The 218,752-nt window shown below is 44.6% G+C and overlaps 25 protein-coding genes, 8 long non-coding RNA genes and 1 other non-coding gene across 68 annotated transcripts, besides 3 other annotated features; 19 read left to right on the plus strand and 15 right to left on the minus strand.

The window, feature by feature from the left end:
* Nucleotides 1–1,092: 1,092 nt before the first annotated feature.
* lncRNA:CR44755 (long non-coding RNA:CR44755) lies at nucleotides 1,093–1,593 on the minus strand. Its single transcript, NR_124689.1, has one exon. It is a non-coding gene; the product is annotated as a long non-coding RNA:CR44755 (long non-coding RNA).
* A 7,167-nt stretch (nucleotides 1,594–8,760) lies between these two features.
* Nucleotides 8,761–51,267, plus strand: dve (defective proventriculus). 2 transcript variants are annotated; one of them, NM_057894.4, is made up of 6 exons: nucleotides 8,761–9,545; nucleotides 27,563–28,241; nucleotides 45,465–45,674; nucleotides 45,788–46,017; nucleotides 48,146–49,875; nucleotides 49,999–51,267. In NM_057894.4, the coding sequence occupies exons 1-6, from the start codon at nucleotides 9,480–9,482 to the stop codon at nucleotides 50,156–50,158; spliced, it is 3,075 nt and encodes a 1,024-aa protein (NP_477242.1). In that variant the 5' UTR covers nucleotides 8,761–9,479; the 3' UTR covers nucleotides 50,159–51,267. The 2 variants fall into 2 exon arrangements, with proteins under 2 accessions (NP_477242.1, NP_477241.2); NM_057893.5 differs by lacking the exons at nucleotides 8,761–9,545; nucleotides 27,563–28,241 and adding an exon at nucleotides 35,716–35,745.
* Nucleotides 51,268–56,514: 5,247 nt separating this feature from the next.
* lncRNA:CR43422 (long non-coding RNA:CR43422) lies at nucleotides 56,515–57,193 on the plus strand. Its single transcript, NR_048188.1, has one exon. It is a non-coding gene; the product is annotated as a long non-coding RNA:CR43422 (long non-coding RNA).
* A 1,004-nt stretch (nucleotides 57,194–58,197) lies between these two features.
* On the plus strand, nucleotides 58,198–61,753 carry CG5819 (uncharacterized protein). 3 transcript variants are annotated; one of them, NM_001259529.2, is made up of 5 exons: nucleotides 58,198–58,234; nucleotides 58,723–59,992; nucleotides 60,055–60,271; nucleotides 60,331–60,593; nucleotides 60,651–61,753. In NM_001259529.2, exons 2-5 carry the CDS (start codon nucleotides 58,725–58,727, stop codon nucleotides 61,648–61,650), a joined length of 2,748 nt encoding a protein of 915 aa, NP_001246458.1. In that variant the 5' UTR covers nucleotides 58,198–58,234; nucleotides 58,723–58,724; the 3' UTR covers nucleotides 61,651–61,753. The 3 variants fall into 3 exon arrangements, with proteins under 3 accessions (NP_001246458.1, NP_611660.1, NP_726186.1); NM_137816.2 differs by having other exon boundaries at nucleotides 58,232–58,549; NM_166523.3 differs by having other exon boundaries at nucleotides 58,232–59,992.
* Nucleotides 61,754–63,011: 1,258 nt separating this feature from the next.
* wdp (windpipe) lies at nucleotides 63,012–76,735 on the minus strand. Of its 5 annotated transcripts, none has more exons than NM_137817.3 (3): nucleotides 76,494–76,735; nucleotides 73,006–73,054; nucleotides 63,012–65,807 (listed from the first exon to the last, which is right to left on the minus strand). In NM_137817.3, exon 3 carries the CDS (start codon nucleotides 65,735–65,737, stop codon nucleotides 63,704–63,706), a length of 2,034 nt encoding a protein of 677 aa, NP_611661.1. In that variant the 5' UTR covers nucleotides 65,738–65,807; nucleotides 73,006–73,054; nucleotides 76,494–76,735; the 3' UTR covers nucleotides 63,012–63,703. The 5 variants fall into 5 exon arrangements, with proteins under 5 accessions (NP_611661.1, NP_726188.1, NP_726187.1 ...); NM_166525.2 differs by lacking the exon at nucleotides 76,494–76,735 and adding an exon at nucleotides 75,882–76,104; NM_166524.2 differs by lacking the exon at nucleotides 76,494–76,735 and adding an exon at nucleotides 74,728–74,748.
* A 938-nt stretch (nucleotides 76,736–77,673) lies between these two features.
* On the plus strand, nucleotides 77,674–81,402 carry lncRNA:CR44758 (long non-coding RNA:CR44758). Its single transcript, NR_124690.1, has 2 exons — nucleotides 77,674–77,771; nucleotides 80,967–81,402. It is a non-coding gene; the product is annotated as a long non-coding RNA:CR44758 (long non-coding RNA).
* Nucleotides 81,403–82,459: 1,057 nt separating this feature from the next.
* On the plus strand, nucleotides 82,460–94,214 carry Gp150. Of its 6 annotated transcripts, none has more exons than NM_166528.2 (6): nucleotides 82,460–82,574; nucleotides 82,680–82,752; nucleotides 89,973–90,525; nucleotides 90,581–91,135; nucleotides 91,194–92,928; nucleotides 92,991–94,214. In NM_166528.2, exons 3-6 carry the CDS (start codon nucleotides 89,992–89,994, stop codon nucleotides 93,320–93,322), a joined length of 3,156 nt encoding a protein of 1,051 aa, NP_726191.1. In that variant the 5' UTR covers nucleotides 82,460–82,574; nucleotides 82,680–82,752; nucleotides 89,973–89,991; the 3' UTR covers nucleotides 93,323–94,214. The 6 variants fall into 6 exon arrangements, with proteins under 6 accessions (NP_726191.1, NP_726190.1, NP_726192.1 ...); NM_166527.2 differs by having other exon boundaries at nucleotides 82,460–82,535; NM_166529.2 differs by having other exon boundaries at nucleotides 82,460–82,752.
* Nucleotides 83,793–85,693, minus strand: lncRNA:CR44756 (long non-coding RNA:CR44756). Its single transcript, NR_124691.1, has 2 exons — nucleotides 85,580–85,693; nucleotides 83,793–85,420 (listed from the first exon to the last, which is right to left on the minus strand). It is a non-coding gene; the product is annotated as a long non-coding RNA:CR44756 (long non-coding RNA).
* On the minus strand, nucleotides 93,993–94,518 carry CG34207 (uncharacterized protein; the record flags this gene model as incomplete). The annotated part of the gene is made up of 1 exon (NM_001103940.2): nucleotides 93,993–94,518. The coding sequence occupies one exon, from the start codon at nucleotides 94,516–94,518 to the stop codon at nucleotides 94,213–94,215; it is 306 nt and encodes a 101-aa protein (NP_001097410.1). The 3' UTR covers nucleotides 93,993–94,212.
* Nucleotides 94,519–94,523: 5 nt separating this feature from the next.
* Nucleotides 94,524–96,870, minus strand: T3dh (Type III alcohol dehydrogenase). Its single transcript, NM_057861.3, has 5 exons — nucleotides 96,793–96,870; nucleotides 96,646–96,730; nucleotides 96,056–96,430; nucleotides 95,860–96,001; nucleotides 94,524–95,802 (listed from the first exon to the last, which is right to left on the minus strand). The coding sequence occupies exons 1-5, from the start codon at nucleotides 96,840–96,842 to the stop codon at nucleotides 95,060–95,062; spliced, it is 1,395 nt and encodes a 464-aa protein (NP_477209.2). The 5' UTR covers nucleotides 96,843–96,870; the 3' UTR covers nucleotides 94,524–95,059.
* pgc (polar granule component) lies at nucleotides 94,998–97,611 on the plus strand. 3 transcript variants are annotated; one of them, NM_001103942.2, is made up of 2 exons: nucleotides 94,998–95,566; nucleotides 96,970–97,611. In NM_001103942.2, the coding sequence occupies exon 2, from the start codon at nucleotides 96,995–96,997 to the stop codon at nucleotides 97,208–97,210; it is 216 nt and encodes a 71-aa protein (NP_001097412.1). In that variant the 5' UTR covers nucleotides 94,998–95,566; nucleotides 96,970–96,994; the 3' UTR covers nucleotides 97,211–97,611. The 3 variants fall into 3 exon arrangements, with proteins under 3 accessions (NP_001097412.1, NP_001097411.1, NP_001286715.1); NM_001103941.2 differs by having other exon boundaries at nucleotides 94,998–95,041; NM_001299786.1 differs by lacking the exon at nucleotides 94,998–95,566 and having other exon boundaries at nucleotides 96,969–97,611.
* A 312-nt stretch (nucleotides 97,612–97,923) lies between these two features.
* Nucleotides 97,924–98,303, plus strand: CG34208 (uncharacterized protein). The gene has a single exon (NM_001103943.1). The coding sequence runs from the start codon at nucleotides 97,950–97,952 to the stop codon at nucleotides 98,100–98,102; it is 153 nt and encodes a 50-aa protein (NP_001097413.1). The 5' UTR covers nucleotides 97,924–97,949; the 3' UTR covers nucleotides 98,103–98,303.
* On the minus strand, nucleotides 98,298–137,907 carry Liprin-gamma. Of its 5 annotated transcripts, none has more exons than NM_137819.4 (14): nucleotides 137,575–137,907; nucleotides 125,052–125,086; nucleotides 111,446–111,507; nucleotides 109,512–110,091; nucleotides 107,319–107,528; nucleotides 105,491–106,393; nucleotides 105,375–105,435; nucleotides 104,726–104,925; nucleotides 104,101–104,595; nucleotides 103,844–104,005; nucleotides 103,599–103,743; nucleotides 100,479–100,590; nucleotides 99,739–99,762; nucleotides 98,298–99,678 (listed from the first exon to the last, which is right to left on the minus strand). In NM_137819.4, the coding sequence occupies exons 4-14, from the start codon at nucleotides 109,816–109,818 to the stop codon at nucleotides 99,226–99,228; spliced, it is 3,072 nt and encodes a 1,023-aa protein (NP_611663.2). In that variant the 5' UTR covers nucleotides 109,819–110,091; nucleotides 111,446–111,507; nucleotides 125,052–125,086; nucleotides 137,575–137,907; the 3' UTR covers nucleotides 98,298–99,225. The 5 variants fall into 5 exon arrangements, with proteins under 5 accessions (NP_611663.2, NP_001286716.1, NP_001097414.1 ...); NM_001299787.1 differs by lacking the exon at nucleotides 107,319–107,528 and adding an exon at nucleotides 110,842–111,157; NM_001103944.2 differs by lacking the exons at nucleotides 125,052–125,086; nucleotides 137,575–137,907 and adding exons at nucleotides 110,842–111,157; nucleotides 119,186–119,506.
* Nucleotides 113,105–113,673, plus strand: CG11298 (uncharacterized protein). The gene has a single exon (NM_137820.2). The coding sequence runs from the start codon at nucleotides 113,169–113,171 to the stop codon at nucleotides 113,625–113,627; it is 459 nt and encodes a 152-aa protein (NP_611664.1). The 5' UTR covers nucleotides 113,105–113,168; the 3' UTR covers nucleotides 113,628–113,673.
* Nucleotides 114,553–116,267: a mobile genetic element.
* Nucleotides 122,688–122,738: a mobile genetic element.
* Nucleotides 125,239–125,599: a mobile genetic element.
* A 585-nt stretch (nucleotides 137,908–138,492) lies between the features above and the next one.
* On the minus strand, nucleotides 138,493–139,764 carry lncRNA:CR44759 (long non-coding RNA:CR44759). 2 transcript variants are annotated; one of them, NR_124692.1, is made up of 2 exons: nucleotides 139,202–139,764; nucleotides 138,493–138,860 (listed from the first exon to the last, which is right to left on the minus strand). It is a non-coding gene; the product is annotated as a long non-coding RNA:CR44759 (long non-coding RNA). The 2 variants fall into 2 exon arrangements; NR_124693.1 differs by having other exon boundaries at nucleotides 138,493–138,871.
* Nucleotides 139,765–139,887: 123 nt separating this feature from the next.
* Rtf1 lies at nucleotides 139,888–143,282 on the plus strand. 2 transcript variants are annotated; one of them, NM_001299788.1, is made up of 4 exons: nucleotides 139,888–140,070; nucleotides 140,182–141,139; nucleotides 141,206–142,390; nucleotides 142,448–143,282. In NM_001299788.1, the coding sequence occupies exons 1-4, from the start codon at nucleotides 139,990–139,992 to the stop codon at nucleotides 142,549–142,551; spliced, it is 2,328 nt and encodes a 775-aa protein (NP_001286717.1). In that variant the 5' UTR covers nucleotides 139,888–139,989; the 3' UTR covers nucleotides 142,552–143,282. The 2 variants fall into 2 exon arrangements, with proteins under 2 accessions (NP_001286717.1, NP_611665.1); NM_137821.3 differs by having other exon boundaries at nucleotides 142,448–142,654.
* lncRNA:CR45327 (long non-coding RNA:CR45327) lies at nucleotides 143,061–143,805 on the minus strand. Its single transcript, NR_124694.1, has one exon. It is a non-coding gene; the product is annotated as a long non-coding RNA:CR45327 (long non-coding RNA).
* A 629-nt stretch (nucleotides 143,806–144,434) lies between these two features.
* Nucleotides 144,435–147,473, plus strand: wrapper. Its single transcript, NM_058056.4, has 5 exons — nucleotides 144,435–144,777; nucleotides 145,650–146,129; nucleotides 146,198–146,707; nucleotides 146,772–146,906; nucleotides 146,965–147,473. The coding sequence occupies exons 1-5, from the start codon at nucleotides 144,600–144,602 to the stop codon at nucleotides 147,162–147,164; spliced, it is 1,503 nt and encodes a 500-aa protein (NP_477404.1). The 5' UTR covers nucleotides 144,435–144,599; the 3' UTR covers nucleotides 147,165–147,473.
* Nucleotides 147,474–147,931: 458 nt separating this feature from the next.
* CG13506 (uncharacterized protein) lies at nucleotides 147,932–158,813 on the plus strand. Of its 2 annotated transcripts, none has more exons than NM_001299789.1 (7): nucleotides 147,932–147,992; nucleotides 151,172–151,326; nucleotides 155,779–156,006; nucleotides 156,068–156,390; nucleotides 156,482–157,039; nucleotides 157,105–157,309; nucleotides 157,367–158,813. In NM_001299789.1, exons 2-7 carry the CDS (start codon nucleotides 151,263–151,265, stop codon nucleotides 157,498–157,500), a joined length of 1,512 nt encoding a protein of 503 aa, NP_001286718.1. In that variant the 5' UTR covers nucleotides 147,932–147,992; nucleotides 151,172–151,262; the 3' UTR covers nucleotides 157,501–158,813. The 2 variants fall into 2 exon arrangements, with proteins under 2 accessions (NP_001286718.1, NP_611666.2); NM_137822.3 differs by having other exon boundaries at nucleotides 151,193–151,326.
* Nucleotides 152,193–152,693, plus strand: lncRNA:CR44757 (long non-coding RNA:CR44757). The gene is made up of 2 exons (NR_124695.1): nucleotides 152,193–152,326; nucleotides 152,381–152,693. It is a non-coding gene; the product is annotated as a long non-coding RNA:CR44757 (long non-coding RNA).
* Nucleotides 158,674–166,857, minus strand: babos. 2 transcript variants are annotated; one of them, NM_001299790.1, is made up of 3 exons: nucleotides 166,437–166,857; nucleotides 159,410–159,613; nucleotides 158,674–159,351 (listed from the first exon to the last, which is right to left on the minus strand). In NM_001299790.1, exons 1-3 carry the CDS (start codon nucleotides 166,495–166,497, stop codon nucleotides 159,026–159,028), a joined length of 591 nt encoding a protein of 196 aa, NP_001286719.1. In that variant the 5' UTR covers nucleotides 166,498–166,857; the 3' UTR covers nucleotides 158,674–159,025. The 2 variants fall into 2 exon arrangements, with proteins under 2 accessions (NP_001286719.1, NP_611667.1); NM_137823.3 differs by having other exon boundaries at nucleotides 158,861–159,351.
* Nucleotides 166,858–167,692: 835 nt separating this feature from the next.
* On the minus strand, nucleotides 167,693–167,993 carry lncRNA:CR44760 (long non-coding RNA:CR44760). The gene has a single exon (NR_124696.1). It is a non-coding gene; the product is annotated as a long non-coding RNA:CR44760 (long non-coding RNA).
* A 981-nt stretch (nucleotides 167,994–168,974) lies between these two features.
* On the plus strand, nucleotides 168,975–173,338 carry CG6044 (uncharacterized protein). Of its 2 annotated transcripts, none has more exons than NM_001169781.2 (3): nucleotides 168,975–169,258; nucleotides 171,842–172,123; nucleotides 172,253–173,338. In NM_001169781.2, exons 1-3 carry the CDS (start codon nucleotides 169,204–169,206, stop codon nucleotides 172,603–172,605), a joined length of 690 nt encoding a protein of 229 aa, NP_001163252.2. In that variant the 5' UTR covers nucleotides 168,975–169,203; the 3' UTR covers nucleotides 172,606–173,338. The 2 variants fall into 2 exon arrangements, with proteins under 2 accessions (NP_001163252.2, NP_611668.1); NM_137824.2 differs by having other exon boundaries at nucleotides 172,253–173,170.
* VepD (Ventrally-expressed protein D) lies at nucleotides 173,323–174,140 on the plus strand. 3 transcript variants are annotated; one of them, NM_001299791.1, is made up of 2 exons: nucleotides 173,323–173,521; nucleotides 173,581–173,996. In NM_001299791.1, exon 2 carries the CDS (start codon nucleotides 173,581–173,583, stop codon nucleotides 173,824–173,826), a length of 246 nt encoding a protein of 81 aa, NP_001286720.1. In that variant the 5' UTR covers nucleotides 173,323–173,521; the 3' UTR covers nucleotides 173,827–173,996. The 3 variants fall into 3 exon arrangements, with proteins under 3 accessions (NP_001286720.1, NP_001246459.1, NP_788425.1); NM_001259530.2 differs by having other exon boundaries at nucleotides 173,447–173,521; nucleotides 173,581–174,140; NM_176245.4 differs by having other exon boundaries at nucleotides 173,447–173,521.
* On the minus strand, nucleotides 174,006–176,343 carry qkr58E-3 (quaking related 58E-3). 3 transcript variants are annotated; one of them, NM_001299792.1, is made up of 6 exons: nucleotides 176,091–176,343; nucleotides 175,910–176,031; nucleotides 175,485–175,849; nucleotides 175,337–175,426; nucleotides 175,109–175,194; nucleotides 174,006–174,818 (listed from the first exon to the last, which is right to left on the minus strand). In NM_001299792.1, the coding sequence occupies exons 1-6, from the start codon at nucleotides 176,245–176,247 to the stop codon at nucleotides 174,685–174,687; spliced, it is 954 nt and encodes a 317-aa protein (NP_001286721.1). In that variant the 5' UTR covers nucleotides 176,248–176,343; the 3' UTR covers nucleotides 174,006–174,684. The 3 variants fall into 3 exon arrangements, with proteins under 3 accessions (NP_001286721.1, NP_001246460.1, NP_477306.3); NM_001259531.2 differs by having other exon boundaries at nucleotides 174,151–174,818; NM_057958.5 differs by having other exon boundaries at nucleotides 174,302–174,818.
* A 243-nt stretch (nucleotides 176,344–176,586) lies between these two features.
* PolE4 (DNA polymerase epsilon subunit 4) lies at nucleotides 176,587–177,380 on the plus strand. Of its 2 annotated transcripts, none has more exons than NM_001169782.2 (2): nucleotides 176,587–176,832; nucleotides 176,887–177,380. In NM_001169782.2, the coding sequence occupies exons 1-2, from the start codon at nucleotides 176,652–176,654 to the stop codon at nucleotides 177,171–177,173; spliced, it is 468 nt and encodes a 155-aa protein (NP_001163253.1). In that variant the 5' UTR covers nucleotides 176,587–176,651; the 3' UTR covers nucleotides 177,174–177,380. The 2 variants fall into 2 exon arrangements, with proteins under 2 accessions (NP_001163253.1, NP_611669.1); NM_137825.4 differs by having other exon boundaries at nucleotides 176,887–177,323.
* qkr58E-1 (quaking related 58E-1) lies at nucleotides 177,354–180,316 on the minus strand. 3 transcript variants are annotated; one of them, NM_001299793.1, is made up of 5 exons: nucleotides 179,938–180,316; nucleotides 179,368–179,872; nucleotides 179,206–179,307; nucleotides 178,950–179,080; nucleotides 177,354–178,138 (listed from the first exon to the last, which is right to left on the minus strand). In NM_001299793.1, exons 1-5 carry the CDS (start codon nucleotides 180,191–180,193, stop codon nucleotides 177,993–177,995), a joined length of 1,140 nt encoding a protein of 379 aa, NP_001286722.1. In that variant the 5' UTR covers nucleotides 180,194–180,316; the 3' UTR covers nucleotides 177,354–177,992. The 3 variants fall into 3 exon arrangements, with proteins under 3 accessions (NP_001286722.1, NP_523809.2, NP_001286723.1); NM_079085.5 differs by having other exon boundaries at nucleotides 177,715–178,138; nucleotides 178,899–179,080; NM_001299794.1 differs by having other exon boundaries at nucleotides 177,945–179,080.
* A 41-nt stretch (nucleotides 180,317–180,357) lies between these two features.
* Nucleotides 180,358–183,799, plus strand: qkr58E-2 (quaking related 58E-2). Of its 3 annotated transcripts, none has more exons than NM_001299795.1 (5): nucleotides 180,358–181,164; nucleotides 181,226–181,829; nucleotides 181,894–181,994; nucleotides 182,050–182,434; nucleotides 182,491–183,500. In NM_001299795.1, exons 1-4 carry the CDS (start codon nucleotides 180,864–180,866, stop codon nucleotides 182,292–182,294), a joined length of 1,251 nt encoding a protein of 416 aa, NP_001286724.1. In that variant the 5' UTR covers nucleotides 180,358–180,863; the 3' UTR covers nucleotides 182,295–182,434; nucleotides 182,491–183,500. The 3 variants fall into 3 exon arrangements, with proteins under 3 accessions (NP_001286724.1, NP_001286725.1, NP_523810.2); NM_001299796.1 differs by having other exon boundaries at nucleotides 180,607–181,164; nucleotides 182,501–183,799; NM_079086.3 differs by having other exon boundaries at nucleotides 180,607–181,164.
* Nucleotides 180,593–181,260, minus strand: asRNA:CR45152 (antisense RNA:CR45152). Its single transcript, NR_124697.1, has 2 exons — nucleotides 180,757–181,260; nucleotides 180,593–180,690 (listed from the first exon to the last, which is right to left on the minus strand).
* mRpS29 (mitochondrial ribosomal protein S29) lies at nucleotides 183,735–185,174 on the minus strand. Its single transcript, NM_079087.4, has one exon. It carries the CDS (start codon nucleotides 185,095–185,097, stop codon nucleotides 183,919–183,921), a length of 1,179 nt encoding a protein of 392 aa, NP_523811.1. The 5' UTR covers nucleotides 185,098–185,174; the 3' UTR covers nucleotides 183,735–183,918.
* Nucleotides 185,175–185,810: 636 nt separating this feature from the next.
* On the plus strand, nucleotides 185,811–190,280 carry rad50. Of its 2 annotated transcripts, none has more exons than NM_001259532.2 (8): nucleotides 185,811–186,536; nucleotides 186,592–186,805; nucleotides 186,862–188,040; nucleotides 188,097–188,520; nucleotides 188,583–188,752; nucleotides 188,809–189,069; nucleotides 189,130–189,236; nucleotides 189,294–190,280. In NM_001259532.2, exons 1-8 carry the CDS (start codon nucleotides 185,897–185,899, stop codon nucleotides 190,253–190,255), a joined length of 3,957 nt encoding a protein of 1,318 aa, NP_001246461.1. In that variant the 5' UTR covers nucleotides 185,811–185,896; the 3' UTR covers nucleotides 190,256–190,280. The 2 variants fall into 2 exon arrangements, with proteins under 2 accessions (NP_001246461.1, NP_726199.3); NM_166533.4 differs by having other exon boundaries at nucleotides 189,130–189,232; nucleotides 189,290–190,280.
* A 93-nt stretch (nucleotides 190,281–190,373) lies between these two features.
* Nucleotides 190,374–190,779, plus strand: CG46442 (uncharacterized protein; the record flags this gene model as incomplete). Its single annotated transcript, NM_001382159.1, has 2 exons — nucleotides 190,374–190,541; nucleotides 190,600–190,779. 2 exons carry the CDS (start codon nucleotides 190,374–190,376, stop codon nucleotides 190,777–190,779), a joined length of 348 nt encoding a protein of 115 aa, NP_001369110.1.
* On the minus strand, nucleotides 190,531–191,775 carry CG10344 (uncharacterized protein). Of its 2 annotated transcripts, NM_166534.3 has the most exons (3): nucleotides 191,480–191,775; nucleotides 191,111–191,424; nucleotides 190,531–191,052 (listed from the first exon to the last, which is right to left on the minus strand). In NM_166534.3, exons 1-3 carry the CDS (start codon nucleotides 191,709–191,711, stop codon nucleotides 191,002–191,004), a joined length of 597 nt encoding a protein of 198 aa, NP_726201.1. In that variant the 5' UTR covers nucleotides 191,712–191,775; the 3' UTR covers nucleotides 190,531–191,001. The 2 variants fall into 2 exon arrangements, with proteins under 2 accessions (NP_726201.1, NP_611671.1); NM_137827.3 differs by having other exon boundaries at nucleotides 190,531–191,424.
* Nucleotides 191,776–192,276: 501 nt separating this feature from the next.
* Nucleotides 192,277–194,382, plus strand: ppk12 (pickpocket 12; the record flags this gene model as incomplete). The annotated part of the gene is made up of 7 exons (NM_137828.1): nucleotides 192,277–192,428; nucleotides 192,488–192,688; nucleotides 192,753–193,034; nucleotides 193,086–193,201; nucleotides 193,255–193,343; nucleotides 193,396–193,981; nucleotides 194,099–194,382. The coding sequence occupies 7 exons, from the start codon at nucleotides 192,277–192,279 to the stop codon at nucleotides 194,380–194,382; spliced, it is 1,710 nt and encodes a 569-aa protein (NP_611672.1).
* Nucleotides 194,383–218,752: the final 24,370 nt, after the last annotated feature.

The raw sequence follows: 218,752 nt of genomic DNA on the forward strand, positions 1-218,752 counted from the left end.
AGTGCATAGGAAACGAAGGGCCGGGTTTTAGGGGAGACCACAAAATAAATCTTTGGGTAATACCCCCATGTATGCTCGTAGTTTTGTGTCTTTCATTGAGTATTTGCATTTAAAATTTTAAGACGTCTGAAAGCTTCTTTACCGTGGAACGCCGACTGAATTGTCAAAGTTGTGGGCAAACTTTTAGATATTTACATTTTGCAGCCCACTGTGAGCATTCGGTTTCGAATATAAAATGTAAAACTAAATTTGCACGTTGCTCGCAGCAGCAGAAGAACATGGGTTTTACCGGGAGCGGAAGCAGTTTCCTTTACCTTACCCAAACTGCTTAAGAATACTCGAAGGATGCGTTGCCAGGACACCTTCGCCCAGCTCCAGCTATTAGCTCTCGGCAGACTCTGAAAGAAATAAGGACTTAGCAATCTTGACAACTACTTTCCGGTTGACATGCAATTTCCACCGTAGATAAATTGAAGCAAGCCTCAACTCGGAAAACTGAAAACTGCTGAAAAAAAAGGGAGCCACTGAAATGGGTTGGCAGCGCAAATTATTTCAGCTACTGTTTCTGCTTTTGATTCTGATTCTGATTCTGCCTCATCACATTTCATTGAGTTTATAATGCCATTGGAAGGGGCCCAGCAAAGCCAAACACAATTGCCATCAACGCGCTAGACACGAAACGGAAGCCCAATGGAAGCCGGCACGAAAATGCATTTTCCACCCAGACCACCCATCACCACTTACCCATAAAAAGCCATCCCAGAGATAGTTGTCTCGATATCGGAGCAGTAGAGTAGATGCGGCAGCAGTTTCCGTCCGAAAGCAGGAATTTACTTGACATTTTCATTAGTGCGACACTGCCACAAAACACTTTGCCAGTCTGCCAGTCTGCCAGTCGGCAAAGGAGCAGGAATGGGAAAGGAATTGGGAGCTAAAAACTGGGATTGGAAAGCTGCAGAAACACCACTCTGATAGAGGGCTCACCCGTGGCTGCGTTTTGCCTGCGGTTTCGGCCAGGAATAAAAATAGTAAGGATTGCTTTTGAAACAGCTCACACAAGCACAGAGGCTGAGCACTCAACTCATACATCATATATAATAAAATATTTAGATATTGATCCTTGAGCTTCAGTGGTATTGAGAAAATCTCTGTTATCTTCAACTGCCAAAGATCGTTAATTGCTACATCCAGTACAGTACAGTGGACACATGCATGATGGCAAAGCAATTGGCAGTATCCTTCCACCAATTCAAGTCCCCATCCTGTTGGTGAGCCCACAGATCACGCACATAAACCCCATTTGGAACGGCTTAGTTCCCGGGGGTTCGCAGTGCCAAGAATACACGGCCGGTCCAAGTCGACAGTTGTCACTGAATCGAGTGGTGGGGCGATGGAGTGGGTTCTGGCGGGGATGGGGTGGGTTCCGAGGACGGGATGGATGGCGAGTCCGATAGAGAGCTTCTCATCTTGATTTCGCTGTGTGCTGCTGTGCTCCTTGGATCCTTCGGCCGTTTTGCTCCGTCTGCGACTGAGTCCGTGTGTCTGTGCTCGTGCCTAATGTTGTGGGAAATTGCATTAATTATTCTATTAGCAGCGTAATTCGTTCTTAATTGCATGATAAACTTTATTGCCTTTTAGGAGGATTGTGAGCATAAGTACGAGTATAAGTATATATTGCATGGCGTGTCACCCTTCTCCATGGAAGGATTCTCATTCGATGAAATGTTGCGCATAAGTAGAAATTTATTTCACCTAAGTGGGCATCTTAGTTAGAGTGTTAGACTTAAGGTTGCGGTAGCGGAAAGGAGCTCGTCCCCTGTTTGTCGGAGATAGCAACGAATTGCGTAAAATGCACGGCTTTCCAATGGCTAACCGAACTGCTTAGCAACTTCAACCTTTTTCCCTTCAAGAAGACTGTTTATTTGCGGCGACACTGATTAGCCGCGATTTTGAACAGCACTCGAGGCGATCTATCTGTCTATCGGTTGAGTTATCTAAGCGAAATCCAATTAAGCTTTATCGCCTCAAATTAATCAACGGGTAACAGTTGAACACAATAGCTAAGCAAACAGAATTGTTCTTAAGTCAATATTAATCAAATCGCAAAACCAAATGAACTTATCGATCTCAACTGGGTATAAAACAGGCGTACGTATATGGTGTACTAGGTGTTTAGAAGCATACAGCCCACTCGATCGACCTTACCCGCTTTAAAAGATTTCCCATTCGAGATAAGCCCCGTGAAAAGTGGAGTACTCCAACTGAATTCGAATTTCGAGCGATCAAAGCGAGTGATTTGTTTTGTTTGATTTTCGATTTTCTACCTCGATTCGATTCAATTCGATTCAGCAGAGTCCGCTGTTTGTTTAGGCCACGAACACGAGCCGGCTCTCAGTTTTTAACCAATATTTACCGCCCCCAGCCGCCGCCCACACAAAATGTTGCGCCCGGCCTTCAGCGCCCCACCCACAAATGATTTGGCTCTTTAGGTTTTCCAGCCCCCAGTTGCCTGCTGTGCAATTAATTTAATTATGTGGTCACATCAAACTATCCTTTGGTCAGCCGGCTCCGTTGGCCCCCGCACCCGAAATGAGCTGCTTTTAGCGGAAAATGTTTGAAATGTTCTGAAATTGAGTTCAGTCCGCTCTAGAGTTTAACCACATTTCCTGCTAGACCATTGATGAAATTTATGAAACTAGAAAATTGCGGTAAACTCTCCATGAAAGCCTCAAATGGGATGCAGATGCAGTTTTTGGAACAACTTAAAATGTGTTTAGAGTGTTTCTAATTTTTAATATGGTTAAATAATGTTACCTCTTCGTGAGCTGATAATTAACTCAGTTCTTACATTTAGAGCAAATTTTTCATGGTTTTAATATATATGCAATATAAAGGCTCCATATGTAGCTGAATGTTGAATATGACTTTCCAAATTATATTGCAAGAAGCGTATGAGCATGTGATTTGGATCCATATAGCCATATAATATTTATTGTAAAATTCGTTCAAGCCTCCCCTTTAAAAGTTCCATAGATCAGAGTATATTCGCCGGCACTCCACATGTTTACTTGCGTTAATTTTGTAGACCATTTAAAAATAAACCATTACTGAAATGAGCAAATCGCGCAAGGTCCCCGGGTAGAAAAGTGGCTGGAGGTGGAGGTGTGGCAGGTTGCCCTTTTTTGCGGACTAGCAGTCGAGACCGAGACCTCGATGGCAGGGCAAACAAAGTCAAGTGTTGCCCGTAGAGACGGGCACGTGGAAAGCGGATAGAGGAACCCAATTGACTGGCTGCTAGGAAGTCAGGTAGTCTGGCATATGCGGATGCAGATGCGATTGTTTGGCCAACAGGCCAAACTTGACTTTTGGCTAAGGCGAGAGGTCAATATTTGCAAGGGCGATAAGCGGCCTATCGAGTATCTAAGTATCTTTTTAATTAGGGATTTGAGCGGGCGAGCCGGGCCACAATGTCAAGCATCAAAGACAACAGGCAAACAAGGCCGATATCAATTGCCTATCGATCTATCGATCGATAAGCAAACACACACTCGTCAAACATTGTTAGGCGGCATCCACAAAGCGGGGAAAACAATCTGCTTGCTTGTGGACACTGTGGCGACTCCATTTTGGTCTCCGATCTGCCGGTTTCATTGTCAAGCCACCAAAGTCGAGCTCCTTATCGCCGGGCGAAATTTACAAATCGATATCTTGTTCGGTGGGAGCTTTTGATGATGCCGGCCAAACGGTAACCGCAATCACTGCCACATCCGATTCCCCAGATACAGATACAAACACTGATATAGATACAAAGTCATAGAATTCATCTATTGACTTGAGACTTTTTTCTCCGGTATCTCGGTATCAGTTAAATCAATTAAGGCTTTCAAGTGGAAGTTTTGCCGATCGCAACACGCTTACCAGTGTCACTGGGGTCTGGGTGTGTGCAACACCACCCATAACTACCACCCATCACCCATAAGCACCAAGCACCCAGCACCCACCACCCCCTCCGCTTTCAATTACCTCAAGTGGTAAATGTGGTTATTCCATTTAATCATAAGGTGCGACTGGTCCAACAAAGCTCGTACATTGTTTGGCTAATGTCTATGTCTCATACCTTTCAACTTCTTCAACTAATTGACGTGCCTTCTCCGAGCAAGGTTAGCCCTTTGAAAATGTCGGTCAGAGTCGGGATGATAAAGAAACTGATTCAAAAATGATTACATCTTAATCGAACAGTTGGTATGTTCTATTTGGTAAATTCGGGGAATCGCTGTGTACTTCTCAAGAAAACCAAGCAGAGAAATATTATCTCAAAAATGTCCTCTTTCTTACTACCGAAAGAAACTTGTAACTTGGATACAAAACTTATCGGAATAAGTCTAGAACTATTATTGAGATAACTAAATATGAATATACGTATGGCTGCTATTTGCACTTTTAAAGAAAAGTTGAGTTTTAAGGATTTTAACTATTTTTAGCAATCTATTTCAAGCACTCTCCAAGTTCAACGTTGTATCGCGTAATCCTGTTCCTCGATTTTTCGCAGCGCTATTTCCGCTCGAGATCCCATTTTGCGGTTGAGGCAAGTAAATAGCGCGTCGAGTACATTATCGCCTATGTAAGGAGCTCATATATGTATATACGTATCCGCCTTGGTATATAAATTGGGGGAAAAAATAAAGGAAAACCCTAAACTGGCGCAGGCGCACTTCCGCAGAATGCTGCTGAGCTCCAATGGCACCGCCAGCAGTGGATATTCCTGCTCCACCCCACTCCCACCTCCCGGGACGTCGATACTTGAGCCAGGCGAATGGCAGCACTGCACTGGCACACACATCCTGGCGGCAGGATAATACCGAAGCTTCCCTAATCGGGCATTCGAGTTGGTTGGCCAGCAGTCGGCAGGCAGAACGCCTGCTTCTGTAAATACTTCTGTATATAAGTTCTGCAAGGGGCCGATGTCCTGGCCGTCGAGTGTATCCTTGAGTGCTCGAGTGGGTTGATAAGCCAGGCTGCTGCCAGGACCACCCAAAAAATCAGGACGGGCAAGCAGAGCGGAAATGTCAAGTTGACGCTCTCGCCGGAAGTGCTCAGTGCTCAGAGCCGAGGGCTGGGGGATAGAAAACAGGACAATGACAACGATACCAGCGCTCTGTATCCTTCTTGGCATTACCCAGTCTCCGGGCGCTGAAAAAAAGGGGCTGTGATGCGTTTAATCAACAATAAAATCAGAAATCAAAAACTTAATGAATGTCCTTTTGTCGTTACGCCGACAATGACACCGAAGGAGGTTTTGTTCGATGCTGGGGATGGGGCTGTTCCCTGCCGGCCGTTGATGATTATGGCGATGATGATGATGACGGGTAGCTGCCCCACTCCGCCGTAGACCGTTACGGCATCCGTGTCCGTGCCGCAGTGTCCGCCGTGTCCGGGATGATGAGTGCGATGATGTTGATGGGGCAATGACGGCAAAGAGGGCTCTTAGCGCGGCTGATGGCTGCCACATTCCGTAATAGCGGTAACAGGGCATGGCCGGAGCTAAATGGCCCACTGACCGCCCACCGTCGCGTCCACCGACCAGTTCCATCCGCCCACTCCCCAGTCGTTATAGCGTCACGGTGTCTGCCCTGCACAGCTCGCACCCGACGTCGAAATTAATGTATTTGCTTTGGGAATAATTTATCATTGGCATAATTGGGAAATTAATATGTATACTATATTTCTAACAATAATACTACCTTCTAAACGAACCACAACTAAACCTAAGTTCCTTTTTTAATTCGTACTAATAACATTGAGTAAAAATGTATTATGCACATGGAACTAGTACTTCCAAGTATGAGTAAGCTGTATGGAGAAAACGTTGCATGATTTTCAGTAGTCCTTTTCTCAGTGCTCCGGCACAGTGCTCCGGCAAGAACCAAAAAATGAAAAGTTCAAGCGCGGAAACTGTAGCTTTAATAGAAATATTGATTTTCGCGTTCCGCGAGCAGACCTCCTCCTGGTCCTTCCCCACCTCAAAAACTCTCTCTCAGCATGTGTTGGTCTTATTTAAATATTTTTCAGCACCACATATAGACGAACCGGAAGTTGGGGCTCGGTGAATGGGAGTCAATGATGAGTTGGCTAAAAGTAAATATAATTTACGTTCGAAGTATGGGCGGCCAGCCAGACACATGAATTTATTTTTGGCAGGCGGACAATTTCGCAACGCGTTCGGTTGCCAAAAAGATGTCGACGAACCGGAAATTCAAAGTGTGTGCTTCAGCGGAGCAAAAGTCCTTAGAAATGTGTTGGAAAACACACTAGTTTTTGTTAAAGTTACAAATAGCTTATATTCGAAACCATTGCCAATTGCAAATATAGGTTTTATTTATTTCTATGAATTTCAGAGACCAATATTGCTTATCATTTTGCCTTTTCAAGTTAATACTCCCATAAAAACGTTGAAATCCCTTTAACGGAACCCTGGTTCAATTTCTACTTTGTAGTTGGGTTATTAACTTGACTTGTGCTGGGGAATTAATTAAGTTCTTCTATTTGAAAGCTGAAATTACAAGCCAAATAGACGTGTATCTGTGTGGCACATAAAAGGACGTGAGAGTGTGTGTGCTGGTGGGGAGTGGGGTTCGTCTAAAATGCTAAGAGCAGCAAAAGATTTTGAGCCCCGAAATTTGGTAAAGCTCCGCAAATAACGTCGACGCCAAAAAAAGGAAGTTGGTTTGGAGGGGGGTGATAAAACCGCAGTCGGAGCCTCTGGGAAAAATAATATAGGAAGGCGAAAAAGAACAAGATGAAGTCTCCGGGCAAAGCGGCTGCTTAGCCAATCAGCGTGCGGCGGGGGCGGAGTCTAACCCGAACTGGTTTGCCGGCGCTTTTTATGTTGATTTCGTGTTTTTCCTCTTTTTTCGTATCTCGTTTCTTTGGCGTTTTTCGCCTTGCTCATCTCTCTTTGCTCTAATTTTTTCGATGGGTTATCTCGCTCTGGCACGAGTCCATTGGAGTGACAGAGAGGGAGAGAGAGAGCGCTTGTGTGTGTTTGTGTGAGAGAGCTGCCGAGCAAGAGAGCGAGCGAGAGAGCAAGCGCCAAGAGGGAGAAAGGGAGAGCTTGCGCATTCAGGAACTGGATGAAAACTGAGGATATCGTGGGATAAACATATCCAGATCAAGGATTTTTATGTATTTTTATGTTTTGGTATATAGCAGTTATTTAATTTGTATAAATAATTATAGTTGTTTTTTAGAAACTATAAGAGAAAAAGAGGCAGTCTTTTTTCGGTTGAGTTTTCTGAAAACGGATATGAAATCCTGTACTAATTACCAAGCCCACTGTAACTCCACCCTATTTCCATCTTTTTCTCGGCGCAGTGTTTCTCCTACTAGTGCTGCTACATAGAAATCCTATTTACCATATACTTGGACGCGGTTGGCTAAATCCTGCAGCCCGGACACCTAATCACATGTAATGCGCGCGCATTATCTGCGCTCTTATCTCTTATTTTCCGGGGGCACCACCCATCCCGCCCCTCGGCGAAATCCACTTCGTGCCGTGAACTCACGAATCCTCAACGAAGGCCGTCGCCATTCACGGAGGTGCTAAATGCCGAGTGGGTGTAGCCCCCCGACCACCCACCGCCCATCGAGAGGAATAAGCAATGCCGATTTACTCTTTCATCCCGAATGCCCGAACCTATTGCCGCACTGCTCGCACCCGCACCGTCGTAGTTCACGCCCACGCCCACTCTACACGGTGTAGGGATATGTGGCTGTGTGTGTGCGGCATAATTCCACCCGAATTTGCAGCAAATCCATTCAGTTTCGCCACAGCGCACAAAAAATAAAAGAAAACGCGCAGCCGAATGAGCAAGTGTTTGTCGGGGGAGGGGGTTTTAGGCGGGTTGGGCGAAGGCTGCGGCGACGACAAGTGCAATTGTGCGCCGGAACAGGTTTACCCACTGTTCCTGTGTGTGTGTGAGAGAAAGTCGCTCTCTGCATAGCTACTCTCTTTTCTCTCTCTGTCCCTGTGCGTGTGCTTTGTTTTGGTCACTCACTGACGCACACACGCAGAGCTGTTTGTTTGCCTCGCTAACCAGAACGAAATTTCGCAGTATTTCTACTACGCTTTGGCATCATTTCAATATTTTAACAAGATGATACTGTGGGAAAGTGTTGGTAAGCAAAAATTCTTATCAGTTCTAAAGAAATTTACATTTTGAAGAAAATAACGTGACATATAAAGTAAATTTAGCTTTCTAAAATTTGGTGGTCTTTTTAACATTTTTTATTTTTAATTTACTAAGAAAAGCGCCACTTGTTCTTATTCTAAGCAAAGTGGGTTACTCTTATAACAAATATAAAATTTACAGCATTTATATTTTTCCTTTCGTTATATTTAATATAATAAATATATTGATTTTAATCTAATCCTTTTAATTAGAGCCCCATTCATAAGAGCTCAGCTAACTCATAGTTTTACTACCTTTTCAGAGCCTACTACTTTTTGTTACGTTCTCTCTCCCCACTCACACAAATACAAATACAAGTGGGAGAGCGCGGTCGTTGTCTCTTTGACTCACACACCAGTACACATGGACTGGCGGCAAATGGAGCCGCGTGAGAGGACCACGGTTGAAAGGGGGGTGGGTGCTGGCTGGGGGAGGGCGAGAACGAGACCGAAGACCGTCGGCCGAAAGAGACCGAATGCCAAACACCGAGCACCGGCACACCGGCGAATGTGCGAAGGCGAAGGAATGCCGTCAGTTGTGCGACAACTTTGGCCAAGAGAGGATGTCTTGACGCGCGTCCGCTTACTAACACCCTGCGATACCCTGCGAAGAGAGTCCAGAGAGCCAGATCAGTCAGTCAGGAGCAGGAGCCCAAGGATTCGGCACGCCATCTGCCGGAGAAACCAGACAGGCGGACAGCCAGACAGCCTGAACGCCTCAACCTCAACGGTTGGCTGGATTTGCGATTGTCGCATTCGCCAAATTCGATACGCTGCCAATCCTGGTGACGCAGTGACGCGATCAGCTCCCGATTTCATGGCACTAATGATGTCGCGTCGCCCCCAACAGCAACAACAACAGCAAGAAGAGCCCCTGGAGCAATTGGAAGTGCAGCATCTGGAACTAGAGTCATCGAATCCGTTCCACGAAGGAAACGCGCGTTTCACCTGAGCGTGTGTGCGGTTGCGCGCGTGTGTGTGCCTGTGTCTAATTTGCGTATCCGCGCTACTCAAATAAGAAATAAATAGAAAAATCACATCAAATTAAATCAAATCAAATCGAATCAAGAAATACACCTTCCCCCGATCGAATTCGAAATCGAGCTCCCCTTATCGCGGTGACAAATTGCAATCAAACAAAAATCACAGCGAACCATCCAAATTGCAATTAATGCCAAAGCGCCTGCATCTGGCCATAAATAAAATACGTGAACTGCAGACTCAGTGATTAGAACTTTGAATCGCCAGCGAGATGGACTTCCAGAGCGCCATGGAAACCTTTGCCGAAGCCTGGGTGGCAGCCAATGCCGGTCAGCAGGTGAGTTGAGCCTTCAAATTTGCAGAGATATCATCCGCATCACGAAGATTTCGTCATACGGAGAAATTTCATCATCGCACGGCGAGATCGCTTTGCCGGCGGCACTTCACACAGCCATTAGTCAGATACCCTGGCTATCCCCCACTTTTACAGCCCTCCCATTGCCAAATGAATCAGTTGAGTGCAAACAAAATCGGCCAAACGACATATGGCCAAGCTGTAGTGATAAGGGCCGTGTAGATATGCGCTCGTTTCGCTATTTATGCAGATTAAGATAATCCTTATCGGCTGAGATTTTCGAGATCGGTGCTGCGATAAGTCCGCCAGCACCCCGCACCCAACTGTTTACCTTTCCCCGTTCGGTGTGCCCACTAATTGCATTGTAAAGCCGATCCCCAAAGGGGAAAACTGGGAACTGGGGCTAAGTTCCGAGTTCTGGGTTCTCCGCCAGAGCTTTTGCCAGCCAGATAAGATAATCCCGACGGTAATTTTGTCAAACGCTGGTAAATTCGGCATAAGGCGATGACGAACTTAGATATCGAATGTGGCTAACGGGGTGGGGATACTGGCGGTGGGGAGCGTTAGCGCCCCCAGCTCATAGAGTGCATGTCGCGTCATCTCTGTGCGCGCCGCTCTTATTTTTATCAGAATCGAACGCCCCTGTCACTGATATCGCAATTAATCCAAATAAGTGCGATAAAATTGATTATGAACATGCTGGCGTGATTAGTCCAGCCCAACTCCCTCTCTGGAAAAAGTGGGGGATCACTCATACACATGTCCAGATATCTGGGTGTGTGCCTGCATGTGTGTGTGTGGTTTATTAGCAGACATAATTGATTATGTTGTGTGAGTGTAATTATTATTTATCTGGCTCTGCGGTATGACTTCTGCCTTTGGCGCTCAACCCATTGGAATCGGTTACCCAAACGCCGAAAACGGGGGGTGACTAATCCAAGAATTTATGAATTTTATTTCCAATCGGTTTCGAAAACATCTCTATGTTGTATATTTAAAAAATCCCAATCTCGCGAGGGACCCACCGTCATTGTCTTTAAGCCGAAATCATGCCACAAGAGTTATTGTACTGGCCAAATCTGTGATGGCTTCGAAAACAAACAGCTTAGAGTTATTTCGTATACCCTAGCCATTGGGAATACTTACATTTTTTTAAGAGATCGATTGAGATTACCATATTTGTAGAACCTAGCAGTGCTTCCAGCAATTTAAATAGGTCCACAGGGATTGTTTTTTGTTCTATGTACGTCCACGTGGCAATGGTAATTGCAAAATCTTTGCATGTTTCCGATAAATGTAACTTCCTCTAAGTTTGCTACGACGAATGTGATGATGCAATAGTTTTGAAAAATTTTATATCGATTAGATCAGAATCGATCTAGGCTAGAGCATTCGAAACTTCGGCTTTAGAACCATTCGTTTTCTTTTTTATTTTTTGACAGTTTTATGTGTCGACGCATATGCTTAGTGAATGGGATTAAGATAAGACGGCGTAAGTTGCTCGAGAGTCAGATAATAAACCAGAATGGTCAGAAGGGGCATAAATAAATGTGAATTCTTTCAAAACTATGGCAAATCATATTGTGCGAGTGTGAGTCGAATTTTTTGTTGGCCCGGCCAAACTAATTATAAAGCATTTAGCTTTATTGTTGTGATAATTTCATTTCGGGGTTTTTCTAAGGGCGTAATATCGAAATCGAACGCGGCCAACAGATAATGCCGTCTCTTCACACCCGGTTAGATCACCTGGCCGCCTTTTGAGCAGCCAGATAGGCCGTCTTATAAATTATAAATGGTTCGATTTTGTCTAATCTGAAAGTGTTAGTCGTTTGTGAATGGGGGATGGGCGGGGACAGCCTTAGGAGTCAGATAATGGAATATTTATTAATTGAAATCTTCTTCGCCGCTGCTTCCTGCTCACCGTGCTCGTGATCATCGAATAGTCGTTTCATTACCTCTGCCTCGTTTTCCCCAGCGATCTCTCGCACCAAGACTAATGGTAATCGGGGTTAATCCGGCCGCGCATCGAATCGCAGCTCCAATCAAATGCATTCTTCGCCCTTTCTTCTGGCCCTGCCCGTCTGCCCCTCTGTCGGCTTCCCCGTCTGCCTTCCCACGTTTTCGGTTTCGTTAAATTCCGGTAGTCAAATGTCCATTAAATGCCGCTCATAAATGTCCAAACTGTTTGTCATCTTTGTGGCCCTGTTGTTGTTGTTGTGGCCGCCGCCTCCTGACTTCTGGCTTTCTTTTCTTCCTTGGACTTGGGTCCACCACCACTACTACTACACCCTAGCACATCGTTCAATTCTTCTGGCGGCTTAGGCGTGCTCCTCTCCCCCCGCAGTTTCTCCTGATCTCTTTAGCCGCTTGGCTGCTAGTGCTACCTGATTGTAACACATTTTTAGCATTCATTCGACAGCGGGCTCTCACTCCGCTTTTGCGATCTGCTGTCAGTTGAGCGGCTTTGAGGCTTTTTACGGCCCGATTATGCGCCTTCGCTGAGTTCGCATATAGGCGATATAAACGTATTTATTAATTATTCAAAGCCGATTGGATTATAATAATTTATAATGATTATTATCATAAGTCGGCGGACTTGGCCTCAGATTCAGATACAGCTTCAAATACAGAATCAGATACATATTCAGATCGTGTCTCGATTTCGATTGTTGTCCGCACTGCCAGAGTTTCGCTCCAATCAGACTGAAAGCTGTGACAAGTACCCATGTACTTGTGGAACAGCGGAAAACGCTTTAAGTTAATTACACGATGTCATAGCATTTCTATTTCTTCATTTTCGTTATTATTTTGGCACTTGCGGAGCGGTCTTAAATCAATTCCTCACTATTTCCTGATCGCTTTTTTTTTTTTGGGGTGCTCATGTTCATGGCATTTCGATTCCCCACTCGGAATCGCTTTCAAAGGCGCCGCTCGGGCAGCTCTCTCCTCCTCCACAGCTCCTCAGATAATCAACAAAACGTGTTCGACTTGTCGAGGTTTTCCTTTCTGCACTTATCATAGAACGAACACCTTTCGGTTTTTGTTATTGTTGTTGTTCTTTCATAGCTAATGACACCTTGATAAAACGATTTGTAAGACATTGCGATAAAAGCGGTTCAGGCTTTGTAGCTTAAGGCGAACCGAAAGCTGATAAAAATACAAGCCGAACAACAGAATGGGAAAAAACGGAAAAGTTCGAATGATAATGACAACTTTGGGTAATTAATTTGTAGGGCGGCAGGGAGGAGGAGTGCGTCTTTCAGTATTTGCTTGGGCATTTGTCATTCAGCTTAATCGGAATGCACAGGCTGTGACAAAACACGGCAAAAGAATCGAATTTTATACAATTTACGCATTTCGAAAGTCATCATCTCTGCCGAATGCTGCCTTCCCCATTGTCACCTTTTTCATTCTTAATTAGTGGATTTAGCTTGTTCAGCGTAGATATACGAGATCGACTTCTGAATTCAGAACTCAGAATTCTGAATTTTCAGCCCCTCTGCAACTATTTTTATATGGGCCGCCCAAATCCGTTTTCCCCCGCTCGGGTGGACATAAATTTCCGAATGTTTTGAGAATTATGACAAGTGGGTTGGAGACAAGTGGAAATGAAATGAATATGTGGATGGCATGTACATAAGTATATATAGGGTTGTGTATATATAGGCTGGCAATTCAGTGATTATAAACTTTGGTTCTGATCACGATGACGATGATGTGGGACTTACATGAAGGTATTTTCGGTGCTGAAGATTTATTAGTTATCACTAATACGCCCCGTTGAAAATCATAAGCCGCCACAGCAGCCGGTGATTTCTACAAGTCACAGCGACAATCGGCTTCCGAGCATATTTTTCTTGAAGCCCGGTGTCAAAGAGTCGGTAACCTCGTCTTATTTAAAGTATTAACTGCTAACTAATGTGCGACACATTATAAAGAGCGATCCGCGACGAGACGCAACCAATACCAATACCAAAACCCAAACCGAAACCGAAACCGAAACCAAAAAAACAGGTGATCGCCGGCACAGTGAGTAAAATAAGCGGCGATCATGCCTGGCATCGACAAAAGGGATTATATTTCCTAAGCGGTCCCAACAAAATGTGACCAAAGCTGGAGCGACTGGGCATGGGTATGCCGTCTGGAATCGCATTCAGTGCCCGATCGCTGAGCTGCTTAACTAAATCCGGCTTAAGATCCAACACACAAAATTAATGTCGTTGAAAAACACAGCAAAAGTCACACATTAACAGCGACGACGATCGCGCCCAGCTTGGTGTCCCAGGAAGTGGGGATCTGCCTCTGCCCCTGTCCCAGCCCCTGTCCATCCATCGGCTCCTTCTGCTAATGGGTAATGGGCAGCTCCATGATGGGCAATGGGCGATGGCTAATGGCGAGAGGAAATGCCCGGTGTGTGGACATCTTACAGGGGATTAGTTCGAGTTTGCCGGCCAAAACGCGGAATGCGATTGCGAGTGCGGGAAAATAAGCCAGTTGCACTTGCTCCCCGTCCGTCGATCGATTCAAATTACCAGCGATTTATTGGCGATCGCCAGCCTAGCTACCGTGATCAACTAATCCACTTATCAGTCTGCATCTGGACAGCCCCTCCGTTTCCCGCAAGACTTCCTTCCTTTCGCTCTCAGAAATTATACCATATGCCCACTTTTAATCGGCGTCATAAAGTCGATCATTAACCAGTTTAATCTATACAATGGGTCACCAGCCGCCTTTTATCCAAATCTAATCTATTCCAGCAATACCACTCCCCCCTTTCAAACGTACTTGTGGCCAATGGCTAATATCTAAATCTGTAAATTGGTGTGTTTGCCTTTTATCGGAGGCCTTTCAACTGGCCAAGGGTCCCTGGGACCCGAAAGCCAGAGCCTGACCAGCGTTATGCGAACACATGTATCGAATGTCGCCGAGTTAATCTAATCTGGGGAATTATGCGACCGTTTCGGGAAGATAACCGCCGCAAGTCCGAGAACCAAATTCGATAAATACCCAGTGCTATCATATAATGAAGCGCCCCCAAAATTTCCAGTCGGAGCTAAGTAAACAGAAATTGATTGATTAGACACACAATTAAGGCAATCACATTTGATTTTGAAACACAAATGGGGGCAGGGTGGCTGATTCACAACCATTTCACTCCTGCAGCTGCATCTTTTGGGGGTCAAAGACGAGTGTCGACTGGCGATGACCCATGCCAAATCCCATTGCTTGCGTGCTCGACACCCACCAACCAACCCCCCATGCAAACCCCTCCAAAAAAGGTGGAAGAAATACAAATCAATTCCTGTGCAAATTGAAAGCGGTTGCAGGTGGAAAATCACCTGGAAAGTGGGTGGCTCGCATGTCAGACGGCGGTAGCCGCTTATCGGTGTCATCGTATTTTGTTCCCCACACGCCGGATGCAATGCATCTAAACCTGGCTAAACTTTGCGTGTTAGCCAAACCTAATCCAGGCTAAACGAGGGACTGGGGCTTTTTGGGCCACTACCATGTGATATTCTGTGAATGTCAGCTAATCTGCAGGGCAAAACGAGGCAGCAATTGCACAAAACACTAATCAGAGAGAGTGGGGCTTGCAGCGATTCCCCATCACTTTTCTTCACCCATCCAGCAGGAAGTTGTCACCAGTTACTCAATCACTCATTCAGTCAGTTGTACATTCATTCGCTCATTCATTCATTCGTTCGTTCGGTCGCAGTAAACCCGAGGGTCTCGTGAAGATCATGGAAATACGCTTATGTCGGATTATCCCATAATTTATGTGAGCTGTGCCCTGGCCAGACAATGGATTTGCCTTTCCAGCGCACAAGAACTCACACCGGAGCTCACCTAATTGCCACGATCATCAGAGGTAGCTATGGCCATACGATATAGTATAGTAAACAATATAGAAAGGAGGCTAATGACAATGGCCAGAGGAAGCGTTCTCGGGCAGATGACAAAACAGAAATTGTGTCACTCGATTGCAGGATCGGGAGGCCTTTAAAAAACGGAGGAGAACAGAGCAAAAGTAGGGAACCGGAAGCGTAATCGAGCTAAACGAACGCCGTCGGGGAAGTGATCAGATGTGCGTGTGTGTGTGTGTGTGGGTCAGCCCATTGTGCCAAGGAAGGAAAAAGATGAGCGGGAAGCGCTAAGGAAAAACGCGATGAGGAAAGTCAGAAAAGTATATATATATATATATATATATATATTTCTAAAGAGAAAAAACGAAAACAGCACTACCGGTCAAAAGGGAAGGAACTGGAAGGGAGAATAGGAACAACTGGGAAAAAACTAGAAGACAACCACCAAAGGTCCCCCCACGTGCAATTAATAAATGTAAAAAAAAAAGTGAGGGAAACGACAAACTGGCCATAGGAAAAATGAGGTACTGAGGCACCTCGCTACCAGATCCCCGTAGCTATGGCAATGCAAACAGGTGAGGGTGAATTACTTGTCCTAGACAACTTTGCAGTCAGCTGGGAACAGCTGAAACGACGCCCAGGCGATGCGAGAGATACGTATCTGCTGGATGCAAACTGTATCTACTGCAGCTAATTAACGAAAAAGTTTCGGAGTGATCGCTGGTAAACGGGAGTGCCAAGATTGCAATCTAAATAGCTGAAAACGTTCGTATCGTCAGTTCGAAATCAGTCCATACTGTTTTGTAACTTGAATTTAGCAATTGGGTATATTTTTATAGTTAAGGTACTTTTCTCGTCATAAAGATGAGACTATTTTAAAAGATATAGCTTGCAAAAATTCAAGTAATGGTCGAGCTAAAGCGGAAGTGCGAAAGCATTTCATAGTTTTTTCTTAGATACACCTTTCAGAATTTCCGTTGAAAATTCTGTGAAATACTTACATTTCCTGTTTGCCGATTTTCGGGCATGGAAAACGTTTTCCGCTTAAAAATAAAGACATATTCCAGCGTTTAGAGCAGAACTGTCGCCAAAAACTGTTTGGCGAGCGGTAAATATATTCGGAAAACACATTACCCAGCGAACGGAATCGTAAAGTCGGAGCGTTAGGGCCTCGAAAAGGGGGCGGATCCTGGCGATGAGGAGGACCCATAAACTTACATAGTTGGGCCTGTTTAAAATGCGCTTAATAGTTTCAACATGTGGCGTGGAGAGACAATTAGGCAATAAAATTAATTCACACCAAGAAAAGCATTAAAAGCGACGCCAGACGGAGCAAGGTGCCGCATTTTCCATTCGCCATCCTCTGCTTTCCCGCTTGCCATTTCCCACTTGCCACTTGCCACTCGGAGTTTCCACTTGGCCATGCCACATTTTCGCACGCATAACTCGGAAATTGCAACTCCATGGTGGCGCGTGTCCGCCGACAGTTGGCCATATCCTCCGCCACCCTCCCGCGGCATTAGCCAACTCTTTAATTGACTTTTTTACGTTTGCCTCTCTGAATGGCAACAGCCATTTGTCTACGAATAATTAAGCCGATCAGGCCAAACAAAAGTTTGCGCCTGGCGGAGAACTGTCATCGGATGCGTAAAATCATTATTCGCAATTGCCGGGGAACTAAAAAAAAATATATGAGCCCTTGGACTGCGTTTATGGGATCAGGATGTTTGACTTATTTTATCGCCACAGAACTTTATATATATGGTGATTTCTTTAGTTTAATTAATGGTAATGTGCTAGTGCTAGTATAGCTATAGCTGGTTTTTTGGAGCTATTGGAGCTATTTCCTTATTTCCTCGAACCTCATAGATAACTGTATAATATTGTATCTTTTGGCGAGTGCTGCTTACTCATTTTTTTTTTTTGAAACAGCACGTGCTGCTTGTGAAAACCAGAATGCAGTCGGCACACGCTCATCTGGCGGCTTCCTGTCAGACCTCAGGTTTCACTTTCTGGATCTGGATCTGAAGCAGGAGCAGCAGCAGCAGCAGGAGCAGTGACAGCGGCAGGACTTGGAGAAGTAGGACACTGCTGTTTCCTATACAAATGAGGGTGCTGCAGCCAGGGCTCTCCACATCCGATGTGTGCCCTGATATGATAATCTCGCCATCGAGAGCTCGCACCTCATTTGTGAAACAGCAATTGTCTAGAGGTCTTCCCCCAATGCATTGTGTGCCGATGCCGAGTGCTTCCTGTCTCGATGTGGCAATAAAAACGGGAATACTTCCACTCGAGTCCAAGGTGAACCTTGTGTGTGCAAGTTTGTGTGTATTTCTGAATGCCTAATCGTTTTCCCCCCTGGAAAAGAGCGAAAAAGAGGGGCTGTACGTCATTTGGTCTCTTATCATTAACGACTTTTGTTCTTTTTATTCCCCAAACCATATATCGCGCTCTGGAGATCTGAAGTCTGGGGTTCTTTATCCGCATCCCTGGGTATCGCTGAAAAGTGAAAGCGGGGGAGGTAAAAAGTGACCTAACGCAATTGGAGCAAACATTTTAATTGACCCCGATGGGGAGAAGTCTGAGCCGCATATCCTTTGGTCCTTTGGCCAGTGTGCTTTGTCCTGACTGATCTAATCAGGCTTCGTTACCGCTAACGGTAAAAGCTCACCTGCATTTTTACCACTCCATTGCATTGCTGGTCCGTTTGAAGCTCACATGTCCTGCTCACATCCTGTTTAGAAACGGTTTTGTTTTCTTTCGACTGTCTGCTCTGAGTGCGGCCACATTTATTCTCGTTTTTTTTTTTTCGGTGGCTGCCCAGTCTGTTTAGGCCAAAAGCCACACAAATTAAGTTAACTTCCTGTCTGTCTATGGCTAATAGCAAATTAATAAGAGCTTCCGGTCAATTTGGCTTGCGGTTTTCTTTCGCATTTCCCTTTCGTTGGCCGCCGTTCGTTCTGTTTTATTGCTGATTGTCCTGTGGCGGTGGGTGTGACCCCGACTCGAAACTTCGCGACAGCTGTGGAGGGAAGGTCTCCTCGGCTCTGGCTTTCTCCCCTCAAGTTTTGGTGCTTCTTGAACGCTTCCTTGGCGCCTGCCCTTGACACACATAACCAGGGGCATCCTTTTCCACTCGAGTACGCCTCAGCTGCAATTACATTGCGAATGCACTTTCTGCAATTGTTATCTAAGTAGGGCTCTCGGCTATCTGCCGTAGCCTGTCGCAGTTTCAGGCCGCTTCCTGTTCTTCCCTCGCTTACAGGATCCCTCAAGCTGCCACTTGCACTGGGCCAAATGTCAAAGCAAACGCCGACGCAACTGCAGTTACAGGAAGGAGGATCCTTCTTCTCGGGGAGAATGTCCTGCTCGGCTGCCTCTGCGCACAGCTGTCCAAATTGGGCAATTGAAATGTGTACCTAGGGTTCTGTTGTTCATCATTCTTCTTTTATTTACCTCGGGATTAGAGAATCCGGGAATCATCGCATGAAGTCAAGTCCCTTGGAGAAGGGAGTTTAGGGATTAGAAACTGGTTTGATCTGCGATCTGCAGCTTGTTAGTAAAATCAATTACCTATCTTCAATTAATCCACTCCATACATCCCATCGACTGAGGCCAATTAAAACTCTATATTGTGTACGACCTCCCCCATTTCGGATGCAACTCCGCCCCAGATGCGCCAGTTTTATCAATTTAAAGCAGAGCAGACATAATTTACATTTTTATTTATCGAGGGTCTAGCATTTCGAGGCGCAGACATGGCTGCCGTATCTCCCAGACTGTGGATGTGTCTATCCGTCCACATTTGCTGCCGTAACGCTGGGGGATATTTTTCACATTTTTAGCTTAATTGCATTTGGCTGGCCGCACGTTCCGGCCGCAGTAGTTGTTTATCTTCGCCTCGTCTCACGTGCAACGTGCAACCTGCAGCACAGCTACTGGCAACTGCCAACATCAGCAAGTGGCTACTTGCCACGACAACTGGTATTTTCCTAGCTGTCTTTGCTAATAGACACACGTACAAACATACATACACACATACACACGCATGATACAAGTGCAGTTTGCAGCTTGCAACATTGCTGCAAAGTCAAACAATTGTCGATGGGGCACGATGAGTGGAGCGGGTAAAAGTGGCTGGGCGGTGGGCTGGCCACAAATAGGGGGAGTGTTTTGTGTTCTGTGGCTTGTTAAGTTTAAGATTGTTTGATATAGGCACAGAGGTCTGGGTCCCCATCCCCATCTAAGCCTCCCCCCTCGGCTGCTCCCTCAATCGTGGTGCCCGCAGCAACGTGCAACGTGTTGCTGTTACGAGGCTTTCGGCGCTAAGAGACATGTTTTCAATTATGATTGCTGGCGTGTCTTATTAATTACAACCATCAAGCGATAGACAGCATTTAGTCCAGCGTTTAGTGAGGGAGCGGTTAGGGGTGTTCCTAATGTTAAATTGACTGGCAAAATCTGAAATAGCAAAGCAGTTAGCTGATCAAAATGGATTAGGTTCTCAATAAGTACCAATTAACTGGCAGGAGCAGCACAAAAAAGAAGAAATATTCCTCTAACTTAAGATTACATACCTTGAAAGTATCTCTATCTGAATCGATGAAATCTCATCATCAGATACATTCGTGCGCGATTGTCTTCTGCGCAGAATCTGTAAGCTGGCAGAGCTGAACTGAACAATCTAACTGATTGCTTACAAATGAATCTCAATTAAAATTAATTCAAAACATGAACCGAGTATTATTTACCCATTTGACACTCACTAGAAGTGGACGCGTATGTGAGCCGCACTCACTCAGATTGACACACATCTCTCGATCGGTAGCTTCCATCACCCTTCTACTACAGAAGATGGATGGAATGGGACGGATCATCAGGCAGAGAGTTCTTCTTGGAGCTGGGATCTTTGAAGGCATTCGAAGACTGGGAGAAGCGCATATCAACGGCATCAATTAATTTGGTATTCGTGATTGTACTTAACATCGATTGACCCCGACAGATTAGTGAGCGAGGCGAACGAAATGTTGAACTTTGCTTTCGAGCATTCCTTGGCTCGAGCTCCATGGATCCATCCAGTGGCTCCCAAACCCCAGACGCGTCGCATTGTGACGCAAATTGTCAAGCCGCAGTGCGATTATTTACATCTACAGATAGTTCGGTTAATTGAGCATGTGGCATACATAGAGCAGCATCGGTGGCTATACGTTTTGGGGGCGCCTCTGGCCTAATTGGTGCGATTGAATTAAAATCGTTTGCTGCCACTTGAAGCATGCTGTGTGCATCGGTTTCTTTCGGTGTCGATTAGGCTCACAGATCACTTGATTGCTTTGCTCTTGGTCGCTTAAATGATTGATCAATGGGCCAATTGTCCGCGAGAATCAGTTTAGAATTTGCATGAATCTCGGCATTGGAGCACGGCGTTGTTCATTGATTGATAAATAAAACATATTTGCCCAGCATCAGGCGGCGATTGCATAAGTTGGGGAGGGAGTGAAACCCAGATACCAGGATCCTCTTCCTTCTGGAAATTCGGAACTGCTTGCCCATAAATTGCTTCCTGCTCATTTGGCCGTGACAAAATTGTGTCCCCTAACTCCGTTTCCTCTGCCTTTTTTTTACTTCTAACTTTTAACCTATTTAATTGACTTATAATTGGAGTGACCCACACAAGCAAATAATACCCCGGCCAGACATATGTGTAGGTAATAATTTGTTGAGCAAGGAATTTCTCAAGCGCAACACGGACTCGACTCAAAGGGGCGAAAACAAAGGATCATGAGAAACAGTTAGCATCGGGAGATAGATGGACAGTGAGAGAGAGAGAGGGAGAGGAGAGCCAGGTCACACATGAACGAGTTTTCCAGCCGCAGGGAAAAGGAAAAGGGGCTGGCATCGAGGAAATTATGCCGCCCCGGCATGTTGAACTTGAAATTGTAATTTGGCATTCGGAACCCGGCATTTGGCATTGGCAAGGGCACCTACATAGGCCAGGATGTTGTCCCAAGAAACGAGGAAAAAACGAGGCATTAAACGCGGGGTTGTCACTGCAGTTTACTCTTCCGTTAACTGTTTCTGGTCCTCCAGGAACTTTGTCAGCTGTTACTTGATCGATGGTAAATGACACATTGAAATTATCCACCACCTTGGGCTATTGGAAATGCCAACTTTGTGAACAGGCAGGTAGTTAAGGTGCTCCCACTGCAATTAAAGGATTAACGAGAACTGCTGGCTAAATGCACATTCCAAGTTGATGTATTTATGGACATTGCCTCTGCTTAAGATGCCTATCGAAATTTTCAAAGTTTAATTCGATTAGGAAAGCATTTTTTTGCTTGAATGGTTTTTGAAAATATTTAAAAACCCATAACATTGATACTTTTTCTAAACTAAAAGCCGATAAATACTGCTGCTTTTTATTCCCCTGCCATTCAATTTAAGTGGGCATCAAGTGTTAAGTTAATAATTTGCCCAGCTCACTCGGGGGGAAATACTCAGGGCAGGTAATTGAAAGAATGGAAAATGCCAACACACATTGTAAGCACGAGAGAGCTTTATTAATTTTTGTATTTAAAACATTTCAAGCACTCGACACCTTCTCTCCCCAGTAGCAGTTGCACTACCAGTTTACTCGCGGTCCTCACTGGGTTCTCCAGTAGCCGTGCCACCAGTAGCACCAGTAGCAATGATCTCAAATTGATGTTGGCCGAGTAGAAATAATGAGGACCTTGCGGGGAGGACGAGCAGCGAACGGAGGATGGAGGATCTGCGAGAAACGCGCGCATAATCAAGGCATGGAGACATGGACATGGACATGGACGATATGGACATGGACCTGCTCCGCAATGGCTCGGACATGCCATTGCCATTGCCAATTGGCGATTTGCCTTTGCGTTTGCCTGTGCTGCATCAGCTTCTGCCCTTTATGATTATTGTTATTATTGAGTGTAGGCCTCTGCAATTCAGGGCAAAGTCATCATTAATGCGTCGAGTGCAGCGAGCATTACCGAAAAAGCCCTCCGCGAGGCACTAAAATAAAATGAAATGAAATATAATTAAATGTCCGCGTAGCTGGGTAGCTGTTGCCCGTCTCGTAATTTGGCCAGAAATTCTTCCGCGATCTCGGCTCGGCTGAAGTTGAGTTTCAGTCTGGATCTGGCTATCGCTCAAACTGATCGCATACCAAGTCCGGCGTATTTTGTCAACCGGTTTTGGCCATCCATCTGACCAGCCATCGAGCCAGCCGTCCCTTTCCCACTCTGTCTTTGCTTATCTGCGGCTTTGTGGCATCTTTAAATGGCGTTTTTTCGCACTCGCCAACTCGATGCGGGCGTCGATCTTGCCGTTGGCCAAAGGGGCGTCCAAAGGGGGGACAAAAAGGGGGCCTCCTTGGCAAAACGTTCGCTGATTTTTAATTATTTTGCACGTCGCAACGATGTTCGCCATCGTTGAGAATTTAGCTGGCCATGTCTGCCTCTCTGCTGCCTTTCGTCACTTCGATATTGAAACACTTAATCACAATTTCGTTAAGGACACAAGGCATGCGGGCAGACAGCAGGGACACACATAAATGGCAAAAGTCAGCGAAAATTTCAAAAATCTCATACAAATTACGAAGAGCAAAAGGCGTGGAGTCAAAAACAAAAACGAAATCGAAATCGAAAACCCAAAAACCAAAACCAAAACCAGAGAAATCACAAAGCGCAGAGACACGAAAATGATATTTCTACGCGCCGAATTCCGAATGATCGCATTCAGTTCCCTCGCTAGGGAATTTGGCGAACACGAAACGCGAAATGCGAATCTCTGGCCGGCCGCTGATCGCCTCCCGCTGACGATGATAATTAATAACAGTGGCCCGGCCCCAGAAAAGAGCATAAAAACGCTGACAAACACCCAATCGTACGGCCAGAAAAAAACCCAGAGTCTCGGCCAATGGAAATGGTAATGTCGCGGATCGGAGCGAGGCTCCTCCCGATAAGCAAAAAAGAAGACAGACCAGTCGCACATAATCTCAGACGGTGGGGAATGTCAATCTGGGGATGCACTTGAAGTAAAACCTATACACCTAGTCATCAGGTTTGGGAAATTGCCATAATAAGCTAAATGTATAAAACCATTTACTTGAAACAGGAATGTGTTTATGAACAGTTCATTATCATCAAGGAATAGAATAACTTGTGATCATAAATATTTAAATTTTGTTATACACCTTCCTTCTGAGTGTATAAGCTCATGGTCCTCAGTTTTAGTTCTCCAACGATTAAGATCACAGCAACGAGATCCTCAATCAGTGTTCGCTGCTCAAGTGATCAACACTTACAGAATGCGTGTGTTGGCTAAGCAAACTGACAGAGAACATGACAAGAACAAGGGGTTTGACAAGAGCCTGGCGATAGAGGAGCTTATCCACAGCTGCTCCAAAAATTCCCATCGATTACGGCACAATCATTTTCATCTCATTCTCACCAGCAATCAGTCGATCAGCCCGATCCCGATCCCGATTCCGATCCCTATGCCAAGCCCTATCCATCCTCCAGTTGATCAGTCATTCCCATCACGCAGCACTCGGGCAAAAACAATTAATGCCTGGCTGAGGAATCAAATGATATTTGGCCAAGGACAAGACAGCGCCATGGTGCCAGGCGCAACCACGATTTATAGCCCAAGTGGAATGTGCCATACATCAGTAGCAGGATCAGAGGAGCAAAAACAATTTAGCCAGCAAGGAGTATCTGCTGTCGATGATTAAAACACATTAAAAATCCAGTAGCCAGTAGCCAGTAGCCAGGTACTGGTATGGAATGGGGTTTTTCGGTTTTTGGTCGCCTTCTCGGGACTGGAGCCCAAACTAATTTCATATTTTTCATGCAATTGATGAAATTCCATCAAGCCCCCGAAAAGCGAAACTCCTTTCTCGGCCAGCAGATTCATCTTCTCCAGCTCCAGCTCCAGCTCCAGCTCCAGCTACATCAGCCCCATCTGTATCTGTATCGCAATCAGAATCCCTGACTGTCCGTACATCTGTCCGTATGTCCGCATGTCCGTCTGACTGTCCGTACGATCGCTTGATGTTCGGGGACTACCTGTTGCGACGTGTTATTAGGCGACGTATTGACGACAAGCAAACGTCAACCCGAAACGTCAGCTCATCATATCATCGATTGATGCGCATTGCCTCCTCTCGCATCTCGAACCTCTCCAGATCCTCCCTTTTTTGGGGGCACCGTGCATATTTTCGGGATCCGAAACAGTAGTCCTCTGCTTGTTCTGGAATTTCGAGAGGGTAGAAAAAGAAAGGAATGGAAAAAAACACGTCCAATGTTGGGCCTCTAATTTTGTGCAGATCCGAGTTTGCAGAGTTCTTGTGGCCCCCGTTCGTCAAGGTGGTGATATTTGTTAGTGTAAACTGTCCATCAGCCCAGTCGATTGGACGCTCCTCTTGTTCTTCCCCAGCGTACAGACGTGATTTTGCGCTTTAATGAGGATTATTAAATGCGAGATTATTATGTGCTGCAATTACTTTCCGCTGCCACTGTGCTTGGGGTTTCTTCTTTGCTGCGGCTGCCTCATCATATTCGGGTTTTTTTTCCCCCTCTTTGATTTATTTTATTGAACCATAAAAATGTAAATTTTCGCGAGACAAAAGACAAAGTTAATCGTTGTCAATTATGGCCTTTGACAGGTTAATATTAAAATGTTCAGCCCGATGGTTGGGCGAAGGAAAGGGGCCTCTTGATTGGTAGCATTCAGCGAGGATGATCGGTTGGAAGATCAGGAGCGAAGCGGGATGATTAATGACTTGGATAGCTATTAATAAGCGGATGGAAGACATTGTGGTGCGATCAAAAGGGATTACTTGGGGCTACTTTCTGGTTTGAAATATAGCATAGAACCTTGTAACGCTTATAGATTTTGCCTTCAACTCGATGCCACCCGATGATGACTCATTCAGGGGGCTGATCCGTAACTTCTGGCATTCTTCGATCGGTCTTAATGCCATGCATTTGGTGGCAGCCCTCGAAATGTTTGATTATTTCGCAATTTGTGCCCGCTGGCACTGCAGTTTCCGGCTGAGGTGAGCGCCGTCCTCCCCCTCGGGCGGGATGCGGAAACAGGCATCCAGGGGGTGGGGAGGAGGGAGGCGGCTCAAAGCAGCGCAGAGCAGAACAGGAATCCGGGGGGCAGCACCTCTATTAACATAATCACAACACGAGTCGGTCGTCCGTCGATCTCAACCGAAAATTACGGCAAGTGCAAGCGCGAAGAATATACATATTGTATATATGTATGTATTCGTGGATGTGCGGCATGGGTAGATCAATTTTTCGGGAACCCAAATCACTGCAGGGCGATCAATTAAAATTTTGATCGAATTTTCGTCAATTTCTTGACATGTGGCCAGGAACAGAAGCCAAGTAGCCACTCGGCAGAAGGGTAGCAAGAGGACGGGCAGTGGAATCGGGACAAGACGAGATCAATGTAAGCTGAAATTGTCGGCTGGAAGCCTTAGGCGAAAATTGCTCTGTCTGCGGGTTCCTTTCCATACTCAATGACACTGAAAGAAACTTTGTTAACCAAAAGGAATAAAAAGCAAGCAAGCCTACCCACAGCTGTAGTATAATGAGCTTAAGGATCTTGTGAAGCTGAGCTGTAGTATAATCCTTACACTTTTAACGATTGAGAAAATTGTAGTATTGAAATAACTTATTTCTTTCTCTGCACTTCCCACTTCCTCTGCTTCATCGGCTGCCTCTGCATAGTGAATGAAATTGATTAAAGCGTAAATGAATTTTTGCGGGCCTAAATCGCCGCTGATGGCCAAGAGGAATAGGTGGGGAGCTGGCGATGATTATAACACAAGATCGATTGCTGCTTGTCGCTGATCGCTAACTCGATGCGGCTACTGTGGAAAGCAGAGACGCCGCATCAGCTCCAGCTCCTGCTCCATCTTCGCAATGGAGCCCAATCCAAAGGCAAGCCCCTCTGCCCTCATTAAGTTTCCGAACATGTTTTCGAAAAGGATCTCCTTGGGCAGCGGCTGCCGCTGTTTTTATGCCCTCATTTGACAAACTAGCCAGGGGCGAAGATCGACCTGGCCGGGATCAGAGTCCCGATGCCTCGGCTTCGATTTAAGTTTATCCGCACGATCAGCGCCAAAAAGCCAAAAAGCCGAAAAGCCAAAAAGCCAGCGCGAATGCCAATGCCATAATTTTTTGCCAATCCGCACGCACGGAACGGGACTAAAAAACCGGCGGGCTGGAATCCCTGGGACTTAGAAGCTGCTGGAATTCCGTGCGTGCCCAGCCGGCATAAACGGTAAAAACGGTAGCCACAGCGAGACGCTATAATTATTGGTTTCATATCGGGATGGCTAGTGGGAAAATAAGCAGACGGAAGAGTTTATATCACTCATGAGCTAGTTCTGGAGAACTTAAATGCTTAGATTGAAGCTGTTTATGGCTATCTATGTATCTATACCAGATGTGTTTCATTTTGGATTAGTCCATCAGTTTGTATCTAGCGCTTGCAATCAATGCGAAGCGAATTAAAGATCTCTAACTGACCAATTTGAAATTCGGTCACCATTCAGCAAGGGCAGAGTGCCATCATTGATTTCACTGAGTTTGGGATCGAGTCTCTGGGTCCGATTCCATCATCAATTGCCGCTTTGTGGGGGCTCGGACTTGGGCCTTGGGTTCGAAGTGGACCTGGGCCCCGTCTTCTTTCAGTATGTGAAAGAGCTTTCTGCTCTTTAATGGACTGGAGACGAGAGCCACATTAATTTAGTTACGCTTCGACAACGATCTCGAGTCGGAGATCTGCGCGTCATTAAAGACAATTTCGTGATTCGCCACGATTTGTGCAGCAAATTACTTGCTAAATTATAGAAAGCAAACACTGGCTGTTGCTCACAAATCAATAGAAATCAACGCCTGTCAGGGCTGAGACGCCGATTCTCAGGGCCATTGTTGACTTAATCAATAAAGCGAATTTGGGTTGTTTTCTATTTCGGAGTGGCAGTGGAAATTTCACCGGATCATTTAGCCGAGCAAACAAGCGACAAATGAAAAATCTCTGACTCCAAGTAACTCATTGTGTTTTCTCCCCTTTTTTTCTCCATTCTCTTTTCAGAGTCAGGCCTTGGCCTTAACCAGAGCTGTCAACGCGGCCGCCGTTGTGGCCTCGGCCAATGCCAAATCCCCCAATGCCTCCTCCTCCGCCTCGGCCAGCCTGGCGGATCTGGCCGTCAAGAAGGAGCACTCCATCTCGCCGCCCCACAGTGTGGTGAGCGTGGGTGTGGGCGTGGCTGGCGAGGATCAGCATCGCAGATCCTCGTTGCAGGGTGTGCAGGAGAAGCTCACCCAGCTGCAGATGCAGCAGCAGCATCACCAGCAGCAGCAGCAACAGCAGCAGCAGCAACAGCAACAGCACCAGCAGCAGCAGCAACATCATCATCATCAGCAGCAAGCACAGCAGGCAGGCGCTGGAGTGGGTAGTGGCGAGCTGGCTGGACGCAGATCCTCCGAGGGCACACCACCCACCGCCCATCCCCCAACGAACTCCGAGGGACAGGCGCTCTCCTCCTCCACAGCCTCATCTAGTCAGAATGCCACCCCCAAGAGCGATCGGGAAAGGGAGCGTGAGCGGGAGAGGGATCGGGAGGAGCGCGTGGAGCGGGGCAGCATATCCTGCCTCCCACCAGCCGCCCTTGGAATGGCCGTGGGCGTCCAGCAGGCCCAGCATCAGGAGAAGCTGCTCAGCCATCCGGCCTTGGATTCGCGACGGGAGTTCGACGTCAGCAAAGTGAATCGTGAGTAAAGGCAGCTTTATATATCAATTCATTCACATAGTTTTAAAGTGAAGGCTGGCTAAAGTGGGATATTAAATATATTCTAAATATATATATATTCTTATTCTTATTTTATTGATACGGGATACTACAGCTTAATAACAGTAGTTTACTAATTAATAGTTCACTATTATGGTAAGGAAGCGAGATTATTAGATAGTTAAAGCTTGTTCCAGATTGACGATATGTTTTTAAAATTTTAAATTCGTAGTCAACGAGTTGCGGTGAATAAATAATGGAATTTATTATTATTCATAATCCAGTTCGTGATTATGTGCGTAATTAAAGGGTCTGTGTGTTTATGTATGTGAAAGGTTGAATATAGGTGCGGGGAGAAATCACCGTCCCCTTTAAAGATACAACTTTAATCAGGCCAGCTGCTGCTGGCTGATGGCAAATGGAAATGGCCAGGGATTTGCTCTGCCCCAACGCAGCCGGCCTAATCCATGAAAAGTTCATTTGATTTGCTCACAAGGCATTAAGCACGTATCCCACAGAAACTCTGTGGAAGCACACGCACACATATGTGCGTCGCTTTCCTTGAGCAATGGCCATGGTAATCTTGTTTGGTTCATCAATAGTTTAGCCCTGGCCAGAAGTGAACCTGTGCCACCTCGTTGCGGATGCATATATCGAGTATCTGTCGGATATAAATGGAAACTGTGAAGCCTTTTGCATACCAACGATATCATTTCCTTCGCTCCATTCAGCCACGCACACGGACACATTTACAGATAGAGAAACAGAAACAGACATAGACACAGAGACGCAGAGACATAAGCACAACACTCGTATATGGATCGAAATCCCCTGGATTAAGCATATGAAGCATTCATAACGTTTATTTTGTGTACGGATGTGTATCTGTGTGTCTACGGAATGTCTGTGTGTGCGAGCAAACATTCGCTTCTGGTTTAGGAAGTGGGTGGTTTCAGTGGGTGGGTGGTTGGCTGGGTGGCTGTTTGGCTGGGTGGCTCGGTGGGTGCTAAGAGAGCACCCACTTGTGGAGTGAATGAATCGCCGAGGAGACTGCAGGAGGCCAGGAAGCGTGCCTTGCTTTTGTTTGTTATGGCTTCAGTCGCTCGTCTCTCGGGCACTCGCTGCGTATACGCAATCTGGCAGAAAGTGGGAGCACGTGTGCGATGGATCAACAGGTGGCAGGTGGCTATGTGAGGACCAAATTGTGGCTTCGTCCTTGCAAATAGTTGGGCAAACAATTGACTTTAGCGATAAATATGACTGTTAATATTTTAGGATACCGGATACTTTAAGCCTTCGGGAAGAAACGATGTTCGCAAAAACTTAAACCAACTGCCAACTGCAACAGGAAGAGGATTTGATTTGAATTTTGTTGCTGTGAATTTGTGAATCCTGCTGTTGTGTAAGTCTGTGTGTGCCTGTGTGTGGATGCGTATCTGTGTAATGTGCTTTGTAGCATATTTTGAGGATTTGCACAACAAAACGAGGTGAAGATGGGGACGGGATCCCATGGATGCCGAATCCTACGACCATCCTACTCTTTTTGTTTGCTTATTGTTGCCGTCATTTGGCATTGCCATTGCCGTTTTTGTTATTATTGTCATTTAACATTGCCATTTCCAACATTTCGAACAGCTGCAGTGTGGGTTCATATGTAAATCTGTTTTGTTTCGATGCGTTTTGTTGTGCACATTTTCGAATGCGAGTGTGTGTGTGTGTGTGTGCGTGTTTATTGCGCCTAAGCTGCTCAGCGACGCAACACGATATTTATCCTGCCGCACCTCCCACCGCCCACACGGCAGCTGGGCTTTTCCATTTCGGGGCTATTTTTATGCTCCTGTTTTCGGGATTCTCGGCTGTCTCTGCTGCGTTTCGATTTATGCAGAGTTTAGTATGCAACATTTTCATACGTTAGCCTTAATAAATCCCCACCCGGCTGCACTTGTCAATATGCACGACGTGCCACCATCCACCGCCCACCGCCCACCAGTTCCCCAACCCCCTTGGTCCTGCAGTTGCCACACTGTTGGCACCTATAAGCCTATGCAAACACATACACCCATGCAGGCGGCGCGTTCTGCAATTGAAAATCACTGCGCCTTAGTTAACGACACGTTTGTGGATCAACGCATTCGGGAAAACGAACCCCACCCACTTGACCCTGCTATTGAATCATTGTTGCATTTGGCCACCAAAAGTGGAGCACCAGCGGCAGCAGGAGCTGCATCCCGCATCCGCATATGCATGTGTCATAAGCCAGGCGGCACCATGCATACAGGACTATGAGCGTCCTGTGGACATAAGCACGCGCTCAAGGATTCAAAAAATGGGCACCCATTCGATCGGCTATTATGCAGATGTCATGAGGCGGGATTGTATAATGAGATGGTGGACTCTAGCCTGTGGGCTGGACGGAAGAGCACCCGATAAGCCCTGATGGACACACAAGTGTCGGCAAAGCCGGTCAGTAACTTTGCAGAGCATATTGCTCGAGCTTCGGCTTCAGTTCCAGCTCCATTTCCATCTCCAGCTCCACTTACTTGGTTTCCGAGTGCTACTGGTAATCAGGCGACACAAAAGCATTGCATAGCTCCTGCTGCAGGATAAGAGATACTGTACTCAACTCAAAGCGGTAGTAGGAGCAGCCGGTTTCGCAATCACACGCAAAACTAGCTACGACTCCTCATTCACCCGAATCGTCTGACTCTCACCTGTGAGAGGAGTGGCTAAGCCCTGGGCCGATGGATCCGCTGGGGCGACTGGGGGCGGTGGGCGGTGGTTGAGCGGTAGGAGCTTAAGTGTTAAGCGTTATGCACAGTGGCCAGTGCGAAGCTGAATGATACCACTCACCTAAGCCGGTTCCCGAAAACCCACTGCCCACTCTCACTACCAATCTCAAATCCCCCAATCACCTATCTAAAGCCCAAGCCCCATTCGAGCATATGTGCTAGCGCATAGAGCATAGATGCAGATGCGGATACAGATACAGCCTTAGATTGAGATACAAATTCGAATAAATGCCAAACGCAACAGGAGGCAACGTTTCCAAATTATAAGCAAAAAGGGATTGGCCCGTGCGGCAGCAGCAGCAACAACAACAACAACAACTACTGCAGAATAAAAGCCGGTTGTTGCCAACCAGCCACACATAAACACACACATACACTCACACACATTGGAATACATTTAGCCAGGACATCGCCAGGAGCTAAAGGCAGGTGCTGCAGGTGATGCTGATTGAGTTAAGCCACCATCATCGAGTGCACTGCAAAATGCAGAGAGTTTATCTAAGAGATACATTTAACATGGAGATAGATACACCAAAACGAAATGGAATCGATTACAGTTCTAGAAGACAATAATTAAGCAACAATAAATTTTAATAAAATAATAATAAATTAAATTCTAAGGCACAGAGAGATATTTTTTTTTTCGTATAATGCGCTCGAAGATTTTCTGCTGCTCCAGCTTCAGTTAGTCCCTTTATCCCTCACACAAAGAGAACTACAAATTTTAAGGATTTAAATGTTGGTAGAGGTGAACGAATCGAGCTCTCGAAGCTGCCACCACAACGGGCCCGGATGAGCCCGAGCGCCCACCATCCACTTCCCACCGGCAACGTGCAACTTGCAACTTGCAACCGGCAACGTGCAACGTCAGTGGAGCAGCTTGAAGCTCGATTCGAGCCGCTTAAGGCTCCCTGTGTGTTTTCGGTTTATAATCGAATATATACTCCCTGTGTGCCGTGTGATTATCAAAACAGAAGTACGTATTATACAGCAGCCACAGCAGCAGTGGCAGTGGCAGCAGGAACTGCAAGTATAAATCACCAGCATTAACTTTGAGCGCTTTTGTGCGAGTAAATATATGTGGTAGTGCGTGTATCTATTAATACACAAGTGGGATTATGCTGGGAGCGCATTTGTAATTAGTCAAGGACCAGGTCTGGCCAAGGGGTTCGATTATGAATATTATAAGATTCGGTAATTTTCCATTTTGGCAAGAACAGCTGCAATCGGGATTTGCCATAAGCCCTTCGCTCGAAGGACATACACTTTCTTGAGTTTCTGTTGCCGTGCAGGCATCCCATTAGACTCCAAACAAATGCCGGAGTGCCAATTAATGCCGCTGCTAAACCGTTTATTTCCTGTCACTTCATATTGAATTTCACCCATTCTGTGGCACACATTCAATATTCCACTTTAACTCTATTTTCACATACACACACACACAAATGGTATTAGGGGAATTAGGAAAATCAGCAGGCGAGCGAGAGCAACTAATGCGAATGCAACTGGGCGTCTCATAATCCAAAAGCGAAAACAAAATCATCATCATCATGGTGAAAAGGAGCGGGAGCACGGGAGCAGGAACAGGAGCAAAAGCAAGAGCCACCACCCAAGGACATTAGGCGAAAGCATCAAGTTTGCGACTTATCCTGCGACCTAAGCCTCCTGAACCCGGTGAACGAACATCCAGCCGAAAAAGGGGTAGAGAACGTACAGCCATCCCTCTCTCTCTATCCGCATCTTGCCGTCTCTTTCGGCTGCCTGCTTTGCATGCGAACTTGGCGCCAAAAACTTTCGAGTTTCAGCCCGAGTTGCTTGAGCCGAGGGCACGACATTATTTGGGAATCCCTTATCCCTTTATCTGGCTTTAGCCCTAATCCCATCAGACACAAATGAAGAGAAGTTTCACGTTTCGAGTTTCCAGCTCCTTAAGCTTTTGTTTTTGTTCCTGTTTCTGTTCTCAGCTCCCAGTTCCCTGTCCTTGGCATTGCCTTTGCTTTTGCTTTTGAAGTGCTTTGGCAATGGCAACGACGTCGGGATTAGGCCGCCAGCTAATGCGTCCTTGTGCCCGTGTCTGTGTCTGTGTCTGTGTGCGTGTCCTTTCGTCTGCAACGGTATGCGTGAGGCACTCAGTGAGTGTGTATGTTTATGAGCCAGGTGGGTTAGACGGCGGCCCAGACAGTTGCCAGTTTTGGGAGCGAGTCGAGGTCGAGCCTTTGGGGATGCTAATCCCAATACGACTGGCAATCCTGCCAAACTGCCGGCAGACAACTCACAACCTCGCTTGCCGCACTTTCCAACTCCAGGCGATGTACTGCGAGAAACGGCAATGCGCGGATTTGCATTAGATGTGAGTAATCCAGAGTCACTGAAACTAAAGTTGCATCTAAATGCAAGAAGAGTGAATAGTTAGAGAAATACTTTTAATAATCAATATAGAAATGCTGAGATAATTCAGATGTCAAATAATACTCTTTCCTCTATGTGATCAGTTTTGAACAGTTTATTGAACCCCTATTGGGTTGACAATTTCTCTCGGTGTGCTGGCTGGCAGGGCTTATTGATCGCGCAGAGGATTATCCAGGGCGCTGGCATATTGGCAGCCTGGCAGTCGGGCAGGCGATTGTCCATTTTCAATTTGTGCTCCACCAGCGATTCGGAATGGGGTATGGGCCACGTCGAAATGGAAGGGCCTTGGGTTTGGGCATGGATGCCGGTGTGGGTGTGGGGGTCGGGATGGGCCTGTAATCCGTTCGAATGCCCGACCAGTGCTGCCTACAAGTTTGGATACATCTATATTCATGCATATACATATGTATATGCACTGAACACATTGTTGTTGTTGCTGTTGTTTAAAGCCAGTGGCTGTCTGGTGCTTTGTTGTTTTTTGTCATACGCAACGTAATCCCAATTCGTTTAAGTCACTGACAATCCATGGATGCCCAGGCGATGCCGCAACGCATCCACACGGATAGCAGCGCACATTCACACAAACACACACACTCTCTCGCACTGTCCAATGCCAAATCGTATCCACTCCTCCCCCCACCCCCTGGCGACCATTCAACCGCCCGTTTTCGTTGGGTCGAGCATATTTTCGCAATAAAGTAGATCCCGCATTAATCCCAACGATTTTGTGCTCTGGGCATTGCGTGTGCTTTATTTGTCCGTGTATTGGTGCCAGCAACGTCCCAGTGTAAGTGTATCTGTGTGTGCGCCTGTTTATATCTGCATCTGTGTGTGTGCGTGAGTGTGTCTGTGTTAATCCTTAAACCGGCAGAGCTAAAGCTGCCCGCGTTGACGTCGCTGCCAACTGCAACCGAAAAAGGCCCAAAAGCATGCCATGAGTTGGAGTTTTCGAAGGGCGTGCGGTGGTTTTTTGGGGCGGGGGGGTGGCAGTGGAGCGGGCGCCGGAGGTCGGGGGCCCCACGCAGTGACAGCCCACCCCCTTTCGTCGCCCGCCCTCCGAGACTCGGTTTGCGGATGAGTCGATGGCGACGGCTGCTGCTGCTGTTGGGAGATTAAGTTTTTTCCATGCAAACAGTGACGGTGTGGCGGGGGTTTAGGGGGGATCGAAGCGGCCAGGGCGTCCGGGGGGAGGAGGGTATCGGCTGTGGGGGCTGGGATTTTGCGTTTGCGTTTGCTTTTGGTGGCCGTGTGGGCGAGGGATTTAATTTCGTGCGGGATTATTATTTCGGATTTAACTCTTCGTTTTATGGATCGCTTGGCATTATAATGAACAGCGGCGTCGCCGGCTGGCCATGGGCGCATAATGGGGATCGGATCAGCTGAGATATTTACACATTCGAAAAAATATCAATAATTTATTCGACTATTTTCTAGAAACATTAAAAAAGTTAAAAAATGTAATCCCATATATGTTTGTCGTTGTATCAGATAATTTAATTTCATTGATATATTCGCTAGGAGTAGTATACCAAATAGTGATCTCATCTAAATACATTTTGGATACATTGTAGCTCTAGGTTTTTGTAATGCGGTTCATGTTCTCCACTATTATAATCCACCCCCCATCCACCATGCACCGTACTTATCCCAAATGCTGAGCACCTTTATTCGAGGTTAGCACGCCACTGCTCTATAACCCGCTTTGGCATTATAAACTCCGGTGTATTTTTATAACCAAACCTTAGCATCGCCTGCGACAGCTTCAGCTAGAGCGTTCGGCGACGGGAAACTGTGAACCCGAATCCATTATAGCTTAAGCTGCTGCCAACACCAACACCCAGATACAGACGCATACACACGTACAACTGGGGCATTATCCCAAAACGAAATGACATCCCTTGGAAATTAATCCTTAATTCCATTCATTTCGTATAATCCCAGAGATATACTTTGATAAGCGTAATGCGGGGCCAGGGCTTAACGGTAGAGCAAGCGAGATGGGGCGAGGCAGAGAGAGCGAGAGGCAGCAGGAATGAGAGAGGGGCTGGGGGTGTGCGTCTGTGTTTGTGAGTGGCGATAGTGAGAGCAGCAGAGAGAGAGAGAGCCAAGAGCCACATGTTGCTATCCATTTGTGTGCGTTTGCATCTGTATCAGTGTCTTTGCCACCGTATCTGCGGCTATGTGTGTTTGCCTGTTTGTGTGTGTGTGTGTGTGGGCCAGAACTCTCGACTCTCGCAGCTGAGTTTTCGGTTTCCGCTTCAGTATCGTGCCAAACATGCTGGAAGAAGGTTGGTGTAACTGCTTTTCGCTGTGCCCAGTGTTTTCTGTGTGTTTTCGTTCCGTTCGCGCCGGTTATTGCTGTTTGCAGTTTGTTGTTTATGTTTAATGGCTTGGCCAGCAATTGGATTATGTTTGAGACTGTGGATTATGAACCTGACTCTCTCTGTGTGTGTGTATGTGTTTGTCTCAGCCTAAAATAAATCTAGATCTGTGAATTGTGTCCTGCGACCTGTGAGTGAGTGACCTGTGGTGGGAAGTGGGAGCTCAGGAACTGAGGAACTTACACCGGGGACAAGGACACTTGCAAACACAATAGATCCCGCCATTGAGTTGAGTTCCTCTTTTAACACCCTGACAGCTGGGTGCTCGTGTGTTTTGAGTCTGCAGACCAGATTTGCCACACCACTGTCAAGTCGCATTTGTCAACAAAGGCTACAGCCGCACACACACACCAGTACACAAGTACACCAGTACACCAGTACACCAGCGCACTGGCAAACAACACACAGCAAACAAACACACAAAGCGCTCAAATGAACTTAAAAAGCAGAGCGAAAGCTTTTAAATCTGTTGCTTTCGTGCAGGCTAATCCCTATGAAGTTCACTAGATTTTGCTTTGTTGCTGTTGTTGTTCCAGTTCAACAGTGGCAGACACCAGCTCACCAATACACATAAGCACTCCCACACAGATACACACTCACACACAAACACAAATGCGAAGTAAAGCTGGCAAGGGAGAGCTGCCAACAAGAGCAACAACAATGCACGGCGCGCTTTGGCACTTAAACCGAACTGAGCCGTCGGGCAGAGCTCATCCTCATCCCTACCTACCCACCGTCATCCTTCCAGTGCCCATGGGAGCAAGTTGGAGCTGGGCAAGCCCCCACATCCCATCCGCCCACTGACCTAAGCCACGCTCACCCGAAACCACCCACAGCCAACCGCCCACTGCCCAACACCCGCAAAAATAAAAGCCAGAGCAAAAACAAACAACCAGCGAGGCTGTGAAAATAAAATAAAGCCCTAGAGAAGGATAACTACGAAGGGGACTTGAGCTAGGGTCCTAGACGGGATCATCCATGTATGTCGGTAGTGCTAGTCTTCAGAAGGCAGTGTTCCCTGAGAACCAATCAAAGTTCTACTCTTATTATTACATTATTGCGATTGATCCCAACGACTTGAGAGTTCTTATTGGCAACCACATAATATCAAACCCTTTTTCTAAGCATATGATGTATGTAGAAGATTTAGAATACCTATAGATGTATAGTAAAATGTTAGATCATTGTAAACCAAAGATTAATCGTTTTTCCATATTAATCGACGTTGCTAAGCAAAATCGGCTTAGAATCACTATGGCGCTCCACGCTTTTCAAAGTGCGTATTAAAGTATAGTTCCGCTTTGATTTCGATCTGCAAGTCCTTTCCGCTTTGATTCTGGTCTTAGAAATATCCGAGCATATGACGAAGGCAAGTTCAACCCCAGCCAAAGCTTTTACATTGCAAATCTGAGATTAGGCACTCGGGATCTACTCATTACAATAGTACTCGGGAGGCATTTAATTACCCAGCCCCTGGCTGGACTACTCCGTCATATCAGATTATATAACCAGGAGTGACTGTTCGTGCGTGCTCGCTGGTGATTTGGTAGCGTGGTTTCGCTCATTATGCCCAAAAAAGCGAATTCCGCCTCGGATTAAAAACACACTCACCGACTTCATCCCTGTATTCCCGCACAACACCCTGGGTAGTTCTACCCAAACCGCTTAGAGATTATAGCGAACTTTTGACTAATTTGATTATCTGATTTGGTATTCATAGTCATAGGACCCCTAACCCTTTAAATTGGCTAACTGCTGCAATTTTTTTTTGCTGCCGTCACTGGCTCCACAGGCGGTTGGGTGTCATGTGAGTGTGTGTGTGTGTCTGGAATCCCCAAAGATTTAGCTGTAAAAGCCCCACGGCATTGCTCCCACATTCGAGTGCTCATGCATATGGTATATGCAGTGTATGGAGTGTACGGAGTGTACGGAGTGTATGGTGTGGAGCTGGAAAAAAATCAACTCGAATGCCGCTGGCATTGGGTGAAATCGCAAAAAATTAGCAGTTAATCCCCTTAAATTGAATTCCGCAGATGGTGTTGCCATTGTCGTTGTGCTTCTGTTGCTGTTTGGTTAGTTCACATGGCTGATAAAGGCCAAAAGGAACAGGAACAGAAATAGCAACTGAAACTGAATCACAAAAGTTAACTGGGCATTTGGACATCGCAGAGATTGTTAGGCGAAAAGCCAACATCACAAACAAGCGGCAAACAAACAAGTGTGTGTTTCGTGGCTCGTGTTTGCGGCAATTAGCCGGAGTTGGCACATAATACGAGCGGCTAAATGTTTAAGATTTTAAGTTGCAAGAGGCCGGGGCAGAGAGCTGCAGCTCTTCGGTCCGTTCTCGGACCTAAGCCGTCAGTATGTGTTACTATGTTTGCGGTTTGGCTTTTGTGGCCGAGGCTTAGGGAATCTGCCCTGCCCCTCCACCTAATCCGCAACTAGTGAAGAAATCTGTTGAGAAATTTAACCTAATCCCGGCCAGAGTTCAGGGATCCCTGCCGCGGATCCGACAAAAGGCTGGAAAATAATAAGGGGACGCGAAGGAGCTGCGACTTATAATGGCACTGCGTAAATCCCCTTCAAATTAAGCTCCTTGCCAGCCTCGCGTATCGACGTCTCGCACCCTTCATCCCAACTCCCAATGCCCTCCCATCGCAATCCCACACCCATTCCATTCCATCCCATTCCGATTCCGATTCCGAGGCGAGGTTACGCTTAATGCAAATACAATGCTACGCGCTCACCGCAGCCGGATCAAATTTCATCCTCCTCTGAGGGCGACCCCTCAGCTGCTTCCCTCGAATCCCCGCGTCCCTTGGCCAGACAAAGCCCAAATGCCAAAATACCAATGCGATATGGCGACATCGTCGACATCCTTTCTGCTTCCTCTTGGAGTAGGACATCGTCGACGTCTGTGGGCCACTAATAAACCCGAGCCGTTGCTGCCCCCCATCCGCCGCCTCTGTAAAGCCGCTCATCTGGCGGCTCCTTCGGGCCGCCCCCTCCGCCACCAGTTTGCAGTTCATTGGCAGCGGATTAAGCCGGCGCGCATTCGCAGAGGCAGCAAATACAAAAGACGCTTTTGCCATTGGATCGATTTAAAATACTTCAGCGGCAAGGAAAATAAGCGGGACAGAGAAGAAAAATCAGTTGTGGGTATTAATAAGCGCTGAACGGGACGAGACGGTGGCAGGGGCGGAGGCGGAGGCGGAAGGGTAATATGCATAAGCACCATTAACTTGTACTTAAAACTGTGGCAGGTGGTTGAGCCGGGGAGCGGACCATGCGAAACAAGGGGGTCGGTATCGCCGCCATGCCCCCGCTGAATGTAACTTAATTCGCCGTGTGGCTGCCAGCGTCTTCAAGCGGATTATATTAATCAATACAGTGATATATATGGCCTTTGTTCAGCCTTGCTCCTTACGGCTCCTGACTTCCTCCTCCGCCGTCTCCTCCTCATTTGCCTGATTCGCCTGCGAGAAGGTTTAAATCAGACCGACAGTCACTAGGCGTATACTTATTTTACTCCGCCTTAAGAGCTACTTTCTCCGGAAAGTGGAGGTCTTACTGAATTCATTTAAATTAATGTTGAAGCTGTGCAATCTTTTAACAGGTGTATGAATTTGGTAAATAAAATGGGAAGGAATTAACTTTTTAAGTTTTTAGTCCAATATCATAAAAATGAGCTCCATATCATATATTTAATTTTAGTATCAATTAAAATACCCAGCAAAAAAATACAATGAGTATCTGATAGTCGACATAGAGGGATTGGGCCTTGGTTTCTCGGCTCGGAGACGCTTCGAGTTCTTTTGCCCGCTTTAATTGAATCAATGGCACAGATCGCATGTTGTGCTCCTTTGCCTCCGCCGACCAGAGACTTTGTTTGGCTTTAAGCAGGAAGATTTAAACGTAATGCTAGCCGATTCCCTTAGCATATTTATGCATTTATGTGTGTACGTATATATATATAGCATATACATATATGAGCATGCCTATAATTCAGTCACACAGTCAAAGCGTCTTAAGCGCTAAGTAGAAGCAACGTAAATAAGTAATATTGATAACTAAAGTGATTAAGGTTGCCTTTGGGTCTGCTGCAGTTGCACTGCCCCTCAGCCTGCCCCTGTGTGTTTGGCTGTATGGCTTTGTCTTTGGAACTGTCTGCTGGAACTCACGTATGGATCCCACAGCCGAGTGGGTGGCCCGCTTGGTCAATTCGGAATGGTTAAAACAAACACAGTCTGAGCAGGTTTATGGGGAAGCATGAGCGATTTCTTGGTTGCCATTTTGGCTTGGCCCTTTTTTTTCCCCAGCTGCGCCAGTGATTATGTATGGTTCAACTGGTTTCTGGTTGATTTTTGGACATGCAACCCCGAGAAGGAAACGAAAACCCCTTCTGAGTTCTATCTCGGCTGCGCTTGTTTGCAGACATTATCGACATTTAAATCCCTTATTTGTGGCTGCTGCCTGGGCGTCCTTTTCTCGGGCACTTGATAGAATTTGACAAATTGAAAATCCTTTTGTGGCGAGCGGTTGTCCTTGTGTGCACGCATGGCCTTATCCTGCACTTCATAATTTTAATCCGGTTCCACAAAAATGTCTGCTTATTTGCATCGCCAAGCTGCCGAGATGCTGAGATCCTGGCGAGTCCTTCAGCACTAGGCATTCTTTGCGCTTTAATTATTCACTTCTTGGACTTGTTTTAATCCCACTGCCATCAATTTGGCATTGCTCTCTTCGATTGCATAACTTCGCATTGGTTTGCCCGAGAGTCGAGAGTCATTTGGCCGAAAAATACACATTATAATCCTTTTGTAAGGATTTGTCCCTGGCACATGGCTTCGCCAACTCAACCCAAACCCAAAGCAGCCCAACCCCCTGTGCATTCAATTATCGTTTGGCCTCGCAGTTGGCCATTGTCTCAGGGTCCCTGTCCGCAAATTCGCAAAACTAATGAAGTGCTGCAGCTCCTTGAGCAGGCTGCTAATGCCACTAGAGTCCTTTTTCCTTACTCCCCTCCAGAGCTCCTGGTCGCCTGGACTCTTGAACTCTTCAGCCACTTGGCCGCATGTATAAGCATGTTTTCTGGTTTGCTTCACAGACAAAGCTTAGAACCACTTAAGAAAATCCATTCACAACCTGAAACTAACTAGAGTCCTGGCCATCCTGCCGTCGGGGGTATGTTTGTGAGTGTCCTGCAAAGATTTTCGAACGCTACGTCTGAGGTTTGGCCCCTGTCGTTTTTGTCGGCAAAAGAAAGCTCACCTGATGATGGTCCCAAATCAACATATGAAGCAAACAACAAAAAGGATTAAGTCCAAGACACACACAAACACACATGCTCCTTTTGCATAGTTTTACATGTCTAAGGACAAAAAATGAATTTATTGCGCAACAAAAACACAACTTGAGACAATTCCAAAGCCTAACCCGAGAGGCCGAGGCCAATTTAGCAGCTGAGATGGGCCAAAAAAGTGGGGGTTTGGGTAAAGGATTCAAATAAATTACCGCTACAGGCCATACTTATTTCATTAGGATTATTTTTGACTAACATTTACGGCCCTCCCACCGGCAGGGTCCTTTGCAAAATACTTGGAGGAGTGCGCTGGGTGGCAGGAGAGTCCTGGAGTCAAAGGATTCCTGATTTCCGGTTGTATCCGACTGGGCGGATTTCGATTGGTTCGCCGATGAGGGCGCTAAACGCGAACAGTCAGCGATAAAAAGAAAGAAAATGCCTCACGGCATTAATTATAATCCGCTTAAAAGTTTCAACATGTTTTCCCAGCCCCCCAAAAGCCCTATTCAAAAAAAAGAAAAAAAAAAAAAAGAACACGAATACAAATACGGTGGCAAAAAAAAGAGGCGTACAAATCTCAAAATACGCCTCTGACTCAGAGCAAAAGGCCAAGAAGCAGCGGAAGAGGGCCAACTCAAATGTAAAGTGCAGATTTTTCGCATATGCACAAGTGGAACTCGAAGTGCTAAAGAGCATTGACTCTGATTCGAAAAATTAGTATTCTCGGGGGTGAAAGATCAGTTCAAGCGACGGCTCGAAACTCCTCGACTCACACAAGGATTCGTAATCCTTGCGAGGGACCCAACGGCTATGGGAGTTCAAGGATATCATGGGTTGAGATTGTTCCTTGCAACTGTATCTTTATCCCTCTTTACTTCATCCATATATATCGTTACAAATAAATATGTTTTCACTTCATACATTAACAGGTCGTAAAAACGTTTTTTTATTATGTTCAATTCTTTGTTAGTTCAGTATACAACACAACCTAAACAATCTAAAATACTAAATGATCTAAACTAATTGGCAATCCTACTTCGATACCCCGGGAATCTGGCAACTTACCACCGCTACCCCGCGTCGCTCTTCAATAGCTAATCTTTCATTTCCTAGGTATTCATTATTCCACAAGGCAAAGGCAGTTGTTAGGCAGCTTACTTCGCTTGTGTCCTGCGGCAAGGACCAAAAAACACCCGGGGCAAGACGCAAACCGATTTTCATTTTATTGTCCTGCTTAATATGTTTGTTTTTCTTTTGCGAGTGCAGCAGGCCAGCAAGAGCGGGGAAGGACAGGGAAATCAGGAAAAGCGCAGGGACTAAAGCAAGGATATGTGCAGGAAGCCAGAGGTGTGAGATGCCAGCCAAGTGAAAGGCTTTCCTTTGTGCTAGTTTGTGTGTGGGTGTGTGCTGGGGAAAGTTCTTAAGTCGCTCCGAATGCTGCTGAAGCTGTCGGAGGCATTATAAATTAAAATGCACGCATTAAAAATTCTACTAAAAAACAGTTTGCAATTAAGTAGGACTTAAGTTGAAGTGTAAATAAAAATGCACACACACATATATATGTATGTACAGGATCCCTTGGGATGTTGAAAATTTGTTTTCTGGCGTGAAGTGAAGGAAAAACTTGTGGCAATTTCCTTAAGACTATTGCTTAATTTCCGGTCACTCTTCCTTGCACATATCGGCCCACGCACACCCACAAAAACGACCATGTACACACGCACACATACACACAAACACACACTATTGCCTTGGGAAGCCTACTTAAGTCCCTTGAAATCCTTGAGATTTTTTGCACTGGTCAAGCAATGATAAGCAAATTTCCCCACAGTTCACTTGGCTTAAGACGAACCCTTTCCCTCCATCCAGCTTTCCATCCATTCACGTGTCCGTTCTGGTTATTAAAACTTTTGGTCTGTTGAAATTTTAATTTTCCTAAATACCCAAATCACTCAAAATCATTTTAATAAGTAAATTATGAGCAGTCGGCCTATAAATAAACAAACACACAATTTATTCCATCGAAAAAGTCGAGAAAAGACTACAAATATTTGCCGGCCCAAGGATACTTGAGTAATCCTTTGCAGTCACCTAAATAGCTCTGCCCGCCTATAAAGTTTCTGCCTGTGCGTGTGTGCGTGTGTGTGTGCATGTAAGGATTAAATCGTTTTGATGTCCTTGCCAGGGCAATTTATAATTATTTGTTTGCGTCGGCCTGTGGTCAGCCAATTGGTCAATTTCTTAGAAGAAAGTCGAGTGGATAAAACTTTTCCTCCTCCATTTCCCCTCAGCGTGGTAATTTGGATACTTTATGCACATGAGATGTTTCTGGAAACTTTTCAAAAGATTATAAGTCCTTATTGGGGGGTCACAGAGTTCCAGAGGGGAAAACTGCTCCTGGCGGTTACCTGCCATCCTTCGTGAGCTGGGAATTTTCCAATTTCGGTTGATTGCGATGACTGAACTTGATTATTTCTGCTGCCATCGATGCAGGTTAATAAATCTTAAGCCGCGTGGCGGTTCGCGGGTATTCGATGCCAACGAGGGGATGGATACCGTCTTAGCCCCTGGAAAAGTAGAGTTCATTTACAAATCGTTTGTCGGCTTACTTACGGGGGAGCCAAGTAGTAGATGTTGCCGGAGTCGTCTGCCTGCCGCGCCAAGATTTAATGCCCTCAAACAGTTTTCCCTGCGCGCTTAATTCAATTTGTTTTGGCCCGCTTCGACTGTCTCGATTACTTACCATTTTTTCAGATTTTCTCCTTTTCGTTATTTGCCTCCTGCCAGTGGCACTGATAATGCTAATAAGGATAAGCTCTGTCTGCCATCGTTGGCCCGGGTGACTTAAAGCTGATGATTCCGACCCGGCCAGTGGTTGTTGAAATGCCAGTTCAGATGCAACAATTAGTGGGTGCTCGGTGGTTTGGGCATCTACCCGCTAAGACCACCACACACTAAACGCAACTGCCACCCACTGAGCGCCACACAAGCACACACACACACACACACATATGCAGGTGGACGAAATCCGCTTTTGTTTTAGCCCCATCAAATCATGGCTCCATGGATAATGGATATATTGAGTTTATAATTCGGCTGCACAGGCCGCACAACGAGTTTTCATCCATGGAACCAGACCACCACACTAATGACCAGTTTTGGGCCATCATGACCATCATGGCCATCATGGGGCGAGAACATAGTGTTCTAGGGCCCAAAACAATGCGTTTAGAGCAGCTGGCTAATTTAATGCTGGCCAAATTTTTTCATTACGCGCATATATTTCGGGTGAACATTTCGAATTTATTGAATTTAATGGGATTATTATTACACCTTTCCCATCACTTAAAGTTCTAGGTGACAAACAATGCATTATAGTTGAATTCTTTATTCCTTTTCAACTCGGCACAGCCGACGCAGCGGCTGATGTATTTATTTTTAATGCCGATGGCCCCCAATGAGGTTTTCATGGCAATTAAAAGATTTGCGTGGCACACACACACAAACACGCGCCGCCCACAGAAATATGGCATGGAAATCGCACGTAATTGGGCTGAACTTTCGGTTGGTCCGATTTTATGCGATTTTCCTCGATTTTCCGCACCCTCCAACCCCTCAACCACTCAACCCATCAACCTGCCATCCAAACCGATGTTCTTTAAAACGCTTCCAGCTGCCCGGACCCGGCAAATGCCAATCGTTCGCCAATCTCTGGCTGCTTACAATTTTTATAATTGGAATAATTAATAATACCATTATGCCGGCCGGACCTGGGGCGTTAAGCCTATTTGCAGTGTGCCCATCAGCCCTTCAACTGCTCCTGGCCACGCCCACTTGCAGTGGCAGGGAATAATGTCTATAACTTCTATGCCCTGAATTTTGCCATTTTATTTTTAAGCCTTCAATAATTGGTCGGGAGGTGCGGCGAGTTAGTTTTGGGCGAGCGATATCGAAAGAAAGAGCATAATTCATAATTTCAAAAATGTTTTTTTTTTCCAAATTTCAAGTTTATTCCGCCAGTTTAGGCCGCCAGCCCCTCCACGTAATGGGCGGCAATTTAATCGGCTAAAACCATTTGCGGCTAACCGCAACATGCAATAATTTATTTTAATACCATTGTGCGTGCGGAGGTGTGGAGCCAATCTGCATAAAATGCCCCATTTCGAATATGTTTTAATTGCTTATTTTAATTTGTCGATGATTTGCACTTGGAACTAGACTGAACTAAACCGATTATTAAACACCACTCGAGTGTGGCAGTCAGCTATTATTAATAATATTATTAGTATATTTCTAACCGCTCCCCCCTTGATTCTCCTTTCAGCCAAATCACTTCCACTTCACTGTGTGGTGGAGTCGGTGCACTCACTGCACGCCTCCCTGACCATCGACACTCGCCAGCCCTGGAAGAGGCGGCCCAATATCGAGACCGACAGCTACGTGATCATCGCCGCGGCCACGCCCTGGAGCGAGATTGTTCAGACGGCGCTCCAGAGGCTCGGCTACTCCCAGGAGGTGGCCAACACAGCCAGAGGTGAGTGCTTCATCCTAGCTTAGATTGTGCCATCAAGTGCAATTTGGCCAGATATTCAGTGTTAGCAACACATTATTTCATATTTTCATTCATCTTTACCCTATTTTCTGCAGGCTCATTAATAATCAAACATTGGAAACCCATACCCCTGGAGCAGATATCGGACAATCCAGCGGTGCCCGTCAGCGATATTGTGGGTGAATTGACTTCCGTGATCACGCTGAGGATCGTGATTCTGCGCCCCAAGACTTCGCCGTTCGGGGAGATCAAGGACAAGCTGCTCAAGCTGCTGGTGCTTCAGTCGCATGCGGTGCTCCGTTCCACAGGATGTCCGCTGGATGAGGTGAGTTTCCCCGAGCCCCGAGCCGCCTGCTGCCAATTAGACATTCACTTTGAACTTTCACTTAAAATTCTGCACTAAGACGACGAAATTCTATAATGATTCATAAGCGGTTTACGCCGAACTCCCCCAAGCGCTCTTATCCGTCTTGGAGTTGCTAAAACTTGCCGAAAAATGTCTCCGGATGAGAAGTGGCGACGCTAATTTGCGTGATGTGAGGCATGAACACACACACACACACTCAAGTACACACAACTCACACAGAAAGAGATACTTATAACTTTTGCATGTCCTGTCTGCTTGCGGAATATTTAACTCATTGAAAATGTTTTGATAGCTACTACAAAGAAATTTTGTTAAGCCGAGTTCATTTATTTGGTTCACTTAACTAATCCTTTTTTGCAATAGTTTTCATTTTAATCAGCTTTACGCTGCCTGCTCTCCTGTCTCCAGGACGTCGATGTATGCGTTCGAGTGTGTGTTCGGCTTTTGTTTTCCTTATTGAAATCGGTTTAGGAGGCTTAGTTGGGAATCCTGCAGCGGGCGGGGCACCCAGTGCATGGCTCACATGACCCAATTCTGTGGGCGGGGGGCGATATCGGTGCATTAAGGCCATAAATCATTGGGCCGTACACTATCGCCGGCGATGAACAGCACGAAATCACGGCCAGAAATACCCTTCAATTGATATTGCGACTTTATTGGCCTGGCCACCCTCCAGTGCTGCTCCATTCCCTCCCCCCCTCGATTAATATTAGCAAAGCAAAGCAAAGCAAAGCAAAGCAAGGCAAGGCACCTAATCACATGATAAGCATTTACCATAATTTCCACATTCGCTGTCTGACACCTCCAGCCCATCGCGGTGGCTCTCCAGTGTCCGCCGAGGAGCTTTGCTTTGGGGTGCGGCGATAGGAAAATCAATTTAATAATACCCCGGCCACGTAAGAAGCGTCAACCCATTTTATTTACAATAAGGTGTCTACCCCGCCAGCCCGCCCACCTATCTACCCACCTGGCTGCCTAACCCACCTAAACCACCCACCCTCCAGTTCGCTTGTGTTCTGAGCAGCTTAAGTGATTTGGGGCGCCTCCTTAGCTGATAGCACCACCACGACGCTAGAAAAACCACTGACAGTACCACAGACCGAACTAGAATCAAAATCAGAAGCAGAACCAGAACCAGAACCATAGCCAAACCAAACCACCGAAAGAGCCAGACATTATCTTTGCCAGCAGTTGGGAGACAAAGCAGTATCTTTGAGCATTTAATACGCCATAGCAATCTACCCTTTGGCCAACTCATCGCATTTCGATTCTATTTCTGTTGGGTAAATTCAATTTTAATCGCCATAAGCTGATGTGTCGCTGCCTATCAGGAATCAGGGACTATCTATTTATCGCCTTCGATTCGATTCGAGCGGGCGGGCCACTGCGGCTCTGTTGTCAGTTAATATCAGCCCGGCGATACCACCATCGCTCAGGTATCAGTCGCCGCCGTTCTCTGCGTATATCGTAATAGGCAATTTTCGACTGCCACTCGCACTCGCACATTTATTTTATGGCTAAGTAAATCCCGCCACTTGAGTACGCCGGACAACAAATACATCACCAGCTACAGGCTACAACTGCAAGTGAAACCCCGGCGACTGTGATTTTTATGACAGCCGCTTAGTGACCGGCGGACTTTGGGGTCTTAGTGCAGCTACTGTTGACAGTCGCTCAGGGCGAACGCAAACCCCTGTCCAAGGTTGTCCCCACCCCCACTAATCCCATGCAGTTCCCCCTGATTTCCACGCGGAACACACCACTTTTGAAGTGATGATCAAATCGCTGATTTTTCACATCATATGACTGCAGAGCGTGGCAGCACTTAAAATAGGTGTTCTTAATTAAACAATCAGCGAATTGGGGTACCCGAAATGTTTCCATTAATTAATTTCGTGCCTGTGAATCACGCTCTTGCCAAATAGAATCTATGATTATGCAGCAATTCGCACTCAATAGCGTAATCTTTCTACAAAGTTATTTACTTTTGATAGAATAATGTTAATGAGCCTATAAATTTGTAGCTGATAAGAATATCCCTTGCGTATGGGTTTCTAAATGTAAAATTTCTATTCTTCCTTTCCAGGTGACGCTATCCCAGATCTGCCGGAGTTCCCACCAGAACACCTACGCCCTGCCAGGAGGAGAGATCTCCGACGAACTGCGCCGCAAGTTCGACCAGTGGTGGTCCAATCAGCTCTCTCCCCAAGCGACCGCCATGACGCCCAAGATGCTGCCGTTCATGACGGGTCCTTCAGCGGTTCCGGTTCCAGTGGCAGTGCCCGGCGAGATGGACTTTCCGGTAGGCACGGCCATGGCGGCGGCGGCCGCTGCGGCGGCTCATGCTGCCGCTGCCGGTGGAGCAGCGGGCGGCAATCCCCTGGGATCGATGGGTAGTCGCGAGAGTCTGTTGCTGGCTAACGAGGCTGCTCACCATGCGGGCGCTGGACAGGCTCCGGGACCAGGACATCACGGCAGCATGCTGGTGCATCCGATGCACGCGTCCATGCACCACCATCACCATCATGGCGGCGGCGGTGGACACGGTCCTCCGTATCCCAATCAGAAGACTCGCATGCGCACCAGCTTCGATCCGGAGATGGAGCTGCCCAAGCTGCAGAAGTGGTTCGCCGACAATCCGCATCCTTCGCGACAGCAGATCCAGACGTATGTGGTGCAGCTGAATGCCCTGGAGTCTCGCCGGGGAAGGAAGCCCCTGGATGTGAACAACGTGGTCTACTGGTTCAAGAACGCTCGGGCGGCTCAAAAACGGGCAGAGATGCGGGGTGGTAGTCTGGGCAGTGCGATCAGTGCCCTGGGTCACGCCGCCATGAACGGCTATCTGAGTCAGCACGCCCCTTTGGGCCAGAATTCCAGCAGCAGTGCTGGTAGCCAGCCCATGAGCATGGGCAACCTGTCCATGTCGCACGACTACCTAAAGAGTCCGCTCAGCCTGAAGTCGGAGGACATTGACACCATGTCGCAGCACTCGGACGACATGGACGAGGAGCAGAGCAGACCGAACACGCCACAACTGCCCCTTTCGCTGACCACCCACGAGCGGCATCGCAGCTCACCGCTGATGGACGAGGACGAGGATGAGGCGGGAGAGCAGCAGCAGCCACAGGAGGCCAAAAGCGATGGAATGAACGGTAGTGTGAAGGATGAGGAGCGGCAGGAGAAGTCGCGCGATGAACTGCAGGACAACGAAAAGGAGAACTCCAACGGGGAAGACCGTCATCTGGATGCAGACGCCCAGATGGAGGCCAGTTCCAACCTCAACAATAACCACAACAACAGCAGCTTGCACATTGAGCAGGAGGTGGGCTCCACACCCAAGCGCTCCACGCCCAAGGAGGAGGACGACGACTTGGATATGGACGAGGATGAGGAGGACAACGAAAACGATGCCAGCCATTTGGACGAGTTTCGCTCGCCCTCGCCGGATCTAGCAGGTGGAGTTGTGCCCCACAAGGACCAGCTGCCCTTTCCTATGGTTCCCAACTCCATGTTCTCGCAGTCCTTCATGTACATGAGCCACTACATCCCGGCATTCGGTCAAGCGGCCGCCGGACATCCGCATCACCATGCTGCCGCTGCAGCGGCAGCTGCCGGAATCCAACCCAACGCCCTCATGGGCGGCGGCGGCCTCAACCTGTCGAGCATATCGAACGAGGAGCGCCGGAAGCGAAACCGCACCTTCATCGACCCGGTGACCGAGGTGCCCAAGCTGGAGCAGTGGTTCGCCATGAACACACATCCCTCGCACAACCTCATCCTCAAGTACACCGAGGACTTGAACACCATGCCATATAGGTAAGCATATAATCCTTTTTTTTAAACCCTATATAAAAAAACCTTTGTACCATCTGATTGCCTATTTTTCGACTGTATAAATACTTTAGACTAACTTTTTCCTATTTCTATGTAATTTTTCAGGCAAAAGTTCCCGCGCTTGGAGAGCAAAAACGTGCAGTTCTGGTTCAAGAATCGACGGGCCAAGTGCAAGCGCCTCAAGATGTCGCTGTACGACAGCAATCAGTGCGCCCAGCTGGGAGGACTCGGCTCTTTTGTGCCCAAGTACGAGGAGCGGGACTAGGCCGGCGGAGAAGGAGCAGGAGGAAATCCCGCCCGGAGTTTGAAATCAAAATTAGCAGCATTTCTTCTTGTAAATAGTTAAGCGAGAGACACACACACACACACACAGAAACCCATTTAGGCGGCTTCAAAATGCCGCTGCAGCTATGACAAATACTATACCATATACGATAGCTCATAATATGTAATCCCCTAGATTAGTGAACTCTAAGTATTATAGAACGAGAACTAACCCAGTTAAGCGTTACCCAGGATTTGCCCAGGAGCATCTAGCGAAATTAGAGCAAATAGATAAAGCCACTTTATGAGTAATACGATCTTGCATGAACCAGTATGACTAATTTGTAGGTGTGGGGAGAGCCCCAGCGATTCTACCCTAACCAGTATACAACTCTCTATTTCTACTTCTACCTAGTTCTTAGCCATTGATATAGAAAGAGGGCGACAGCTCGTTAAGCATAAGCAAACCAAAGAAAGCCAAGTTTCGAGAATCGTAGACGTAGAAGCGATCTGCGATCTGTATATAATGTATGTTATCCTAGGTACGCATTCTTTGAGCATTGTGAATTTGTTTCGGCCTTAGTTGCATTTGTATCTGCAGATTAAGTTACCCTTAAGTTTGAGTTGTACCAGTACCAGTATGTTTAGTTGCCCTGCCTTATTTGAGAGCCCCTCCCTCGCCTAGCACATATCCCTTTCGATCCAAGCACACGGATACCGCATATAGAATGTATAACATACCATTCGTTGCTTTCGAAGTCTTGGTATTTAATACCAACCCCCGAAATCTAGCCACCAATCAGCTTCGATGCGATTGGAACCTTTCGTTGCTAACTCCACTTTTAGCGTTTCGATACAAACACGTAACTAAATCTACACACGGAAATAAAACGTTTTACAAATTGTTCCATTAGTTTCGTAAGCCTTCGCATAGATAATAAACTTAATTCAAATAATATTGTAATTTATTGCAAAACACTCACACACAGACACACAAGTAACACAGACAGACACACAGTGAAAACATCCACACATCTTTATATATAATATAAATAGAAATATATTCCCCAGCAATTATTAAATAATTAAATAAATACAATTTTAAATGTCAAATTCAAGCTAAGAGTTTTTAATGTCAAATGGAAGGGGTTGCGAGCTTTGGATCTTTGGTAAGTTCGTGTTTCATTAAATGTTTGCATAGAAATGGCTTGGGTTTTGTTGACTTTATAATTTGTAGACTTTTGTCTATAAACCAGACGAAGTATAATTAAAATTTTGCTAATATTATTAGCAGTATAAATTGAAAGGCTGTTCTGGATTAGGGGTTGGGGAAAACTTAAGTTTACTGCCGTGGTCAAAAGTTGTCATTCTCAAATTTGTCGTAAGGATACCCTTTTTGAGGGGCATTCCCAAATTTCTGGCCACATCATTAAGGAGTTCATAAATTCTCAGGGAGTGCATTGTTGGCCGAAAGGATGGGAACTGTGAGATATTCCTACTCCTCATTTTCCTTCAAAACGCCGTGGGCTAATGTGCTGCTGCAGTCGTAATGTGTTTGGCAATTTCTCATATGTGCCAGATCTTTGCTTTATTTCTTTGGGTTCTTTTCACTTTTTTTTTTCTCTTTTTGGTAAGCACTGATAAGCAGCGCGGGAAATAAATATGCATATGTACGGGAAACGAAGAAAAAATGGCAATATGAGCAGCACATTTAGCTTCGTTTCGAGCATGAGTTGTGGCACGGGGCGTATGAGTTATCTGCCGCCCACCCACATCGCGGCCGCAGATATGAAACAATTTATTAGCGCCAAAGTTTACTTATTTTCATTTCTTTATTTCGCTCGCCTTTGTTACATCCCGCAGTCATTCCTAGATACGATGAGTATGGCTTGCTCGTTTCTTTTGGCTTGGGGGTTGGGTTCGTTGCGGTTACTACATCAGCACAACATTATTTCACATTTAAAATACACACGTGTGTGGGTGTGTAGAGGGGATGTGCATCATTTGTTATCGCAAACTTTTAAATTAAAATTGTGGGAAGGAGTGAAGCGGTTCGAATTTATGGCATATCTCTGGGCGGCAGCATATTAAACTAGCCGCTTATTTATGGATATCGTAATAGAGTGCAAAACTGTTGCATACTTCTGGGCTAAATGGAAGTAACGAGATCTCCCGTGCATTTGAGGATATAGTAAGCTCTGGAGCGATGTAAATCATTCCGGGTATTTCAAACTTCAGAATTTCCCTTTACGCAAACATAAATATTTACCCGAAATATTTAATTCTCAGCCAAGGAGATCCTGGCAACTGGGAAGTCCTCTCAAACAGTGGGATGTACCATACAAAACTCCGCATAACTTTATCCATTAATTAAAATTCCCAGTACTTTTGCACCGCTCTGTGTGGTTGGCGAATGAAATTACAGCCACGCCCACTCACTCTATAGCTCCAACTGCAGGTCAAATGAGGGGGTCGGGGGGTGGCTCGGTTTTGCGAGGGGCATTTAATGTAAATATATACATAAACAGGAGGCGAAAACAGGAGCGAAAAAGAAAACATTTACATAGTTAACTACGCCGCACTTGCGGCTGTTGGCCAACTTTCGAGGTGGCTCAAAGGTGGTCCTCCGTGGAGTGCCAATGGCAGCATAAATCTTGCTTTTCCAAACTTTTTCATATGCCCTTAATGACGCCAAATGGCGAATAAATCTGAATAATGCAATCATAATTAAGTGCTGCTCAGCCCACTGAGAAGATTTTGAAATATCTATTGGAATTCAGACGGAGATCAGACTGGCCGCCAAAGGGAAGCATTCGCCTTCAAAGGACAGATTTCTTGGCGGCAATTAGAGCGCACTGAACAAAAAGGACTCTCGCACTGCCAAAAAGGACAACGGACAACGGAAGGGGGAAGGGAGTACTCGGCAGAGGGGTGGGACATAAATAGTTTTGTGGCTTTGACTGATACGCGGGGCAATAAAACTAATGAGCGTGCGAGCCAAAATAGTTGACAGTGGTTTGGTTTCGGTGGTTGGTTCGCCGGTGGTTTGCCCTTGCCAACCACCCACCACCCACTCGGCTGGTGGTGGCGATTCATTTGGCAAATTGAGTGCGCAAACAAACCGTAACGAAAGTCAAATGAATATAACGCAAGTCCAATTAAATGGTCATAAGTAATAATAATTCCGCTTTGATTTGTGACATTCTCTTTACACGGAAGTCGAGGGGAGAATAGCCGGGAAAAATAGGGAAAGGAATGGTCCTGCTTTCAGCTAGACATCTTCATCTTGGCCAAATTAGTTAATGAGGACCTTTGGAAAAGGAAAAAACAAAGGAGAGCTATCGAGATGAGTAATAAATTGCCCTGACCGATTAGAAAGCTTATAGAGGCATTTTGATTTGAGCAGACTAATAAATTAAGTAAACTATTTTGCCTCAAATATATTTGGTAATAAATTAATGTTACTAGGTATGCAATTAAGAAAATACAAGCCCTATTAGTTTAAAAACTAAATATCTTCTTTAAAGCGGACTTTTAATTAAGCCTGGGCTAAGCATCATCAAATAAGAATTATTTTCCAAGGGCCAGAAGTGGGCCATTTGGTTTTCCGGGGGGCTATTTAAGAACCCACTTTGGTTCGGGTCAGCGGCACTATACTTCTGGCATATCTTGATTTTGCGTAAGAATATGACAGGGGGGCTTAGGCGGACACGTACGATGGGGTAATTTGGGAACGGAACGGCAGGACATGGCTCAGGAAACCCTCGCACTCCACCCATCCTAAGACAGCCTGCATTGGGCGATTATTATTTATTATCTTAATTACGTCTTAAAATCCCCTGTGAAGCGGGACAAGCACCTGCCTAGGAGAAGCGGAGGGCAGACAGCCCCTGCCATGGGAAATCCCGTGTCCTGGCTCATGTGCTATTTCGCAGGACCTGCGAAGAAAGTATTTGCGCGGAAAATTGTGCCCCTTTTGTGTACGTGTGTGTGTGCTTGGCGCACATGCTACCACTCTAAGCCTTCCCTTGTCTTGTCTTGTCTCTTTGGCACCTTATCCTTTTGGCTGCATCCTGCTTCTGCTCCTGCTCCTGGCCCTCCTCCTGCCCCGCTGTCAACTGTCGTTTGTCTTGGGCGCGTAATAAAAAGACTTAACAACGCGAGTTGTTTAATTATTATTTATGACACTCTCGGCTTTGGCTCGCCAGATTATTGCCCCAAAAAATTGTTGCTCTAGGAGCAAGTGGGCATGTGGATGGGTGGTGGTGGTTGTAAGATGCACAAGTTAGATTGCCGACTGGCTGATTTACCGTCTCGGCAGTTGGGACTATTTAAATCAATTGGCTTTGCCAGTTCATACTTTACACAGACAGACCAAGCTCGAGCTCCAGCTCAATCTCAATTCATTTTCATAAAATCCAAAACTTTTACTCGCCCATAATTTACGATGATAATTATGGCAACTGTGAATTACCCCCCAGGGAGGCTAAGCCAAGGCCGACTGCTGGATGGCCCACATCCCACAGTCCACCTCCCACGCCCACTGGGTAGGCACAAAAATGTAAAAATGATAATCCCATTGTCAGGCGATAATTCAAAGGCGGCCATTCATTTGGGCCGCTGGGCAACGTCCAACGATCAACGACCAAAAGGTGAAAAATATTTCAATAAATATTCACAGAGTTTTCCCTAAATCTTCTTGAAGAGGGCTTTGAATATATCTGACAGTTTTTATGACTTCCCAAGGTTTTTGCAATTTTTAAGTAAAAAAGAAAAATACTTTATGAGTGTCAATAAATTTTGAGTAAAAATTAACGGAGATTACCAATGTGATACTAAATACGAGTTTGCTTAGATATATATAATATATGATATGGTAAGTATATATATGCTATTGATATATTTATTGTTTAAAAGTTTAACATACTCGGAATTTTCCTTAGGGCATACGCAGCGTCACTTCTTCTCTGAACCTAAGCCCAGTGAATGAATTATGTTTTTAATTGGAAACGCTTGGCGCCAAACGCTTTCTGCTGATGCCGAGATGGCGTTGCCAAAAAAGATTTGCTCATTAAACCGCCGAAGGACTTTCTGGCTTTCTACCCCCACCACCGCCCCTCTGGTTTTTCTCCATGGCTGTCGGCTGGCTGGTGGTGCGCCGCAGGTATAAATTTCATAAAACTAATACGAATTGATTTATGGCATTCTTTGCCGGCCTGGCGAAAGGCTTGGGCTCTTCTTGGTCCTGGTTTTTTCTGCCCCCGCCCACAGGAAGATGGCATTCCGGCTTTTTAAATCTCAGCCCAACCCCCCAGGAGTTGCTATCAGTAGCTGGCATTTGCTCTGGAGTTGGTCTTTGTCTAAATCTTTGCCTGCTGTCACAGGAAGAAAGTTTTCGGCTGAAGGTGTACTCCTGCTTCTGCTCCTGTTCCTGCCCCTTCCCTTCATCTTGTACCCCTTTCGAGGAGACCAGGGTGTGAGTGGGTGGTTTCGGTTGGCGCGTCTTAAGCTTATAATTCATAAAGCATTTAAGTGGACGAAAATCGAAATTTATTGCTATTCAAGATATTTGCCCGGCAACGTTCCCTTTGACTCCGGTTGAAATCTAGAATGGCAAGCATTAAGTGGGAATGTCTTTGGTTCGACTTATGTACACCCCTCCCACCCAGCTCGTTTGCGGCATAACTGAATAATAAATATAATTGTCTATAAGGCATTCCATGGCTAAGAATATGCAAATTGCGGGGCATACTCCCTTGCTTTATCGCACCCCTCCCCCATTTATGTAATGTTTGTGTATCAAAAATGCTGCTCCTTGTGACGTATCGTCCTGCAGATAGAAGCAAATTGTTTCTCTCCAACCCCGTGACAATAAAAAAAGAGGAATCTTAAGCATAAAAATATAATCAAAGGCCGGAATGCTAGAGTGTGTGGCCCACATTTCGCTGATGACTCCGATTAGAAGAGTCGTAATGGCAGGGATATCTTTATGACATCTGCGGAAATGCTAAGCTAGCAAGCTAGCAGGATGTCTATGTCCATTTCCCATTCGCCAGGACTTCCGGCCATCCTGGCTCCACCTGAATTCGCATTTCACTTTATCAGCTCCTCACTTCTTGGTGCCTCCGGCAGATGGACAGTTGGGCGTTCGAGTGGGTGGTGTGCTTATCTCACGACACCGCAGCTGTCATTCAACTTAACTTTTGCTTTGACTGCACTGCGGGTGGCAGACGCCGGCATACCGATGCCAACTTCCCTGCGCCTCGACTTAACGCTCCGAAAATAAATAAAAAGCACTTCATTTCTTATTAAAAAATCGCTGGAAACTGCCCAATAAAATGTAGCGAAGGCGGCGAGCGCTCTAAGTCAGCCCAGATTAGACGGGAGAAATTCAAAATCAAAATCAATCCATTAACAAAAGCACACAAAGGACCAAGTCCTTGGACCGTGCGGCATTAACTTGTGATTTCAACTGCGCGAGTTCCCAACGCCGGCGATGACTTTGCATCGCAGCGTCCGCTAATTATCCCATGGCAAGTGGGCCGGCAGGACGGGGGAGGGCGAGGGGGAAGGCGGTCCAGGACAAAAGGCGTCTCGGCAACAAAGCCGTTGCGCTTCATTAAAACGGCAAGGACACGCGAAAAGTGAGTGCCTGAGCGGCGCTGCGCATCCCTGCTCATTATCCCATGCACTTATCCGTGGCAACCGAATTTAAATATCTGGCCCACAATCGTTTCCAATCGAGAGCAGTTTGAGAAACCCCATGAGGGAGGGGAGGGGTTCGGGGTCGTATCCTGACGAGCTTATCAGTCGCGGCATTACGCTGACTTCTGCATTCTCCTTGGATGTCTTTGTTGGCCGCTGCTCCTGAACTACACCCAACCCCCGGAGCGGGGCATCAACTTATAGCTATTTGTATCGTCGCTAACCATTTAAAATCGTTTGCGTTTAATACCCTCAGATTCTTTGGATGCTTGTATTCAATTGGAATATCAAATCTTCAAAATAAAAAGGTTTTTGTCCAAGACACAAGTTTATATAAATGGTATTAATAGAGTTTTGATTACTAACTTACCAGGTTTTTCGAAGCAAAATTACTGTTCCATACTTTTTGATACGTTTGAGGATCTCTTAATGTTGTTCTAAATTTGGAAATTAAATTTTCCATCAAAGAGTACATTAAATTCGTGTTTTGCTCTTAGCTATTTCTGAGATTCGAATGTTTCCTGTTGCCTTAGCGCTTTTCACCGTAATCAAGCCACAAATATGTTGCTGTCAACACGTCAGTGGTGGAAGTCCTGCTTTTTTATTTGCTCCCTGGGAATGAAAGTGGCAATGGGAATGGGAATGGGAACGGGAACGGGAATGGGTTCGTCTTACTTTTCATTTCGCACTGCATCTTTATCGCGCTGTCGTCTGAGGCGTCGTTTCTGTTTTGCTCACGCTTCATTACAATAAATCCGGTTACGGGTGTCTGCAGGACCCAACTGCACAGAATCCTCCGAAGGGAATGGGTAATTTTAATGCCCTATCAGCGGCTGCCGGAGACGAAAAAGGAGTCGTCTGGCTGTTGTCCCGGATTCTCCATCTGAACGGTTGCACTTCGCCGGGTGACAAGTTTATTCAGTCTTAAACGACTCCATTTGTTGCCATCTCATAAGACTCACGGTTGATTTGTTGACATATGCTGGAAAAGTACTTAGCAAATTTTAAAAATCAATTTAAAGTAAAAGCAAGTAAAAGGATACAAACACGCTATTCAATAGTTTAGCTCAAAGTTAATAAAATCGTTAGTAAGTAACCATTTCGATGGCAACACTAGACCAGAACATGATTTGCTACCAGAATACTCGCGAATTCCGTTAAAATCGGTAAAAATTCAGGTGACACTTACGGTTTGAATACCCGCTAAAGAGTTCTTGCATTTTCCGACAACCGTAACCCAGACAATCGATCCGGGAATGCTCACTATTCGCACACGTTGCCACACTGTTGAATTGCTCCAAGCAAACGGCTTTCTTATCAGCGGCTTATCTTATCAGTCGGAAACCCGTTGAACGATGCCAGCGACCAGCAGGTGAGTAATTTTCCTCGGCCTGGCAGTATTAGACCTGCAGTTGCGCGGAAAACTTCTTGAAAACGCCAAAAAAAATTGCACTGGAATTCCGAAAATATTTAACCACAAAGTGAAAAATGCTGAGGGCGTGGCTGCATCGGAGTGGCAGTTAAATTCTAAAATCGGATATTAAAGTTCTCCGTCAGTTTCGTGTGTTTTTTTTTGGCTTTTTATCCCGGTTTTCTGGCTTTTCTGTTTGGGTGCTCTAGTTTTGTGGTAGATAAGATAAGCGAAGTGCAGCGCGCAGGGGAAATACGAGCCATAATAAATCAACAGGTGAATAAGAACGGCCTAGTTGTGACGTCACTAACGCCTTGAAATCGTCGCAATTTTAAATTGCGTTTAAGCAAAAGCAAAAAGCAAGTGAAAAAACGTTGATAAGGGTCTAATGAAAATGCATGCGCAATAAAACGGAAGCACACCACCAGTAACAACCATCTATATTGCAGAGATGAGGATCGTTTTGGAGCTTGCACTTCTGGTCTTGGGGGTCATCTCCTCATGCCGGGCAGTCAACTGTCCTTGGCCCTGTCGTTGCACGTGGGTGGTGGACAGCTTGTACGCAGATTGTTCCAGGAGGAGTCTGCAGACATATCCGAACTTCGACGGCATTCCCGTGGAGCATTTGGATCTGTCGGGAAATAAGTTCTTGGAGTTTCCAACCCTATATGCGGACATAGACTCCTTGATATACTTGGATTTGTCCAGCAATTATATCTCAAGCATTGGTGCAAAGACTCTGATTGGATTCACATCTCTGAGGACTCTGCTGCTGGCCAACAACTCCATAGATTCCTGGGAGTCACTCAGTCCCAATGAGGCATTCAAATATGCTCCAAGCCTGAAGCGTTTGGGTCTCGATGGCAATCGATTGGGCAGTTTTGGCAACGGAGAGAGCTTCGAACTGCTGACCAGTTCATCCCTGACCGATTTGGGGCTTTCTTCCTGCGGAATTTCCAGCATCGGTGGAGATCAGATGGTTAATCAGCTGCCAAATCTGGAACGTCTTAATCTGGCCAACAATCAATTGGCTCAAATAGCGGCATTACCTTCGCGAACCCTGAGGGTTCTCGATCTGAGTAACTGCAGCATTAAGAATTTGTCCGGATTCTTTTTGGACGCCATGCAAAATCTGGAGGCCCTAAACTTGTCCCGGAATACGGAACTCCAGTTTGACAGCCTGTCAGAAGATCCCATTCTGACCTATATGCTGCGAAAGTTGGATGTTTCCTATTGCAACTTGGATTCTATAGAACTGAGTGGATTGCCACAACTCACTGAGGTGCGATTGCAGGGAAATCTTCTGAGAGTAGTGGATGTCAATACATTTGCCAACAACTCCATGCTGGAGGTGGTTGATCTTTCACAGAATGTGTTGCGACACATTGGCCAAGATGCCTTTGCCAAGTTGAAGCGCCTAAAGGAGCTGAACTTGGCTTTCAATGAAATAGCCAGACTGGACAGAAATTTCATACGCAACAATGACGTGCTGGTTGAGCTCAATCTCAGTAGAAATGTGCTGCAGAAGTTGACGAAAATCGTGTCCAATTCGGTGCGCACCATAAACATGAGTTGGTGTGAAATCACCTCTATTGAAAGCACTGCACTCTCGAGTCTTTCGGTCATTCAAAAGTTGGACTTATCCAACAATCTTATCACTGATATGCCCACCTTTATGAGATCGGAAACCCTACAGCAACTAAACCTAGCCAACTGCAGGTGAGCATTAAGCAAATAACAGTCGACTAGTATAATAGTGGGTAATGATATTATTTCTTCAGGCTGACTACTGTAAGGAACAACACCTTCAGAGAGTTCCCCGAACTGGCGGATCTACATCTGAATGGCAACCGTTTAACGAGTCCCATTCCGCCCAATTATTTCGACGGCAATAAGTTCTTGGATCAGCTGTGGTTGGGCGATAATCCCTGGATTTGTGACTGCCACAGTCCGCTCTTCGTTGATTTCTACGACTATCTAACAGCAAAGCCAGCTAAGGTTCGCATCTTTCCTAAGCGAATGGATTACAAATAATGACTTTCATTTCACTTCTATAGATAAAAGATAGAAATCACTTGCGTTGCGCTGCGCCAGCCGTTTTCTATGGAAAGCTTTGGGAGTTTGCCTGTGCGGATGTGTGGATTTTGAATGCCAGGACGAGCAGTACTGGCGAGAAGGCTTGGTCCATCATAATGCTGACTCTCCTCGGATTGGGTGCTCTGGTTTTGGGCTATGCCTGTCTGCAAAAGTATCTGAGAAAGCGAAAAGTCCGGCAGAGCGACAGGGAGTACGAGGAGAATGATGATGAGCTACGACGCATGTGAGTAGTATATCTTATTCCATAAAATAGAATTCTAATCAGCATTTTGATACATAGACGAGATCTCAACGAACGTATTTTGAGGGAGGAGGCTACGCCGAGCCTGCAACATACCCAGGAGATCAGCCTGCTGCCCTCCTACGAAGATGCCCTGCGCATGCCGAAACTAGTCAGGCCAGTGAAGTCAATGATGGATCTCTCGGGACCAGAAAGAGCCCGCAACTCACGGAAGCTCAGACGATCGCAGACCCATGCCGATGGTGATGGATCCCAGTCGGAGGCGGAGGACGGACTGCAACTGGACTCTCGCCAGCGATTCCGCAGCGTGGAGATGCTCTCGAACCGGGACAAGGAAAGAACCGCCCAATACGGACCGTACAGACGCACTGGTTACATGGAGTACAATCAGTCGGGCAGTCGACGCTTTAGCATCGAGGACTCCCGATTCCCCGCCGCCCACTTGAAGACCCAAAATCTTCAGAGTGCTGAACAGATCGGAAACTTCCAGAGTTATGAGAACAGTCCCTACACAAAGCGCAAGCCAAAGATCGCCGAGATTCCGCCCTTCAAGAGGGTGAATATGATGGCCGACAGCGTGGAGTTCCTCACTGATCCAGAGTATGACGAAGTGGGCAGCAAACACGGAAGCCCGTTTGCGAAAAGGAAGCCAAAGCCACCAGTTCTTCCACCTCCCACTATGAAAGTGAGTGCCCAGGTCTACACACTGCAGCAGAGTCCGGTTTTGGAACTGGATCCCGCCATCGAGGACTACTTCAGTGCGGCCAGGAAGCAGCCCTCTTCGTCCACCATTGCCAGCGACTTCCAGGAGCTGGATGAGCCCGAACTGAAGTCCTTGCCGGACGATAATCGATCAAGTACGATCTCCCGATCGGACGTGGAGCAGGATTTGGAGCGGGGAAAGCGCAAGAAGCGCAAGAATTCGACTAGTCGTCGGGTGAGCGGTAGCTTCACGGCAGCAAATGCCGCCGAAAGTTCCTCCAGCGACTCCGAGCTCAATGCCCTGGTTCACAAGCCCATGAGGGAGACATTGTTTTAGGCCACATAGCACATACCATATTGTTATACATTCCCAACATGTTAGACTTCGCATAATATTATTTAAAAGCACCTTGAAATACACAATAACATTTTCTTCAAAGTAAGTACTTACCAACAAAAAAAATTCATTTTTAGCCGTTTTGTGGGAAAGGTATTTTTTGCATACTCGAATTGGCACTGAAGGTCCTTCCTGACCAAGTTTTTCCCCAAAAAAAGGCGAAAATATCGATATTTTTTATCAAAATCCCAAATGTAGCGTCTCATTAAACTTACAATCACATTTATAATCAATTAGAATCCACCACTGACAATTTAATTTTTGTTTCGATTTTTGCCAAATTTTAATGAGTAACCCCTTATAAAAAATGTGAAAATTGGTAAAAAAACTGATGTTGGCAGATCGGGCCCAGAGTGATGGGGATCGTTAGGTAGGATCATTAGTTGCATAAAACTGTTATTTCTATGGGTGTGTGACACTTTTTGACCACGTTATGATAAATAACCTGATTTTCCACTCAAAAAAAAACATTATTTTAGCCAAAAATATAATTTTTTTGTCGAAAAAATTTCAATTTTTTTCGATTTTTGCCAAATTTTAATGATGTAACCCCTTATAAAAAAGGCGAAAATTGGTAAAAAACTGATGTTGGCAGATCGGGCCCAGAGTGATGGGGATCGTTAGGTATGATCATTAGTTGCATAAAACTGTAATTTCTATGGGTGTGTGACACTTTTTGACCAAGTTATGATTATAAACATTTTTGATAAAATCGATTTTTTGGCCTATTTTGTTATCATAATGATTTCATAACCATTTGTTAAACTAAAACCATTACTAATACAAACTAATGCTAATCGATTAGCATTCACGACGTAAAACTTAAATATTTATAAATTTAAAGCATAATGATGCATAATTTTGTATAACTGAAAATCTTGTAAAACAAGATTTAATGGCGAATTCCGGCCCGAAAATTTGAGTTTGAAAATATTTTGCACATTGAGTAAGAAATATTGACCTGAGTGAAAGCTCGATCACCCATAAATAAGCAACATAAACTTTTAAGCTCCAAAATGGTTCGAAACATGGATAGACTGGCATACCTATGTGGCGCCATCTACACTTCAAGAATATGTTCGGTCGAAAGCTCTGCCAATATTGAAAAAATACGACTGAAAACAAGCATTCGTCAATTTTCGGAGAAACAAAATACTCAGGTATTATTCGAAAACAATAACAGATAACAATGTTTTTTTCTACCTTTTCTTCTGGTTTTACAATTATCACTTCTCGATCGAAGATGTTGGTTTTTACCATTTTGCCACCATTTCTGACCAATTAAAGACACGCTGTAATGTATTTTTAAAGTTCGCTTGCATTTAACGAACTCACATATTTTAATTTCACAAGAGAACGCAGCTTAAGTAGTTTACAGCATATAGGTAGGTTATAAAAGTACATATACAGTAAGTATGGTGTGAACATCACATGCAGATGCAGATTGATAGCATTTATCATGCAAAAGAGTTAACTCCTTTCCGCTTTCCCCGGCTCATTGATATTTTGCACTCGACGACTGAATTCATTGTTTAAACGCATATATTTTTTTAACTTTGGTATTAAACTAGATTTACGCTTAGGAGTAATTAATTTACTTATGGCTAAAACACTACTTGTCGGTCACACTTAAGAGGGGAGTTGGGTGCTTAACTCGAATAGTTTACTGTTTTCGTCGCCTTGGCTTCTGCTTTATTCTAGATGCTGCTGCAGCAGATGTTGCATGTGTTGCACGTGTTGCTGCTGCACATGTTGCTGCCCTATTTTGCTGGTGATGAAGCTGAGGAGGGAATACACCCCGGTTCCCAGTTGCACAATCAGATTGCATTTGGCTAAATTGATAAATTGATAAAATCTCTCATCTACAGAATGAATCTCATGTTTGCGTATAAAACACAGTTCTTCTGTCAAATGCGATCGGATTGCAATGGGTAACTAAGTGGGGGCGAGTCGGAAAGGTCGGGCTGTGTCGAGAGTGGATGGCTAGCTCAAATCAGTGGCCATTGATCACCTGGTGGGTGGGTTCGATGGGTCTGACGGGCGTAGTGATGATGTCCCCGGCATTGGACTTGCTGCGCGTCACCAGCATGGGGGTCTTGGGCTTCGGGGTCTCCGTCAGCTTGATCTTGACGCGACCCGTCTCCGGGGAATAGACGGGTGAGTATCTTCCGGACTTGGGCGACGAGGGCAGGTAGGCGCCATCTGGTTCGTTGTTGTTCTGCTCGGCGAGCTGCTGTTGCTGTGCGTACTTGGATGCCCTGGGGGATTGCGGTGTGGGGTAGCGAGGGGTGATGGGGTAGTATTCATGGGCGGCAGGCTCTCCGGTTTCGGGTGCCTCTTTGGTACCTCCATTGGCCGAACCGTTGCCATTTAGCAGGGGCTGCTGACCAGCCCCGTCCTTGGCCTCTCCGTTCTCGTAGGGCTTCTTGACAATCTGTGCCTCGTCCAATTTGGTCTTCTCTCCGATCAGTGGAGAGTGCTCCTGGCCGTTGCCATGGCCATTCTTGTGCAGCGGCTTGCCCAGCTGCTTCTTGTCCATGTCCAGGAGCTCCGTCTGCCGCTGGGCCTCTGCATCTCGGGCGGCCGCATTGCTGTCGTACTTGCAACGCTTGATGGCCACAAAGAGGACCAGGCCCACTACAATTAGTCCAATCACGGCCAGCAGATAGTAGATGGCGCTGCTGTCGTCCTTTGGCTTGCCTATCTTGGCGGTCAGGATGTCCTCGGACTCCTTGCTGCTGTCCAGTGGCCCATCAGTAACCACATCGGACTCCAGACCAGTATCCAAATTGGTCATCACCACCGGCACGATATTATCTTCTTCCACGGGCTTCTTTTCCTCCTGGTCGCCTTCGTAGATACCAATTTTATTGGAGAAAACAGTGTCTGGATTCTCCGAATTCTCTGGATTCTCAAGAGGTCTAACATCGCTCTCCTCTGGCTTACCATCGCTATCTATGTCGTCCTCGGAAGTTATCTTAACTTTAGAGGGATCGGGAATGATGAGCAGACCACCGCCGCTGCCAGAACCCTCGTCATCTTCGTCCTCGTCCTTTACGATGTGCTCCTCGAGGACACTGGGGGAGGCCGCAGCATCCACCAACTGAGATTCCGCAGCTTCAGGCTCTGCAACGGTCTCTTCGGGCAATTTAAGCTCCATATTGGTTTCGCTGAGATCTCCGGATCCCTCCACCTGGTCAGAAGGCAGCGGGATCTGAGGCGAGCGAACCTTCTTAGCAGTGGCTGCAGGATTTCCAACAATGGGCAAAAAGTCTTTTCCTAGTTCCTCCTCATCCTCGCGTTCTGCAGAAACTGCAGCCGGCTGGTCGCCCATCATCAGCTCGTTCTCCTCGGTATCGAACCATTGGTACTTCTCCTTCTTGCAGATCTCATCCTGCTTCAATTGCAGCCAAGAGCGACCCCTGAACTCCAGGGGATAGGAGCAGACAACGGGGTGTTCCATGTAGACGATTCGTTCCACCAACCAGTTGCGCACCTCCAGAGTCTGGCAGGAGCAGTTGATGGCGTTGTGGCTCAGCTCCAACTGGTGCAACTGGTGCATGTGGGTCAGCTCCAGCGGCAGGTGGGTGATGTTGTTGTGCTGCAGGTTCAGCACCTGCAGATGCTGCGGCAGTTTCCTCAGCTTGTCCGAGGTGAGCTGATTATGCTTGAGGTTCAGTCGCTTGAGGCCCTTGCCCAGGTGACCCAGATCCTTCAGCTGGTTATGCGACAAATCAGCGGAGGTGAGCTCCGGCAGCTTGTCTAGCAAATGGCTCAAGCGGGTGAGGTTCAGGTGGGACAGATCGATGGAGTGCACCGGCACCGTTGACTGGAAGGTCTTCTCGGTCAGCCTCAGACCACGGGTGCTGTTGCATTTGAGGTGGTACAGTGGCTTGTGCGTGTGCTGGGACAAGCTGCAGGTGCAGTCCGCCGGGCAGCCGGTGGGCGTGCGAGCGGGAGTGGGCGTGGCGTTGGCAACCACAATGAGGAACAGGGCCAACCAGGCGGTCAGGTGGACGCGTTCCATGGCTGTGTGGATGATTTGTGTTTGGTACGCTGGCAGTGGATCCTTCTAGCTTCCTCTCTTGGCGTCTTATCTGAAAAGGAATGGAAATGCGATTAGAATCTTGCTTGTTTATTAGATACCACAATCCAGAGCACACCCATCTAAATGCTCATAAAATAAAACAGATAATCAAAAGAGCAAAATTGGGCTAAATACATTGTCTGCTAATACTTCTTGAAACACGAAACATCAATATGTTTATTTATAAATTATTACTTTTTCATTTTTCTTGGAATGCGAATTAAAAAACAGTATGAATCACATCTTCTGAAAAAATCATGCACTTTGCTCTCCACCTATAAAACAAAAATGTATTAAATCTACTCACAAGCTGAATAAGTATTCTTTAAAGTAAAAGAAAATAAAAAAATTCATTGAAATTTACTTATTAGGAGTCGGTTTCGCTGAAGTTCGATCCTTCTAGCACTACCATTGAACGGAAACTAACAGAGCTTTGGAGCTAACTTTGCTTGGCAACCTGTCTTCGTCACTGGTTGCGTCATTCCCGATTCTACCAACTTCCACGATCTTCCTTTTCTACAGCTTTTCCTTCTCGCGAACCAACCAAACCCTATCGACAGACGTTATCGGTGTTAGATTCGCTTATCGCCGCTGTTCAAGCCCCAGTATTTGACGCTATCTTCGCGAAGGGTAATTAATATTTCACTCGTTCGCTTTCCGCCAAACGCTCCGTGACATCAGCAAGAAGCACCTGACCCACCAGCTTGCCCTAAATGCCTAAAAATAAAAAAAAATAACCACTTAAGAGTGACTCAAAGCGATTGTGATATGTACTAATCATCGGAGGATCTGAGGAGGTGTGGGCCTTGGGCTGTTGCACTCGCTTAATCAGAGCAGATTGTCAGCGGCCCGCTTTTAATCCGCATCTTCTGTTTATTGCTCGCTTTCCACGAGCCACGCAAACTGATTGACGGCTGTCTCGTGGATGCAATTTAAGTGCAACTGGCGCTCGTTTGGATCGACCTCCCACCGAAGCCCCCTCCGCATTGATAAGCCCTGAGCCTCTGACCGCAAAAGCTAAAACGCTCGCACACTGAAGAAAATTCTATGGGTTCTATTTATAAAATTAAGCTTATTTTATAGAAAATTCTCTTGTAATAAAAATTCACTTTTTTCATAATAGACAACTTTAAATACTTTCATTATATCCCTATTCGTATTTTCTGTCATTTATTTCGTTGTTACTATGAAGTTATTCACAACGAAAGATATTTCAAGTAAAAGATACACCAAGTATCTTTAACCCAGATTTATATATAATATATTAGATATTAAACCAATATGCAAAGTATCTTTGAGCTAGATTTTTATATAATATGAATACATGATATGCTAAGCTTATATGCAAAGTATGCAAAGTAAACTGCCATACAAAGTATCTTAAAGATTTATTTATATCTGGTGTAAAGGGCAAGATTTCGATCACTTGCAGTTCTCGCACTTGCAATCGGGTTTTTCCGCAGTGTGTCACAGTGGCGATGGCCAATCCTAATCAACAGATAGACGAGATCTAGAAAAGATGCCGGGTTGTCTGAGTGACTGAGTGGTCTGAGTTGCACTCGCAGAGCCAGCTCAATTTGCAATTTGTGGCGCGGACCTGAATTATTCAGCAGTTGGACGACTGTATTTACATGCGAGTAGCAAGCTGAAATGAGCTGCCGTAAGGGTTGCCCCACCCCCTGCACGTGTCTCCCGGCGGGGGATTCCCTTTTCCCACCCCTTGCCAGCGGGCTGCCCTCACTGAACGCTGGAAATTGGAAATGGTCACATACATGCAGCTGCCGCTGGGCAAATGATTGAGGGATCCCCGCCCCGCGGACCAGAAAATACCAACTGGAAATGAGGCGTCACACAAGCATGCAAAAATAAATCTGCACGGAATCTGGCCGATCTGCGATCTGCGATCCGCCATCCGCCATCCGCCATCCGCGATTCCGAAGGGGGAATCCAAGGTCAGTGTCATTATGCGGGCATTCGTCCGAAAAGAGAGGAGACACATGAAAAGTGGTTTCCCAGCAATTGTGTCACTTCTTTTGGCTAAACGTGTGTCTCCGATTGCCTTTGGTGTTGACAAATTGCCCAGAGTTGGATGCATAAACGGAACTTTCTCCTGGTTGCTGCCTGCTAACGCAAGGTGGGCAGACATTTATCAAAATCTGTCAATTGCTGAATTCGTAATTTGCAGCTGCCACCTGTTCGCGCCAAATGCAATCAATGCGGTTAATTGCATTTCGCTAACATCTTCTGCACCATCAGCTATCTGAGATCTGCGCAGCTCTGATATCATAATTCGATCACGAGGCTTAGTTAATTATTCCGGACGACTATCGTACCCCTTGCACTTTGATGTTGGCGACGACAGGAAACCGAAATTAGAGCAGCCCTCTCTACAGGCTGTGTAGTCTGGTGATGAATATAAAGGCTTTAACACATCCACCAAATGCCACTTAATGGCGAAAACGAGACCAACTTAGAATAAACCGTTTGCAAATTGAGAGAAATCAGCGTCTGACAACGGCGAAAAATCTTAAACGATGACAAATGTTCAACCTTGACAGAGAAAAAAAAAGTCCAACAGAGAACAATCTCAAGTTTCTGTCTTCGAGTTCAACTGGAAAGAAATGCTGTTCTCCACAACTCGTTCTTTCACACTCGAACAAAAACGTATGTGGAAGACCACAAAAAATTAAATCACTTCATGCTGCGATCGCTGGCAAAATAAATTGTTATATATGTGTATTTTTAGATTTGTGCAAATCTTTTTTATACATTTCAATTAGCGCAGCTCGGCAGCCACAATGCTAAAATGAAAAGTGTTTAGTTGGGCTTTTGTTTGGCCATATAAATAAATATATACGGGTTTATGCAAATAGACTTAGATCTTCTGGGCCACTCGTTTAAAATTCAATTCTTTTCATTTCATTTCATTTCTTTTCTTTTCCGCTGGCACTGACATATACTTTTCTATCGAATTCGCAATATTTTCTCTTTCGCTGGCGGGAAAAAAGAGCAACAAACTGATGACGCCAGGCAATTAAAACATCAGGTGATTCGGGTATTTTACCTGGCGCAGAAAAAGCCAAGCTGAAGCTGCCGCAAACGCTAATGTGTTGACCGCATTAAGACGGCAAAACGCCGAGCAAAAAGAGGCAAAAAGAGGCAAAAAGTACCGCCAAAGTCATAAGAGATGACGTCTAACTATGGGCTGTGAGTCAATATGCTGGATTTGAATTTGGCCAAGCCAGCACAGCACAGACACTCACACTCATTGATTCATTCAGTCATTCACAGTATTCATTCAAAACTAGCAGCGAGCGGCGGCAATGGATAGACAAATTAGCATATTCTAATTTTCAACTGAATCCGATGGTTGACAGATCGGCTGGTAATATGTGGTATATGTGTTCAGTGCCATATACATATAATGACCCACATTGGCGGCGGAGTACGCCGTCAACATTATCAATAAAATGCCATTTAAGCATTTTGCAATTCAACTGTTCAATCAAGTGCAAATGAGCCTAAACTCAGGCGTAACCTGAAAAACTCTTACCCATATTAAGGCGCGTTCCCGTTTTCTTTGGAATCTACAATACTTTTAGCTTGGGTTCACTTCGCTTTTGCTTTTGCCGAGCAGTGTTTAATTGATTTCCACGAATCGGGAGAAAACCAATCACCGGGCCATGCATAACCGAAATATGAATATGTGAGTGGCCAAAATACCACATAAAAGCCAAAGAGACGGGCAAAAAGTGCAGGGCGTAAGCTGAAATTATGTGAATTATGCAAAACGTGTTGGCCAAAAGCAGAAAGGCAAAGTCAATGTACCACATAATGGTCATTAAAATGGGCAGAGCAATATTGCGTATACGACAAGTGGCCAGATTCTGTACCCGCGGAGATAATCTCGAAATACAACGCACAATTTGAACTTGACCTACGAAATCAGCGGCTATCAACAAATGGGCTGATTTTCGCTTTTCGGGCAGGCGGCCAGAAAATGTTTGCTGCCGAAAATCTTGACATTCAACTAATGCTCGACTCTCCCTCTCGATTGAATTCAAAACTAAGTTGGGCAGGAAACACTCAAAATAAACAAAAACCACAAAAAATCACCGGCAAAAGAGAAAGGCAGGCAGGCGGAAAGCAGCCTTAAAAACACACCTCTCTTGTTTTTCTTTCTATTTTCGGGCTGCCTCATGCAATCTATGCAAACATTTCACACCCACACACGGCCCAAAGAACCTAAATCTTTGCCATTGCGAGTGTAGGAATAAGAAGGCACCCAGATACAATTGATGATGGACTCGGATGTCAACGGGTGTTGATTCTGATTAGTGCCAAACGCCATTTCAAATGAGTGTTTCTGTCAGAGCTGTGAGGCTGGGAAAGCTATGAGATCGGTATTTGAATGGTAAAACCCCAGCAAACTCAGTATTTCTTTGAAAAGTTTTCTTATTCAGACCAGAATATTTCTGGTCATTAAAAATGTTGCCTTGCCAAGTGATGCTAATAAAATGATGTACATATTTATTCAAAATATTAAATATATTTTGATTCAATATATTATATTACCTACAAATTTCATTTGTCTAGGTAAAAACATATTTAAGGCACAAATATATATTATTAGTCTAGGCTACAGTATATATTTTGAGTAAAGAAAAGCCTGGCGATAAAGTCGTTTTGCTGCGGCTTTTCTTGCCACATGAATCCATTAAAAAACCAATTAACTACCGTTCAAAAGTTTAGTGATTAATCCGTAATTGCTATGTCGAGTTATATGGGTGGAAAGTTCTCCGCTCATCGAAAAGGAAACGCTCTGACGGCTGGGGTTGACTTTTCATTGAACTTTTCTGGCATTCAATTAGAAACACGTTAATGTAGACTGATCAATGCCTCGTAATTGTCTGAAGTTTATCAATAACAAGTTCTATACGGCTTATATCCCAGAGATCAAATCGGCTCAGCTGGAAGTCGCGCCACGTAGCCATAATTAGCCAACTCGAGCTACAATGTTACTTGTAGTAGATACAGATACGAATACATCTATCCTGCTGTTTGTGCATACTAATAGTCGAGTTAAATAAATATCCACACTCTCGTTAATTGGAAAAAAACGAACGAAAAAAGGCATGCAGATCGTTCTGCCGCAGAACTTGGATAGTCATGAGTTTCGGTTTCGCTTTTCGTTTTCGGCATCGGATGATGCAATTGGCAAAATTTCGTACTTGGCTAGTTATTTGACCAAATTAACGCAGCTGTGTGGGCTGCGCTTTTCGGAATCGGAATTGGAATTGGAATTGGAATAGGAATCGGAATCGGTGTAGCTTTTGAAATAGATTCGTGCGTCGACCTTCCCCCAAGTGAATTGCATCGCATTAACACATCGACGACTGCTTCCGATTAAACTGAAAACGAAACTAAGGCGTACTTTGAGGTAAAAATTACTTACACACTGCTCGAGGTGAGTTTTAAATGTATTCGCCGTTAAACATTGACAATAAATCTCCAGATTGCGCCATAAAATATCAATTAAATCATCCTAACTATTCGCTGTGGCCCGAATCGGTCTTTAGCCCAAGCATTTTGTGGCTAGCCGAAAGGCATTTGTACACAGCATGCTATAGATGCCAAGACGACGCCTGACTCTTGCGAGAAATTATTTGCCAATCTGCACCTGCGAAATTCATGCCTCCGACTGCCATATCCCCCCCTTATTATCCGCCGATCGCTCAGCCGCTGGTTTATTTACACTGCTCATCGCGAGTTCAAGTTCAGGCACAGCCAGCAAATTCAATTATGCTGTTTGCCTAGCGACAGTGGTGCTTACTGATGATCACTTTCAAAGGAATCCGAAGCGGCAAATACTTCAGTCTAGTAATAAACTACATTTAATTGCTATATGTCATTATTTGTCAATCTGTGCGAATGGAATTCCAGGAAAACTAAACGCCATTTCACTGAAAGGTGTTCGACAGGGGAACTGACTCAGCTGGCTGGCTGATGTCATAACAATGATTATAAAATTTGCGAAATTATTAACGCCAAATGACGTCAGTAGAGTCAATCGAATTTTGGGCAAAAACAAAAATCCAAAAATGGAAAGGCCAATTGAGAGACTCCGTCATCGATTGCAAAATGCGATCTGGAAATTGGCTTTAACTTGGATTTCGCCAGCTTCGTTTTGTTAGCTTCCTTTAAACCAGATATCAAAGCAGTATCGAGTTTGGCCCGGGGGATAGTTTCAAGAGCAAGTGCTGACCTTCCCGCAAGTTAGCCGTGTAGTGCAGTGTAATTATAGCCACTAACCCATTCACATTCCCGCTGGCTGCTGTTGTTGCACAGAAGGCGAGCGTCTGGATAAAAGAGCCCATCAGTTCATACCATCTGATTATGCACTTCAAGAAATAAATAAGTACATAAGTTTTGCAGATAATAATATTGGCACAAACACGGTGAGTGTAAACACATTTCTTCAGCCTTGAACGTTTCGTTAAAACAATATTTTGGTCTGAAGAATCTTAATTCTGTGCGAAAAAAGTACTACATTGTACACTGGTCGAAAGGCATTCATAAAATATATTTTATAGTACACAATATATTGTTTATTTGCACTTGAGCTAGAACTATGAACTAGATTTATGATAAGTTGATTGTGTTTTTTCCAGTGCACAATATGGACACTCCTCCAGACAAATTAGCCTGCGGTTAGCTGTGGATGCATTCGAAGATCGCATGATCGTACAGCCGTTTTTCATGGCTTCGTTTGGCAGTTGACACGTTAAGAGCACGCACGTTTGCCGGCCATTTAAGTGGCCCCAGCATCGCATCTTGGCCATTGCCACTGGCCAGAAGATGGAGGAGCCGATAAAGCGGAGAGCGGCATTTGACAGTTATGACCACTTGCTTTATTTTTAGAGCCAAAAACGGCTAGGCCAGTTGGCAGCGATTCGCAACAGCAGCACAAAGCAAAAGCACAGTAAAAGCAAAAGCAAAGCGAAGCGAAGCCGGCCGGCACCCACGGACTGGCTAAAAACAACAAACGCGGCCAAAAGCAACTGAACTGGTTTCGGTTTTCGATGATGACTCGCAAGCCCAGTTAAGAGCTCCCAAATAAATATCCCCTTTCCGCGCCATGATCTTGACTTTGTTTTTGTTTCTGCTTGGGGAATGCCAATTTGATGTTTGCACAACTCAATTCGTACCTTCTATAAGACATGCATACGTCGATATCCACGGATCCTCTGGCCAGATCTGTAAAAATGAAATATAAAAGCGGTTAAGATGACAGTTTTATATCAAACGTTCGAGAGTGCACATTGGAGTGAGTTGCATTGGGGAGTTTTCTATTTCTATTTATCTGCGCAATTATTTCTTGGCTTTGATTTTAATTGGGCGCAATTAAAGTCTTAATTGCCGGCCCGTCTAAATTAATTTTTAACGAACTTTGCTTCGCCAATAGACTGTCATTCAGCTGCAGCTGCCTTTGGGGTTATTAAGCTAATCCTTCGCGCCGTTGAATAGTGAATAGTGAATAGTGAATAGTGAAAGCACTGCCCAACAATAAAGACTATCCTTTGAAATAGAAATGCAACTAAAACTGTCGAAAGGTCAATGGAGTTCAGGCTTCAAGGCTAGAAAACATATAGTTTCTGTTATTTAAGAGCAGCATAACTTTGACAATTAAGGCCTGAATCACCATAACCCGCTGATTCTCAGGGCGTTGCTCATCCATTGTTAGATTCGAAGAGCCAACAACCTGTTGCCTGATTGTTATGCGACGGACGTGACCGAAAATACTGTCACGTAATCCGCAAACTCCCACAGAAATGTTGGTGCCACTTGGCTTGTGAATGGAATGGACTGGAAATGTTCGGACTAATCGAAGAGGTCTGAACTCATCACAACATGCAAATTAACAGCCATTGATGAACTGGTCAGCTCGCGATCTTTGGAATCTTGCGCAGGTGGCCAACGGTCCAGAGATCAGAACAGAGCAGAACAGATGTCGAGATCTTGGCAAACTCTTGTCTGTTGAACTTGAATTGTTCGCAGAAGCGAACTATTTCCCTGAGATGTTTACTTTTCGAAAATTTCCAGCAGATAAACAATCTGTTGGCCCATTCTGCGTCACAAATCCCATTCCGTTGAGGAACCCTCCATATGCCCTAGCCGGAATTCCTTTCATTTCAGCGAGTTTTTCACACTATCTACTCTCTGCGGCGGCTTTTTATCTTATCTTCCTACATTTGCTAATTATAGATAGGGTCCAACCCAAAAAAAAAAAACACGAAACACAGTCATGTGCACTTGAGCCCCGGGATTTGTGCCTCTCATTTGCGTTTGACAAAATTGCGGAACACTTCTCTTTCCATTTTCTAGAATGCACTCCAAGTTTCAATCTATGCGAGGGGTTTCCCAATGATATTGTTTTGATTGCGCCCCGATAACAGCTTGTTTCGCCTTATCGAAACACATTTGTTGCTCATCCCCCTTGGAATACAACTCTAGCTGTGTATCTAATGGGGACAAGGTTGACACATCCACCGAAAATGGGACCATGAAGTGCACTCCGTGAATTGTTTCCATGGCTTTGGTGGGTTTAAGTGCTATTCCTATAATGCATTCGATCTCGTATTGCCTTGGATCGAGACGAAATATAACACCTCGAAAATCGAGAGCCCAGACGCAAGGCGCCAATTCGCCAGCAAGTTGAGTCAAAATGACTTGAACTTGAAATACAAGTCGAAATACCATTGGTAGAACTTGATGTTTCCGTTCTAGATATGTTTATTGGGGAGATATGTGTACATTACAGGAAACGATGTATGTAAATATTTCCGATAAATTGCCGAACTTCAGGGTATAGATAAGTAAGTGTGTCTGCGCCACTCACAGATACTATATACACACGGGCGGGCACCCACCAACTTGGACTTTTTGCCTGGCTGGCTGACTGGCTGGGCAGCGAACTGTTGGCCATAAAGCCGATTTCTGGAAATTGCCTGGAAACAGTTTCGAGTTCGCAGTCGCACACCTCTGTGAATTATGCGCTGGAAATTAGCACCTTGGCTTGGAGGTGGTGGAGCAAAAGTCGGAGGAGTATTGCGCAAGAGCTGGAGTTTACAGCTCCACGCGGAGCTGGACGATCCACCTTCGCAGTTTTCGCAACTCGGGATCACATCTCTATCTCCAAGTTGATTGATAATCTCATTACGCGATGATGTTGCATGACTCTACGCTTTTAGACCTGACAAACAGCGCCATGTATTATTAAGATTTCTTTTTATACCCCATTTCGTGTGCAAGTGATTCACCCTGCGTTGAAGTGGGTGGCAGTCCATGGGCAACCACAAACACGGGGGAAAACATAACAAAATGGGAAAGAATATAGCCCCGATCGCTAACCTATCCGTATCTGAATGAATCAACTGCCTGCCGAGTGCGGTTTCCAATGGCTTTACGTAAACGATTCCGAATTGCAGGGCGCTAAAAGCTCACATCTAGAGGTGCTTGGGTGGGTTTACGTTTTAACTCTCATGTGTATATGTACATCACATATACATCACGTATGGCCAGACGGATCGGATCGGATCGGATCGGACCAGCTGTGGGCTTGGGGTGGCTGGAAGCCAAGTCGCGTAGGTAGCGGAGTGTCTGGCGGAGATTTCACATGAATGCGTGCTGCTTCTGTCTCTCGTAATAAGTTTGCAATCGGTTTAAGTGCCCATGCCCGAGGGTTAAGAGAGTAACCATTTTATTATAGTTTACTCATCCCTCTTTCATACTTGCTTTTTGGCAATTATATAACTCGGATGGATTGGGAAATAGGGTCAAGTTTGCCACTGAAACCCAACCGCAAATGCATATGTGAGTAATAAATGTCGAAGCGGTTCGGCCAGTCACTTGCTTCAGTTTCAAAAACCCTGAACCCTGGCCTTTTACATTCGCATCGAGATTAATCCAATCCCTTGCGAATCGAGATAACACACACACACAGTAGCGCTATATTTTTGGCTAGTTCTTATCACAATCCGCAGACAGCGAGGCTTTTACTACAGGTTATCAAAGCCCAACTCACAGTACACTAGATTTTTTCGCTTTTCACTTTTATTTTTCGAGGTCTTTATATTTCCATACAGAAGATCACTTTTGTTCAATCAGATATGTGTTTTTTATGCGTGAGTACGTATTATTCGCTGCTAGCACTGTATTTGTCTTTTGTCTTTTGTCTTTCTGGGTAGAGTCCTTCAGCACTCGATGCGATCGCAGTGTCTTTCGGTTTGAACTGGCGGCCAGAGACTGGCGAAGATCGCATCCGCCGAGATTTCTCAGACTGCCTGCTATCACAGAATGTGTCGCAGCCGCCAAAAAAAAAGCATAAGATGAGGAAAATAAAACAAGAAAAGATACAAAAATTCGAATCTCAGAAGGGGAGAGCGCCCAAAAACGCCGAGAGGGATGACAATGAAGGCAAAAACAACAGAGCAGCAGCACGTCACACAAGCAATTTAGACTCGTAAATCGCCCAATGCAAGTATCTTGATATCTGTCAGATATCTGGCGGTTTGGTTTCGATTTGCGCCCTGTATCCGAAAGATTTTTATGCATCTTTTTATGTACCACTATTTAGCTTGGCACTAGCTAGTTGGCGAGCGTGTGTGGCAACGGAAACTATATAATTTTTAATTACCTAGACGGTTGGAGAGTTGGAACTCGTAACGCTGCCTTTTCGGATCGGCACTTTTTTTTCGCTTTTTGTTCAGATTCGCGCACACGCACCCGACGACACGTCTCGACTTTGGAGTTGCCCCAACTGAACAAAGCTCGATACCTGCGAGAATCGAGTACCGTATAGAACGTGAACCGAAAATCGGGGATCGGAGATCGGAGATCACACACGACCGTTCGCGGGGAGAGCTTAGCAACGAATGAACCGCTATTGGAACCCCCGATTGCGAGAAGCTACAAAACTTCAACGGAGCGAGAGATACAGATACGCGCTCGGAAAGAGCAAAGCACATGACGAAAGCTACTGGTTATGGGTATTCATTCGAAGGCAAATAGAGAGAAGGAGAGTGCCAAGCCCGTGGATACACTGTAAATGTATCTGTATCTGTATCTGTACCTATATAGAGCTGGAGAACACGTGGATAATCGGCGGCACACGCGCTATAGAATATATATATATATATATATAGCACAGCATTTTGTTTGGGTTATGAAATCCATCGAAAAAGCTTCTCGATTTGCAAAAATTATAGTGCGAGAGAGCGCAAAAGCTTATCACCAAGCCCAGGCCTTATCAATTGATAATACTCGGCGTTTTAGTCTAAAAATATAGCCCCCACTTATTTTGCTTGCTTTACACGGTTTGCATATTTCACTTCCTGCTGTAAATGTACGCAAAATGCACAGGTCTCGAAATGACATTCTGCTGTTTTTTTTTTTTATCAAAAGCTCTGGCTTATCTTATCGCTTGCCATATTCTTTCCGCCATTCGATAAATACACACTCTCTTCTTGGGCAACAGCTAATGATTGTGACTTCAGGTTAACTCAACTCCCAATAAAACCTGAGCTACTTCAACTCCAGGTTAATGCGTGGGTGGGTTTGTTTACGTTTTATTGGGTTTGTGGGTCAAAGTTAATGTTCATTCGTGAATGAATCGAGTGAACTTCAGGCAGCCCACTATCGCAATTACGAGTTTCTATGAGTACTCATGTGTGCGCCATGTATGCGGCAGCTGAGTGGCAAAACTTGTGTTAATACCAATGTTAAATATTTGGACTTGATTTTATCTTATCGCTTTTTGGGCTCTCGCACTCGCCTTGTTTGTTCTCGATGGGGTTTCGGGTGATATCACCCCTTTCAGTTCTCAAGAACCACTTGTGCCCGAAGCCCTTAGCTTCCTTTGCGGAAGATTTGCGCGTAGGACACTAACTTAAAGGATTTCCATTTTTGTAGGTAGGTGAGTTGAGCACAACAACATCATTATCTCACCATCCAAATATTCGCACTCGCACCCCAAAACTTTTCTTTAATCGTTCAAAATTGAACGCCAACAAGCGAAATGGCTGCTTGTTTGCTCACCTCTTAATTGATAGACACAGTGATAGACTGGTGTATACCCTACAAATATTCTATGCTTATCTTTCATATAGTTCTTATGTTTTTATTAATATTTATGACAATTGGCCAGCTATGGGTTTCATAGAAATTACAAGGTACACAATATGTTACGACTAACTTTGAATTGCTCTTGGCAAATATCTAAGTAATAGATGTTTATAAATTTAATACAATTGTAAAAACTCTGTGCTTGATTTTCGTATTAAAAATTATTAATTTTTCCCGATCAAAATGGATCTTTCATTGAAAAAAACGTTTACTCGTGAACGTATGTATACTTGGAGTATAATGTATCAAAGTAATAATCCAATTTTCTTTTCATATACAACATTTGTTTACTAGGTACCCGGGTGATCGAAAAAATATCCGCCTGTTTATAGAGAACGAATAAAAAGGCGGCTGGATTTCACGGGTGTCGGTCTATTGTTTATCTCACCCGACGACCCACCGAACGAAACGAAACGACGCCGCCGATCCTCTCCAGCTCTTGCGTACGTCAATCGATCGGAAGTGTCCAACGCCCCAACTGGCGAACTGATAAAATGTGTGAGAAGTTTGAATGAATTTGGCTTTTGGCTATGGCCAAAATCTTAATTGCAAATGGGGCCAGCCTTGGCGATTTTCGGAGAGGGACACGCCTAAGGTTGACGTCAGACTGGGACATATCTGTTGTAGCCCAGGGGATCGTGGGCGATATTCGAATATGGAGCGGCTATTGAGTTGCATATAATATTTACAGTCTGTGGATCGATCAGAACCGAAAGCTGAGCTAATAGAGGGGTTTTAGTTTCGCGGCGCCTTGTTCTATCGCATTGTGTGTCTCAAATTGTTGTTTGGCCAGCAGTCTATTTACCAACTAATTATATTACATATTCAGGCGCTTCCAGTGAAACCTTTTACTTCAAATAGGGTCCCATGCGTCATGCATTTCATTGATTTGGCTGCCGTATGCCCGATGGAAAAACTTGACGAAAATTGGCTCTGTTCTCGATTAGATAGTCGTGATATTTATTAATAACATTAGCCCTCTCGACTGACAAATATATCACTTCTCACCTACGACAATCGAGCAATCAGCTGGCAACTGGCGTGGAGTTATGCAATTTCCAGAATCGAAAAGATTGTTTGTTTGTACAGTAGGGTGAAACTTCGTGCCTCAAGGTTAAGGCGTTGGCCTTTCCGTAAAAATACCCCTGCAGCTGAACTGAATTCCTGGATCTCGGGTTTATGCCACATGGGGAAGACTGTTACTGTTTTTCCTTCCCCGGCAGCACTGGTTGACTTAATTGATTAGAGCACCTGACTAATTTTGCTTCTGCTGGCTTTGCGTAACGACAGCTTTGACAATGCGATTAAAGTTAATTTTTGGGTAAATATTGATACGATATCTTCGTGGTAGCTGGCCTGTGTGCAGTAACAATTAATTAGACTTCAAATGCAGAGGTTATACAACTCGAGAAATGGAAAAGTTTGCGGGCAAAATAGCAAATTAGATGGGAAATCTCATCAAATGCAAAGTAATGCCAGCCATTTGCGGGCCTGACCCATATTAATGAGATACGGACTCCGTGGGTTTCGCTTTCATTGACTCACTGACTGATTGACTGAGTGACTTACTGTGCGAGTGTCCCACAGTGGATCGTCGATCGAGCGACTCCAGCTATGTTTTCCGTGGACTGAGAAGGGGCTAGCAGGCAGGCAAATGAGCTGCAATGAACCGGAAATTCACAATTAACCGTCAATCCCCTCACTCGGCCGTGTTTCATAACCAACTGCATCTGCATTTGGAGCCGACTCCATTCACAGGGGTGCAGTACTCGGATTCGGAATCCAAATCAAAATCGTATATGGAAATCGCACGTTCCGGCTCATTGGGCGCTGGACATTTATTTTCAGCATAGGTGTAATTTTCAGATGCCTTCTTTGGCCCTCGGGTATTTGGATAAACAACATTTACACCAGCGAACTGAGGCGGCTGGGTATTTTAATTGTTTCTACGTGTTGTTCTACAAAGGCTTGTTCGGCTGTTGGCCAAAATTATTACTATATTATAATCTGGCGGCAACGTGATCACCCTTTCGGCTCGGGTTGGATCAAACTGGGCGCCTTTATTTGGGGTCGCGACGATTACAGTTACGCTGACTGGGAGAGTTCATTGGAGTCGGGACATGTGTAGCCCAGCCCCCCCATACCCCTTTACCAATATCTTTATGATATCATGTAAATGCGGTTGGGCTTAAATATATAGATAACTGTAGTTTCACTTTTTCGGCTCGACCCATTCCTAGAATGGAATGGGAACGGGATTGGATGAGTAAAGCTGGCACTTGTACGTGACTGACGTTTTGGCCATTCGAGAGCTTTTCGATTGGAGCGATTGTAGAGGTAGTGAAACTATGAATTAAAAATGGGAGAAACATTAATTAACAATTAAGATAACTAAAATGAAATGTTCAAAGGAACATACATTTAATCTCGATGTGGGTAATCTTCGAAAGCCAGAATCCCCAATGTAAGCCTCCGGGATATTTTGACAAATGCGCATAACCCTGATTCATTACGCAAAGACTCTCTCCCAAGTTAATCATGCTGTTGCCTCGATAAACGATAAAGATTTTTCAGACTAAGCCCGCCGTTGCAAGTGCAATGGAAAATGGCATTCGCAGGTGGTCGCTAATCAACGTAATCAACTTGCAACAAGCTCGTTAGGCTACGCAGATGCAGCTTCAGCCTCAGCTTCATGGTAATCAGGCCACCAAGTTCTGGCCAACTTTTCAGCGGGAATCGGAAATGGGAATGCTCAACGAGGTGGGATTCAGCAAAGGCCGCTCCAACCAAAGTGCTCCCTCTCGATTTTACAGAGAAAACATTACCCGACTAGAATGATATCTCTAGGTTTTAAGAATAATTTAAATTTGTTATCCCACAACTCTAAGAATCTATAAACCTAAATCCAATGATTGCAGTGGTTCTAATGAGTCGTTAAAATCATAAGCCTCACACTTATATTTATATTTTTCTCTGTGCAAAACAGGTTTGTCGGAACTTCAGCTCATTGTCTAGGCAACTAGCCAGACTTTACCGTTGCAGCGTTTAGCTGGGTCAAGGTCACCCTCGACGATTGGAGTTCCTGGCCTACACCAGTTGGCAGAATCCACCTAAGGGAACTCTTCCAATGGGGGTCTCCATCACGGCGTCAATCTTCTTGCGATGCCAGGCACGCACAAATCAAATGGACGCCATTCATTGCCATCATCATCGACTGGTCTTTGCATCCATCCATGCCGATCCTCTAGAGCTCCAATGCTGTGCAGATCGGTCAGCGCCCAAGTGGCGGCGGATTGCTGCATTTGGTGCTGGCATCGCAAACTGCGTTCCTCATTGAATTTCGTTTTCGATTTGCTGCGATATTATGCATGCCCAATCCAGTGGCGGAATCCAATGGGGTTACGTACCAAAGAGGAGTTTCATAAGCTTTTATAAGATCATATAATTTATATAATTATATATAGATCACATAATACAAAAACATAATTTATTAAATTTGTACTATATTTATAACCATTTTAATATAAAGCTCACCGGGGTATCCTTTTCGCTACGCTCCTGGGAAAACAAAAACAGCGAGCCCACTGAACACAAAGCTGAGATTTTTCACAAGAAAATATTCAATGTGAAGGCGAAAACTGCGCAGGCGCATGTTTTGTCAACTGGCAAAAAGATACAAAAGACAGTCAGACATTCGGAGGCCGAGGCTGAAAACTCTGACGTTTTCGTGACAGCGGCAACAGCAACAACTACAAATGCCACAACTGCTACAATAACTGCATCCAGACGCCGTGTTGACCAGTTACCAATTTTGGCAGCGGACTTTCATTTATTCGCGATTCGATTTTGGCAGTTTGGGATCGCTCGTTCAAAAGGGAACATCACACATCTGCTTAGCTCTCTAGAGAAAATGTTAACTCATATAACGACTCTCGTTTTGTTATGATAATTTTAATCATACGCACAAATACTATCAATATATTCAAGTACCTACACTAGGAAATGGTGATGAAATAACACAACTAACACAACTGTGAACAAACAAGCAATTCAAAAATTTTTAATTTTTGCCTAATGCATACATTACAGACGCCTTTTAGATAGGCAAAAAAAAGTTGTTAACTTTTATTTTACATTACATTCTGTCTACACCAATTTACTCAATTAGGCATTCGTAGCGACATCTACCGCTTATTTACAGTACCACTTACAGGGTATGGTGTATAATTCGGGATGGCAACTGTAAGATACGGGATTTTGTCCTCAAAGTACGTTATTTTATATTATGATTGGTATTTTTAGTGTACTTTTTGAACATGATATTTTAACAGAATTAATTGTTTTATAATTAATTGAAGTCTCCGCACTCTGAAAACTCTCTTACACATCGATATAACAACAACTTCGATGATCGTTGAAAATATCGATGCTTCGTCTATCGATACTGACGAACATCACTATCTTCAACAAGTGTGAACTCTCAGTTGAGTTTTGAACTTCAACAGGTGTTGAATACGCGCTAGACTAGAAAGCGATCCCACGATCAACCGACTCGGTAAAGCAAAACAAGCCATCGAAATCAACAGGCGAGCACGTGATTAGCGTCCCAAGCCATAAAGCATAGAAAAGTGCCGAATTGAACCACTTTCAGCAATCGTAGTGTCGGCCAAATCCAATAAAGTTTGTGTGTTTCTTTCAGCGATCAAAAACCAATATTTGGATTACCCTGCTTCACTTTGAGAAAAGTTGTCTGCAAGCAGACCGCTCATAAGGTGAGTTTCCACTCGTGCCGATCTGGATTTCGGATCGTATCTTTAGTCCGAGAGTCGGAGTTATGGAGTATCTGCGGGGGAGGGGGTTTCACTGGAAAAAAAAGTGCAGTGCAAGCGAGGGTTAATATTTCGTCACTCAGTGAGTGAGTGGGATAACGCTATGGACACCCATGCAGTCCAGCAGTTGTCTCGTTCTCTGAGCGTATCTTTACGTCGCTGCAAGTGTGTGTGTGTGAGCGTATCTGCTACCTGAGAATGTTTTACCTGGCGTATCTGTATCTCAGAAAACATACCGAAACTCTCACACACAGATACGCCAACTGCAGCTGCTCGTGTATGTGTGTGTGTGTGTGCGAGTGTATGGGTGCTGTGCCGTGGTGACATATAAATTGAAAACCCGAGTCGCAATTATCTCGATAAATTCGGCAAGCAAAGCGATCATATTTTCGGCTCACCTACCACTGGCTTATCAGTCGAGCCAAATTAATTTCCCTGCCCCAAATACTCCGAACAACCGAAAGCGTTTAAGCCAAGTTAAGGCAAATGCACTGGGAAAGCCAAACAGTCGGGGAAAAAACAGTTAACGCGTTTGCTTTTCACAACAACAGCAACAACAAGAGTCACCAGATAGATAAGATTACACCTGTGTATGTATTCGTGCGCATTAGTATATGTAAGTATAAGTGATCAGGGGAAAAACGAGAGGGAAAGGTGCTGAAAAACCGGTAATGCATTTGCTCACAAAAGAAGTCACCTTCATAACAAACTCAACGCTCTGCTGCAAAAACACAACACGCTCAACTGTCACAGTCGGAGAGATAAATCTATATAGTTTAGGTTCGACCATGATCATAGTTTGCATATACCACACACTTTACGGCGGGCGATGAGCAAACAGAGTATTGGTTTAGGCCATAAACCCAGTTGGTACCGATCTGCCCGTCTAAAGGGCATAACAACTCGTTTTTAATCGGCTTTGAGAGCTTCCTGTAGCATCGCCCAATTAATCAAAGACGAAAACTACGAAATATTCTCAAAATATAAATTATTTATTTCTATGCATAATTCAGAACCAGTTCCAAACGATTTTCAATTTTAATGCTCGCCGCTTTTATAACCATCTCCGTTGGCTGGGCCGAGCACGAAGCTGGAATTTAAATGAAATGTACATCGCACACAAATAATTTACCAAGATCTGGGCAATAAACACACGAGTTCATTTGATTTTGAGGTGCGACTCGGTTTTCCAGACGTAATCAACCAGTTCGGAGGAGTGCACTGTGAATTCCTGGAAAACGATTTCGAATGCTAATTTTCACCCTAGCTCGACTTGACTGCGACTTGGTTCTTGGGCAGGGCTTTCGATCTGTGGCAGGATCGGCAGTAGTGTCTTGTGTGTCAAGCTGTCGCCAGTTGGCTGCTAGCTGATGGCTGATGAATTCAGTGAGGCATTATCTAATCGCTACATAAGCCGGCCGCACATAGGAACCACCATGGCTCCATAGCTCCATAGCTCCATAGCTCCGTACATCCGTATTGTACAGATAAAGAGCCCAAAGCAAACACGGGCCAGTTGAGAGTTAATGAGGTCACAGCACTCTCTGCTTTAGGTGTTTCTGGTTTCATGGCTGGTAATTGGTCGGAGTACGAGTTTTGGACGTATGGCTCTATGGCTCTACGTCTACGGCGTGGAGGGCGAATTATGAATACTTAAGCACATCTTTTATGGATAGCCGTAGTTCGAGTTGGAGCTGGGCTTAAGTGGCCAGCCAAACATTTGCGATCAACTGGGTGTGTGGGTAAACTTGGTTTAGAGCCGTGTCTTACACAGAACTTAAGTGTCGGCACATGTGGCGTATGCGCAATGTCTCCGCTTTGCTCTGGCTCACTTAGAAGTTTTTATTTGGCACATGATTGCCATACGAAAACAGCGCTGGGTAAACTATTTCGAGAGTGATTTAACGATCCAGGATGTTGTATTTTAACAGCTTTGGCTAACAATGATGTCATATGAATGGGATTTGGATGCCTATGCCGCCGAGTGAAAGCCAAATGCAATTCTCTATCGCCGCTTGTTCACTGATCAATTGAGCGTGACGCTCGGCTCGCATATTTCGCACCCACATTGCGTTGACTTTTTACCTTAACCCTGAATCTAATCGATCAAGCCTGACAGTCAGACAAAGTGGCATTAGCATTAATCAATTCCTGCCATAAAACATTAGTCACCGATGGTCCCAAGCCAAACGAAACCAGCTGACAACTGAGTAAATGTTTTGGCCCTATTCTGCGCGACTGCAACTTTCTCCTCTTCTGCAATTGTACATTGGAACCCAGCATTTGGGGCGTTGGACGCTGAATCTCTTTGCGGGATTGCCTTGATCTGCTTTGGTCTGACCATAACTCAAGATCTCCAGATCTTAAGCCGATTTCACAGCCTCAAAGTTTGGGTTCAGGGTCTTGCATTGGACTTGGCTACACATATGCCCATGTGCCCGGGCTAATGAAATGCAGAGAGACTTGGCTAAAAGTGACTCAGAGGAGTGTGCTTACGTGCTGTGCAAGCCGTTTTGAGGCTCGGAATGCGGCCTGCCACATGGAACGTGGCCAACTACGTTGGTGGAGGCCAAAATGCAGCCATTCCAGCCCTTAATTTAAGCGATAAATGCTGCAAAAAAACCAAAACCAAACGTAAATATTATGTAGAACCATAAACTGTCTAATTAGGAAGATACGCTATTGATCAAATTGCTTAAGAGGTAACAGAAGTGGACACTTTTGAGCTTTCCTTTGTCCCACCTAGACTGTATTTTCATGGTAGTCTTACCAATGGCAAGCAAAACTGTTCTTTGTTAATTCCATTAACTTGATGAGTGTAAACGCTGATTGCAGGCCTTTTGACAGTCCGCGATCAGTGCCTTTCAACGCTCAGTGATGAGTTCTAGCCTCTTAACACTCGACACTTAATAAATATATATTGTAGATGGCTCAACGGGTTGACAATTCCAGGCATTTGTCTCTGGAAACGCTCGTTCGACCGATAACCAATACGTGATGGCGGAACGCTTTTGTTATTGAAAACAAAGCCTCGTTCGAGTGCAAAGTTTAGTGCAAAAAGGTCGGATTTATTTTTTTAAATCACACTCGGCTGGGTAAACAAATCAGGTTTCCGACGACTAAGCACAATGAAAAGCGCTTTCCAGCTTTTCAGCTGGGGGCAGAAAGTCGTGCCACAAGCCAGACTGCTAGAATCGACTTATCCGGCACTCTAAAAGTCGGAAGCTGGGATCGAAATACGATACAGATATCGCTAATGAACCGCCCCCGCCAGGTGAAAGCCGGTTTCTCATTTGCACCACCTCCTTAAGTTCTTAATTTATGTTACGCTTCCTGCTTCAGATTCAGGGCTATATATACGGTGCACCGATCGATCCAAACAAAGGGCAATTGCTGGCAAGGCGAGGAAGCAGGCATAAAACTCGGATTCGAATGGCTGAAATCAATTTATGGAGTTTTAATCACTGAATTCCCATGCAGGGAATTCCCTCAGATAACAGCAAATGCACTTTATCGACTAAAATGCAGCACACAAGGTGCAATTTTATTTCCGATCGATCAGAAGGCATTACTTCGCGATAAATTTTGAAAAGGTCTTAACTGAGAAATGTCGTTTCGCTCACACGAACTTGCAGCTGCTGCAAAATTTTACCCTGAAGTGTAATTAGTTTGCCGACTTGGCAAGTACGCGTCTCTTTTAAGCTCCAGTGACCTTCTTAGATAAGCTAATCGATTTCCTATAATCGAATAGCAATTTTAATTGATTATGACACTTCTCACTATATACTACATATAGTATTACAGACAATATGTACACACTAGACACTACAAAGTGTCATTGCGATTAAACTATTTACGTAAACATTAACGACTTTATTTTGATTGTAATAGAGCACATTCGGTGCGAAGAGTTCAAGCAACTCGAACGTGACACCATCGGTTATTATTTAGAAATTCCCTTTCGAAATGTTTGAGTTTGAGCGAATTGAAATGGCTTTTAGCAAGAATTTTTCGTAACTGGTAAAGTCATCTGCCTGACTTTTGGCTGCCACCGGGCTAACTTGGCTCACACATCTGCTCCGAGTTCGAGTGGCAGTTTCCAGCCAAAAACCAGTCTGGCCATCTTTGTGAGCCAACAGTTTCCCCCTTTTTGTACCAACCTTTTGTGCCAACTGCGTGTTAGTCTGTGTGGTCAAATGTCGGCATTTTTTATACTTTTGTGTTTATTTTTTATGTGCACGCCTTGGGCAATTTTGTCCATTGTACTGCCTGTCTGCCTGGCTGCAAAAAATTAACGTTGCAGAAATTATATTCCAGAATGGCTTCAACCGAGTGGGATACACTATGATATATAGATGGAAATGTTATATCTGAGCAGTTGGCCAGTGGTGTATTTTCTAGCAGAAATAACAATCGTAAATCGTCAAAATCCGCAGCAACTCGTGATGCTAATGAATCGGTCAACAAATTTGACGATGTCGTGATCCGCAGATTTAAAGCCGGATGAAATTGGCTTGAGCCACCCTAATGAAGGCATCAGCTGAGGCATTTCCGTTTCGCCTGTCCCTCCACTCTTTCCATGAATCGATATCCTTTAAAGGGGACACATAAGTTCCCGAAAAAATGCAATATTCTACCTACACGTCCGTTTCTCTCGTTTCACTTCCTGTTAACGCCAGCTATTTTTACCCAGACATCTCAATCACTATCTGCCCACGCACACAGACTCATGATCGCATTATTTTGGGTATTTCTTGGTATTTGCCAGAGACACATTTGTGTTGATCGTAAGACGGAATCAAGGCGAAACTACCTGAGTTCGAGGTTCATTAGCCAACCTTGCTAATCAACGGGATCTCTCTACCCAGAGGAATGCAGATATTTTTCGGGCATATACTTGGTATATTGACTGCCCAAGGGTCGCACCCAGTTTCCAATTTCCGATCGACGACGCACCCATGCACAATTTGATAACCGGGCCCCATCTGCTCTCCAATCCACATGACATTTCTGGGTAACTTGATACTTAAATGTGGGTTGGCGGGTCTCATGGGAAGCGTTTATAATTCTAATCTGTTGACAAAACCGACCACATGCCAACCGTCTGTGAACCAGTTGATAAAAACCGAAAGACAACCAATGGAGCCAAATCAAAATATACTAATAAATTGAATAGAGGTTTACGTTTAAACAAATCGTGTCTTGTATCAAGACTCGAAATCATTTTGTTAGGCGATACTCTGATACTCTGTGGAAGTGTGCCTTTAAACGAAGCGATCCAAAGTGTTTCCGTATCGGGTTACGTTAAGTACGGGGCCATTATGTATGACAGGGCCAGATCAGGGTTTATCTCGATCGAATGTCAAAGTGTTCTAGAAACAGTTTCAGGAAAGCATTTCCCCATTAGCTGGACGTTAATTAGATGCACGACACTACAAAGCACTCAGTTATAGATTTTTATTTACTGGCGGGGGAGACAGATCAATGGAGGGATGGGGCTTACCGATTGGATATATCCCGACTAGTCTAATCTTTACAGCTGTAGATAGCCGCAGCAATATGATGAATTGGCTGACTCACGAATTTCCGAGTGGAAAACGTATTTGCATACATGTACAAGTATGGCCAGTGCCAGTGCCAGTTACCGGTTTCTCTCTAAACTTGAACAGAGTCTACCCTCGTATAGCCCAGTTCAAGCGGACATCTGTGTATACAGACATATATACATACATATATCGCTGCAATGACAGAAATGGAATTAATTATGGTCGGAGTGTCGGCGGCGCCTTGGCCAAAGCTAAAGCCAAAGCCAATTTCAAGCGAGCCAAAAACCGCTGTCTTTCTTGACTCGATGAAATGTGTTAGCCGAGAGACCTAAACACGTTTAATGCGATCTCGAGACTGCAGTTTTCCCTTCGCGCTTGTGTCAGGCTCCCAGTCAACCTGACACCCACTCGCAACGCGGAGCTGGCTGCTAAGCGGTTTGCTGTGGGGTCTAATGAAATGCTCTAACATACGATATGTGCGCACATATGTTCCCATAGCCGCCATACTGTGTATTGGCTGGATAAATGCGATCTATTCTGGCCGCCTTAACTGCGCATTTTGCATTTTACACTTTGCTGGCGGAGTCGGATCTCTCGCGATCCCGGGTCGTTTGCCTGGTTACGAAAAGCAATAATACCCAAAGCTCTTTGTTTACCACTCGGCGAGCCACGGTCTCGAATTATGTGTTTGCTTTGCCATGAAAACGAAGGCAAACACAGGCGGTCTTTCAATAGGGCCATCCGCCATGGAATCCGCATCGAATGGGTGGAAAATGCATTCCAAAACTACGTAAATTGCATAAGAGACCTGGAGAGCGTCGAGTTTTCAGTCTGGTTTTGAGAATTTCTTAGAATCAGCGAGCTGGCAAACGAGTTCATAATCGGCGTCAAGAAACGCTCAGTGGGGATTCCCTCATATCGAATCGATTCCAAAAAGCACAATGTGATTACCCAATCGTTTAGTTAGGGTAACCAAACCAGTCGCGTGCAATCAAAGGGCAAGCAAACTGAAACTCAAATAAACAAGCTCCAGTTGATGACAGACCAACTCGAATCGCGAGATTGAGAGTCAGCAATTCTCCAGAAACTATTTTCGGCATATGCATTACTGTTAGATGATGTATACAGTACTAATCAATAAGGGAAGTACTTTGCGGATACGGTAGTGCGAATTGTGCTTTCACTGGATTCTGAGTAACGTGTTGAAAATACGCAGCGAATCATATGGGGTGCAAAACAATTGCCATTAAACGATAAGCAAACATTTGGAAATTCGTCGATTCGAATGTAGTGTACCTACTAAATTAGCATGCGAAATGATGTCAACTCTCCGGGTGCCAATGTGCTAATTGGGGCAGTCAACTTGGCTCACCATTTCGTCATGCAGATCGGTGATTTTTAAGGAAATAGGTGGACAATGTGCGCATTCTGAGACCAGCCATGAGCTCGGCCACCTCTCCAGAATGTGGTTGATTCAATAAACGCATATCTACTTATCTGGCTCCAGCAATTAGCGATAAGATAGGGCCCGTTGGGTGTGAGTCGTCTGTTTTTGTCATTTTCTCAGAAGCGGCCATTACTGTACTGTATAACGTTGAATTTCCTGGTCCATTTCAGTTTGCCCATCTACAGGAAAATGAGTCGCCAGTCGACTTGCAGGCTAGTCCTGCTGCTGGCCTTTACCCTGGCCCTAATCCACGCCAGCCACTCAAATACCGTGGGCCCCAAGATCCACTTCATTCATGACGATCTGACGGAAAACGAGCTGAACTCTGGAGAGGAGGTGAGCCCGACCGAGAGTCTGCCCAAAATCTCCACCCCCAAGGTAAAGGATTTACCCGTGGAGACGACCACCAGGAGCCCCACAAAAAAAACCACGTCCTCCGGCACCGAGAAGTCCCTTAGCGAGGAGGCTTGGAATGATCTGATGGAGGCGGCCAAGCACAGCCAAGCTTTGGCTGATGATCCACACTTCAACAAGATGCTCAATACTACCGTCGCCGCCGGGGAGAAGAACTCCACCGATACCGACGATAGCGAATACTATGACTACGATGATGATTACAACTATTTCGATGAGGAGACGGTGACGATTTCCCCCAGTCCCAAGAAGGCCAAGAGCAACCCCAAGCTGCAGCCCATTGTGGATGCCACCATCACGAAGTCCAAGGTATACTTCCCCCATCATCCTTAAATTCAAATAAATATGTTTTCGTACTTTACAGAGCAAATCCAACGACCAAAAGACCAAAGAGAGTGCTAACGATATCGACAGCGACTCTCAATATGACTACGACGAGGGTCTGGATGATGATGATGACGAGGACGATGCCGCTGACGACCTTTTGACCGATGATGAGCAAGTTGTCTTCAGCGAGGACGTTCCGTGTCCAAGATTCTGCCAGTGTGCCCGGAATGTCAACAGCTATCTGGTGGCCACCTGCAGCAGACTTGACATGGGCATCCAGAAGTTTGGCTCTGACATTACGGATTTGGTTGTGACCAATGTGGGTCCTAAGTACCCCATCCTGATGGGACCCAACTTCTTCCAGAATCTGGGTCTTAAGAACGTGGCTTCCATCAAGATCGCCAACTGCACCTTGGAGTACCTGCACGCCGAGGCCTTCCACGGACTGAACGAGCTGTACGCTGTTAACTTGACGGATGTTGGTTTGGCTATCATTAATCCCGATACCTTTGTTGGAAACAAGAAACTGCGCATGCTGACCATTTCGGGTAACGACTTGAGTGTGATGTCCAGCATTCACTATTTGCTGAAGGTGAGTGATTTCAAAAACCTTTACCTTGAAATCCAGCTAATAAATTATAATTTTGCAGTCTTCCAGCATTGAGGAGCTGGACTTCTCGCGCAACAACCTTATGGAGTTGAATCCCAAGGCCTTCTCCCATCTATCCAATGTCGTCTACATTAACTTGAGCCAGAACAGTCTCAAGAAACTGCCCGAGAAGGCTTTCGAGAAGGTTACTCTTCTGGAAGAATTGGATCTGTCTTACAACTCGCTGACTGAATTGCCCCGCGATATCTTCAATGGCACCACCCTGTCCATACTGCACCTGAAGTACAATACCTTCAATGGCGATCTGCACTTTGGCACCAAGGATCTGCAGCAGCTGGACTTGAGCTTTAACTCGATTGTCCAAGTGCACCACAGCATGTTCGACAAGATGCCCGGTCTGACCAACCTGAACCTCAAGGGCAATGGCATTAAGAAGATCCAACCGGACTCGTTCCTTACTTTGAAGAACCTGCGCCACATCGATTTGTCCATCAACGATCTGGACCAGATCTCGGGAATGCTGTTCTTTAAGAACTCTGAGCTGGATGTGATCCGTTTGAACGACAATCCTCGTCTGAGCCAGTTGCCCACCGATGGCTTCTTGAGCTACAGTGGGGAGTTCACCGTCTACTACCTGGATATTTCCAATTGCGCCATCGGTCCATTGGGTCACAAGGCCTTCTCCACTATGCCGCATTTGACCACCTTGAAGTTGGCCTGGAACAACATTAATCATCTGCCGCGCGAGATTTTCACTGGACTGCACAAGCTGATTGACTTGGATCTGAGCAACAACCTGATCACCCGCATGGACGATCTGATCTTCATGGACAACGGAGAGCTGACTAAGCTCAGTCTGGCTGGAAATCCCATTAGCCGCTTGTCCGTCCGCCTCTTCCTGCCGCTGCACCAACTGCGATGCCTGGACGTCAATGACTGCGAGCTTACCACCTTGCTCTCCGATCGCGACTTGGGTGCGGGTTACAAGATCTTTGACAGCCTGCGCTCCTTTAACGCCTCTGGTAATTTGATCAAGAAGATCTCTTCGGAGGATGTGAAGAGCTTCAAGAACCTGCGTTCTCTGGATATCACCAACAATCCGCTGAAGTGCACTCCCGACTTCCAGGAGTTCATCAGCTACGTCACTCTTCAGATGCAGATGACTCCCAAGCGTCTGCCCGTGCTGGCCAATCTGGAGGACGATGCTACTATTGTGCAGCTGGAGACTCTGGCTCAGGCTGGTTGGTCGTCTTTGGCCCACGAGGTGTGCAAGCATGCCGAAGGATCAGATCTCTTGGACGAAAAGAAGGCCGACAGTGCCGAAGCCAAACTGGAGAAGCGTCTGAAGGAAAGCGTGAAGAAGCTTAACGAGGATGAGGCTAAGTTGCTGAGTGTCCTGGACAAGAGTGTGCTAGACAAGAGCAGGCTGAGCAGCATGCAGAAGATCATGAAGGGATCGGTGAACACTGAAACCGCGAAGCCTGAGGAAGATGCTGACGAGGAGAATCTGAACAATGGCGGCGAGGATAAGGAGGATGACAGCAGTGACTATGACAGTGAGGAGGATGATGATGACGATGATGAGGACGATGATGATGACAACAACGATGATGATCGCTTCGAGGAGGCCAAGAAGAATGCCAAGGCTAAGGCCGATGCTAACAAGGCCTTCGACACGTTCGTGAACAAGGAACTGAAGCCAGTCCTGAAGACCGATGGTATCCAGGCGGAGGAAGTGGACATGTCTCAGGAGACCCGTGATAAATTCCTTCTGGGTAAGTTTTAGCCAATCATTCGTTGATGGAATGTATTCCAATCGTATGTTTTACCTTCTCAGAGAAACTGGGCTTCGACAGCGAAAGCGAGGAGTCAGATGAGTACACCGAGAAGATGATCTTCCACGGCGAACTATCCTACGACCTGGTGGTCCCACTGATCGTCGTGTCCTTCTGCCTCCTGATGATCGTGCTGTCCATCGCCCGAGTGATCTACGTGGTGCTGCGCAAGCGCGGCGAGCGCTATCGCATGGCGCTGCTGGCCTCAAAGAACTCGTTCGTATACCAGAAGTTGAGCGAGGACATCGTGAAGCCGACCAGCAAGGAGCAGAAGGAGCCCAAGCATCTGAAGCAGCCAAAGGTGCACCGATACGCGCCCATCAATCAGGTCTAAGTCCACCTAGAATCAGCAGTTCCGGGCCGGTGGCCGCGGAAATCGAACGAGTTGCGCTGTTTTTCTAATTTATAAGTATATTGATAGTTGAAAAAGTGGAAAATCACATCAGACAATTGACTAAACACAAGCACAAGAATGTAAGAAACAGGAGGAGGAGCAGTAGGTGGCAGTTAAAAGTATTAGCGAAAGTGCGAGGAAACAAAGCAACAACTAAAAAATACTTGAATCCAAATAAGAGATTGAAAGAGAGAGAATAAATCTTTGACAAAATCCTTTATCCTTGAAATATCCTGTACCATCAAATACTGTTAAGACCAGTCAAAGGTCCTTGGCAACAGCAGAGGTGGGCTTTCAGAGAACGCGTTTGATGAGCAACCGTTTCGAAAGCAACGGATTTGCAATTTATCAAACCTCTGCCCACAATCCGTATCCAATTAGTCCATATCCGGGAACAACTTGAAGATTTAGTGCCATTTTGCCAAAATTCAAACCGAGCGAAAATTACTTAAACACATTAAGGTTTCTAAACTGAGTGTCAAGTCAGGAACAAGAAACGAGGAGCGAGGAACAGAAAGTAGTAAGAGTTTTAGATGCGGGTCTGTGTAGCAAACGGTTAGGAGACTCCCTAGAATGACGTCTGATTTTTAATATGATCAAGAGATGAGAGAAATAATTAATGCATAAACTATGTTAAGACTTTTTTATTATCTTTTTTCCAATCGAAGGCAAGTAACAGCTTGACCTATTCGACATTGAAACCGATTCCGAAAACAATAAATTATTTTAACCAAACCGATCGTAATCTTTACAATGCATACTTAATAGACATACACACTTGCATACGTACTTTAAACAATAACATGCCTTTCAATAAAATTGAATATATTTTATCTGCGTTCAATAAAAGACTCAAGTTGACCGACATCCCCTTCCTCCTTTACGTAGGTGCTCAAATTCCGCTGGAAACAGAGTGCCAATTCGTTATCTTCCCGATCCCGTTTCAGTTCCTCTCTGACCTGCCGCCACATCCGTTCAAATCCACTATCGAACGGCATTCCCAGGAAGCGATTATGTCTGGAACGGAGTTCATTGCCGATCTGCTGCCACATTGCCTCGAATTCCCCGTCGTAGGGCATCCCTAGAAATTTACCCTCACATCCGGAGGATTCGAACATGAAGGAGTACTCAAACATGTTTCAGTCTAAAATATATTATAATTACAAAAATTACAAGCTTTTTTTGGAGCAACTAATTTGTAGGATTTAATCCTTTTTTTTTTGTTTTAATGATATGATATCATGTATGATTTGTATGATATTATATTAATATTAATATCTTATATCATAGTATTTTTGGTCCCAGCGTCGGTCTTCTTCCTGCAGCTTAGGAAAGCAAACTGAGTAGAGGATTCTCAAACGAAGTGCAGACCAAAAAAGAGGCCACAAAATAATGCTGAATGTACATAAGATCCATTGCGACAAAGAACATAAAGTAAACAAAAATCAAGCAGGGCATCAAATTTCCTGTGATTCTGTATAGGGTTTTTAATGGTATTTTTCGTATATACACAAGTCCAACCAAAATTAAATGGTTCACTCTAAGCTTTTTATACGCTTAAAAAAAATAGAATTTTGAAAGCTCAAGTATGGTCAGATCTTAAACGAAGATCCGTTAGTTTAACATTTTTTTTTCTTCAAGAGAACAAGTTGAGCGTGGGTAAGTTTTGGCTCCAAATTAATAGACCTCCATGGACTTCTCAAAGAGTTGCGACAGGTTTTCCTGCGTCTGCGCCCTGGGTGCTAGCTTAGTGATCCTTTCCTGGGGCAGGGTTCCCTCCACCAAGGCGGGTATATCGCTGCTGGAGAATCCCAGCTCTCGGAGGCCATTTTCTATGCCCGCGCGTTGCATAAAACCGCGTACAGTGTCCGCCAAAAGACGACCGGCGTCTGCTTTTTCGACACCTCGCACTTCTGCGCCCAGCAACTGGGCAGCCTCCAAATGCCGATCCGGACAAGCTGGAGCAGTGAACTCAAAGACCGCCGGAGCACTGATCACCACGGATAGGCCGTGTGGAATAAGAGCGTGATCCGCGGAGTAGCCCTTTGGCTTGTAATCCCTCACATTTCCAGAAATAGGATAGGAAAGGCCATGACACAGGTGCACTCCGGCATTACCAAATCCCACGCCAGCCATTGTGGAAGCCAGGTGCATCTGGGATCGGGCTTCTAGGTTATCGGGCTGGTAAATGGCGTTCACAAAGTTTTTCCTTATCGTCTCCAATGCGAATCGTGCCCACACATCCGACACTGGGTTCCTGCCCTGGTAGGTGGGTCTCAAGCTGGGATCACTGGGCGCCAAACCGCGTTCCCTGTAATCCACCGCCGTGAAACTCTCCAGGGCATGGCAGAACACATCAAAGCCAGCGAAAGCCATCACGCGTTGCGGCTGGGATAGGGTGTGCAGAGGATCAATCACAGCTAGAGTTAGATAGAACGATATTAGAATAAATTATTTAAAGAAGTTCAGTTTTTTACCCAAAGTAGGTTTGAGGAACTTGCTGGAAATCCCAGTTTTGGCATGCAACTTCTTGTAATCAAATATAGCTACTCCAGTGGTTTCGGAACCTGTTCCCGAAGTGGTGGGCATCGCAATCAGGGGCTTCAGTTTTACGGATATCTAAATGGAATTCAAGTGGTATTAAAGGTACTAAGTCTAAAAAGGAGACCTCACCTCCTTGCCTCTGCCAATTGGGCAGTTTACATAATCCAAAAACTCTGCATTTGCATCACTGCTAAAAAGATTAGCTGCCTTGGCTGTATCCATGGCAGATCCTCCTCCGATGGCCAGAAATGCATCGAACTCCTTGCCGCGCGCAAACTCCACGGCATGCCACATGCTCCCATCCGTGGGCTCCACCCGGGTTTCATCATAGACTTCGTAGTTGATGCCATTACGAGCCAGTGAATCCAAGGCCACTTTCACGGAGGGCAATTGCACGACATTTTTATCCGTGACCAAACAAACCTTCCGAGCTCCCAAGTTGCGAAGATCGGCTCCCACTTCGGCACTTACTCCCGGTCCAAATCGAACAGTCGAGGCTGACATCTGTTTATCAATACATTTGACCAAATTTGAATTAGAATTTGTTATATACCGAACAAAATTTAAGTTAAAAGTATTCACAAGATCTAAAATATAAATTCTATTGGGATGCTTAAGAATATAGAGATAGTATTATCTGGTCCAGGGTATGACCACCTGTCTAAAGATGAGAATCTACTATCTGGAGGTGCTCCAAAGTCCAAGGTTTTGCCACTTACCTCGAAGGCGTATTCCATGCGACCCGTTTGGGAGGCGGTTGGAGCTGCTGAGCCATAGTTATGCGAATGGGCGGGGCACTTGCAGCTATAAGACCATACTTTATTTAAATCACTTGAAATCAGTTATAAAACGCAATTTTTACTTACGAGTTGGCCACGATCGTGTTGATCAAACCTAAGACATTCTTCCGCGACATTCTGTATATAAATGAAATCAGCTGGACTGGTCTTTCGTTTGATAAGAACCCGCCGAATCGATAGCTGGCGCCAAAAGACAGCACTTCATAATCGATAGCTAACAATTTGAAATTCTCTGTCTTGCAGCTTTGAACTACAAGAAGACCCGAAAATGTGCGACTACCAGATGGAGTACTCCTTTATTTTTGAAGACAGCTCCTGCGAGGGCGATGCCTCGATGGCATCCTACGACAATGGATTCGAGTCCATGTGGCATCAAGTGCGCGAGGAGTTGCAAAGGGAGCGGGAGATGAATGAGCTCTGCCAGGTTTTCCAGCAAAACTTGAGCCTGAGTCCGCCGGTCATCGCGGATAGATGGAGATTCTGACTGGACCTCCCAAAAGCCAACTTATTGTGATATTTGTAAATTATAGTTTTAGCAGTTCGTTTGCCACATGAGTGGAACATCGTGAATGCACTTTTGATAAGTGCTCGGTTATTTTATATTGTAACTACCAGCCTTCAGAGGCGATCGTATGCATAGTTTCTTGAAGTCAATTTGTCCGTGTATTCAAATGTTTGCTTTCGTGAAAACTCGCATTGTTTTGTCACTCTACCAAGTAATCAATTTGTACCAATCAATCGCATATGGTTGTCCTAGATCTAAAAATGGCAATAATTTGCCTTCGGTATTGCACCTAATGTATTCAAGAACAAGTAGGGAAGCTCGAAATTTCTCAAATACTTACCCAAAAAATAGATAGAAATATATTTTCGATTCGCAATCGTTCAAAAACCCATTCGTTTTTAATTACGGGTCCCACAGTAAGATGTGACTGCGATTCAATTGTAATGGGAACAATTGTTCCCATTACAATGGAGCTAATTACCTAAATGTATGTCCGCCCATTTTTCGCGCTGGATTTACAACTCAATTTGCCGCGCTATCTGGCCGATCTGCGAACATAAACTACTGGCAATGGTAAACGATGTTGACGGCAGTTTCCCTCATTAGCATGCAGATCGTCGCCGATCTTCTGGGCGCCAGGCCATAAAACGTTTGATTCCAGGCGTATCGTTCAGCAGTTTGTGTTGAACTGGTAATAACTCGACATCGCGATCGCGAGATGAAGTGGCTTAGTTTGTTCCTGGTATTCGGCATCCTCGGACTCATCGGCAGTCTGGGCACTTTAGCCCTAGCGGAACCCAATCCGGAGCCCAAGGGTCGTCCGCACACAACGCGACGTCCTCGAAACGATAACGACAACGATCGACGCTAGCAATCCGAGCGGCTGGAGGAGATGGAAAAACCCACGAAATCTCCCCGAAGATGCACCGAACCACAAAGGACACAGGAGGCACAGCGACTCACGGTGAAGGTGAAATGTTTTGGAGTCGAGAAAATGCAATATGTTGAGGTGCTGCTCATCTAGCGAGTGGCATCTTCCCGTGCACAATAAAGACTCATTCGTTTACAACAGAGTTTTGATCATGGGTTTATTCGATAGTTTTCTTCGACATAGGTCTACAGTTAAATTGGTCAGCTTAATGATACCCTGACGCTCTCGGGGATTCTTCGATACTGATTGATTGGCGGATAAAGCAGGCTGACTGACTTTCTTTGGTTGTGCGAGGGTTTTTTTTGGGGAGTGCGTTTGTATTTACCATATATTTGATTCTGTTTCGGATTTTACCATTACCATGCGATATTGAACGTTGCTTAGGGCTTATCATAATTTACAAAGTGCCGCATCTTGCGGCTTATCAAATTTAATTCAATAGTTTCCGTTTCCATTTGCTTAGCTACGATAGTTTCGGTTACAAAATAATTTCAATTTATCTAAATTGCAATCGCATCTCCAGTGCCCAAATCGGCTTGTAATTCAGTGAGTATATTACCGTCACGCAATCTGCCTCTCACTTTTAAATCGGTTTAGAGCTATCTTTACAGTTACAATTACAATTAGAATTACATATATGTGATTGATTAGACTAATGCAGTTTGTTGGAGTTGGGGTGGAGTTTTTGATTCGATTTGAATTGATTCGAGTTGATTCGATCCTTACTTCTCTTGCCTGCGATTGGGGCTTAGTCTACACAATATAATTATGTCGTTATTTATGTTTAGCATATAGTTCGAATTTCTATCTGATTTGATCAAATGATTACTCGCTTATCTTGTATTACTTGACGCATATGTATCTGTAGCTGCTGAATGCTTGTATCTTGTAGGTGGGTCTGACACTGACTTGAATATAATTGAGTTTGCTTGTAGATTCTAAGCTCAAATGCAGCTGAAAGGGTAAATGGGTTATGGGGGGGTGAAAGGGATTTTCATGCGGGAGTACAGCTGAGTATCTTTGGTAGTGGTAGTTGTAATCCTATCTAGCTAGCTTTTCACTCTTATTCAGGGGACTCCGATGAGGCCGATATGCCGCCCAGACTGCAGGCCCCCACGCTGCCCGCACTCGTCGAAGCCCCAATATCGCTGATGCTCTTCACGCGCCGTCGACTCTGCTCGTAGAGCATTTGTGGGTCGGTGGACACCGCATCCAGTGCCCCACCAACTGGCGGAGCGCTCACACGATGACCAGGCGGCGGACCATGACTATAGATGCCCCCAGCCGAGGGAATCGGCGGTGGGGCCGTCGTAGGCGGCGGCAGGAAGTGATGGTAGTGCTGCTGCTGGAGATTGGTGTGCGGATTCGGATACTGGTGCCCTATGGTTGCGTATATTCCTCCGCCACCCTCGCTGCTGCTGTACGAAGGCGTTGGGGAGGTGGAGTTCCCAAAGGAGCTGCGGTCCCCGGTGCGATGTGGTTTGCTGTTAAACCGAAAGGCTTTAGACAGGGAGCTCTGCAAACGGAAATACAAATATTGAAATGTGCTCCTTGAGTGAATGAAATGCCAACTCACCTGAGATCCTTTCCATGCCGAAATCTGTTTAGTAAAATAAATGAAAAGAAATAAATGTTAATAGTTTTAATTTGCACAAGAACACTTGTTTCAAATCCTAAACTTTTGCCGACAACGGGAACACTTCGGAACTGTCATGAAACTTTTCCTGTTCTTAGGTGCCTTAGGAACTATAAATATTTTCCAAATCAGTAATTATATCCATGCTAAGGTTATCTAATACATGTCATATTTGCTATGTTAAAGGCATATTCATTATTTAATTGTGATGAGTAGATATTTGAGTTTCAATATTTAACATATCCTTACGAACTTATTCGTTTTAAGCTGACCAAAAGCTAACAACGATGTATTTTGGATAGCCAATGAATTTTCGCTTAAATATTGTAACATCCTTGAATGTCCTTTATCTCAACTCAGAATTTATCACATACTTGTTGGCACCTTGGAGTGTAAATTATAGTCAATACAGCCTGCAAAGGCAACCTATCATAAATTGAATTTTCAATTTGGATGAAAGCCTGTGAAAACATGCTCCCAGTGATATGAGAACACTTGCTGAAGCCACCTCTCAGGGATTTAAATAATTTATGACACAAACACCGAGCGACAACAAAAGCTTCACGTCAATTCAGGCTAGGGATATACAGCAATAGTTGTTTGTCGACTGGCACAGACGATTATTGTATTCAAGACATAATTGGCTATAACTAGCTATGTTATTAGTATTAAGTACTTACCCTGAGGTTGCCGCTCGAGCGGCGATCTGTTGTGGCATAGTGCTGCAGTCCGCCGGGTCCCGTTAGAGGCACTACGCCGCAACCGGAACGGATGCCCTGACCCAGAGTCGCTCTACACAACAAACATGGCAATTTCGATTTGCGAATTTTTGCATAGGTCATATGCGTGTGTGTGTGTGTGGGTGGGTGGTGAGTGGGTGTTGTGGGTTCACGGGGGCATATATCATGTTGTGAATGGGTTTGGATGTGCATGTATTTTTGATTTTCATGGGCAGGCAGGCAGGCAGCACATTGAAGACAGGACACAGACGGCAGATAACGGGAGTGTGGAGTTTTCGAGATTTCAAATTCGAATACATGGAGTGCGGGTGGTCAGGCAGAGCGGCAGAGATAGCAATACAGAGCCAGAGAGAGAGAGAGAAAGCAGGCAAGGCAGGCACACATACACACACAGAAAGTGGTTTCATTGGCATGTTGTTGAGTTGTTGTTGATTGTGTTGTTGAGTTGTTGTCGGTATGGTTGTTGTTGTGTTGGTAATCGTGTTAGACAATCAAGCAGAGTTAGCAACAACAACAAGCCGTCAATTCGATTACCAAATTACAAAATTGAAGGGAAACATACGGAGGTGAAAGCAAAAGAGAGTGGATCGAGTATAGGAAATATGAAAAAAGAAACGGGACAAAGACGAAAGAATTTGATTAATCAATGTTAGAGAGATACTTTTATTTTGATTTGTATTCGCCATGGCACAATTAACTACACGTAGCGTAAAACAACAATGAAATCAAAGATCTATAGTGAGTTAAAAACCCCCGAAAGAATAGAAACTAGAAAGTAAAGGTAACTTGAAAAAAGAATAGCATTGCTAACAGTCACGAAACCAGCAGCCATAAAAATTGTCGTTTTTGTTTAAGCCTTACAATTCCAATCACACATATGTAGTATCGTTAAGGTATTTGAATGCAGTGGTACTTATTAAGTTGACAACGATTAGACTAGTTCAAGCTACTTAAAAACATTGATAACACATACATAGAACTGGTTTTCGGTTGTCTGCGTATGTTTTCGAGTATGTGTGTGTGTGTTTGAGAAATAGAGAGAGATAGGCTACTTAGTAAGCAAGTTTTACTTACAATTGACACTGTAGTTGCAAAATTGCAAAACCAAACAAACGACTTCTTAAAGAAATTAACTTAGAGGAGCTATAGCCCTGCGGTCAAATCTTCAGCTCCAGAATTCATTACTTCGCATTTTTGTTGCCCAGAAATATGCAAGCAAATATTTGATACAGCCATATGCAATAAGCAAGCCATGTCAACAAAATTACATTTTTAGGAGCTTACTCTTTGGAACCTTGGCCATGGCAGACTCGATACCGCAGGGCGAAACTCAATCAAAACGCTTCACAGTATGCAACACCAAACATGAACTATATCATCTAACCACGGAAATGTAGATGTGTATGTGTTCATGGACCTGTGTGCGAGTGTGTGGTTATGTAATTGGTCTTTAGGGTTCCATTGTGCGTTCAGTGGCTGTCTAACTGAGCTCAGAAAACAGCTTCAGTATCACAGGGAACTTGTGTGTTTCGGCCTAGTGACGAAAGACGCTCATGTGGAAGGGTGTGTGTTTGGGGCATTTGCAATGCTCTATCTTAGGCGTAACAATTGATTATATCTGAAATACATACATATTTCAATTCCCTCCCCGATTACATTGCCGTAAAGCCTTAACCCTAGATTTCTACTACATTAAATGCTCGCGATTCGACTTGTAAATCAACCTAAGTAAATGCAACGTTAAGCGCTCCTCGCGGAGAGTATCGTTATAATTTCGATATCGGATATGCAAAGCTTGGACACTGGTTTTGTTTTTGACGTGTGCGTTCCTAGTTCGATGCCTAAAGCACTTTATAATATTGTGGTATGATTACATGTACGGCTACTACTCGGATGTGTGACTATCCTTGGGTGGATCTATCAACTATTCGTAATGACGAAATGACTAGCGCTGTGCTCCAGTTATTGTTCTCTCCCTATAGTTATTATCGTATCATCTTTATCAGCTTGGCTAAACAACAAATCAGTATGAATCCCGTTTGACTTTTGATTATTATTCATTTTCATTATCGAGTTCTTTGGTTCGTGCGGATTGTTTAGTGGCCCTGCAATTTGGCCAATTGTCTGGAGGCTTCCATTTGAAATTCTTCCATTTGACAGTAAATAAGGTATCTGCATTTCGAATATAGAAGATACAAATAAACATGGTTCGAGATATTTTGTGGGAAAGAAAAGAGAGAGAAACATGGCCACGAGGGCCGCCATTAGTGCGATTCGCTTTTGGGCGGTTTTATTTTGCTTAACAGATCGTCTAAGACACGTTCACATGATCAACAACGAAACAAAGTACAGAATTACTATCTAAATATACAGGCTCGAGGACCTTTACATACTTATGCACGAGTAGACAGAGTTAGATACAGATATGACATCGCATGATATGACATCTAATGAGTCGAGAAGTTGGCATTTCTGCAGTCATTATTTCATTGGTGATGTGGAAGAAGATAGATGGATGGTATGCACATAAGAAGCAGCTTATAAACGAATGATCAAAGCACTAAATATATTAAATAGCCAGAGATGATGTGAATATGACTGAATAATGTTTCGGGTGTATGTTTCGGGTGTCGATGATGATGCAGATGATGAAATGAGATCTGAAGAGCTCCCATTTGCGAAATACGAAATACTTCCTGCTAGCAAACTTGAACCAAAAACAAAACTCTTGTAAACGATATGGTCTTAACGAAGGTGCAGAAATGAACACAAACTCAAACTCAAACGCACAACGAAGACCGTTAACAGAATGTTATATAATCTCGGGGTGGTAATGGTAATACAAAACGGCAATAACTCAATCAAAACAAAGACAACTCTAATCAAAACGCTGTGTTACGCTACATATTTACGTTTCCACAATTCACATGTCAAACCCGAGGGGCTACACAAAGGACACTCACACACAGGGCGCACACAAACACACACGCACACACACACACACACACACTGAGATTCTAGATGGGCTCCGTGGGGCTGGTAAACCCTCAAAAAACTTACCGTGCGGGCAAAATGAGGGCATCGAATTCCGTGTTGAGATGTCGCCGTATTATGTTCTTCGAGGGGGGAATGCCCAAGGCGGTGGCCATGGTGTCACCAGAGAAGGATGGTTCCAGCACCACAAGGCCGCCATGAACGCCGCTATCTGCAGGTGGGTGGAAACGGGATTAGAGTGGGTCAGGGGAGCCCTTCTAATTGCTGCGCTGAATGGCATAATCAAAGGGCAATCGATATGCCATACGCACCCTTCAGATTGTCCGCGTATTCGCCCAGGTCGATGGATCGCACCCAGCGAATGAAGCGCTGGTTCGTCCACACAATGGGGTCCGTGTCCACCGTCTCGGATTGCACCCGCCGCATGGCCAGAGTTTGTCGGTCGTACTTGACGATGCGCAACACGTGAATGCCTGCGAAAAGGAGCCAAAGGGATTGGCATTTAATATGGCTTGGCGAAAAGGATACCCGATTATTAAAAAAAAAAGCCTCAGTTCAGTCATCTTACCGTGAACAATGCTGGCCTGGTGGAACTTCCGCGTAACGCCCAGGAACTTCTCGAGCTCCTTCTTGGAGAGCGTGTCCAGCATGCGAGCATCGACCAGGGACTGCACAAAGGGTTCCGCGTACTGGGGCAATCCGATGTCCGGAAGCCACTCGGTGGCCACCCAGGTGTGACCCAGCTGCGTGATAAGCGGATAGCGCACCATCTCCGGACGGCGCTGCTCCTCGATGGCCAGCCGCAGTTTCTTGCGGTGCATCGGATGGGCCAGGCCCAGACCCGCCTCCAGCTCCACGTCGTTCAGCTCCAGCAGCACTTTGCCGCTCTTCACGTTCTCGGCGCACCTGGCGCTGTACTGGGGCATACCCAGGGCCACCTCCAGCCAGGCGAGCACCTGGGTGGCGCGCCAACGGTCGATGGGCAGCTGGGATGCCTCCCGCAGCAGACGCAGCTTCTCGGCGTAGCCCTCCTCCGTCAACGGATTCCACGAGTAGTCGGCATCTGGATGGAATATATTAAACATATATTGTAAATCAGTCGAATGCTTTCTAACAATAATATCCACTTTTGTAACTAATATTTGATCTAAAACGCCTGATTATTGTAATGCATTTAAAACATGTGCACTCACATTCAGTCACTCCATCAGCGGAAAGAGCCTTGTTTTTATTCCTGGAGCGGGCAAACACTCGTGATATACTTCCCCAGGTTCCGCCGCGTCCATTTCGAGCACCGAGCGGACCACTTTTGCTGGCGTTGGCGAACTTCCGGCTGATGGCTCCATTACCTGGTCCCTCAGGGTCCACCGGGGAGCCCAACTGTTCCACGGATCTATTTGGATAGTGGAAAATTATGTAATGTAATATACAATGCAAATGAATCCCATCATTTTTTCTATGTTTTTAGCTAGCAAATATGCTAAATAGAAATTTATCAATGTTGAAATTTAGAATTTAGAAATCCCTAAATGCAAATGAGTGCTTGAGCAAAAATTATAATAGGCGTGTAATGTAATTTTAGTGACCATTTATCAATTTGTTTAGTTTTTGCATTTGCTGCGGACATGTAATTAATTAAAGCTGAGAACGCGGAGATTAAAGTTAACACATCATGTTAAATATTTGTAAACAAGTTGATGGCAATGCAAATAACATATTTCATTAAAGCATGCATTCAATGACAATATTTCCGTATGAATAAATTCATAATTTATTATATTTATTGGGCTTTAAAAGTTCTTTAACTTAAAGTTGCCGCACAATATGTGAACCATAATATACCTTGAGTAGGCAGCCGAATTGAGGGGAGACAATGTGGGGCTTCGTTCCTTGGGTGTGCCAACTGAAAGAAAAACATGGCTAGAGAAGATTTCGAAGGGCAACATTTGTATCCTTACATTGGTACATGTTCTGGCTGGATACGAGGGAGATGCTGTCCGGATCGACTGTGATGCAGGGTCCATTGTCGCAGGTTCCGTCGCTGAAGTTCAGTTCTCCGCCGGTGCTCTCCCGATCGCTGCTGTTCCTTAGCCCCGAGTCGTTGGAGCAGGAATTGCGATCGCCCGCCGTAGCGCCGGATCCTCCGCTCAAACTGCCGCTGAAGGCAGACAACGAGTTACCACGCCCACTGTCCTCAGTGGTGCCGCGCATGCCAGCCAAGCCACCGCCCATTCCCGATGCGGCGGCCATCTGACTGAGCATTCCCGAGGCAGCCGACGGAGGAGTTAGTGGGGCAAAGGAGTGCAGACTCTCCTGATCCGACAGACAACCGGTCAACTGACGGCGTGCCTCCTGCAGTTGCTCCTGAAGCCTCTGGAGCTGCAGATCCCTGGCCGACAGCTGTTGGGCCAAGGCCAGCGAACGCTCCGCTTCATCGCGTGCCTGCTTGAGCAACTGGAAGCGCTCTCGATCCCGATCCCCGGAGATCTTGGCGTTCGTTGTCTCCGTTTCCCGCACCCGCTCCTGATAGTTGCGTATGAAGTCGCGCAGTTCTTGCTCCTTCTCCTGCAGCGAGGCACACAGTTGCTTCACCTGGCCCAGCAGATCGGACTTGTCTGTTCGCAGCTTTTTCCGCTCCAGCCGCATGGTCAGCAGCTGATTCTTCACCGACCTCAGCTCCGACTCCAGGCGTTCGATGCGTTCCTTGGCAGCTGATCCTTCGCCGGATGCGACTGCCTCCATTTCGGGAGCGGTGTCCACACCACCCACTGCTCCATCTGTGGACAGCTCGAGGAGGCGTCTCAGTCGAAGCAGTTCGGCATTGAGACGATCATTCTCCTCGCGCAGCTTCATGGTGGCTTCTGTAAAATTAGGATTCTATTTAGATGGCTGAATGAGCAGACACTGCCATAGGTTTTTATCTACAGCTACCAAGCTGCGGAGAAGCGGTGATCGTAGCAGGAATGCAAGCCAGGCTTACAAGCTTATATGTATATCCTTTAAGCACCAAAAAAAATTGCAACAATTACAATCGGAATGTATATACTAGTTGGAGATTTTGCAGATCAAGGCATTATTATGATAACACACCGAAGCTGAAAGTTTAAAGTGCTCTTGTCGAGCTATTGGTGGGATTTCATAACAAGTGCTTTTTAAAACGAAACTATATGTTAAAATGATTTTCAATTGATTGTTTGTTGAACATTTTTAATTGTCAAGTACACATTTTAATTGTACAGATACACAACCTTTGGATAGCATTTGTACGCAAACTACTGACTTGCATGCCTGCCAATCGATATTCTACTCATAATTAGCAATAATGTCATCCTCTAGCCGCCCACTACCACTTCCGATTCCCGAGAATTTTTTACACTCGTTTCCCCCCGCCCAGATTCTTTAGCACAGAAAAAATAATATTAACTGGAACTGAAGAAACTGAAGAAAACTATGGACAACCAGCTGGTGCCAGAGTGTTGGCATTTAATATGCAAAACGAGAACTGAGAACTGAAAACGCATTCAAAGTTTTGCAGGCGAACTAAAATCCAGTGCAATTATAACTTAACCAGGCCAGGGCAATGAATCGGCAGGCACTAAGCGGATGAATGGGGATCAAGTGCAACTACTTTACGGGTGGAACAAGTGGGGTTGCTGGGTATGCTGGGGTTTTTGGGGTTGCTTGGGATGCGGGTTAATTGTGATTGCTGCTGCTTCAATTAAAAATACAGAGCGGAAATTGAGATGAAAGCGAAAGGGGGCGGGGCGAATAGATTGATCGACTTACCTGGACGGGGAGCGGAATGCAGGTGGTGGAACCTTGACTCGTCGTTGCGATTTCCATCGCAGGATTCGAGGAGGAGCAAGGCCGCCGACGCGGCGGACGTGGGGGAGTGCGGGGCTCCCAGGGCCAGCGATGGATTCGGGCTGAGATTTACATTCAGATTCGGGGGCAGGTCCTGATCCGGCTCCGATAGGTTGGCATTTCGCTTGTCGACTGGATACGGCATTGTTCAGATACAGATACACAGATATAGATGGTTTTTGGGGGACTTGGGGCTTCGGGTTTCGGGCTGTTTGGGTGTTTGGGGGCAGGCAAACATATTCGGGTTGACCCAATAAGTAGTTCCAAATAAAACAAATAAACAGCAATGGCAAACAACGACGACAACAGCAACAACAAGTATAAGAACAATGCCAACAAATGGGGAAAATGGTAATGATAATGGGGTTGGTGGGTATGCATGAGTGGCTCGATATTGGTACGGACTGACGGATATATGTATTCAGGTATTATCCGCCTAGTTGAAAAGGGGATTGGGAAACAGGGGGGGCGTGCAGGGCTCGAAATTAGGTTTTCTCTCATCGAAAACGGACAAATAGGATTGAAAAGTAAATAAACAACAATTATTGCAGTCGAACATGGAAATGAATTAATATTGATTGTCGGCACATTAATCTAAATGCAAACGAGTCAGCAAGTGATGGCGATAACAATGGGTTCAGAGGAACGCATTTGCGAGATGCACATTGTGATTACCTAGTTATTCCCCCAGCCTCAATTCGAAAGCCCCGGTCACAAGTTCATCCATGTGAATGACTGATGATGAACCCAAATTGATTGCACACACACCGCCAGGATAATCGTTATTCACATACAAATTCCCCTGTGGATAGGCATTATGCCATCTTTTTCAGCTTTTTTGCTTATTGATTGTCAACACGGATTTATTTTACGGCCAAGGATTTAAATGAAAATTTAATTAGCACTTAATGCGCGGCATGAAATCATTATAAAAGGCAAAAAAAATGCATACAGGAATTGAGGTCGAATGCTCTGCACTGTTTACCAAATAAAAACTACCAAATTGAAGAGTTAACTTTTATTCAAGTCCCAAAACTAAAGTGGCTGAATCACCACCCCCGCTCCCCGTTAAATTTTCAGCGTTTAAGTTTCGAAAGCCCAACTCGACCGCAACCACTTTGGGATCCACCGACTTTTTCACCTTCTCCGGAATGACCCCGCCTATCTGCTTCGTTGACTTTTCAACTGCAGCACTAAAAGCGATTGGTCGGAGCTCCTGGACGGACAGACGGACAGATGGGGGGGCAGATGGGCAAATGGTGCTTGTATCTCCAACGAACGGACGAAGGCCATTACCATCCATTTGTCAGATTTTTGAAGTGTGCATCACTTTGCCATTCTGATATAATCTGATGCGTTGACCAAGCCAAAAGACCAAGAGCAAAAAAAGGTACTCTGCCCGTTCCACATCCCTGGAAACACCTAAGCCGCCACTGCATCCTCGTCCTGCGGACCTAGTTGTTTTGTCCTGCTGTGGCTGGCTTGTGGCTCTTACCCTCGGTTGCCACTGGTAGCTTGCAATCTGCCTGGCCACAGGACAACATTTAATTTCTTGCCCCTTTTGTGCCGCCAAATACTTTAGCAATTGCATTAAAACAAAACAAATGGGATTCAATATTTTACGCAGCCGGCAGATGGAATTAAATCAGCGTGCAGGTTGAAAGGATTCAATCAGGAACGCTGATTTAATTCCTTTTTGGCCGGCTCCCATTTGGCATTCCCACAGTGGCCAGCATTTGTTCATTCATGCCGCAAAGATCCTTGCCCCATGCCACAGGCCTCTACCGTTTCTCCAACCAACCCCCCCTTGCCCAAGGAAACTCCTTTCTTTGCCCGCAGCAATCTGCTGATTGCTCCCTCCGCTCACACCCGCGCGCTGCGCGTTTACACATTACAAATGCATTTGCATACGCTGAGCGAAAAGCCAAATCCAAACAGTAATTAAAATAAAATTGTATTAAATCAAATTAAGAAAAAATGCTCCTTTGCTGATCGTTTAGGATCATTACCAGCAATAACTATCCCCAAAGGAATTATCTTTTTTAAGGTAAGTATTTTTTCCCAGTGTACAAGCACCCTTGCAACAGAAGCCGCCGCTATCCCCCGCACACTTACCGGCATTGAGTGCACTGCCACTGGAGGGGGCGTTGTGGGCGGGGCCGGCTGCCTGTGCCAAGTGACCAGCGGCAATTAAATTCGAGTTATTCGCATGGATCATGGCTGTGCCGGAGTTGCAAGTGCTGCTGATGCCGTTGCTGTTGCTGTTGCAGTGGCTGCTGCCGATGCCATTCGGCAATTGCTGCTGCTGCTGTTGCTGCTGAGGCACTCCTCCTGCGGCTTCTGCTGGCTTGCCAGGATACGCAGGACTCCGGTGCTGGTGGTGCTGTAACTGCTGCTGGAGCGGCTGATTATCAGCGGTCATGGGTGGGGTGAGGGTCTGGTTGCTGCCATTCGAACTGGACGGCGATGAGCTGCTCTCGTTGCTGGGCGTGAGGTCTCGTTTGGAGGCCAAGACCAAAGGTGATGGCTTGGCTGGCGCACCTCCGCCACCAGATCCTGTTGCTCCCGAGGATGTCGAAGCCGTCACCGAGCTGTCAAGCGATAAGAGCGGTCTTATGGGCTTGTTATTGTTCACGGAAGCGGCTTTCTCCTTCAGTCCTGTCGACACCGAGGTATCCAGGGATTTGGCTATTTTCTGCAAGGGTTTTAAAACGTTTCAACACATGCTTAAACACTCAAAGTATTCAGATTCTAGTTAAGAGAAACGTTTGCTAAGAGAAAATAGAAAATCGTGTGTTTATGCCAAGCCCACTTTGCAAAATCCTTTCAAACTTTATTTAATCCTTTGAGATAATAATTTAATCTTATTTTATCGAAAAATAGAGTTTATTATTCTATAACAGAGTAAGAAAATATCAATTATATTTCATCAAAGCTTTTGTTTAAGCTTTAGCTTAAGAACGTTTCTATGTTTAGTAGTCAAATCTGAATAAATTTAGGAAATTCGATTTTGCAAAATCGGCAAGAAGAGATGCTTAAAATATATAGCCTAGCAATAGCAGAATCAGATAGCAAGGGAAGATAGCAAAAGAGATGTCTACACATACAATATAGAGCCCTAAGTTGTCAACAAGTCAATGAGGGATGCAGAATGGGTAATTATTCGAGATTTCAGTTTGTTTTTGAGCAAGAGCACTGGAACGAGATGAAGTGGTGCGCCAAAAAAGTGGGGATTGGGTGGGTAAAAGTGGACCCCGTGGCATGCAGGCTGTTTCCAAGCAATGAATGAGGCCCAATTCGGTTAAACATCAAGTGAATTTCTTGTTTGGTGGTGCGGGTGGTTGGGTTTTAAATCTGTTATCTGGGATGGCTAGCAAGGGGAGCAAAGGGATCAAGGTGAGCAAGGAGAGCGGGGGTCGGGGTGGTGCATTCGGATTGTACTTACGGATTCGCCCAACTTGTGCAGCGAGGCATTTATGCGGTCCGGATTGCGCGGCGGCGGCTCTGGTGGCTCGGAGGCTGCCATCGTGGGTCCGGCAGCTAGACCGTTGATTTGCATGCTAACCACCACCAACGCAAGTACCTATCGCACACACACTCACACCCAATGAGGCACCACTCTGGCTATCGCACACACACACAACCCACCGGCAAAAGGGGCGTGCGAGTGGGCGGGAAGAACGTTGTGGGGCTTTCTTCTGGGCGCCTCAACTGCCACCACTCTGAACGAATTGACACTCAAACATTCTGACTTATCCCTCCTACACAGAGAAAAAGTTAAACAAAGTTAGTTTAACCTTGATATTCAAACTTTAAGCTCTGATCAAGTCTCACTGCATTTGAAAGCACTTTAAATGGTGCCTAAATGGTACTTTGTTTTTTAATCACCATTTAAAATGGACACACTTTTGATAAGAAAAAAAATCACAAAAATTAGATCGTATCATACTCAACACATTTCTAAGCGAGTTAACGAATAAGTTATCTAGGCTAATGTTGACGATATTGCTTGTCTGGTTTAAGCCCTAAAAACGCGGGACAATACGTACTCTAAGCTGGCTGTCTCTGTAACTTCTTCGCCGTTCAATCTGCCATTCAATTACGAGTTGTCCTGCAAGTAAACAGAAATGGAAATTTGCATCAGTCAACGCCTTGTGGATGTGCAGCGATTTCCGCTGGCAGCTCAACTAATTTGGGTTTGCCCACAAAATGGCCATAAAAACTGAGAATTCCCCGGTCGGGCTTAGCTGTTTGCATGTAGGCCAACACCAGCCATAAACCTCCATTTGGACTGCTTTTTTCTTCCACCGCCATTGCATGCCGACGCTCAGTTCGCAGTTTGCTATTCACAGTTTGCAGTTTGCAGTTCACAGTTTGCAGTTCACAGTTCTCCTGCTCCAGTTGTCACTGCAGGCAGCTGTTCCTAAGGAAAAAGTTAAATTACAGGGCTCAAGCTCGCAACTCGGAGTGGATTCTCAGTGGGGCGGAGTGACAGCTGTTAACTGGGCATGAAGCATGTGACACCGGGCGCAGAACAACCCCACGAGGTACTCGTAACTTCAACTGGTTGGAAAGCAAAGGTGACATGACATGCACTTTTCGGTTTGACCAACAAATAACGCAGTACAGCAAGGGGCATAGTGTCGAAATCATACCGAAATAAAAGGAAAAGTTCACTGAGCAGACATGAAAGGTGGAAGGGAAGGTAACTAGAGACCTGAAATTACTTATTGACACGTCGAAAAATGTGTGATGTAACTAGAAGTTAAAGGACATTCAAACTCAAATGATTGGTTGGTTGCCATTAAGCACCTACGAGCTCACCATATATTTAGCTTGCCATATGATCTTTTTGGCCTTTAGCTGATAGCCCAAAAAAAGGAAGCCTCGTTCCACGCAAATACTTTAAGTTTAATCCGCTTTAAGACCACTACAACGAAGGATGACCAGCAAAATATGTTGCGGTCATGTTTTGGCTTTGTGTTTTTTCTTGCTATCTCCTTGAAAATCCATGATCCGAATGGATGCTTGGGGTCGAGCGATAAAACCCCTCAGCTCACATGTGAATGTTTACGAATATACATACATGTATATTTGTGTGCCGGGCTTAGGCCAACAGAAGCGACCGAGCCCACAGTTAAAGTCGATTCCAGAGCACCTTGACGACGAAACCACAAACATTTATATTAAAGCAGCAAAGCCAGGTGGTAAAACAGGGGGGCGGAGACTAGCGGCTGGGGGCGTGGCAGCCACACTAATGTGGTGTGGGCCACACTAGTAGCACAAACTTTAATCATAATAATAACAAGGAACTTTTGCGTTACATCCGTGCCACGAACACAGATGAAGTTGGCCAAAGTTGCCCTGTTGTTGGCGGACTGAATGGGTATTTATGTTGCACACTGACAGCACAGGCCGCAGATAGATGAGGTCCTCCTGGCTGGGGAAAACCCAAAGGGGTCTATGGAATATACTGCTAACATGCTTTTTAAACTGTCTGTGTTCAAATTTCACTGCTTTTTCGTATGAAAAACTCTATTGCTGCCCGTTTTTATGGGTTTGTTGCTGGATTATGCCGACAGAGAGGTAATTAAAATGTTCGTGTATTTCTTCTTATGTACTTATTAAAGTTATTATTTAAGGCTTTTCGGATTATATGATGTACTATTTTGAAATATCTAAACATTGCATTACATTTCAATAAATCTCGCAGTCAGCTCTTGAATTTATGTACATTATTTTTGGTCCCCGTTACTATATTTTTCCCAAATTATGAGCAACTCATCGGCCTTTTACGTGCATTTGGAGGATCCTGTGCGGAGTGATCCCCCCAGTGGACTGCATCGCAAGTATCGCCCATTTCCGACCCGCCCCCATGAGGAGCGTCTGGAGGAGGCGGAGGAGCGACGCAATCGGCTGGGTGAGCACAAGGTGGAGCAGCTGTCCGTTCGTCTGGCGCGAGTGGCGCTGATCACGGATCGCCACCATCGCCAGACCACCCAAAGTTGGCTAGACTCCCAAGATCGCATTACTCGCGACATGGACGAACATGTGCGCAAGCGGACGGCCCAGATCTCGAAACGTCTGAGAAACCTCAGCGATCACAACCACAAGGTTCAGGTGCGCAAGGACGAGGCCAAGCAGGAGAAGCTTCTCCGAAAACTGACTCATCTCTACGAGGCGCAGAACGCCAGCACTATTTCGCGATTTTGGGGCAAAATTCACAAGTAGGCTGTAAGTCGAAGTAAATAAATTTGGCAGTCGATTCAGAAGCAATAATCAAACTTGCGTCTTCTAAATACAATATATTGCACGGATAAGTGATTTAAAAACATAGTAGTTAAAAACATTCGCTATCACAGAAAACACCAATTTGGTTATTAGCTATTGCGTTCTTTTTTCTGCTTCAGACATTTTCCTTTGTGTATGGAAGACACCATTTTCCGCTTAGAAAGTTTGCCTGTCGCAGCGCTTGTCAAACTTCCACTTTTCGACCAAGTCTGCCATCGACATAGTTGCAGAAAATCGCTTGTCAACTTTCCAACATGCCCATGCTGCGTTTTTATAGTTAACTTTTAGGGCTTTAAGTTTGTCCAGGTTGTCCGGCAATTTGCATTGGAATGAAAGCTAAAAGTTGAGTACGAAAAATTAGTTACAATTTGTGTCGAAGCAGAACAAATTAGCCGCCGCCCGGGGGACTCGTCAAGTAGAAAGTGGGTGGCGAATTGAAAGGATTTCGTAGAGTTTTCTGCCTTTTCGCTCGTTCTTCGTCCTGAAAGCCAAATCCCGATTATGTGCACTCAACTGCAAGTCAGCAGGAGCGTGTGTACATACATATATTTGTTTGGCTACACACACACATCTCAAATCATGAGTCAAAGGAGCGTGTTGCTGGTGGCCAACTAAGTGCTTTCCCTTTGTCCAAAAGCATCTTGCTCCCAGTTAGCAGCTCCCAGCATCAAACTTGAAGTTCAGGCTGAGCACTTGACCTGTTTTCGCCCAACTTATTTGATTTGTGGCCTGCCGGTGACGCTCCTTATGCAGTTGCCTTCGCATTCAATTAAGCTCTTGGGCTGTGTGTTTTGGGGGCAGGCAATTGCCCTGAGAAGCATGCTTCATAAATTGGTTTTTATTGGGGTCCCATGTGTGTTTTTTTTTTTTTTTTTTTTACGATTACGATGATGTTTTTATTATTTGATCAACGCACTGTTACCCATGCGGCAACTTAATTTGATCTGCTTAAATTATTTTATTTTACAATGTGTCTTGGTTACTTAAGACTAACAGATTTTTAATCCTAAAAATGATAGGGAGAATTATAATAGTTGATATAACATAGTAATTATTATTTATTTGATTATTCTAATGAATTTTAAAACTAAGACTTTCTAGGTCAAAACCAGGTTAGGGAGGTCATGAGGGTGGTGTCGCTTGAGTCTTCTTTTGACTCTAGTCCGAGGGTCAGCATTGTCCACAGCTGCAGTTCCTAGCTTCCTTGCTAGGCTGTTGGGGTGTACATTAAGCCTTTCCATATATTTTTGGGCGATGTTCTGGAGCTTGTCTCCTAATTTGGGCACCTTGAGGTCGCGTTCGATGTCTCTTGTTCTCATATACCAAGGAGCCCCCGAAATTCTTCTTAAGGTCTTCGCCTGTAAGATCCGGATCTTATTAAGGTGACTCTTCGCAGCAATGCCGTATACCTGCAGGCCGTAGAACAGGCAGGGGGCCAATATGGACTTGTAAATATTGACCTTGCAGCCAAGCGACAGTTTGTTGCGTGGTGCAATGAGCCAAGACATCCGAGCAACCTTGGTCCTGAACGCTTGCTGAATATTTGTGATGTGCCTGCTGAAGGTGAGCTTCCTATCGAGGGTAATACCAAGGTATTTATAAGCCTGATGGTGTCTGATCAGTCTCCCATTCAGACTGACACCCGGACAGCTACCTGTTCGGTTGGCGAACGTCACATTGGCACACTTCTCAGCGTTGATGCGCACATTCCAGTTCTCAGCCCATTGCTGGAATGCATCCAGGTATTCCTGTAGACCAGAAGTGGCAGCCAGGATACTTTTACTTTTCGTGAGCACAGCAGTATCGTCAGCGTAGGTGGCTATGAGCACATCTTCTTCGTCTACCTCTGTGACTGGTGTGTGAGTAGGCATGTCCGAAGCAAAAACTGAGTATAGGGTTGGGCCAAGAACGCTTCCTTGAGGAACTCCAGCTGCAATTGGCTTGATTGATGATTTGTACCCATCAACAGAGACGTGGAATGTGCGTTCTTCCAGGAAACTTTTAACAACCAAATATAGCTGCGGCGGGAACAGCCTCTTCGCTTTGTACAGGAGCCCAGGGTGCCAGACTCTGTCAAATGCCTGTTGAATATCAAGAAAGGCACCTACTGCATACTCCTTGTTTTCCATAGCTTCCAGAGCAAAGTTCACTACTCTATGTAGTTGCTCAGGAGTACCGTGCTGCAACCGGAAGCCAAACTGAAATTTGGGAATCGCTTTGGTAACATCCTTGCATGTGAGCAGCCTGTTTAGGATCAGCCTCTCCATAATTTTACCCAGAGATGGGAGTAAGCTGATGGGCCTGTACGAGTCAACGTCTGTCGGTGTTTTTCCAGTCTTATGGATCATAATTATGCTCGCCGATTTCCAAGCTTTCGGAAAGTAGCCAACATCAAGAACGCTGTTGAATATTAAGACAAGGAACTGCAATGCTTGATCTGGGAGAAGTCTAATGGTTCTATTATCAAGAAGATCTTCTCCAGGAGCTTTCTTAAGTGGCAGCTTGGCTATTAAATTCTTCACTTCTTCCAGTGTGACAGCACTCGGAGGCAGGCTCATTTGAAAGGGCGATTCCAAGTATCCATGTGTGTGCGTCTGTGGCTTTCGTTCTTAAAATGGGAGGTAAAATATTTGAAATTTATTGCCGTTGCCTTTGATTCAATGCACACATTTATTAATTTATCATTCCATGAGCCGGAGCTCAGGCTCTAAATAAATCAAAGGCTTGAGATGGAAAAGATTTAAATGAATTGGCCGAACAAATGGCCAATAAGTTTTGGCATATCGATTGAATGTCGGCCTACAGAATGCATGCAAATTAATGCAGTATTTTGTGCTGAGCAAAACCATTCGAACCGACTTGATTGCACAAACCACAGACCAACGAGCACACCCCAAAGTGCCATAATGTCAATGCCCGCCCTAGGGCGCCACAACTCGGTGACAATTGACATTGGCAGTGACAGTGACTGTGACAGTGGCGAACGGAGAAATTCAATGAAAATTAATAAGTTGAATTAACAGATTCACGCCGCGAGCAGCCATCGAAATCCAATCCGCCGCACACGCCAAGTGGGAATTTAATGGCTCAGTGCCCTCAATGCCAAATGAGTGAGTGACTGGTCATCCTGTCCGTCCTGACATCCATCATTAAGGTCCTGCCCATCTCAACTCGACTCGCTGAGCTGGCTCAGCTGGCTGAGCCTGGATGCCGTCTGCTAGCCAGCATTCAATTCGATTACCTGCAAGCGAACACTTTATTTCCGAAAGGCTAACTTCATTGACCGTACATATCCTGCTGTGTGACTCATAACATGATGACTAAACCCAGCCATTCACTTGAGGGGAATGTCAGAGAGCGAAATTGCATTGACCTCCTTTAAAAACCCTTCAAACGCAATTTTAGTTGAATTAAAAATGAACGTATAAAGTTACTTAAATAGGTGTCTAAACGTATGCAGTTTAAATAGAATGCTGAGTATTTCCATTCACATATTTGTGAACTTTCGACTCGAAAGTTAGAATTTTTTCCAATATTTTTCCCTTTTCGGGCTAGAAAGTTTTCACTGCGCTGACCGTTTTACACTTGCTTTTAGCCCTAATTTCCTGTATGACTCGATGGTTTCGCCCCCCTTTCTCAGCCAGAAAACTTCAATGGAGCGAGAATGGAATGTGTGGGAGCTGCACAAATTACAATTTGAGCCAGGGCTCCTTCTCGGGGAGAAGGGGAGCCACATAAACCAATCTCCGCCCCTGTTCTTTGCCAAGCGATTTCGCTGCAATCTACATCGCCAGTAGAATGCTGCTCCTCCTTCGGCCGCAAAACTGACAGCAATCAGCTTTGCTGTGGATAAAGTTTTATGCCGAGAAACTCATTTAGTTTGCAATTAATTAGTGGCAGCCGGCAGAGCAGAGTTGAATTTGTGTTTTTAATTTGACTAAATAGATGCACCACTACCGAACGTTGGAGAGCTTGCACAACACGGCGAATGGTGGTGGGGCGTGGTGAGTGGGGCGTGCAGGATGGGGGCGTGACGAAGTAGCATAGTTCTGACTGAGTTTTTCGCTAGGCGTGAAATGTAAATGCTTGACCCAATTGGCAGGGGGCGTCTAAAGGGAAACACAACGAAAAACAACCAACCGCCGACAACAAAATCATTTAAAATGTTTTCCAACCGGGGAAACGGCGAGCGCTAAAACTTTTTCTACGGCGCTTTTGGCGAAGACAACTTGAACACAATTTGATAACCTACATTTGGGGGTCTTGGTAACATTAAAAATTTACACATGACGGCGTGGCCGGGGCGTTGGGGGTTTTGGCCTTACTCGCAGTGCAAAAGTGGAACGGAGTGTTTTCTCAGCGTCCTTGAGCTCTTGTTTTTTATTTGGTATTAAGAGCATGTCAAGTGAGTCTGGCGAACACAGAGGCTGAGGCAGCATGGCTAAGTGAGTTTTCGTTGTTGCTCCTTGTCACAGGAAACGGATGTGTGTGTGTGTGTGTGTGTGTGTGTGCGTGGTTTGGCTTGAAGCGAGAGGGGAAATTGTGGCGGGGGAGGGGGCTGGAGTAGACCGTCCCCGGAGGTGGGTAGCAAAAGTCTTTAAGTCTTTCGGCTTAATAGCTTTCAGTTTGCGACTTTCCTGGTCACAGCCCGACCCGATTCTGGTTGCTTACCCCTTCTATTGTCCCAAATCCCCATCATCATTTCAACCCCCTTCCTGGGTGCCGTGAGTTATTGTCGTGCGATTTATTACGCGACGCACTGTTGGTAGCCTTTGCTGCCTTCGGAGGGGGCCCACATGGCGTATGCGTAACGTATGGTCGTGGTAAAAACTCACGTAATATGCAACATTTACCGCCCGCGGTTCTCCGCCGGTTCCTTTTGATTTATTCAGCCAGGTGGCATACTTTTGACCCATATGGCTTTGATTTCTTGAAAAACTCAAAACCACCAAACATACCACTACCAAGTTAAAGTTATTACTAAAAGTGCAGTCACAGCTCCTTTGATATATGTCAGAAGTAAGCCTATTTCGTTTACGAAATGGTTTCTGCATTTTCTCTCTGTGCAGGTAAATATGATTTTCGTGTCTGGCAGCAATTACTGATGTTGTCATTAGTAAGAACACCACTCGGAAATTAATAAAGATTTGCACAGGCGCAAATCGGTTTAAAAATGCGTGCAAACACTTTGATTATTCATTCACAAAACCCAAGCGGCCCGAAATTCCCAAATGAGATAGTGCGTAATTCGCGACTGACACAGATTTTTCCCTATTTGGCTGTTCGCTGGTTTTCCTTTATATTTGCGCACAGAAACAACAACAAACAGAGTGACACACAAGTTCCAAAAAATTTCCCTACTCCACGCACACTCGCACAAATATTGACCGAATTTTACTGGCGGTGGTTTTTCCCCCCCAAAAATTCGATTGTTCTCCGCAGTGTTTTTCTTGTTTTCGGCGATGCTGTGTCTGTCTGTTTGTTTTCGAAAAATTTACCTCGGATTCTGACTGAAAAAACAAGAAGGCCACATACCACGTGGCCAACAGTTGAAGTCAATGTTGGTTCTTTTATTTTCGTTTTTTTTTTATTTGGTTTTTCTGGCTTTCTAATTTGTTAGACACGCTTTGGTTGAAAGTTTTTTCGGCTATGCTCTTGTTGATTTTGATTGAAACACACACGCACACCAGCACACACTCTCCGCGAAGAGAGCAGGACAGAAAGAGAGAACGAGAGCGAGACCGAAGGATATGTGGGGAATAATTCAATTCTGGCGCTTGGAACGTCTCACTGGGCGAATCACTCGAATGGCACTGAGCTCGAGTCCTTGGCATTTGGCCCGAGTGCCGTTTTGGCGGCGTCCATGTGACGTCACGAAAGCTTAGGCACAGCGAGATGGGAAAAAGGATACAAGAGCGCCCATGCGCATTGGCGAAAGCTCGCAATCGCTGGAGAAATAGCCACCAGGGATCTCTCGAAAACCCGACCTAGCCTTGCCTTGGACAAGTGTTTGTTTACGTTTTCCATCCGAACGTCCCGCAAGAATCCTTTCGAATCCTTGTTGCTCCTCCGCTCCCAAAAACGAAGGTCAAGCTCTGGCTCTGAATCGCAACGACACCACCTCCGTTTTCAATTAATCAGCAATATAAATTGTACTTTGTTTGGACGCCACAATACATTTTCCCCGCAATTTAACTTGGACGAAACAATTTACAGACTGTGTGGTTGGGCCACACAGCCCGATTTTACTCTAATGAAATATCTCAAGACCAAAAATGTCAGTGGTTGCAACTGTTTGCGACAGGCGGGGAGTTACTATTTCAAAATATGAAAAGCCTCAAAACAATAAATGAGGATGAAGTGGGTAAATGTGGGGATGTTGCGCACTTTGAGGTTGCCAACGACAACTGCAGTCTGCATGCTTTCCTACTAATTGTAAAACAATCTGACTGTACACTATCATTTGCGGCAAAAATTGACAAAGGAATCGAAAGTATGTGAGTATTGCACTCAAAGCTGAACATGTATAATATGATCCCGACAGCAAATGCTCAAATTATTGTGAAAAGATTTAATGAACACGTGCAAAATATTTCAGCCAAAGAAATCGCATCGCCTCATCTATGAAAATTGATATTATTGTTCTCTCAATGTGATTGTAACGAAAATGGCATTTTCATTTAAAGTCTAAATGGTTTAATTGAGTTTGAAAGGGCTTAACAATTCTGACAGCTGTGATAAAAGTGGCTTTCTGATTCAGCTTTGCAGTTACATTTAACTGGAAACATTGATTCATAACTGAGTTTCATATTAAAGTGTTATTTTTTTGCCTCTTCTGCAATCCTTTCAATTACTACCTTTCGATTGGCTTGATAAACAAACCTATTTTCCCGCATCGCAACTATGCAATTCAAAGCGGAATCGATTGCCATATCAACGCGTAAGGGTGGAGTAATCCGAATGAGAGCCATTGCAGTGCATTATCCTGAGCTCACAGGACTTGAACCGGATAAATCCCTTTACCGCTCCGTGCCAGAGAGTGTAGTGTCATTCATAAGCACAAGTGGCAGACGTGACTAGCCGCAGCCACGTAGAGGGCTTTGCACCTGACTGAATCGGTCCGATATATCCTATATACATCCTCCTGCCATACCCCTCCCACCCTTCGAACCCTTCGCATCCGCAAACTCATGGACACGGCCACTGTTTGTCTTTATTTTGACTGACAATCATTGTGGTTGCCATCTGTCTGCCTGCGGAAATGTGAAGTGCAGCCATGAGATAACCGCCATCATCTGATGCTAATAAAATGTTATCAAATGAATGTCAAGCGGCTGCTGAGCCCATCCTGCTGCCTTTTTTGTGGCTCTCCTGGCAGACGCCGCCATCGGTGCCAGGATATGTGTATCTGATATCCCGAACAATGGCGGCAGAACAAACGCACACACGGAGGCGCATCGATTACGGTGCTAGTTCATTCAACTCGGCTCCTCCATCGGAAAAGGCCTAGGATATATGGCAAAACTCCGACTCCCTCGACAAAGTCAAGACAGAAGACTTCCCGCCGAGAAGAGGCGGCGGGAGCAGCACTATCTGCCACAGGTGACGCGTGAAAAATTCCACAAGCCATGGAAGCCGAAGGAAACGTCTCTGCCATGCAATTCTTCCCTTTTGTCGTAACTCAACTGCCATTGACAGCCAAGTGTCCCACTGACAGTCGCCGCCCCCAGCAACCCTCCATTTACCCGCTTTTCCATTTCCCCTTGCCCACTTTTCCAACCTGCCGCCTGCAGAGCTGCGGAAAATCAACTACGACGACCTCAACCTTAAGAATTGAGCCAGATGCAGTGAGAGAAGAATCTAAGATTGCATTAGGAGCAACTAAATTTCTACTGGCATCGTTATAATATGATATCAAGATCTAAGCGTGGGGGCTTTCAACATATCATAGCAAATTCCAGACATTTTGAATGCATCTACATGTTGGTGTAAAGATAATGTTCCATACTACAGGACACCCTTACTTTTTTGAGGTGTATTACAAGTCCCGGCCAGCGTTTTGTCAAGCCAACCAATTGTGGGGACGGCATAGCCATTGTCACTGCCTGACATCCACTCCATCCCCACCTAAAAGGGGGGAGGACATGAGACGGGAGTGCTGCGAAAGAAATGGAGTTGCGGTGCCGCGTAGAATGGGGATGTTTATCAATGCCTTGCGCTTATCGCCGACAGCCGCCGCAGTCAGACAAGTGGAAAACTATACACGCCCAGAAAGCAGGAAAAAAATGGGAGTAGAAAATACATAAAACAGCCGGATGCGTTGGCTTGACAACTTATTTCAACATCTTGTTGTAACTGTTCGTTGTGCGCTTCCTATTTTCATTTATCGCAATAAACTTTTCCGCAGATGGCACTGCAAAAAGTTAGCAGATGGAAAGTGGAGAAGTGGAGGCAGTGGGCTGCTGTGGGTGGGAGTCGTCGCCAAAGTTTTCCCAATACTTTTTGAAGCCTTTGTTGCTGCACGGCCATTGTGTGTGCATATGAGCAAATATCTCATTGCAAAATATTTGCGTGTACTTCTTATACAATTCTTGTTATTGAATTCGATCAGAGTTCAAGGATGGCCAGATGCGAATATGCCAAATTGAAAATGCATTGAATTTTAAGCCGATTGGGGTCCAAAGAAACCACTCAACCTAAATCAGCTTACAGATGCATTGATTACCTCAATTAAGATTCCAGCCCTGGCTGGACAGTAATGAATCGAATTAGTATGTAAATGTCCAGAGATAGAGAGTGGATGGTCAGGGCAGCAATTTCGCAATTTCGCTAGGATTGTGCTTTACACTATTTCCTTCTTTTATACCCGTTACTCGTTGAGTACAAGGGTATGATCGATTTGTTGAAAAGCATGACATAGCAAAAATCTGACTATTAAAACCAATTTAATGGAAATGATAAGGCATTTCATTTCTTCTTTTTTATCTTTATCCTCTCCATCTGATTAACGGGTATCCAATAGTCGCGACACTCGACCATAGCGCTCTATCTCTGCTCTCTCTCTCTCTCCGTTTCCGGATGTTGCTAAACGGTTTATCGCACTTGCCACTGCAATCGGATGAGAAGGAGTCTGGAGCGGAAACGGCGATATATTATTAATGTCTATTATAAGGCAGGCGAAGCCAATGCGGCGTATGCGCATTTTTTATATTTTTATTTCGTTTTATTCCTTCGTTTTTATTACGGTCCTGCCCCAAGGCAACGACACATTTCTGCCAAATGTTTCTCCATTTATCCTTTTGGCCCTCCCATCACGATTCCCTTTCCCCTATTTTGGCCCCCGCTTTTTGGGGCTTCCCCATGTTGTCCGGGTTTTATGGCAAGTTGCGAGTGCCGCGTCCTCAGCATCGCTTAATAAGTTTTTATTGCCCCAACTCATGCCAAGTGGGTGGCAGACGGACGTGTTCCAGCGGCGGTCGACCAGATAATCAGCGCCAGTTTCAATTTCAATTTCAGATGGCCACCTGGCCACGCCCACCAATTAACGCTGGCGAATTTGCCAAATACTCAAAGGACCCTCGGGTTTTGGTTCACATTGTCCTCGAATTGCGTGCAGCAGTTGCATGAAATTGCTTCCCGGTAAATCGCTTTCTGTATGCATTAATATAATTTGACATGGTACTTAAAATTCCTTACAATCTGAAATTTGACACATGCTCGTAGAGAAATGGTATAAGAGTTCTTTAATAAAATATGATCTTGAGTTAAAAGCCCAGATGCTTTCTGTAACATCATCATTTGATTATTGCATTGATGATTATTTCTGCGATACTTGTGCATCAGATAAAACATTATTAGTTTGATATTTTATTTTGAAATGTATGACAATCGGAGTTTCAATTTTGTGTTTATGTGCCCTACCCGACATGGTCTCAAATCAACTGGAATATCGCAAGCAGGCCATCATCTTTTTCAGCTCCCTTCTTTTTTATTCATGCCAGAATATTTCGCTCATATTCGTATTTTTATGGCAAAGGGACGTGCTCCCTTGAACAGTTTATGTATGAGTTGGCACGGCCATCGATAAATCTTCTTCGGAAGTAAAAAATAATAAAAAACGAAAACAAGTTAAGCTACTTTTGTCATACTAGTCGAGGCTGGGAGAAATAACTTCAAGAGGAAAAACGGAGTTGGAAAAACACGCTTCGCCGGAGAGAACAAAACGCAGCGAGATCAAGATTGAAAAACTAGTTGTATGTTGGAGCCATTCCATGATGTTGGTTTTATACTTCGGAGAAATTTCTCATTTAATTGGAGTCTCTTGTTGCGAACATAATCGCCTAAAGTACACTTTCGCAGGGCTTAAAATAGCAAAGGCCACAAGATTGATTTGACGATTACCAAATAGAAAGGAGACATGATCCCAGCTTATTATCTGAATTATTTAAGGCTACTTGATTCGGATTTTTATATATTTTTTGAAAATAATTGTTGCAAGTACACTTATCCAATTCACCTTTATTATAGATGAAATAGTTTTTTTCATATAGCCAACTATTTTAATTGAATCAAAATGTTGACTCCGTCTGAAGCAATTTTATTATAGCTGTTCCCTGAGAAATTTAAACCCACTTTAAGCTCCCCTCTCCAGTAAGTAGTACCAGCTAATCCGCAGCTTCCTTGTCGTCATTTAATCTTTATGAATACTTTGCCCTGCGGAACGTAACAATGTAAACTCTTCACCGCCGTAAACCACGAAAAAACGGGAGTACGTTGGGAAACCCAGTGGGAAAGATTTCCGATGGCTTTGTCTCTGGCAAATTGCAGCCGTAAAAGCGAGTCCGGTAAGCGGTGGCTTAGCATCATCCGGAGGATCCACAGGAACAGCGACCTGCAGCCATATGCACTTAAGATGTCACACAAAAGTGCAGCGAAAGCCACATGTGTGGTGTGACCATGCACTCCTTACTGTGGCATCCTGCGACACGCCATCCCTTTTATATGGCGGCCATAACTTTTCACCGAACCGCCACGCCCTTTTACCCCTTTCATGGCTGACCAGCGATTAGTTCATTCTTCTCGCACTTTATGGACCCAAGGAAGCAGGGAGAACTGCGAACTGGGAACTGGGTGGGGCTACTTTGCTGATATTGATCAAAGTTCAAGCTGGCATTTCCATACTGCCATCCCATCCACTTTCACTAAAAGCTTTCCTTTCCCACAAAAGAATTGCCTGCATTTACTAAGCACTTGACCAAGTATTTGTAAGCCCGCTTGAACCAGTAACCCATATGCTAACACACCCTTGCGAACCCCTTCGCAAATGGGTCTTCCCACGCCCATGGTGGTGTTCAATAAACTTACCAGGCCAGCAATTCGCAATCAATTAGTGACACTCTCTGAAATGAAATAAGAAAGTCAGGAATGAGATATGGGTGTTATAGTTATCCAATTTATAAAATGGTGCAAAGTTTACTGTTTCAATAAATAAAAGCTTTGAGTTAGCTGGCATTTTCAGAACTCGTGTTTCTCAGTGTGGCAATTTACATTTTACACCCCAACAGCCTAGCAAGGAAGCTAGGAACTGCAGCTGTGGTCAATGCTGACCCTCGGACTAGAGTCAAAAGAAGACTCAAGCGACACCACCCTCATGACCTCCCTAACCTGGTTTTGACCTAGAAAGTCTTAGTTTTAAAATTCATTAGAATAATCAAATAAATAATAATTACTATGTTATATCAACTATTATAATTCTCCCTATCATTTTTAGGATTAAAAATCTGTTAGTCTTAAGTAACCAAGACACATTGTAAAATAAAATAATTTAAGCAGATCAAATTAAGTTGCCGCATGGGTAACAGTGCGTTGATCAAATAATAAAAACATCATCGTAAACGCTAAAAAAAAAAAAAAAAAAAAAAATTTACATCCGTTTCGGCCATTTCAAAAATATATTGCATACCCCAAGGAGCCAGTCCCATGCCAAACCAAGACCAAGACCAAATCCAAGTCGACGTCGACTGAGCACAGCTGCCTGCATCGGGCAAAGAGATTAAACTTGTCGGGCCACAGCCCAGAAATTATTCGTGGCTGCCGCCGCCTTTGCTGCTCCCCCAACATCTCCTGCTGCAGGACCCAGCATCCAGGATCCTGTTTTGTGCAGCGTTTTAATTGGCTTTTCTGCCATATTAGATTTCAGAGCCTCACTTGCTTGCCGGCAGATTCGCAGTGCAGTCAAATGCAAATCGAAAACATGGAAATAGTGAGGCAGGAAAGCGTAACACTAGTATTCACTGTTTGTGTGGGCTAAATATGCCGTATATGTTGTTCTCTAATTTCATGTTACGCAATATAATGTGTAGGCGATAATTATGGCAACACCTTAAATGTTAAACTCTAAATCGCAAGCAACTTATCGGGCTTTTGAATAAGCAGCTTAATTAAGTACACTCAAGATTTATTTAAAATTCAAAGCCCAGTGTTGAATTATTGAGAAGAAAATAACTTATTTGCATAGTAAAACGGGCAATTGAATGCCTTGAGAATCCAAACAATCGACAAACAAAGAACCCGTCTTGCTATTCATTTATGGAAGTATCCATATTTTCAGCCATGAACACTTGATTGCGGCTCTTGTTTTAATTTACGTACACTTGCCAGCAAACATTCCAGCTGAAAGCTCTTTAAGCTGGAAAAACAAACAAAAATCAGGCGGATAAACGGACTTTAAATTTTTTGAATACGCAGCAAGGCAAACAATTCCCTGAATGTGAATTTCAGGCAGTGGAAACTCAATCAAAGGCATGACAACCAGACTACCAACTCACTGAGGAGGATTTTTCCGGGCTTTCCACGTCGAGATGTTTCCCTCTCCGTGCGTTTTTCGTACGCCTGTTTAACCACGACGCAGATGCAGATGTAGATGCAGATGCAGATGCATATACACAGATACAGATACATTTGTGTATTGAAATGCATATTTCGAGCACGCTTGGCTGTCCTTCGGCGCATTCCATTTGTATTCTCCCCGAACATTTTCACTTAAGTCCTGCTCCACCTCAGCTGTCCTTACCTGTTGGCATTTTGTCGTGAATGCTTATGGCATTTCTTTAATGAGAAGTTCACCGACAGAGACGGCATCACCGTAGCCGTCTTCATTACCCCATCTGGATCAGTTCATCTCCTCGTCTAATGCCACTTTGTAAGTGGTTATTTAGCGTAAGTAATGCAATAAGTCTGCTCCTTTTCTGTCCTCCATATATATCCATCTATACATATATATATATATATATTTTCCGGCTCGCCTGCACCTGACATTGCGCAGATCCGTGTAATCCGCCACCGAAAAAGGACGCGGAAAGTGCAGGAAAACTATTTTCCACGGATGGCAGAGATGGCATAAGTAACTAAGAGATGAAACTGCAAAGTGAATTAGTGCGAGGCGAGTGGGAATGGGATTCGGTATTCGGGATTGGGAATGGAAATGGGAATGCCGCCTGCACTCTAATTCGTTCCATAGAATTTTAATTGGCTTCTTGCCGAACACAAAGTTTAAACAGAAGTTAACTTTTTTCAGGTGTTTTCCAATTGTTGGTAACAAAGAGCAAATGTTTTCGCTGCCTTCTTTTCGCGTTTTTCCTCGACCATCTTTTGAAACTTTTTTTTCTTCTAAACGAATGACGGAATTAAATGACAAAGTTTTTCCGTCATCGCCATTCAAAATGCATGAGCAGAGGTACTTAAGAGCAGCTGAAAATGAGTAGTTTTTCTTGAAGTAAGAATGTTTTCCCCACTCCATTTGTAATTTAAATGCGGCGTTTCTGTAGATCTCCACTAGATAGCCATAAGGTACCGAATAATTAATTTGTAGTTAAATGCAGCTGGAGATTTGCCGAGTTTTTCCTTAAGGCCAACTAAGTAGTTAAATCTACAAGAAAATCTGGCATTTCTGTATCTTTCTGCTTTATGCTCATTGTGCAACGGGATTATTAATTGGCTAATTTAAAAAAGAGTTTTTTGAGCAATTACTTTTAAGTGGCATTAAAAACATAGTTTAGTTCAAACCTACCTTACATACGTGCATGAACTTCAAACTTTTTTTTTATAATTTAACTTTACAAATCTCAAAACTTTTCACTGCTTAACCACAAAAGGCTGAAGAGCTCGCCAGTTTAATTACTTAATAGGCAGACAAATTGACACTTGAACCTTTTGAGTCAATATTTAGTTTCTCAATGAGCTGCACTTGGAAATTACCTAATTGATATTTAATACGCACGCCCATTGATATAATTAAAAGCTTGCCTACTGGCCATCAATTAAGTGACGTAAGTCTGCTGAAAATTCGTATGAACGTAAGATAATTTCGTACAAGAAAACGCAACTTTACAGCTGTAGTAAAATACGATTGAAATTCAGTGGCCACACCCAGCAATAGTTGACAGCCTTCGATGTTCGATTCTGGCCGGCGAGACAACTGTAAACGCTCTATATATGGCTCCTAGTCCAAAGATATATCTGGAAATCGGTCGGATGGGGGGGGGGGGGGTGTATGTGCCATAAAGAGACGTGCTGCGTACGTGACAATAAAATGAAATGTGTAATAGTCGCTGACGGCGAAAAGCTAACAAACTGGCGAACAGATAGATGAAGCTCACGTTGCTCTTTTTTCGTGGTTTTCCGAGCGGAGGCAAAACTACAGAACTACTGTGCTACAGCATTGCGAACGCAACTGCAAGTTGACAAATTTATTATCCATGGCGATGGCAGCCGCCAGAACGCGACTCGAGTGCAAATGAGCACAAGGAACACCACAAACATGGCCAGTGAAAGATGGAGTGCAGTACTGGAATTCGCAGCTCTCAGTTTGTATCTCGCAATGTATCTGACACAATGTATCCGACACAAAAACACTGCGGGAAATGTGGCAAAAACTAATCAAATTCGCAAGTAAACAACATTAAATGCTGACAAATTTTTTTTCACATTCCAGTGAGTAAGAGGGAAGTATGAAATTGATTTAATTAAGTAAAAAATTGCGTAGAGATAATACGGTTTTTTTAAAAACAACAACATAGTTATTCGTTTTTTAATTTAGTCACAAAGCAATTTATTCAGCGAATTTCTTGTGTTTTCTCTTTCTCTTATTCCTAGAACAATTGTTTGCAGTCTAAACCAATTAATAATGCATTCGACCAAGATGCAGCTCAGGCTATGTGTCTCCTGCCACCTCCTCTTCTTCTTTATTTCCGTGTGTTTTTCCTCGAGACTACATGAAAAATGAATTGTGCCTGCAGGAGGCCAAGGTTGGAAGAAAGGCGAGCTCCCACTGGCGGGAATAAGCTCCTGGCCAGGACCTCGACTTGTCCAGGCAGACAGGCACGAATTTAATAAAATGGGAGGGGACAGGCAAGGATAATATATATGGTAGGTGTATATAATCCTAAAGGAGGCAGAAAGAAAGGAAGGAAGCAGGCAAATATGTGAAACATACGAGCGGAAGCAGGAAAAATATGCAGCCCACTCGAGGTGTGTCCTCCAACAGCGCCACCTGTTGCTCGCATGCCGCACTTCAATGCAATCGAAATTGCTTAGCGGAAGCTAGGGATACAGGATATAGGGGACACATGATATCGAGGATACTGGATAATGGGGGGGAAGCTGAGTGCCGGTGGAAGATGGGAGAGCAGGGAGATAGGCGACAGGAAGCGTAGTCGCAGCGAAAATTTCATTTAAAATGTGCGCCATAAGTACGCATTACACACACTCAATTTCCTTTTCCATTTTCCGACGGCCAACTCCTCGTCCTTTCCCAAGCAGAAGCTTTCGGTCCACACATGTGGCGCTTTTCCAGCTGCCGTCGCTTATCAAGCCCCCTGAAACCCCCGTCAAAAATTCCGTATTGCCCCCCTGATGGCGGTAATGTCGGCATTTTATGCGTTCCTGGCATTTTGTGGCTGCTGCTGTGGCTGCATCTGCATTTGCCACCCACTTCCCCGCGCCTGGATGTGTGCTTAAATTCCTCACCAGGAGCAGTTGTCGCCCGGCTCACGAAGGTATACGTTTCGCATTATCCTGACACTTTACTGCTGCACAGAGAAAAAGTGCACACGATATACCTTAGGTTCCGATGGGATTTGGCTTGAAGAAAAGTTTTCACATTTGCTAAGGGACAAGTTTGCAATGTTCTTAACACTTCGAGAAACATAATAATTTATTTTAAGTGATAAGCATTAAGTATTAAGAATAAAGTATTAACACATATATCATAATATCAACCTTATAATTCTCTACAAATGGCGATCATCCAAAGGTATCCCATCGTAAGCCCTCGCCATATATGAGGCACACTTTCATGCCAATCTGCTTGGAACTGCACATTAGCCGGCAAACGGGGATGGGGAAATGGCACCCCTGGGGCCTGGAAATCGTATATAATAGGATTTCCGACCACTCCACAATATATTTCAATTTGAGAACAGCATTTTGGTGGAAGCAGGTGGTGCTGTTCGCCAGGAGGGATTAGGTGGTTATACTGACCAGACGTTTTGGACTACACGGGCATGTGTCTGCCCCACCGATAACTACGTAGAGTTGTAAAATTTTTCCAAAAACTTCGGCTAAAAACAGCATGTCGGACCCCAAGGAAAGTGCTTTAAAATTTCTAGTGCTGGAGACACAAAAAATCTCTCTGAAAGGAAGCGTACAGTCAAAGCGAAAGACTGAAAAAGAAATGTGGAGTGGGAGGGCAGGAGGATGACTTTATGACTTTTCAATCCACTTGTGCTTCCTGCTCCACGTCTGGAACAGCCCCTAAATAACCCCTAAAAAAAAAAAAACACCCCCTTCAACCGACCGCAGATAACAGGAGCTAAAACCGCATCAAATCATTTCGTGCTAATGGAATTGCTCCAATGCTGATGGAATTTTTATGGTCCAAGAGGGCTTAAGCCAGGGAGTTTTCGACACAACGCAATTTTTCAGCAGCCAACCCAGCAGCAATGGAAAACAGAAATATTTAAAAAAATTTCCCACAGTTTTTCAGCCGCTTTGTCAATAATAATGAATGAAGGATTGAATGAATGGATGGATGTTTGGTATTCCTGGTCGGATAAACAGTATTCTCTGTTTCGATTGAATTCAATGGTCTTTGGGATCGGTCCACAAATAATATTCCCCATCAAACGGGAATTGCATAAATCTGCATTTAAAGCGTTTGGACCAGATAAAAAGCCAATAACAATTTACGATGGCCACTGTCAAGGTAGTCAGAAGTGTCGGGGTGATATTGGATTGTGAAATGGGTGGAAAAACGGCGAGGTGTCGGGGGTTAATACATCAAAAGAAATTAAAAACACAATCGACCCCAGGGAAAACAGTGGAAAAGCACCGATGAAATAGAAAACGTAAATCAATCGAAACAATGTTGCCATAAAATAAATCGAACTTTCCAAACAAAACACCGATTTAATTTTAGCTGTGCAAAAATACAACTTTTTAGAGATTTCTATTGCACATATAAGTTTGCACAGCGAGACCAAAACACAGCCAATTGAAACATATTAATTTATACTTTAACTATATTACATTACAAAGCATTAACATTAATTGGAAAAAAGTTTCTTTAGGCATCCACAACAAATTAATTGTTCAACCCAGCTTTGTTTCGGTCAAATTAAAGATTTAAATTAAAGTCTTTGTGTTCTAGAATTGTTTTTCCATAGACTTGTATAATTATTAATTTTTTCAAACTTTTTCTTTGTTAGTTTCATGCCAGAAAAATCAGTTTAATTATTTTCCAGCCACATTGTTTGGAATAACTTTTTTCTCAATTCTTCTTCTATTGGCTTATTGTGGATATGCATATAAGCTTCAATATAATGGTGAAGTTTGTTTAATTAAATTTTCACATATTTGTTTAAATCAATATAAACTCGTTGCACAACTTGGGATTGAATGTGTTTTCTACGAGTATGCGACTTAGTGAATACCAATCTGTTCGAATTTTTCGTCTGTTAGCAGATGGAAAACTAATATGTGGCAAACGATCATTGTTTTCGTGACTTTAGACCACAGTAGCCGGGTCTAAGAATAATGAACAAACTCCTGACTGCGACCAAACAAACCGAAAGGGGGGGAGGCATTTCTGGCGAGGAAGGGGTGAGCTGAACACGTCGTCTGCCAACAGCACGTGTCATCCGCCCCGTGGGCAAATTGTGGGTTGTGGGCGGGAAAAGGGGGGTGGTGGGACGGTACCGCGGGGAAGGAAGTCCGCCAACGTCAGCCAAAATGTCACTCGACGATGAGCAAATAAAACTACCGAAAAATGAACATGAAACCGGTTGTTGGGTGGAGCAGGGAAGTGGAACAAAAACGAAAACCTGACAACCCTGCCAAGTGGGCCATGTTTAGCAGACTGTTGCTTTTGCCCTGTGTGGGTACTTTTCCCTCTGTCTTCTTGGCTTCACATATCCCAGTCTTTATTCGGAAGCCACAGCTTTGAAAAGGATACTCTTTATAATTACGCACACAAAAAAATATTTCTAATCTAATTTAATGTGAGAAATGTGGTACGTTACTTAAGTTTATTTATGTCGCAAGTTAATAAGAGAAACTGTATAAGCGGAGTTATTTAAAATAGGAATAGTTGTTTAACATGATTATATTTGGGATACGAAATGTAAACTCTTATATAGCAGGAACATCTGCTATAGTTTCCATCATCTTGTACCTTCTTCGTTTCCTTGCTGCTCAATTGAGCCCATTGGCTTCAGTTTTTGGACCTTTTTCTGATGAACAATTACCTCTGGGTCCTGTTGCAAGGATAAACGGGGTTGAATATGCATGACCCACAATAAGCTCGACCACCTGCACCCCGAATCGTCACCACCCACCTGGCATTAACATGGATATACGGAGGTGAACCAAAATCGTTTTTGTGGTTAACTGGGTGGTTTATGGTTACACATTCGCCCTCCCCTTCTACCCCATCGCCTTTGTGGGGCTCTCTTTCGCTCCGCAGGCCAACTAATAAATGGGGGCGAGCAGTGGGCGTGGTCGCCCATTTGCTGACCGCATTCACGGAGCTGGCCTCCATTTGGCCTGCTTTGTCTGCAATTAAAAGCAGGCAGTTCAAAGAAACTCAAGCAAAGCCAAGTACACTGGGGAAAAAACCCTCCCAATGCTGCTAAGCAACTTTATGACAAGTAATAAAGTTTTTAAAAGTCCTTCTCTCTCGTGAGACTTATCTTTATAATTCATATTTTTGCATAAAATAGTAAATTACAAATATGAATTTTCCGTGTAGCCTGAATCTGTAAGCATTAGATGTTTTTTATAGCCAACAACATCCGCGTTGTCATGGGGGTTATGACAATTTCCCCACAGATGTCATCGAGATGGTATTTTAATTCATTTAATTAAAAGTTTAATTACATTTCTGTACAGCGCCGGATTTGGCAGCCATGAACTCGGTGACATCTGCCAGGCCCATTAAGGCAATACGGATTTCAAAATGCCAGCAGCGAATATCGCAGCATTTTTTGACCACTAATTTCGTTTTGATGCCGATTCGGATTGGGATTTGGATTCCAATTCCGATTTGGATTCGGTCATTTCCCCGCTGGACAGCACAACAATCGGTGACGATTTAATTAATTCGAGCCTCGAGTCCATCAAACAAAAGCCGGAATGATAGAAACGGAATCCGCCGGAGCGCGAATACAATGAAAATTTATTCGATTCAAGTGCCAGCCACCCACCATCAGTCAGTCAGTCAGTCACCCACCGGTCACCACCAAACCACCCACCCACATACATATAGTATACTCGTATACCCACCTCCCATATGTCCGATGCCTGCTGAGCCCGGGTTTATCATTCTGATCACGTAACTTGTGTGTGCCACCAGCACTTTTTCATTTTCATTCACTTAGGCCGCTCGGATGGTGGAGCATGTGGTGTTTGGTGAGGCGGGGTACGGGGGCATCTTATAGAGTCTGAGTCTCTTGCCCTATAATGAAATGATTTCTCTTGACGCTTCGCCGATTCGCGTGGGCTGTGATTTCTTGCTCTGGTTGCTCCGGTGGCACCAACTTGGAGCTCCGACTTGGAGCTGAATGGGATGGCACTAGCTTCTGCCTTTTGCTTTCGTTCGGCTCGGTCGTGCATCATTAACCCACTGGCGACCAACGAGAGACTGACATTGAACTCACACTCACGCTTGTGCGTTTGGCTGAGTGCCAAGGAATTCAGAAAGTTGTAATTCAATTAAAGTTTAATTGGCCCGCAAGCAATTGGCGTAACTTGGGCAATGAATGTTTTATAACAATTTAAAATCAAATTTCTAGCAGATTTTCTAGCGCTTCGAATCTTTAGTTTATCTCAAGTGCACTTGTGTGGTACGTAGCTTAGAAAAACAATTGTAACAATTGTAAGAACAGCATGTAAGATAAATGTAAAATACCATTCTTAAAATTTGTGTAATGAATCCAAGATACAAATACGTATTTGGGAATTTAATTGAGGATTAAACTGGAATTTACTACTGTAGATTAAATGAATCGTAATATTTTTCGTGCAACTCATTAGTCACTCACACTTGCACGAATTTTAACTACTTGGAAACTTGTAAAATATAATTGTTCTGATATTTAATATGCTCGCAATTGTACAATTTAAATTTGAAATTTTTTTTTTGAAATACCTTATTTCTGTGTAATAATTGGATGTTTAGTACAAGATATCAGACATCGTTTGTTGCATTCTAAATCAATAAGTTACAACTGCATCTCGAGTGTCTCATTATTTCCTACTTTTCCGCCCTTTCGAATTAATGAGACATTGAGTTTGTTCGAACAAAACAGAGTTTGGGATAAAGTTGAGATATAAGTTTTCCTTTTGTTTTACCTTTTCGCTAAGCTAAGCTGTGTGTTTTTCGTGATTTTGTTTGTTTTGTCGCAACATTATTAATTTACAGAGTGGAGATTACGAGCCGTGCATACGTTTTAGTCATCTTCTAGCGACGAAACTTGCATTTGGGTTTCTTATTTTTTTGGTGGGAAAGGGGTGGCTATCACGCAACGTGGGAAATGGTAATAAATGCTGGGTTTGGTTGGTTTGTTGCCAAAGCTGTCGACAGCGCAGTTTGCACCTGGCGGTGCTTCGACCTCTGCCGCTTTTGTTACCTCTGCCACATGCCACACGCAATCTAATTTAGCTGGCGAAATACGTGCTAAGCTTGGCAATGGTGAAATGGGAAATGGGAGGATGGAAACCTGGAAATGCGGAAAAATTGGGGCCAGGCCACGCCCCAAAGTTCGAGTGGCCTGAAAGGGGTTACTTTCCGGCAGTGATTATAATTCGCCTAATGTATTAAGCTTCCTAATCCGATAGGGGAAATGGCTTTAAAGCAGCCCAGGTCCTTCGATAATTCTTTGTCCAGGAAAACTCGGTGTGTCACAGTTCGGCGCTGAATTTCCATGGCAAGCGGTGCAGCTCAAAGCAATTATTTCGAGAGCCGGAGCTCCTCGCCGGGATTTATGCTCGTTATTCCGTCAGTCGTTGCTCTGTGCATCTTCAAGCTGCATTCTCCGGCTGAATTATTCATGCTTTTTGTCGCTTCTTGTTGCTCTACCCTCCGAGATGCGAGTCCTCGCCCAAGGGTTGCAGCATCCTTGAGGGTTGGCCCGGGCAACAGGCAGTGCCACCCTCCCGGCCATCCGCCCAACCTCCCAACCCGCCCACCAACCACCCCCCCGCTCGCAGGAAAACGGGGAACGTCTTTGGCTTTGTGCATTTCGCAGTTTCGGATGTACCGGGAAAAACAAACTTGTTATTTCATTTGAATTAAGTGTATAAATTCCAGCAGAAGAGTAAACACTCATACTTGCGGTATTTGTTTAAATTTTGTTAAAATTTTTTTTTTAAATTAACCGAATTAGGATAGATAGTCTGTGAAAATGTAGAATTCTTTTTTATTTGTATTTATTGAAATATAAACCAACATTCATCCACCAGCTACTTTAAATAAGTAAATGCAAATATACAAATTTCTATGGTGAGACCAAAGTTTTATGCAAATACAACCCATTTCAATGGCTATTTTTTTATTATTTTTTTTTTTTGCTCAGTGAAATCCGTAATCCTGCTGTCAGAAAAGGCCATTATAGCTGTTGCACACTGGCAAATCCGAAAGCAATTTCTGCAGCATTAATCATCCCCAGCCCCCATCCCCATCCCCATCCCCATCCCCATCCCGCATCCTGATACCCCCCAGAACCCTAAAAGCAACTGACTCGCTTATCTGCCGTCCGGCCATTTCGGTTTAATGTTGACAAAACGCATTTTAAGCACTTCAGAGTTCGCCTAGTCGTATTTTCTTTTGTTTAGCCGACACATGTGAGTGTGTTTCCCTCTGATTTGAGTTTTCTGCCGGCTAAATTTGCATTGGAAATGTGCGCAGGGCACAGCAGGCTGAGAAATGGAGTCCTATTCCCGGCCCGAGCCCAAGTGGCCAACAGGAGCAGCCTTTGTCCAGCGGTCACTCCACAGGCATTGTTTATTCACCCCAAACCCTTAGGTTTTGTTTTGCCTGCGTGTGTGCCTAACCTTTTGAACGGGTTCTTTATGGCCCAGAACGAGGACGTATAATCGAAATCTTTGAGGAGTGGCTCTCGGAAATTGGAAAGGGCAACACTGACTAGATTTCAAAATTAAAGGAGTCTAGAGGAGCCCACACGTCCAGATGAAGGCTTTGCCAACGGTCTTTTCCAGCCCAAATTTATCTAATTTGTTAAGACAATAGCCTAAAATAGTTGCACAAAATAGAGCAATGGGGGTAAACTAAAACGTGAGCTTAAGATATGTTAAAATGGAGCTTATGTGTTAAATCAAAATGGTTTCCGAGGGAAGAACTAATCATGTTCGACTTAAGCGGAGTATGCAAGCCAACTTTATGTGAAGTGCGTATGGATGGAGGAGTATGGACTTCCAACTTTGTAGCTTGGTCCGATTTTCAAAATTAAAATTCACAGCTTCCAAATCAAATTACTCGCCAAAACTCAACCACTAATTGTGCAAATTATTTGGAGTAATTTCCTAATTTGTATTCTCTGCTGACCGAGATAGTTGGCAGCCATTCATTTCAGTCAGCACCACCGAACCAGGCCAATTAATATTCATTTGGCCCAAACTCACCCGCTGAACACTTTCCAGCTGGGTGGAAAATCCTTTATTTAGCGAGCAACTTTCCGCGCTTGTTTTTCTTTTTAGTTTATTCTCGTTTTTTTTTTTCGGACGAGCGGGATTTTGTAATTCCCCAGTTAGCTGTTGACGTTGTTTCTCCAGCTGCAAATGCACGACAAATTAACAGCCAGAAAGAGACAGCCAGGCGGGCCCAGAAAAAGACGGGTAGCACAAAGGGCCAACAAAAAATGAAAACAAAATGCCGCATCCTTCTAAAAAAAAAAATAAATGAAAATATAGGGGGAAAGCCACGCCCGCGGCTTGGCCACAAAAAATATTGAAAAAGTGCGGAAAACTAAAACTCTGTCACTTGCTGCTCTGTGAGATTTGTTTTAACAACAAAAAATGTGGTCTTGGGAAGAAAGAGTTTATTCAAGCAGCATAAACCCGAAACACACTCGGAAAAAAGTAAAGTAAATTTAATATTCGGATTTCAAAACTATTTAATTAAATAAAACAATATAAGCTTAGAAACTTATATATTCGATCAGTGAACGTAACTTTATATATGAATAATAATACTAAAATTATAATGATGTATTTGTACATTTATAACAATATATTGATATGCATATACATAGATTAAATTTAGATTTTAAGTTAAGTCCAAGCTGAAGTTTCAGTGTATCCACCCCATCCTCACCTTTTCCGTTATGTGAGGCTCAACGCTCAGCGGGCCATGTTTTTATTGGATTTTTCCTCTTGTTTTCTTTTTTCGTGAGATTTTCGCACCACAAAACACTGAACCGACGCACTTGTGTTAAATATTTTTTCTTTCTTTGCCTATTTGCGTTTAGTATTTTATGGGCTTTTTGTTTGCAACCACCCCCGTCTGCACTCCACTTGAAAACACTACGCTACACGGTCGCCAAAGCACTACACTACTACACTACACTATGCTGCGATGGACCGTTATTGGAGCTGGCGTTTACCGTTATTTGCTCCGCACTCGCGAGCTTCTTTCGTTGAACTGGCGAAAAAGAAAAAAAAGCACTCAAATTCACCAGCGAACTTTGCTAGTTTTAACAGCTAGATGAGCCGAGCTTTAATGGCCGCTCTCGCTCTCTCGAGAGAATGGTTTTTTTCCGCTCCCTCTCACTCTTTCTTACCACTTTTGGCAAAACAGCCGGCGCAACAAAAACGCAACGCCAACGCAACAGCGCCGCCGGACAAGAGCTTTCAACCCAAAAATGGCAAAAACAAAGCGGGGGGGCAGGGACAACCCCCTTGGGCGTTCGCCGCTCTTGTTTTCTCTCTCTCTCTCTCTACCGCCCTCACTCTCTCGCTCTGCTGCGCATGCTCCAAAGCTGAGCTTCAAAGCTCCGAGCTCGGCATTTCGAGGGTGGATCGTCGGGGGTTGGGTGGTTAATGCGAAATCCATCTACAGGGGTCGCTGCGAAATGGTCTTGTATTACAGAATCCGCAGATCAACAAATTAATGGGAAAATATATTGTTTACAGGAATTGAGAAACTTACGGGCAAGGGTAGTTCATAATGTTTATTATGTTTCGAAGGGTCTTATTGAAGGCATCTTTAAAGTGAAGCACACAATTTTAAAAAGAGATTTATAGTAACAGAAGAAATAATTTATTTGTTCATCACGTTGAGAACTCACTGTTTTGAAATATGGTTTTTCGGTTGGGCGGTGGCATCGGGTTGGTTGTTTTCATGAGTTGTCGCATTGCTGCTGCTCTCGTCGTAGTCGTTGTTGCTGCAGAATGTGCACTTTGTTGAATGTGCAATGGGCTTCCTCGTGGCGCTGTTATTGTTGCTACAACTGCTGCTACTGCAAATTGCCACGCAGCATTTAAGGCGAATTATGAAAGTTCGTATGTGGGTGCGTGTTCCACCCTCCACCCCCCAAAAAAAAACCCACCCCTTTCGCCCCCGCTGGCAGCATGAACTTAGGGAAAGCGCGCTCGAGGGACCTGGAAAACGCCTGCATTTTAATTAATATTGATTGTAAGCTATTTTATGTGTGGGGAAGGGGGGCAGCAGGTGTGGCTTTAATTTAGTTTTCAAAATGTGTTTTTGCGTGGGGCACAAACAAGTACATAACCCACTTACCAGCGTGCAGACAAATGTTTGCCTATTACAGGGTACACAAAGTCAGCATTCCCGCCCAGCCATTCGGTATCATCATGCAAATTGAAGGGGGCTGGGATAGGGATAATGGGGATGCCGAAATTTGCATTTCAATTCTGCCGCCGCCGGCATTTCCATTCCCCTGCACCTCCACCCACGTCCCCACCCCACCCCTTATGTTTACCTTGCTCGAACAGCTTCGCCGTATTTTTTCAACTCTGCTTTAAGTGTGATTCAGTGTTGCGCTCGACAGCGCGGCAAAATGTGCACGTGCTGCACCAGCCGCAAGGTATTTCCCCGCAGTGGTGGGTGGTAGGTCCTGTCGCGTCCTGTCCGAGCTCAAAAAACTCCAAAAGGAATTGGGCTCGAGTTCAAAATAAGCGATTATTTAAGGGTGTCACATGACATACAAGGGTACCAAATTACTTAAAAAGGAGAGTCTGATATTTTAAAATGAATCAATCAAAGGGACTACTATTCGTTTTAAGTTGTTTTTTTTTTTTTAACAATTTTACAAGCAAAATGAGTTCGAAGATAGTTGTCAAGGATACAAAGATATACAATTGTTTATATTCGCTATTATTATTGTTACTATTAAGTTAGAATAACTTGCTTACATAAAATAAACTGAATCCAATTGGGTAAATTCACTTAAGCTACACGTGAATTTGAAAACACGATTTGTTGCTTATTTATAAAAATATAAATAAAAGTCGGAGATTCCCCTTGAATCCCTTTTGAAACTGTTCCCACTCAATGTGTTCCCTGGGATCAAATAGTTTTCCCGCGCTTACAGCTGACAGCTCGATTACTGTTGCCAGCCCTAGCATATCGATAGCACGTAGCGAGGACAGACAAAATCCCGATAGGCCATATCACACTCGTTGCCATCTCCAACGGCACGCACTAAAATTTTTTCGTTCTGATTTGGTTAAATTTTATTATTAAGTAAAGGCCAGGAAACGATCGGAAATGGGCAAACGGCGGACGCAATCCCTGATCGACTCCAACTCCAGCGATAGCGACAGCGAGTCCGAGACCAATCTGGAATCGGTGAGTGGCTATAGAATAGATCAAATGCATCATCCGCGCCCCTTTCTCCATATTGCGATGTAACGAAAATCAATATAAATACTGAAAATACACCTTATATGTAATCCCCAGGACCTGATGTCGCTCGCCAAGAAGCGAAAGAAGCCCCAAACGGCGGCCAAGTCAAGTTCCCGCTCCGACTCTGATTCCGACTGGGCCAACAACAAAGCTGGAGCTCCCTCGTCCAAGAAGAAGAAGCGTCAGAAGCCCAGCAGAGACTCCAGCTCCTCGGAGTCCAATTGGGATGACGACAGTCAGGATGAGAGGCAGCCAGCGAGGCAGAGTCCTGCACAGACGCAACAGGAGCACAAGCCCCCGGAGCAGGCCTCCCAGCCCGCCCAGCTCAGCGAGCAGGAGGAGGGCGAGGTCTCCGATAGCGATTCCGACAAGTCCAAGTCCAACTCCTCCTCATCCGGCTCCGACTCCTCTAGTTCTTCCTCCAGCTCCGACTCGGAATTTGACGACGGGTTCGATGATGACCTCATGGGCGATGATGAGGATCGAAGGCGTCTCAATGGTTTGTCCGAGAAGGAGCGTGAAACTGAAATTTACAAGCGCATTGAGCAGCGCGAGATTATGCGAACGCGCTGGGAAATCGAACGGAAACTGAAGCTGGCAAGGCGCGGCGAGAAAAACCAAGAAAAGTCCAAGAACAAAGGAGAACGGGCCAAGAAGAAGAAGGAAAAGCGCGAGAAGAAGGCGAGGAAAGCCAGGGAAGCCCAGGCGCCCTTGCCAACTCAAGCTTCCACATCCACACTTTTAGATGTCGAACCCAAGCCCAGCAACGAAGTACGGTCAGCGAGTCCGTTGTCCACGCCTGCCCTTAACCGAGATGCGGCTTCCACTTCAGCGGCAGTGGCCAGTATTATGCCCGACGATGCAGCTTCCTCCGCTGGCGTCTCTGATTACTTTGATCACAAGGAACGTTCCAAGGAGCGCAAGAAGAACGTGGAGGCCAACAAGACGGACGACAAGAGGAGCAATGCCATGGCCTTATTAAAAGCCAAAAGAGAGGGCAAGGCTAAAAGAGGTAAGCATCAGTCGATCATAATCGTCATACGACTCTAATGTGTTGTTTTTTCCATTCACCTTGCAGAAGAGGAGGAAGCCAAACGCATGGCAGAAAAAGATCGTGATGACGACAAAGAGGAACTCGATAGCGTATCTGGTTGTAAATCGGCCGTGAAACTGAAAGCCTCTGAAATATACTCTGACGACTCAGGCAGCAGCGATTGGGATGAGGAAGAAAAGCCCGCGGGCAAACGTTCACGTTCCAACAGCAGCAAGGCCTCCAGCGAATCCGAGGACGAAGAAAAGGCGCCTCAGCGGCCCGTTTTTATAACCACACGCGAGGATCTTAACAAATTGCGTCTATCTCGCTACAAAATGGAGCGATTTGTGAACTTGCCAATCTTTGAGAGCACTGTACTCAACTGCTTTGTCCGGATAAGTATCGGAAACAATGGCCAGAAACCCGTGTATCGAGTGGCCGAAATTGTGGGAGTGGTTGAGACGGGGAAGATCTACAGTCTGGGCACTACACGAACCAATCGTGGATTGAGACTTAAGCACGGAACCCAGGAGCGGGTCTTCCGACTCGAGTTCATTTCGAACCAGGAGTTTACGGAGAACGAGTTCAACAAGTGGAACGAGGTCTGCCAGCAGTCGCACGTCCAGATGCCAACGATTGATCTAATAGCGATCAAGCAGAACGACATCAAAAAAGCATTGAACTACGAATTCAAGGACGAGGACGTGGACAAGATCGTGGAGGAGAAGAACCGCTTCCGGAACCGACCCACCAATTATGCGATGAAGAAAACCTGCCTGATGAAGGAGCGAGATGCAGCCATGTTGCGGGGTGACTACGACATTGCACAGGATCTGGGACAGCAAATCGACGAGCTGGAGAACCGAGCCTCTGAGCTCGACAAAAGAAGATCCCATACCCTCAATCTGATCTCCTACATAAACGACAGGAACAGGAAGAAGAATGTGGAGGACGCTGAGAAGGCAATTTTAGAGGAGGCTCGGGCCAACAAAGGCCTCAAGATCTCGGATCCCTTCACACGTCGCATTACTCAGCCGCGCATGGGCTTCAAGGGTGCCAAGAAGGACGAAGATGACATGCAACTGGCACCACTGCCGCCGCCACCCCCAGGAAAAAAGAGGCCCAACGAAGCAGGAACTTCGAGTGCAAGCGTCAGGTCCACGGACTCCAAGGACTACAGTCTCTACTCACTGCATGACTTTGACATTGACCTAGATGTTCCGCTACCAGGTATGTAACTAACGTATTCTGCAGTTGAGCAATGGGCATAACCATTTTCTTTTTTAGTCAATACGAATTCAGTGCCCAAGCCGGCTAGCAAACCAGCTGAAACAGTCTCCAAACGTTCGCTGAATCTAGAGGATTACAAAAAAAAGCGCGGTCTTATCTAGAAAAGGATGCCGCTGGTCATACATATACTGACAAAGCGTCGCATGTTTACGTCCTAGTTTAGTGTAGTGCCCAAATGAAATGAATACAGCGATCGTTTGCTTCAACGACTCAACCAACTTAAAGAGCAACAAAAAAAACGACGGGCAATCAGCTCGGCTTATAGTTACAGTTCATATATATATATAATAAGGTTGACACAGAAAGTTTTAGATAGGTCGGGCGAATTGAATATCCCAATCGAGGATACTTTCTCTGTTTGTGTTTGTTTTGTTTCACTATTATGATATAATTTTTAGAAAAATTATGCAAGCAACACTTAAGAATCAACAGTAATTTCGAACATTTGGAATGCCTATGCAGATAACGAACTTATTTAAGTATATATTGTGAAATTTTTAAAGTTTTAAGCTAAAAATGTTATAACGAAAAGAGTAAAACCCCATCCAGCCTAATCATTTCCAACGATTTGTTCCATAAATTAACAACTAACATAATTAATACGGAATTAGTTTTCAGCGAAGACTTAATCGTTTACTCAGGCAAATGGCAAATTTGAAGGATATTCCATGGACAAATATGAAGAGGATTATTGAAAGGGTTATATAAGACTCATTCAAGCGAGTATGTATCCGTTGGTTGTAACCGTTCAATGCTGTATTAGATTAAGGCAAAATTCATCAGTTGTAGCAACAGCTTTCATATACTTAAATATACATATATAAATATTATTTATAATAAAGAAAAAGACTTAAATAATGTTATTGATCTAGTGTTGGGATACTGTATAGGATTTGTTATCTTGTATACTTGGCGCCTATTCCCACATAAGCACCAATGAAAAGTAAACTTATGGTCACCATTCTGGACTGTTGGACAGTTGGCTCCTCTTAATTGGTTTGCAGTCTGTTTGCGCAGCTGGCTGACTCCTTTCATGTTCTCACCAAATTAATTCAATTAATTCGATGAAATTGTCTTTTAATTGAACACAATCGCGTTTCGTCAGAGGGAAAAACGTTTTTCAAGATCTGCAAATATATAAAGAGACTTTAACGGTCAATATTTGAAAGGCATATTCGAGCTAACTCCGCTGCAATCGATCGAAATACATGCTAAATAGGATGCTAATTTGAAATAAACTTGAATTGATCGCTATATAATGCACTTCCGCTCGAATATTTTCCAAGTTGTTTCGTTCTGTCTTTTTGGGAACCTCGCCGTGCCGAACATATTGTTTCCAAATGGTGAATGTGACTGATCCGATCACAATGATGACGACTGGGATGGGGGCACCATTGTGGCACAATGACATTTTATCTCGGAATATGCAACAGCAGCACGTTCTCTGAAGCGGAGAGTGTAATAGATCAGCGACGGAATCTCGATTCTGAATCCGAAAACTACCGATGCGTGGCCCATGCAAATGTTCTTGCAGCGACATCGGTGTGGGTGCATCCCAAAGCCACTTACACACACACATCTCCCATCAATGCACAGCGAAAAATGGTATCAATACGTAAAATCTCCGATATAGCCAGCTACTCAACCCGCCTATAGAGCTTGCTATCATCCATTAACAAGTTAGTTCGAGCAGGGAAAGTATGTGTTATAGAAATTCAACTTGAACCATATCTTACAGCATCGTATAGTGATTTCTAGTAGTGCTCCCGCTTTTTCTTTCTGTGTACCCATGTGGGAGAATCTCCTTGGCGGCGACTAATCAACCGGCATCGGCATGCCTTATACACAAGTGCTGGGTGCTGTCCAGCGTCAGCGGCTTCTTCATCGTCGCCCCGGACTCGGGCATCTTCCATTGTCCGCCCCTCGGGGCTCCACTGTACATGTGCGTGTGTGTGTGGTGGTGCAGTGTGTGCGGCTCAGGGGACGCCAACTGTGGCTTCAGCTCAAGCGATCAGTTCAAAGTTGACTTTGTCGCGGACCAGAGCGGACCGTTCTAATTCCGACACGCGACCGTGAATTATAGAATTACCAAATCACAGTGTAATTTAATTTAAAGAAATATAGCTAATATAAACTAAGCGAAAATAAAATGACGCCCCATATGTGCTCAGTGGTGAGGTGTTTGCTTGCGGCCCTAATCCTTGGCCAAGTGCAAGCCGAGCTGGATTTTAACAACGATCTCGAAAACAGTCAAAAGTTCAAGAGCATACCAACCACAGTGAAAACCTATGAGAACGATACAGTGCAGCTTCCGTGCACCTTAAACAGTAAGTGATTAACTAAATGCGGTACTAATCTCAGTGCACATTGTGGGTATTTCTGGCGATTAGCCCCGCTTTTTGGGGCCTTGAGTCGGCCACCAGCAGCAATTGGCCATAACAATGAGATTTAATTCGATTGAAGAAATGAACTCACAATGCCACAAATGGAGGTATTATCCGACAATAATAGAGTTACGGCGGAGAAAGTCCAGAAGCGGATTCTATTAATTGAACGCTTAACACACTTAGCGGCGCATTCAAGTCGCCGTGCAAGACCCTCCCGAGACATATTGTTAAATGGCCAATTAAAGGATTATTGACATAAGCAATTACACTTCCAAAGGGTTACAAGATTACACAAACTTACAAATTAGCGTGTGTGCGGGAAGCCCTACGAACAGAGTCGTCCAAATCCACCCCATGAAGAAATATTTAACTAAGCCTTTCAGTTTGGCATGCCAATATATGTAGGTTATTTACAATAGTTCTGGTATAGAAGTTATTAGTTACATTTTAAAGTAATATAGTATGGTATAAATAATCCGGGATTGATAAAGTATATTTCTGTTTTTAAAACAATAACATTTTGAATAGATCTGCTTAGTGTATAGAAATTTTCGTTAGCTAAAACAACGTATACTTTTTATTGTTCATATATCGATGATCAATGCAAACAATTTGGGCTTCGAGCGGATGCTTTTGTTTATTCTTATTTATCTTGGCAGTGAGATAAGCGCCAGATAACTGTTAAGATTCGAGATACAATTCTGCTGAATTCTGTTTCGTTCTTTTAAATATTTGGTAGATAAAAATGGAATTCGCGAAAACATAAAAATAAAACACATAAGTTCATCAAATTTATTACCTCACATACCCAGCTCCCTTCCGCTACGTCCGTTGGCATCGGGACGATGTGGCTCTGGTGGACTCCAGACACCCGGAGCTCCCGCCGCCGGATCGCATAATGCTCTGGCCGAATGGCAGCCTGCAGGTGGCCAACGTGCAGTCCAGTGACACCGGGGACTACTACTGCGAAATGAACTCGGATTCGGGTCATGTGGTCCAGCAGCACGCCATCGAAGTGCAATTGGCTCCACAGGTGTTGATTGAACCATCGGATCTCACGGAGCAGCGGATAGGTGCAATCTTCGAGGTGGTGTGCGAGGCCCAGGGAGTGCCCCAACCGGTCATCACCTGGCGGTTGAACGGCAATGTCATCCAGCCACAGAGCAACACGGGGAATCGGCAAAGCCTCATCCTGGAGATCAAATCGAGGAACCAGGCGGGCCTCATAGAATGCGTGGCCAGCAATGGAGTGGGTGAGCCAGCGGTGGCCAATGTCTATCTCCATGTGCTATGTGAGTAATTAAGCTTCAAGTCAACTTGAGCAATTAACTTTAACTTACTGACCTTCTCGAATCGACAGTTTCGCCCGAGGTGAGCATACCCCAACCCGTGGTGTACACCAAACTGGGCTCCCGTGCCCATCTTGAGTGCATTGTGGAGGCGGCACCGGCGGCCACGGTTAAGTGGTTCCATCACGGACTGCCGGTGGCACTGGGAGCCCACTCCACCACTCACGAGTCGGAGTTGCAGACGAACCGGTCGGTGGATCACTACGTGAACGCCGTGCGTCACATGCTGGTGGTGAAGAGCGTGAGGAACGCGGATATGGGGCAGTACGAGTGCCGCGCCAGCAATCAGATATCCGTGAAAAGCGGAAGTGTTGAGCTGACCGGCCGTCCGATGCCCTGCCTCTTTAAGATTAACCCCGGCACCCAGAGCTCCACGTCGCATGTCCTCGTTTGGCAGACCGAGAGCCTGCTACCGATCATGGAGTTCAAGCTCAAGTTCCGACAGATCCCCTCGAACAATGTCACCCGCCAGGTTAGAACCAACTGGACAGAGCTCACGATCCCGGCTCAGGCCACAAACGGTAAGGATACTCTTAAGCTTATATCCTTAGATTCTTCTTTTCATGTTCATAACGTTTTATTTAGGACTCATCTATATAACCACATACACTCTACATGGCCTCCAGCCCGCTAGTCTCTACGAAGTTTCCGTTTTGGCCAGAAATAGCTTTGGTTGGAGCGACAATAGCAAGATAGTGCGTTTTGCCACAGGCGGAGAAGGTGAATTAATGCAAATTACATATGAATTCATTGATTAATTGTCCTCTTACTTCCACAGTTGAACTGCCCAACTACTCGACTGAATCGGAGCTTCAGGACGATTTTACCGAAGAGGACTTCCACAACGAAATCACCCAGAGATCTGAGGTTCTATCGGCCAGCATGATGTTCAACTCGGGCTCGGTTAATGGGCGCGGCGGAATCAGTGCCTTTATATATTCCTTATGTCTTATAAATATATTACGATTAATAAGTTAGATCTAATCCTAAAAAATCTTAATAAATGAACATTCAATGTTAGCGATAGCGCATATATGATTCATATTGAGATTGCTTTTGTTGAATAATACTTCCGTAAAAAAGGTGAGATAACATTTTTCTGAGCAGTGTATCATAGTAAACAGTAAGTAATGCTGGTGACTATGATACTATATTTATCATTGACTGCAATGAAATATACATAAGTCAAACGATGGCATTTCCTTTTTCTAAAAAAAAATAATAAACTAAGGTTATTTTGTAATTTTAGTATTAAATGTATTCGAAAGACAACATAAATAGAAATATAAAAAAAAAGCGTAAGAACCAATTTTAAACTTACAAGGAGTTAAAATATGTATATAGGCGGCCTACAGTGCGTATGTGTTATATGTTTAAATGAAGACTTGGTAACTTTAAAAAGAAAATCTCTGCATTGATGAACCCATAAGCCCCAGCAAACAACTTCGAGGGTACTCTTTCAGTATAGGGCTTCCTCTTTAAACTTCAATTGGCAGTGACATTGCGGACAGCTAACGCATCTTTCAGGCCCCAAGACCCAAAGACTCCCGCTCTCTCTCCCTCTCCCTCTCTCTCTCTCTCTCTCATTATCCGAACTCTCTCTCCCTCTCTCTGCAAATGGACTGTTATTTAAAGGCCCCAATGCATCGGAGAGCGAAGCACTAAGTGTAGAGAGATATGGAGAGAGCTGTTCCGCTTATTCCAATCGTTTCGAAGTGCTTTTGGCATCAGCACGCGCTCGACTTTTAGTTCTCGTTTGAACAGCTTCGCGTTCGGTTCTCCACGCAGCCCCAGCGCAGAAAAAAGGTCTCCATCCACAGCTCCAACTGAACCAATAGCCATTGCCTAGCGCCTAGTGCCCCGCAAAACCCTAGGCTTAAGGCCAATTACCGACAGCTGTAAACGTAAACGTTTGCATTCGACCTGGCTAAAACGTGTACAAATCGCTTGGGAAATGGCGTGCGGGCGAAAGCGTTACCAACGCGCGAGTGCTTTAAACGTAATTCGTACCAAAATCGGGAAAAACAAAAGGGTGAAGAGGAAGAAACCACTTTTGTACCGCTTCGGCCGAATTTCAACTCATCTCGCGTCGGTATCTGGGGACCAGAAACCAGTTTTCCTCCTCTAGGCTCTCCGGGCAAAATAAATACGAAACAAAATAACAATCTCGAACGCAGCGCACCGCATCCATTCTGTAACTCTGGCGGCCCTGAGAAGCTGTGCCGAAACCTAAAAGATTTTGTGATTTCGTCTTCGGGCCAAAACGACAGGCGATGATTCATGAAAATGGCCTACGATATGGCCAGAATGGCCAGCAGATGTGCTCCATATCTTCACTTTTATCCTGCTCCTCGGGAGCCCATTTGGCAGAGATTCAAATTCAAATTCGGTTTCAGTTGCAATTCTTGGCCGTCTCGCTCTTTCTTCGCTGGCAGATTCTTTGCTGCACATTCTATAAATATGTATAAATATGTAAAATAGCTGCCGTTGTGCCGGCAACAGAAATACACCAAACAACAGAATAAATGGCAAAGGAAAATGGTCAAATGAAAGCGAAAATGCAAGAGGAAAAGCAGCCAGTTGTAGAGCAGGCTGTGAAAAAGGTGGAGGGGGGGGGGGGGTGGGGAATTAGGGACCAGCTGCTGGGAGCGGAAAGAAAAAGGGAAATGCTTACAGAAACGCTGAATGGAAAACAAATTTTCTATACATGTTTTTATTTACATTGGGAGTAGGCAAAAAACGGGAAGAAACAACAGAAAAGTTTTCAATTCCAATTGGGATCCCCCAAAAAGCATTCAACGGATGCAAGACAGCTGCATCTGTGCCTCCCCCCACTCACACAAGTGCACACCGAGTGTGTGCGCCTGTGTGTGTTAACTTTGAGCGCAATGTAAATAAACAAAGCGCCAAAGACAAAAACAACAACAATCAAGGCATTGATTTAAAGAGAACCCTAGTAAAAGAACTCACAAAAAACGAGAATAAAGTTTGACCAAACAATCCGAAGCTTAAATACCCTGAAAAGTTTGGTCAAACTTTAATCTTAATTTGACAAGGAATTGAAAAACTATAATGCCAAAGTAATGCATTCGTTTTATTACAAAGTAATATTAAACAGGAAATTAATGTGTTTTAGATAATTCCCCGCGTGGCTTTCATCACAGAAAGTATATCTAATTATTCCCTATATGGCCAATTAACATGTCAAAAATGATTGAAGTCGCTCAGCTTAGAATTTTTCTATTGCATCAGGTTTATAAATTAAAATACCCCATTAAAGGGTATCAAGTAGAAAACAACCTAGTTGCACCTACTCCCTCCTTTGATTTTTTATAATTGATAAACAGACTGGAGGGGCGTAAATTCCGTTTAGAGGTTGTTGCCGCATGGAGGAGGTGCCAACGAGCGTCAGTACACACCGTTTATCTGTATCTGAGGTGTCGTCTATTCAGGTGACAACCCATAAAATACTGGATGGGGAAAACTCAGCAACACAAGTGAGTGCGGAAATTCTCACTCATCAGGGAGCTTTTGTTCAGCGATGCTTATGGAAGCAGGGAAAAAAGGGAAATATTTACAAACAGCAGCAGATGGCAGGAAGATGCATTGAGTTTTCCAAGCAAAAGTAACCATTGAAATAAATATATATTTTTATGGTACTTTGTACATATATTCAAAATGTCTTCAACTCATTTGCTACGTAACTTCTAAAGTTTCTTAAAATGATCTAAGGGATCGGATTGGGTTTCTATTTACTTAGAAGTGTGAAAGCTTTCCATCAATCTAGTGCTAAAAAGAGAATCAATAAGTCGACTATTTGCCCGCCAAATCTTGCGAAATGTTCAAATTTTTTTTTTTTTCAAATGCATCAGCGATGGATTATGATCATCATCAGGCATTGCAAAATTGTTTGTTTTATGAGTCGAGCATATAAACAACTTAGTGCACATATGTGCACATGCAAATTGTTTGTTTGTATGGGTGAGCTATGCCCGCCATTTGCAAAACGGCTTTTATATCAACAGCCCGAATTTTGTGTACTTTTTTTTTTTTTTTTTTTTGGTTTTTGCATCGACTTTTCGTGCTGTACAATTTTTTCGCATTTGCACATTAATTTATTTATATGCATAAACATTTGCATGCTATTCGACTTGGCACACCCTGACCCAACAGCACCCCCAAAGCCCCCACTTCGACCCACTTTACTGGCCGGCTGGCATTGAGTCAGCCCCAAAGAGAAATATACAGTCGAACTTCCATAAGCCTAGAAAACGAAATCGGCAAGAGATGCAAGGGGTTCTGAAGTTCTCATTTTAAAAATTAATACTCAAAGTTATTCATATAAAAATGTCTATTAATCACACAGCATCACACATGTAAACAATATAATTATTTGATTGATTTAAAAATAACCTTTTTGATATACAAAACATTCTGAAACCTATATCAGAGCTTAAACTTAAAAAAACATGGATTGTTTTTCTAAGGAATTTGCACTGTACCTTGAGAGAGGGACGCGATTGTGAGCTGCAAATTAGTAGCTAAACTAGCAAATGGCCATTTTTCGCGTAGAGATCATAATATCTTCAAGATACAACTTATCGACGGAGAGCAAATTGCCACCAGATACAACTGGCGGCTTGCATAACATAATGCGGCCAAGCGAGTGAGCAATGTTTACAGATCGGTCCAATATTTTCTTTACGCTGCCATATGTTTTTTCATTTTTTTTTTTGGTTTTTTTTTTTGCGAAAAAAATCGTTTGTAGTTGGCGCTTTTCCATGCATTTTGTCCAAGCCAATTAGAAATTTCCGGTCCGCGGCGCGACTTGTATATAAAATGCACGAAATAAACGATAAGCGAAATTAAGAAATCATAAAGCCGAAAAGTAAATTGTATTTCGGTGGTTTTTGCGGTTCCCGATCGGGAGTAACATAATGGCTTTAGCAAATTAATTAAGTACGAACCAACCATATTAATTGCAGTTAACGACCTACCTCCGACAGCTCCGAACCAAATTCCAATCGATAAAACGAACTCACCAAAACCCAGTCAGGCAAACAAACACCAATCATCATGATCAAGGCGAGAGATTCGACGAGGCTGCTGCTCATTAGTCTGCTAATTGGACAACTATACGGTAAGTCAAGGACCCAATCTAATGGCCTATAAAAACAAAGAACTAATTCGGAAAAGCGCGATACGATTTGATTGCCACCGAAGTGTTTAAATCGAATCTAAGAGTCGAAAGTTGGAGAGAGTTGTAATGGATGTGTAATATTTTTACGACTTCTTGTAGAGATACGAAGATTCGAAAGTGCGGCAGAAGAAGCCTAGTTGTACATAAAACTGCTGTTTGAAAACTGGGTCATCATTGGGTTGATACCAATCAATATTTTCAAATTATATTACCCAGCAAGAATATATCTGCATTACATCAAGCTAATATACCCCATCTGGTTTGCAGCAGTCAAATGAAAATTTGATTAAAACTATGTCAGTTTAAAGAGTTTTCCACGCCTCAATGAGTTTACGTAATTTCCAGATATTATGAATAACTGCGGTTCGTTCAGAAATAAGTATGAGCAACGCCACCCCAGATACGAGCCCTCACGTTCACATACATTTAACATATTCTACTCATTCGTACTCCCCAGAAAGCTCCAGATACGCTCGTTTATAGTCTTTAGTGTATATAGGTGTGAGCCACGTGCGTATGGCGTTATCTTTTGCGTAAACTGTTGGAAAAAAACAAGTATATCTTATCGTTCGTGAGAGTTACCACCGCTCTGAAAGTTAAGTTTCATTCGCTTTTTGAAATATGGCGCAAATTGCTGATAACGCTCCACATTCCACTACACTTACATATATACCTTGGCTCGGTAAAGGAAAACCTACCACCCAGTATCCAAAACCGGGTGCCATGTGTTCTGGAATACGAATAAAAAATGAATATCGCCCAGCGAGTTGAATAAATATTTGCCATACACGAATGCTGTGCAAAGAATGCCATTTTAATGTTGAATATTTTCTCGTAAACTTTGTTGGGACGTGAAAACGCCCCCATGCTCCAGATGTAATCATACATATGTACGTACATACATACATACACACATATGTAGATACGTTTTTCGATATTGGTACGCATATATTCTTCCTTTTTTTAATTAAAAATTAAATTCGTCCAATTTTAGCCATGAGATAAGGCCTATGACCGAAAATACCATTAAAAAACAAACTAAAAGCCACGGGCCCCAGGGAATTTGGAACTTTGCCTTCTCATATATCAAAATTCTAGGTGCTGAAGAATACTCTAGCTTGTTGTTTGGCCTACAAAAACAACCAGAGTCAATTTGTACTGTATTTCATAATACTTCTACATCTAGCAAACAACAATATTTGTTTGTCTGCATGAGCATAAATTTAGTTCACCCTTCAGCTATTGCAGAACTGAAGTTGATAAAGACCTGTTCCTCCTAATGGAAATTCGGCTTATATTTATACAGAAAACAACGAGTCAAGGTCTCAGTACAATAAAATAGTATTCCTGGAATTGGCGATTAAGTGTTTGCTTTTACATACCCATGCAATATGCATAAGTACTTGGCTGACTTTCGGCGGCTTTATTCGGTCGGTAATGCCGAATGGAATGAAACCGAAAATGATCAAATTACGCATTCGCAGGCATCTGAAACATACGTTTTCCAAAAATAAAGATCGCATAATAAATCAATGATTGGATCAATCAAAATGCTCCACATGGGTGCGGAATGAAGAGACCCCACCCAAAAGTTCCCGAAAGCGGGAAGTCGATTTGCCATTTCAATTGATTTCGTTTAATTTTCCATTTATTATGTGTTTGTTTTTTGGCTGCTGTTTAATGGTGATTTTTGTGTCTCACTGGACATAAAAATTTATATACCTACAGTGGAACTCGCCGCATTGGAAAAATACCAATTAATTAGATTTGTACAAGTTAAAAACGAATTAAACTAATGCTGATAAACACTAAAATATGTAATGAGAATAACAAAAAAAAAAAATCGTATATAATTTTTCTGAGAATGAAATACATTTTCATAAGACGAAATGGCATGTGCATCTATCAAGATTCCCCTGTCGAGCATTTGAATCTCACCCAGTTTTGGGAGCTTTTACGACCCCCATCACAATCTGACTGCTCCATCGACTTAGACATGACATGTCGATTAAAGAATGTTTCCCCCCTTCTCGGCAAAATCTGGGCGATGTTTCCTTTTCGAGATTTCGAAAATTTTGTGCATTTAGGATTGGCGAGCGGCGAGTAGTTGCCATCATTTATTTATACACATTTCATTGAGTTAGCAGACTTGGGCGAGGATGTCGATGTGGGCCATTGTGGATTTGTTTACTTATTGACCTCATAACTCATCCACGTCTGTTTGCAATCCACTGACTATAGCGATAATGAAATGGCAATCAAACAGTTTTCCGTCGCAAATCTTGAACTGAATCTTCAATGGGAGTTATCAATGGTCGGCCGAGACTACAGACCTGTCCAACCTTCCTGATACGAGTGACATTCGTACTTATTAAAATATGCGAAAATATTTACGCGGCATCTAGGGCAAAGTAATAAAATTTATTATTGCATACCCAAGGGAATGCAGTTGCAAGTTCTAAGGAACAATTAAGATCACCAAACCTATTTTTTTAACTAAGTGGTATAGTTCTAGTTTAAGACTGACAGTTTAAATCCTTCGAACCTCTTAAAGTATTTTTTTGTCAAAGCCAAAAGTTTTATTGATATCACGATACGGCATAACAAAGTCCAACATGTTGGCCAAGTACAGAATGAAAGCCATGAGAATATTCACAGCACTTAAAGCCATCGCAAGCTAACTGGCTTTTTTCCCTAGAATTTTAAACATGACTTCATCTGCCGGCGAATGCAGAGTCATCAAAGTTGCCCTCAAGAATTGAGTGGATTGCGACAAATTCTCCAGGACGTCCCATTGCCAATGCAGGCCACAAATGGCGATTGTGTATAACATTGAACTCGAGTTTAGAGACAGAAAAGGAGTGGCAGGACGATTGGGGGAGAGTCTGGAAGAGAAGCTGGCGCCGCGACATCCTGACGCCATTGTTCCACTTAAAACGCTTGCACTGCCAGCCGATGTGAGTGCGGTGTGAGGGGGAAGGGGACGGGGTCTGGGGACATCATCATCCATACGGATGAACTTAAGCCGAGTGGCTGTTGATGTTGTTGCCGGGGAGCAGTTTTTTATTTGCCACCCCCCGCCAACCCAACACCATCATCGATCCAAGGACAATGCTCGCCCAGGGGGTTGGATGACGCACTTGGGCACTTGGGCACCCGAGCTCCCAGCTCCCAGCTTCTCGACTGACTTTTGGCGCTGACCTAGTTGCATGCAAACAATTGCGTGGAGTCCGCTCTCGGGAAGCCACTGTTTCCATGTGCCCGTAACCTTGACACCGGCCGAGGATTGCAGTTGTCAGCATTGGCCAGGGCAGCTTCCCGAGTCGCCCATCCAAACCAGATCGTTGAAGGTCCCCAGCTGCTCTGGCTGGCCAAGAGTGTGTTGTCTTTTCGTTTTCTCCTTCCATCAAAGTGGCCCAGACCATAAAAGGGGCGTCTGACTGCGGCTATAAGGAGAGGCCATTGGATAAGATAACTGGCTCCGTCTTTGGATCGAGTGTGCCCACCTTAAAGAGCGTTTATCGACCATTGATAACGAGTTTGAGCCACTTGCGTAATCCCGACAATATCCATCATAACCTTATGCGTTGGCCATGATGAAGTTGGCCATGAGTCACGAGTCATTCGGCTTTTGGCCGTTAGATGACTAGTGAGTTACATGCCGCATATGGCAGGCAAATTGTTATGGCTAATACATACGAAATTGCGGTTGAACAGAAATTACTCATTCAATTTGCATAAACTCATACCTTTCGGTTTTGGATGGGGCACTATGCAAATAGAGACAGTCATGAAGATTTCAAAAAAAAATCTCTTTCGCTGAACCTGACTTTATGGCCTGCGGTAATTTACCCAGAGATTAAGATATATCTTTCATATCTAACATGTTTTTTACCTGCGAATTTAGTACTCTGCAGATGAAAATGTTCTTCGAAGATGGCCACGAATGTTAGTGGTTGTATACTTTTAGGGGGTTTCCTGTGCGGTACAGTAATATGTTAGTAATAAATATTAGTATCTGCAAATATGTATTATCAAATCTCCCCTCGTTCCTGGTAAAAACTCATTTCCGTTGCAGAACTGCACTCTCATAAACGAGTTCTTTATACTGCAACCCTTTTGATTGGAAGCAGAAGTTGCTGGGGATGTCGTGTGATTCTTATCAATTCCAATTAAGTCTAGAGTGGTTCCAGGGATCAAGTCTGATGACTCACTGCAGCACCTTGCCTATAGCAACTAAAATGACGCAATGATCTCAACAATATTCGCATCGTAAATCTCTCTTCAACAAAGTTAACTTATTATTTGAGTTATTGATGTGGGTTGTTTATGATCAATGTGGCAACCGTCTTTAAGCATCCAATAAGTAAATTTCTCTTTTTGACTTTTCAGTGAGTTGTGCAGGATCGCCAATAGACGCAGATGTCAAGGGTACGGATTATCAGGACGACGAGTATGAGTACGGCGACGATACTGATGATGATGACACCCAAATCATCGATGTGACAAAAAACCATGCTGAGCAGGAAGCGCCGCCTTATTTTGATGTTACGGACCTAAGGGTCGAGGCCAAACCGGGCGATGATGTGATCCTCAACTGTGATGCACGGAATTTCCAGCGTAAGCTATCCCCATAACCTAGTAAACGCGATTTTAAATCCCTAACAAACAATCCGTATAGTTAGCAACGCGGTGGTTTGGTACAAGAACCGAATAATCATAGCCAACGGACAAAATCCCATTAGCCAGCGGGTGCAGTGCATGCTGAACAACTCGATACTCCTGCGGAACGTGTCGCCGGAGGACTCGGATGACTACTACTGCGAAATCCTGCCCCAGAGGGTTCGACAGCACACCGCACTGCGGGTGGGCGCCCGGCTGTCGATCCTCTGCGACGATCGCGACATCACGGATCGATCGCAGACGTTCAGGCAGGGCGACCACCACAAGCTCGAGTGTCGAACCTATCTGCCAGACAATGCCACTATCAAGTGGTCCTTTAATGTATGTTTTTCTAATCGTATCCTCGCACTATCACTCAGTTCCTATCGCTGGCATCCGCCTCCCATTTTCCCACACGATCTTTATCTTGCAGGATCTGAACGGACAGCCCTCCTCCGTGGACAACCAGAATGGCGTGATTATCCTCGACAATGTTGATGAGAAGAACGCCGGCGACTACCAGTGCTTGGCTGACGATGGCAGTCGCCATCCTCCCCATGGCACCGTTCACATCGATGTCCAGTACAGCCCCATCGTGTCCACCCATCGGCATAATGTGAACACCGAGAAGGGCGCCACCGCCGAGCTGTACTGCAACTATCGAGCGAAACCCATTGGCAGGAGCTACTTCATCAAGGACGGCAAGACCCTGCAGCTCTCCGACAAGTACTCCCTCAAGGACTCGGTGCACAACGACCACAATCGCACCACCCTGATTGTCAGGGAGGTGACCGACAGCGATCTGGGCGAGTATCTGTGCCAGGTGGAGAATGCCATTGGGTCCAACGAGGTGAAGGTGCATGTCAGCTACAATCCGGAGACCCCGCAGTTCGAGGACATGACCGTGGAGGGCAACAAGGTCACGCTGCACTGGCTGGTCAGGAGTCACCAGCTCCTTTCCGAGGCCATGTTGGACTACCAGCTAACTGGGGTAAGTTACTACACAAATTATTTGGCTTGGACATTCCTAAACCGATCGAATCTTTCAAACCTCAGTCGTACACTTGGAGCACTGTCCAGGTGCTCGAGACACATCGCCACAACAACACGGATAACATCTGGAAGATCACCCACCAACTGGAGCTGAGCCGTGGAGTGTGGCATGCGCGCGTCAAGACGAAGAACACCAAAGGATGGTCCCACTTTTCGAACGACCACGTCTTCGAGATCCCGGAGGACTCCGAGGTCGACAAAGATGAAGGTGAGTACGGGCGAGCACCACTGATAGGATCAAATATTTATCATGTTCATTTGACAGAAGTGGAACTGCCACCGGATGAGATCGTGCAGGCTGGAATCATGCCCATGAGCAAAGGAGCTGCGTCATCGATGCAGCGCCTGAACGTGGGAGTGATCCTGCTGGCAGCGCTCCTGCTGCGAGTCCGCCTCTAAGGGGTGCCACCCATCCAGACCGAGATGTGTACATACGTATTTCCGGACTACTCAGCTATCGAGGCTATCGGAGCGATAGCGAAACGCACATAGGAACCGAAACTAAAGTATTCTAATTATACAAATGCTAATGCGCGACCGCTGGCTTGGGTCAATGTTAATGTTATGCTATAGAACACGCTGGAGCGATCACCATTCGCCATTGAAACGAAACATTAGTGCCAAGCAAGAAAGTAACTGGAAGATCGGCGAGGACTAAAGTTAATTTAGTTTAGTTAAAGTTAAAGCTGCACAAGCGACTAGGGCAGAGCAACTGCGACGATCGGTTAAACCGAAAAGAGCAACATTTTGATTAACCTTAGCAATAATATTTATTTGTTTTTTCTGTCTGCATGTGCGTGTTGGCACTTCTGAGGAGGAGCTCGAACCGAAAACGAATACTAACTAATACGACGGAAAATTGGGAGCGATGGCAATATACCATACAATCCCCGAGCGAAAGTTCAAGGGACTTTCTAGGACTTGCAATACGCACCATATTTTTGTACATGAAAACGTACTTACGAACATTAGGCTAACTGAATCGGAGGGGAAGCTGGGGGGGGGGACTTATCGAATGGCATGCTAATTATTTTATAAACTAGACCAAAGCTTAGACATACATATGTGTACCTACCACACACCATACATATGAAACTTATTTTTACGAAACTACGCCACATCAACACTCAATGGAACAGAACGATTCAAAATATACAAATCAAAAGCAAGAACGCATATGTACCTATGCCTACGAGATACCGAAGAAGTCGGCGGTAGCCATATATATGTATCTAGGTATAATATACACTCTAGTTGATTGATAATCGATTGATAATCGGGTTTGGCTTTACTCCTGTCTTTGATTCTGCTACAATACCTGAGGAATATCGCCATAACATGCTGACAATGTAACACTGTACTGTACGTACTACGTATGAGTAATCAAATTGTGAGTGTAGGAATATATTTTATAATATAAATGTTTTATTTAAGAATCATAACATTAGAGCTGATCAATAAACGTGCCAATCGAAGCAATCAAGCGAAACTGTTTGATTGCTCGCTAAATCAAATCAAAACGCCACAAAAATAAAGTTCCATATGCAAAGTTTTGACGAGGACCTGATTTCGAAAGCCGACCTTGAAGCATATACACATATATACACAGAATCATATATATTAAAAGAATATACTTAAAGCCAGTGTCTTACATGAATATTGTAATTTTCGTTGAGTCCATGTTAAGTAAGCAAATAAAATAAACTAAACGGATTCAATCTGTGCTTTTTCCGGGGGTCAGTGATCGATCGTTGTGGCTAAGTTTACTTTGGTTCCTTTTTTATTTAATAAATAAAGTTGATTTTGTGTCTTTACAAATACAAAAATTTACAATCAACAAAGACTTCAAATGCTCATTTCCTGTGAGAAGAGTGGAGAGTGTAGAAGAGGTGGCAGTGCTCCACCAGCGTTATACTAAACTAATCTAATGTGCGCCCATCCCCAGGAGGAGCAACACGGTCGATGCCAGGACAGTGCATCCCAGAAAACTGCTCGCAGATCCCGCCGCGGATGTGGAGCTCTCCGGGGCAATGGCGTCCAGGGAATGCTCGGCGATGGTCACCTTCGTGTTGACCACGGATCCGGAGGGCAGAACCTTGCAGAGATAGCTGCCAGCCACCTGGGGACTCGCCTTCAGGATGGTCAGGTCGTAGTTGGCGTCCAGTTTGAAGTTGGGCTGCACCAGGTTCTTGCCATTGGAAATGACATTATCGCCGAAGTACCACAAGACCACCACGTCTGAGCTGTGCACTGAAATTATTAGTTGGCTTATTAGTTGGTTTCCTTGGGAGGCATTTGATATACTCACAATTGCTTCCCACATCGCACTTGAGAACCACATCCTCGCCACGGATTCCCGTCACACTGAGGGTCTTGTTGATCTTTTCGCTGGCTACAGGATTGGGGGACTTCGTCTGCGGACTGGGCGCACTCTGGTCTTCGCCTCCGTAGTCGAAGTCATCATCGGCCTGCATTTGGTCATCGTCCATCGAGGATTGTGGGTAGGAGATCACTGAAATGGAGATGGTATTATTAATTACTTCTATAAAATATTCTATTTATTTATTTTATTTTTATATGAAGATCAAAGAAATCTCTTTCGAAAGTTAAAATTCTTTTTTGCTGCATTCCGATGACCCATAAATTGAGTGCTAAATGTGGTAGATTAAGAAGATCGTCTGTAATTATAGCCCATGGCATTGTTTATAGAGGTTGCCCGCGGGGGTCACATCAGCCACCGCATTAGTCGGTGGGTTAATTAAAGGAAATTAAATGGAAATCGAAACCAACGCAGACCAATGTTTTTGTTGATCTATGCAGCACTGTGCAGTAGGTCATCATAACGGGCTGCGTTTGTGTTTATCTTTATCATATTCATTTTCGCAGCTCAAATTCATCAGGGGGGTGTTAAGGGGACAGCTGCACCGATGATGGGTTAAATTAAAGGCTGGCAATTGGCATTCACGGCTTTCCTTTCGTTTTTCGATCCCCTACATAATAACCAACAATTAACCAGTGGCGTAGAAAGGGGTTTAGAACTTCTTTGGGTTTCTCTCGCTAAATTAATAAGTAAATAATTTTCAATAATTTTCCATTGATGGTGCTATTTATGTTCGTTTCAAACGCTCATTAAATATAAATATCGAAGACCCCCTTCACAAAATCCTGCGTACGCCACTGCATTTTGTGCATGTGTACAAACACATTTGGTGGAAAACATTTCGGTGAAATGGGGTCACATGAAAAACGAAAATTAAAATGAGCGAGTGGAAAGAGAAAACAAGAGTGCCTAACCCAACACTCCCCCTCGTAGTCGCAGTCGCAGTCGCAATCGTTCCGTCCGTCCCCTCGCTTTTCCGCCTTTCCACGCCCCCTACCCCTTGGCCCGATCGCCGCACCCACATGTGACGTGCTGACGGAAATCCAAAAACAACTACGGCGGCCAGAAGAACGGCAGCTCATTGAGCCACTTTTTGTTTTTCGGTGGTGTCGCCGATGGACACACCGAACTCGAACTGAAAGCATTTCACAACAATGTCCATTTTCATAGTGCCAACTGCAACACGCACACTCTAACAAATGTGCACTGAGAGAAATTCGGACAAGGTTGATTTTGAAACACATTACTCTGATGTTCAACAAGGTCACTTGAAACAAATCTTTCCTATGAGTAATTCATTTTTTGAAACTTAAATCAATGATCAATCAACAATTACTTATATCAAATTAATGAGCTTCACCCAAATAGCGAGCTTCCCATTTTTCGTCGTGTAAAAAAAGTAAAACTCTGCACACACCCTCGAAAAAAGGGACAATTTGGTTGGGTGATTGTGAAAAGTTTAAATTTACATTTTGTCCATTTGCTTTGGTCGCTCGTTTCTATGAGTATTTTGGCCAGTTTTTCATCGTTTGCTCAGCGTAGCGTGTTAAAAGAAAAACTTCAATAAAAACAAACAGCAATTCTCGGTGGGCCTCCCAACTGAAATTCGAATTCCTGCCAAAACCGAGTGCAATGAAATCGAGGCGATCGTTTCCCTGCTTTTCTTGCATTCCTCATAGCCTCCTGGTGCCCCCTTCCAATTCCACAAAAAATGCACATTCACTCACGCATTCGCTCTTTGTCGTAAACTTAAGCCATAAAAGAAATTTATTCTCGTATTTACATTGAACGAAAAAGACACTGAAGCCATGTGAATTTATGTTGCTCGCTTCCCGCCCCACAAACCAAAAAAAAAAAAAGAAGAAAAAAAACAGCCATTCAATCGGGAAGATAAGCGTGGAATAAGAAACAACAATTGCAATGAAAGTTTATTTGCAGAAATTTGTTTTTTGGGAGCTTGGGCTTCCGATACAAATATTTCGATAAGGAAGTTGGGATACTTTTTTGGGGCACAGGAAATATGTGCTCAAAGAATTACCCTTTTCTTAAGAACTTTAATCCTTAAGGAAACAAATAAAAGCCCTCTGTATTTATGCTATCTAAAAAAAATAAAATTTTTGATAAGCGTAAGAAGGCCAACTGATAAAGTTCCAAGGAAGAGAAGCGAAAGGATGAAAGGAATTGCATACCGTTCAATGAACCGCTGTGTACGAAAGTTTACGTAGTAACGAAGCGCACAATATTCGATGGTTTCCCAAAAGGAGAGCAATGGATTAAAACATTAAAGTGGAGCATTTATAATACCATTAATTTCCAAGCCGCCCTTTAACCTCTAATTTCATTTTACATCCTCCCGAAATTATCTTAACCCGGGATGCATGTTTTTTTTTTATCTCCATAGATAAAAGTTTTCGAACCCTTGTTTCCCGCCCGTTTTAATTGCTACTCAGAATTAGACCGACAACAATTTATCATAACCATGATTCCAAATAATAAAGGGCAAGGAAAATGCATTTCAGCTAATAACCCAGAGCCGCGGGCCAAAGTTAAGTCAGCATTAGTGCCAGTCACTTCCACGACCTCCGTATATACGTGGGTTTTATACAATATATATATATATATATATGTGTATATTTGTATATTTGTATATATCCCCCACTGGCCGGGAATCATTCAAGTGCAGCACTTTTGCTGTTGGTTTTACTACCTGTGATAAGGCCCCGAGGAAATTAAGAGCCAGTCGCGCAGGGAGCGAGCTCTCTGATCTTTGATCTCCTTTCCCAGTGTTTTCAGGTTTGTCCAGCCGGGTCTGTCCATGTCCCACCCCCCTGCACTCACTGCACTGAGCGCAATTTGGTAACAGTCTTATGATTGTGATGGTTTTTTCAACTAGTTCGATATTGACAAATGTCCTGTAAAGCCCCCTTTTCCTGCACCAAGTTGAATTTAATTTAATAGATTTATTTTCCAAGTAAGAGGAATTTCTCTCAGTGCACTACGTGACTGGCCAGTCGCAGAAGGCGAGAAAGAAAGACCTGGCCCATGGACGGGCTGCGTTATATGAGCCGAAAATTGTTTGGCTCCGTTCCTGTACAGTGTGTATTGGGCATTGTGCGCTAGTGTGTGGCAGATAGAGACATGAGCGAAGCGGATAATGATAATGGCATTCGGGTTCTGTGAAAGCGATCAGGTTACGGCCACGAACCGAACCGAGAGGAGAGAACCTCATAAAGTGACTACCTACGCACCGGGCACTTTTGAATTGGCCAGGAGCTGCATCATTATTCGTGAGGGCTGAGGGACGGGTGGGGTGGGAGTTAAGGGCACAGATGCAGGGGCAGATGTGCATCATTGACAGATGCCGAAAATAGCAAATTATTCGCAAGCGTGTGCCTAGCAATGGAAAAGGGATTGAAATCCATTCGACAGATGCCGAACTACTAAGCGAGTACTTTAAAACTAAAAAATATGCAAATATATGCGCGCATGTTTCAATCATTTCGGCCTCCATTATCCAAATCGATTTATTTCAATTTCCATTTGTTTGATCCCCCAGATGGGCGAGCAGCTATGGCATCAAGTGGACGCCATAAATTTCGATTTTCCATGATCCCAAAACATTTGGATTCTGGAGGCACTTTCCTTATGCATATGCCTCTCCAAATAGAGAACATTGATTTCACTTAAACGATTTTACATTGCGCCCCCGATCGTCGTATACAAATTTATTTCGTTTCGATACTTTTCTTTTCGTCTCCCTCCTCGAATAAGTACTGGGAAATGTGGTTGCACGTGTCTGTGGCAAGTGCCTCGGATTTTGGGTTCCAAATTGTGCGGGCGCACTGCCAACGGGGGCTAAAGACGTCTATATAGTATGCCATATAGTTGAGGCGCGACTTTGGCTACGCCTAGCGCATACTAAATACAAAGCGCTCTGGGGCAGGGCTCGTGTTTTCCGAGTGGCCTCTAATTAATATGCGGCACTCCTTTCTGGCTCTTCCCCATATTATATTCGCCCTTTTTCCCCCGTGTAACTATTTGGACTCGCTTCGATTTGGGTTATTTATTGCCATTTGCTTAGAGAACTCTATTTGGACTCGGAGCCGCAGTCGAAGCTTCAATTGAAATTTTAGCACGGAGACGTAGTTATATTCAAAAATTTGACAGACCAGAACTTTAGGAATGTAGCTAGGAAATTCAAAGTACCTTTCGGCGGCAGAGAACAAAAGAATTTATTTATTTTTGCATAAACAATTCGTTGGGCTTTCAGGTTAAAAAAAAAAAAAACTTAAAGGTGAATATCTAATTACGTTCGTCAGTGCTAAGTTTTTGAAAATTCCAAAGATATGTAAGAATGTTTTTCGCAATGCTGTGAGCTAAGAAATAAATAATGAAGTTGCTTAGTGTTGTTATTTATATCTACAACCACCTGAATAAGTTATATCATATCTTTTACTATTTGTTTAATATGAATTTCTATGATTTACTATCCCATACCTTCTTCAATACGAATAAGCATCTCAAAAATTCTGGGGAATTATCCGAAATCCAGGCATTCCAAATAGCCAACATAGCTATATGGATGGGATCCAACTTCCTATGTGCGGCTCGTAAATTCTGTAAATATTTCTACCAAGCAGCAGCATCTGCGGCTTTTTGGTTGGATTCGCTTTGACTTTGACTTCTGCCTGCCGCTGAATCAGCAGTTGGGTTCTCCATTATCGTGTCGATCATCAGCGCTTTATGTGTGCATTGACGGAGGAGGGGTTATGTTTGTTATGTACAGTCTGTATCGTACATATAATCGTGCCCCACTTGAGTGGTGCTGCACCAAGCCCCACCCCGCTGCACCCCCTTTGGAAAACCCGCACTCCGCGGACGACAACTCATTCAGCGGCGGGCGATTCGCCAGCGACGTTAAGTAAATTGATTCTTTAATTGCCGAGAATTGGTTACCAGTTGGCTTAACTCGCTTTTGCCCGCCGAGCCACCACCCCCGTCCACAAAGCCCCCATATTTTGCAGTGTATACATACATACATATGAATGCAAGCAAAGAATCGAGCAAAGAATGAAAATCATCGGCATCGCGAGTGAATACATGAATACGAATACCAGGCCATGGCGAGCAGACAAGAGCAAGAGTGAGTCATCTGGGTCCAAAATAAATACCCCCGGGCCTCCGCCTCCAATCGCCAGGAATTTCTGCACAGACAAGGGCAGGGCCCTCACACCCGGCCACTCCCACTTTTCAGCCCTCGACTCCCTCGCATTTCGAGCACAGGCAAATCTTTTTTTATGCTTCGCGGTTCTCCGTAGCATTCGCGGTCATTTGATGCCTTCTCCTCTTCTTCGTTTTCTCAGCCCGGCCATTTCAATTCGCACCAAGCAGGCTACACACAAAATGCCATGAAATTCAATCCACAGAGCGGCGATAAAAAGGAAAAACCCCACAGTTCTGCACAAGGAGAAACATGTCCCGAAATGAAGACTGCTCGAATTCTTCAGTAAAAAGTATCTCGAAAAAATTGCTGAGTCCAGGGATTTTTGAATCAACCAATTTCACACTTTGTGGCCTTGTTTATTGTATGAGAATCTCGGTATCTCTATTGTAAATTAATTTCAAAAACGTACAAACAATATTGTTCAATTTTAAAGAAGAAAAAAATGATGCTCTTCCTCTCACTGCACTTGCCATTTTTTCTCGCAGTGATCCCAATGATCATCAGTTAGGCTTGTTGTTTACCCATGTCAAGCCCAGTCGGACAACTATGGAATATTAAGTAAATATGGTAAATACATACGGACTGAGCAAACATAAATTCCTGGCGAAACATGTCAGCAGATCGGTCGGAGGAAGCGGCTTTTCTATGCACATACCGCCAAGCGATTTTGCAATCCAATCAATTTGATGATAATCTCATTGTCTTCGGATTGGGGTAAGCAAACACGGCAGGAGAAGGGTTCCAGGTGATCGAAGGAGGGTGATCTTTGATCACACCACGACCAATGCGCCAATGTTCTCACGCTGCTTCGCCACGCTTCTTTAGGGAAATGGCTCCTACCTAGAATTGCGGTAAGTCGAAGGGGCTAATTATACAGGACCCCGGATCCGATGGCCTCGAATCCGATACCGATCCTCACCCAACCCTCCTGCTGTTTGGGCTTCTCCCATTGATCAGCGGATTGTTTTTGCTCATTTCCTGGGCCGCGGACAATGGGTGAAGTCTGGAATAATTAACAGCCGTAACCGATTCGGAATCACAAATGGCAAACAGCAAGCAGCAAATGGCAAAGAGCACACCCCTCTTCAGATGCACATAGATAGATACTTCCTACCGATCCGTCGAGTGAATTGAATGAGCGAGGAAAACTCGAATGCATTCAGGCTGCGGCCATTCATCGATCGTGATAAATAACTGAATTAATGTGACGGGCTTTGGATAATAAATTATCAACTTTACTGTTTAGCTCACTGTAAAAAGTGCAAAAATTACGCGAGTAATAAAAACATTAGTGAAACACCATTCATAAAAATCCATTTGAATAATGCGGAAGTCTTGACCATTTGCAAAATGTCAGCAAATCGAAAGATCACCAATGAATAAAGCTATATCCATTATGCGTCGTTGGGATTCCAAGTGAATCATAAACGAAACTCGAACAAATAACACATAGAAATAATATTTAAATGGGCTAATACTAAAATTTCTTTCCGTGCATGATCACTGGGACAAATGTAGGTCAGAATGTGTTTGAACACATTGGGCTCACGCCCAACAATCACATCGATTTATAGTAAATTCCTGCACTTCAAATCCGAATCCAAATCCGAGTCCGAATCTGATGCACTGCGATTAGCGGAGAGACGAGACCTGAATGTCTGGGGTCGCCCTCCCATTTTGATTAGATTGTGGAGCCGCGTATTGCATCAGGTTAACCCCATCGTAACTTACCCGCGGCACTGCCCACGATCAGTAGGAGTCCGGCGATTAGAAGATCTGTTCTGGACATCATAATGCTGTTTTCCTGTATGCGAAGTGCACTTCCCGACGATCGGTGTCTAAATAGGTATCCAATAGGCAGCACTTTTCGCTTTTGCTCGACCCGCCGCAATCTGTGTCACACGGGACCAATTGATTGCTGGTGATCTTTTTGGATTTTCGAAAATTATTGCCGCGTAATTATGTTGACGTTTTGGTGTTCCAATTTCCGGGTAGCACTGTCAGCACTTTTGAATTCTTTTATCCATCAACTTGCACACACAAGACGAATTGCTTTGGGTTCTGATATATTTTGGTTTTCTCTATATTTTTCAACTTTATAGCAAACTTCCGTTAACCGTCCATTCGAGGCAACAGCCAAACGAGAAATGGGCAGCGGATTTTGGTTTTCAGGTTTTATGGTTGGATTGTCTTGTCGGCCGGCGAAGAGAAAAGGAAAGAGAGCGCGAAGAGAGTGCTAAGAGAGCGTGGATTATGTGGCGCGAAATAATTTTATTTAAAAACATTCTTTTCGAAAGGGGTTGTATTTATAGAAAGAAAGCATTTCCTGGCCATAAATATGAATTAACGGATGTGGACCGTTGGTGGACCATGTGGATTGTGAACAAAAAATTGAACAAAACATTCTGTAAAATCCACATTAACAAGCCCCAATTAAGTTAAAATGAAGTTGCGAAATACAATTTTATTATGCCACATGCTCGGGCTAAATTCCAGCAATTGCAAGCAGCACATGTCGTTCCTTTCCCTCTCCCTTTTGTTCCCGACGAAGCGAAGAATCCAAGACCCGCAGAACAGTCTTCAAGTCCAAGATTCGCGGAAATTTATTTGCATCCCCCGGAGACAATTTGCTTGATGCAATTGCGCCATTTTCTCAGGGCTCCAATAGCGTCGGCCTGGGAAGCCGTGATTTCCTCGATTTCCAAGGGGTAATATCCCCGCTCCAATTTTTTTTTTTCCTGCCTCTGATGATGACGCCTACATCGGGTGAGATACGGATACTTGGATGCTTGGCGCAACAGATGCAGATACGATTTATGGGTGCGACAGCGACCGCATTAAATGTAGATACATGCAACATTTGCACTGTACAAACAAACAAACAATTAAAATTAATCTACGAGCATAAAACAAAGTGCATTGCATTATGTATCTTGCACAGATAGATCTCTTTGAGGCTGTGTGTGCGCTACACAGCGGAAAAATGTGGTTGCTATCTAGAAGGTAAGATTTAAATAATATTATAACTGATTTTCGGGATTATATATTATAGATATTGATTTTAGAATTCTTTGAGTTGGTGCAAGGTGCATTCACATGAATGTTATAAGTTACATTAAGCTATTGTAGGTCCATTTCATTTTCAGTGCTAGAATGGTGCGATGTTTGCGTTGTCTTCTTTTTTTTGGGTGCCAAGCTTGTAAACATCCGCAAATTTAGAACGCTTCCAAGGGGATTCAGATCCAGATCCACAATCAGATTCGGGTTCGGATTCGGATTCTGTGGAGCAGAGTGATAGTGGAGTGGGATTGGATGGGCGTGGATATTAATCAAATATTTATATTTACATGCACACACCAGAGCCAACACACTGGAATGCATTCGTAGAATTTCCGAGAATTCGTTTCTTTTGAAAACAAATTAATCAAACAACAAGGGCGACAACAACAAAGTTAAAAGCCAGCAGAATACTGGAAGAATAGAATGCTGACAGCAGGGAAATGTGAGAATTCTGGTGGAATAGCTCGGAAAATTTAAATGTTCCAAGAGGCGCGCAGAATCCCTGCGTTGGCAACTTAAGAGCAAGCGCTTAGAGTTTTTCCGCTCTCTTATGCGACCGGTGGTTGGCAACGCGGCCAGCTGCTGTGGGTGGGAGTGGGATGGGTAGAATGCACCAACTGCAAGGGAATGCTGGAAATTGGAAGTGGAATTGACCTAGGCTGTCCCTCTCTCTCTCTTTCTCTCTTGCCAAGTGGGAAATTGGTAGCTTGTTGTGCAGCGAATGCGACGCTTTTCAGCGTTTCCAATTGGGCACTCCTCCTGCGACTGTGCAACATGACTCATCTGCTCTCCTTCGCCGCCTTCGGCTGTTCAGTTATTCGTACTTCGGATTCGCATTCGGCTATTATGCTGGTGCGCTTCTACCTTCCTTTTTCCTCCTTTCCAGCAAACTTCGAAGCACAAAAATATACAGGAGAGCTTCGCTAACTTAAAAGTCTCATGTTGAACGAATTCTACAGTTTTTTGGTAAGCTATTTGAGAACTTGTGTAAATATATTATTTAAAATTGTTTGTCATAATTTATAAATTTATCATAAAACTTATATTGCTTTAAACTTATATTTTGAATTATTTCGGCTAAAGAACATGTAAAACTGGATCTCAGCCACTAGTCTTGCCTTAAAGATTCATAGTCATTTTTCGACACACCACTGTACCTGAATATCCCTCCATCGGCATTCGCAATCGCAGTCCATATTCCTTACTGGCAGTCCTCGGCGAACAACAGAAACGATAACGACAGCCCACGCAAAAGAGCTCAGAACTCACAAAAAACCCTGGTGACAAAACAAAGTTCAGTGTCTCGGCCGCCGTTTATCCTCAAAGGTGGCAAAAAGCAAACTGGTTTGGAAACCACATAAAAAAAAATTTGAAAAAAGTGCAAAGGATTTCGAGAAGTGGATATTGGCATACCCTCAATCATAAACAAGCAACTGAAATGAGGCATCTCTGGCTGCTCCTTCTTATCGCCTGTGGATCTGTCCAGTTCCCAGGTAAAATCGGTGCTTCCCTCTCATCTTTTGCCGCATACAGTGTTCCATTAGGAAAGACAAATTAATTTCGATTCAATTTGTAATCTTTATGGGCAGTGGATTTTTCGGCACCATTTACATATGCGGGTTCCATGGAAGAATTGGAGGGCCCTCCATGGGCTTTACATCATTCAGCCACAAAGAAATACTTGTGAATTTCTTGTTTGTCTGCTGCTACTCGTAACCCACTCATCCGCGCTAATTTGCATAATCTAGAGATTATAATCCTGGATAGACATTTTCCCAGTGCTTGTGCTTGTGTGTGGGTTGTGGGCGCTTAAGTAATCGATGAATTACACTGCACTTACCCCGTTTTTCCACTGACCCAATAGGGAAAAACTTTAACAAAAGTGTGTGCAGACTGTTAAATAAAACATATGCTACCCGCGTTATTCACAAGGCTTATTGAATGGATTCATTGGCAGTAGAAGAACTGCAATGATTCACTGATATGTTTGGGAATCAGTTACACGGAATTAGTATATCCACAAAAGTTCCCCAAATATTAATTGATTCACAAACATTACTCATAGCTACTCATTATGAATATTATATATCGACTTGATATAGGGATTGCCTCATCACACATATCAATATCAATTAAATGGTTAGACATTCACCGGAGGTTGCATTTTCGCCATCCACAAATGGAGCTGGCTCCAAACTCCATAAAACACTTGTCTGCCAAACGAAACTATCAAAGCCGAAGTGCTTCATAGGGTCGACACTCTTATGGCAAAGTTTTCCTTAAACGCTGGCTGGGAGTTAAAGAAGGGGGCGGTATGGTGGGGATAAAGTGGTAGAGTGGCAGAGTGGCAGAGGGGGGGAAAAGTTGCCTGAAAGAACGTGTGTCATTCATTGAATTGATGACAATTTGGGAACCACTTGTAAGCAGGGCATGTCTTCCCAACGCGCGATGAGTATACACAGAAAGAAAACCTCCTTTTTAGCAAAAAAAAATTTTTTTTATTTGCGATTTATCTCTTTGGTATTAGCTTTAATACTTTAATACATTGAATGCATAGTCAAACTTTTCTGCGCCTGTATGAGCATTGTTCAGTGCTTCCGAATAGAGAAATTATTGGAATAGTAAATGAAATGGGTGGCCGGGGTGCGGGGGTATGGGTTGGAATGAGCACATTGTTAAAAATATCAACATGATTAAAGTGGCTCTTGAATAATTAAGCAACTGGGAGTGGGTCCGGAGTGGATCTCTGGTACATGGTGCTATGGATGATGATGAGCTGTCAAAGGGATGAGAATGTGGCGAGGTAATTGCCGTATCATGCGTGCGTTCCACGGCTTTGTGTCCGGCTTATCGATATTAATTATACAGAGAGGACAACAGAAGCGTGGGATTGGATAGGCTTGCCACATGAGTTGACAGATTCCCATAAACGGATGGTCAGCAACTTTCTACACTTGACCCTGAATACACAAATATCTTGATGTATTATCAAAAATCGTAAGAAGGGTGGAAGTATGGCTAAACATTCAAAAGTTGGCAAATTCCCAAGTGAGAAAATTCTCATATGTGGGAACCCGCCTAGATCTCGCATTCAGAAACATCAATGTTTTAATAGCATACTTTTGGGCACCGAAAATTCCTAAAGACACCCACCACCCACCGAGCCGCTGGCAATAAATTCAACTTGATCCATACTGGCTTTATTATTTGGGAAGAATAGAATCATCCCCATTTTCCGCTGACCCAAATCGCACTTTCCGGGCAAACAAGACCCGTCCCGTCTTGTGCGGACAACTGAGCCAAGGCTAAGAAAGGTGTCCCGACTTGTCTGCCAATGTCTTTCAATTTTCTCCTAACGAGAGTGCAAACAAAACTAATAACTTTGGCACACACCCCCTCCCGACGAACACATAAACCCACGAATATTATATGGCAAATTGGCAATTTTCGCAGCCATTAAGCACTGCGTTGAATTTGCAAATGACGCAACCAGAGCGCTGTACCCACATCCTTGAGCCAAATCCAGATACAAACGGATAGCCGCAAACGTGTGGCTTGCATATGCCGAGTATTCCCGATTCGGATTCCATTCCGTGACCTGACCTCCAACTGAAGTTGTAACCATCATATCACTCCAGAATGGGCGTTGACACGCTCCCTGGGAAATTTCGTATGGAAAAGGGGCTTGGCCGCGCGGCATGTTCCGTATTTCGTTAATGGTTTTATGCTGCCTTCCGCGTCTTTGGGGCTTAGGCTTGGAAACTATCGCCAGACACGGAAATCTGGGCTGGCAGCGTTTCGAGTGCTTTTCAATGAGTACACAGCAGAAAAATTAACTGGCTTAATCGTATGTATATTCAGTTCAGACCTGTAGAACTAATATTATAGCAGCAAAATATATTATGCAGCAGACACAAAAATTACCCTTTTAGCCGGAAGCACATGCATCGATGTATCGATTTTGATATTTATCCGAGAAATAGATACCACACAAACAGATACCAAGCTCATTTTTATCCGTGTAGCCTAATCTGCGCGTGTGTTCGGAAGCCCGGACTAATTACCATTTGTTCCAGGTGTGCTGACCTTGCCGGAGGCACTCCCAGCCAAATCTTCATCGGCCGCTGGAGGCGGAAACGGAGGTGGAGCCGGGGGAGCCGTCACTGCCCCGTCAGCAGGAGACACCAGCAAGGACTACGACTACGAGGAGGACCAGCAGCGGGCTCCGGGAAACCTGGCCAAGTCGACCGCTGATCCCAAAGTTCCAGAGCCATACTTCGAGCACAGCGATGTGGATATCTATGTGCCGCAGAACGCGACCAGCGCCAAGTTGGAGTGCCCAGTTAAAAATTATAATGGTAAGTTGATAAATTATGCTTTTTGTTTTTGAAAAAGTTATGATTAAATGTCTGGCCACCCTTAACTTTGATAACAAAACGATTGCCAAAAAGTGCATGCCAAGTATTGATTTTCCACCTCTTTTCAAGCTGCACACCACGTCGTTCTCTGGTACAAGGAGAAGGTACAGGTATCCAGCGGAATGAATATATTCAACCACATCTATGCCCTGGACGAGCAGTTCTCCCTGACCGTTCCCCTGGCATCCAATGCCACCGAGGAGCGCTACGAGTGCGAGGTACTGCCGAACAAAGTGCGACACACGGCTACCATTCGCTTTGGCCCGGAGCCAAGCACCCCGGCTCCATCTCTGCTTCCGGCACCGGCGGGCACATCTGCTTCCTCCGTCAACGATTCGGCGGCTCACGGACGGGACATTAGCCTCTGGCTGCTGGGCCTCTTTCTGGCCCCGCTCCAGTTGGCAGTGACCTTTCGGTTCTGAAGCAGTTTGAGTTCAAGACCGCTCCATAAATCTGCACCACCGGCATTACGTGATTACGTTTGGAGATGTGCACCGCAACAGATGAGCTTGACATTGGGATGTAGCCCTCGGATAACGTCGATGGCCTGGCAAATTTGCGATAGTTGTTTGCTTTGTTACTGTATTATATGGGAAAACGATTTTCCAGGGAAGCGAACTTCCCAGAGCTATAGGTTATTTAAATTTTACACTTCCAACTCAGCTTCCTCTACTTCCAATATCGATGTTTTAGACCTCATTTGAAGTAAAATTGTTTGTAAGCCATTACTTGAACTTAGATACGCTACCTATAGGATCGAATTAGCCTAGTGTGATTGCTTTAGTATTGCGCTTAGTCGAGAGATTAGTACATAATTGATTTTAACTTAGCGGAACAAAATGCGATACCAAGTGGCTTACCGAATCATTGTGAAGGAAACTATATATATGTGAACAGATTATGAGTACATAAAAACAATGTATGCAATTTTGTCGAATGTAAAACTGAAATAAACTAGAGCTGCTAAAGACCCAGCTGAATCCATTCAACGAAATCCACCCCTATATAGCTACACACACACATGCAGACCGGCAGGATTCGGTGGCTTGCTTTCCGAGAGTGGCAGGGGATAAACACACGCGCGACCAGGACAACAACAAAGCGCTGAGGTCCTTGTAGGAGCTCACTGCAGCTGCAACGCGGCGCAAGAGTGGGAGGAGGAATTCCGCAACGTGCGCAGGGCCTGGCAACCATATGGTGGCTTCTAAGGGTGGTACTTATGGTGGTGGCACAAGCCTCAAGCGACTACTTCGCCTTCCGGATCAGTTGTCAACTGCATAGCGGCCAGGACACACATCTAGTCAGCGGAGTAAATCAGCGTCAGTGAAAAAAGCCAAGGTGAGTGCTCGCCTATCAGTTGTGTCAAGAATCAGGCCTGAGACATCCATATCATTCAGATGATACCGCACAGCGAGAATCCTTTTTCGATCGAGGATACTTACGTCGAGGAGCCACAGTTCTCTGAGCAGTGCGGCAACAGTCGTTGTGGACAGCCCCAAACTGCGTATGAGGTCTATCAGAGAATCCTGCTAAGATTACAAGCCCAGGAACATACACGCTCCACAGAAGCCAATGAATATGAGATAAGGAAGAAGTTCTGGATAGCCAGCTTCACTGGGAGGCCCTTGCAATATCAATGTTAGTTGAACAACACAAAAGAAAACCATATCCCTGATAGAAAATATATCCAAAGATAGACAGACATTTGTTTTAAGCCTTTATTAACTTTATAGCCTTACTTTAGACATTAACAGTTAAACTTAAGCTACTTACCCATCAGATTTAAAATAAAATAATACTTTGAAAAAACCTGAAATATTTTAGTTATGCAAACTCTTTATATGTTTATTCAATGTTTTTTCTTTTTCATTTATAAATTTATAATAGTTTATTAACTTATTTTTAGACGCACTTTAAGGTCTTGATGTGATCTTCATTTCGTTTTTTTTTTTTTTTTTTTTTTTTTTGATTAAACAATGTGATAAGTTCGCACGGTTTTATTTCATTAGATATAAACCTCTTGATTCTACTGCTAGTGAGACAATTGTTTAATTACGTAATGCATATATTCATGGTAAATGAGGGGTCGAGTCATTTAAAAGAATAGGATAGTTAGATCTGATTGCAGAGAATTTATTAAATTCATTCAATGCGTATCATTTTATTACATTCATAGAAAATTACGAACTCGGGAAATCATAATTTAAACATAATAGGAATTATTTGACTTATTATCTGTTGAAATGGTCCAGAAAAGGCATGCCAACAGTTTAACATATTTATGGATATACAAATTTAAGATTAATATTGTTTGTGGGAATTGATAGCGCAAGTGCGCGTTTTATAAATATTAATGTTTATTAATTGATAGCATCATTTTGAATGCTGCTTTCTTCTTGATTAAAGTATTTTCAATGTGCTCCCAGCATGGATTTTATAACGTAAGCATTGTCCTTTGTTTTCATTTATAGCGGTGTGCGACGAAATCAACCGGAGCTCTATTATTTATATTTTTTAAGTATTGTATACGGATTGGGCTTATAGGACTTGATGGGCGGTTCGCGCATACGTTTCATGTCAGTCGGATATGGACGTTTATATGCCGCTGCGTTTGTCGGTATTATTGATGGACGTGCTATAAAATTGGTTGATTATTATTTGTAGTATTTTATGCGTGTATGTAATTACTATAAAGGAGTGAATCGTTGCATAATATTAATCATTCCAGTGTATTATATAGTTTGATCTGAGAGCTTGCTCAATCACAGTTATTGGTTTTGATAGTATGATCTAATCTAATCTATAACCCAAAGTTCCTGTCAAAGGTGCATCCCAAAAAACTGGTGCATTCAGGGGAAAAATCGATCTTATGTCATAGACCCCGGCACTACCCAAATAAAGAATGCATGCTTGGGATTAACTTACGTTTGCTGTACTCATAGCCCGTAGGCGGACGCTTGGGGGGCATACGATGTTCATACTCATAGGCCACCTCCTCCACATCGTCGACTCTATAAAAATGAAAATGTTAATTGCTGGGTTAACAGATGTTGGCTAGGATTTAAGGCACTACTATGACGCGAGGACTCTCGGTTCCATTACTCCTGGTGGGGTCATTAAATAATACAAAATTATACTTTACAAGTAACTTACTCGGGCGGATTTTCCGCAGCTCTCTTAATCAGGTTGATGTATTTGGGAGCCCCATTGCTGTTGCCTCCAAACTTCTTGTCGAAGACAGATCTGCAAAATAATATATTTTTATTCTCATGCCCAAAGGCTGCATAGGGTGTAAGATTACCTGTAGGCCTCCAGATTCGGTCCGTGAATGTTTTTGGCTGACTCGGGATCCATTTCCATCAGCTCGCGCAGCTGTTCGTGTGAAACCTCGTCGTTCTTGTCTGGAATAAGATACTTACGGATCTCGGCCAGAGCGTAGGCTATGCGGGCATAGCACTCCGCCGGAGTGGCCACCGTGCTGACCTCCAAAAATAGGTCCTTCTGAAGATGAGCATATCTCGGGTCGCCTGTGCTGCGCAGCTGCTCTTCTTTGTTACGATCGCGGATCGAACTGCGACCCTTAATGGCAATCTTGCACTGGGTCTCCTCCTGAAGGCGACGCAGCGAATTGCCCTTGGGCCCCAGGATCTTGCCAGTGAAGTTGAACTGCGCAAGGGTACGGATTTATTTTTCGAACGGAGAGGACAGCTAATTGTATAAACCCACCTTGGGATACTGCTTTACGGGCACGAAGACCTTTTGGGTAATCTTCATCGGCTTCTGCTTGTACACGTCTGCGTAGAACTCTTTTCCGGGAATACGACCAGTGCAGTAGACACGGTCCACAGCTGCAATATTGGGATTAGTACCATTAAAATACCCTGTAAAAGGGCCAAATTGATTTTACCCTCGTCGATTAGCAGTGCGCAAAGTGGAAAGTCCGCGGACAATCGCTGGCGCTCCTCGTCCAAATCGGCGAGAAACTTTTGGGCCACCTCGTTAAGACGCGGCTGGTGATCGTGGGTGGGTGGCTGTTTCTCAGTAAACTCGCTTGGGGTTTCCATTTTTATCATAACAATCTTTACAGAAAATTACAATTAAAAATGGTGTAGACTGAAAAACAGTATGTACACCAATGAACTAAAATAATGGCAGAGCTGCCAAGCGTGTGAAGTTTTCGGGCTGCCAACTTTTTTAATTCAATAGTGATTGTTTAAATGTCGATTTTTTCCACTGTGTACAAAATGTCGTGTTTGAAACACAGAAGTAGTACAATTACTATAGATTATTTTAAAAAGTTAAATCTGTTAGTAAGGAGCTTCGCCGAGAAGATAGCGGAGCTGCCACCATTTCGATTTCATACATGGTGCAATATCGATATTTTTGGCGGCTGCCTTGATACTCATCTCTAAAAATATGGTATTTGGATTGCATTCGCTTGGTTTGTTTTCAATTTTTATAGTGCGCAATGGCCAGCGAGGAACTATTTGAGGCTGAATTCTCGGAAGAACAGGACTTGGAGCATCAGCAGGCCATGGAGACTGAGGAGGCGGAGCTAGCGGAAACAGAAGAGCCTTTGGAAATCACCGAGGAATCGCCGGATAATCCTGAGGCAGAATCTACAACAGAACAATTGACAGAAAAACCAGGTAAGTTAGATGCACTTAGATAGAATTTCTCCTATATGGCTCCTTTCCTTCCAGTGACGAATGGCAACAAGGCCCCTGCTGATAACGAAGCCAAGATGACACAACTGCCGTTGGCCAGGATACGGAACATAATGAAACTAGATCCGGATCTGCATATGGCCAACAATGAGGCCGTGTTCATAGTGGCGAAGGCAGTGGAACTATTCATAGCCTCGTTGTCACGGGAATCATATACCTACACGGCGCAGTCCAAAAAGAAAACCATACAAAAGAGGGACGTGGATATGGCCATTTCTGCTGTGGACAGTTTGCTATTCCTTGATGGAGCCATGAACTTTTGAACACCCCCACAAATGAAACTGGATTTGTCGATTATACTTTTATACTTTATTTAGGGATATTCAGCGGCAAACAAATTCAGTTCTAAACGTCCTTATGGTTTTATGTTAAAAATAATATTTAAGTTATAAAACAATTGTTGATTCGCAAAGAAAAAAAAACAAAAAAGAAATCATAATTATAAACGACAACGTTTAACGTTTCACAATACTCTTTGCTATTCGGAATTTGTAACGAAGCCGGCATTTGGTTAATTTATTTAACTGCTGAATAGTGTGGTTTGTTGTTTGTTAATCATACTCTGTCCGCAGGCGATACTTACTTTGTCGTTGGGCACATACATTTGTAGTTTATATTTTGCTTTTTATGTTGGTTTTATCTCCATTATCTTATGAAACAATATTTTCAAGCTTAGTCTAAAATTATGCTTTGATAAATTAATTGTTTTGGGGGGGTTTTCGCTTGTGTTTAGTTCTCTTCTCGTATTGGCTTTAACTAGTATTAGGTTGATTGAAGTATGTCTTTTGTTTTTACAATCTTTTTGAGGATAAAATTTGTTGCATTATTGGTTTCTTGTTTTAATTTTAAACACAATTTGAATATCGGACAACAGTTGCAATAAAAATTTACGTTTTTTATTTGATTTTCGTTTATATATTATATTTAATAGGTGTGAATAGTTGGATTGTTGACTTCAAACATTTTGATATTTCGTTGGAATATATTTTAATCTTTACGCTTAACATTGTTTAGTTGTGGTTGTTGTTGTTGTTGTAGTTGTTGTTGAGGTTGGTTTCTTGGGGTTTTGGAAAATCGATGGGTTAACGTATTTTCGGATATGGAGCCGAGCGATATCGCACGCTTTCACGAGATCGGGATCCAGTTTCGTAGTGAGCAGATGAATGTGATCCCGAGCCCGAGGTGGTTGGTCGATATGACGATGATGAACGACCGTTGCTTGGTTTTGCTATTTTGAAAAGAATTTTATTTGTTGTTTAGACTTTAAATTGTTTCTTGTTCTGTCTCTGTGGTGCTGTTTTTTGGTTTTTGGTTTTTCTTTTGCTTAGCATATATACATTGTAAAAAAAAGAAAAATATATTGTTTAACCGGTTTTGAATGCACTACACCCTACGAAACGTTATTGTTTTGAGTAAAATGCATTTCGTTTCATCACGTTTCAAAAAAAGTTGTTCCACAAACCTTTCAGCTTGGATTTTATAGTTTAAGCATGTTCAAATATTTTTGGGTTTCTTGCCATGAAGTTTTATGGTTTTGTTTTCAAAGTGTGAATTTCAGTAATTTGATTGTTTGATCGATTGTTTTAATATTTTGGCTCTGGCTTCTTGTGAGTATGTTAGTAGTCGTCCAATTAATGAAGATGATTTACTGGTTGCTGTTCGGTTTAGTTGATTTGGCCTCTGTTCAGGCATAGTGCATTTAAAATCTTGTTAAAATGGGATGGGTTGCCGTTTTAATAATTTTGGTACGCGGCCTTGTTTCTTTTTCTTTTTTGGTTTCTGTTTTTTTCTGCGTTTTCAATTTATCGGCGCTTAGTTGGATAGATTTTGTTTTGTTTTCGAGTTTTTTTTTTGTTTTGATTTGCGCGAGTTAAGTTTAAACGTTTACATTGCTATTTGTCGTATTCTTTTTCTTTTCTTCATTTTGTTTATTTTTACATGCCTGCTGAGGGGAAGAGATTATTGGTCTAGAAATCTAGGTATCTTACCTGGATAGGCCGCCGCGTAGGAAGAGGAGGACGAGTGGGGGTGATACTCACGCCGATAGTCGCGCTCGTAGGAGCTACTGTCATACTGGGCGTGGTGGGTCGAGTGCTTTGATGTTTGGGGCGGCGGTGTGGCATAGCGATCATATTCTCCATGGTGGTCATATAGCTCGTGGTCCCGTGATCTGTTGAAAAAGTAAGGGATTAAAGGAGGGTTTTCTAACAATGGTTGATAACACAGATGCACGCTATTGAAAGCATAAGAATTTAACTTCTAAAGGCATCATTAACGCGATTGAACTTAGCTAACCTGTGCGTCTTTACGATCCCATAGTTGGGATCGTCCATCACATATCGAGCCTTCTCCAGAATCGAATAGACTTTGGGCTTTGAAGAAGCAGGGGGCGGGGTGCTGTGACGAAAGGAATTCCTTAGTAACCAATTAAAATTCAACGAAAATTGACAAGCCTACCGGGAACTGTAGGCGCCATGATCGCCATAGGATTTGGAATAGTGGTGAGACTTCTTGTACATGCGCTCCTTGCCATCCATCTCGCGTAGTTGCTCCAACCGAATGTCGTCGTTGGCGTCGGGTATCATAAACTTGCGGATCTCGCCTAGCGCATAGCTGATCCTGTGATAGGCCTCCGCTGGAGGGGCCACCGTGGATATCTCCACGTGCAAATCGCGGCTGAGATGGGCGTACTTTGGATTTCCGGAGCTGCGAAGCTCCTCCTCCTTACCGTGGTCGCGCATCGAGTTGCGCCCCATAACCACCATTTTGCACATAGTCTCTTCCTGCAGCTGCCGCAGTGTGTTGCCCTTGGGCCCCAGGATCTTGCCAACGAAATTGAACTTGGGGTACTCCTTGATGGGGAACAAGACTTTCTGGGCCACGCGGATGGGCTTTTCGCTGTACACGTTGGCATATATCTCGGGCTTTGGTATGCGTCCGCTGACCAAGATCTTCTCCACCTCTGCGGGGCCATGAAAAATTGCAATTAGATCCACTATAGCTTACATGTCGCAGCGCCTAACTCACCGTCGTCAAGTAAGCGCTTGGTGATGATGTGCTTCTTCTCGAGCGTCTTCTTTTCCAGCAGGCACTCCTGCAGATACGCGTTGGTCTTCTCATTCAGCTGGGGCGTGTCCCGCAGGGCGGCGTGGCTGGTGGTGTGTCCGCCGCCATCCGCCTCAGGGGTCTCTGGAGCACCGGTAGCCGCTGGCTCCTCGTCGCGTCGCTTCCGCTTGTAGTCGGCGGCGTCCTCGTTGTAGTCTCTGTCGTAGTCGCGCGGCATTGCGTTTTGTAGGATTTCTGGCCTGGAGGATTCGTGAATTTTAAAACTCCTACTCTTGAATACAAAATTCTACTATTGCAGAATTAGTTGGCTGAAAAAATATGTATGTGGTAGGACATCGATAGGTAAATCGGCATCACCGATTCGATAGCGTATTATCGGTTACTGCCGATAACAACCCGCCATCATGTGCATTAGTAGTTTATGACTTATCAATTTTATTAAAAACTTTCCCATAACAAAGAGAGCATTTAAATTATATTTGTAATTTAAAAATCACTAAGTGCATATTATAAATTATTGCCATGCACCTGACGACGCATCTATGTTAATATATAGCGTTAGATAGTGTCTGCAAGCCGATAACAACTATGCGCCCTTAACAGCACCGTCGATTGGCAGCGAACAGCACGCTGCAGAAGCACGAGAGACAGCCCGAGAGACCGGAGTTGCCGGACCGAGCCGCTGACATAGTAAATGTCCGAATAAAATACACACTTGGAAAAAGAGAGAAAAATTAGGGCCATTGGGAAGGCTGAAGTGTGCTAAGTTAGCAATCATACCGAATCGACAGCAAAAGCGATCGCCCGCAATCTGCGCACGGAAAATCCGAGACTCGGCGACTTAGCAGGACGATAGAGCGACAGCGATCCCGAAGGCAGGACGACAAATGGCGGAGAACGGACTGCGCGTGCCAGGGTCATCCGCGGTGGCCTCTGCGGTGGCTTCCACTGCGACGGGAGTCGGCGGTGGATCAGCAGCGGGAACTGCGGGGGCCGGGACAGGAGTGGTGCCCACCGGCGTCAGCGGCGGGACGAGCAACGGGGAGCATGAGAACGAACACAACGCCAACGCAGACGGCGAGAAGGCCCAGCCGGCGCCGGCGGTCCAGAAGTACATGCAGGAGCTCATGACGGAGCGATCGCGCATGGAAAACCACTTCCCCCTGGCGGTGAAGCTAATTGACGAAGGTAAATTGATTTGTCAGGGGCACTTCATGGTAATTACTTTGATTTCCCTCTGTTTTTGCAGCTCTGGAGCGTGTGCAGCTAAACGGACGCATTCCCACGAGAGACCAGTACGCCGATGTCTACCAGCAGCGCACCATCAAGCTGTCCCAAAAAGTGCACGTGCCCATCAAGGACAAGAAGTTCAACTATGTGGGCAAGCTACTGGGGCCCAAGGGCAACTCACTGCGTCGCCTGCAGGAGGAGACGCAGTGCAAGATCGTCATACTTGGTCGCTTCTCAATGAAGGATCGCGCACGTGAGGAGGAGCTGCGCAACTCCGCGGACGCGAAGTACGCCCACCTGAATCTTCCTCTGCACGTCGAGGTGTCCACCATTGCTCCGCCCGCCGAGGCGTACGCTCGGGTGGCGTATGCCCTGGCCGAGATTCGGCGGTACCTCACGCCGGACAAGCACGATGACATCCGCCAAGAGCAGTACCGCGAACTCATGGAGGATCCGGAGGCGGCCAAGAAGCTGACGCTTCGCCAGCTGCAACAGCAGTCGAATGCGGCAGCTAGTGGTGCAGGAGGAGGAGGCGGTGGTGGAGGCGGAAACGGAAATGGCGGCGCAGCTGGATCCGGCAGCAATAATGGCAATGGGAACCAGCGCTCCGGCGGCAACTACAGGTGGGTTGCAGTTCAATGTCCTCTACGAGCCTCGAGTCTAGCTAAACTCCCATGTTTCTTACAGACAAAAGTTTCAGCAACAATCACACTATCGCCACAACGAGGAGACTGTCTATTTTCGCTCACACAACAATGCGTACCACCAGCCAAAACCCTATGTGCCAGGTAAGTCTGGGCTCTCCTGGTCCATAGACCATAGATTCTATGTTCGCTTTTGCAGCCGCCCAACGGGGCAATGCCATGCACACCACCTTGCCACCGCAAGCAATTGTGCGAGCCTCACCGCCCGGAATGGTCGTCAGTGCGGCCAGCTTCAATGGCCGAAATGCCGGACTGGGTAATGCCGGCGGTGGCGGAATCATGGCCAATAGCATCGTGGCCACCACTGGCGGTGGCATCGGTGGCGCTGTGCCGCCTAACATGCGTTACCGTCCCGCTGCCCCCTACCAGTTTGTCAAGAAATAATACAGATGGGAGGATGCACCGCCCGCTGCCGTTCGCTGTTTGTTCAACTATTCCTCACCATCATTGATGCCTCATCCGGAAGTATTCACGCCCATCTGTCATACCCATCCAAACACCCACAACCACACACAGCTCCAAAGGTAGATGTAGTAACTATGAGAACATTGGAAACTTGTCATGCATTGATTTCATCAAGATTTCGGCAGGGTGGAAACCAAAACGAAACGAATGAGTAAATCTATGTTTAAGAAAACTAGCCTAAGTAGACAAATGCTCCGAGGAACAGACGAACACCTCAGCCACCCAACCAAAACCAAAACTAACCGACCAGACAAACACCCACCACCCCACACGCACGCAACCTCTTCTCGAGGATTGGGTTCGAAGGATCACGAGGGTCTGCGATCTAAGACTTTGGAATCCGTGTGTTGGGCCCTGCGAGCATTTGGAAGAGAAGAATTGAAGAAGAAGAACGAGGAGGAGGTGGAGAACGCCTCGATGTTGGATCGGGCCGAATCGAATGGACGCATTCAAGGTTGGTCCCAGTCGAGCCAAATGTCCTTGTTTTGTTTTGTCGCATATTATTAACATTTTAATTTTACCACTGACGCGTGCGAAGATTTCATCACTTTGTAATTTATATAAATGAATATATATATCTCCTTATGCTTACTATCATACGTATCCTTCTCGCAGTCGCTTTAACTCTATTGCTTTTCCAACTCTGCGTTTAAGTTTATCCCATTTTTTGTTGTAATGCGTTTTGTATTATGTTTACGTTTAGAAGAGGAGGCTTCTTATTTTTATTTGTTACGTCGCCAGGACAGAAAAAGCAACTGCAAACGATCATGAATAATATATATAACAAGTATATACAAGCGGTATGATTTATAACACATAGTGCATATGCAACACCACACGATCATACGCGCGTACGCATATTCAAAACATCAGCATATTCACCTAAAGCCGTAAAGTTTAAACCAAATGAACATTAGAAACGCAAACGAGAATCTAAAACACAGATCGGAGCAGGAGACCGATTTCGCCTACGATAATGCAAATGCAACGGACATAGCAAACCACATACGATCAGAGAAAATATGCAAACACATACATACATACATAATTGTTATTGTTGTTAAAAGCAACTAAAATTGTAATAGAAATTATGCAAATATACATACGAATATGACGACAAATGTTAATTGCAGCCTAGTTATTATTTTGTTCATTCACACCCACATCGGAACGGAACCTAAGATATAGTCTTAAATAAAGAGAGAGTGCAGCCAGCAGATCCGCACGGACTAGGCCTAGATCTAGACCTTGTTGACGATGCTTCTACAGCCACAAGACACACGAAACTTGAACACAGCCCTATTTGTATTGATTTTGAACATTGAACACACTGCATGTAAACCCCATACACATATATGTAAACGTACGAAAGTACTGTGCATCATTATGTATTGCTGATTATCGTTAAATAAATTTCCAATTTGAATTTCCCAGACTCATTATTACAAATTGAGTCGTGAGCGTACAGCAAGCAAACCGCATCGTTGTGGTAAATAACAAATCATTTAACTTTATTGGCTAACAAATACAGGACACTCGCTCTCTACAAGGCCTTCACGAGCTGCATCAGCGAGTAGGGGTTCTTGTTGCTCATGAACTTGAGCTGCTCCTCGAATCCCTGCGGCGTCTTGTTGATCCAGTGTCGGTCGAGATAGTAGCTGATGTAGCTGTGGAATTCCTTGTCCGTGTAGTTTTCCACATGGATGGGCACAAACGGATCTAGATGCTCGAAGCCCTCCTTGCCGAGCAGATAGCGCGGCATATAGGAGTCCATGTGGCCCTCAGTCATTGCGATCTTGTCCACGGACAGGATGCATACTCCGTTTGTCCAGTCGTAGTTGGTGATGTCGAGGAAGGGCTGTGTGAGCGTGACCCGATCCGGAGTCACGAGCTGCTTGTTGTCGGAGAAAATGCGAGTAACCGGATGGAAGAAGGCATTGAAGCCATCAATGGCCACCATTACTTTGCACTGTCCAGCGGTGGAGAGTTGTTTCAGTTCCGCAATTAGCGCCGCCGTGGTCTCCGAGGCGTACTTGATGCGTGCTATCCCATGTTCCACAAGCTCAATTAACGAGGAACCCGCCGGCGTGCTCTCGCGCTTGCTCCACACGTACTCCTTGCTGGTTTTCAGCTGCAACCGCTGGAGCAGCGGTCCATTCTGAGTCTTGAAGTGCACCAGCCAGGCAGCAGCGTCAAATGGCAGGTCAATCATGCCCTCCTGGCCGGCGGCATTGGACGCCTCCTTGGGCCGCTTCATCCAGTTGGGAGCCCAGGGCACGTGGACCAGCAGGAAGTCGTTGAGGGCACCGTAGTGCAACACATGAGCCATGGTCAGCGTCTTGCCTGTGCCGTTCTCTCCGTAGAGCACATAACGAACCACCGGCTTGGTCAGGTCACCGTCTTTGATGTACTGCAACAGTTCCAGGGCCGGGTTCCGGACCATCAGACAGGCTTCGGTGAACGTTTTGATCTGCTGCTCATACTGTTTAGGCAGCCCGCCGCCGGTGAAGATTTGCTTTTTCTGCTCCGCGGGAATAGTGTAGAACTTGGCCACCTGCATCGCCGAATGCTCGCCGGGATTGGATACCGCCGTACGGAACTCACTAATCGTCGCTCCCTCCGCCGGCGAGGCTGCGGCGTTCGTGGACATTTGCTGGACATGGCGCTGCAGCTGGGCGGAGACACGCGACAGGCTGCCAAAGCGATTCCGGATCATTTTCATAGAGAATTCGCTGAAAGCTTGTTAAATAAGACCTGGAACCTGCGACCTGGTGGGTATCGGCACTTGGTGACTATCGATAACGAACCGGAGATGGCAGCTAATCGCCCCTCATCCACAAATAATCGGCAGGTATAACGAATTTATAAAGATTTTTTATTATAAAGAAATCATTATTGTTTAAATATAAGCAAATAATGAAGATTAAATATAACAATTTATAAAGATTTCATATTATAAACATATTATTTTACATTAATATGGTGACATATTCCAATGATTATTATTTTACATATTCACATTGCAATGGCTGATACATCAGACACAATAACTCGCACCATTTTCATTTACTGTATATTCAACGAAATAATAATTCATTCAAAAGCGCTTGTAAATTGTCTTGACTCTACAAACACTAACATGAAAATGACGCGAAATGTTTCTTAAATCAACACAGATATTCCTGGATCAATATCTTAAAGAGTTTTACTTGATGCCGACATATTGTGCATTATAATTTATTTATTAATTTATATGAATATATCAATCTCAAAATTAAGCTTAGCTTTATTTAGTTGAGTATATTTTAATATATATTTAATATGTAGAGATTCTCTAGATTTCTCTACTAGAGTATAATAACGGATCGTAGAATCATGAATACCCCAACTATAAGCATAGTAAAAATCCGCGACTTAACAATCGATAGATTTCGATAGATTGGTTGAAGTTTTACTGCATCCCTCTAGCCCGGCAAATTGCGCCTTTGATGAAATTGTATTAAATAGGAAGAGGCTGCGAGATGTCGTCAATTGAATCGCTGTCCATCCAGGGAATACGGAGTTTCGGCACCTATGCCGACGATCTTCAGAGTATAAAGTTTTCCTCGCCGGTTACCCTGATTCTGGGCGAGAACGGATGCGGAAAGACGACCGTGGTAGAGTGTCTCAAGTACGCCTTGACCGGCGAGTGTCCGCCGGGCAGTGATCGGGGCAAGAGTTTCGTCCATGACCCTAAGATCTTTGGGCTAAACGAGGTGCTAGCGCAGATCAAGATGCAGGTGCGGGACAGGCGGGGTGCCCAAGTGTCCATCTGCCGCACCATGAAGGTGTCCAAGAAGCGCAACAAAATGTCCTTTGAAACAATGGACTCCACCATCAACTTCCTGACCGGCGCTGGACAGTCGAAGCGCGAAAAGCAGGACTCGCTAAGCGGCCGCTCCGTGGATATCGACGTGGCCATCTCGGACTTCATGGGTGTCTCCAAGGCTATTATCAACAATGTCCTGTTTTGCCATCAAGAGGACTCCAGTTGGCCGCTGGACGAATCAAAAAAGTTAAAGGAAAAGTTCGATGCCATATTCGGCATCACCGAGTACAATAAGGCGCTGGATAAAATCATAAAGCTTCGCAAGGAGGCTATGGAAGAGCTAAAAATAAAGGGTAAGCTATTCACGGCTCAAGTATACATTATCAGATCAATATTGGTCTTCCACAGAGGCCAACATAAAGCATGTGGCCTACCTCAAGCAGGAAATGGAGGTTAAAACTTTGAACCTACAAAAGGCGCAGAGGAAATGCGACGCAATTAAGGCGCAGTGCAGTGAGTGCGAGGAGGAAATGAAGCCGATTGAGGCCAGGCTGGTGGAAATCCGAAATGTAGAGTTCGAAATTGGGAAGTATCAAGCGCAGAAAGTCGAAATGGACACCAAGTAAGTTACATTAGCTTATATCACCTACAAAAATATATGATCTACCTGGTTAATAGGCACAAAAACTGCAAGGATCAGATATCCACTCTAACCCTGAAGATCAAGAAACCCTTTAGAGGTACCCTGGATGAATTGGATCAAGAGATAAGTAACTTTGATCAGCGCATGCTAGAGATGCGTCAGAAACGCACCGAAGTGGAGGGGGATTTGTCGCAGATTAAGAGGTCCAGTGTCGCTGAGCAAGAAAAGTTGGGCACACAGGACCGGAAGCATTGCCTGGCTAAACAACGGCATCAGAGCGAGCTGGCTTGTCGGGCACAGCTTCTGAAGCGGGTTAAGGAGTTCTGCCGGGAACTCCATATACCCATCGATTGTGATCTTGTGGAGCAGCCTGAGAAAATGGGAGAAGTCCTTCGGGATATCGAGGCGATGATTATAACCAAGCACTGCGAAATCACAGAGATAGTCGAGCAGAACGAGAAGGCCGATCGGAGCCGGCAAGTCAAGATCGACGAGCTTCGCATTGAGCTGACCAAGTCGGAGCAAAGTGTAACCGCGCAGGAGAAGCAGCGGGAGTCCAGCAAGCGAGAGAGTGAAACTCTTGGAGTGGAGATAAAGAAAATCGAAACATCCATGCAAGACCTAAAGAAGCTTGAGAAAGAAATAAACGAGGTTAATGAGTTGTATGAGAGCGCTACGAAAAACATTGACCAACAGGCTATAAAAGATGCCATTGCCAGAAAGAAAGCCAGCATTGCCGAGAATCAGATTCAGTTTAAGAAGCTGGACGAACAATTGACATTCCTAGGCTCCATGGCCAAGCTAGTTGCCGAGTGTTCCCTGAAGCAAAAGGAGCTCGATAAAAAGAACCAAGAGGTACATCGCGTGCGCAGCCGACACTCTGATCATTTCGGGAAGTTGTTCAAGGAACCAATTACCTGCAATTATCGCCGATCGATGCAGGTGGTCTACGAAAAACTTCGTCGCGAGATCCAAGAACTTAACGAGAAGGCAAACACTCAGAAACTAAAAGAACAGTCATACGAAATCAAGCGCAAAAACCTCATTAGTGATATTTCGCGAATGGAAAAGGAGTTAAAGGACAGCGAGGAGTTAATATATCAAAAGTGCCGGTCAACTCCGTATGATGATCTGCTGGAGCGAAGTAAGACGACTATTTCCAAATTGCAATTCGACCATGGCGCCCTTAAATCGTCCGAGGCCCTTTATAAGAAGTAAGTTTGATGAGCAATGGCTTTAATCGGCTTAATTAACATACGTTTACCTCTAGGTATATACAGAAAATGGATGAGGAGCCAAGTTGCCCATTATGCCACCACAACATGACTAGTGATGAGGCGTGCGACTTGACTAGCGAGCTAACGGATGAGATCCAAAAGTTGCCCGATAATATCACTAGAGCTGAGAAAGCCTTAAAGGCGGAGCAGATAAAATATGAGAACTTATTGCAACTTAAACCCACCATTCTTAAGGTCAAGGAGCTTAAGGATTCGTTGCCACAAAAGAAGGAGGAACTGAAAAAGGTGGAGGAGCTGCTAGGAGACAGCGTCAGCGAATATGAAACATTAATTGCTCTTATTGGGGAGCCAACTCATAATATGGAGTTGGCGAATTCAATGATGGGTGATATGTCCCTATTAGATGAGGCTTTAAAAGATTCGGCGCGGCTCACAAAAGATCTGGATCTGCAAAAGGTATGGAGTATCCCTCTTAGCTGACTTAATTAATCATAATAACATTATATATACATTTTTAGGGACAGTTACCCGCTTCCTATGATTCAAGTGTGTCTATGGATGATCTGCAGGCGGAGAAGAGTAAGGTTTCAAAAGAGTTGGAGACGGAACGTAAGGAGTTGGAATCTGCTCAGAATGCAGTCCAGCAGCAAATGGATGCCCTTAATCGTTTGCGCGAAAAGAAGAATAGGTATTGCAATTATCCTTAAGTTTTCCATAAAATTTACTCATATTGTTTATTTTCAGTTTAAAAGACAGGCAAATACATCTTCGAGAGGGTCTTCAAAGCTTGCCACAGTTAAAGGAACGTTTGGAGAAGCTCAATAGTTTCCTTACAACAGTAGCCTCTGAAATCAGCGAATTAAAGGCGAAAATCCAGCCTCTTAAGCTGAATTTACGAGCAGCCATAGAAGAAAAAGAGCGCTTGAAGAAAAGCGAAAGTGAAAAGTTAGCGCAGCTGAATTCCAAGTACAATTCCTACAAAAGCACAGATCACGACATACAAAGGTAGGTAAAAGTACGTCAGCCAAATCTTTCAACACTACTCCGTCTTAACATATTGTTTAGATTGAACAAAGAAGCTGAGGACTACGCCAAATTGGATCTTCGAAATGAAATCAAAAAGCTTGATGAAATCATAATGGCCTCCAAAGATAAGTTAAGGAAATTGGCAAGTATTTAAATTAATACCATAAAAATAAAAGCTATATCAATTCTCTTCACTTAGGAAGCCGAAATATCTTTAAAAACTGATGAGCTGGAAACAATTAAAACAGAGTGCTCCAATCAGCAGACCGTTGAACGGGATTTGAAGGATAACCGTGAGCTAAAACAGCTCGAAGATAAAGAAGCCAAGCTAAGAGAAAGTTGCCAGGTGCTGGACAAGCAGCTGGGTAACCTTGACTTTCATAGCGTTAGCAAGGAGAAAGTGAATCTAACTAAGCAAAGGGATAAGGCCACAGTGCGTAAGGGCGAACTGCTGGGCCAGCTGGGCGAGATTCACAGCCAGGTGAACAAGTTGCAGCGTGAAATCGACGAGCCCAGATTTAAGGAGTCTTTGAAAAACTTCCGGAAGGCCAATTACGAGATAGAGGTGACACGCCTCTGCATTGAGGACTTGGGCCAATATCGTTTAGCGTTGGAGTGGGCCCTTATCCAGTTTCACTCTGAAAAAATGGAGATGATTAACCGTCTGATCCGCGAGTACTGGCGTAAGATATATCGCGGAAATGACATTGACTATATTCAGGTGAAGACTGATGAGGTAAGCTCGGATGCTTCGGCGGATCGGCGAAAGACATACAACTACAGAGTGGTCCAGTCGAAGAACTACTCAGAGATCGAGATGCGGGGACGCTGTAGTGCTGGCCAGCGCGTCCTTGCCTCCCTTATTATCCGCTTGGCACTGGCCGAGACCTTCAGCAGTAATTGTGGTGTCCTAGCTCTGGATGAGCCCACCACGAACTTGGATCGCGCCAATATAAACTCGCTATGTGAAGCCCTGAATTGCATCGTGGAGGAGCGCCAAAGCCAGTCCAACTTTATGCTCATCATCATCACTCACGACGAGAATTTCGTTTCGTCTCTGGGCAAGATAACCTCCTACCATCGGGTCTTCCGCAACGAGGAGTGCAAGTCGGTTATACGGAGAGTGGAGGCGGGTCCATCAAAGAAAGCTTTGATAGATCAATAAAAAATATTATTTTTGTTATCAATCTATGTTTGCTTGTCTAGTCATCAAATCAGTTATAGACGGGGACAATTGGCCGCGCAGGTGTGGTAACAAAGAATGATGGGTTTAGTTTTTAGAAATGGCCAATACGTGTGGTCTGTTGCTGCTGGCAATACTTGCTTATGCAGAAGTTGCATGCCACTCCGTACAATTTGGCATGCTGCACTTTCTAGCTGTTCCCATATATGAGACTGAAATATTCACCACTGAATTTGTGGATTTCGTAGACGTGAAGTACACACAAAAGGTATTTTAAATATATTACTTTAAATAAAGTGGAAGATCTCTTAGGTATTTTTGTACAGGGTAGCATGTGCTTTCATATAAACATGATATTGGTCATCGATGAAAGTGAAATGGAATGGAAAGGCCAGGCGTCCGTTCTGTCCGGCGGTATTGGTTACAACTTCACTATCTTAAGACTAACATTTAACCAGCCAGAGGTTGCCAAAGTCACAGTAGTCATTTACGGGATCCCCAGGTAGGAACTGCACAGCAGATATTTATCCTAGATCCTAATCAGTCTTAGTCTTGTTTGTTCGTAGGGACATTCCAGTGGTATCCGTCTTCCGGCAGATCGCTGCGAATCAGTGGGGACAGCCACGCTAAATGCATGCGGTTTCCAAAAACGCTCCTTAGATTTTGATACACTCCTCTGTCGTACTTTTCTTTGCTCTCCTTAGTGCGATCGGCGGAAACACCGCCCCTTAAAACAATGGGCACATGGTAGGCCAGGAGGAGGACTCCATAAGCCAGAGCTAAAATATTTAAGCTGTAGAAGACCAGGTACATGTTGGTCCAAAAACTGCCCGTTACCAGGTGTAACATGGGGCAGGCGAGTTTTAACACCGTCACCCAGTTGCTGTAGATGTGGCCGTGGATGACCCACATGTATATGGAGTTGTACACCAGTGCGTAAACTGATCCCACGAAGAGATAGAATATAAAGCCCATGAAGAAGCGATGGTTTCTGAGTCCAATGCAGCAGCCGGTGTAGATACAGTGGTGATCCCGCTTCAGAATGCACACTTTGCAGGCCTTGCAATGCCAAGATCTGGGTGGTGCTAGCTTCTGGCACTCGCCGCACTCACGCCAATTCAACTGATCCGATGGTGGTTCCACCTTTTTCACTGGAAATGGGATATGCATTTTATCGGATTTATTATAAGACCTGCTGCGACTTACCATTTACACTTGTGTCAATCATCATGCAGGCAATCATGTTTCCCTTGATGTTAAACACCAGGAACATGGCCATAAGAAAGGTGAAGGTGTGGAAGAAGCCACCCGGTTCATGGAAGGCAGGCAGCACCACCACAATCTCGAACATAAACACCACCGGGAGAAAGACCGCAATGATGAGGAAGCACAAGATGTCCACCATCCGGCTGGGCATTGGGTTGCTCCGGATTCTCATGATCTGTGCTACTAAGGTAAATAAATAGGCACCGATCTCCGATATGTCAGAAAGAGAACTAACTTGATAACCGGTTGCTGTAACATCACGTGCGGTTGAGCTTTATTTTATCAAGCTTTCGAGGCCAAAGCTAATGGGTCGCCGGTAAAAAGCTCGCTTTCTATGTTTTTGCGGCGAAAAGTTTGCGTTCAGTATGATTGAATGTGATTCATTGAACCCGAGTTCAATATAATTTGATAAACTCCAAAGCTAACCGAATTAAAGTTTGATATCAAGCGCGGGGTGGTGTAAAACTGCGGCCATGCACTTATACATGTTATCAAGACGGGCCACACGTCGTATGCTTGATGGCGTGTGCCATGAATACATACATATACATTTAAACGCCAACGGCAAGCCAGCATTGAGAATTTAATTAACTTGAAAGGATTCACTCCTTCGAATGCCGCCGTAATCGGGGTAAAACCTTAATTACATGCCTCTTTAATAAGTGTGCCGACACCTGATTGCTTGCGATATCAAGTATTTATGCAGGTGTCAAGGGTCATTAAGTAAACAGTTCGCTATGGAACCGTCGCCGTCAGCCGGAACGGAAAGGCAGGGATCCTCGTTATTTCTGCTGAAGAGCTTCGTCAGGAGTCTGCGGCAGTTCCTCAACCAGACTAGTCTGCATGGACTCAAGTTTGTGGGCGATTCCGGCCTGAGTAGCTGGGAGAGGTGGGAAAGGAGCACATCCAAGTGCGGATTTTGAGCTACATTTGCAAAACCCTTTTTAGATCGTTTTTCCTTGGCTCCTTTGTCACCGCCCTCATCATCACGGTGCACCTCATATCGAACATCTATGTGAAGTGGGATAGCACGCCGGTTATAATCGGCATCAGCCCACAGGCCACCTCCATTTTGAAGGTTCCTTTTCCGGCAATAACCATATGCAATATGAACCAGGTGCAGAGGAGTCTGGTAGCCAATTACAGAGAGTAAGTTCGGTTTTCCTCTAAGGCAATCGTCCATCCATCATTTTGAAATTAAATTATGTTCCAGGGGCTCCAATGAAAGTGCCCTTCTGAAGCTATTATGTGAATCGGATAGCTGGGAATCCAGTGAGGCTGATGAGGAGTTCTCCGCTTCGAATTTTGTCACGAACAACCTGAAGATATCCGAATTTGTTTCAAATCACTCGCAGTCCTGCGAGAGAATGTTGCTTTTTTGTAGATTCAGTGCCGTGGAGCGAAACTGTTCGCAACTGTTTCAGCAGATCCTGACGGATGAGGGCCTGTGTTGCGTCTTCAATTTTCAACCACCGGAATATCTCTACAAGCCATTGTAACTAGATGGGTTCATTAAATTAAAATAATTGATTTATTGTTTTGACAGTGCAAATAACAACCGGAACTTGACGAACTCTGATGGGTTTGAAAGTGTTATGTGGGATCCGGAGTCAGGATATCCGGAACAATTGCCCCCCAAGTTCTATCCAGCCACCGCTAGTGGTAAAATATCAGAGAATCGTTAATGAATAGAGTATTTCAAATATGTACTATAGGCACTGGTATCACCTTGGGATTTACTGCCGTACTTGATGCTGAGATGGGCGAATACTATTGCTCTTCGACCAATGGACCTGGTTTTAAAGTAAGCCTTTAATATACATACTGCCTTTACCCATCATACCCGCCATTTCCAGGTTTACTTTCACAATCCCATCGAAGTTCCCAAGGTGAAGGAGGCGGGCCTCATCTCAGCCATTGGCTACGAAACCAACTATCGAATTGAGATGGTTCGTGCCGAGGCGGTTCCGGCCATTCGATCTATATCCCGCGATGGCCGGCAGTGCCTGTTCAAGAACGAGAAGGAGCTGATCTTTTATCGTATCTATACGCGACTCAACTGCGAGAACGAGTGCCTGGCCGCATTCCTCTACGACACCTGCTCCTGCATTCCGTTCGACCATCCGCTCATCTACAGCAACGCCAGCATCTGCTCCATGGGGGACACGTCCTGTGTGCGACGGGCACAGAGGGCGTCCAATCGACCTGGTTGGGCCAAGTGCCGCCAGCAGTGCCTGCCCAGTTGCTTCGATCTCAACTACTTGGCCAGTGGCTTCTCCTTCCCGCTGGCCTCCAACAACTTCCAGCTGGCCAACGCGCTGGTGGAGAGCTTCAACAAGTCCTATCTCAGCAAGAATATTGCCGTGATAAACGTTTATTTCCGGGAGTCGGTCTACTATGGAAACACCAAGAATGCATACGTGGGATTGACAGAGTTCTTGTGTGAGTAAATACTATTTTCAAGTTACAGGAACATAGGGATCTGTTAAATTAGTCATTAGCTCAATGGGCTCAATTTATTCAATCCATTAGATTTAGTGACTAGTTCTATCATTTCAGCAAACGTCGGTGGTGTAATGGGTCTGTTCATGGGCTTTAGTGTCATCTCCCTGGCCGAGATCCTATACTTCTTGATCTTAAAACCACTCGCTGAGCTTTTCGTTTGGAAGAGGTCATCTCATGTGGACTCAGAGAAGAGCCTCAAACACAATGCCTTCGGTATTGAAAAAGGACAATCTTCAGACAACCCCAGTTTCTGGCACTCAAAAGAGCTGTATCCCAAAGGTGTTTCAATAAGTGCCTACGAAAATGCTAAAAGTACGAAAGGATTAAATTACCAATAAATTACAACACACGAGAAATTATGTGTATGTAATCCGGAGTAGGAAAACAAATGTAATCTGTCAATGCCAGTAATGAAATAAAAGAGAAAAACATTATGACTGGAAGCTAGTTTATGGTTTTCAATTTCATTTTATCAGCAACAAAGGCCGGAATAATTGATTTAAATCGGAACTAAAAGCGATTTATATTTAAGTACTGCATTTGGAACAAAACATTCTCAATCATTTGTTAGCAGATTAATTTAAAGTGAGAAATAAACAATTAATATCCTGCAGGATGTTCAATAATTACCTTTTATTGAACTAAACATAACTTTCTTGAAAGTAAGTTACAGCGCGGTGTTAAAGACTCGATTCAATTCCAAACTGAACTTTTTGACTCGGTTAAACAGTCTTAAAGTGGAAAGTTTGATATGCACATGAGCATGCGAACTCCTTCACTGCCCCATCAACTTTTTCCCAAAGGAACTCCCGCAGCTGGAGCAGATGTGCCCGAGTGAAGGTCGGTAATGGAATACCCTAGCGCCTAATGCAATTAACCAAGTTTCCCGGTTATGGGGACAGCCCTTGCTTTAGTTTTTGCGTTCGTTTGTGTTAATGCCATATATTTTATGCCAATAAGAGCATTTTGGGCGAAATTACTTTTGGCCAAGGCAGCCAGTCAGTCCTAGCCTAAATGCGGGTGCGTAAGTTCTTATATGCCAGCAGTACATTGTACGTATTCCGGCAGTAAAACAAGAATAGCTTCGAACCACCCCAATCCGCCCGGCCTTCCGCATCCACATCCTCTAGAGCACTTGAAGATGGCACATTTCTGCGTCGTCTTGCACTTGGTACATCGTGCTCCGGTTTCTGAGCGTTAATTGCTGACCTCAACCTGCACATAAAGCGACTAATTTCGCACGGCCCCGGTACACAGCTCGTCCTGCATAACTGTATGAATTCTGCGGCACAGTTTTCTCTGCAGCATCCTCTGCCATCCATCATGGTCCTCCATCTGAGTGGGATGGAGGTCTTAAACAGCCGTAGGAGGAGGCCGAGTGGGAGTGGGAGGAATGGTGCCTAAGCAGCAATGGCGGCAGGAGCAAAAATGGAATGAAATGCATTCGCACAGTTGAAGACAATTTGCGAAATTGCATCGCTCTTGATGTTTTCACGTGCATTCCATCTGGTGTTTTTACGGCAAGTCAACAATGTGCTGTTGGCCAACAGTGTGCGCCATGGCCATAAGTCGTTCGATTCAGCGGATATCTCACTGGAGAATTTAATAGATTCCCCTCTTAGTCTGCTTATTCAGTGGCCAGTTAAAAGCTGTTTGCCCTCCGAACTGCTGTTTATCTACGTCAGCTTATGAGATTACCTTTCGCCAACATTTATTTGCCTACAAATGTCCGACAATTTCGGAATGCACTGTAGGTTGCGGCGGACGTGGGGTTTGCCATCTAAAACCGAGTACAAAAAGCTTTGCGCTCGACCATCTTTCAGGCGATAAGACAACTGGTGCAAATGATTACGACATGCTCCCTGGCGCACTGTGTATCTATTTAGACTTGGTGGGGGAACTCCCCCTTTACAGTTACAGATGTAACTCTAGACAAGCCCGAGCAGGAGCTTCGTAAATGTCAAGTGCAGAACCGGATTCAATTCTTTATGGCCGCGTTAACGAGCCAATTCTCCCCGTGGATGCTGACAAACTTTGGCACTGAATGAAAAATTATGCCATTAAAACGCTGAATCTGAATCCGAACCACAAATAATCCTTAAAGCCCTGGCGTTGGTTAGTTTTTGGTGCAAAAGTTTCGGGGGAAAAGAGCGCTGCGCACACGAGTAATTAACAGCAAATTTTGGTGCGAAAGTTATCAAGTTGACAATAAAGTTTTGCCACTAACTCCATCTTTCCTCGAGGCGCAGCCACCTGATTAAGATATAAATATTTGATTCTAGTGTGGGCTGATGGGCTGTCAGGTTGTCGGGTTGTTTGGATGAAGGGTTCCAGCAAGTGCGACAGCTTCCAACTATTGTCAACTTTAGGGCTTCCGCTTCCTGTCGCACCGCACGGCTCAGTTATGCATGAAGTGGATTCATCAAAACGTAGTCTCGAAATCGTCTGCGTAAATGCTGCACGTGCGCCAAGATGCCCTGATGCTGTGTGGCATGGTGATGAAGGTATAAATCGGTACTATACCATACTATGTGGCAATATATATGTATGCTGCAAGGCTGCAGCACGGTGGGGCGAAGAATCCGATCGAATGTCGAGGAAGCTCTGCAAAATTACATACACTCCCTAGAGAGAAGTGGTAGTTGCATGCGGAAAAGCAATTAAAACTTCTTGTCAGTGTCTCGGAAGTGTTTGTTCATATTTTATGATGTTTTCGTGTAGAAAGCTGGATTATGAATGTGTCACCAAGAAGTGTTGTCGCTGCTGATTCGTTTCTTCTCCTCTGCCGCCGCCTGCCTATCCGCATCAGCATCCTAGCGCTGCATGCAACAAGCCGTCATTGAGGTTGAAAGAGTAATGTATAAAATATCACACATCCGCCCCATTGGACCGGACGGACAGCTTGGCGATGAAGGCAGACGACTGAAGGCAAAAGTGAGCCAACTTCGTAGGAAAACGGAAATCGTAAACAAAACTTTAAACTTTACAGCTGACCTTTATATTCGGCAGCATTTGATTGCATAATTTATGGCATGTTAAATTGGCGCTCTGAGTATATGGAAATATGAAATGTGGCATTTTGAAGGGAGTGAAGGCATTTTCGCCCCCACAGCACAAAGTGCATCGATATGTTCTCATAGCGTTTTGACGTCTGGCACTCCGAAAGCCATATTTGCCCCCGCAACGTGCAAGTCTGTTATAATATTTCGGCTAATGGAACCCTGCAGCAATAGCATCTAGCTTCTGCCGCTGCCATAATGGCAATCACCTATGTGTATCCCATATCACACTGCTCATATTTGAGGTTCTGCCGGCGGCGGAGCTGAAAACTCGTTGCAAATATGCAAATTCCAGTGCCCCACCTGCCTAATGCACCGAAATGCATTTGGAATTGGGTAATTTTACACATGCAGCGCCACAGGCGACATTCTGGGCTTAAAAATGCATTTTGGCTTTTGCATCGGACAGATAGAATTCACGGCAGTGGGCGTCAAATGTTTGAGCGGGTGTTTCGTCGAGGGTCGAGGGTCGCGGAAGGAGGGATAACCCCGTCAGGCTGAATAATCAGGACCATCAATCAGGACTCCGAGCCCTGTACACCTCATTAGGCTAATCGTACAATTGCGCACGGCCGGACACACACAAAAACATGGGTTAAGGCGGGGCGCCACGGAAAACCAAGGGATCGGAGTGTGAGGGGTGGGTTTGGGGCAGTGAGAGTGGGCTTAACCGCACCGCAATTTGCCCTCGTGCGCTAAACAATATTTCATTTTTAAGAGTTGACTTTTCACGCTTGCCGACAGGAGGCTTAACATTTTAAATCCATTGCGGTGCCGCCACAAGGACATTCCCACTGTGTCCTTTATTTTACTAATGCGCACAAGTATGCCTTTGTGAATATGTAATCGGCGGGTGGAGCCTGCAAACATCTATATAAATATATGCTTAATAATTGTATTCTAAAATATGGAAAGTGAGTTTTCAGAAATCGCTTCCTGAAAAGAGCCAGCGGAGTGATTGTTATTCAAGTGTTTTGTTTTGAATGCAAAGTGTTCCCAGTTTTTCTAGGAGCACTCAGTGCGCAGAATCCCCAAAAAGGGGGACAGCATCCACAATTAAGCCAACTTCAGCTTTAGTCCTCCACAGATGGTCGGCCACAACAGTTGAGCAGCGGCCCCTCTTTTTTGGGGTCTACGAAATCCTGAAACCAAAACGAAAACAACGAAAATTTGATAAATGGAATTAGGCCTGATGATGCTGTACCAATTGATACTTCAACAATGCTATTCAGCTATTTATTTCGACTTTCCATTAACAAAAGCCACTCATACGCCCTGTTGGCAGTTCGGGTTCCATTTGCTGCACAATTGGTTTTAATTGATCTAGAAATTCCATTTAAAATCCATTTTATGCCTACCATATCACATGACACATGCAAAAATTGTCTGTCAAAATGGATAATAATTTGATTTTTAATCAAAATGAGTAGTATTGTTATGTTACATGTAAGAAAAAACTTTAAAAATTGTTATACCAACTGCTTTTTGGTTTCTACCATAGGTATTTTTCTAGTTGGATGTAAAGAACTGGTACTCCGAATTTCTAGGGAAATTAAAGAATTTTCCTGAGTGCAGCGGATATTTGACCAAAACCCAGGCTTCCAGTGGTTTTGCAATATAATTCGTTGGCCAGTCAAATGAATGTGACAGTGCGCGAATTGATAAATTTTTCATCTATTTATTAACTGATTTGATGAACTTGGCCCACGCCCAATATATCCCTATGATTTTCGCATTCATTTCGAATTTGATGCAACTAAGCGCTAATTAAACGACAAATAAAGCTGAGCTGCAAATAAATCGTTGGCCATTCATTTTACCGCCTCCTGTTTGTTCTGAATGTCCTGGATGTCCTGTTCTGCGGAGGGACGGAGAGGTAGAGCGAGAGAGAAAAGTCAGTGCGATCGGCGGTGAATGGGAATCGCAGCTTTTCCTAATCTCCTGGCTTTATCCTGCGTAATAATAACTACTTTCAGGGGCTTTTCCTTAAGGACTTGGCTCGCTATCTCGGCCCGCTTTGTTCTACCCTCCTTTAGTGTTTCAGCTTTTTTTTTCTCTGTTTCCTTTGCGTGACAGCTCATGTCTTGTTTATCTAAATCATCCGACTGTGTAAATGCCAGGCCTGTCTTCCTCCGGATCCGGCCCAGCCCAGCCCCATTCCCATTCCCATTCCGAATCCTCCGCCGAGTCCTCTTTGGCACTCGAGGAGCTCCGGCCCGTGTCATCACATGGCAATGAGTGAATGACTTTGTCGACTAAACTGTTTTCCACAGCTCCGGTCTCCGGACTGCTATGCAAAAATCCACCCAGTCGGGCCACAATGGCATGTGCAAGTGCTTCAGTTAGTTGGGTAATTACGGCATGGTTGCACATTTGAGCTGCCTGGTTCCAGGACCCTGGCTTCCTGAATTGTCACTGCTGTTGCCTGTTGGCTGCTGTTTCTTTATTTCAGTGCCCTCCAGTGCTACGGGGTGTTCACATTCGAGTGGACTGGTAATCAGAAATTGATCGTCAGCTTCTGACTCACTCCCACTGATTGTGGGCACTGTGGCAAAAATGGTTACATCATGCGATTGCACTTTTTGTGAATGTGTGCTCCGCATCTGTCGGAAATTGCCCAAGACATCGAAGCCAGGGCATCATATAACATATTCCAGATTCTGCCCTCTGGCCACTTAGTACATTACTTATATCCGCTGTATGTGCATGTTTGCCAACTTTTCCATTTTTCCTCTCGCATTTTTTTTCCTCCCGTTGCCAGTTTGTTTTTTGGTTTGAGCGATTGCACGTGCTCATGTCGGGATTTTCGCTTTATTTTCTCCCTTACCACGCCGCCATGGACACCACCAACTTACGCATCCAATAAAAAAAAAGGCGGTGGCTTCTAGGAAATGGCGCTAATGTTGACAGCTGTCTGCGGATGATAGCCGTGTCGGTATCCGTAACTAGATATTGGAAATTGCTAAATTATTTTTTAAGTGCCGCTATCGAGTTATCTGCAGCGCATGCTGCACTGCATCCACGGAATCGCAGTGGTTCGAAGTCGCGAGCACGTGTAGATTAAGCCACGTTGGCCTTGTGCTGGCATGAAAAATGGTTATTTTCGATTCGTTGTTGGGTCTGAGAACTTTATTTAAGTTTTTCATGTTGAATGCTTCGGTTCAGCAATTTACTTGAGATTTATTTTAACGCCCTTGATAACCCCACTGTGCAAATATTATATCTGAGTCATTATTTTCAAAAGTATTATGTTTAAATTATTATTCATTTGGCTTGCTACGAGTATTTGGCTTAACGATTCTCTTTTCGGCCCTTTAAAGAAACTTAAAACTTTGTGTCTTTGTAAAATTATGTGTTAAAGCCTGACTTTCGTTCCGGTAACCAATTTGATTTTCTCCAGCCTTAAAGGTCTGCGGCAGAACCATTTCTTCCGCGATTTTTCCGCCCTACGTATTTTTTGGTAATACCTCCCTTGTGCCTTTTTGGTGGTTCGGTTGGGTTGTTGTTTCTGTTGCCACAACCAAAGCAAATAACGGGTACCGTTTAACCCTGCGGCACGGTGTCCTGGGAAGGTGGTTTTTCTTTTTTTTTGTTCCCAATTTCTTCTGTTTTTTTTACCTGGCTGGCTGGCTGGTAGCTCAGGTGTGAAGTGCTGTGGAAGAGGCCACGGAGACCGAGGGCCGTAAAATGGGCATAAAAAGCTAGACATGCCTTCAGTTATGATTTGTTATTTGATTACGATTTGCATTTCAATTGCCTTTCAACGAATTGGATTGGATTGCCGAGCTGTCGGAAGCGGTTAAATAATTGCGATTTGCCCAAGCAAAGTCCAAAATGCATGGGAACTAGTGTAGAGGAATAGTTCCCTTTGCTTTCGGGACTGCCTGATTAGCATAGCACACATCCCATCCGAGCGCACTGCTCATCTGTATGCCCCCGAGATCTGCCACGCCCCCTCCAGCACCATTGGTCTTTTATGCGTCCTGGTGCCAGGGGAGCCATAAAAAAAAAACAATAAGGAACAGTGTGAAATGTGTGCATATTAGAAGAATGCTTAGCTCGGTTAGGATAGCCCCCTCAGTTCCACCCACCACATCCACATCCGTTTCAAGCAGTTCCATCTCTCTGCTCGCAACGCTTAAATGCCACACATCAAGTATACCACACGTTGGCCCACTTAAAGTGGTCCAGGTGAATGGGCCACGATAAACAATCAAAAGAACATGTACGTATAAAAATAAGCCAAGAAATATATTTTCGAGTAAATAAACAAGGCTCAGAGGCCAGAGCCAGTTGTCTTTCGTTGTGTCCGGCCAAATGATAGATGGCATCTGTAGGCATCGCAAAAAAATTGCCCCAGACAGCCGACAGATGTGGATAAGCAATTGATTGATATACGGACAGTGGAAATTCCTTCTCCACAGTCCGTCCCATAGCATTCGAACAACCAAAAGTCAGTTTAAAGAGCCCGTCATTATGTTGAATGGTGAATTCTTGAAAATTTTCCATTTCCATTTCGCAATCGGACTGCTGAAACTCTCCATATGTTTCAATTTATGGCTCAGCCCGGGGGGCCTGCCAGCAACTTTTCCCCAACGGCTTCATTCTGTCGTCAAATAATGGCAATCAGCATGTTAGAGTCCGCATTCAAATGCCGAGCCAAAATTTAATAACAAAAATAAATCATTTCGCTGACAGCCCGAGCACGACCGCCAGCAGACCCAGCCAGACCTCCGGTTCCCTAGACCTCCGAATCCAATGTGTCTCACTCCGGGTGAGCTCCTCCATTCACACCTCAAGTGATACTGCGGTGGCAAAAGTGGAAGTGGAAGTGGAAGTGGCACTAAATGTGGGTGGGAAAGTGGCTGGGGAAGAGGAAGTGGCCAGCAGAGTGGCGGAAGTGGAGACGCACTAATGGCACAGAGTCGCCTCGCCTCGCCCCGCCGAATAGAAGGAACATTGCTCATCCCCCGCCCACTTTTTTGTGGGCCCTGCGTCCTTGGACTTCCACTCAGTCTGTCGTGTTAATTTTTTATCACTTTGAAATTAAAGAACAACACTTGGGCGTTGTCCCCGTTGTCCAACCGATTTTTTGCTCTCGTCCGGGAAACGGGATTTGACCAGGGACGCGGGGGCCATCCAAGTCCCGGCTCCTCGTGTCTGGCCGGGCATAAATAATTAACTTAATGCCATGTTGCCCATAAATTAGGCATGCTCCGTTCCTGTCCTCCAACATTCGTTAAGTGCCTTTCACTTACCTCGGGCGCCGGGTGCTGGGTGCTGGGTGCTGGGAGCTTGGAGTCGGGACTTCAGCCACTCTTTGATTAACAAGGATGCCGCCGAGGGCCCTTCGCCTTCTACCCCGCCCACCGAATATCCGTCTCCGAATCCTGCTACTCCTAGGGGGCCCAAAGCAACCTATTTGCCAATGCAATGCCAAATGCAATTCCGAGCAAATCAATTGAAAACACAATTGCCTTTCCCTTTTCCCCAGCCGTCGTCTGCCACTTTCCGACCCACCCTCTTGGCCCCACAATTTTCCACCCCCCCTCTATCCACAACCTGTTTGCCCAGTCGAGCAATGGAGTTGAGATTTGTTTTGCATTGACCGCAAATTTCAATACAGTTTTGCGGTCGTCGCCCAATTGCTATACACCTCTCATTCGCTCCTCTTCAATTGCTCGCCTGGGCACAGTGGATCCAAAGCACTGGAAACTCTGGAAGAAATACAAGTACCATCAAATATTTTAGTGGCAGTAATGCATATGGCTGAGTTAATTTAATAACCAGCATTGTGCAGAATGTACTGCTGGTGGCTATTTGAAACTAATTAAATCATGCCAAATATTGCGCAGTTTTGAAATAATATTTTTTAATCCTCATTAGGTACTTTTTTGTGACTGTATAAAGGAGATGCACAGTGGTTTGAGTATATTATCATTATGAATTTGTTTAAGTTTTCGAGGAATTGCTTACCAATATTTTTAAAAAACCATAATATAATATGACACTTTGGAGGTTAGAGTTAAACCTGACCTATCATAAAATAAATTTATTAATTCTCCCCACTAATTTAATAGCCAAAAACAACACTTAGTAATTGAATCTGAAGGCGTGCCAACCAAATCGTTTTGCAACCACTGTTTAAGTGCAAATTGCGGTGGAATCGGCATTAAAGATTTGTGTTGCGGCTTTCTGCTCTTGTGGTTCGCAGTTCGTGCTTCTGGCGTTTGTTGTTTTCCAGGGTGTTGCAGCTGCAATTTCAGTTGCATTTGCAGTGGCACTGGCAGTTGCAGCTGCGGTGGGGGCTTGCCCCACCAAGTATTTGCTCAGTTGATCATCAATTAACTGCAGTCAGCGACCTAATTGCGTTGACGCCATTTATTTAATCCAAATTTAGCGCTCCCGATTCGGGGCCACTAATTGAAAGCACAAATTCGTCTGATTGCAATTCATTAAGTCGCCTAATGTGCATGAAATGTTCATAACGAGCTAAGTGAAGACGCGATGGATCCACCACAACATCCACCACCACCACCCATGATTTCTCGGAGGAGCACGAGCAAGTGTCTTGGCGGTGACATCTTTGTCCCTGACCCACTTTGACATTTCGGTGATGAGATGAGATGTGATGGGGGCCAGGCAATGGGATGGGGGCTGTGGAATTACGTTTTAATGAGATGCAGTAGTTGGTAATTTTCGGGGAGTCCCCGGGTTAAGCGAAGATCTATCCGTCCAGGCAGCCGGCTGTGTCGTGTCGCCCAGCTTGTGCAGTTGCATGCAGCTCCATTGCGGTTTTTGCTCTAATTTGATTACTCTGGCTGACTGGGCGGATGAATATTTATGCTCGCATAAATACATTACAGTTTCTGGCATGCAAATTGCGTGCCAACTCCGTCTTCATCAACATCATCTTCGCCAGCGCATCTCGCATCGTGCCGCTCACAGCCCGCAGCTCGCACTTCACATCCCAGTGACCTCGTAATAAACCCTTGACACGCCTGCCGAGAACGTAAAGTTCTTCAGTCCTGCCTTCTGTCGCCCGGCTGACTTTGCATATGATTACATGAAATTTGCATCGCATTATTTTGTCTGGGGTGTCCTGATCCTGGTCCAGGCCATGCTTCTGCTCCCGCTCCTGGTCCTCGCACTGCTCTCTCCTTCCTTGGCCAGTCACGTTGTCCGGCATACAAATAGCACCTGCAATATTTATCGCGCGAGGCGCAAAGGTATTTCCAAGCATATACATTCCACCCAGATATCTGCAGCGATCCGCTTCCCAAATTGATGAACTCCACGTGCTCGAGTACGCTTTTACTATCATCCGTGAAGTCCATGCAAATGAGCCGCCTTTTTTTTGTCGGTCCTCGTTCTTTGTTCCTGAATCAACGAAATTACTACCTTGGCCCAGCTCAAGTCATAGAATGTAGGCAGTGTAAATTGACTTTGCTGTGGGTAGAGTGTAAACAGCGCTCCTTTACGAATCGATGAATACTAAATCGGTCGATCAATAAGGACCAAATGGCTCGTTGAAAGAGTGGTTTCGATGGCAAAGTGTCAAGTACAGTGGGCAACACTTGAGGTGACCAGCTGAGCTATAAAAATGACTATTATAAATTTTAACTATTAAATGGAAAGGGTGCATTAAAGCTTGATTAAATAATAAATACATTCGCTGCTTTAGAATTCCACAAGGGCCTTACATTTGCATATTTAAACAAAAGCGTTAATTGAGAAAGACTTTTTATTGATGCGTTTTAGTTTTTACTATGCTACCTTTTGGCAGGTTTAGTATGCATTTAAATTATTCAGTAATTTTGCGTGCTATCAAAAAACACCAACTTGATTTGGTTTAGTAAGCAACACAATTAATATACAAATATGCATTTAAATAATTCTCAAAAATATGAGTAAAAACTGTAACCACAATTGTTTCAGCACGGATAAACGCAAAAATCTTTGGGTGAAAAAGTGTAGCGCACTTTTTTGGGCATTGATATATTAGTTTCAATACAGCAGATGTCTGTATAAATTGAGGGAGAAAAAACGCTGTTGATTTATTTGCACTGACAATAGTTTGTCTGCCACAGCTAGCCAGAAGCAAACTGGGTGATTCGGGGATGGGGGGAGGATCCCGGCCCAAATCTTCGGGGAATGTGGCAAAGTTAACACCGCTGCAGGCCAATAAACATGCTGCGAGGAGCTGGAAACGAAGCCCCCCGTTTGCAGTCCGTTTACTTTGTGTTGCCATCGATTTTTTGGCAGGCCAATACTGAAGGCCCCATATGGCCAAAGGACCCCTTTAATGTTGCACCAACTATATGTCGGGTTGCCAGGATGCTCGGATGTTTTGGAGGGTATGCGTGGCAGAATGCAAAATATGGAATGCACCATCAGACTCCCTCTTAATTCATTCAGGTCCTTCGTCCTTCGTCCTGCGTTCTGAGTCCTGCTCCACTTGCACTAGCTGCTCCAGTCAAGGATACTTCACACCCTGGCGGCCCCTTTTGGGCCACTTGTGTGGATGGATTTATTGCCGTTTTCGGCTTCAGCAGTCGAAATTGAAAAGCAAACAAGCCGCTAACAAGGTGAAGCCCTTGCCTCCTTGCAAGCCATTTTTTCCCGCCGCTTTTTTTCTGCCTTCCTTGGCGGCGCACACTTCAATCTAAATTTGAAGTTGCTCGATTCGTTTCCTCTCCTTGCGATTCCATTCCATTCGATTCGATGCGATTCGATTCGATCCGATTCGTTGCGATTCGATTTTTCGTACGTGCTCGATAATCCCGCCATCCTGTTCCCAGCAGCAATTCCATACTCCACGGGCTGAGTTCCAGTTTCCCTCGTAAATGTTGAACATTTTTGATTTCTCACGTATGCCCATACCTCCTGTGTGCCCCATTCGAATTTGCGTGTTGTGTTTGAATTGAGCACCATTAAATGGCCAAGTGGCATGCAACATTTTTCTCACTGTGCGCGTGTCCTGATGGATATGCACAGGCACCGGCACCGGCACTCAGCCTCTTGGTTATTCAATTTTGTTATTTCTTATTTTGGCTAAACACATTTTTTCTTTCCAGAGCCCCACTTGATGACGGTGGTGAGGTAAGCAGTTTTCGTCTGGCAACTGGAAACTGCCAGGAAATGGGGATTGGCACAGGATTGGCACATCACTGCTGACGAAGGTCTGGTGGCGACTCTTGATTATTGTAATTAATTCAGTCGTGCGTAAAACAAATAGGTTTGCTTAACCAGTAAAACCAAGATAATTGTTTGTATTTGAAGGTTAATAGTAGTCCTGATATCTTAATATACATACAGCATGTGGTGAAATAGTATTTCATTCTGACTGTCAATTTATTCTGGCAGTAAAAGTACCAAATATTTTGTGAATATGTTCTTTAGGGAAAAAACGTATTCCTTCTACATATATTGTGGTTTTTCTAAACAGACCTTTTTGATTTGAAATAACACAGTTATCTTTGAACACCATCCAATTATGTATAAGAATTCAATTAGTTTGCAAACAACATTTTTCTCCAAAGTGAATTGTTTTCGCTGTCCAATGAGATTTCTGATTTCATTAAATCTTTAAGGATCTTAAGGATGTACTTAGCTCGCCTTTTGAAAGCTGTGATAGCCGTAAGCGAGTGCATTAGTTTGGCACTCTTAGTGACACTTTGCAAGGTCGCCAGAAAGAAAGTTTAAGTAGAGCATCACTGACACATTTCCCTATCTCCGCTGGCGGAATGCAGCGAAGTTTACCCTTTTTCTTTTTTTGGAAAAAAAAAGAATCTCTGTTATTTATGGAGTTGTTTTCGGAGGCAAACACGGAATCCAATGAAAACAAGTTACGTAATTGGGCACTTTCCGGCCAGATAAGTCCACACAGAGCCATGCGCATATGCTGAATGGGAGTGGAGTGCATTAGGTGGAATCGAACAATGAATAATGTGCGGCCATTTGATGGACGTTAACAGGGCACCATTCTGTCGAAATTAGGAGCAATAAAATTGATATTTATGACTTCAGTCTACCCGGGTCCAGCCGAATTGCCCAAATAAAAGGCTTATCCCCCTTCATAATCCCCCCAAAAAAGAAACCTCACCTATGGAGATCCGGCATCGGGAAAGAGGGAGCACAATAAATTGGCAGTGCCGCCATCAAGTTTGCCTCTATTAAAACACACAAAACAAATGCCAAAGTTACACACAAAGGGAAACTTTTCTTCTGCCTGGTTTTTCCAGGGTGGTTCCGTTCGTTGTTCTTCGCTGACTGTGTTATTTTAGAAAAACTTGCGCACACGTCTTGGCTTTGCTTCTGGTTCTGGTTATGGCTCCCGGCTCCAGCCACGCCCCCCTTTCGGGCCACATCCTGCCCAAAGAAGCAGTCGGCCAGTCGAGCGGAAACTCCATAAGTTGAAATTATTTGAGAAAAGGTTCAAAGCCGAATTCAGCTACCAATTCATTATAATGACATCAACGTTTGCCCTTTTTTCTATCCAAAGCGGCCTAATTGAGATTTAATGGATGCCTAGCTCTTCATTTTCCACCCATCTGCGGGTCCATTCGCCGAGATGAAGATGGAGATGGAAATCTATCGCCGAACGGTGGCGAGCTGCAAATTTAGTTGAATCCAATTATTTTTTATGCTTCCCTTGCATGCATGGCGGCCAAAGAAGCGCCGGAAAAGTGCTGGCGGAAAATTGAAAATTGCACAATGGGTAGGGTAGGTAGTTCGTGGTTGGCTGGCTGGTTGGATGGGTGGCTGGTGGATGGTCTCAACATGCTGGCACATTGTGGAATAGTTAAGCTAATTGTCCCATCCAGACGATGGCGATGCAATCTCGGCCAAAGAGAGCACCGCTCCAGCTGGACAATTCGCTGGGAGCCAAATTTGCAGGTGACAGGAGGAGCTCTTTGAGGATTTGCGGAGCGTGACAAATGAACAAACGAACGCTTTGTTAATTGTGCTTGGATTATACCGCCGAAGGGCTTCCCAATAGTTAAGTGCCACTTTTCGTTGCAAATAAAGGGAAGCTTGCAACTGTGCGGATTTCAATGGGGCCAGCGGTCAAAGTTCGGATTAGGGAATGCAAAAAGAATGATGTTACAAATAAATTTAAATAAATTGGCATCTGTTTCAAAAGTTTAAATTATAGCTCTTTATTCATTTTTAGTCAAAACATTTATCTTCCTTCTAGTGCTGACTATAAATTTGTTCTCATATTTGCAGCAATTCACTTCTGATATTCATTAACTTTAAGCGAAATAAATTAAAGAGATAAAGACTCGATTTAAAATGCAATTTCAATAAATTTAAGCTCAGCACACACACACTTTTCTCTTTGATAGCGCAATTCAATTTGTGTTTTTAGTCAATTAATCAGTTTTTTAGCCCGCCAAAGGAATTTGTTTACTCTGTCTAGATTTAAGCTCGCGCTCGCAAATAGACTGTGTAGGTGAATAAATATTTTCATGTAATTATTATGCACATGCTGGCATAATCCTTGGCCCGAAAGTCGCGTTACGGCAAACACAATAAGCTACGGTTTTAGCCTGGCCCGCGGGTTTCCCCGGGGTGACTTTCCCGGCTGGGCGGAGCATCCGCAATCCAACATCCAGCATCCAGAATAAAGAATCCAGCATCCAGCCGGGCAGGCAAATAAAAACATTTAATTAAACTTTACCAACACATACATGAATAATTAAAATTTAATTTCGGCAATATATATTACACAGACAACAGTGTGCGGCAGGACTCGCAGGATACTAAGCAAAAGCCTGGAGACAGGCAACTTGTCACCTGGAAAGCGGAGAAAGAAGAGAAAGCTGGAACAGAAGCAGAAGCACAAGCAATTTGGCTGACGAAGCCCACAAAAGCCTTCGTCGAAAGGTGAGGACAACAATGGAAATACATAAAATATTGCTCCGCCCACCTGTCCATCAGCTACCTTCCATCTTTCATTCCATCCCACTTCATCCCTGCCACCCATCCCACTCCTTCCGACTCCATCCCACTCCATCCCACGCCAGCCACCTGTGTGCAGTCGTGTCAGCTTTGCGTACCTTTGTATTGTTATAATTGCTGTTTTAGCTTCATTAAAAAATAAGTCGCAGAATCGCTTACAGGAATTCCTCGTAAAATTCCCATCGTTTCCGGCTCCCTCACTCGTTGAAAGGGCAAACATAACTCATAAAAAATGCACTACAATGGACCTGGATAATGGAGAATGTCCAGGGCGTGGGTGGGGTGAAAGTGGGTTTTCCACAACCGGGAAGTGACCGGGGAGAAGCGATGAAAGAAAACCCATTCCGCAAATTGCATTCACAAGGAAATTGATTCGAAAGTTAATCACAAACGAAACAGAAGACTCCATTGTGAGGCTACTACCATATTTTTCGATAAATGTACTGAGCATGGCTTAGGGATGTCTAAGGAAAGGTGAAAATAATAACACATTGTGCTAACCAAAAGTAATGGTTATTGGCATGTCAATATAAGGTTCCTGTCATCACGATGACTTAAAAAGTACCTTAGATTTGTAACCATTGCTCAGCATCTTAGAATAGAAATTTAAAATTAAACAAATTTCTATTAAATGCCGAAACGAATACTATTTTTTGGTATACCCAGAACCCAGAGGTCAGGCAAATAAAAAAAGTTGAAAGCCATCAAATTTCCGAACACTAAATGTGTCGAGCAACATTTTAATAAATATGCAAATGAGCAGGCGAATAAAAAGGCAAAAATAAATAATTTAATTGATTTCATTAAACGGAGCGAAGCATCTGCCAGTAGGTGGCATCATCATGCTCATCATCGTATCGATTCCCGAAAGTCTGAGGGCCCCCATCTCCACGTCCATCTCCACCTCCATCTCCAGCTTCTTCTTCGTCTCCATGGGTTCATAATTTTGAGTTTGCTTGTGAAATTGTCGCCAAGTGCTGCCACGGCATCTTGAAGCAGGCGGATGCTGCAGATTTCCCAGCATTTTGCCAAGCTGATGTGCTCCAGCCACCTCATCGCCCCTCAGAAAATGTACCCAAAGGACTTCGCATCGGTGACAGCTGCCAGCGACGGTAGCTAACGAGATAAATTTCAGTTTGATGGCAGGCGTCGGGCGAATGCAAATAATTCGGAATGGAGGCATCAGGTAATATGTATGGCAAATGGCAATTTGGAAAACTCCCGTCACGATGACCTGCCGTCCGCGCAATCGAGTCGGAAAGCCATTACATCGTGGTGCTGGGAATGGGTGATTTTCCATTGTATTTCTGTAATTAGACGGGGCGACAAACAAAGTCCATAAGCCCACATTGGTCGGCTGGCAATTTGAATTACAAATTGCAGATCGCGGGGATTTGTCTTGCGGCTTCCCATTCATTTCCTTTGGCAACCCTCCCATCAGAGTCAGCGATTTTTCGCTGTGCAACGGTGCGTATACGTTACGTTCGCTTTCACTTTGGTTTCGCTTTGCTCGCTGACTTGAAATGCTCACAAACGCGAAAGTATACATTTAAGGTACACATATATGTATATACGCCAGCTTGTCATGTGTCGACATCACATGTCATTTCAGGACTCGGGGATCCCAGCTTCCCCTCCGTAAACAAATGCTTAAATGCTTTTTGTAGAGCAAAATTTATGCAAATGCCAACTGCAGAGGTGGTTGGATTTGGCAGCAGGGTTGGCAAGGAGCGCTTTTCTCGGGGTGAGATTTTGACTCCGAGCTTGAATGCATGGCGAACCTGCCATCCGCACCCACCCGTTGACCCCATTCGACCCCATTTATCCTAAGCACACATCCACCCACATATGCAAGCATTTATGCTCCGACTTCCTATCAATTGTCGGAGGTGTCACAAAAAAGTGCAAATAACATTTTCCAACTCAAACAATACAATTAAAGAGCGGAAATGTCGTAATTAAAGCACTGAAACGACTGCTAAATACTCTGCAAGTTTATTTAATGGGTATATAAATGAATCTGAAGTATGGGCATAGCATTCTATGGGTAGTTTCAGTGTTAGAGTTCATTAAATTGCAGCGGTATATGCCACAAAATGCATATTGCACGTGAGAGTATGACAACAATGAAATCCTAAATGCTCCTGTCATAGATTGCAAATCCACCACGGATACGCCCATCCGCCGGTTGATCGCCCTTTCCTCTAAAAAGCGATTTGCGTGTCGGGTAACGAGGTCAAATGGAAATCGCCACGTTAGCATTAACTTTTGACACCGCCAAAGTCGGAGTGTGAGGATTGGGGTTTGGTGGCTTGGGGATTTGGGTAGTGGGTAGTGGATAGTGGGTGGTGGGACGTGGCTAGTGAAGCAGCGGGATGAGGAACACGCAGACAGTTCGTGCTGCTGCCACACGATTAAACAGTCAACCTATTGAAAGTCTCACGCAACCGGGCGAACAAAGACTTTTCCGGCAATGGGAAGACCAGGAAGAGAGTGAGTGAGAGTCACTTCCTCGTCCTTCTTTTTTTGCAGCTGAATTTTCCTTGTTAAATGCAGTAACATTGAGCATTCGTGTTTCCCCCCCTTTGTCCTATTCATTCGATTTCTCTCATTCTCATTCATTCATTCGATTGTCGCTGGCTTCAATCGCCTTTCATCAGCTTTCATCGGCTGATGGGGCGGTAGTGGCGGTAGTTCAGTTGCGACTTTCCCACAATCAATTCAATTGCATTAAAAAGTCACTTCACAATGCCACCGATCAATGGCGGGGGGGGCTCTTTCTCACCTTTCGCCTTTCTCCTTCCGCCTTTCACCTCGGCGTCAGTAATCGTTAAGTGTCAAGCCATGATTTAGTTGGCAAAGAGAACAAACTTTGTAAAAAGCCGAAAAAAGTTGCCCTGTTTGTTTGGGCTCCCTCGAATTGCTCGGCTAATTGATGCAAGCAATTCGGTTTATTTTCTAAATTTTGGCAAGCCAATTTCTGCGGTAATCCCGGATAAAGTTCTCCGTTTGGCAGGAGTGCCAGCGAGCTATTTCAACAATTTAATTTCGAATTTTCCAAAGCGAAACGTGCAAACATGAACTCAAATAAAACTCTATAGCATAAAGCACATTTTCCCTTGCCTCTTGGCAACTATATTCTGCTGAAGCTTAAGTCCTTGTTACTCAGGAATCATCAAGATGTATTAAATAACTAGCATTTTTGATGTGCTCTCTGAGTTGAAGAGCTTGACTTACATTAAATATAAAAAGTGCTATCAATTTAGGCAAATCTTTCATATTTTTGTGCAATCAGCTTAGCTTAAATGGTTTTAAGGCTACTAGATTACGTGCAAATTTGAAATAATAATTTAAAACCTTTATTAAATCATGCAGTCTTTTTTAAGCTTGCAAATGCAGTTCATTGAAGGGACACAATTGACTGATGCCTATAAATAATTGATTAACTTTAATGACAAATTCAACCGCAATCATCGTTAAGAGCACATTAAAAGTTATTTAACTTTTCGGGCCATCAGTGTTCTAAAAACAGCTTTATCTTAATTAGTTTTCGTTTTTCAAGCCGAGTGTTTTAAATCACATCTTTGTCGACGGCGCGAATATTTACCCTTCTCTCCGTTCCATGGACTTAATTAATAAGCAAACAATTATAAATTGTGTATAGCTGCACAAAGAGCCGTCGGTCAATATTTATCTTATAGTAATGACTTTTTCCAATGACCCAATGCTGGATGTCGAACACCTCGGACCGCAATCATCGACGGACATGTCAGTTGCACTCTGACCCCGCATGCTGACCACAAACCGCCGCTTCGAGTGTGAAAATGCTTGAATTATTGATGAATGGCAAACGGCGAAAGCGTGCGAGCGAGACGGCTGGTCGAACAGGAGAGAGATAGCGAGACCGCCCGCCTGGCCGCAATTACATATGCACATTCATGCGAATGCCACTTGATGTTGATGTTGCTGCTCCTGTTGTTGTTGCTGCTGCTGCTGCATCTGATGTGGCCGCTGTGTGCGCTGCAACATCTGGCGCCTGCTGCTGCTGCACACGCCTCCTTTTTTGGGGGCGGCAACAAAACAGTGGAGCGTGGTTTGAGTGACACTTGAGTTTGCCACAATTTTAATTGACATCCACACAGTGCAAACGGCGCTGTGGGAGCTCCCTCCAGCCGGGGGAATTTGTAATGTAACTTCAGCACAATATTGATGAATGAATGGAAGGGCTCAACGGTTAAATGGCGGAACTGCTGGCTGCTGGGGAAATTAATGAGCCAAGGCAATCGTTGTGGTGAGCCCAAAAGGGACTTGAATTTAGGTAATTGATTAGATTGCATTCGAACATCAGAGCAGCGGCGTAAGTCTATAAGCCCTCAACTCGACAGCAAATCCATGGCCAAGCAAAATTTGCACTGGCCCCGGGTCAACGTTACGTATGCGCAATATCTCAATGTGCATTATTATTGCAGGCTCTGCGTGAAATCGATTCCAACTCCCTTTGCACACATACAAAGTCTTTGGCAATTTAATTAGTTTAATTACAGTACCGATGCGCTTGGGGAAAATCGAATGGTAATTTCGGTTTATTTATTTAGCAAATACATTTTATGTCGTTTGCAGCTCACTGGGTTTTGCCGCCCGGAAGTGCAAAAATGTCATTCCATTTGGCCGGACTAAAACCTGCTTATTCAGGCCTTCTGCCAGTCAAGTGGTTTATTATTTCCGATTCAAAGTCGTCCATTGAATAAATGCCGGGCGATTTCGACAAAAAATTGGCTTCACTGCTCTTTTGTGCCTCGTCGGTTTTCTATTTATCTCACTTTCTTTTGTTTGGGATTTTAAAATTCCCGCAAAATGAAAGGCTCCGAGGTCGGTTTATGTGCATATATAGGTACCACGTTCTAGAGTAGTATGGAGAAAAACGGGCCAAAATGGACAGAAAGTCTGAACATTTCGCGAAAAATGTACGTTCAAATAGCAAAAGCAAATACCCAGGGAAAACGTGAATGAAAAACCCGAAATCGAAGCAAGCAGAATAATCAAATGCTTTGCCAAAGAAATCTGGAAAAGAGATTCCATGCAACAAGTTGGGTTCAGGCGAGCAAATAATGAGAGCTAATACAATTTATAAAATAACATTACAAGTTTAAAAAAGTATCTATGGACATTTCTGGATTATTTTTTAACGTGTAGTTACAGCAAACAGCTTTACTCGTTTTGGGACCCTGGGGAAATGGCAATATTTTCCCAAAAATGGGCCAACCTCGTTCTGTGTAGAAATGTAAATACCCAAAGTTAGGGCAATTCGGCTGGCATAACAATCATAAAAGCGAAACAATCATAATAAATGTGGGAAATCCTTTGGCTGCAGAGTCAGAGTTGAATTGAAAATTGAGGCTTTGCGGTAACAGTTGTTCGGTGAAAATCCGAAAACGGGCAAAGGGTTTCCGCGCGGATATTTAAGGGCAATTCCGGGCCATTAGCTAATGAACAGCTCTGATCCGATCTTTTTTTATGACTGAGCACAGAACTTTGATAACAAACCCGCACAAAGCACATTGCCACCTTTTGTGGCATTTAATTAATAAAAAAAGAAAGCCGGCCCGAGCAAGGAAAACCACTTTCGAATGCTCCATTGAGCAGGCACTAAAAGTACCGCTTCAGATTCCGTGGGATCTGCTTATGGCCAGCTGGGAATGCATTCCAATTTAACATTCCCCATAAATTTGCAGCACTACCCCCCTCAACCACCTTCACCCATCGTGCTGAGTTAATCAAGGCTTCGGTAATTTGGAGAAGAGTGTGAAGTGTTTTTGGCCCGGACTCAATGGAGTGTATTATTCGCGCTGGCCACCGCAGCAGCCGCCCCAGCACTTCATCAATGACCACCCCGGCCCCCAGCTCGACTTACTTGGCCACCCAGCCAAACACCCAACTACCAACCAGCCACCAGCCACCACCCACCTCCCTTATCACTGCACTGCTGCCTTCGTTCCGTTAAGTGTTTTACAGCGCTTTCCACAAAGCGCACATCATTCATGTCCGAGGCAGGATGTAATATTTGCCCAAGGCCGAAACGGCACGGCCCGAAGCCCATCCTTTTTTCCTTTCAGCCAGCCTTTCATCCAGCCACGTACACACATCAATGGGCCAGTACGACAAGTGCACTGCGAGAAATCGTACAGGATTTCGATCACATATCGGTTCTAATCACTTTCTGTTTTTCAGTAGAGAGTATTGCACCTTTTATCGCAACTTTTCGACTAAAATTCATCACACATATGGATTCAGCTATTTTCACAATGAGCACACTTTTTCTTCAAGTGTGCTTGTGTGTCGGTGCGGGAATGTGTGTAAAAGAGGATATGGATGTAAGTGTGCACGTCAGTTGGACAGTTGGCAGTGGCAGGCTTTCATTGCATATGAATCAAGTAAAGGTAATTGAAAATCAAAGCCACTGAGTTTTGAAGTCGGGCAGGAACTCCCGAGTGTCCACTCCGCACTGCCCACTCCCCACTGCCAACTGTTCCGGAGTGCTCTCCGTCGAGCTGTGGGCTTGGCGTCTCAAAGGCGATTTACGGTTCGTCTGGCCGAGAGCTGCGGTGTTTGAGTTGGCAACTTGGAGCTCTGGAGTGGTCATTGAGCGAAAGGCCTGTCCCGTTTTCGATAAGTTTGATTAGTCAAAAGTGTTTTTGTTTATGGGGCTCCAGTGCAGTGCAGTGCAGCAGTAGTGTCCAGGTCGCACTACCTTGTCAAATTGTCCCAAAGGCAGAACGGGTGCTGGCAGGTGGCAGGTGGCACGTGTCAGGATGCAGGACATCCAACTACAGCTGGGCGACTGGGCTGTCCGCACACTTTTCGTGCGCACTGTGACACTTAGCAGACAATTAAGCTGCTGACCCCCAGAAAACAATGTGAAGCATCCAGCCAGGTGGCTGGCATTTCCCAACTCCCAGCCCTCGGAATCTCGACCCAACCCTTTTTTTTTTTGGTCTGCGAGGGTGGGGCTGGGGACTTTTCATAATTAATCCGAAAACTGCCGCCGGCATTTCCCAGCGCTTATGCCACCCAGCTTGCGGTGTGTGCGGCCGACTGCTGGAAAAGCATTTTCGCCATTTTCCAAGACAATTTGCGAAATTGCTGCGCTGCACAGCCGCCCGCTTTCTGTTTCTGGTTCTGTTTCTGTTTCTGTTTTTCCTCCGAGCTTTTCCCGCTTTCAATTCGCTGCCTTTGTTTTTGCCATTCGCATTCTCATTCCCGTGTCCGTGCAAAAAGCGAGAAAAGTGGGCGCTGCAGCAGTTGCTCCAAAATCTCCAGCGCTTTGCCGAAAGGGAAATGCAGTTTGGACGCACCGATGGAAAAACAGTCGCCCGGTCGCTTTCCGGTTTTCAGTTTCACGTGCGAAAACTCCGGGGACAAACTTTGGAAATTGTTTCGCCTTGAGGTGTCCGGTGAGTTCGAATTTCCAGGATAATTTCATTTGACTCACTTCATTTTCACACTTTATTTGATACAACTTCGAGATCCGGAACAAAAACGGAACTGTTCTCTACAGGGAACAAAACTGCTATTTTCCTAAAGCAGTTGACTAACATACAATCATAACATACAAAAAGATTGTAATCTAGGTTTAAGTTAGGCTCTACTAATTTTACTAGTTTACTATCCAACTACCCAAATGAAGAAGCACTTAATTAGAGATAAACTGGTTGGTAAAATCCCGCCATCGACGCCTGCCGAAAGTTTGGTCGCCAATCCAGAAGTGCTGCCCCAAAGTGGAGCAGATTTCCGAAGAAAGCGAACTCGGGAAGTGTCGCGCTTGGTGGAGCTTGTCTCGGGGCCACTTGCCTAATCCGCTTTGCCATGTCTGGGGCGCGGATGTCAAATTTGCAGGCAACTCCGTGCTCCTTGCCCCACGCTCCTTTCGGGCATAAAAAAAGTTTACCGAAGCGCGGCATGTTCTGCGGCAAGTAGCGCCATTGTAGGAAACTTTAATCCCGCTTAAATTATAAATGGCACATTTGGCTTTCCCCAGCAGTGGCAACCGGATGCCAATGACGTCGGCGGCGGCGACGCCGATGCCTATGCCTATGCCCATAGCTATATAGCTGTAGCCACTCCGCCAGATCCTCCGGTTCCAACAAGCGAGAATCCCGTGAGGTCGAGCTCCTTGCCAAAAAGTTTTATGTGAGATGTCACAGTCTTGCATGCAACATGCATGTATGTATAGAGTGGTACCACAGTGTGGCACTGGTAAACACAAAACACTTTGTAGCCTTTTATTTGGCAAGTGGAATGCAGTGCACTAAAGCCAAAGTTTACGGCTGGCATTTAGTTGCTCCGTCGGCCCCAAAAGCGGAAACTTCTAAGCCGAAACACGGACTAAAGTGAACCGAACTGACTTTGGGGGCTCCAGTCCCCCAACTCAGGCATAAAATTGCTGCCGACATGTTTGCTCCGCTCCCATTCGCTTGTTGAATTATGATTTTCTGCCCGGCCTGGCAAAGTGTCTCCATTTCGGTGTGCCATAGTCGTGGTCCTAAAGAGCAGGACTCGGCCAGCCTCTCCAGGCCAGGAAATCAATTAAAACTTTGCATCTTGTCAGGGGACCTAGACCGACTACTCAGTCGGAGTCGACTTCTATCCCCGAAGCGGATCGCATCCCGGACTCCGGACATGTTCCTATGTGTGTTCCGTGTATGCCGGGCACATCAAACAAATGTCATCGCATGCCGAGCATCCGACAGTTAACTGCAATTAAACGTCATGGAATGCACAATTAATGCGCAAGGATTGCAGAGTAATGGGTATGAATTATGCACTTCAATGGGTAGCAAAGTGGGTTTGGGCTAGGGATGGTCGCTGCTTGGTTTTATATCGCAGCAGTTTCTTCATTATTCAAATTTATTATGATTAAATCAGATTATGATTACATTTGTGGAAATTCTTCTCTTAATATTGCTGTTCTATTAAATGGTCTTTTAGTATATTTAATTTTGACTATGAAAAAGTGCCTCATAATATTCTAAGATATCATTTTTAAGTAAATACTTGAAAACGAATATAATCTGGAAAATTCAGTGAAATGCTCACCTCTAGCTGCTTCCTCCTTTGGCTTTTAACAAATTCGCAGCTCATTCAGGCATTACGGGTACAAATCGCTGGGGGCATGAGTTTATTAAATTTCCTCAAGCCCTCGGACATTGTTTAGTTTGCGTTCGTGTTTAGCATTTTTTCAACACATTTTTCTCGAAACCGGAGGACCTTTTTCATTTTTTGGCCGTAACCTCGTTAAACAGTTAGCAAGCATTGCAGTTGGGCCGGCGGCACAAATTTTAATTAGAGTGCGCCACGCAAACATATCCTGGCACATACATATAGCCTACAGAGTCGCCACCAAGGATGCGATACTTTGGGTCTCCGTTTCGGCCACAATGTTTATGTTTGTTTGTCATACATGGGGCGAGTCCCTGGTGCATTGAACGGTATCCAAATAGGGCCCTAAAGCGTTTTGTATTCGGCTAAATTGGTAACGGGGGAACGGTGAAAGGAGAGGGGGTGTCAGGCATGGGGTGCAGGACACTGGGGCCACGATAAACAAGGATGCATTTGCGAGGGCCAGGACCACGGTTCCTCCAATATATATACATATACCATGTAGTTCCAGCAGTTCTTCTTTCTC

The sequence above is a fragment of the Drosophila melanogaster genome, chromosome 2R (assembly GCF_000001215.4).
Source record: "Drosophila melanogaster chromosome 2R".
Taxonomy (NCBI): domain Eukaryota; kingdom Metazoa; phylum Arthropoda; class Insecta; order Diptera; family Drosophilidae; genus Drosophila; species Drosophila melanogaster.

What these genes read in the sequence shown, in the direction of transcription:
- dve (NM_057894.4), top strand. Translation starts at nt 9,480, where the DNA reads ATGGACTTCCAGAGCGCCATGGAAACCTTTGCCGAAGCCTGGGTGGCA. An exon ending in CAGCCAATGCCGGTCAGCAG is followed by an intron (nt 9,546 to 27,562) that starts GTGAGTTGAGCC and finishes TTCTCTTTTCAG; the next exon opens with AGTCAGGCCTTGGCCTTAAC. An exon ending in GGTGGCCAACACAGCCAGAG is followed by an intron (nt 45,675 to 45,787) that starts GTGAGTGCTTCA and finishes TATTTTCTGCAG; the next exon opens with GCTCATTAATAATCAAACAT.
- CG5819 (NM_001259529.2), top strand. Translation starts at nt 58,725, where the DNA reads ATGAGGATCGTTTTGGAGCTTGCACTTCTGGTCTTGGGGGTCATCTCC. An exon ending in TAACAGCAAAGCCAGCTAAG is followed by an intron (nt 60,272 to 60,330) that starts GTTCGCATCTTT and finishes TCACTTCTATAG; the next exon opens with ATAAAAGATAGAAATCACTT. An exon ending in GATGATGAGCTACGACGCAT is followed by an intron (nt 60,594 to 60,650) that starts GTGAGTAGTATA and finishes TTTGATACATAG; the next exon opens with ACGAGATCTCAACGAACGTA.
- wdp (NM_166526.2), bottom strand. Translation starts at nt 65,737, where the DNA reads ATGGAACGCGTCCACCTGACCGCCTGGTTGGCCCTGTTCCTCATTGTG.
- Gp150 (NM_057701.4), top strand. Translation starts at nt 87,768, where the DNA reads ATGCACAATTTGATAACCGGGCCCCATCTGCTCTCCAATCCACATGAC. An exon ending in CCACCATCACGAAGTCCAAG is followed by an intron (nt 90,526 to 90,580) that starts GTATACTTCCCC and finishes CGTACTTTACAG; the next exon opens with AGCAAATCCAACGACCAAAA. An exon ending in CCGTGATAAATTCCTTCTGG is followed by an intron (nt 92,929 to 92,990) that starts GTAAGTTTTAGC and finishes TTACCTTCTCAG; the next exon opens with AGAAACTGGGCTTCGACAGC.
- T3dh (NM_057861.3), bottom strand. Translation starts at nt 96,842, where the DNA reads ATGTCGCGGAAGAATGTCTTAGGTTTGATCAACACGATCGTGGCCAAC. An exon ending in GCATGGAATACGCCTTCGAG is followed by an intron (nt 96,431 to 96,645) that starts GTAAGTGGCAAA and finishes ATTGATAAACAG; the next exon opens with ATGTCAGCCTCGACTGTTCG. An exon ending in CAATTGGCAGAGGCAAGGAG is followed by an intron (nt 96,002 to 96,055) that starts GTGAGGTCTCCT and finishes AATTCCATTTAG; the next exon opens with ATATCCGTAAAACTGAAGCC.
- pgc (NM_001103942.2), top strand. Translation starts at nt 96,995, where the DNA reads ATGTGCGACTACCAGATGGAGTACTCCTTTATTTTTGAAGACAGCTCC.
- CG34208 (NM_001103943.1), top strand. Translation starts at nt 97,950, where the DNA reads ATGAAGTGGCTTAGTTTGTTCCTGGTATTCGGCATCCTCGGACTCATC.
- Liprin-gamma (NM_001103944.2), bottom strand. Translation starts at nt 110,955, where the DNA reads ATGCAAATCAACGGTCTAGCTGCCGGACCCACGATGGCAGCCTCCGAG. An exon ending in AATTCGGCTGCCTACTCAAG is followed by an intron (nt 104,926 to 105,374) that starts GTATATTATGGT and finishes CTATCCAAATAG; the next exon opens with ATCCGTGGAACAGTTGGGCT. An exon ending in GCCCTCATTTTGCCCGCACG is followed by an intron (nt 100,591 to 103,598) that starts GTAAGTTTTTTG and finishes TTTGTTGTGTAG; the next exon opens with AGCGACTCTGGGTCAGGGCA.
- CG11298 (NM_137820.2), top strand. Translation starts at nt 113,169, where the DNA reads ATGAGCAACTCATCGGCCTTTTACGTGCATTTGGAGGATCCTGTGCGG.
- Rtf1 (NM_001299788.1), top strand. Translation starts at nt 139,990, where the DNA reads ATGGGCAAACGGCGGACGCAATCCCTGATCGACTCCAACTCCAGCGAT. An exon ending in AGAGGGCAAGGCTAAAAGAG is followed by an intron (nt 141,140 to 141,205) that starts GTAAGCATCAGT and finishes TTCACCTTGCAG; the next exon opens with AAGAGGAGGAAGCCAAACGC. An exon ending in CCTAGATGTTCCGCTACCAG is followed by an intron (nt 142,391 to 142,447) that starts GTATGTAACTAA and finishes TTTCTTTTTTAG; the next exon opens with TCAATACGAATTCAGTGCCC.
- wrapper (NM_058056.4), top strand. Translation starts at nt 144,600, where the DNA reads ATGACGCCCCATATGTGCTCAGTGGTGAGGTGTTTGCTTGCGGCCCTA. An exon ending in GCTTCCGTGCACCTTAAACA is followed by an intron (nt 144,778 to 145,649) that starts GTAAGTGATTAA and finishes TCACATACCCAG; the next exon opens with CTCCCTTCCGCTACGTCCGT. An exon ending in TGTCTATCTCCATGTGCTAT is followed by an intron (nt 146,130 to 146,197) that starts GTGAGTAATTAA and finishes TCGAATCGACAG; the next exon opens with TTTCGCCCGAGGTGAGCATA.
- CG13506 (NM_001299789.1), top strand. Translation starts at nt 151,263, where the DNA reads ATGATCAAGGCGAGAGATTCGACGAGGCTGCTGCTCATTAGTCTGCTA. An exon ending in GCTAATTGGACAACTATACG is followed by an intron (nt 151,327 to 155,778) that starts GTAAGTCAAGGA and finishes TTGACTTTTCAG; the next exon opens with TGAGTTGTGCAGGATCGCCA. An exon ending in CTATCAAGTGGTCCTTTAAT is followed by an intron (nt 156,391 to 156,481) that starts GTATGTTTTTCT and finishes TTTATCTTGCAG; the next exon opens with GATCTGAACGGACAGCCCTC.
- babos (NM_001299790.1), bottom strand. Translation starts at nt 166,497, where the DNA reads ATGATGTCCAGAACAGATCTTCTAATCGCCGGACTCCTACTGATCGTG. An exon ending in GATCGTGGGCAGTGCCGCGG is followed by an intron (nt 159,614 to 166,436) that starts GTAAGTTACGAT and finishes TCTCCATTTCAG; the next exon opens with TGATCTCCTACCCACAATCC. An exon ending in GTGCGATGTGGGAAGCAATT is followed by an intron (nt 159,352 to 159,409) that starts GTGAGTATATCA and finishes TAATAATTTCAG; the next exon opens with TGCACAGCTCAGACGTGGTG.
- CG6044 (NM_001169781.2), top strand. Translation starts at nt 169,204, where the DNA reads ATGAGGCATCTCTGGCTGCTCCTTCTTATCGCCTGTGGATCTGTCCAG. An exon ending in TGGATCTGTCCAGTTCCCAG is followed by an intron (nt 169,259 to 171,841) that starts GTAAAATCGGTG and finishes CATTTGTTCCAG; the next exon opens with GTGTGCTGACCTTGCCGGAG. An exon ending in CCCAGTTAAAAATTATAATG is followed by an intron (nt 172,124 to 172,252) that starts GTAAGTTGATAA and finishes CCTCTTTTCAAG; the next exon opens with CTGCACACCACGTCGTTCTC.
- VepD (NM_001299791.1), top strand. Translation starts at nt 173,581, where the DNA reads ATGATACCGCACAGCGAGAATCCTTTTTCGATCGAGGATACTTACGTC.
- qkr58E-3 (NM_001299792.1), bottom strand. Translation starts at nt 176,247, where the DNA reads ATGGAAACCCCAAGCGAGTTTACTGAGAAACAGCCACCCACCCACGAT. An exon ending in GCTGCGGAAAATCCGCCCGA is followed by an intron (nt 175,195 to 175,336) that starts GTAAGTTACTTG and finishes TCATTTTTATAG; the next exon opens with AGTCGACGATGTGGAGGAGG. An exon ending in GGGCTATGAGTACAGCAAAC is followed by an intron (nt 174,819 to 175,108) that starts GTAAGTTAATCC and finishes CCAATTTTATAG; the next exon opens with CACGTCCATCAATAATACCG.
- PolE4 (NM_001169782.2), top strand. Translation starts at nt 176,652, where the DNA reads ATGGCCAGCGAGGAACTATTTGAGGCTGAATTCTCGGAAGAACAGGAC. An exon ending in ACAATTGACAGAAAAACCAG is followed by an intron (nt 176,833 to 176,886) that starts GTAAGTTAGATG and finishes CTTTCCTTCCAG; the next exon opens with TGACGAATGGCAACAAGGCC.
- qkr58E-1 (NM_079085.5), bottom strand. Translation starts at nt 180,193, where the DNA reads ATGCCGCGCGACTACGACAGAGACTACAACGAGGACGCCGCCGACTAC. An exon ending in CAAGCGCTTACTTGACGACG is followed by an intron (nt 179,873 to 179,937) that starts GTGAGTTAGGCG and finishes ATGGCCCCGCAG; the next exon opens with AGGTGGAGAAGATCTTGGTC. An exon ending in CTACGCGGCGGCCTATCCAG is followed by an intron (nt 178,139 to 178,898) that starts GTAAGATACCTA and finishes TTTTCAAAATAG; the next exon opens with CAAAACCAAGCAACGGTCGT.
- qkr58E-2 (NM_001299795.1), top strand. Translation starts at nt 180,864, where the DNA reads ATGGCGGAGAACGGACTGCGCGTGCCAGGGTCATCCGCGGTGGCCTCT. An exon ending in CGCTCCGGCGGCAACTACAG is followed by an intron (nt 181,830 to 181,893) that starts GTGGGTTGCAGT and finishes TGTTTCTTACAG; the next exon opens with ACAAAAGTTTCAGCAACAAT. An exon ending in GCCAAAACCCTATGTGCCAG is followed by an intron (nt 181,995 to 182,049) that starts GTAAGTCTGGGC and finishes TCGCTTTTGCAG; the next exon opens with CCGCCCAACGGGGCAATGCC.
- mRpS29 (NM_079087.4), bottom strand. Translation starts at nt 185,097, where the DNA reads ATGAAAATGATCCGGAATCGCTTTGGCAGCCTGTCGCGTGTCTCCGCC.
- rad50 (NM_001259532.2), top strand. Translation starts at nt 185,897, where the DNA reads ATGTCGTCAATTGAATCGCTGTCCATCCAGGGAATACGGAGTTTCGGC. An exon ending in GGAAGAGCTAAAAATAAAGG is followed by an intron (nt 186,537 to 186,591) that starts GTAAGCTATTCA and finishes GGTCTTCCACAG; the next exon opens with AGGCCAACATAAAGCATGTG. An exon ending in ACAGATCACGACATACAAAG is followed by an intron (nt 189,070 to 189,129) that starts GTAGGTAAAAGT and finishes CATATTGTTTAG; the next exon opens with ATTGAACAAAGAAGCTGAGG.
- CG10344 (NM_137827.3), bottom strand. Translation starts at nt 191,711, where the DNA reads ATGAGAATCCGGAGCAACCCAATGCCCAGCCGGATGGTGGACATCTTG. An exon ending in GATTGACACAAGTGTAAATG is followed by an intron (nt 191,425 to 191,479) that starts GTAAGTCGCAGC and finishes TCCCATTTCCAG; the next exon opens with TGAAAAAGGTGGAACCACCA.